The 288,358-nt window shown below is 37.5% G+C and overlaps 2 protein-coding genes across 2 annotated transcripts; one reads left to right on the top strand and one right to left on the bottom strand.

The window, feature by feature from the left end:
* Window positions 1-63,412: 63,412 nt before the first annotated feature.
* On the bottom strand, window positions 63,413-83,733 carry DDX1 (DEAD-box helicase 1). The gene is made up of 26 exons (XM_055713900.1): window positions 83,613-83,733; window positions 81,578-81,629; window positions 80,538-80,601; window positions 79,796-79,825; window positions 79,436-79,532; window positions 77,605-77,652; window positions 77,404-77,487; window positions 76,405-76,488; window positions 75,901-75,977; window positions 74,589-74,661; window positions 74,400-74,476; window positions 73,501-73,615; window positions 72,853-72,991; window positions 71,822-71,882; window positions 70,548-70,646; window positions 69,771-69,860; window positions 68,984-69,172; window positions 67,906-67,957; window positions 67,304-67,450; window positions 66,487-66,578; window positions 65,874-65,946; window positions 65,362-65,434; window positions 65,201-65,243; window positions 64,883-64,978; window positions 64,045-64,165; window positions 63,413-63,735 (listed from the first exon to the last, which is right to left on the bottom strand). Exons 1-26 carry the CDS (start codon window positions 83,626-83,628, stop codon window positions 63,605-63,607), a joined length of 2,223 nt encoding a protein of 740 aa, XP_055569875.1. The 5' UTR covers window positions 83,629-83,733; the 3' UTR covers window positions 63,413-63,604.
* Window positions 83,734-86,940: 3,207 nt separating this feature from the next.
* NBAS (NBAS subunit of NRZ tethering complex) lies at window positions 86,941-270,618 on the top strand. The gene is made up of 52 exons (XM_055713511.1): window positions 86,941-87,279; window positions 92,330-92,384; window positions 92,963-92,999; window positions 94,723-94,800; window positions 95,822-95,869; window positions 97,010-97,053; window positions 97,397-97,530; window positions 98,295-98,428; window positions 98,546-98,644; window positions 106,387-106,525; window positions 107,318-107,383; window positions 110,822-110,950; window positions 114,325-114,388; window positions 115,825-116,018; window positions 117,105-117,362; window positions 118,143-118,268; window positions 119,426-119,577; window positions 120,417-120,551; window positions 120,817-120,895; window positions 121,609-121,713; window positions 122,016-122,152; window positions 135,982-136,065; window positions 136,711-136,864; window positions 138,266-138,451; window positions 139,444-139,617; window positions 140,615-140,748; window positions 141,489-141,551; window positions 142,106-142,228; window positions 143,690-143,792; window positions 146,334-146,557; window positions 151,368-151,480; window positions 155,119-155,232; window positions 164,003-164,116; window positions 165,016-165,173; window positions 167,261-167,359; window positions 174,517-174,684; window positions 175,282-175,395; window positions 175,640-175,763; window positions 180,188-180,264; window positions 180,822-180,959; window positions 196,673-196,902; window positions 203,163-203,273; window positions 206,682-206,932; window positions 208,735-209,069; window positions 219,073-219,291; window positions 219,541-219,743; window positions 228,591-228,680; window positions 230,963-231,158; window positions 248,753-248,892; window positions 255,384-255,528; window positions 262,059-262,187; window positions 269,811-270,618. Exons 1-52 carry the CDS (start codon window positions 87,136-87,138, stop codon window positions 270,084-270,086), a joined length of 7,146 nt encoding a protein of 2,381 aa, XP_055569486.1. The 5' UTR covers window positions 86,941-87,135; the 3' UTR covers window positions 270,087-270,618.
* Window positions 270,619-288,358: the final 17,740 nt, after the last annotated feature.

Here is a 288,358-nt window from a genome sequence, read left to right as displayed (position 1 = left end):
ATTTTCCATTGAACTATGAAATAGAACTGTTTATGGAAGAGTTCAAAAAGTGTCTTGGCCAATACAAAGAAAAGCATATAGAGTTATGATTCCTGGAGTTGGGAAGAAGGGAGGGAAATATCTGAGAGGGAGAAGTGAATGAGAGCCTTGCAGGCCACACAAGTGTTCATGAAAACACAGGGTGAGGTTGCACAGGGAACAGTGGTTCTTCCCAGGAGTTCAATTAGGCCATTCTATAAAGTCCAGTGTCTCTCTTTATGCTTTATTTATGTTTTCTTCTAAATTTGCATCTCTTCTGAAAATGCTGAGCCTGGGAGAAAGGGTTTGGAGTGATAGTGGCAGGAACCAGAGCACACCCTCCTCATCTCCCCCATTCTCACAGTGGCACAGCTCATTTTAATCTGGAACATTTTTCTGCTTGAGTGTCTTCGCTCTTCTCTTCTGAATTGCTCTGATCTTTCTAGTTCTATCAACTGCCTTGGTTCCCAAGTACAACAGGAATGTCCACTGCTCAAAGTTTTGAAATAATCTTCACCATACGCAGTCTACAATGGAACGTATGCTTCCATAGGAATGTTCCTACCAGTGTGCCCACTTTCTTCCAGGTCTTTACACTTTCAGTCCCAAGTGTTTTTTCCTCATTTGCACTGATTTAGCTTTGCTGATTCTGAAAAATAAAAATATTTTTTACACTTCATTTTTATGTGCTCAGTATGGAGAACTGGAGCAACAGCTGAGAAACTGTGTTTTGTTTCCTGGCCAATATGGCACATGTAGAACTTGTGGAGCAGTAGCTGAAAGGCTGTGTTTTTAGTTTTGGGACCAATTTGACATCTTTTAGCAATTTTTTTGGGCAGCAATTCAGAAGACTCTGATTTTTCCCCCACCCCAGACATCAATCTGGTATCTTTCTATCTAAGTTTTTTGACACCTTTTGTCTGTGGAAATCAATAAACAAAGTCTGAAAATAATTTTCTCTGCAAAAATAAACTGTTATGGAGATTTCTGATATCATTTTTGGCCAATGTATGACTTTTAAATCCAGGCTTTTCATCTTCTCTTGCCTATGTTATGTTAAATTTATTATACTTTATTTTAAAATTTGATTCCTTTTTCTTTTGAAATATGAATCTTAGAATGGATCTGTTCCAGACACATTTTTAAGTGAATAATTACCAAAATTTTATTACAGAATTTCAGGAGTGATTGCTGAGGCTGTTGGGAATTTTTGCTGTAAGGCCTCAGATATTTTTATATGCCTGATGCCTTTAATGCAGTTTTTTATAAATCTGTTTTTCATGAAAGGTGCTAAACAACAACCTTGTAACTGGAGTTCACTCTGCATCTAAAGCTAGTGCCTCTCATGATAATCCTCTACACATTTTTTGTCTCCCAGCCACATTTAGGAGATTTGAGTATATTGTAGTTTCCATATCTAAAAGCCTTTGTCCAGCAAAGAATCTAATCCTAGGCTAAGATATACAACACAGACTTCCACTTATTAGGGACAGGGCTGACAATAACTTTAATTTTATGTGGACATCAGACAGTGCTTTATATCATAGTAATAACACCTCATTTTATTTGATGTAGTCTAGACTAAAGCATAAATGAGAAGATGGCAGTGTGCACATATGATTTGAAATATTTAAACACATTAAGAACTATGGGACTCCTATAAGGAGACAGATTATCTTACACTGAACTACTCAGTAGTTTCTTTGATATGCTGAGGTTTGGGGGAGTGTATTGCTGAACTAGGTACATAACTTGCCTTGCCTGGTTGTAGTATTTCCCATGTCCCAGTACCGTCATTTCTATGTGCTTGCAATATATGCAAAGAGAAAAAGTGACATTAACAATTCTGTTTGACTGCATTGGTTTCATCTGCGCTACCGTTCTGCAGATAAAATATTAAATTATTTCCAATATTTTTTTATTTCACTTAAATTTGATGTTTCTGCAGAATGTTGGCATACTCAACAAACATAAATCCAAGGAAGCTTAAAAACTAGGGATTGATATTATACATGTGATGGAGTCAAAGGGGGATTGTGATATCTTCTTCTGGGGGACAACAGTATTTATAAAATATTTATATTTAAGCACCCAATGTTGAAAAATTCAGAAAACAATTTAAATTCAATCATGGATGGTAAAAAGAAAGCCTGCTACTGAAGTTCCACGTTTGCCCCCTTGCCAAATCAGGAATATTTACTATGATATTTTCATTCAGTCTTATACTTCTTGTGTCCAAAATAATGAAGCGTACCACTTGTTGGATGCCATTATTCCATATTCCTCTCCTGTAAAGTTGCACATTAGACAAAGTCAGACCTCTTTTGTTGCACATGTCAGAACAGGACTATTCCCACCAGTGAATATTTAATTCTCTGTCAGTCAATGAAGGAAAATGCGTGGGCCTGAATCCTTTTATTTAGTTTGAATAAAAGTGGTGGCATGCATTTTAAGCAAAAGTGGAGGCAGGCACAGATCTAGATAGGAGTGACATAGAGGAGAGAGAAGAGGGAGCAACTGCCCATCTGCAGTGGCCACTACCATGTCACTTGGACCTGAGGACAAACAACAAACCAACTGCTCTAGGAGGAGGTGCTGCAAGCTCCCAAGTTCCTCATCATCTCACTCTTTATTCAGTTCAGTCTAACTAGACTCCTTTTTCCTCATCTGACAGTTTTTAAGAGTTAGATGTGTTCTAGTGGTTGATAGCTGTTGACTTTGCCCCTGCAGCTGACCGGTTTTAATCATAATCAGTCGACTCTAGCCTTTTGGACTTTTATTAGAAGAAATGAGGGATCATTGCTTTGCATACAGGAAATTCTGTTCTTTTTTTTTTTTTTTTTTTTTAATGTTTGTGCAAGCAACTCTTGCCCTTGTGCAAAAGGCTGCAATAAAGCCTATATACCGTTTACTCATAATTATATCCTGTTTGGAGGATATACATTGGATGGCCCACTTCATCATAACAAGAAAATATTTAAGTTCTGACTCCTCAAATAAATCTTTGTATCTGCTCCACTACATGGAATGTCATGCAGCAGTTCTTAGGGGCAGCTGTAACATGTGCTGACATATCAGCTACATTTTAAAAAATCTTTACACAATAGCAGATGTTATTTTGTTCCTGAATTGTTGAAATTACTTATGGAGAGTCACAGCTCTCACCACAGAGAAAGTTTCTTTCTCACCCCTGTTGAAAGTCTGAAAATCTCAAAATGAAATCTCTGTTAGATTTGAAAGTTGTCCTCGCAAGTATCTTTTAGCTACATTTCCCCACTAAGCAGTGTCAGAGCATAGGCACAGGCACTGGGACTCAGTCATCTGTACTATCTTTATTGCTAGAATAGTCCCTCACATAGTTTTGGTCAGCTGGAACTCTTCCAAATGATTCCCAGACACAGTTTGGGGTTACCACATGGTAAGGATCACTCCTGATAAGTGTTTTCGATGAAGCTTCCCTACTCTAAAAGCAGAGAGAGTTCAACACTATGCACACGACCAGAATATGCCAGCTGGCCTCAGCCCAGAGAATGGTCCTTAGAGCTCTTTAGTTGACCGCTTTTAGTAGATGTAGTTTCTGGGTCTCATATCTATGGATATATGTATATATCAAATAAAGGGCCATTGTTGTAAAATGGCTGCAAGACCTGGTGAAAAGACTATAACTTTTCAATGAAGAAAGTGCTAAAGCATTACAATGAAGTACTTAATGCAGACTACCAAAAGTGTATTTTGGACTAGCTTTCAGTTATCAACATGTCCTATTCGGCGTTGCTGTTCTCTGTTCTGTTTAATTGAATAGCCTAATTTAAAAAGTGACAAAAATAAAATTAAATCCAGAATGGCCACTTTGTTGGCAAACTGAATTTATTTTAATATATCACCTTTGTTAAAGTAGAGTTTAACTTTCATTTTGAAAAACAGGGTCAAATATGTCTTCCTGGAGAAAAAGACCATTCCACCAGGTCTAATAAATGACACTACATACTGCAGGAAGAGGTTAGATCCTATATTCATTGTTAGCCTACTGTGACTATACAAAACACTTTATAAGATGTAAAAGTGTAACTTCCTTAGTCCAAGGCTGCACAGAAGTGTCTTTAAAAAGTACAACCATAATATGAGTCTCTTAATGTGGCATCCTTTATACATTTTAGATACTTCATAATGTGGAATGAAATATAAGGCATATCTACATATGATGTTGAATTTTGGCCTTATGAAACAATACCGCTTGAGAATGTGACAAATGCATGATGCAGAAAAGAAAAAAAAAAAAAAAGATCAAACTCTCAATGTAGTATAGTTCTACTCTATAGAAGAAGAAACAGGGCATATGCAGCCCACAGTCTTTTTCCCCTCTGAGTTAAACTGAGCCTGAATTTTCTATCAGGGTTGAACAAATGTTGGTGTTTCTGGTATGTTTCCTGAGCAAACTCTTGTGAAGCAGTAAATGCTAAGGAAGCCCAGGGTTCATTGTATCTCTGACGATGTTTAAGTTTTCCATGCTCACTCTGAGGTAGCTATCAAGATCTATTTTCAAGTTAAATTATTTAATTTTCTTCTCTAAATTTGTTTTCCAGGCAAAATACACTAGCTGCTTTGAAAGGGGGGGCAGGGGTGGGGCGTGGGGGGTGGGCCTTATTTTTTCTTGCCAGAGACCTTTCACTTCAATAGATTAGCCACTGACATCTCCGGTTAACCTATCTCAGCATAGTTCCTGATACTACGGGATTTGCAGGAAGCGAAATGAGCATTGTGACGGTTTCAGGTCAAATACTAATCTACCTGACAGTAGCATGTCTGGAGAGTTTCATCTTCAACATTCCAGTGATGCCTAAATCCTTCTTCCCACCAGCTGGGATGGCACTGATTCCCAAATTAGAAGAGAGTATAGAATTTAAAATTTGCATTTAAAAGTCTGTTTGAAGAAGGGGTTTTATTTGCTTCTTGTAACTTTGTATACTTATTAGTGAGCAAGGGCTGGAAACTGTTATTTTCTTTTTAAATGTTTCTTAGGTTTTGGTTTTTTTTTTTTTCCTGCTTCAAAGCAAAAGCCGGGTCGCAGATGCAAAATTCTAAAGTCAGGAAAAGATCATCTCTCTGTTCAGTGGCCGGGAATGGGTAACACTCATTTAATCTATGTACATGGCATTTTTCTATACTGGTATAAAAGAAAGCAACAGTAGTTATACTGTTCCAAAAAGCAGTTCCTCTTTAACAAAAAATGAGGCAGAATATTATGCTGTTTCATAACAGGTGCACAGTGTCAAACAGGTAAAATATTTCTGCCATTAAAAGCTTCCCATGCAAAGACCACTTTAAGACCTTTACCCACTTTACTTCTGGAAAATTCAAGGGAAGAGAAATAAAAATTATAATAAAAAATTTATTCATCGCTTCAGCACAAAAAGATAGGTATGATTAGCTCACAAAGCTGAAAAATGTTATGAGAAGTGGAAAAGACCATTTTCCTAGAACACAGAAATCCAGAACAGATGGACCACTAGTGAATACAGTATCAGCCATTTCAATAATGGTTGAAAAATGGATCAGCTACCAACTAGTTCCTGCAAGTATCATGGAACATATTGTATACGACTCCCATGCTCCATACACACAGGTATATGTGCAGTCTTGTGTATATCTCTTTCAGTCTGTTTTCTGTATTGTCTTGTCATCCTGTAAGAACATTGCAAAAATTTATCTCCAGAACGTCAGCCAGATCAAGTTCTAAAAACTGTGAAATCAGTATCTAAGAAGGTCTTAGCTTAATTTGATATATTTTTAAAATCCAATTTGCAATTATTTATTATCAAATTCATTCTACAACCTTTGAAAAACCACAGCTTTATTGTATACAAATCCTTAATTGTTATTCATAATTCCCAAAGTTCCTCTCATTTACTTGTAACTACATGGTACAACCTGATAATAAATTACTTGATAATTATCACGTAACATGCTATTATCAACAGAATAGCTAATCTGATCTGCTGCACCCATTTTATGTTAATGTAAATCTGTCAGTTTCAGGAGATTTACAAAATTCATTTATGAGTGAGGGTCTGTCTTCATCTCTTTCATCTTCATTGATTTGTAAATATCAGCTAATACTCTTGTTTTATATACTTACAGATATAAAACTATATATTATTAATATGTTAGTTGAATATATTCAACTAACTCAGTTGAGTTGTGTGCAAGGTCAGGCTATTCTACCTTTAAACCAAGGATAGAATTAATTGTGGAAATAACTATGTAGTCCATGATGACCTTGAATTTCTCCAGGATTTTTTTTGTAATCTTTGTCTCCAATAGCACCATTAACCAGTATTATAAAACTATATTTAAAGAATTGTTCTGGATTAATTTAGGAGACCATTCAGATTAGCTGACTGAGATATCCTAGACATGTACAGTAAGAGTTATTTCCACTAGCTTTAAACATAAAACAGAGACATCTACACCTGATCTAGTTATTATCTTTGAGCTTGTAATTGGAGGGATGTAAGTGTATGACTCATCTGGTCTATTTTAAAGTCTCATTTACACTGAGATTAAACACAGTGAGTGTGCCAATTTCATCCCAGTGACTATGAAGGGAGTAAAGATGACTAGCTGAGACATAAATGTCTACATCCTAGATAACTAAAACTAGCTGCTACATCTCCCACACCAGATCTCAAACAATTACCCTTGTACTCAGGCAACAAAACCCCCCAAGTTTTCAGAATCTGTCTAAAATGAGGAAACAAACCTTTTGTACTGTGTAATACTTGAAATTATAATGGGTGAACGGAACACAGACATTGTTAGAAGAATTGAAGGTGAATAAAGCTGGACTGGCCAGAAAAGAAAGAAGTACTGGATAAAACTTTTGGGATGAAATGATTTGAAACATAGTTTCTCAGGGTTCCATTCTGTGGCTAATTTTATTTATTCTATATAGAAATAGTTTCTGTGAAACCCACAGATTTTTGTATGATGTGGTTCTTTAAGACACAACAAGGAGAAAATCTGTGTCACATGGGTCAGCTCAGTTACCAAAAGAACCTCCAACACTGAGGGCATGTTGATTGCTTGGATTACCTCAGGCATATGAGCAAGGGCCATCACTTCATGTCCATCCATCACCTCTGAAATTTCTGTCAGTCACCTCGGAAGGCCCAGAGAAGAACAAGAGGTGGGATATAATTTTATCATCAAAAGCTATGTTTTAAAAAGGCTTCTTCTATAAAATAAGTTTTCAATAACTTTAAATAGCAGAAGGCAAAAAAGACCTGAATATCCTTATTCAATCAAGTAGTGTCATGTGACTATAAGCAGGCAAAAATAATCCTAGTGCGCTTCAGGCGAAGTGATAGAAATAGAGATGTGTTGATGCCATTATATAAGGTGCTAGAAAATTCTCCTGTGAAATACTGGATCCAGTCCATGTTCAAGAACTGTGAATTTAAACTAGATCAAACTCAGAAAATAACCTTTATACAGATCTGTAAAATAAAATTGGAGACAATATATACAAAAAATAATAAATATCTGTAAGCACATATGGTGAAAACCATCAAGGAAAAAAAAAAAGAGTTATTAAGCTAAAGGATACTATTGGCACAGTAATAAAAAGGTGCAAAATGGTCATTAATATTTTTAAACTGGAAGCTAGAAGATTTCGAATATCAGGAACAGCTTTCAAGTAGAACCGTGAGTGAGGAATCTTAGCCCATTTGATAATGAGTCTTGCAGCATTTATAAACAGGTTTCAGTTGCCTATAACAACAGGGAACAGGGCTTTATGACCCACTAACTTTTCCCAGCCTTATGCCCAAAGACACAGAAGGCATGGGTAAAAGGCATGCTGCCCGTTCATGTTCATTTCAGAACAATGCTTGTTCATTTCAGAAAACTGTTATAAGTATGAACACTGGTAATATGTTTACTTTCATTATATTAAATGCATGTGCTCATTGGTCACTGTTATTCCGAAAGTCTGTTAATATACTTTAACATAATTTTTCATTTGTAACATTCCATTGTAACAGTAAAAGTACATTTATAGTTGGGCTATAGTGGGCTTGGATGTTGAGTGCAGCTTCTTCATATTTACATTTCAGCATAATAAAAAAGAGAAGGGAGAGATGCTTAGGTTGGTTTTGTTTGCTTTTTGTCTTGGCCCATATTTCTATTTATTGAAACAGTTTTATTCACTGGATGACAGTGTTCCATCTTTGTTTCTGAGAAAAGTAGTACTCAATCTCTTTAAAGTTGAATATGCTATGTTTCAAGTTTTAAACATCTGCAGTATGTCATGTAATTGATTTTATGTGTTTTGTTTAAGATAATTTTTGTCAACATTGTTTTGCTTATTTAAGTTTAATGAAGATCAAAGTTACTTTTTATAAAAATTAATGAACTCAGGAAACCCATGTCAGTCATTTATTACCGTAGAAACCATTTTAAGAGTGTCTTTTAACAAACAGTCACTTTAATAAAACATAAGTAAAGGTTCTTTCATTGCTACTGTCAGATAGTATGCTTTGCAGGTCTGGTCACAGGTGTTAAGAGTAATAGCCATGAAGTGCTATTAACAACTTCAATAGCAATGAAGATAATATAATAGTATCGATAAAAATAGTAATTAGTCATATGTATTAGAACAGCCTCATTGGTATCACTGCCTCCTACACCGATTTTCTCTTTTTTTTCTTTTCTTTTGTTGTAAGATTCTCCATTTCAGTCTATACATACAGTTGGCTTTAGGTCACAGAACCTAAATGGTGAACAAGCTGAAATCAGTGAAAGGGATACGAATTTCACTTATATTCATCTCACTGAGGACAAGGTGCTGAAAAAATGACATTGTTTCAGTAGTAATCTAGAAGACTGGGCTAGCAGTGGAGTTGGTGGATGGCACTAAAATTAGGATTTTAGTAAGCAGTGGTGCTTACTGCTGCATTTGAGCAGGAAAGCAGCACATATGACATCTGCTTTCTCAGATAACTCCTATCGTTCTTTCTCTGAAAGAATAAAGTGCACTGGAGACTTAAAAGCTGTGGAAAAGGCAAAAAGATATTATGTCACTTGGCACAAATCCCAGATTAAGTCAACCACTGCCCCTAGAAGAGAACTCTGAATTCCCAGCTTTCAAAGTGCCATGCCACTGGGAAGCATCATGTCTTCAAAGTTTGTTTAAAGCAAAGTAAGCAAGACAAAGAATCCAGGATTCCAGATTCCAGAAAGAAAAGCTTTACTTTGTCTTGTTAACCTGAGAAAGTGTGCTGCATTTTTTGTGTATTTCAGATATAATTCTAGTTCTTATGCATTGAATGTTACAATACTTTACTGATGATTGATTTTTACTGAAGCAAAAAGTGCTCACTTTTGGAAAAGGGTGAGTACTTTCTCATTACAGGATATCAAATTACTTTTACCAGTGTGTTGAAGTGTACATAAAAGCTGCAAGCAATCATGAAGAGCGTGTACAGGTGTGTACTACTCAAACAGGTATGCCCATAAGAAAGGTTGCCATATACTAGCCGACATCCAGCTGGTGATTACTGCATCTTTTGCAGAAGTTCTTACCCTCACATTAATTTGCTTGCAGGGTTGTTCACACAAGCACTTTGTATCTTCTAAAGTAAGGGGTGGTGAGCTGAAATATTTCGGATTATCCACCCATCCACATATGAGCAGCAACTGTATCCAGATCAGAAAGAAATAACTTGGTTGTCGTCTCCAAGGGATACATCTAAACAATGCAGTGTCACAGAGTATAATTCTTCACCAAATATGAATTAAAAATTTAGAAATTACAGATAGGAGAAGGCCTGCAGGAGACTTTAACAGGCCATCTCTTCCCTTCCTATGCACAAAGATAAGATAAAATATTTCTGTGTCATTCCTGAAAGGTTCTTGTCCAACTTGTTTTTTAATAACCTCCAGTGATGGAAACTTCACAACCTGTCCAGGCAATACATTCCAGTTTTATACTAACCTTTCCATTAGGAGGTTTTCCCTGTCACCTGATCTAATCTCCCTTGTGCAAATTAGAAATCCTTGTTGTAATCACAATACATTATTCAGTTGGTCCACACCCCTCTTGGACTGTACACAAAATCAGACATTAATACTCCAGCTGACACCTTACTAGTGCCAAATACAGCAAATATTTCAGCCAAATTAGAGATAACACTCTTATTTTATTTTTTCAGAAAATCTTAAAATCCTTGACCAGCTTGAGAGCCACAGTAACTCTCAGATCTTTTTGTTTAGCCAGACATTTTTCAGTTTGTATTTGCAGAGAAGAATTTTGTGTGTCCTTGTAGAACTGCATCTTTTTTCTCTATATAGATTTTAAAAGGCCCTGAGCTGCTTGATCGAGTGTTATAGTTAGCTCTGCAATAAGCCAGAGGCTGGACAGTCACCTTCTTAAACTCTTTTCAACTTGAATAATTTTATGATTCCCCTATTTTCTGAGATAATTTTAAACTTAAATTTTCTTCTACAGTGTACTTAAAGCTTTCTCAGTTTGTGTCATTTACAACTTTAATAAAATTACGTTATTCTTTCCTTCTAATTATCACCAAAAGTTCACATGGTTTCTAATCCAGGACAGACCCTTTAGTCCCAAACTGAATACATTCTTCTCTTCCAGACTGGATATGACCACTGCTAAAATACTCAAGTATGGTAACTGCCATGTAATAGTAGCTTCATCACTTTCCCCATTCATCACGAGTCAGACATAAGACTGAAACCCTCCCAATGACACTATACATTCAGCAGTGGCTTCATCTTCAGGATACATCTGTGCTTTCCCCAGACTTTTACCCTCTCCCAGAAGGTCTAACCAAAATATCATTTGAGTTCAGCGCTTTCACCCTCCTTCCCAGAAGCAGATGATGACAACTCATCTATTCAGTATTATTTCTGGCACTATCATAAGTTCCTAATGGATGAGTAGCAGCATGAAGGAGTAGCCACTGGGCAGATGAGTCTCAGCAAGCTTTCCATACCATCTTAGACTTAGAGTACTGGCAGGGTATATACCGCATGGGATGTCAAATCCAGTAAACACATAGATCACTTCAGCTCTTTCAGGACCCAATTATAAATCATTCCATCTTTCATTTCCTCTTTGGACTTCTGCACTGCATCTCATGGCCTCTTGCTCCTTTGCTACTGGAATTATTATTCACTCCCTCTCAAGACAGCATGCTGGTATCAGATTGCAAGAGGACACTGCATGGAGGTAGACCCTCTGCCTTAAATAGACACCATCAGGCTCTAAAGAGCAACCAGCTGTAGTCAGCTTCAAAAACTCCTTTCCTTTTTTCTTTTCCATCCCCTATAGCTTCCCAGGGAACCATGTTTCTTCTAATTAGATCTGGCAGCCAGTGAATGTATTATATCCATCCAGACTGGTATACTGCACATCCTGGTCCCTAAATCTCATTACAGAATCAATGAATGGAGTTTTACAAACAGTGGCCTGTTTTTTGTTTTTATTTTTCACGACTCAGCTGCTATGCATTCATGCAAGATCACCATTTTCTAGGTTTCATGCCAAAATGATGGCACTGGTCCTCAAGGTGGATCAGTTCTTTGCTCCATGTATCCCGGCAGCAGAATTATAGGAAGTGATTTCAGAGAAAAAAGAAATCTCTGGTTTGGCTGGGAGATGAAGAGTTGAGAATTTGTCACAAAACATTACTTCTTAACAGATTTTACTTGACACTTGAAAAAATTCCTCATTAATGAATTTTCCCTCACCCAAAAGTCCATTTCTCCAGTTTGAACATGGTGTCTAAAATCTTTAGTAATTATTACACTATTTATATTTGTTTAAGTGCCAAAGTAATGGAAAACAACTCAGCTATATGGATGCATAGATATACAGTTGGTATAAAACAAAAATAAATATCATGTGAGGAAAATAGATGGAGAGGAAAAAAACTTTAAAGCTTTGTTACTGTGAGTAAGTCCAGTCCAAAGCTCTCTCAGACAAAATGAGAGAAGGAACAATAGTTTTTAACTGTGCCAGTGTCGCTTTGTAGCTACTGCTCAGGTGATGTACTAGGTATGTGTAATACTGGACTGAGAGGAGATGTACTAAAGGCATCTCACAGAATCCAACAGCTGAATGGGCACCTACTTGTACATGTAATTTCTTTTCTAGAGGAACTGATGGCTGGTTCAGGAAGCATGCAGCATTCAGGGAATGCTGATAATTTCTGTTTCTGCCATCAAAAAAAGACAAAACATCTCTGTGACAGATGTCTAAGATACTAAAAAGGAAAACCTACTTCCACTCTTATAGCACTCTCGTTAGCTATCTTGATATGAAAAAAGCCACATGATGGTACGGCTAGTGTTATCTTCTTTCCATCATCTGAAATGACTTTACATATGACATGAGATTGTCTCCATTGAAATTTGCTTAAGAAGTCAAAAGCAGGAAGAATTATTCAAAGATTATATTCTTCAAAATGTGAAGATCAATATCTTTTTGGGCCCACATAATTACCTGTTATTTCCTCACAGTATGATTTGGGACATTTTGAGCCAAGTGTCCTCAAGAAAATTTGCAAAAGCTACTGTAAAACTTGATAATATTCAACTATGTGGGCATGGAGAACAATGTGTTTATTTGTTATGAGAAAATAAAATTTAAAAAATAATATTTTTTAAAAAAAGAATACTGTTGGCATTAGAAGGTCTTTAATTCCTGTTTTTCCTCTCTCCCTTCCTAAATCCTGGGATTAGCCAAACCTGTGTGTGTTTTTATCTAAACTGAGTGACCACATTGTAAACCTAACCTCGTCAACATGCTGTAAATGGTTTGAATTAATTAATTTCCTCTGGAAATCTGTTGTATCCTGTATCCTGCTTTAACCCCCTATGAAGAAGGCCCAACGTGGAAGTATCAGTTAGCACCATAAGCACAGCTCAGTGACAACTTTGTTGTTCATGAAAAATGGTTACTGTTCCATGCGGAAGCCTATTGATGTTAATATGTCCAATGTTCTTGTGGGCTAACATCTGGTCTGTGTTAGATGTTAATTGTAATTCTCAGTCAGTATTTTTGGACACAGCTACTGTTTGCAATTTCTTGATATTACCTGGGTGTTCTGCAAAGCTTTGTTTTGATGTATATAAAGTACATTTATTTTGCAATAATTCATTAGTATCACTTCCACTTATTTCATCATGTTGGTAGGGTTTGTAAAGGCACACATAATTAATACCTACTTTCTTGCTTAAGCCCTGTTTGATTCTCTTAAGCGTTCCCAGTTGAAGCCCACCATCACTATTTATATGTATGTTCAATGCCAATATCTGCCAAGATGTGGTAAAAGGAGTACATAAAAAGAAGACTTCCCCAGTCCCCCCAAAATTCTGAAAGTAAGCCTTAGTGGTCCACATCAGAGGAGCGCGGGGATTGGAAAGAGCAGAAATATCCACATTGTTGAAGTTTATAAATACTTGCCTGTAACGCCTGTATTTGGAAGGTAGTTCTGCTGACGGCTGATTGTTGCTAATTCTCCTGTCTTCTTCCTGCCCTGATAGATTTTGAATGTAAAATAAATAAGTTTTCTATTTATTAGATAGTAAGGAAGGAGCTGCCATCTACCAGACATTTGTAGATAAAACCATACTGGAATCCATGCTGGTGATATTATAAATGATAAAAATTTAATAAGAAAGTTCCAATATTTCAAGCAATAGTGAATTTAATTTATAAACCAGAACTGAACTGCTTAAGTGAAAAGAGGCCAGAGTGGAGAGTCTGTTAGAGCAAATGGGACAATTTGATAAACAGAGCAATGGGGGAAGACAGAACCCAGGTTAGGAGCAATTAGGCTAGAATAATTTTCCATCTGGACAATTGGAATTGAGTGGACAAAGAAGACATAGGAAGGCAAAAGACCTTATGAAGCCAGACAAAAGAAGGCAGAAAATGGGAGCAAGATTCAAGGAGTGGTGGGTGAGACAGAGAAAATTAAGACCAAACAAGGAGCTATAAAAGCAGTTAGATGAAGGGTAACATCTCAGTTAGACTTGGAGTGGAGAGGAGAAAGGAATAGGACCTGGCTTGAATCCCAGGCAGGGCTGGGAACTAGGTGAGAGATGGCTTGCAGCTGAGTTGAGCTTAGGTGGAGAGTTCATTAACAGAAAGCAAGAATGGGTGTATGCTGACCCTATGAGAAAGGCTGGACTGAAGGGATTCAAGAAAGGTACACTAAGGAGAGGGAATTCATGCTGATAGTTCAGATATAAAGATGGGACTGGTACTAAGAACATGGTGCCACTGAGGAGAGAGTAAAGGTGGGGAGAAAAAAAATTGAATGCCTCACTAAAAAGCCTTAATTACATACTTACTAATTTTAGAGGGCATTACTTTGCTTCTTTAGCATTTTAATGTGGGGGTGAAGTGTGCACTGTAAATGTAGTTCATTAGAATGAGGACTGTGGTTTGCAATACATTGTTAAGCAATGAGGAGATCTTAAACATCCTCTTTTATAAAGAATCCTTGGTTGCTATGGAGGCAGTTTCAAAAGACCTTTGTTAGAATATGTATTTTCTGCTAATAAAAAAAAGAGGTCACACATTTTTGGCTCAAAGATGATAACCCAGTAAGAAAAAAAAAAAATCACTGAAGGGGTGGAGAATTAGAAAGTCAGGCAAAAGCATGCTGCCCATAGGGAAAAGACAGTCTGTAACTAAGGAAAGAGGAGACAGGTAGGAAACAAAGAGTCTACATTTTATGAATAGTTTCCACTTTTTGCTGGTTATCTATTTGCAGAATTAGAACAAACTACATGGGGAAGGGAAGTGCACACCTGCTCTTGCAGCTAGAAAACCTGACTTATACAAGCAAACACAAACTGAAAGCTTCAGAATAATCCACCTATCTGTTCCAGTAGGCATCTTTCTTACACTGCTCAGAAAGATGTCTGAACAGTTTTCAAGCAAAGAGAAACAGGTGGTTCACTCAAGGTCTTTCTCTTTCCTCACTCCCCAGTAGCAAGGGACTCTGTTTAACATTAGTCTGATTCAAGGACTTGTGGCTTAAAGGAAAGGAGAGAGGAAAGTGTGGGATTGCTTTTTAATTTTTTCCTTAATGTGTTAGAAACCCCTAGTCATGGGATCACCAGTGAAAAATCTGCCTCAGCAGTTTTACACTGGATAAACTCCATTGCTTCTGAGGAGCGCTGCTATCACAGAAGGCCCTGCATAGTTGGCAGGAGCTGGAGAATCTATTGCTGAAGACCAGCTATGCTGGAACAGGGACAGTCTAGGCATATTCTCCAAGCCAGCTAAGGCCAACTTAAACCCACCGTACTTCTGTTAGTGCTACAGCCCCATTGTGTGTTTGCATCTGAGGCTCGGGAGGAGGGGCACGTACTGCTGCGAATGGGGCCCATGTGGGTGGACTGGGACTGGAGAGCATATGTGAAAAGCAGATGTGGTGTGTGTTCCTGAGCAGAGCTGAGTGTGACAGCAGGGGCTTGGGAAAGAAGTCTCTGTAATGACTGTGTTAAGATATTTTAATGAAGAAGTTACCTAGTGTAAATAAATCCATATGTTTTGTAATCCATAGTCCCATTCTGCTTCAGCATCTGGCAGTGTGGGGATTTAGCAGTGATAGAATTAATGGTATAGCTTCCTATTATATTTAATGGGGGGTGGAAAACAATTAATGACTTATTTTAAATGACAGTTTCAAGAATAGTCTTGATTAAGGAAGGCTCACAATTAAAGGAGATTATGCCTGCTGAAAGCCAGAAAGAATTACGCTAACCAACAAGAACAACACAGGCACAAGCAGTTTGTCATTATGTATGTGTTACAACTAGGAAGGCTCAAAACTTGTTATAGAAATGATTTGGGGGGAAAGGGAAATATTTTGACAAGATCTTGTTTTCTATGTAAAAGCTACCCATTTTATCTAACTTTTATTTAACTTTTGCCAGTCTTCTCCTGACCCCTTAATTCCCTTTTGCACAACCAAAAAGTGACATTGTAAAAAAAAGTAAGGGATGAATGTGGAACAGGTGGTGTTTCTTTACTAGAAAATACTGATGAAAAGGGTTTCTAATTTGCTTGCTTTAGGAGTGATTTTTTTCAGGAGAAATAAACAACCCTCTATATCTTCAGCCGTTATGAATGTACTGAGTCAAGTAGCTTGTATACAGACTTCTTGTCTACCTCTAGTTCTCACCCCATAAAATAGTGAACTTTTATTTCAAGAAAACAAGGCACAGTTTCTAGGTGAGCACTGTCAATCTATTGCTTCGTTTTTTAAAGTATATCATTCTTTAAAACACAGACTGAAGAGACCACAGGGGAGAAACTGGCTATTACTCTGTTTTCATCATTAGGAGCCTGACCATTAATATTCAGATACACTCTTTCCCCCCGACTTTTTTCTCACTTTGGAATTGCATTCACTAGTATTTATCATTTTCTTAATGTTGACTATGTCTTAGATTATGTGGAATGCCACTGAGAATGTTTGAAAGCATGCAAGTTCATAACAGTAATGGTAGTTGCAGTAGTATTTTAGTGTACTCAAGAAATCTTGCGACCTTTCTTCAGAAGGGATGGTACACTGCCGAAGGGATTTAAATAATGTTGTCCACAAAGCTGTTTATCATTTCTGTAGCTGTCTGAATGTTCTTGCTGATAAAAGCATTCTGTAATTTTCAGTCAGTTTGTTCCCAATCTCACAGATCTCTCACTTTCCTAAAGGGGAAAAACTACCTACAAATTTAATAAAAAATAAAAATGTGAAATGTGAATATTTGTAGGTTGGTAATCATCACTATAACAACAGTGTGTTCTGGGGAATTACAGTCACCAGAGGGACACAAAGCTGTTCAGCTATTTCCTACTGGTTTTGTCCCTTCAGGAAAAGGAGTGTCAGGACTTTCCTCTCCCCACTGGCTGGTTTGTAGGAGGGTGGGGTTAGGGAAATGATAAAAGGGAGTGAAAAGTTACCTTGTTTTTACAGTTTTGCTGCCAGTAGGTAGCCCTGGGGGAGACAGGCGTATTAGTAGTTAGAGCTTTCGCCTTGTAAGAGATCCCCGGATTTAAAGAAAAGCACTTATGCCTCACTCAGCCGGGTACCCCAGAGGCTTTGGTGGATACAAAACAAATGTGCTGCATGCTGCTATGAATCTTTGCATTCATGCCAGTTTGAATTTCCCCAGCAAAAAAAAAATGCAGTCCTGTGAGATTCCTAAAAAAAATAATGATTCCTGCTCCGCTGTACAAGATGAGGGATGGAGGACTGGGCTCTCCTCCTCTCCCTGCCCGAGGGCGGCCAGTGGAGGCAGTGGGATGGTGGTGCCAGCTTGGGGCAGCTCTCCCACGCTCGGTGTGAACTGGAGGGCCCAAGGGCGCTCAGGAGCAGCTGCCAGATGGATCAGAGCTGTGTAGGCTCCTTAATGGCCACCACCCCACTGGGAGATAAGTGTGGCAGAACACCACCATATGCCTCCCTGCCCCGACAAATCCCCTTCACTCCCCTGACACATGTACAACCCCTTTTCCCAAGCAACCCACAGGGCAAGAAAGCATCTGCCTTTGGGTTGGCTCCCCTAATGAGACCTGGGCTATCTGGTTTTTGCTGTATGCACAGGAGTCTGAAAACAGATTGGCTTGCTGTCACTTTATTTATACTCTCCTATTTCCATACTTCTGGCCTCTGCTGATCACCTGATTTGGCTTCAGAGATAGTGATGAGGGGTGTAAGGACATATTCACTGTCTCCCAAGATGCAGAAGATCAGACAGAGCTAGGCAGGTTGCTCTGGTGTCCCTGGAGCATTGCATTCTCTCCAGTGGTTAAGTTGTACAGGAAAATTTGTGTAACTTGCTTACATACTCAGATCACCAGATTTGGCCGGGTATTTGATTCCTTGGGTGATAATTAGAAAGGACAGCTGTGTGCTTGTTTATCCCTTCTCTGCAGGTCATGATTTCCTACCTAGGATCATCTAAAGGGTTTAATGAGTCCCAGCACCTTCTCAGTAAGTGGCAGTTTCCACTCAGTCTCCGCTTTCTGTGCCATTTTGTCATTGCAGCTTTTGCTCTCATACTGCAGATTTTTGGCATCTACAATAGGGTGCTGGCAAGGGGTTTGCAGAGGCATACAGAATAAGCCATCTCATGCATGGTTTCTTGTAGTTGTTAAGGTCTGGACTTGCTGACATAGATGATCTCTCCAGTCCTAGTGCAATAAAAGTAGAAAAACAGGGCCAAAACCTGAAATATTAGTGTTACTATTTAAGTTGTGGTACAGTAGCAGAATTATGCTATACAGAGAAACAACAAACTATACATTTGTTAATAGCTTTTAAGACACCTGCCCCTCAAACAGGATTCATCTCACCTGTGACCTCAGTTGCCCTGAAGTCATGATTGTCTTGTTCATCACTGATGACAGACAAAGCAAAAAGTGGCCATGATCTTAGTTTAGTTGTTTCAGTAAGGTGCTTGCATCCACATCTTTCTGCGTGCTAGTTCTGCCAGGCTTCTAATGAAGAGCCTTTCCCTCCAAGGAAGGTAACAAATGCACCGATGCCACGTCTATCCCTCCTAGGCAGAACTAAGCTATGTTCATCAAACACAGTTGCTGGAGTAATACTAAAATTTCAGTTTCTTTTTATGTGAACAGATTTGTCTAAAAAGAACAAAAAGACGCTTTCTACTGCTTCTTTATCTTGCTGCTGTAGGAAAAAGGAGACATGTCAAATTTGCTCTTTCTGTGCTGCTGATGCTTCTGCACAAATATATTTTCCTATAACGTTTTTACTGTTATGCCCCAGGGAGGAGCATTAGCGGAATCCAAATATTTACATGTTTATTAACCCCTGCACATGTATTTTCCATTAGCATTGATGGAATTCAAATGTGTGTGTAGGGAAAGGAAAGCAAACAGTTAATGAACTAAGTGAGAGAAAGGGAAACACAGGGCCTCCAGAAAACAAATTAGCTGCAGAAGGGAGGAAAATTATTTTCCTGAATTAATTATACATAATAGCAATGGAAAAGACCTGATGAACTTGGATCATCTCTCTGCCCTCTGCAGGAAAGGGTTTGTATCCATGTTTGCCTCTCATTCTTTGTACATCTACTCTTGGAGACCTTTAGTGACAGTGAATCAAATGCCTTCAGAGCCTTATCATTGCCAACTAATTACCATGACTGTCAAGAAATGTTTTCCTGGTGTGCAGCTTTACCAGAAAGAGATCTGCTTCCTCAGAATACGAAGAAAAACTTCTTTCCTTTGAGGGTGACAGAGCGCCAGCACAGGCTGCCCAGAGGGGCTGTGGAGTCTCCTGCTCTGCAGACATTCAAAACCCGCCTGGATGTGACTGTGCAATCTGCTGTAGCTGAGCCTGCTTTAGCAGGAGTGTGGATAAGATGATCTCCAGAGGTCATTTCCAACCTTGACCGTTCTGTGATTCTGTGAATTAATTAATCTGTCTGGTGACAGGGCTTTCCACAAAAGTGGAGGTGGAGAAGGTACGCATATCACTACATCCACCTTTGGGAAAGGTTGTTTCTTCTAGACAGACTTCTTTCTTTGCTTTGGAAGTGGTTGGTCAGGAACATAATCTGAGATGTGGTAAAAGCCAAGACAAGTTTCTCATACTGTAAATTTAGCTGAGCTCATACTACCTTGGAATTTTACTGCAGTGCCCAAGCAGACTGTTTCTCTCTTTTCGTTCAACTAACAGTAAAAATGTTAGGGGAACTTCCATGAAATAGCTAACTGACTGACTTCTGGAATAGTTGCTGACGTATATACTCAGAGGAGTAACAGCTTTGATGTCAGGTTAGGAATAGAACAGTGTGTTTATCTGTCTAAGCTCAGAAGGACAGGGAAAGCTGAGGGAGAGCCTTGGTGGATTAATACCATTAGGAATATTCATGGTGTGATAGCGACACTTTCATTAAAGGGTGAAAAGTGATGCTTTACTTTGGAAATCTAATTTTCCCAGATATTTTAACAGCTATATCTCTGGGATGATCATTATCCTTTATTCACTTTGTAAATTCATTATTATTTTTCCACAACGGAACCTACTGAGGTTTCCATATTAAATATCTAAATTGTTCTTGGAGGAATGAAGTCCAATACAGTCATTCAGAACAAATAAGAACTGATAATTAAAAATAAATACTTCAGTAATTACAGGGTAGTTCAATTAAAGTAACAAAGAGAACCAATTGTGATTGATCCATTCAAAGTCATAGTTTATTGTTACAAATTGGATTTGAATTCTGTCTAGTCGGGAACAGGCAAATGATCTCAAGGTTGCAAGCACCAGATAAAGAATCTGAATGATGAATTACTTGCATTCAACCTTTGCTTATTTTCAAGGGAGAATTGATGTTAGTGGACCAACTTTGCACCAGTGATTCCACTAAGATTTCAACAGCTTTTTTCTGGGATGGTTTTTTTTTTATTATTGTTGTTATTTGCAGTAGGTAATTTTATTGCCGAACAGTTAGACTCTATGCATAAATAAATGCAGTGAAGCAAGCAAAAATCTTACAAAGATGGAAACATGAGAAGGGAAAGAAATAAAAAGCCCCTGCTATTTCTATAGTTAGAAAATAGTTACAAGGAAGACTGATGGACATACACTGCTGTCAGAATTACAAAGCCTGGAGTACGGCAAAGCCCAGAGTACTGATTATCTCATTAATGATCCAACAGCTTCATAGAGCTTTTGTTCATAGATGATTTAATGTACTTCTTTCTACAGCTAAAATGTAATTCAAATAAAAGAAACTTAGAATGATATAAAGTAGATATTGCCTCATCTAATTTGTTATATTAAGGACACAGGACTAGATCCCTTCTTTGTATGATGACTGAGAGGAGTCACACACCTCATAAACCTCACACACTGAGAAAGAAGCTACTTAGAAATCTCAGTATCTGAAATTCCAACCTGCTTTGAGCTTTTTAGGCCAACTCCTAGAAACCTCTTGATGTATCTGAAACCAAAGACCAGGATTCTCTCTGGAGAAATACCAGATACCATCTAAGTAGCGGATCAGAGCTATAGCTTACCCTTTAAAACAGGACCAGAAGAGGTGTTGCTACTCAGTTTTTCTGTAACAAAAAGGTGATTATAGTATTCAGACAAGAGGAAGCACAAGGGCCAGATTCTGTTCTTCTTAGTCTGAGACGTTTTGAATTTACTGTTTCCACCTCAGTAGGCAGTTTGCTCCTGCAAAGGAACATTATTCTAACTCTTTACTTGGTAGAAACAATATTCTGCAATTTTCTCAGTGAAGATAGGGCATTGTCTAGGAAAGAAGGTAAGTTTAGCAGGTTTTTTTCCCCTTAGCAAAGTAAAAAAAGATCTGGAAATGAACATATGCAACAACATTGCTATGACATGATGTCAGAAAAAAAGAAAATATGTTAAAAAAATCCCAGTGTGAGGTATCACTTTCTCTCCCGCAAAGAACTTTCATTGTCTTCTGCTTATTAGGAGTAACTAACTGCCCTGTATAGTAATGCAGGAGGATAAAGTTCAATATGTTTGCCTGCTTCCTCATCTTTGTGAGATCATTACTACTAGCCTTTCAAAAATAATTACTGAAAATCAATTGTCCATAACTGAATTGGGAGAATGTACATGTAAAGGTATTTTGGGAAATGTAATAATTTGTGAGTTTAGCGTTATCGTAGCGTTCATGTTTGTCCAGTCAATAAAAGTTGAGGGTTTTTATACTACATCTTTACCTGCTAGTCTTTCTTTTTTAAGTCCATTTCTTCTTTCCTCAGAAAGGAAGCATGAGATAAAGTGATCAAACACAATTTTCAGATGCAGTTTTTGCAGGATGATTTGTCAGGTGCAATGAATGGAATATTTCATTTCATTAAGTGAATGGAATCTTAGTTGATACTTGAGAACAATTCCTTTGACAAGAAGAGGCTTTCACAAATTTCTCCTACCCTTGTCCTGAGCATTATTCAGTTTAGTGATACTAAATACCAGAATATAAACTAAGCTGTGTTTTCAGCTAGGTCTGAGGGAGTAATAATTTCTGTAAGAGTTACGTACTTTGTTAGATGTGTTTCAAAACAGAAACACAAAGGAAGCAACAGCTAATAGGGGAAAGTGTAGAAAATGTTAGACTGCTGTCTTCTCTGCCTCCACCCTCCCACCACGCTTCAGAGTCCATCTGAATGATTTCAAATATACTATCGTCTTGTCTTCGCTGTATACAACATGATAACTCACATATTTCATATCGTCTTTGTTTTTCAGATTTTTTCCCCCTTAATGGAGTTGTTTTATAGGTCTATATCTCTAGTAGTGTGAAGGAAAATTCTCATTATTTTAAAATTAATTTTCTTCTCACAATACAGCTGACATTGCCAAGTTATTTTAAACGAAAGAAATTAAAAATGCAAGACTTCAGAAGATGCCAAGAGATCATGTAGTCCATTCTGTTTTCTAGGAAGCATAAGAATATGTACACAATGATTAAAATGATTTAAAAACGTTGCTGATCATCCCAAAATCTTCCCCATAGCAGAAGTCAACTTTATGGGCATGTTGCTTCTACTAATTTCTTAGTGTCAGGAACTGAGTTAGCCATCTGTCCCTTTCTCTGGGGTCACTGCCATCCTTGGCAGGATTTCAAAACTCTTGCCAAGGTTTTTCTTATTCCTTCCCTCACTGCTTCCTCTTCAGACTCGAGGATGTAATTTGTGTAGGCCCGGAGGAGCTCTGTCCACTTAAAACAGCTATAATTGCCTTTCAATATTTTGCTCCTTTTGCCCTCAGGAAATGTCCTGTGGTTGTCTTTAGAACAGGAAAGGTCTCACAGCAAGGTGACCTGCTGATGACAGTTCTCATTTTCAGTCTTGCCCTCTCATCCTTTGTTCGCACACACTCCATCCTATTTTAAGCAGGATTTCCGCAAAGCTCTCTTCCTAGCTTTCTTCCTTACCTGTCTCCCTCTTTCATCTGTCTCTGTGTTCCATAAAGGATGTTTCAGGTGTTTAGTGGGAATACTTCTCTTTGTTGACAGCTTGTTTTGTCCTTTTTCACTGTGTCATCACAGTAACAGGACAGGTGGATGGGGGGTGGCAGTAGCATTGCTCAGCTTGCTAAGCACTGCTTTCCTTATGTCATTAAGACTATTATCTACATTAGTTCTTTACTGGTAGAGAAAACAGGAAAAATATTTTCAAAAATATGAATGTGTACTTGTATACCTAAATCCTGTTGACTATCCTTTTTTGCCCTCCATTGTCTTTTGTTTCTGTTTTTAACATTAGGTTGATCTAGACAGAACTGATTTTAATAATCTTAATTTTTATGTAAATGGAAATCTGTAACATTTTTTTTAATTAAAACAAGTAAACATGTGGCTAAAACAAGCTGCTATGATATATGAAATTAATGCTACTGCTCTACAGTATGAGACACCTTAAAGACCACTGACGTTAGGTCCTCAAGCCTATAGTATTATTTCCATTTCTCATTAACAGCTGCAGTGTAGAAATACCTGGTGAATCAATACAAAAAGCCAGCATAGTCTCCTCTTTACTATCTGTTTCTTCTTCAGGCACTTCTCACATACAATAATCCTGCCAAAATGCAGTGGGATGTAGAACTCCAAAAGCCTCAAGTTATCAAAAGGTCTTTTTCACCTGAGAATCTAGTTCAGTAGGAAGAAGTTCATCTGCCACCGCAACACCATCACCACCTGCAGTACTGTGCTGCAGCTACTCAGACTTACATATTGTTATAGGGCAGAGTGAGAAGAACTTTTTAACCAACTGCACTTAGAGACATTTTAGAAAGCTAGGACATATTTGCCTCATCTCAAACTTTACATGTTCATTACCAATAAAATGCTCAGGGTTAATTAATGATGAGACTCAGAGTTTTCATCATGTTGGTTGCACCATCAGCTGTCAATTAGCCCTATATGAATTATTTTTTGCTCAGTAAATTCTGTTATTCTTACATTGGGTGAAGATGCAAAGAACATACCCACTTCTGGTGCTCTCTGCATATCTATACAATCCTAGATACCTTCATGTTCAAATGTTTCATACACGGTATATAATTATCCCAATTTTACTGAGGAAGAAGAGATATTCAGAGATACACTCAAGCCGCACAGAATGTCAGTCAAAACCTAAAAGCTTAACTAAACTTTCCACAGTCCATAATCTGCCTTATCATAACATCTGTTGTAGCTACAGATACAAAAGTACAGAGAAGCTGCTATTATCACATACCTCTGTGTAGGTAGGAAGCGAGTTTTTTATTGGTAAGTTAAACCAATGAAGCACTTCATGGACTATTCATGCTATTCAAGTTCGCTCACCCTGCCCCAGAAATCTCAGGTTTTAATCAACTAGCTCACATAGCTCAATTTTTCTGACTGTGTAGTCTGTGTAGTCCTACGTGTATTAATACTGGATCCAAGTCCTTCCAAATCACCTGCAGTACAAATTCAGCTTGAATCGTGCGTCATCACAGAATCACCTCCCTGCTGAATTAGCCAGCATATATGATACGATGTTTATATTGATTTTATGTTAGGTATATGAAAACAGGTGATAGCTATCATGGCTGAAGTAAGGGGCAAGTGTAGATTGTACTTGACATGGGATTGATTCTACTGGAACAGTATACACACACACACAAAATTGTTCGGTTCAACACTTGTAGAGATTCTATTTCAAGTATTTCATATAGCTACAGCAGTCGCAAATCATGTCCCTTTTTCTCTTCCTCCTCTTCTCTTCTGAATTATGTCACAAATTTGGGCCCACTGAAGTTTGGCTGCCTACACAAACATTTAAGAGATGCTTGGCTCTATCCAATGTCCTTTTATGCTTCATATCACTACCTACTGCCATTGCAGTTGAACCTCTTTTACTTAAAAATCAGTAGAGTCCTTATCAGACCCATGTCATTCCCTGGCACTCTGCTTTTTGGAACTGATCTCATACTTGGGGTCATTTGGGGCACTTTCTCCCTTGGTTTCAAGGCTTCCTGACAGTGTACACAAAATGGACATTTTGACTGCAGAAATGAGGACAAGGTGCTTTGGAGGGGAAGGAGCTGGGCCAGGCCAGAAAGCTGGGAAGAACCCAGGCAATTTAAGCTTCCTACTCCCACAGCTTCTCTCTTGTTGCTGCAAAAACATGATCCCTTGCTTGGTGAGAGCACGGAAAGAGCAGAAGGCTGTGCAGGTAGGAGGCAGACTGGCTATTCAAGCAATACACTGCCTGTCCTCATCTGCCATCTCAGGCAGTCTGTCACTGTAGGCTACTGTTTACTTTGCCTGTGACTAAATAAGCTGTCGGTTGGGCTCAAACTATTATTCTTTCCAAATGGAAAGGCTCTGTGAAAATTACCACCTCCCTCACAAAGTTGCAGGTTTCACTGCTGAATGTTTCCTATAAGTACTTCTAAACCGCTCTTAGGCATTTTAAAGACCTGTGGCATCGTATGAATACCTGAACAGGGTGGGTACAGCCCCGTGGCTGAGGATTGTTGAATCTAAAATAGGGAGAGCTTTTTAACGCAAATAATGGTAAAGTCTTACAAAATGCTTATGCAACCTTATTTTATTTGACTTTTACTGTCTTTTCACACAAATACCCTGGTTTGAATGGTTGGTTAATCATTACTGCTATAGTTCAGGAAAACTGCCACTTCAGGATAAAAAATATATTTGCAGCTCTTCTCTCTGAACACAGTGATATTCCACAGCATGCTAATACATGTACAAGAATTACACTGAAGCTATAAGCCCTGTTGCCAGGATACTTTTGCAAGACAGTTTTCTTTGACTGTCAGTTGAAAATGGTGTGAAATAGCTGTTATTTGAAGTATTTCAAACTACTGCTCACCCATAATGCTTTAAGTAGCACAATAGCTAGAAAGCATAAAGTGGAACATCAAAATCTATATGAACAATGCTTACTATTAATATTATACCCACAGGATGATTTCAAAACTCTCAGTGAGCTGAGAGCGGTATGACCCCCTGAAGTACAGTCCCTTTCAAAATTCCCATGCACTACTTCTGTCTCCCACCATCTGCTTTATAGGACTGCACTTTCATATAAAACAGAGTTTGAGACTTGTAAGATTACAAAGAAGAAATAGGACTCAGCTACAAGATCCATTATGTACCCATTATGTAAGGCAGGACTAGATTTTGCAAACCAGCTTTCCTCAAAAATCCATTTTTGAACAGAATTTCAAAATTTCTCAAGCATGCTTTGCACTAAGCTCTTCGGTGTGCTGACTGGAGTCACAGTGTTCAAGATCTCAAAAACTGTTTTATCATCATGAACCTCTGCTGCTATCTGATATTGTAAGTGTACTGGGTCTGACTGAGCCTCGCAGCCACCCTCACAGTGCTGTGCTTGCTCTGGCAGCTAGAAAGGTGGGGATAACACACTGGTGTTCGGCTGTTGCTGAGCAGCGCTCGCACAGCATCAAGGCTGTCTCTCCAACCTTCCCCCCACCTCACCAGTGGGCTGGGGGTGGGCAAGGTCTTGGTAGCGAACAGAGCCAGGGCAGCTGACCCAAAGTGACCAGTGGGATACTCCGTACCATATGGTGTCTGCTCAGATATAAAAGCTGGGGGAGTGTGGAGGGTTGGGAGGGTTGGTAGCATTCATTCCTTACAATGTTTGTCTTCTGGAGCAACTGCTGTGCGTACTGAAGCCCTGCTTCCCGGGATGTGACCAAACATCACCTGCTGATGGAAGGAGAGAATAACATCTTTTGTTTTCCTTCATTTCCATGACTTTTGCTATTGCTTCATTAAACTGCCTTTATCTTGACCCAAAAGAGGTCTTTTCTATCTTATTTCCTCCCCCACCCTGTTCTGCTGAGGAGGGGAGTGATAGGGTGGCTTGGTAGGCACCTGGCATCCAGCCAAGGTCAACCCACCAGACTTTTTTGGCACCCAACGTGGGCCTAAAGTACCAAGACAGAAATTAGACTTATATCACATAGAGCACAAAGTGCTCTGTGGAAGGGAGATCTATGGGGAAAGGCAGGAGATGGGCTGAATGCCTGATACTGAACATTGCTCTCCGGTGAATTGAGATACACAAATCCCACGGTAACTTGGCTGACAACAGTTGCAAGGTCTGAGATTTAGACAACAACAAAACCCAAGAGGATATAATTTCTCTGGCTAATTTATCTTCAGCACATAAGAGAGCAGTCCCTGCTGCATCGATCCCTCCCTAGTCACAGTCCTTTCTACCCTTACTGCAAGAACCTGAAAGGCTTGGATTATGACAGGAGAAACTGTTGGTTAAGGAGAGCATTTGGTGTTGTGTAACAGCTCAAACTGCTTTACACAGCTCTTAAACATAGCTACAAATGTGCTGTGTGAGCTACTACTGTCATTATCTGCAAAATCACATTTTAGGAGTCTAGCTCACCAAAAAGGTGTGTGGAATCTTTTTCATCCTCCTTGGTGGCCCCAAAAGTAAAGAGGATCAAAATTATGCACCTTTACCTTTTGTCTGGTAATTAAATTCCCATTCTGCTGGCATAAGCCAAGAGATCACAATTCAGTCTGCTGACATGGTGTAAAAGTGAATTGGAAAACTCTGTGTAAACAAGTTATCCTTGTGTATAATAGAAAATCTGGGGAGCTTGTGCACACAAGACAACTGTGTGAGCATTAATCCTCAAAATGATGACAAAAGGAAAAAAATTAAAGCAAAAGGTAAACACTGGATTAAATGGATTTTTTTAGTATTTATAACAGGATACAGAGTATAAGGATATGAATTATTGAAGTAACCCCAACACTGCCGACATTGCAATGATAGTTTTTCATGTGGATTCTCATCCCCAAGGGCCCTAAGGACTGGTGGATATTCAGTAGCTCTCAGTAGTTTTTCCTTAGTTGAAAAACACACTATGAAAGATAGGTCCTGCCTGCCTCTGTGCTGTTTCAGTTTTGAGCGTATAGGCTGAACCTCTTTTTCCTCTGAGACCTTGGTGACTTTCTGCCAGCAGTGAATGACCCTTACTTGTGCCAAAACATAGAGAATGTCAGGACTGGAGGAGGCAAAATCCAGCGAGATTATGTAAAGTATATCTGATTAACTGGAAAGATGATGCCATCCCTCTGTTCTGGATAGGGGTGGCCCTTGACATTGCAAGCAATTGGCAAAATTACCAAAGACACTGAGTTAAATTCCAGTTCATGAGCCCTTTTCTGTACAATATTCACTCCGCCTCTACTGGGATTTTGTATAAGGTAATGTAAAGAGATGAGTGCACATTGGTTTTGGAAGACACCAGACATTCATTGTTGCACTGATTTTCCTTTATTTCTTTCCAGATGAACCAATCCTAGGGATATAACTGCAACAAATTGATAAGACCAAGGAACTTCTTGGTAAAATGAAGCTTTGGCAGTGGGTTGGACTAGATGATCTCCAGAGGTCCCTTCCAACCCCAACCCTTCTGTGATTCTGTGATAAGGGAATGTGCATGTTTACACTTCATTTAGTGAGGACTTCATTCTATCAGTCAGTCTGTACAACACAGTGACAGTGAAAAATCTCCACTGCAAGTCAGCATACAGTTGCCATTTTTATTTAAGATGAGATCATAATCTTGGTTGCAAACTTATTTGTAGAAAAATAGAGCATTCCTGAATCCTTGAATACAACAGGAACAATTAGCATTATAAAATTTAATCATTCAAAAAACCACAATTGCTTTCTTGATAGTCATGCTCCCTTCTGCCTGCTTTTCCCCAAGAAAAAACCTATTTAATGCTTGGATCCCTCATAGTCCTAGGTTCACTGTCATCTTCTCCTGCGGCACATGGCTCTGGTCACATCCTCTGTCACATGTGGTCATGCACAACTCCACCAATGCATGTCCAGGCCAGTGAAGCAATCAAGGTCAGCTCTTCTGTCCTCAGTTTTTTCCCAATCACAACTTCCCTTACAGTCTAATGCATATTTAATTGTTCTACGATTTATTCCCACCTAATGTGGTAAGCACACCCATTAACTCCAAAGATTTCTGTGATTGCCTATAGATCGTGAACACACTTTTAGGATGCTGTCAAAATATTTCAGCATCAGACTGTCATTGCAGACAGGATGGCTGGCATTTTGAAGTCATCTTTCATCTTTTTTTTTTTTCTCTATGCCCATTGTACTTCCTTTCAAACTTGGTCTTTACAGTGTGTGTTTCTAATATTGTTTAAGGTTGTGATCTGTAGTGCAATGCTGAACTGGGGGCCAGTCACCAGTGGTGAGCCCCAAGGGACAATGCTGGGGTCAATATTGTTTAATATCCTCGTTATTGACTTGGAGTTTTGGGACAGAGTTTTCAGATTATACAGAACTGGGACAAGTGGCTGATAACACCATGTGTATCCCAGCAGGCTGGAGAAATGGGCAAACAGGAATATAATGAAGGTCAACAAAGGGAAGTCCTGAGTCCTCTACCTGGGGAAGGATAATCGCATTCACCAAACTGGGGGCTGACTGGATGGAAAGCAAGTTTGCGGAGAAGGACCTGCGGCTCCTGGTGGACAGTAAGTTGGACATGAGCCAGCAATGTGCCCTTGCAGCAAAGAAGCCCAAGAGCATCCTGGGCTGCATGAGGAAAAGCATCAGCAGCAGGTTGAAGGAAGTAATCCTTCCCCTCTGCTCCACACTGGTGAGACACATCTGGAACGCTGAGTCCAGTTCAGAGCTTCCCAATGCAAAAGAGACATGAACATAATGGAGAGACTCCAGTGAAGGGCCACTAAGATGATTAAGGGACTGGAGCATCTCTCCTATGAGTAAAGTCTGAGAGAGCTAGGACTGTTGAGCCTGGAGAAGAGAAAGCTCAGGGGGGATCTCATTGAGGTGTATGAATACTTGATGGGGGTAGTAAGAAGAAGGAGCCAAACTCTTCTGAGAGGTGCTCAGTGAAAGGACAAGCAACAGTGGGCACAAACTGTGTTATTTATGTTTAAACATGAGAAAAAACATTTTTACTATGCCGGTGGTCAAACACTGGAACAGCTTGTTGAAAGAGGTTATGAAATCTCAGTTCTTGGAGCTATTCAGGAGCCAACTGGACAGGGCTCTCAGCAAACTGCTCTAATTGACCTTGTTTTGAGCAGAGAGCTTGACCTTGATCTCCAGAAGTCTCTCCTAATTTCAATTCTTTTCAATGTCCTCCTACACTACCTATTGTGATGTTTACTACCAGAGGCTTCAGCTGATTTCCAGTTTTTCACTTTACCATTTTCAGTCACAGTTACCATTCAGTGCACCACAGATGCACTCCATACATAGTATGGTGCAGTTCAGGATTACACTTATAAAGCAGTGTACCAATGCAGAACATAAAGTCGCATCATTTTTAATGTCTTGTTTTAATAGAACCATGGAAGGAGAATTTATAAGTAAAAAAATTTACAGAGAAAAGAAAATTGTTTTATTGAAACAAGTAACTAACTATGGAAGCTGAAATCCAGAAGATTATTTAATATCCAAGCTCCTTCTTACCTTTTCTCCATCTTTTCAGCCTGACAGTCCTTATAAAAGGACAGTGATCTCTAACAAAAAAAAAAAAAAAAAAGGCTGCTGGTAATTGTTCACTAGTGTCCAGAGTTTCCATCCATTTAGCAGCAACATGCTTTCCAGGCAATTTATTTATTATATCATGGTTCTTCAATGAAACAGCTTCAACATGTTCAGAGCAACATAGCTTCAAGGCCTTAATCATGAACTGAGAGCTGCAGCAAGCTGTGGAGTTAGAGCCACTCCTACAAACACCGGTAAGCCAAAATATCAGAGGATCTAGATTTTGTTAAAGTGTTCTTAACCCATAAATTCACAAGTCTGGTTGGCTGGAGGATAATATCCATGTAAGCTATTAGATAGTAACTAAATACTTTTTTTTTTCCCCCCCCTCACAGAAATAGTAATTGGCTGACCACTTTAAAGAATTCTTCCCATGCATATCCAGCCACTTATCCCCACATGCCTACAGCTCAAATAAACTGTCTGGTTGCACTTCAGTGGAGGTTTCTGTTTGCTTAGGTGGAAGGAAGAATAGCAGCTATTTCTCCATTTGTTTTTCTTGCAAAGCAAGACCAGCAGTTTCTGACTGCAACACTGTGCCTTGTAAAGCAAGATCAACAATCCTATTATTTAACTGAAGTTCATAAAAATCACAGGATTCTGGAAAATCCCAGAATTCCTCAGCCAGTAAGAAAATATCTTTATTTTAAGTATATAATAAATTGAATGACATGAAATTCTGATTCAAAAAGATCATGTGATTACATGGAAATCTCTAATCCTTTCTCCATAAAGATATTAGCAAAACAAATCATGTTTGACTAATCTTTAACACATGCCAGTGCTTGAAGAGTTAATTAGCAAACATAGCGCAAGGAAGAATGTTACATGGATTTAATACCACTTGGGGGGACTAACAGAGAAAATAAAACTATTCTGTCTGTTTAAGCAGACTGCATGCAACACAGGCAGAGCTCATATGGATTATTCAAACCCCATCAAAAATCACATTTAATACGCATACGCAAGTAATTTTTTAGGAAATAACAGTGCTGTGTTCTCTAACATATATATATTTCTGTCTTCTAAGGGTTTCTGCTTCTAATAACATCAAGTTGTTTGGTTTCAGCATAACTCTTTTCTGTAATTATCCAAAATGTCCAGGTGTTTATAATAACTATAAGAAGTTCGATGCAGGGTGAAGACAAATTGGTCAGGGAAACTGTTTATTTTATACTTTTAAAGTCCTTTCCCATCTGAGTCTCACACTTCTTGTTTTTTTATCTTTACCCCTCCACCTCTCCCTCCAACCTGTATGTGCTTCTTTCATGCCTCTACCATCATCTTAACTTTCACATCTACTGTCATTATCCATTGATCAGAGAATCTACACTTTAAGTCTCAAGGTATCACATAGCAGGGTTTTTTGATATTTTAAAGCTGTTGTTTTTTTCCTTTTCTTTCAAAATATGAAATAAACCACAGCTTTACTGAAAAACTGACCCTTTTTCTTAAATGTGTGCCTTTTTCATAATTTTTTCTTCTTAAAAGGAAGCAAAATGTTTGATTGACCAGGGTATAAAACCATAACCACAGGATTTTCATTGAAAAGGCATAGAATCATAGAATTGTTTAGGTTGGAAAAGACCCTTAAGATCATCGAGTCCAACCATTAACCCAGCACTGCCAAGTTCACCACTAAACCATGTCCCTGAGCAGCACATCTACACAACTTTTAAATACCTCCAGGGATGGTGGCTCAACCACTTCCCTGGGCAGCTGTTCCAATGCTTGACCACCCTTTCAGGGAAAAAACGTTTTCTAAGATCCAGTCTAAACCTCCCCTGGCACAACTTGAGGGCATTTCCTCTTGTCCTTAAATCTTTCAGAAGTCATTCTATAAATACCTTCAAAACTTGCTATTTCTTCTCAAATTAAGAAATTAAAACCACTAAATGTATGTTTTTGAAGAAAAAAAATCTTAACCTATCTCAACCAGTTCTAGTCTGTCATTCATATTGTGAAGTGGTCAAAATTGCTCATAATTAGTAGCAATATTTAAAAGAAGAAATTAAACCTAAATTTGGAAATTTTCTCCTTTAGAAGGCTATTCTAGAAGAAGAGGGAGAGAATTAGATAGACAAAAGCTAAAAAAAAAAATGACAGTGAGTGGTTAACATGCAGTAACAAAATGGAAAATAAAAAGATACAAATGCCATTTTGTAATTTTTTGTTTTTCACTTTACTTTGATTCAACTGTGTTACTGCAGTCACGACACCTGGTAATTTCCAAAATTGAGTACCACTTCTCCTTCCACTGTGTCAGAAGCCGGCATCTGGAAAATACTTTCCTTCCTGACTTTGAAGAGGTTGGAATGGAAGGAAGCCTCATTTTTAATAACCTTTACTTTTGAAAGATTTAGTTCAGTCTTTACTTGAAGGAGGCAATTCATGTTCAGTTTTAGTAATTCTATCAGTGATCCTGTCCTGTTAGATTGAAAATTCATAAACTACTCTCACAGAAGATCCTGATTGAATGTTCTAGGCAACCCCACAGCTTCCCAGATTTTTTTTCATTACTTTTTTACACTTAGGTTGGTATTTTCAGAAGCTATGACATGGTCTGGTTTTGCTCCTGTTAAGACTTCACCTATGCAAAATATCACTTCAGATTCTTTGTGTTCAAATCTAAAGGAAGTGGCAAATTGCTTGGCATGCACAATGGATGTAGAAAGCATGGCAGAAATTAAAAGGAATTTCAGTTTCCACTTCCACCAGATTGTGAGCTGTCTCATGAAAATTTTCCAAGCTTTTCATATTCATGTCAAAAGAATATCTTTTGTTCTGACTTTTGGGGTGCATATAGTAAACTTATTGTTGGCCCCTTACTATTCATTTTCTCATGCTGTCTTCATCCATTTCACCCTTGAATATACTCTTTGTGAATGACCTTTCATGTCTTGTTTCAGGAATATTAGACACTCTTCCTTCACAAAATTCTTAAATGATGGAATATTAAAACATTTAGATAAAAGTTCCTGTATGTTCTGAGTATGCAATCAAGGAAATAGCAGGCAAAAAATTAAGTCAATCAACTCTATAAAGCTCAAGAAAATTAACATTTCTATAAATAATCTTCATGGAAAGCTTAGGATTCATTTTCAACATCATAGTCAATTTATTCAAGGAAAGAGTAATGTCAGGTAAGTGCCTCCAAAATATCTTCAGAACATCACCTGTGTTATAAATGCTATTATAGAAATCAAATAGGTGTTTCAATGGAGCATGCATCTGGCCATAACATGAAATTTAAACAAATTCCAGTAGTACTGCTACCAAATAATTCACTCCAATGATGGGAGGAAATGACTCATAATCAAAGAGGGATCTGCCGGTAAAAATTCTTCAGATCCTGTTTCTGATACTGATATTCTGTGTCATCTTCTGGAAAGTCACTGAACTAGTTTTATTAATGATAAAGCAGAGATTATGATAGTTGCTTCACAGGGGAGTTGTGAGGGTGCTTATGAAGTGCCTTGTACCTGCAGGAAGAAAGTCTCTGCACAAGTAGAAAGTATCAAAAACTTCTTACTGTTTCTATTCTAAATAACCCATCTACTTGCTTATTTCTATAGGACAGATAATTACCCATTGCTCCTTTATGGGATATAGAGTAGTTGCTCTCTTAAACGACAGTAAAATGTAAATCTTAAAGTTATTTTGAAGTGTATCAATATGAAAACGGGGGGTGGGGGGGGGGGGGGGTGGGGGGGTGGGGAGTAGCCTGCCCCCACCATCAAAGTATATCCTTTGCACATTCCTGGCACTACATCAAGGTTAAGTTAAAAGCAGCACTTGAAGGCAGTTGCATGTGGTAGATTGTACAACAAGGCTCATTAGCCAATGGTGAGTCTTACGTAAAGGCCTTTAATGTGGTACAATGGCATTTTTCAGCCTCTTTTAAAAGGGAAAAAGTTAATAATGTGAAAGTTTTATTACTTTTCTTCTTTTAAAGAAGTGCCTTTTTGTAGTGAAACATTGTAGCTAGTTATAGCAAAAGCTCAGGGAATTTCCTTCACTCTGGGAATGACTGTAATTATACAAGGGGAAGGGACCACAGCAGTAAACTGGCAACATACCAAGGTCTTAACCCCTGAGACAGGAGGTGAAGAAATAGGTGTTAGCAGTCTTACACAAGTCCTTAAAGCATAAACATATGGTAAATCCATTACCTAAACTACAAAGAATGGAACCTTGCTAATAAACCTATTTACTAGGTTAAATAAATACTGAAAGTGTTTAAAAAAGGCGAGCTGTGCGACTTTTTAAAATCAAACATTTTTCACTTGTCAGAATTTGTTGTTGGGAATCTGTGAAACATGATGGCCCTTCCAACCCCGTGAACACACACAGTCATGTTCTCCCCCCTCACCCCCAGCTCAGTGCTCACCACCACCACACAAAACCAACGGCATTTATTTGTGAACTGCCTGTGCCACTGTCTGCACCGACACTGCCCTCCACCACCCGACTCGGCTGCTGGCACTCACCATGAAAAATAAACTGTAGGTGGGATTCCAGCACATTTATCACCTTGTTGTCCAGCCCTGCACTCTGTGGCATGCTTCATTTTATCCAGCATAAATAAGGTCTAATTTCAGAAGCAATAATATTCAGTAGGAAAAAAATACAAATCTTCTAGTGTCTTTAGAAGTGGCATACTGCCAGTAGCCTTAGCAGCAGTTCCAGTGAATATTTTTGCACCACCCTTATTACAAAAATGTTATAAAACAGATAATAAAGGGCACCAAAGCTTAGGAGAACTGTGTTTCACAGAAGTAATACTAAACTGACAATTGCTTTGTCAAATAATTGCCCTTCTGCAAGATGCAGAATGGGATATCTGGCAATACATTTTAAAGCTGCTCATAGCGGTTTCATGGATTTGTAGCAAAGAGGTGGCACAGATCTAAAGCCAGCTGAAGTCAGCGGGCTGATTCCCTGCTTAAATCCCTGCCCTTTGAAACAAAGTGGTGTGGATATATATTTGAGATGGCAGTGTGGCAGTTTTATAATCAGGTGTCTCCTCGCTGGGGTGGCTGCTCAGTGCCCTCCCTCTCGCCTGCAGAATTCCCATGAATTTGCCTCTAATTTACCAGCCTGTGGACACTCCTTTCCTGCTGCCAGCGAGTGGCATGCTTGTGATCCAATTTGTGTTGCATCAGGTTTAAATAAAGTATTATGCAGGAAAAAAAAAAAAAAAAAGAAAAACATTTTTAGCTGTCACGTGCTTATGGAAATTCAGTGATATGTGGTCATTAGCTTGACTGAAATCTCTCTAAATGTATACCCAAACACATGCCACTTGTTCTCAAGCAGTGTTTATGGTTAAGGAAGCAAGGTGGGAGATCTATTACTTTTGCCCATACTCCACATCAAACTGCCGTCTGTAAATACACAGTCAAACATTAATGATGACCCTCATCTGCTTCAGGTTCATTAGTGGAGATTCTTGTGCCTACACGGAATGCCACTGACATCTAGTATGGAGCCCTGTTGCTAGCAGAGTGGAGAACATCAGATTTAAAAGCACTAATGTATTATAATTTAAAAACATGTTATTGCAGAAGATAGGTAACAAGCTGCAATTTAAAGAAAGTGCTTCAAATTATGTAATTATGATGGTTTTGTCTGAAAAAAAGAAAAAGGTCAGTATAAAGTTGCAGTTGTAATCATTAGTTACGTGGTTTTAAAGACTGACAATATATAAATAGTTGCCCTGTGGTAATTTTACATTAGGATTAATCTATTGTTTAACAAATGCCAAGGGAAAATTATTTGGTTTTGCAATAAAAAATATATCAAGGCACACAATCTATGTAGATTATAAGGGTCATTTTTTAAACAGTGCCATTACTTGTGATGAATTCTTATCCAGCTGCTGATGTGCCTTTCTGTATTAACTGACGGCATCAGTATTGCACTGCACCCAAACAGAAACAGGTAAATAGAGAAATCAAGTGAATGTTTTAACTAATGACACTCCAGAACCATTTAAATATTTTACACATATGCGTACACCAGGAGCATGACAGACACCAGATGATAGTGGACAAGATATTCATTTGCATTTTACAGTTATTTCAATACTACAGAACAGAATAACACATTTAGAGAAAACTTCGGAGCCATTCAAAGAAGATGTCTCAGAAAGCTCTTCATTGATTTTGCCTCCAATTTTATTTTTTGGCAACATTTGCCACCTTTCTAGCCATCATGATTCTTGATGCACACAAAAAGACCCTGGAACTGGATACAGAACAAGCCAGAGCTGTGAAGGGTGATCAGTGAGTATCAGGAGTTTAAAAGATACAGATGGCATCAAAGCTTCTAAACTAAAAAGGTATTCTGCATATTTTTCATATAGTTTTCATAATAGTTGCAAATGTAATGATGTGGATCGTGCTAATACCTGGCTGGGAGCACAACACAGCCTTTACTGTTTTCAAATGATCCCGAGCATACATGTAGCATCTGAGGGTGTTGATGGAGAGAAAAGGGCATACAATGCCTTCTTTTTATCACCTCTCCCTCCAAATGCGCACGGGGTGATAGCAGTCATTTGCTCAGTCGTCCTTTGCTCAGTAGTCATTTGAAGTTGTCACTTCAACTAGGCACAAAAGGGTGGGAACCCACTGGCCAAACATAGACATTTTCACCTGAGCTAGTCAGGTAATAAAATAGGGTGTGATTCACCCAGAGATTAGAAAGTGATGCTGGCTGGAAATGCCTGTGTCTGTGGACCATAAAAAGAGTCATTGTGGGTAGCGCAGAGGTAACCATCTGTATCATGAACTTCTAAAGGTGTCATGAATCTTGCCTGGAGCGTGGAACAGCAGACTGTGTTTCCATGAAGTCTCATGAGAGCCTGGCGGGTAAGAGTAATGAATCTCCGCTCTTCTCCCTCCCTCCCTCTCCCACAGACAATGCTTACAGCAAGCTGATGCAGCAGAATCCCCTGATTATCTCAAGCCATGGAAACAACCAGCAGAAGTAGCCCTGCTGCCTTCACACAGGGCTAGGGCTAGCAGCCCAGGAAAGCCCTGCTGGGACAAACAGCTGAGCAAAACATGGACATGCTAGTGCATTTAGTTTGGGAGTTGTCTGTAGATTATTACAACCATGCCTGAAACCACTGGTAGTATCTCTACAAGCTAAATATCCCATACAGAACTGTTAGGAAGGTCTTGTGATTAGGCACAGAAGCTGGAGCCAGATGTACCCTACAGCCACTCTCTTTCAGGTGCAGACTGTGAAACCTGAAAACAGCAGTTTAGATGAGTGATCCACAAAATCCCCACATAACCACTTAATTCCACAGGAACTTGCAAGGTACCTTAGCTGTCTATATTTTCCACATTAAGCAAGCATTGGACAAAAGCAGGAATACTAAGGGAATGACTGGAACCCCAAAACTTTCTTAATCTTTCTTCCCTCAGCAAAGTAACCTAATCATTTGCTTGCAGCGCTAACCCACCTCTTGCATCTCCGCAGTTCCTTAAGATGTAAAGAGCCAGTCATCTCAGATACTCAGCAAGCTCTGTAGTCACTAAGCTCTTGTGTGGAAGCCATGCAGCTATGCTTCCCCTGGCTGTGCCCTAAAATATGTATAGAATATCTGCCTGCACTCTAAGAGATGTCTTATCTTAAGACTTACTTTGTTTTTTTCCAAATTTAACCTTCGGAGACATCCAAGTCACGGCTGCAGGTACTACCTAAGCCCAAGATGAAACACCAAACTTCACAGGCATCCCTCTTTTTTACATTTCTTGGATGCCTTCAGTTGTCAATAATTCCACTCCCAGCAGAACAGCTATTTCACAAGACTCTGTCCAGTTTGATGTGCTGGATGTTCAAACTGATCTTTTTCCTCCTGTTCACTGTACTTCGAACTATGATGTCTAAGTCAGGTTAGCAAATTGTACCCCTGCAGCGAGCACCAAGACATGAGGAGGCGCAGCAACAGGCAGTGGCATGCCTATGGGGTTTTGAAGGAATATTCTTAGGTTGATCACTCACTATCTCTTTTCTTTCTCAAAAGCAAAGGTTATTTTCCTTCACAAGACAACTGTGAGGCAAACTAACAGCAATAAACCTAATGCTCCCACAGACAGGGCTTTGGGGAACCCAAGTGGGTTGAGCAAATTCCTTTTCTTTTCACAGGGCCTGGCTGTGATGTGTCCCAGCCAACGCTCCAGTCTGCAGCAGGTTTGCACACTCATTCCACTGGGATGGGGGCTCCCAGCAGCACAGGGGGCTGCAGGAAAACCTCTTTCTTGATAGATATTATGCACAGCACTTCTGAGGTACTAAGCTACTCGAGTGTCCAGATGTAGATACTCAACTATTCTTGGTGTCTTGACAAAAGAGTGACTGGAGGCAAACATCACGTGCAACAGTCTAAATGAGTTTGAGGTTAACCTTAAACTATGCCTTGCAGTAGGTATTTGTTTATTTTCTTTTCAGATTGTTTTCACAAGCACTTTCTAGTTGGGTACCAGAGCCTCTTTTTTTTCCAGTTTCTCTACAAAAGCTCAAAGCTCTCATTTCTTGGAATGTCATGGTTCACAAATCGCTAGTGTCATCAGCCATTGCTGTGTGTAATTTTCTGGGAAAAAAAATATGGTTTTCTAGAATAAACACTTATGAAAGGATTATTTGTTTAAACAGTTCACATTTTTCAGAAGGAATTATGATACTCATAAATTCAAATATAGTTGTTTGTATGTTCTGAACAGTATATTGGCCTTTTCTCAAGGCACCTGTGCTGCTATATGTAATCATTTGCAGCGATACACAGCAGGTGCTAGTGAAGGAGAAATGTTACTTTACTGTGAACTGAAGCAAAATAGCATAAGCAGAAGATCAAATTGTATGTTAGATATTTCTGGTAGGTTTTAGGTTTTTAGGATTGCTTTTGTTTTCTGCAGTTACATCAGTTGATGTCTGATTACAAAGTAAATCCACACTCAATTTTCTTCCTTGTTTAACTCTCTTAACTCTGTTAGGGACAGTGAAGTTAATGCAGAGAATGTATTTATCTGAGCATTCTTATTATTCTGGTACAGATGCCTTAGGTGAAAAAAAATAATACATATAAACCACAAAGTCAGCTGAGGGAAAAGCAACCCTATTAGTACACATTTTAAACATTTAAAAAAAAAAAAAAAAGAAGAAGAAGAGCAGCAACTACGAGGTCTTTCTTGCTGCATTCCTTGCAAATACAAAACTCTTGCTGTTTTTGCTGGGTGTTTCAGATGTGTGAGGAATGTCCGACTGGATTCTTAAAATCAAAATTATAATCATGTCTTCAAATGCCATTTTAAAACAAGAAACCACACTGCATCAGTTGCAGGCGGTTAGAGGCACAGTCAATCTAAGGACATACAAGTTTTCCAGTGTAGGTGTTGGTTTTTAATGGGCAAACTTTACTGTTCAATTACATTATTACACAAGAGTGGCAAGCAGATTTAGCTGTTACTTTTCAAAACAAATGTACGTCTGCATTTTACACCTTAGTCTGTTCACGTGCTTGATTAGGCATGTTCAAAAATAGTTCCCTTCACCTTCCTTACCAGTGCTTTGAGTTCAGAGACAGCATCTGGCTCCTAGCACAGGTTGCTGAAATGAAACTGAGATGCAAAATTCAAGCAAAGATTCTGTAACACAGAAAATTCAGAGGAGCTGAGATCAGGAGTTTGGCTTTTAGGGTCATGGTTCCATTTTCTTACTCAAACACTGTACCAGACTGCTTAGTAATTCAGGCAGAAGAGTCTCTTGAGAATTATTTTGATTTTCTTTTATTTTACAGCCTTTCTGAGTATTTGCTGAAAACCACATTATGCTTCTAGGAGGAAATGAGTAGATGCTGTAGCAGGAACCAGTCTTAAGCTTTTAATTGGTATGAAAGAGCCACTAATAATGTGCACCACTCAACATAGTTTTCTAAGAAGAATGAAAGCCATCGCATCTTTGTTACCTTTTTACAAATTATCATCAATTAAAATAGCACTGATCAGACTTCCAGAGAAATTGCTGACTCCCAGATGAGAAGTTTATGTTGCAACTCTACCCGTTTCAGCTCTCCATTTATGGACACAGCATAAATTGCTCCTAAACATCCAGACTGATGGATTTGGCAACCAATTCTTTGGTGCCTCCATACTTCATTCAAACTAGAGATTTGGAAGAATCCACTTTCAGAGGTGCTGAACAGCTGCTGTCCCTACTCATACTAGTTTATTCAAGAAAGCCTTTTTGGATTCAATCAACAATGAGTGGTTTGTTCCCTTTCCTCAGGTGCAGCTCATGAGTGTGTCCATCTTCTACTTATGACCTGAAGAGCAGCGTATCATCCCTGCCTAACAGCCATGATTCTCCTTGACTTTTAGCATGAATGCTTCTCTTGCTGTTTCAGCGTGCTAAAACCAAGTTCAAGAACTGAATGTAATAAGATTAAGGCTGTAAAATAAATAGTACACTGCAGTTTTGTGACACAAAGCATTATTGCAAATATAATTTCCAGCAAGACATGGAATTTGATATTGCAAATGAATGTACAGTAAGATCTTTGTGCAAATTAGGACCTGTGTGCATTCTTTATAAAATGCCAGCAATTAAAATGAAAAGGCCACATGTATAGCAGCTTGATGGGTTTTTTTTCCTAGCAAGCCAGATTAAAAGGAGTAGAATATATTTGGCAAAGAAAATCTAACCAGCTTTAGGAGATTGTATAATCCAATTTCCAACAGATGATTTGTGATTGTTTTCTTGGCATTCCGTAAAATACATAAATGCCTTCCAGTGTAGGCTGAGTAAAGAGGGAAAGTAACATATATTACAGCAATACATGAAAAGCTACAAGATACTTTACAAAGCGACAAACCTCAGAACTACTCTATTATTACTGCGGCTAAACTTCCACACACTCCAGGATGAAGCTTTGACTCAGGATCACAGGATTTGACTCTAGAAAGAGATGGTAGGATTAGGATTTGCTATTGCACTGCTGTTAATTCAGTGGAAGGTTTCTCTTCCATCTGAAAGGTGTGCTGTAAAGTTCACATTTCTAAGTCCTTTTCCAATAAAAGCCCTGTAGAACTTCTGCCCTTGTAACAAGGAATGTTAAATCTGCTGGCGAGAAAAACCTACCACCTACTGTTACAGAAGAAAAGTGTGAGGGAGGGAATCTGGGGTGGCTGATGAAGAGAAGATAGGTGGACAGAGTTGATGTTCAGTGTCCTATTGCCACTGTCAGAAGCAGAGTATGAGGTCATGTTGGCCATTAGTCTGAACAGCATGAGATTTCTTAAATTCCTATGGAATATTTCAGATGTGATTGGTACATAGCAAGAGGGCTTAGCACAGGGACCATGTCAAGGATGAATGTGCAAAATTTAATATGCTATAGTACAAAGACAATTTGTTATTTCAAGCTTTGTATGGATCAATCTGTGCCTACAAAAACATACAGACTTTACAAAACAAGAATGCTGTATTTGAGATATGGAAGATTACTCTGCTGGACCACCTTCAATTTAAAACAGAGGTGAATTTTTGCTATTTCAGTCAGCTGAATGGATTATTTCATCACTCTTCTACCACAAGTCCCCGACTTCAGAAAATCCCAAGAATCCAGGAAAAACCAACGGCAAGAGCTCCTTTAGCCCTACATGCAGCAATTGCAAAGGAAACCAGAACTTTCCTCACCAGTCCCAGTTCCTTGACTATACCCTGACATTTCAACAAGCTCATAGTTGACTCACAGGCCCAACATGTCATCTCAGACTTAAGCCACAGCTCCTGGAAAGAACTGACGTTTCCCCTCAGCCAAGAAAAATTAACAAAATTGAAAAACTTTATCCTAAGGAGTAATTCAGAGCCACTAGATTATGATTTCAGTGGTTCCCTCACAGAGCTTGAAGCCATTATTTGAACAGAAGTCACAGAAGTCTTGAAAGCTCCTAAGCACTCTGATACAAGCCCTGACTGTGTCTGGTAGCAAACCAACCAGCCCCACAGTTTCTGAGGTCCCACTGTCTTCTCAAATTAATGCATTATCTGACTCAGAAGACACCTACACGTGTCTGAGCCAACAGACAAAAGCAGTTTATGTCCTTGTTTCCACTACCCCCTATTTTGACATGGTCATTAAGAAGACAGCAGCATTCATGTTCCTTCTCTGATGAACAGCCTTCTGCTGCCTGGGGTCGTGGGTGAGCCGTAGGGACCTTTCTCACAGGCTCAGTACTACATTTCAACATCGTCACATATTTTGTTCTGATAGTGCAGAAATAAATGAAGTCCCACTGCATCGGATGCGATGAAATCCTAAGAAATCACGGAGACACAGAGTTCTGGGGCAGCAGGGCTATTATTGTTCACTAGCAGTGCCTGAGATGATACAAAGTACCGGGACAGAAGCACCTTACACCTACATGCAATGTAGATTCCTTTATCATTTCTTGATAGCCTGTCTTAATTTTCTCATTGCAGATATCCCTATATCTGAAATTAATTGTTAGCAGCAACTGACATTTTCCTTAGTTTTTTTCTCCATTTGATCTCTGCTACTGGCATAGGGTAAAAAGTAGACAAAAGGAGGGCATTATAGGAACACCATTATGTGCAAAGGGTGAGATATTCTATATTTTATAGGTGATATGCATTCCAAGTATTAGATTTACATGGGACAGGACAGAATATAGATGTATATCTCTTACACTGACATGTGTTGGAGCCATCCACATACAGCCATATTCACAACAAAGTACATATCCTAATTGTACAATTACTTGTTCTTTCCATATCTATAAATTCCAAGAAATACATTGGAATTATATATTTAATATATTATATATATTCTGTATTTCAGAAATCTTTCCTACTAAAGTGAGTACACTACTAATCTGTAAAAGTAGTAGAAAAATTGAACATTTCTAAACAAGTATAAAAATTAATCAGTAACAGAGGTTAATGTCTGAGCATTTACATTCAGCTAAGCTAACATAATAAAATGTTCCTATTCTGGTATCTAGACCCAACCACGAATAATAGGTTTTAGCCAGTCCTTACCAGTTTTAGTCAGTGCTTAAAGTTTTAGTCTGTCTTTTTTGTAATAAATAGCTATCAAATATTTCTCTGTGATGCCTCGTTTTAGTTGTATTTATTAATTGTTTAGATAATTGCAATTGTAAATGGAATGCTTCACTGATTCTGTAATTAGGGAGTCTGAATTTGAAATAATTTATTAGGTCTTAATTTATGTGCTGTGAAATCTGTTAGATCATTTGCTAGGCAGTATGTTGTCTAGAATAAAGGCATTTCTACAAAGGGATTTTAGGGTGAGGGTCACCAGCATAATCAGAAACATACTCAGTCTGGCCTCCAGCTAAAGATTATATGCTTTTAAGTGTATTTCTGTTTTGCAAAATAGCCTTTTGAAGACAGCCATTTCAACAAAATTCCTTTTTTCTATATAAAAAGAGAAAAAGCAATTATTTTGCACTGTTGTTTGACTTACCACCATCACCCCCCTTTCCCCTGGATACAGATGACCCAGCTGATCAAGTGTGAGAAGTACATGGCCCTCCAGACTGATTTGTCTGAACCTCTGGAATGAAATCTTCAAAGTTAGATGCAGAAGTTGGCATTAAGACTAAGCAGGGATTTGATTAAAGATTTAGATTTACCCACAGAATAAATTGAGCCAAACCAATTCTTGTCTCATACAAAGGCACAATTATGTTTTCCATGGCATAGGGAAGGAAGTGACATTGGTTGGATTTCAGTTGTAATTTATTATATTCATCCATATGCTTATTATAACACAGAGGATTTGTCAGTGTGTCCATTATAAAAACAGAACTGGGGCTTTTTTGTTGCTAAGCTCAGCTGTTACAAGTAATATTTTGTTGAAGTCTCAAAACTTGTCTGCTTGTACATACCGCTCTGAAATCTTATACTTCAAATGTCTTTAGAAATTTGCAAGGGGTGGTGGGGTGGTGGGTGGTGGGTGTGTTAGGGAAAAAAGGTGGGTCTGCTGAATATATTGCTTTGGGTAGGATTTGTCTGACCAAATATATAAACCTCTATATTAATATGGACGTCTGTAGATGTCTATATTGTACTTATATAGATGTCAGTTTTTTAGTTAATCACATGCTCTACACAACCAAAGGAAAAAAAAGAGTTGTGATTCATTTTAATCCAAAGACATCAGCTAAAGAGTGTGATAAATCATGCCATAGGCACATGTAAGATTATCTGTAAAAATCAAATTAAAGGTGGCCAAGTTGTAGTCATCTATAGTGAAGTGAAATTAATTTCACCTCCACCAGTATAGTAGGCTGGCATGACCTAAGTTTAATGCTTTGAAAATACTTATTTTATCCTAATAATTACCTATTTGGGATTTTTTTCCCCATTGTTAATGCCTTTTATTTTACTAGTCAAGGAACTTTCTCTCTATTAACCTCATATACAAACATTCTCTCTCTGGACAAAGATGGAATTTAACATATTTGGATCTATGACCATGGTCTTGAAATGTGCATATTCAGCTTTATCATCTTCAGTATAAATAATAAACTTAAAATACAGAGCAGGGGCAATAGTCTGAGCCTTTCACATTTTTTTTTCCTTTCTAAAACTAGCCCTTCACGTACTTACACTCATGACCCACTCAACCTTCCTTTACTCTATTAACATGTATTCAGGGGAAACTCCTAATGGACAACTATCCATGAATATCAATGCTTCAATAAGAAGCAGCGATCAGCAGATTGTTCTCTGTAAGGAGCCTTTTCCCTGAGCATGGAGAAAGCTAAAAATAATTGGAGTGGAACATTACAAAAAGAAAGAAAACGTGTGTAATAGTAACACAGTAGGGTAAAAAAGCAGAGGGAAAGACACAAATAATAAACATGTGAAGAATAATTTTAAGTGGGAAACAAAGAATATATAAAAACATTTAATTGAATTTTATTTGTGCAGTCATTTAAAATTTCCCTTGAATGCAATTGGTTATATTAATAGGTCCTACTGAAGCCAGCAAGATAATAATGAAGAGCAGAATTTCTCTCTCAAATCATATGAGACTGTTTTGGTCTTAGTGCAATCTGCAAGCAGTGAACTTTTCTTCTGTAGGAGCTCTAAGATTAGTTCCTTAAAGGATATCTGAGAAGGTAAGAACATGAGAGACATTAGTAACTGTTCTTCATGTCACCCAAAAGTCTACCTTATTAGAAAAAAAAAAAAAAAAAAAAAAAAAAAGAAAAGAAAACCAGAAAAAACATGAATTGTGGGTAGCAGTTGCCAGAAGTGTCCCTGTGGAGCTTGTGGTTCACAGGTGAATTTTATTGCATAATTGCGTAAGCCATTCCTTAAAGAATCATGACTTATTCTTCTTTTGCCATTAGGTCACTTTTAACATTATCTTCCTTAAGAACATCTAAGCAAAGCTACCAGCACAACACTAAAAGTTGAAGCAACAGTATGGATTCCCTCAGGGCCAACAAGATGTTCACCAGAAGTCAGAAATCGTGATTATTTCTTTTACATGCTTTCTTTTATTCCCTACCAGACTTGCTGCTTTCTACCCTGTTACTATATTACCTGGATTCCCAGGAGTTTTCTAACTCTCAGCCAGTAATCCTTGCTGAGGAGGAGGAGGAGGGAGTGTTACAAGCCTGTGAGAATCTTTGCAGTTTGTTGCCACTGAGTGAATTGGAACAATTTAGCTTTGAGGAAGTGATTTATACACACACATCCATCACACAGAACCTGCTCTGCTCTGTTAACTCTCTGTTTGATCTCTGGAGGGTTGAGTAGATTAGGGAGGGTCTTCACACGGAGGTTTCATTAACAGCCGATCCGTTAACCTGGCATGACTCCTGCTTGTGCATTTGGATACTTTAAAGTGGAAAAAAAAGGAAAAAAACCCCTGTTAATTGGTATCATTATTTCCCAGTTCAGGAAACACCAATCATGCTGTTAGAGAGAATTTGCTTCTTATTTCCTTGATCTTTTTTTTTTTTTTTTTTTTTTTTTTTTAGCCAGTGTAGAAAACAGTATTGAGTGTTACAATTGAAGCCATTCAAAAATGCTGATCACAGTATGTGAATTCTGGCAGCATAAAGTACATCAGTAATCAAAACGAACATTAAATATCCAACCGTAAACCATGAAAACTTGGATATTAACATCCAGTTTAATGAGATAAGGAATGCAGGCCAAGCAGTTGTACTTTTCAAATATAACAGATCAATGGGCCTCTGCTTAGTATTACCTGCTCAGAGGCAGGGGGAGGAATCTGATCACGTCCAATGCTTGATACTATTATAAAACAAAGTCAGAATCATAGAACAATATGACTATTATTGTTACCAACTTGAAATTTTGAGACTAGCAGCATACAGTTTTGGAAATGAATAATCAGAATTGCAGTGGTGGGTCCATGCGAGCACAGCACACTGTGTCTCTGTGGTCTACAGAACAGGGATATACTACTAAGGAAAGGATTAAGTTCAGTATTTCATGATATCCTTAGAAACTAAATGGCTGGTTTCAAACCAGAGAAGTGCTCACCATAGTTCCATGGTTAATAAAATGATGAAAGCACATGAAAATTGCTAGTTTCTCACTGGACTCAAGAACTTGGGAAAAAAAATAGATAAGTATTGGGGGAAATACATGGAAATAGTTAACAGAGGAACTGTGTGGGTTTATTAGTAGTAACTATGACAACAAGATGGAAAAATTAGGTAATGGTTATTAATATTTATTTAGATAACAGAACACAAAGGTCCTGATGCTACCTTCTATACAAGCTGTCAATCTTTGAATGTTTAAATATTTATCTGTTATTACTGGATAGCAATAGCCTACTGTATCTCAAACTCTGTCCAATCCATACCCCATACCCCACCCCCAGGTATCTAGAAAAACAGACATGCTCTGTAACATGCCCTGATACTTAAATGATAGCACACTATTCAGTACAAAGGTTTGGAAGTTTACTCTCTTTCATATTAAGGTTACAATTCAAGTCTTACTGGCATTTGCAAATGTGGTGATACACAAGAGAGACAGACTGCTGGAGGGGAAGACTAGATGTAGAGCTTCATGCACAAAAAGTAGCAACCTTAACTGTATACAGAATTTTACTGGTAGTCAGATGCTTTTCCTGCTGAATCGTTCCCTGTATTTCCTTTACCTTTTGTTACCTTTCTCTTTTAAGCCTTTGCAAGAAACATACAACAGTCCTATCATTAGCTTCCCAAAATGAGTACTCTCCTTTCCATGATAGCAAGAATATGAGCACAGCTACTGCCTTGTATGATGAAACTAGAGAATCATGTACTTCAATAGAAAACAAAAGTTTGTATCCATCACAATGCTTTCGTTATTGTTAATCATCAAATCCCTGTGTGCATGTTTATTACCCATATACAGACATCCTATACATCCATATACTCTTTATGATACTTTGAATTTTCCTTTTATTTTCCATGGTGATAAATTCCACAATGTCAGCAGCAACAGCTAGAATGCCCGGCTGCCATTAACACTGCTAATGTGCCACCACTGATCCTCTGATTTTTATCTGTCTTACATATTACCTGTTTTCTTCTAGTTACATCAAAACTCTTTGTACTTGGGGCTGACTCTGTTCTAGACGAGCACATTATCCAGGACAAGAAGCTTTGTCTGTTGGTAGGACACAGAATGACAAGATGTAAGTTCTTTTAATTTTCAGTGAAAATAATTTTATTCCTGTGTTAGAAGACATGGAAAGAAAAAGGTTGCAATCTCCGATTTCTATATTTAACTTACACACCTTTTGCAGATTTGTGTAGATTAAAAGGCATGCAAGCACTGGGAGTTTAAAATCTTAAAAAGTGATCGTAACAGTTTCATAAAAGGAGTGTATTTTCTCTCATAGGGTCTTTCTCTGACTTCATGAAAAACACTGTCTAAGCAATATTTGTTTGTTTCCTGTATTAAAATTGTGCTTTCTATAATGACTATCATGAAAAGAAGCTATGTAAGTATCACGTCTTTGGAGATTTTATTGCTAGAGTAACAAATGCCTCGTCTGAACTCTCCTAGCTTTAGCAGACTTTGGTTCTAGCCCCTTAGAAAACAGAAAGTATGTTGTCATGACATAATGGGGATTGTTTTCATTATGAAGTTACCAAAGTCAGATACCCTATGGTATGTATTTCTGGTAAAACCTGAACCTTGCGTTACCTTGTTAAAACCTCACATTTTATAGTGGTTTATACAAGATTACTATTAGATGTTGAGCAATAGGATGTTGGCTTCTTAGGTTTACCTTTAACTGAATGTGACTCCACAGTCTCAACAAAGAGAGACAGGGAAAAGACTGAAAAAAGCTGTTAATCCAGCTGGGCAGATGTAGCCAAAGAGAAAATTACCGCAACAAACAGAAAAAGGATGCGCATAATCTTCTGTCTGAAGCTAGGTGCACTCAGCACAGGCTTTTCCTTTTGAACTCAAAATAGATAGCATCCATTTTGTATAAAAGATAATCTAGGACTTTGCTTTTCTTGTTTTGTTTGCTTTCACCTTCATCCACAGCCACCTCACACTGTGTTGAAGCAGGATTGATGCAGAGATGGAAATGATCAAGTGAAGCAGCAAACACTGCAGCCAATTTCAAAAGCATTCCTTTTCCAGGCCATCAGCCACAGCGGCAGCACGAGAAGCCTTCCCTGATTTTACCACTACTGAGCAGCAGCTTGATAGTGTTTATGCATTGCAGGACCCCACTGGCAAGGAGACCTGCAGCTCTGGTGCACCAGAAATGACATGAAGAGAAATGGCTACAGTTGACAATGGAGCTGTTCAGAGCACTGAGGCCGCGAGCCCATGCGGCATCCCCTCTGTCACGTTTATTGCTCATTACTCAGTTTTAAAGAGGTTCTTTTATCCTGGAGAATTTGACTGAAATATTTGCTTTTCTGATATTTTATTTCTCTTAGTCAACAAATGAACATCAAGTTTGACAGACGTCAACAGGCCTAAGAGTTCCAGGGTTACATTTATCTTAAAACAGTGCTACAAGGCTTCTACAATGCTTCAGTGCAGGCTGTCAAACGTGTTTGTGTGTCGTGTCCCACCCCCCACCCCACCCCAAGTACACTGACTAAACCTCTTGTGTCATTGGGCTCTTTGTGCCCCCTTTTCAGCTCTGTTAGGGATCCCTTATCTTACACTTTGCATGTTATCTGATGCTGAAACCATGCAGAGACTTAAGCCTTATTTGTGGCATCCAGGTGAGCCTATAACACTGTAAATACAATGTTTACATCAAAACTTCATCCTTTTTCACTCTTGCCCTCTGACACTGCGGCTCTAGAGCTCAGCCTGGGATGTTACAGTGATTTCCATGACAAATGGTTGTCAAACACAGGAGCAGGGTTTTGCTTGATCCTGTAAGGAAACAAGACTGGGAATCAGAAAACCCTTACCAAAAGATTAAGAAAGATCCCCAACAGAAAAAAAGTTAGTAACAGTGGTGAAAAGGCAGAAACATTTCCCAGCTATTTCCAAAATACATTAATGAAAAAAATTCTCCTAGCATGTTCAGTTGATGATGAAAAAATACTATTTTAACAGTAGCTCAGAAAAATATAACAATAGCGCCTAAAAGCAGACATTTAAGTATAAATAACTTATATTTAAAGGTTTCAGAGACCGCTTGTAAAGGAACTGTTTGGGCCATCACATTTTCAATACAGTTTTCAGTTGTGGAACCCTAGAGACATTACAGAGAGCTGAATGTTGTGCCAATATTTTAAAAGGGCAAATAAGAGGACCCAGGTAATTATAGGCCTGTCACACTGACATTGATCCTAAGCAAAATAGCTGTCTGATACAGAACTCGATTAATAAATTAAAGGAGGGCAATATAATTAATGCCAATCAACAAGGATTTGCTTCAAGCTAAACTAGTATCTTTTATGATGAAATTACCAGTTTGGATAAAAAGGCAATAATGGAGAATTCATATATTTATACCTCTTTAAGGCAGCGATTTGGCACTCCGACTGATTTATTTATGAACTAAGAAACTCTGGTGACACAAATACAGCATAGCATATATCAGTGAAACTATGCGACTGTTCGGTCTCTGAACATAACTGCAAATGGACATGCATCACTGAGAACATAGGGTATTTTTTGGGTCCCTACAAGTAATTTTTATCAAAAATCTGAAAAAACTACTTTCTCTTTAAATATATACCCGATTCACATATGTATATAAACCCATCAGTCACTAACTCATGAAGAGAATGACGAAGTGGTAGAAACCACCTCATAACCTAACCGTAAACAAGTACTTTGATCCTACACATAGTCACATACATGTTAGTACCTCTAAGAATAATCACTACTTCTAGGCTACAACCTAAAACAGTCTCTGGAAGAAAAAAGGAGGGGGGAGACAGGGGAGAGCAAGAGAGAAGTGTCAGTGACTTCTCAGCTGAGCTCCAGTTTCCATCATGATTCCCTACTTCAAAGGGCAAATACAATCACTGGGTAAAGAAAGAGTATGTTCAAATAGGAAGGGAGGTTGCATTAACTCTGTGCTTGGAAATAGTGCTGCTCAATTTGGGGTACTGCCCAGTGCTGGTACCCAGAGATAGAGAACCATCCTGGGAAATTAGCTTGAGTAGAAGTCACAAGAATGATGTGAGGAATAGAAAATTTAGATCTTTTTGAGGTAGTTGAGAGCTCAGTTAAATAATTTATGGCAAAGACAGACAATCATACCATATTCTTTCCTTCTTGAAGTCCCTTATTATTAAAGGAACTTATTTTATCAATTATTACTCCCTCATTTTTTAAGGAACAAAACTGAACAACAGAGGGCTTTCTAGTCCAGATGAAGATTTAACAGGCTCCCATTTCTATGACCTTAAGCTGGAAATGTTAGACTAGAATTACCTAAACTCCCCAAAAATAGAGTAATGTTGTTTGCAGTGTTCTTCCTTTCCTCTCTGGCCTCTCCCCCAGATCAACGAATCTTGAACTCTGTTCTGCACTGTTGTGCTGGAAGGTGAACATGTTCTCATGCAAAACTAGCCTAAAGCTGATTAGGTGGTGTCGTCTTTTGGGATAGAGTTAAGGATTTTAAGCCTTCTATATGGAAGGGAGGATGCGCTTTTCATTCGCCTGTACCTCGGCTAACACTCTAAACACTCATCTGCAGGGCAAAAGCCATCGCTGGTGATGCCACTTTTTGAAGAGAAAGCAAAGTATATTACTACATGTGATGTGGAACATAGTTCTCAGAGAAGAGCTGATAAGGATATTCTTGAAGAGCATCTACAAGCAATTTAGACAGAGAAAGGAGAAATATTTTGTTTCTGGCTCTTGAATATGCACTGGATAGTCTCCAGCTTATCCACTGGTCCTATAGATCCACTTTCAGTTGTTTTCTGGAAGACGACTTCAAGCTTCTTAGAGACCTTGCAATTTGGTAAGGAAAGTATTTGCAGAGATGAGACAACCTTGGACTTTACATCTGAAAAATATTTTTCAGGACATCAGGAACTTAAAAAGTAAATGGCACTTCACTGCTGTCCTGGATCTAGCCCAGAATCTCGTATGCTCTGTCATGGGTGTAATTCTTACCTTGTAGTTAATTCAGAACTGTACTTGGAAGCAAAGAAAATAAATAAAATTAACCCATGTCTTTTTAACAGAGGTTTGAACATTGCCTTCTCCAATAGGCATACAATTAAAAAAAAATATGCAGCACATAGTAAAATAAATGCACATTAACACCAAGTTCTATACTTTTGCCTTATTTTATAAATATACTTATATCCCATAGGCAGCTTCCTGTAACTATCAAAATGAAAATTTTAAATATCTATTTTCACTTTTCTGTTAAGAAGAAATCAAACTTCACAAATGGAACTTATATAGGGTTCTTCCTAGGTCAACACAAGCTTAGAAAAGGCAGCAGAGCCAGTAGCACTCAACAGTGGTCTTGAAAATCTTGAAGAATACCACAAAGACCTGAATTTCCTACCTGAGCTTTAAGTTTCTTTGCTTTCACATTTTAGTCCAACCTTTAACTTTATTTAGATGTGGTTTTTTATTTCATATATAAAATATTTAAGTTTTAATATATACAGCATCATTATCCTACATTGTGAGAAGCATAAGAGCATATGAAAGTAATAGCTTCTTTGACATACAAAAGGAATAACACCTATAAATTGAATTTTTCTGTATTCTATGAACTCACATTTCATATAGAGACCAAATATAGATAGGGAAAATCCCTCATTGAGTTTGAACTTTGTAGGAGCTTAACATAGAAACATGATGGATGTATGGTCCTAGTATCACCTTTGCAAATTAAATTTCAGGATGGAGATCATTGAAGAGTATTGCTTGCAGGAGTGATTTTCCTTTTTTTTAATGCTAGAATTTAGTTTTTTAATTCTGAGTTTGGCCTTTTCTGTTTCAAAAAGCTGCAGTGTATGTTACAAAATAAAGCTTTCTAGATAGCCGTTTAGCAACACAGAAAACATTTTAAGTTAAATAATGTCCACATTTTGTTATCAGTATATTAGTATCTTCTAGACTTCTGCAACTTAAGCCTTCCACTAAAACACACTCCTAAAGGCAAAAACATTTAAAATTAATTGTCATTACCATCTTTAAAAGCATCACCTGTATTGGTAGAAAAAAGACCACCACAAACCACCTGTACTACACAGTCCTTTTGGGGTACCTCCATGAAACTAGTACCACCTATCTACAAGGGGCAAAGGTACACAAAGACTTTTTAAAAGTGGTCACCCAGACCACGTCCCACTCTTTGAAATAGATTTTTGAATACTTATTTCAGAGTTTTTCTCCAGTGCTTATGTAGAAATGCAGCTGCATGCCGACAGTCATGTTGCTTTACTGCTCTCTTTCAGCAAGTCAGCAGGAGTAGGGTTTTGTTTGGCTACAGTTCCTTAAATAAGGAATCATTTAGCTCAAATAAAATGGCAGCAAGGTAATAAGGCCAACCAAACTGTTCAAAGACAATTTTTGAAATTTGCCATTTTGAAAACATTTGCAAATATATATTGGTATAATTAAAAGTCAAATCCAGTGCAACAGCAGAAAATGGTGCCTAGAGAAGAGCGGTGGCTATAATTCTTCATAGGGCTCCCTCTCATGAATAAGCTGCAGTGCCATTCCCAGCTGACAGATGGCCGCAGCCAAGCACATAATCTATCTGGGAGTCAGTGACAATAAAAACATGCTACATCCTCCTACTCCTTATGAGGACATAACAATGAGCACTTAGTTAATAAAAAAATCACCATTCCTTCAACTTCACCCCACCTGCCTAGGAAATTTTTTTTGTCCAGCATGAAGCACGATGAATCTGGTTTGGATCCATCCAGGCTGATCTCCTGTTCCTAATCTGTCAGTTTGGATACACCACAAAACACCACTTGCTCACTCTGCCCTCAGATATTTCTTTTGAGCCAGAGATCAAGGAAAAAGGGAAAGCTGGAGGACTTTTTACAAAGGGCAGGTACTGATAGGACAAGGGGGAATGGCTCTAAACTGAAAGAGGGTAGATACAAGGAAGAAATTCTTCACTGCAAGGGTGGTGCGGCACTGGCACAGTTTGCCCAGAGCAGCTGTGGATGCCCCATCCCTGGCAGTGTTCAAGGCCAGGCTGGATGGGGCTTTGAGCAACCTGGTCGAGTGGAAGGTGTCCCTGCCCATGGCAGAGGGGGTAGAACTAGGTGATCTTCAACGTCCTTTCCAACCCAAACCGTTCTATGAATCCATGATTCTGTGAAAGTATGGAAAACAGTAAGTGTCAGTAATAATATTTACTAGAACAGTAGTACCATCAAAAACATGAGTCTAAAGCAATCAGGTTCTGAATGCAGTTGCCTGCAGCTTCTTGTTTTGATCTCTGCTTCAGCACTTGACCTGTTAATGAACTTCAGTTCACGGCTAAAGCACCTTATGAATCAAAAGTTGTTCTCAAAAATTTTATTTGGAGTTTGACCTTGAAAATATTCTTTTCCGTGGTACTTACACATGCACCTCATGACACCTGCATGTTATAATTAAGCCCTGGTCAAAGAAGAAAGGAACAGGGGGTAAAAAAAAAATCTAAAAATTTACCAACAGCAGTCATCCATTAAAAAAAATAAATCATAAGATTTCAAAAAAAAATTAAGGTGTGAAAATCTTTCAAAATAACATCTCATACTACTTGTGTTTACTACCAAACTTAGGAACACAAGTGATTTGGAGAAGAAAATAATAAATGAATAAATAAGTAGATCAACCTCACAACCTTTCTCTAGACCTTTACAATGTACAGATTGTGCAAATCTGACCTTTGCCAGAAGAGAAAACATACATCACAATACAGTCCTTGGCTGCGTGGCAGACCACTCCTCAGCACAAGAGAGAATTTAGCAAGTCTTCCAAACACAGTGCAACTTCCACTGGCTGCAGCCACACACAGCCAGCTAACCCCGCAATTTAGCTATTCCCATAAGTTCTTGTCAGTGTGCACAAGTAGTGTTATCAACTGTAATTGACTACAGGACTAAAATTATGCTGGTAAATTTAGCAATGATTATACATCTTTGCCACCATTCAAGGAATTACCTCTCAGGGCACAAAAATCTCTTTACACTCACTTCCAACAAATTCAAAGTTCAGTGTGTTTGCTCAGCTACACAGTTCATTTGACCATAACGATCTCATTTGTTAGGTGAAGCACTCCATGAAAAGCTATCTTGATCTACTCCTTGGTTTCTCAAAGAAACCAGTGTAGCTAAAGGACAGTTTGTTTACCACTAAAACTTCTCTCTCCTTTGGACAGAACAGAAATTTCTCTCACACAATATAATTTCTACTAGCATAGGAAACTGATTTTGTGGTGGATAGAGTGGCTGCTCAGAGAAACCCAGGATCACCTTAAATTCCTTCCTTTCTTCATTATGCTCACTACTTGTCTACCTCAACCACCCTGCTTGTTCCTTTAAAATAATGTTTTTGAGCCTAAAAGCTCATATAATTCCCTCCTGGGAGAGACAGCAAGGAAAATGAGCCATTTCTGACCAGTGTCAGAAGGTATTACTTTGCTGTAGTAAAGCGCTACCACAGTGGCAATACAAAAGTTTTAGAATAAAGTAAATAGTCTGTCCATGTGATTCCCCAATTTCTCTGCTCCCATCAAATCCAGAATTATTTGCATCTGCTGCTCTTAAATCCCCCCCTCATTATTAGGTCTCACATTAGCAAGTTTCCTTGGAGGAATGCTGTCCTTAGTGCCCAGGCATCTTCCCTCCTCTGCATACACCCCTTGCGCCACAGGAAGGGGAGAGCAAAGCACAGCACCTGCCACGCACGGGTGAGCCAACAGCACGGCCCGTTATCCAAAGGGAATGTTGAAATAGCAGAACTCCATAGGCTAACATTAGAGGAAAAGGGAGTGCTTACATATACCACAGGGACTGCATAAACAGCACTCCAGGGAAAAAAACTATTTCACATCATGGCACTAGACTGAGCTGTAGCTGGGCTACCCTGGCCCACTGTTGTCCTGTCCTCCCCCCACCCCAGGATTTTTTCTCCCCTTAAAGGAGCAGACTAATTACTAAAACTGAAGCAAATTTGTGATACTGGTTCCACAAAATAATACACAAATAATACCTTTTGCTACAAAAACTTTGCAGAATAAATCCTTTTAAAGTCTACCTGGCAAACAAAACACGAGTGCTTGCTGCCGATAGAACAAGAAGCTTCTCACTACACAGGTAAGATAAGCAAGGAGCACGTGTAATACTGGAAATTGCTTTTCGTAGCAGCAGCACCTTTGGAAATAAACTCTTTCTTTTAGTTTCTTGTTCTGCATCAAACACTAGTTGGGAGTGCTGCAGCTGCTGTCTTAGGAAACAACCACCTCTGCAAGACCTAATTTCTCAGTGAAGGTTAATTAGTTTAATGCAGGAAATAGTCCAGAAGTTGGGGATTTCTTCTTCTTTAAATAAATGAGTTAGACACTTGAGTTTGGTAAATATGGCCTGAGAAAGCACGGCTTTTGGATGTAATGCTCTGAACAACCGAGCATCACTATATAAAAGGAGAGAGAATAACATCCCACAAGTTCTACCTGAGTTTGCAATTCATTAAGCTTCTTACTAAGTACTTACAAGAATTGGAATGGCCTCAGTTGGGGGGTGGAATTGCTTCCTGCTTGCTTTTGTTACACCGTATTTTGTTCAGTACAAACTTAATCTGAACCAGAACATAGCTGAGGTTGGGATTTGTGAATGAGCTGCACAGACTGACATCTTACTGAGATACAGATGCTTCAGTGAGAGGATTTTTCCTTATGGCATATCAAACCACATTAGTTTGCTCTAGACAATAGCAGAGTGCAGGACAGAGAGAATTTGCACTTGTTGCATACTGATTTGCATAGTCAAGATTACTAGATACATTTAAGATTGCAAGGCACTGATCTCTGAAGCTCATAACCTTAAAACCACATCTCGTTTGGGCATCACAAATTTAATTACCCCAAATCATGTCACTTATGGAAACATTCAGGAGATTATTTCCAAACTAGCAGTTTAGGTCTCAGACAGGATTTGATTTGCATTCCTTCTTTAATTTTAGGGAGCTCACATTTTTTTTCTCCATCTTACCCCAACACATTTTCTCCCCAGCCCCTGGTTCATTTCCAAGAGCTGCAAACTGACAATCACAATGCAAACAGTTCTGTTGGTAGAGAAGTTAACTCATTTTTCATCAGTAGGGTAACAGGAGAGGCAACTGGATACATGCATGGTCTGACAAGTAGAAAGGTCACTTTATTGGATGTCTTCTCAGACAAAAAAACCCCACAAAAACCACCAACCAACAACTTTTAAGGGAGTATTATGTAGGTTTGATGAAAACATCTCATATACAGACCTGTATTTCTGCTTGTTTCAGTAGCCTGTGTAGTGTTTACTTGGACAGTTTCCCAGGGATTTCCTGCTTTATTAAGGAGACTGCATCCTGGAGCATAGCATTTACATAAGTTACCTACACAATTAAATGAGGTAAATAAAATACATGGAGGAAGCCTCTGATACCACTGGCATTATACTGGAAAGAGACAAGTTCAATATGGAAAGGTTAACAACAAAACTTTTTCTTCATTTTGCTATAAAGACTGTTTTTAAGCCATCAGAAGAAGTTGTTTGTATGTACGGACATACCAGAAAAGTTAAAGCTTAGTAAGAAAATACAGAAAGATTAGGTGTATTTACCATGTACTAAGAATTAACTGTGTTTTAAAAACTTGGACTAAATGAAGTCACTTAGTATAAAAGCACCATCTGGCAACAATGGCTGCTGGCAAAACTGCTAACCAGAGTTTGGGCTGCTGACAAAACTTCAGATGACTTCAGACCATTAATTTTTTTTTACTGAATTTAAAGTTCTGTTCTCATTGGTTTAGGACATTAAAAATACCACCAAAGATTAGTGCTTCCAGGTAAATAGACTTTTTTGCAAAGCTTACTACTTTTTAACCATTTCGGCCAAACCCTGTTTAAAATTCTCATTATAAAGAGTGAAGAGCAATTGAAGAATTTCTTCAAAAAAGGTTAAACCTCAATAAAAAAAAGAACCAAACCATGCTCAAACCCATTATGGCATTTGGTACAGAGCTGCTTAAAGCGTAGTTGAATACTACTGTATGCTAATAAATTCTCTGCTTCCTATTTTGAAGCACTTAATTTAAAAATACCACTATTGTTCAGAGAAACTAAATTCTGTAACCAAAAAAGTATCAAAATTACAATAGAACATGTTGCTTAAAGCCTAAATAACAGATAGCCATACATAATACTGATAATACACCAGATATATTCAAATTGCTTTTGTTATTGTGACTAATTTCTATGTTTTATCATTTCTGTTATTTTTCATAACTCATACAAGTCAATTGAACTAATTCCAACACAGTCATAGCTCTGGTTAAAAGGATGCTAGTTCTCAAAAACAGATCTATAGAAGGATGGCATAATTGATACACAAAACTCAATGGTTGATTTGGGTGGTATCACGGCAATTGGCAAATTGAAGAAAATCACCGCTGGACAATTCTGCAACATTTCAGTGCTTTCAAAAGACAGCAAAGAAAGCAAGACTGCAGCAGCAACAGTTTATTAAATAGGAGTACTATGACATTTCCATATGTGTTACAATTTTTAAATTAACCTTATATACATAGGATGGTTCAAGTCATCTAAACACAAGCTCTTGATTCTGCAGGCTACCTGAATTTTCTGTACAGCACTGGCAAGCGCAATGTGGCACCTACAGGCAGGAGACCTGCGTCTTTTTCGAGTGGCAGCATGCCCTGTCACCCATGATGCTATTCAGCTCAGCGTTAACTAGAAACAACTGAATTCCAGCAACCTGTTCTCCATGTATCAGTTAGCTGTTTGTCCTTTTAATTTTTCTGCCAAATCAGAAAATCCCTTTGGGACAAGAGGAATATTCTTCTCCACGCCTTAGACACTCCAGTAAGCAGCAGTGCTCAACTGACAGACACAGGATACGCTTCATGAATGTACTTTTTATGTTCTCCAATAGTAACAAACATGAAAGGCTATGTGCGGAGTATCATGCAAAAGCCTTTAATATATCATTGCTGCAAAGAAATTATTGAAGTTCTTGACAGTTTCAGCTGACATTCAGCAGATTACTGCATCCCTTTACCTCAGTTTATCTGTGGATCCACCCACATTAGTAAGAAACTAAGAACCAGCACTGCAGGATGCAAAGTGTTTTTTGAAAATATCTTAAGTGATTAAGAGCTTGCTCATCATTCACAGAATGGGTTAGTATCTGCAACTATTAGCAGCTCTGCAAAGTAGCAGCTTTGCTTTCAAGCAATTTGTCAAAGAACTATTCTTAAGAGGATTCCTCACACAAGCCATAGGTTTCCCCTCCCTCACCCTTTGCATATCTTCATTTTCTCTCTTGGCAAGCATTGCTGTAATTGCAATTATAAAGGGTTTAAGTGTCCCTAGCTTTTATACTTTTCCTTATCTCCGAAAGGTGCAAGGCAGAAGGGTACACACTCCTTGGGAAAGATCACCCTTTGAACTCACCATCCCATTTTTCCCCTTTCTTACATTTATCTAATCTACTTGAGATGCAGTTATTTTGCTAACTAGCTTAAGCAGGAGCCCAGCTTATTGCATTACACGGATATTCACATATGGTAGTGACCACAGGCCAATTACCTCTTCAAATAGACCAGGCACATTTATTTGTATGTGTGATTCCATAAACATGAGAAGACTGGAGCGTAAGTTTGTCTTGCCAGCAGCAATTTTGCCTGCTTTCACAGTAGCAAAACAGAACCATACTTAAACCGTAAGAGACCAGTGAACTCCTGCCTTTGGAGTATACTAAAAGGGGGCCCCAGCTCAGCAGTTTGGACACTGAGTGGCAAACACCATCTGTATCCTTTTCCCTTCCATAAAAGGAACCTTTATAGAAGTGTAAAGGAAAACAAAGACAGATTACTACCAGTAGTTATAAATACTCAAATGAATAGTTAATCATCCAATAAGTGTGCGAATTCTCTCAAGACATTGTACTAAAGCAACTTAGTTGAAAATACAAAACTATTGAACAAGGGTGCTCCAATAAGCAAACTCAAGCAGCTGAACAAAAATCTTCCCCTGCCCTAACTATGCTGCTATTATTAAAATATAACTTAGGGAAAAGAGTTTAAAACAGGAGTTCTTATTTTCTTAATACTCCTTAAGATCTTCTTGAACTTCCCATATTTCCCCTTTTGGTCAAAGTGCAGCAAGCATGCCATGCCTATATGACATTTGCTTACAGAGATCTGTAGCCAGCAAATTGCAACAAACACTGCCGAGGGCACTTATTTATGAATGCTTTCCCTCACCCCCCCCCACTGTTTTCAGTTAGCCAGCCCTAGAAATCAACACCGAGAAGAAAAATAAACACAGTTTTGACATGTACAGTAGCAAGAATTAGCGCTGTATCCAGACAAGGAACAAGCCATTTAAAACAGAAGTTAGTGGATTAACCATCCTAACAGCTTAAACTGCGTGTTTATTCAAGCTTCGGCAAGAAGTCAGCCAGTGAAGCAAGGGCCCTTCATTGTGAGTTTGTACTCCACACAAACAGTTCTAACAGCGCTAAGTTCTTTTTTGTTTAGGAGTTTGTTTCTAAGGAGAGGAAAAAAATTAGGGAAAATATAATTGACCCAGTTGGAAGCCGTAAGGCTGCTACCCCAACGGCCTTTCCAGCCACATGTGAAACATCAGCACCACCACGAGGCAGGCAATGGTTAGTCAGCTAACAGAATAGCAAAACGCAACATCCACCCCCCCAGTCACATCCATGTCGTATACGTATATATAAATGCAGGCTGTTCTGTGTATGTATGTATAGAGACACAACTGCATACTTCATTTCAACGAGAAATTTTGTTTTGCATATCATTTGGAACATTCCCAATGACAAGATCACAACACCCGATCCTCAGAAATTCTACTCTTATGCATCTGTTGACTTTAAATTCCAGTGTGAAATCTTGACTGTGGATGTGAAAGCAAATCAGTGTTTGGTTCAAGAAAGGCAGATAAAACTTAATTGGAATCATGCCTATCTAGTTACATACAGCTTACCACTAGCTATTACTAGCTGTAAAGGCATGTGTGTTCTGAAATGAAAATAGTAGGAGACAGTGAACATCCAGGGACAATTTTCAGGGCTTAATTTGGTATAATTCCTTTTACTTTAAGGGGTTTCCTTTGTGGTTTTTTTTTTTCCCCAAATAACCTTACTGGCTTTCTGAAGAAATGTGATGCTTTCCAGAAAGCTGCTCTCTCTAGCAGTAACTGACAGTAATATATAAAGACCCCAGACCAAATCCCTAAAACCAGTCACAAGCAGTTTATGTGCCATCTCACCTAAATATTTTCCTTAGATTACTCATTAGGGCTGATGGGATTTTCTGTTGTTTAGCACAAGACAGTTAAGCTCTTGACATCTGAGTCAACTCGGAGTTTCTCAGCCATAAACTTTCCCCCTGTACCTCCCTCATGTTGCAGCATTTGAAGGCACATCAGCCAAACCCTCCTCAAAACAAGTATACATCAGGCTGTTTTAGTAATTTCAGCTCCTACAACACCAAGGAAATACAAATTTTAAGTAGCAGCATGCTTAAGCTTATATCCCTAAAGCAACTTTTGTCTGCAGGAGTAAAGCCCTGATAAATAGTCTTTATTTGCTATCACTCACTGAAGTTTGGATGCCCAATAGCTAATCTTGAAAGGTATCATGACTTTGAACATGTGGCAGATTTAGAATCAAACTGTTACCAGCATTTATCTTTTTGTTAGTGTAACATTTATTCTATCTACCCACCATTGTCCCCCAGACTTAAAAATGATTCCCACTTAAATGTATAATATTTCCACTTTAAACTGATGAAACTGTTTTTACTCTCAGCTTCAATTTACAAACATGCATGATCTGTTTTCCCTGTACCCAAACCAATTTTAAGGCACTGAAATAAGTTATTGCCAAAAAAGAAGGACTTACCATCAATAGATTTCATTACTCATCTTGACAAGAGGAGACCAATAAAACGAATAGTAGAACTTCTCTTTCCAAGTTCTAATGAAAGGCATCCCACATGGCCTACCCTCCACACCATTTTAAAAGTATACAAAAGGTGTTAAAAGGAAGGATTCTATCATTACCAGTTCAGGATCAGGTAACACTGCACAGTCACAGTAAGTTTAATATTCACATTTGTTTAACTCTGAGAAATCCGTGTATTTTATTATAATAGCTAGGAATCTCAGTCTACCCTCTCCAGGTAACTACAAAAAAGGTTTTTTTGCTCAGTTTGAGTTTAATCTGGTTTTCAGTGTCCTCTGCAAGAGGACTGAACGCCTGGTGACTGGAAGTCTTCATGAGCAACGCAAAAGGTTACTTTCTGGGTTGTCACGCATTCCCAGTGATCTTTGATATTTTTAGGTGACAATCTGCAGGCAAAGTCATTGAAATAGATCTAAGTATCATTAGAGGAGTCACTCAAGGAAAAAAAAAAGGAAGCTAAAAAAAATTCCGATCAGACTAAAGTAGATTCATCTGAACAAATTCAACCTGCCTGAAAGGTGCACAAGAGGCATACTTCAACCTATACTGCATGAAAAAGCTTTTCCCAAAGATTTATGAACTGCTTCAATACTAGCATGTTACTTTCCTATAAACTCAGAGTATTGTAGAATTCTTGCCACAAGAGCAATTTTAGAAATTTAAGACATCAACTTTGAAGAGTCTAGTATTATGGAATCAAAACAGTTATCAACTTGATTTAAGTTTTTAGGACAACCAAAAGCAGATACTTCAGGAAGTTTTTTTCTTCTTCAGTATCTTAAATATAAATAGCTGTCTGAATATGGATGCATCTTTAGAAAGCCCAGCATCAAAAGTTTCAGTACACAGCTAATTAAATCATTTTAACATATATTCTACAAAGAATCACACTCTCCTTCCAGATTTGCTTAACTTATATTTTCAATGACTCAAAAAGCTATGCAAAGAACAATTCCGCAAATTAATCCTCAAAGCAAGGCAAAAGAAAAGCAAAAGAAACCATTTCATCTTTGACTTGTTGTATTTTATCAATTCAACAGCTACCAGTTAATCTTCAACACACTCTTCATCATGCAAGAAGTACATTTAGTTTTAATCCTTTTTTAACTACTGCTACTCAGAGGCAGTATGGGATTTTTGTATTTGCAGGGCAGAGCATTTATTAACTCAAGCCTTGTCTCAATTGTGGCACAATCAGAATGTTCTGAACAGCTGGTTAGGAAGATAGCCAAGATGCAAGAAAGATGTCTGCGCTTCCTTTTCAAGGGCAGCCAACTCTTGTACTGTAGGAGCCAGAATATCCACATGGCCCTTATACAGTCCACCTGCCAAAAGAGACCCAATCTAAATGATGTATTCAAAGCCATTTTTCAGCAGAAATAATAATGCTCAACCAGTCATTCAGAAAGTTAAAGTAACTTCATTAACCTGTTAAACACAAAGCACAAACAAAAAAAACCCACAGGCATACATGCCCTTTGGTTGCTTGCAACCCATGGACTTCATGTAACATAGGCAGAAGACAGCAAAGAACTATCAGGTTTTTTTAATCTATCATTCTGTAGTTACACAGCAGACAACCAAGAAACTGAGTGTTGCATAACAAGGTAACTCAAGGGTAGTTCAATACTTACCACCCAGAGCTCTCTTCTGCCCATATGTAACCTTCCCATCAAAATCATCTACCGGTACTTTTATGTCTGGTTCAACTTGGGCAATAGTGCAGTTTAAGTGTTCTTCAATCTCTCCCAGCAACTTAAGAAAAACACCAAAAAACAAAGTCACAAAGTACTCCTATGGTCCAAGACTTCAGTCAGACTAGTGTTCCGAATAGTCACATTCAAGTAGTTTCAACAGGAGTTGTACACACAACAACTCTGTCACAGACACCATAGACTAACATTTTTTTCCTCAAATGGACTATACAAGTTCATTTCCAATTTCAGTATGTTTTTACCCCACCTAGAAACCTTTATTTTACATACTATCCTACTTATGTAAGTGGGGCTACTTTATTTTGAAGAGCTCACAGTCCAAGCTTATTTTGCCATGGATGACCTATCATTCGCCCCTCTTTAACGTAGAAAGAAGGGAAGCACTGTGAATTTAACAAGCGTTCATACCTGACATACAAATCCCAATAAAAATGTGCTTGTGACACACTATTTCCAGGTTAGAGGAACAACAGTTTTAAGTTATAGTTTTGCAACAAACCACCTAAACAAAAATGTGTAACTTACATCCTGTAACTCTTAAAAGCATTTGATTATAATATTATAGAGAAGCTGACAGTGATAGAATTGACTGGAAGTATTAAAATAAGCTTTCATAATCAAAGATATAAGTATCACTTTCTAATTTCTTCTTCAAATGGAATCAGGAGGTTTTGTATTTCAATTACGCTGCTAAAACAAGAACTATATCCCAGTCTTCTAGAGGAATTGGAATATTCTGGTTAAGCAAAACATTTACCTGCATCTCATTGTACCATATGGTACAACCTCCTTCTTCCTTCAGTCTAGTATTGTAACACCCTTTTCCACGACTACTGCATACATGATACCAAACCTAAAAATAAAGGAAAACAACTAAGCTTTGTGAAATAGTTGAGTACATTCATTTTGATTAACTATAGATGTCTGAATTCTTTTTCATGCTATTTAAGTTCCCTTCCAATTAAACAAGAACGAACAAGCAGTTTTCCAATGAAGGATATTAAAAGGCTGACATCAGCTGTGGATAGAAGAGTAAAAAAAAATTCTGTTCAATTTTGCTTTGGAGTGTAATTACCTTTTCTTTTTCTTTTGCTACAAGAGAGATTGCCAAACCCATCCTGAAGTATTAGGGGAGAAGGGAGAGAGAAAAATGTATTTCAGTAACTATTGCCAAGTTACAAAACAACAACAACAAAAATTCAGAAAACATGGTGATTAGTCTGAACACATACATACCTCTCAGCTCTGCCTACTCTCCCAATTCGATGAACATAGTTCTGTTTTTCATCAGGAAGTGTGACGTTGATAACTAAGATACACACAATCCACAGAGAATACAAGATACATGAGCTAAGGTCACAGACTAGACACCTAAAATAAGCGATTTTGATTGCTGCAATGCTTCTCCTTAGCCCATGTACATACTTATATATTCTACTACAGCAGGTTACAGGTGTCATTAACTGCAATACCTACACTGAAGGCCTGCACTATAAAATTGCTTTCTCTATGATTACTTTTTGACAAGAGTGGAAAAAACGAAGAATCCCCAACAATGCAGAACACCATCGAGAATCTGAGAAGGTATGTTGAACAATCAAATTAAAAGTTGCCTAGTTCAAGCCTTTAACATATGCAACTCTTTAAAATGAAGCTTTAAGTCATATACCCGTCTTAACTAGTTGACAGAACTGCAAATACATTGAAGCCGTATGCAATTCAATAGCTTAGCTTAAGGTAAGTCTTACCATATGGAACACCATGAATATCAATTCCTCTAGCAGCAACATCCGTGCAGATCAAGAAACGGACATCTCCTCTCTACAAAAAACATAGTTGTAAAGAACTGTTGTGCTAAATAAGCCAAGCTAAATCCCAGGCAATGAAACAGTAGTCATTTGCATTTACTTCACCTTGGAAATGTTTCTGTACATTTTAAAACTCTTCCACAGTGCAACAGTGCTTTTTGAACATTAACAGCTTGATCGATTTACATCCTTATTTCTTTCCCCAACAGCCTAAGGCAAGTATACATCAATGAATGGCTTAAAATCAAACTGTCTAATATTTAAATAACTTTTTCTAATATTCAAAAACCAAAGACTAAAAAACAATGTAATCTGATATGGAGCTTAAATACAGGTTTTACTTAAAAGTAAGCTCAACAATCCTGTCAGTGACAGCTCAAAGGTCATATTGACCGACAGTACAGATTTCCACTTGTGCCTCCCAATTTTAGGAAGGGGGTCATAGGTCAATTGAACACAGTTTTCTTTAAATGGAGAACTAGCAACACAAATTAACATATGATTTCAGGTACCAGGAAGTGAGGAAAAAAGCTTCAAGAATCTGCTGCATCACCTTAAATCTTTCCAGGTTTTGCTTCCTTTCTTGAGGCTTTCTGTCACCATGCAGACAGACACATGAGAACTGATGTCCCTTCCTATCAGGGCCTGAAAGGGTTGTTATGCATTAATAACTTCATGTATAAGTTATGACACAACACCATACAGAACTGGAAAAAAGTACATTTTGTGAGCAGAAGTCTTGAGTACGGGTAATTTCACCTAATTTATTACCAATTAATACAGATTTCTAATTACTGACAGAAGCATTGGAGAAAAACAAAACAATTTAAAAAATACCTTCCCCGCCCCTCCCCCCCCCCCCCCCAGGAGGTCTATGCAGGCATGTCTCCTTACTCCTTCCCTAATCTAAGCTTCCCTTGTTTCTCCAGACCTGTGTCTTCACCTTTCTCCCCACACATCCCCTTTCAGTGCCCCTGTGTTTTCTCTCACATTTCCCCTTATGTACTTACTTTTGTATGTACACACACTTCTTCCCATGTCTCCTGCCCATAGCAACTACTACTTTCATATAAACAGTTAAGCAGAAACATATACTGCTCTCATTGGTTCAAATTTTGGTGCATGATGGATTTTTTCCAGTCATTTCAAAGCTGGCTGGAACAGGTACAATGCAGTTCATTGCCTCCTCCCACACGGGGCATCCCTGCAGCTGCCTGTTACCCAACCCTGAATTTTACACCCAGTCAGTATGTCAAAAACCTTAAGCACAATTTTATTTGTGTGAAGTCCAAATACCAGTGCCCTCTACCATAACATCTTGGCTTTGAAATAACATTGTGCTCACTTTCCTATTTTGTGAAAAATATTACCTCCGCCCTGTTGGATGAAGTACTGCTCCATATTATCACAGTCTATTTTAGTCCTACAGAAAATAATGGCTTGGTCCATCTTGTGTTCTTTGATTGCCCGAACGGTGTATTCTCCTTTTAGAATTTTAATAGCTTCAGACCACATTTCTAAGTAAAAGTAAAAAAGTTACTTCAGTCAAATTGTTTATGAGTATGAAGAGCCTTTGAATGGCATACATTTGAAGTTTTCTCTAGCCTTTCAGTAGACTAATAAAATTTTATTAGCAAAGAAAGTGAGCTAGACTTGCAATTTCCCCACACACACACTCCCATGTTCCCCTGCTCCAAGGTAGTATAATACAGAAAGGACAAAACTCCTCAGGAGTTTCAGGTTTATTTATGCACACCAAACGCCTGTTGTTTACATACCCACAAAAATGAATGTTCAAGTACTTTTCTCTCCTCCCTTATTACAGAAACACATTTCACAACTACTAAAGTGTAGAAATAAAAGTTTGGAGGAACAAGACTCGAGGCTGATATCTAGTATAATTTAGCTTTACTTTGTAACATTTACAAAGGATTACTTCACAAGCTATTATTTAACTAGTGTTGCTGATTACCTGGAGTGTTAGCGCCAGGTCGTGTATTGTCTTTTGCATGTACTTCATCAGTCTAGGAAAAAACACAAACAAATAACCGCCCCCGAAGTCAGTCCATACTTCAAAGGAAACACTGAACTCCATTAAGTTATAATTAGCAAGAAATTAAATTTAAAAGTCATCTCAGCATTCTGTTCTCCCACCAGATAAGCTAATCTACCTTTAGCTGAAGAAAAGTCTTGAGTTTAAGCACACAAAATTTTCATAAACAAAGGACAATAAAATTATTTATGTAGACACTGAATAGAAACCACCTTTGAACAAAGTGATGAATTAAAAGCCATACCACCAAACATGAAAAAAATGTACTATAAGCATGGCTAAATCATATACAGTGTTGCTCCTTATCTTTTCTCCCTATGCGAGGCTGAATCAGATACAAAACCCAAGAAAAATAAATTAATGCTAAGATTTAGGGAAAAGGCCCTAACAGACCTGACAAAGGGAGGTTCCAGAGAAAACAAGGTTAAGAAAAACCTATCAATTGTAACTGTGTAAGAGTTGCTGAGAAAGAAATAGTCCCAGGTTATTCAGAACTCAAAAACTAAGGACTTCAGTAACAACCACCACTTTCTCACATGAATAGATGTCAGGTTAATGTAGAAATTAAACTAGTCTCAAATATAGTCTAAGATTAAGTCCATTCCTCTAAAAATAGCTCATCTCTGAGACAAAAACCACTCAACAGAATGATCTATATTGGAAGGTTTACTTCTTCCTGATCAATTGGAAAACACAGGTGCTAGCTGCAGTTAGGCCACAGATTCATTAGCTGTGAAATGAGTGAAAAAGCAGTGCAGTGTCATTGTTCTCCAGTACAGACTGGAATGTTATTTTATCAAGATTTTCCTTAATCATGTCTGTAAGAATGTGCTGTTCAGAAACTATGTTACAACATCACCAATATCATAATGCTGACTACAATGGAACAAGCCATTTCGGATACTAAGTTATGCCAACAGCTGACAAAGGTCCTACAACATTTACTCTTCAGAACTGGAGCCTAATAAGTACACATGGGCAAACAGTTTTCACTTACTCTGATATGATTCTTGCCAAGCCTTTCCCAGAGTTTGTCAGCTTTTGGATTTACAAGCACAACTACATGGTGTACAGTTTCAGGGACAGAATCTTCTCCTTTCAAATCAACCCAGGTGGGAAAATGCATGATCTTTTCAGATAGTTTTTTCACATCAAAAGAATGTAGTGTTGCAGAGCACACGATCACCTAAGAAGAAAAAAGCCATGTAGATACCACTGAAGATCAGATTCTCCCAGCATGAAAGGTCAGACAAGAGCTGGAAGCAAGTTATGTAGTTGAATACCATAATGTAGCACAACAGAAAGTGTCCCTGACCAGCTTTCCTCATCACAGGAATGACCCAGCTGACAAGAGTCAAGACACAGAGTAACTTTAATTCTTCTCTTACAACACCCCAATCATTTAGGAGGAAGAAAGCAAAATTACTAAGAGCACATGAATCAAAACTACTAGAGCATTAGAAATCATAATGTATGTAGTCACTCATTTTTCAGATACATTTACATCTAAGTAACTCAAATACTGCTAAACACTTGGCTTCAAGATCTACGATGCTAATACATACTCACAAGCCATTACTGAACCTAATGAACAAGCATTAGTTTTGAACATGAGGTATAACAAACTACTTCAAAGCAGCAAGCTCCATGCCATGTAACGGTCAACAATTGAAAGCAGTGCACACCACAAAAAAACCCCAACAACATACACCCACCCCAAACAAAAAAACCCAAAACCTAAACCCATCACAAAAAAAACCCAAAACCACGAACAAATTTTATACCTGAAGTCTCTTCCCATCTGAAGTTATTTGAGGAATTTGACTGTGGATCCTATTTATGAAATCTGAGTAACCCTGGAGGAGAAGGCCATCCTACATGGGAATAAAAGAAATAAAGCTGCAATTTTTAGTTGTCATTTCTCTGTCTATACACTTAAGTTAAATAGGCAATACACTTGTAGGCTCAGAAGTTCTCTTTTGATTAGCTGGACAGGTCAATGTCAGGCTGAGATATTACTACTAAGGAGAAAAAAGTAAACATCTGGAATATTCCAAAGTACATCTGCTGTGCTTCACAAGAAACTGAACATCTGTCTCAGCAGCTTCTCCTAGCTAATAACCCAAGGCATTCCATCTTTGTGATTATTCAGTTGTACTATAACTGATTAGAGGCACTCATTTCACAGCATATTGACTACAACAGTCATTGCCTTCAAGACAATGCAGCAGGATAATAAAACACACTTATCTTGGTTTTGTCCTTTCAAGTTCCCTGTACAGTGACAGAAGCAGACTTTACGACCTTGTGACTACAGCCTGAAATACATTTCTGAATCAGAAATAACTCAAACAGCTTTACAAGTGAGGCTATAAGGGGAAAAATATGTAGATTGCTATGATTACAAAACAAGATAAACCTGGAATAGCCCACAGGTAGCTAGCTGCTGTTCCACTGAAGTACCAAATGCTATAGAACAATGATGCTTCACTTGACTCTTTTAGTGAATGACATACTGCATTTAAGAACAGAACTTAAGTATCACTTAGTTCTCTACGTACAGCTTCATCCAGAACCAGGAATCTGACTTGAGACAAATTAAGCTTTCCTGTTGAGACCAGGTCATCCAGTCTTCCAGGAGTTCCAACGACAATATCCACCTGTGAAACACAAAGAGTATGAACTGGTCCCATAACTAACTAGAGGCATTACCAGCTTTATCTAAATTAAAGATTATGATACAATTATCAGTATGATGCCCTATCTTTTATTTATTACAACTTCATAGAATCCTAGAGCAATTTTGGTTGGAAGAATCTCTTAAGAGTCATGTGGCCTCCACTCCCACCATCACATGCAAATGAAGAACAGTTCCCAAGTTACTTTGGGTAGTTGCCCAATAAAATTTTCAGTATCTTCAAGGACAGACAAATCAACACCTCTCTGGGCAACCTGCATTTCTATTCTGGGGCTTTTTCATTAGAAGAATCTGCCCCATGTAAAAAACCTTCCCTTATTTTGAGAAGTGCTGTGCCTTCTCCCCTCCCCCACTTCCCAAGCTGTGTTAAACCTTGTTATCTGAAGCCAACAAACAGATCTGTTTTTAAATGGGTATAAAATAAATTCAACTTTTCTTACTGTGAAAGTATACATATCAAGTCTATCAGCTATAGAAATAACTTAAGATTTTGCCAGATGGAAGGGTTCACTGTCATGAATTTAGCATTCACATGAAAGTTTAGCAATCTTCCAGTTCAAGCCTGCTCAGGAGAAAAACATCTGCATTTTTTGCGGCTAGAGCCACTGGAAAATTTATCAGTTGTGATGGGGTCTCATTTCCAAAAGCAACTCTTAAATAAAATCATAATAATTAAAAAAGACTATGCTATCCCTACAGCATGAATGATTTGATTATACATCCCATGCTGCTGAAGCTAGACTGGCTCCTTCTATGTAAGACTGGTTCGTGGTGTAGGTCGACCCTGATAATAGCAGGCCAGTTTTGTTCACACAGACATGGAGCAGAAGTTAAGAGGAAAACTATCTCAGTCTTGTTGGTTAAGCACAAATGGCAAAAATCACAACTTTATTTTAAAATTTTCAGATCTACTCAGGCTTCAATAGAATTTGACCAAGTACTATAAGCATTTGTGTTGACAATTGCCATGGAAATAAAGCAACAAGTGCTAGCTCAGTGCAACATGAGCTTGCCATCAACTGCACAATTTCTTTTCATCAGGTTTACAGGAATTACAAGAAGCACCATTACTATTCTCTGGCAACATTATGAGTTACTCAGAATCCAAACTATTAAGTCACATTAACACAAACTTACTCCTTGTTCCAGTACAGAGAGTTGATCTCTTGCAGCAACCCCACCAATAATCAACAGTTCCCTGAAATTACATCAACGTATTTTGATACTTGCTTATTTATCATATTAAGATAGATTAAACATCTGGCTGAAAACTGATTCTTTTATTAGTAATTGACTATTACCAGATCTGAACAGTATTTTTAAGAACAAAAGAGCAGGATATTTTTTTTTAAGTTTGTCCATTCATATTAGTGTATTATATTTTAACTTAAGACATGAAAGTTGTGTTACCAAATTGTATTTGAATTTGACTAGTTTATCAGAGTTGTATTAAACACCTTAACTCCTTGACTTCATTTTAAAAAACAATCTGTTCCTTGAAAGCTAGAAATGTAAAGAGCAGATAACCAAACGAATCTTACATGATAGCTTGCCTCTCCCCATTGCTACTCCCTTGCAATTTTGGCAAAATACTCTTGTAAATTGACTACAGTTTAGAATATGGAGACGTTCATTTAAGTTTTATAATCACAGTCAGAAGAAAAACAACTTTAGACCAAAGCAGCTTGTAGAGGATGCATTTCAGAATTGCACCTCCATGCTAATCACCACAACAGCTGTCTTGCAAGCACACTAATATAAACTGAACACACCTTGTATGTAACTATTTGTTGGAGATGAAAAATAAATAAAACAAGGGCAGGGGGAGGTGGGGGGGCATAGGAAGATGGCTCAGAAGAGAAGGGCAATAAGCAGAACACGTGCTTTTCTTGATTAAAAACATTAAGTTACATACACCTTTGATAAAGTGCAGAAAAAACCAAATAATTTGTCATACCAGAAAGATGCACTACATAGACAAAACACATCTGGTCTGATTATAGCTGAAAAGCCAGAAGGTTGGTTGGTAGCAGGTATTACTGAGGCTATTATCAGTAGCACTGCAGAGTAATGTCCACTTTGCTACAGAGTGGAACACCCCACATCCCCCCACAAATTCATGTCCATGGACAATACCATAAATACAATTATAATCGATCCACTGTTACCTTAATTTGGGATTATCAACATATTTTTTGAACTGCTTCACATTGTTCAAAGTTTGTTCTGCCAGCTCTCTTGATGGTTCTACAATCAATGCTTTTGGAGCATTTGGAAGGTTCTGTGTTTGAACCACTTGTGCATTTCCTAAGTGAGAAACACATGACATTTAAGACAAATTTAGTCCTATCCCAGAATTTTTTTACTAGAAACAAACCTGGATTTTCTACTAATAGTCTAAACCCTAATGATTCTAAATGCTCCATTAAATGATCATGTTACTGCTCACTCAATTATGAATACCTTCAGATTTATATTCAGAGATTACAAGTGAATCTTGCAATGATAGTGGGTATACTGGCCATGCAGCATGATTAGTTCTATTGCAGAGCTTAAACATACAGTTACTTGCAAGATGACACTTCAGTAACTTTGCTAACTTCTCTTTATCTGATGCATTTCTAAATTCAAAGTGTTAGATTATTTGTGGTTTAAGATGAAGATCTGGAATACTTTTTAAAAGCACTAATATTTCTACCAGTAACATAATTGTAAGACCTTGAATGCAGCAGTAATCAAGCAATTAAAGTGATCAAAAGATACTCTGTAACACAATCTGAATATAGAACTGAGAAAAGTGTAAATATATAACCTACCTGAGTGTTGTGATTTTACAATACTGCCATCAGGAGCCTTGCAAAGACCAATATAGCCATCTTTTGGTGGAAACTTGAAGTCTTCTTCACCAAAATTGAATTTCAGTTCAGCATTCTAGATTTCAAAAAAAGTTGTGTCATACAGATTCAAGAGATCCCATGAAGTGAGAAACACTTCCATGATTAATTTCCCCATGAGAAAGCATCTAGACCAGGAAGGGAAGGCAGCATTTTCTCCCATCTTACACATTTCCCTTCCTAACTTACCTAAAACCTGCCAGACATTTTATAAATGGTTCTAGCTCTTGAAACTCTTTTCTTCTACATCAGAAATATCCCCAGGTTTACATAATCAAGGAAACATTTTTTGAACTTCTATGCTCCATTCATTTTCAATGACAAAACAATTTAGTAAAAAAACCACTTTTGACTTGTACATTTCTCTGACCAAGAGAACATTCTGCTAAAACCTTTACTTGGTAAGAGATCATCCCAGATATACTAACTCCAGAAAGACATACTGCTACCCAACTGTAATGTTAGAGTTGAAAATAAAGGAAAACAGGAATTTTGGCACTTTCAATTTATTTGCTTGTATCTGTTTAATCACAGTATATCAGAGTTTAATACAGGCGAGGTAGCACTGGTATTACCAATTAGTTATAAATGTAAGGTTAGAATAGCATATAAGTATTTCAATTTGAATTTAAACATTAACAGTACTCAAAGCTAACACACTGGTGACCTCTCCAGGAGTGAAATAATAGTGGATCAAAAGCAGATAGTGTACAAGCACAACTACAGCAATTGTAGGTGGCTCTGAAATTTTATACATAAGTAGCTACCAAAACTAGACCAATTTTTGTGACCTTACACCATCTGTGATATTCCTAACTTACCTTCAGTACACAAGCTGCAAAAAGTGCTTGGTTCCTTACGTGTGGTGGGATTTCAAATGCAAGGCCAAGGTCCTTCCCTGAAAGCAGGGTTAGTTCAGTCAGACTTTGCAGGTGTGTTGCATTCCCCTCCCTGCCCCTCCTCCAATACAAGCAGCCCAATAAAATTCAAAAGTAGTGGATAAAACTTACCATTTTTGGAAAATTTTATTTGTCCTTTGTCTAGGTCTAGATAACATCCAATCGTATCATGCATAGTGAATTCCTATAAGAAAAAGTAGTTTGTGAAGCTAAGAAATGTTAGCTTCAGTGTATTAAGAAACTTGGTGCTTATATTCTGTCAACTTTTACAGTTTTCCCACTTCTCCCTACTAAATGCTGATTTTTTAAGAAGCAAGTTCAATTTATTCCAGTAATACCACTGTAAATAACATGTATATTTTTATTTTACTACAAATCTTCTGTAAGCTGCCCAATTTATCTTAGATATTTAAGCATTTATTGCTGCTTTAAATTTACTTTAAAACCACACACTTTGACAATGATAAATTTAAGTAATTTACCTGGAAGTATTATGCATTATGGAAAAGGGCATTAATCATGCATGTATTAGCCAATGCATATCTAAGCTTGAAGCACCAAGCACAGCAACAGAAACCTGTATTCTGACTATATAAAAAGACTAAGTCTTGGAGAAAGTATACATAACATGCATGCAGTACCTATGTAAGTCATTAAGTATCTTGAAATCTGTTCATTATGAAGGTATTCAAAACATTCTGCTTCTAATTCAACAGCTTAGAAGTCACTACTATAGAAAAAGCTACAAAACAGTCATAGAAGTTGCAGGTTTTAAGGCATTGAAAGTTCATTAATACCACAAAGATACCAGAGTTTCTGCTATATTATTCATATTTTATATAAAATATGCTTAAACATCTAAACTTTTGACTGGCATGCTACACAAAACCCACCACAGATATTCCTGAAAGACAGTTTCAGAAGCACACATTAATGTAACAGTCTAATAGCAAACACAACTCAATAGCCAGCAAAAGAGCGTGAATAACTACATCTTATTACTATGTCAAAACACAGACTTAAATGCTAGAAAGTTTTGAGATTACTTCAGCTTTAACTACTAATAAACAGGATATGACATCCTCACTTAGACGCCAAATCCAAGCTAAGACTGACATAAGTCAAGAAATAAATCCAAGTGATCAGTCAGCCTCTAACCATAATACACAAAAAAGGTTTATCTTCTAAGTAAGAGTCAACATATTTGCACTCAAGCCACAATCATAAGCCTCAAGTTGATAACTGCTTTTGTTAAATCTGTTAAAAACGCTTTTATCAAAAAATGCTTCAATGTTTCATGGTGCTTTTGCCCAGTGATCTTCCCTTAAAAGTTAGTACTACTATGAAAGACAGTTGATTGTTACAGCACAGAATCAACATGCAAAACTTCTAATGTTTCTACCAATAAGCAATTCAAGCTTACCTCACCGTAGCTGTCAAATTGCTTGTTGTGAGATTTCTTACCAGTGCCACCAAAGCCAAAGCCAAATTTATCAGTGCCTAAAGACAAAAAGTATAGCTTTTCACCTTTTTGTTGACAGGTTATGTTTTTTCCTCTTTGTATCTGCAATTGAAGCCTCTAACTCTACCATGTAAAATAGTAATACACAGTGCTGAAGATTTCTAGCTTTGATGTATGTTAAAACAATAAATGTACTGCTATAAAAATATTGATTTTACTAGTCTCCAGTTATCTTCATTAAAAAAATTAAAATGTCAATTAAAAAACTGAAATAAAAGGGGAAAGTCAGAAAAGACAAACATTGCCCCCACCTAAACTTATTTCCTGTTACAGGAAACTTTTAAGCTCCCCAATATTGCTATCCTTCACCAAGAGCCCATTCTCTGCCAGAGTAGGGCACAACTCCAGCCATTCCATGCAAATATGAAAATTCTTTAGGGGATTCTTCTTTTGAAGTAAACTCACCCAAATCTAGTGAAGCCTGCATAGTTGACCAACCGACTCTGCACAAGCCTTGGTCATGACAGGAAACTTCATAGTAGTATTTACCTTTAAGAGAGAAAGAAAGGGTCTAAGCAACACCTAAGTTTCAGTTTCATCAAGGTGGTTCAGTTTGGCTACTTCCAGGGCCATGAAGTCTAACACCTACACCCCTGCTGAAAGTGTCAAAATCCCCTATTGTGTTAGTGTGAAAAGGTTCTATAGGTACCTATGTATGTAAAAAACATTAACAGAGAACAGCAGGCAAAAGACAAAAGTAGTACATGCTGAGAGAGAGTGTGTAAAAGGCTCCAAAAGAAGCTAGAGAAGCCCTGGTTCTATTGAATCCACAAGAACTGATAAACTCACAGCACCGGGGGTCTGCCAAATAAACTTACATACAAGACCACCAGTATGCACTAACATCAACAACTGGTTATGGAACTTGAACCACATCCAACTAGCTGCTAAGTACACACAGACTACAGGATTATTTGTGCACCTGACCAAATGAGACTGAGGGTCTCTCTGAACACCCACCTAGAACCACTGGAGTATCTCAATATGACTCTGCTTCCAAGTGAAAACTTGGAGTTTGGCCTCTCAGCTGTTGCTCCAACCACATAACCATGAAATCTGTGCATGCATGTATCTGTGTCAAGTGTGCAAGTAAACAACTTGAAGTACTATGTGAGTAGCTATTTCCTATTGATAACACCTTGATAAAATAAGTTCTAGTGAATACTAGTTACGATTCTGTCTCCTCTATCTCAATTCCCTATCAAGTAAAAGGTAATTTACAACACAAGAACAAACCAGAGGTATTTGCCATTCCAAAGCCTTCAGCCAGCAAAGTGAGTAACTGCACATTTGCTCAGATGGATAAGAAGTTTCAAATGCAACCATCTACAACAATGGGTGACAAGCAGACATTTCAGTTGAAACTTTTCTAGAAGTCTCCAAAATACAGAATTTTGTATCTACCTTTAGTCACGCCTCTAGTTGCTCTGCATCCATGCCATTCTTTTACCTCTCTGCTTTGACAACACAAACCATCTGATCCAATTGCTGAAAATGACAAGATAGTTTTAGTTAAAGAAATTGCTTAACTGCTTTTAAAATAAATTTTAAAGGATACTTTCTTCTATTTTTTTTTTTCACCAAGCAAGCATTAAGACAACTCACCAAAAGCTGATCCTCTATCATAGGGGTTCATTTGCCATTTATTGAGCACTAAGTTTGAAACACAGCAAAAGAAACAAGCATTAAACCAAGAAGGTAAGACTGGAAAACTCAAATTAGAAGTTCACACTGGCTCTACAGTGTTTGGCTTCGCTGCCTGGTGAGACAGCTTTGTTCCAATACAATTCATACAAGGTCAAAACGACAGCATCCAACTTGGAGGGACACAGATGCATAATACAAAGGTATTCTATGAAAGGTTTAGATTATTTCATTACAGAGCACACAGATGAAGTTACTTAAAAATACAACAATGAAGACATTAACAAAATAAGCTAGAGTTCCACATAATCACAATTAAAATCAGCTAGAAAATATCCAAAACTACATCAAGAGCAATACATTTGAAATGTATTTGCTATTTCTGTTCCAAGTTTACATTAAAATATTTTTCAGATTATCTAATTACTGAAGAGCTAAGATACATGCACATACAGCACATAAAATCTCTGACTTATTTTCATATGCCCTATAACATATTGCAGTAAGTCAAGATGTTTCACAATATAAGGATTTTTTTTGTTAAACTAGACACCATTTCTATTAGGATTAACTGAGCGTATTTACATTACATTCTTTCAAAGAGGTTGGGTTTTTTTTTCCTTTTAAAGTTTACTGTTCACCACTACTGTAGCAGTAGTTACAACAAAGCTGAAAGATGAGAACTTCTGCAACATCTTCAGAGTGTTGTTTCTGCAGCTACTGTCACTTACATAAATCTGTAAGTACCATGGACTGGACATTGTTAGTAGCTTTCAAGTTGCAAGCTTATTTAAACAAATGTACAACAGATCCTCAAATACTGTGAGGATATTGTCACCATTATAATCCATTTTTCATCAGTGGGTTCTGGCCCTGTGCATTTCCTGCTGAGTTCAATGTTTACTAGTTCAAATCTGCAGCAACTCAAGATGTCATTCAGCCTCTGCATCTAGCCAAGTGCCAAAAGGAACAGCAACAGCTTTATGCAGCACAGAATTGAAAGACATACTGCAGTGCTACTCCAGCCACACAAAAGTTTGAGTCTAGAAGAGCTTTTTGCTCAAGCTTACTTAAGAGGCCTAAATCAACTGTGGGGTGTCACTGCTGATGTCTCATTCATCCCTACAACTGAAGATTTTTTTTTTAATTCCTTTAAGCGGGACACTACTACCATTTCACATCTTGCAAAGCACTAAACCAGTATGGCTTTCAGAATAACACTGAAGCGTTGTGTGGATCAGTGTCACAGCACTCTCCAAACTATCAAGCTGCAACAAGGTCTTTTACCATCTCATACCAACACACTCTTCATGCCAGTCCCTCTGCTGCTTTCTCCTAAGCTCTCCTCATCCTGGGTGCACTCTCTCCCTCTTCTCTCTGCTTTTTCCTCCTCTCTCTTCCTTGGCTGCTCTCTTCATTGGCTGCCCAACCTCTTAACAGAACCAGCCACAGCTGCACCCTATCTACATCAACCAACACACCACTGTATATTATCAATGATAATTAACCCAGCTTCATTCTTCTACAGATCAGCTAGCTTTAACATGAAGATAACAAGCATTACTGAGAGACTGCAGTATCAAAACATGCCCCAGTTCTTTCGATGACTCCACCAGTAAGTTTACATTCACTGGTTTATAAGATCTGGTGTGATGACATTCCATATACATTATTCCAAATAAAGGAAAAAACACTTATCTAATTGCAAGTTAGGTTAACTTCACTTTGGGAGTTGACTGAATCTGTATGATTTAAGTTCGAAACTTGAGGAGTGTGACACTTATTAACTTACCTGCCCCACCAGTTTTAATAGTTGCTTTCCCTTTCTTGCCTTCCATCTGGTCCTTCAGCGTTTCATAAACGATCTGGATAACTGGAATGCTAAAAGCCTAAAAGGGAAAGTTATTTTCATTCCACAGCTTGTATTATACAGATACTTCCAGATATACAGTCAGCCTTGTTTTCAGGTACAATATCCAGGGCCAGAAACACTTTCCAATGTGCCTACACATATGCTTGTAAAGGCGATTAATAATATTGCTTAAACACATATACAAACATATACACATTCTCCCTGTATGTATGCATACACACAAGCCACCTCTCACCACTTAAAGACTTATTTCCTGTTAATTTGAATTTGATTACTTACACCAGTTTTTCCACTCCCTGTTTCAGCAGCCTATAGGAAGAAAAATTTAAGAGTTTAACCAGAGCTGCAACTTCCACTGTAAGGAATGTTCTACTGTTCTATTTTAATAAATTAATTTTAATTTTACTTCTGTATAATACAGAAAAACATTATAGAGTAATGCCATTACTTCACACAAATTAAATGCAAACACAAACAGGGAAAACCTTTACAACAGACTTAACAAGAAAAACAAAAAACAAAACCCCAGAAACTTCCAAGGCCCACTAGAAAAACTGTTTGTCTGATCTCTAGAGGCACTACACAAGATTATAGGAAGCATTACTTTGGTTACAGAATCAAGAACACACCGAGCTGCAAAAGGCACGATGAACAAGCCATACTAATTTGGTATCTTCAAGGTTATCAATACCAAAGCATTTGCTTAGGCAGCATCAGTCATGTTCTATGCAGATCTGTGTCAGGTATTTACAACAAAAAGAAAAGTAGATTAAATCAGATAGCTGTCATTCATAAGGCAGTGCCTGTCAAGTAGTCAGAAAATAAAGCCTGATGAGAATTAATCCCATCTGCAACAACAGCTGGACAAAACAGGTTTTTAGCTGAAGATTATACCTTCTACTGAAGAAGGGCTGGAGACCTAGTCTAACTATGGATCCTTCTGGAAAGAAGGAAATCTATTACACAAACAACAATTAAAAGACATAGGCTTTCTAGGAATCGGGCTATCCTGCATACCTACCATAAGTACATCACCACCTCCCAGGATCAGTGGAATGGATTCTGCCTGGATATCTGTAGGAAGACTACAGCAAAGAACACATTACACAAGCCAGCGTTATCAGTAGAAAAAACTGGTTTTGCTTACATGGGAACTCACAAAAACCATGGTCACCTGCAATATGGGAAATAACAGGTAAATGGCTTTATGCATTAATGCAGGCCACTTTCTGGCTTGCAGCTAAGGAAAAGGACTCCCTTAACAAGGAAAGCTTGGAACAGGAGACACCTTGACAGGACGCGACTAGGGGATGCAGTGGATTCAGTTGTACACTGACAAGAGGGCTACATCTCATCACTATGCTAAAGTATAAAAAAAACCAGATTAATTATATATTCTGTTTTCCTTTCATGTGAGTTTCACTTTTAAAGCCATTTACACAGCCATCATTTGGAAGATTGCTATTCAATACTGGAAAAGAAAGTAAAGATAGCTAAATGCAACCAGTGTTTTCAGACAATCACAGCTAATTAATACCATGCATATGAGAAAAGAACTACATGCAATAAGATTGTCTATACTGATAACATTCTGAGTAACAATTCAAAACAAGCTCTGAAGAGAAATATTTTAGCCAAACAAGTAATTACACCAAGAACAGCTTTTGTAGAACACTGATACACAAGCATCAACTCTGAAGAATATAAATTCAGATCACAGTCTGAAAAACATTTACTAAACTAGCATAAGCTACGTGACAGTATTTTACATCCAGTAATCCCACAATACATTAATAAACAAATCAGAAGCACGGAGGCTTTTGTCAGAAAAATAACATTGAAGTATTAGCAGTCATGCTTTGCTTGTCCGAGATTTTATGTTACACAATAAGTGTTCTTCAGTCATTCACGCTAAAAAGTGGTGCATGGAGTTGCAATGACAGTTAAAGGAAAACTCAACTGCTTTGTTTTAATGTGACAGCAAAGGTATTTTAAGAAGCGTGTCATGTATTGCTTAAAGGCAAATCAGATTTTGCAAGGCTCAAATGCCTTCCTACTCACAGCCAGTCCATCTCCTCCACTGCTTGAGCTATCTCAGGCATAACACCCATTTCTGTAAAACAAGAAAAAAGGAACAAGCAGCGTTATTTACTTCAATATAGCCTAAATGATTCCCAAGTGTCAAGACTTCCAACTACAGAGAAAAATAAAAAAAGCACTTTTTTTGGCAACAGGACATGCAACCTTCTCTATGGAACTCGTGATAAAAACACATTCTCCCTTCCCCACATACAGTTTCAACAGTTGTCCCCACTTACAGCCCACTAAGTCAGGCATATACTAGGCATAAGGGCAGGTGCTGACATAGCAGCAAAACAAAACTGGGAATGGAGTAACATTTCAAGGACAAGGCACTTATCTTTGCATATTTAAGGAAACTGGTTTTGCACATTTAAGTAAACACGTTTGCTCATGCAAACAACAAAGAAAGCTTTGTTAAATCACAAATATCCTGACTCTCTCTACAGTTGTGATGGGAACAGTTTTCAAAAAAAGAAAAAACCTGTACCCTATAAAGACTCAAATTTGTAACACTTAGATTTCTTTTCACTAAATCTTGCCTTGCACACTTCGAGCATGTACATTAACTAGACAATGCTTTGATTTTCAAACAGTTACTAACCACATCTAACTTTGAAAGGTTTTTTCCTTGGATACCCCTTCCGGCAAACTCCTATCAAGGTCTGATAGTCATGCCTCAGACAAGTTAAACATGAACCCATGTAATAACATTAGTATGTTGATCAACAAATTCTACTTAAAAAAAAAAAGCAGGGGAGGGGAAGAGGCCTGCAGTTACTCAATAAGGGCAAGAGGAAAGGGGGAAGAAAGCAGACTTAACCAACCCAAAAAATGGTATTATACCATCAAAATAGCAGTTTAGCTGCTGATTATCTTCTCAAGTGCATAGGGTTACTCTAGAACAATTTAAGTACAAATACATACCTTTCTAAAGGGATCTTTCACCTGCTAGCCTTTACACTGTCACATGCTGAGTTTCACATATCCTACACACACAGAGCCAGGCTGACATATATGGATCTATATCTATGTAGCCAGAAATTATTCTTCCATTTACTATAGTACAAATGTTGTAAGAAACATGATTAACATGATTTCAGAAAGCTTTAGTATTTTCAAGGGTCAGCCTATGAACCTATATACAAAATTAGATAATCCACATAAGCAAAAAGCTTTTTTCATAATAATAAAAATAGCTACTATTTGCAAATTATATACAAATCCCTAGATTTCTAATATCCTTCCAGTTCACATAGTTTTAGTCAATATACAGAAGAAGGGTTTAATCAAACAATGTAACTACAACATTTTCCTCAACTACAACCAAATTTATGCTACTGTCTAGCAAATAAACTCATCTCTAAATCTACAGAGGATGCTTCAGTTAAAAGAAACAAATTAAAACCCTCATATACTTTGAAACTTTACAGTACCCTAATCCCCAACACTGACTGGTCACCTGCGTGTACATGTATGTACGGGGGGGGGGTGGGACGACAGCAATGCTGTCTCCTTCACCGTAGATTACAGTTTACACACATAGTTCAGACCATATCACAGAACAGAGCTACTCGAAGTTATCATCCACTGCAATACACAGAATATTCATGAGCCTCCTGTTACAGCAACCAGTCAGCCCGAAGAACGAGTCTTGACTTTCAAGCAGCCCCGTTTGCCGGATACCTGCATACCACATATGCACCAAAACCAGCAAATCCATTTTGATAACCCCTTTCGAAGGCCTGCAAAAGCCCAAGGAACGCGTAGAGCACCTACACCCCCACAGGCCTCTCGACCTTAAGCCTGCTACGCGATACACACGTTAGAGGATGCCGCACGGGGGGCAAGCCCGAGGGGCTGCGTACGGCGCTAGTAGGGCTCGTCCACCGCAGGAAGACCGGGAGCCGCCATCCCCACAAGACGCCGGCAAAGGCCTGAGGCGAGAAACCTCCCTCCCAGTGCTCTGCTGCCGGCGACACAGCCGACGGCCCCCACCCGATCCAAGACCACGTACCCGAAAACGCCGCCATCTTGGCACCCGGAACCGCCAACCACCACGGCCCCGCGAGCGCAAGCGCAAGGCGCGTCCGCGGCTTTATGGCGCCGGGTGGGAGGCGGGCGGCGGGGGTGCCGGGCGGCGGGTTCCGGCTGCGGCCGGTCCGTGCTCCCGCCGGGCGCAGCGACAGGCACGGGCACGGCTCGGCAGCGGCTGCACCAAGGACAGCGTCGAAGGAGGAATTATTTTTCGTCTGTTTGCGGGTTTTTAGGGTGCGCGCAGGCTCACGATTTTATCACTTTTCTGAATGCATGGTGTGGCTTCCCCCCCGCAAATCAAAGCTCGAGTCTGTCGTGCGGAGCCCTGTGACCACGGCTTCACGCAGGCAGCAAAGGCAGGAGAACATATAGATAATATAGCTTACACCCACTGTAACTTATGTTTTAAACACGAAGTGTGTGTCTGCAATGAGAACCTGCATTATATTTGCATACAACACTGTCACCTTTGCATTTCATGGGTGTAATTCATGTTTGCATAGTTTTCTACAATAAGCATGTTTGGCAGAAAGTATTCAGAGTTTCATAGGAACTGAAGTACCTTTGCACATAGGTAACACACACCAATTTATGTTTTCTAGACATAAGTTAATGGTGATACATTCTTCTCCAGTTTCTACAGAAGTTTCCCCAAATTCTGCACAATCTTTCTAGGATAATTTCTAGTAAATTAAAAGGCAAGAATTTCTGGGGTGTTATTATAAAAATAAAATCAGATTGCAAAAGAAAAATTGCAGCTTTACATTTTTCTAAATCTACACCATGAATCAACGGTGCATTTGTTTGCTAAATGGAGGGCACAGCATAAAATACTATCTACTCTTTTCCATTGAGAAACACAACTAAGGCAGGCTTCACATACAGACACATCTGGTTCAAAGGACAAATAAACAACAACATATCTGACAATGTCATTCTCTTGACCAGTGTGTACAATTCGAGTACTGGTTTTGCCCTGGAAGTTTATTTGAAAACCTTTTTTAAAACACTCACTGAGCCCTACTGACTGTTGACTTACACTGTAGAAACCAGGTGTTATGCAGAGAGAAATACAGCAGGTATTTTATAACTTTAGTACCAGGCCGTTTGCATCACAGTGTCTTCTTGTACATTAATAATTTCTTTGGGAGTACCTGAATTTTATGTGCTTACTTTCACTATTATTCGCTATATCTGTCAATCATTATTTTGCTTGCTTTTGGGTAAGTGACAAATCTGATAATTTTTAAAAACAGAGATATGAATAATCTACAGATTAGACCGTGAATCTGAGAAAATCACAGTAGGCAGACCATGATATCAATACATCGTACTGCTTGTTGGCGTGGCACCCAGAGTGTAATTTACTACAAATCTCCCACAAGCATTTGGAATTTACAGACAGGAGGTGATACTTAGCCATTGCTTTACAAGTTACATCGTCAAATACAGTTAAAGAAAAATTAAGCAAAGAGACAGCCAGAAAACGTTTTTTCCCTTGGTAATTGTTTCTTCCTGAAGTGTTTCCCAAGTACCCAACACAGCTTTCACATTGTCCTGAATCCCTAGTTTCAGAATTTAATTTTTAGTTTAACCTAATTCTAGGCTGCACAGCTGCCTACAGGACTAAAAGGCTACTAAACACAAGCTAAATTTAGAGCACAGAAGCAGAAGTGATAGGGTGTGAGATAATTTTCTTTCAATATTACAAACGCTTTATAAAGTCGCAGGAAAGAGACTTAAACCTCAGTACTTTCATAGTAACTTATAAACAGGCTTATTTTTACCTGTGTGAGAGACCTCAGCTCTATGAGCGCAAACATTTGTAGGACTGAAATATTTAGCTCTACATAGTGTCATTAAGCTTGGAAGAAAAATTTGTGAGAAAAATGTCACTTTTGCTTTTTTTCCTGTGGGAGAGGGGGATAGAGAATGTCTGAAGAGAGATGTGTGAGAGGAGTGCAGAGAATGTCTGACCATTACTGATGGAAGATAAGAGAGAGGGGGATAGAGAATGTCTGAAGAGAGATGTATGAGAGGAGGATGGAGAATGTCTGATCTGGCAGGAGATGAGAGAACAGCTGGGTGTTGTGAAGGAGAGTTAAGAAAGATAAACATGGTTATCTAGTAGCAAATAGGTGTCCGTAGGACAAGGCCTCAAGGACAAGAGTCCAAGTACTGTTAGCCTGATGAATAGAGACGTGTTAGAACTTGTAGGGCACAAGCCCTGGGAACAAAGGAGCAAGCTAACCGCAGACTCTTGAGCCCTTGCAGTTGAGATGGCAACCAGATGGACAAAGAGGAACAAGTAGCCAGACAAGGGAACGGATAGTGCTGATAAGGAACTCTGTTAATCACGAAAGTCAGGTAGGAAGAAAACCCCTAATCTTAGAATAGAAATTGTTGCTATGACAAGGTAAACTAATCAGTTTTTATTGTTTTAACAGTGTGCCTTAAATGTCAACCAATCAGTGTTTTTTACGCTTAAGATTTAACCAATCAGTGTGTAAGATGTAGAAGGTAGAAATGTATATAATTGTAAGAAAATCACTAATAAACTGACATCTTGCTTGCATCAAGCTGCGTCCCGTCTCATCATTCACCGCAGGTGTCTGCATGCTTATAGTGATATATAGCTATATAACTGCATGAATGGTTTCTGCTGTGAGCTTGGTAGTACTTACAGCTGGAATTTGTATCTGGGCTCAGAGATATAAATATGAGCTTCTCTGTACAGTAAGGTGACCCTGGTTACACCCACAACTGGAGTCCGTGCCTTCATAGGCCATGTTCGCCCCCATTAGTTTTTCCCTATTCGGTCAGGGTTTAATTAGCACACTCCGGCCTTGCCCACATCAGGAGTTCCTTGCCCTAAGTTTTCTCAGTATCAGCCTTCTGGACAGCTGGCACAGGGCTGCAGTGGCAGGTGTGTCCCCGGCCAGGCCCGCTGAGGGGGCTGCGCCAGCCAGCGGGGCCGCCATGCCGGCAGGGTGGCCCCGGTGGCTCCTTACCACCGGGCACTGGTGGGTGCTGGATAGAAGGCCTCCGGGGCCCCCTGGGGCAGCAGGCAAGCTGTGGATCTCCAGGGTTGTTTGTATATGCTCTCTATAGGTGTACACCATATGTCATATGCGGTAGCTGCCTCTTTTTGTTTCTTGCCCCTAAAGTGCGTGCCACCCCTTGCGGCTTAGAGGGGAGGTTGAGGTCTGCCGAGCTGCCGGCCCTCAGGGCGGCGGCTGAGGCGGGGAGGGCTTCCTTGGCCTCGCTGCCCGGCCCTCCGCTTCGAGCTTCCCCCGCAGCAGCTGCCATCTCAGCGCTCCGCACCCGCTCGGGCGGGGAAGGCACCGGTCTCTGGCCCCGACGCGAGGCGAGAAGCGGGGCGCGGCGCCGCCGCCGAAAGAGTTAACGGCCGCCGGGCCCAGGCAGCTGCCGGGCGTTACTAGTTTGGCCTCCGCCGGGCGCCGTCGCTGCTGCGGCGCTGGGAGGGCGGGGAGCAGGCCAGCATGGCCGCTGCCGGCGGGGAGCGGGGCGAAGCGGTGCCGAGAGAGGAGGGGATGTTCGGTGCCGTTGAGGAGGAGGACGGGAAGGGCAATATCCTGTACGACCTGCTGGTTAACACCGAGTGGCCTCCGGAGACGGAGGTGCAGGTGTGTGTCGCCGCGGCGTGGCCGGGCTGCGGGTGAGGTGACCGGCCACGTAGGCGCGGGCGGGGGTGGCGACTGTGGCGGGGGGAGGCCGCCCGCCCTGGGGGCCGCGGGGCCGGGCCGTAGCCCCGGGGAGGCTCGCCGGGCTGCCCGCTCCGTTCCTGATGGGCACAGGAGCGGGGAGGGCAGCAGAGGCAAGCACTGAAGGGGCTCCGTGCGGTCATCCTGCCCCTGACGTGGTCTCGTCGCTTGGTTCCCGCGTTGTCACCCTCGCCTCTGCCGCCCGAGATGCCTCTGAGCTTTTCCTGCTCGTGGCCCGTGAGCAGTGTGTGTCAGGTTTTGCTGTTCAGCTGACGGGAGGGAAGCCGTGAGGGGTCTCATCTCCAGCAAAGAGCTGTGCTGAGAGCAGTGGAAGCTGTCCTGGTGCAAGCGAGGTTTGTACTGAGCTTAGTTTGCATGAGGAGAACCACATCCCTCTCTAGACCTGTGCATCGCAGTGGTTTCACCTGTGTTTTCACAAGTGGGTTAAAAAGGAGAACTGTATCACAGTGTATCCACAAGGCACACAAACTGATGCCAAAGCTGAAAAGATGAGAAAATGTCATTCTTGTATTAAAATTTTTGTTTGCTTCTGTCTGCTCTTCTTTATGGGTCAGTGGAAAAGCTAAAAAGCTCTTTCATCTTTGCTTTTTGGTCTTTTATCCTGTGATACGCTGAACTAGCTGCCTCTATGTCTGCTCTTGTCTGATTTGGACATGGAATATGCAAGCAATATGGTTTTCTTTCTTGTAGGAACTTTCAAGTCCGCTGCTGCTGTTAATGCATTTCCCACTAAAAGTACTTTATGAATGTATTTTAACAAAGTTTTATGCTTTATGAGAACATCTGAACAGAGAAGATGTAAAAAATTACAGGTGGAAGAATGTACCTATTATAATTACTAAAGCCATTCTCATAAAAATATGTTTTTGTTTATCAGAAAGTGATTTTGTTTGTTTCTCTTGATCTGTAAGTCCTCAGTTGCAGTAACAGGTATGGGTGTTTGGAAAATATTACTGTGGTGTAACCAATTGCTAACTTTATAGATTATTCAGATAAGTGAGTAGACAGATACACCTATTTTTATTTAACTGGCTTCTGAGAGATGGTAAATTGTGTTTGTTTCTAGCAACATATGAAAGCAATTTATATGTCTGTAAACTGTGAGGAGGACTTCGGTGTGCTGGCATGAGACTGGTTCTACCAACTATGTAAAGGGGGCACACTTCTGACAAGTATCCCTTCTCTTCAGCTGCCATTAGTATGGAAGTTGTATGGTTAGTTGATTAAAAACCAATTAGTCTGAGAAACAATCATGTTGTTTCGTTTCCTTTTCTTGAGTGGTCATCCTAGTGCTCATGTACCAAGTGGGGTGAATAATGTTTCAGTCAAAGCTGAGTGAAGTGTGAGACCTCCCTTCAGTGGCAGCGTGTGGGTATGCTGATATAAAGTAATTGTGGAACCACAGTCTTGGGATCCTCATCTGCTCTGATAGAATTTCTATGCATTGTAGAATTCTGCTTGTGAACTTCAGCAAATGGTACAGGGTATTTTAAACTTTGTATTTCTTGCCCGTTTACTTTATTTTCAAGATAATTCCCATCTTCAATGGCAGAAATAGGAAGGCTGAAAATGTTATGCTATGTAATTTGTTTGGATTTACATTCCTGAGAACTGTCAGTAGCCAAGGTCACTTCTGATACTCTTTTTACAATTTTAGTGGGAAATTGATTTTACACAGACATAATAGGCAAACAAATTATTTTCTCAGTATGATTCTGGTTTTACCTTAAGGTTGCTTTAGCAATGATATTATTTAGGTGATTGTGACTTTCCTTTTGGAACATGTCTCTTTAAATCCTGGTTTAGTCACACTTTTCAGAAGAAGTCACAGAACACTCCCTGCATTACTTCTGTAGAACTGAATGGTTTGGAATGGTTGAGGTGAGGAACAGCAGGAAGGGAAAAAGGAAGTTGACTGCTGCAATGGGAAATGAATTAAGTGTCTTCCTACGCAGTCACCTAGGATACAAAACAAGGCCTTAGAACAGACTTTTCACAGGGCTCTATTGACTTTGTTTTAATTTTCTATTATCTCATTTGGGATGATGCATTTTTAATTGCACAGTGCTGAGCACTTAACGACTGTAATTATGTCTGTTGGAGGATGAGCCCTGTGATGAACATGTAAAGTCAGGTTAAATTCAAGACACTGATAAAATTGGCATGGATTTCTTAAGTTGGAACCCTAAATTAGCTTTACTTTTAGTTCTTGTTAGTATTCGTATTCACCTGTATTGTATTTCCCAATAAGGTTTTATGGGTTTTGTTTGTTTGATTGGGTGTTGTTTTTTGTTTTTTGGGTTTTTTTTAGGTGGTGGGGTGGGTGGAAATAACAGTTATTTGTAAAGGACACATGCAAGGAACTAACAAGGCCAGACAAGAGTGGTGTGGAAATCAAGCAGTCTGTGTTCAACGTAGTGATGTGATTGTATCTAATGTACTGTTTGGGAACCCTGAAACATATAATGAGAATAAAAGGAATCAAGACAGTAGTTGATCAATGAAAATAGTGAACGAGGCAGTGGTTGCAGGGGAGGACTTAAGGAATCATTTGTGGAAATACAGGCAGGCTGAACTTTTCTCCAGTAGACAAGTACTGTCTGTCTTCTGAAATGTATCAAATGTATCACTTGACTCTGTGAGCATTTTTCATTGCCATCTCATATTCTGAGATTTCCGCAACACCCCCTGCCCCCTATAACCTTGCTGTGTGTGCAACAAAATACAAAACTAAGTGGGTGTCTTGTCAGTGAGGAAGTTAGTTAGGTTTTATTACTGGTATGCTCTAGTGAAGGAGACTTTGAAGTTGTTTTCCCTAATGGGAATGAATTAAAAAAGAAATACAGCAGATCTAGTAGCTACTGCTGTTGCTGAGGTGCTAGGAATAAATGATGAAAAATAAAATTCAGGTCTTCAGAGTGTAATAGTAAATCAGCTTTGTGAAGGGTTTAACTTGTAGAATAGGAGCCTGTAGTTTAGGCTCAGGGGTGGACCCTAACAATACTTAAAAAAAAAAAATTAAGTAGGTATAAGTCATTTTTGGAAATATTTTTGCTGAGAACTTTTGTTAAAGGTTTTGGATTAAGAGGCTCTGCTGTTAACCTCCCTAAGAAACTGCAGCTTTCCCTGGGGTATTATGATAGCTGTAAGAAATAATTTATACTCTCACTTATTTTGCTGTAATGCCTGGTTATTGCCTGGTTGATCAACCTGAATTGGAACACTACCTATTAGTACAGCTGTGTTGGCTTCTTACATGTTCTGAGATGACAGCCTGATTACTTGAAAGGCTGTTTCTGTACTGCAAACTTTGCATATAGAACTTCTAATCTTTACTTCAGTAACTTAAATTTGGGAGCTGTTGTGGTTTAACCCTAGCTGGCAACTAAGTATCAGATGGCTGCTTGTTCACTCTCCCCTTCCCCCTCCGGGATAGGGAGGAGGATCAGAAAAAGGTAAAAAGTGTGGGTTGAGATAAGAACAGTTTATTAATTGAAATAATAATAATAGCAACAATAGCAATAATAATTGTAATGAAGAGGAGAGGGAGAGAGAGCAACAAAACCCAGAAGAAAAAGAGATGCACAACACAACTGCTCACCACTCACTGACCAATGCCCAGCCAGTCCCTGAGCAGTGACTGGCAGCTCCCGGCCAACTCCCCTCAGTTTATATACTGAGCATAATGTTCTACGGTATGGAATATCCCTTTGGCTAGTTTGGGTCAGCTGTTCTGGCCCTGCTGCCTCTTGGCTTCTTGTTTGCCTGCTCACTGGCAGCACATGGGAAACTGAAAAGTCCTTGACTGAGAGTAAGTACTGCTTAACACATGGGTGTTTTTGTTATTGCTGTCAACACTATTCTCAGACTAAATCCAAAACACAGCACTGTACCAGCTACTAAGAAGAAAATTAATTCTGTTCCAGCCAAAACAAGGAGTCCACATTTTTTTTTTTTTTTAATATAGACATACTCTGGAATGTTGCTGTTCTATAAATTGGATTCAGAGGTCTGAATATTTCAGTTAACAAGTAATGATCTGCTGTATGTATTCTATACTGAAGGGAGGAGGAAATTCATTCATTATGTACTCTAATGCTCAGTTTATGGTGCTCTAATATTTTCACTAGAAAAGTATAAGCATGACTGCTTATTTTGAAGATTTGTGTGTGATGCCTTCCTTACTGCTCATCTTTATTGTCTTCTCAGTTTAATCCCTTTTTCTTACTTTTTTTATTGGCAAATAATTTTGCCCTTTCATATAGGTAAGAATATACATGCTATGTTTTCTATTTCTTTTTTTCTGTTGTTGGAGAGTGCTTTCATTTATATAGAGTGTAGTTGTTCACCTCTGTCTTAAGTAAGCAGGAGTGCTGGAAGGGCTATGTGAGATGATACAGAGCAGAGGTGCTGATTTGAGTGGCTGTGTTACCTAGTACAGATTGACATAAAATGAATTTTTCTTCAGAAGTTCTTTGCTTTTCTTAATATTTCTGAAACTTTAATGGACAGTCTTTATTATGTAGCTTAGCAGTTACATATTAGTGTAATACATTGAACACCAATTGCTTTGACTTCTGGACATTACAGATCAATCTGGTATTTGTTTGGCATGGAAAGAATGATTTTATAATACCTCACAGGAGAACATCATCAGAAATCATTATCTATTGGTACTTCCCAAAGGTCAAGGCAAAGCTGAATCAATAGACAGTATGTAGTATGTTTGGTTTATTGCATTTTGGCACTTAAAAGATCTGGTTCTATAGCGTGTTCTAGCTTCTTATGCAGTTAAATTACTCACTATATGAAGTTGTGAGTAATAGAAAATACGTAAGGAACTTGCAGGCTAGCAAACAACTTTAAATTTAGTCAGTGAATATGCGTAGGAATGTTGTATTTAAGTTAAAATGTGTAACATAGTGTTTGACCATTATTGTTGTAATTGCAGCCAAGAGGCAACAGAAAACATGGTGCATCATTTATCATCAGTAGAGCAATTACAGGTAAATATGACTTGTTCTTATGTTTGTGACTGGTAAGAATGGTGTGTGGATTGCTTGCAAAATTTACAATTTCTGTACTTTAGGGTGGCTGGTGTAATGGAAATAGAGTGCAGGGTGTGCTTTCAGGAAGACGTTTTCTGATTATTGATACTGTTACTTTGGTGAGCTTTCTTGTCTCTGTTAGCTTGGGAAAAACTTCTAAACCTTACATCTAAGAAGTTTAGAAGCTGTGTTGTTTTTTGCAAAATGTCGAGCTTTTTTTCTCTACCAGCTCTTGCATTGGGCTATTTGTTAAGGAAGCTTTAAATTCAGATTATATTCAACACTTGGTTTATGCAGTAACTGAATTGCATTTTCACACAGTAGGAATTTCTGGAAATTCTAAGAGAAAAGTGTAGCAATATTCTTTTAATCTGCCATTTATATTTACTCTAATGTAAGAATTCATTGGTCAAAGATAGAGGGTTTTTCTGTTAATACCTTTTTCTTTTGTGAGATTTCTGAGATTCTGTGTACAGTGAACTGGAAAGTGTTGTAAAACTGCTAGAAATGAAATTTTTGCCTTATTTCCATTGTAGGTCCTGCATTGTTTCTGCTTCGGTATGTCTGGTACAGGTAGGTTTGAAAATAGTGCTGAATCTTTTTATTTGGTAATATTTTTATAGCTTTTTGATTTGATGAAAAGTTATTTTAAATACAGTAAACTTGAACACTTGTTTAGAGTATTGTCCAAGCAATGCTTAGAATATTCTCTTTTCATAAGTTTAAGTTGGCTTTTTACTTTTATCAGAAGCCTAAGTAAACTTGCAGTTGGAACAGCATCTTTCTCAAAACATGTATTTGGCCTTCCCACTCCCAGGTGACATATTGCAAGTGAAGCTAGTTTGGTTTTTTTTCTCTTTTTTTCCTCCTTAGGCCTCAGTGATAGGTATGATGGCATGGCAGAATTTGCTTCCTTTGAGTAATAATTCAGATATTTTTTTTTTTTCCCCACGACAATGTCAACTGTCATACAAAAAGCTGGATAACTAGTTGAGCAACACTCATGCCATTTATAAATTTAACTTCTGATTCAAAAGGCACTTAAATGGTCTCAAACATATTGGGGTAAATACGGTGCTCCTGGAGAATTTTCAGCTCTATGGTTATACTACTCTGTTGGTACACTTGGCAGGTTTGAAGATACCAGTTCTCCCTTTCTAGGGGTATTCTGTTGGCTTTGGGATATATAGGGAAAGGGACACTTAATGTGATCCTTGTGAAGCAGTACTATACTTGATTTCAACAGACAGTGCTGTTTTCTATGTTGTTGGTGTCATACTTTATTTTGTGCCTCCTCCCTCTCCTTTTTTCTTGGGGATGGGGTGGGGTGTTTATGGGCTGTATAACATCATACCAACCTAGCTGTAAGGATTCAGTTGCAGAAAGAATTAACTTATTTTTCTTCCCACCCCCCCCTCCCCCCAGTAGTCATATTTAAAGTCTGATTTTTAACTTTTAAGATTTATTCTATTTGCTATTTTAATGTATTTAATAAAAGTGTTGTGAGGGAGCTCAGGAGGCCTCTAGTTTAAAGTCCTGCTAAAAGCAGGGAGAACATTGAATTCAGACTAGGTTTCTTAGGGCTCTGCCCAGCTAGGTCTTGAAAACCTTAGAGGACAGAGATCCCAAAGACTCTCTCTGCAGCCTGTTGCAGTGCCTGGCTAGTCTTCATGGTGAAGAATTCTCTTCCTTATGTCAGCTTGGAACATCCTCTGTTTTAGGGTCATAGAATTATTTAGGTTGGAAAGGACCTCTAAGATCATCAAGTTCAACCATTGATCTAACACTGCTAAGCCCACCAGAGGGTTAATCACGGCTTCTTGTGCTCCCATCACACACTTCAGTGGCTTCCATCTTCATGATAACCTCCTAGATATCAGAGAGCTGCTGTTTAGTCCCCCGAAGCTTTCTCTTCGCCATTGTAAACAAGTACAATTCCCTCAGTATATCCTTGTAGGGAGAGTGCTCGGGTCCCCCTGAGCATGTTGTTGGCCCTCCAGTTTATTGGTGTTCTTCTTGTAATGGACACATACACACACAGCTGGCTGCTGACCAGAGTATAGTGTGGTGAGTAAATAGTCAATTCCCTTAATATCTGCCTTTGTACTGTTAATATAAACAAGAGTGTTGTTAGCCTTTTTCGTTGGTAGGGTGCAGTGTTGATTCATGATCAGTTACTAAAACCTTCCAGGTGATTGATGGTTGCCTTAAAGCTAAGTCATCTGGCATGTGTATCTCAGGTACTGCTTTTGTTAGGGGTATGTTCTGATTTAGTCTAATGTTTTTGTTATTTCAGCCCTGCAAAGTTTTCTCTGCCCACTGGACTGGTTCGTCTAGTTAATAAGCAGATCAACTGGCACCTAGTACTTGCAAGGTAACCAGCCTACATGCTTTTTCATTTTTGGCAGGAGTGAAGACATTAATGTTTCCTCTCCTCCCCCCACCATCCCCATTGGTAGCAATGCTGAGTTAATACTGTGCTAAGATAGTGTTATTCTTTTTGGTCAGGAGAAATACTGGAGGCTTTCACAGGTAGCCTTGGGAAAGAAAAGTCAGTCTGCTCTGTGGGGACTTCCATGCTGCTTTCCTTCATTTAATGCATCTCTCACTCAGGTCTGAATGTCCCTCTAACTTCTGAGCCAAAGTGGCTTGCAGTGCAGTAGTTGACAAACTCAAGTGATCAGTTTAAGACCTCTAAATCAGCAGGATACATAATATAAATTGTTTATCTTAAATTGCCCTCAAGACTTACCTGCTATTTTATGTATAGAGAAGTGAGTTCCAAGGCTAGAACCAGCTGTTCTGCAGTAACTTGATCAGCATCAGTGAGATCACTGGCTTTTAAAAATAAGCATAAATATATACAGAAAAATAGTTAAATGACATGAAGACATGTTTTAGTTTATTATATATTATTACTGAATATGATCATTGGTTCAGCAAGAGCTCTGTGCTGTTGAGATGGTGATTCTTTGAGGGGAGTGATGAGCTCTTTTGATGCACAGCATGCCAGTTGCAATGTGGCATGTCAGGTACAAAGACTGGAGGTCTGCTCCTAAGGAGGCAATGTAACTTACTGAAGTGTGGTAGTTGTTTATTCCAGAAAACGCAATACATAGGTTTAAATATTTCTGTTATAAAATTATCCATAAGCAACATCTGATTCTGAAACTCCCTGTGGCAAGCTTTTAGACATTTTTTCTGTTTTCTTAGTGCCACTAAAAAAGAGTGGCAGATACATTTCGGTGATATGAGAGGAACCTTATTATAGTGCTGATTTTTTTTTTTTTTTATATCTAACCTTACAGAAAGGTTAAAAAGAGCTCTGATGCACATTTTGTAAGGACTGGACTGGACTTCAAATGAACTTTCACACCTGTGTTTTTCTCTTTCAGCAATGGTAAATTGTTGGCAGTTGTTCAAGACCAATGTGTAGAAATCAGGTAACTTAGTATTACCTACAACTTCATGACTACAGTTGTGGAGTTCTAAGACACTGTTTCTATTCATGTACTAATCATACTTTAAAAGATTTTCCTGGTGTGTGGTTTTTTTTTTAATGCTATATATTGTGAACGTAGTCTATGGAATAATCATAAAACATATTATCACTTAGAAAGCAGAAACCTTCTGTTTCTTCTTAGTCCTTGGCTGTTTTCTATTTAAAAAAACCACCACAACAAAACCTCTCTCAACCCCCCCCCCCCCCCCCCCTAATTATAAATGTTACATAGCTTTATATAAACGTCTACCTGTGTATCTCTTTTTGCAAAATTAATGAAGATGCTTCAAAATACTAACCCCAAGTCAACTAACCCCAAATCATGGTCGTTCTAACCTTTGCTTTTCTGTTCCCCCTAGAAATTATCTCCTAATAAATGGGGCAAGGAGCTAGTATTCTGCTTCTCTGTAGAGAAGCTGGCATGTATAATACTTCACCTTATTTTACAAGTTATGTGGATTGCTGTAAAGGCTGATGCTTTCCCTTTTTCTTCTGCTCTCTAACAACAAGCTCTCCTTTGCCCACTCAAGAACACATTTAGCTGTAGAATGGATCTTGATTGAGTGTGTTTACTTGTTTCACAAAAATCCATTTGCTAGAAGGTCAGACCTTCTATTTATATGTAAAAGAAGCAAGTGTATGAAAATTGTTCAATCAGAAGTGGTGTGAACACCATAAATGTCAGCTTATAGACTGTAAAATAAATCTTGTGTTTCAAGTGTATTAAGTATATTCTTGCATTGTTTCTAAAATTGTAGCATAGAGAATACAGACTAGTTTTTTTTTTCTGAAGTTACATACTGAAGTTCTGAAATGCTGCTGTCCTATTTTGAACAGCATTACTACTAAATGAAGGATATTACTATTTATGTGTTGGGAGGATGTTTTCTAAAATGCTATTGTTATTTACTGCAGCTGCCTAAGGGTGAAGGCTACTGTGCCTCTTTGAACAAGTACTTAAATGCATGCAGGCCTTTGAATTTTGCACTTGGAGTATTTTTATAGTGTTCTGTTTATTCTGGAATATTGAATAGTGGTTTTATTTTTTCTTATTTAAATCCATCGGAGTCTTTTTCTGCAGGTCTGCAAAAGATGACTTTGGATCCATAGTTGGAAAATGTCAAGGTGGTGTTGGTTTACGTTAAAGAAAATGTTGTAACTTCTTAAAAGCACTGGCAAGAATCTCTTGATTTTGCTTTGTGACTAGCTCCATTACCCTCCCTCCCCCTCTTCTTCTCATAATGATTAACATATAAAAGCTGAATCTGAAATGAAATGGTAGTTAAAATTAATGGGTTTGGGAGATGCAGCAGGTGTTGGCGGTGGTGTGGGGTTTTTCTTTTTTCTTCTCTGAAATAAGCTTGTAATGATGGTAAGCGCCCTGCATTTTTTGATGCAGTTGACTTTGTTCTGTTTAAAGGACTATATTTATATTCAGCTTTTTAATAACTTTCTTCCTTTTTCATAGTGCCAAAGGATCCTAACCCTCAGTGGAGGAGGGTGGCATGGAGTCATGATTGTACGTTGCTTGCTTATGCTGAAAGCACTGGAACAGTGAGAGTGTTTGACCTAATGGGTAGCGAGCTTTTGGTCATTTCACCGGTAGGTGCTCTCTTATATTAAATATGAATGTAGCAGAACTTTTTGTAAGGATAAAGGGTAGTTTCCACTCTTAAGCCTTTTTTAATCATGGCTTATTTTGGTACAAAGGCTTACAGTATGAGTACCTTGCACAAATGTACTACAGTGAAGTGTTTATCATATGATGGCTATATTATAGTTAAACTGAAGTCTTGTAGCACTCACAAAGTGTATTCTTTGCGCTGTTGTATCTAGGCAGAATCTTCATCTTTCTTTTTGTTAGAATTGTGGCAGATCTGCAGGTACATCAGATTGTGGAAGTATAGAATGACCTAATTACCATGTGTGCATATATCATTAAAATTTGTAGTACTATTACAAATCTGCAGTTTATATGCAGAGTCACTTATATGTCAAGAAATATTGCTGATGGAGCAATATGAGGATTTTGTTTTCTTGGTATGAGAATAGTTAGTTGCTATTGGCTTGTTCCACATAATATATTTTATTTTGCATATTCAAAGATTGTATTAATTTGTAATTAATTTGGGAAGGTAGCTCAAGTGTATTTCCTTAATATATTGTCTTTGCAGACTTTATAATAATAATATTTATTTAAATTGAAGGTAAAAGGAAGTGTATTTTGTTAGTAATACAAACTGAAATTTTATTTTTTAATATGTTTTTATACAATAAATTCCTAGTTCTTTTGGCATTTAATATTTTTTTTTCTTTTTCCCTAAATCCCTTTCTCTCTCAATGTGTCTCTGCATTTTTGGGTAAAGACAGCAAGTTTTCCAGGAGATTTGAGTTATGCCATTGCTGGACTGATTTTTCTAGAATATAAAGCAAGTGCCCAATGGTCAGCTGAACTGCTTGTTGTTAATTATCGTGGAGAACTGAGAAGTTACCTTGTAAGGTAAGCATGCATTTTGACTTCCTTTGAGGAGGCACAGTGAATTTCAAAGAAATTCTTTCCACACATTATAAAGAAAATAAATCTGAAATAGTATGTTATTTTTCTTCCCATACTTAGTGTTGGAACAAATCAAGGCTTTCAAGAAAGTCATAGTTTCAGCTTTAGCAGCCATTATGCCCATGGAATAACTGCTGTCATTTATCATCCTGGTCACAGGTAAGTGTTCTGTTCGCTACCTGCCAACAAAATGGAAATGATGAACAGAAGTGGCAAAATAAATATTGAAGTGTGTTGGATAAGGAGGGAGAGAAAAAAATAATCTATTTTACAATTGGTATTTAGTGAATTAGTAATAACAAGTCATGTATCTTACCTATGGAGGAAGCCCTGGTTGGTGATCTCACTCAACTTGATTTTCATTATTGCATTAGTAATGTCCTTTTCTGTTCAAGTACCTTGCATAAGCAGCATTTTTTAGGATGTCAGGAGTAGCTTCAGAAGATGGTTTTGAATTTGATGGGGGGTAAAGGCTGGTGTATAGGTTGGTTGGGTTTTTTTTCCCTGTCTGGATTTGACTGCTGGATTTGTTGGGCAGCCCATTTTCCCTAGTGTTCTGGCTGGAACTGCCAGGATTTGGTATTTGGAGTTGTCTTGTGATGCATTTTTTTTTTTCTATTAGTAATGTATTGGGTACAGATAACATACTTGAAAGGTGGACTAGTTGACTGCCTGCTCTTGAACCAGATGTAGGTGGAATAGGTTCTGGTTGGCCAATTATGTTAAATATGTGCCTGCCTTTTTAATATCTACTTGTTCTATTGCAAGATAAACTCGGCAAATTATTTTTCTACTTCTCTTCAGTTGTAGGGACTAAACTTCCTTCTAGATATGTCTTCTATTAGATCTTATAGAACTGAACTAGTCGTGCACTATGTTGTATCACTTCATTGTTTTAAACAGAAATTAGGCTTGGCTATAGAATACCAGAAAAAAATCGCTGTTTAAAAACTTTATCTCATTCTTCAATGCTAAGTGAGCTGTCCTGTTTATCTTAGAAAAAAAATAATTCGTGAGAAGCAGTGTTCTTCTAGCTTGTTACTTTGAGAGATTAATTTTGAGTGGTTTTTTTTCTTTCTACCTAGTTCATATCTCTTAATTCCACATAATTAATATTCAGTATACAAAATATAGAGTTTTGAGGTAATAGGTGTGGGTTATGGAGCTTTGGTAGTGCTATCTGACCAGACAACAGAACCTACTCATCCTTTTATTTGAGCAGACCAGGGTTAATGGTTCTTGAGACTTGTTTCCAAAGTTATCTTTTCTGCTTGTAATATTAGGAAGTAGATTGATTTTAACAGTGAGTGTTGCAAAGAATATCGATTAATATTCAAAGTATGGTCAAATAATTATTCTGACAATTATAATAGATGGATGGGCTTGCCTTTCATTTTTGGTGCATTTCTGAGTAAATGATGTCAGAACTGTTAATAGGTTCATCCATTATAAGAGTTTAACAAGAAAATATACAGAAAATCAGCTGCTGTAGTTGTCAGCCAGATAATATGGATATTGCTTTGTGTATGCTTCTTGCCTTAGAGTTTTAAAAGAGGAGAGAGGAAAGAGGAAAAAGTTTCTTGTTTTCCTGATTTCCTCTCACCTCCAAGAGAAGTAATAGCTTTGGTTTTCCTACTACTCTTAAAAGATATTAGGTTAATGTTTTTAGAACTTGATATTAGTGTGAAGTAAAAGCAGGAGAAAATGCTGGCTTTGTGCTTAGAATAGCTTATTCAGAATGTTAGTAATTAAAGTTATATTTTTATGGAAGCTTATGGTTGGCGTGGTGTTGTTGTTGTTTTCTATATTCCATATTTGTTAGGGACAGAAATGCCCTTTCCTTACATGAAAACGTGATTATATCTGCTGCTGAAATAGTAAGTTTGCATGATGTGTCGCATACACATTCAGGAATTACTTGTTTTTACCAGGAAATACCATGATGCATTCCATGAAAACAGAAAGTTGGGTAGAGTCCCCTGTGATTGTAGTATCTCCTCCTAAGTGCAGCCACTTTAGTGCAGCTTAGTAAAGTTGAAAAATTGGTACTTGAAAGAATGTACAAGTGGATGGAAAGTAGAAAGAACTGATGTTTTGCCCTTCATGTAGGCAGGTTTATTCTGTTTTGAACTTACTCTGTGGTAGAGGACTTCTATCTGACAGTAAAGAACTCTAAATTCATGAGCAGAGTCTTTTGCTGAAATTGTCATTATCCAGCAAAATCCCAGGAGTTGAAGGGAGGCAGTTTCCTTATATTGTATATTCAAGGAAATTGTAAATACATATGAACTCTTCCAAGTTTTCACTTTCAGTAATTTGAACTTTGATCACTTAGCACAAAGTGACAAAGGTGAACTTACATTGTCTTGCATTTCATTTAGTTTCAAATCGTGAAGTTATACTGGTCTATCTCCACTGTGAGCCTTGACTTACTGCTCTCTATATTGCCATATATTTGCTCGTTACCTATTACAGTGCAATAAAATAGCACTAAAGAACTTAATATGCTTAATTTTGTCAACTAGATGTATGATAATTGCAAAGAGAATATGTCAGTAGGGCATGTATCAGAGTCTGTAGGAAAACTTGAAACAATAGCGTTGGGAAAAAGTCTAATAATGAGTTTCACTGCTCTTGAAAAGTGTTATATACCTTAATTTAGATGCCTAAATTAATGTTGGTGTTTTCATCTAATCTGGATGATGGAATTTATGGTGCACTGTAGTTAACAAAACTTAAAATTTTGTCTGCCTCTGTGAGCTCTTTGTAGGCACTAACAGAAGGTTCAACACCAGCTTATTTTGAGTATCTTAATCTGGAGCTGAATGTCTTACTTCAGGGTTATCTGCCATTGTTACAAAAAATGTTTGTTACTAGAGCCTGAAATTTGTGATGACTATAGGAGATAAAAGGTTTTAGAATCAGTTGGAATTTGCTTGTTGTAACAAAGCTGATGAATGAAGAAATGTGTAGAAGTCTCAAGTTTTTCTTGGGTGTCTCCATTGAACTTGCTGTTATTGAGGCCAGCATTAATTATACTAGCTATTTTCAGCTCAACTTACAACCTTTGAAATGAAGTACACTTGAGGTATTGCAAGGGCAGCCATTTTTATGAGACTGAAGAACTTATGGAGATAATCTAATCCATTCCCCTTCATAGCAGGGACCACTAGAACAGGTTGCTTGCAGCCATATACCTGCAGTCCAAGCACTTGCACATCTGTATCCTCTCCTAGGAGGATGGTCTGATGTGTGGGGGTAGCTGCTCCAGTTGGGTGCTGGGACTGAGCCTGGCGGTGCTTCACCACAATTGCAGAGAACATGTTCAGAGTTTCTAGCCATGATTTTCTGCAAATCGCTGCACAAAATACTTGGCTGTGCTCTAGGTCTGGCACTTACATAAGTCTTTTTCTAGGACTTGTTGAAAGGGTTCCTAACCCTTACTGATCAGGAGTCAGCTGGAACAAAAGCTCAAAGCACCCTTTGATCAGAAACAGTTGGCAGACCTTGTTAAAACCTAGAGCTTGTTAGGTAGCTCTTCCTGGCAATGGCAGGCGTTGTGAAGTTCCTCAAAGGCTTCCCAGGAGTCCTGTGATGATTCCAGGAGTATGTAGAAGACTAAGCAGATCTAGAAATGGAGCCCAGAAATTGCTGCACAAACTGCTGCTTGCTAGCTGTGGCATGTGTAGAGAATACATGCAAGAATAAATATTATTTGGGTTTTTAACACTTTAAGTACTAAAGGATGTTGCGTTGACCTTGATTTCCATAGCAGCATGATAGAAAGGAAAGTTTTATTTACAGAGTTACTATTAAGTGTCATATATTAAAGTGGCTTTGTGACCTATCTGGAGTGGCATAAAACTACAGCTGATACAATGGGATTTAAGAACCCAAGTATTTGGCCAGGAAAAGTAGTTTTTTAAATTACTGAGACAAAATAAAAAAGTTGTTGGCATGGTATCTGTTTCTTCAGACTGAGACTAACTTAAAAAAAAAAAAAAAGTAAATGGGGGAAAATAAACCCCTCTCCTGTTGCTGTTTCCAGTCTACCTGTCACCTTGTTATTTTGGAGTCATCTCCTGTCTAGTCCTGAAAAAATAATTGGTAAACAAGGCCAGATCTTTGCTGAGGCTCTCAGGAGTACCTTTCATTTTCTTTTGATGTCAGTGTTGTTATTCATCTTAATAGTTTCTGTCCCTGCTGTTGTATTTTGCTCTCTGAAAAGCTTTTTAAATTTTTAAGTACGTGCTGCCCTGATGAATTTCTCTGCAGTCCTGAGAGAAGGCTTTTTGTCTTGAGGTTGTGTGTTTTGTGCGTATCTAAACTGATATGACATCTTCATTCCAGCTGTCATTGGGTTTCATTTATCCTAAAAAATATTTCTGAATTATAAATACATTGCACTGCATGTGACAATTTTTCTGAAATTTCTTTGAAAAGATTTATCTTGATGGAGTTTTTGAGAGCTAGTTTAGGCAGTTTTGGAGCTCTTGCTGTCACTATTATTGACAGTTCTTCTCTTTGTCTTTGTGCTACTATTTGTCTCACAGTCACCCCTGGCACAGTTCGGTCAATTGTAATTGAGTTTGTCACTGCTGCTGTTGCAACATGCCAGTGAATTAAAAATTTCAATGGAAGTTGAAGCTTATGGGAGAATTCATGTGCCTATGGATGGACAGGACTATAGAGAAATTAATATTCCAAAGGATTGTGCCAGCTGTGTTGTGGCAAATTCATGCAGTTCTTGTTTACTGATTTTTGGTTTTTATTTTTTTTTTAAAGCTTTCCCCAAGAAAGCCTGCAAAAGAGACACATCAAACTCATTTTCTATGCTAAAAAAAAGTTAGGACATTGATCACTTAGTGTCACACAGATCATTATGCATAGATCTTGCCAATATCTTCCCATGTTTTAAGATATGTTTTCATGATATTGGACTGTGCGCTCAGATGTTTGGGTACCCAAACGTTTTTATTCTGGGCTAGCTAAAATGGACGTAAACTGCATTGTTTGCAATTGGACATAAACTGGATCATACCCCTACAACAGGGTAGATAAAGTATTTTGCCCTGAACCCTATTGGTGCTATTACAAGGAATTTCATGTGGTGCGCTATGTCTGTGCTGAAAACTTGGGTTTTTTTGGGTTGGTTTGGTTTTTTTATATGTGGTATGTGCTGCAAGATACTTGAAAACTTACTACTTTTTTTTTGTTTTTAACTGAAGTTCCTCAGAAGAATGATAGCACATCTAAACAATGGCTTTTGTACAAGTTGGGGGCAGCTCTTTTCTTCTTTGGTTAGTGGCAGCATGTCAAGCTTCTCTGATAGAACAATTGTAGGCAGAGGAAAGTTGCAGGAAAAGGTCAGGGAGAAAGAAAATAAAAAGATATGCAGAAGGGATATTTAATTGGATTGTTAGCAGCGTGGATTATTAATTGGATGACACTTAATATGTGAAATTTTTCTCTTCCCAAATGTGTTTTTCCCCCAGTAAGCAGCAGAAAATTTGGTATTAAAATATTTTGTGTAGTTCTGAGAACTACGTTGTTTATTGGTGGCTGTACCTTGTGTTTTTCCATGTTCCTGAAGGACTGATGTTCTTTCCAAGCCTTCCTTGGTGAAAGTCACTTTCTTCATGAAAGAATAGCAAACTGTTCAAGTAGTTTATAGGATTTGCTGTCGTCCCAAAGTTGAATGAAATTAAACTTGCTTTGTTGTCCTGCTTATTGTTTCTGATTTAATTTCCTCAGTTGCTTGAATATGGAATTACTTAAATACTCTGGTTTTCAATGTCTGCCTTTTCATTATTGTTACTTTTAACCAACCCCAGTACTTTCTTTTTGAGTCCTGGTACCAGAGATATCCTCAGATCAAGCTTGTGCTTGGTATGACTTCCAGAACAAAGTGCTATTACTAGTATTTTGTGTTAAAGTGGTGTCTTTGTATGTTCCTCTGAGTTCCTGTCCAGATACTTAGTTGAATTGCCCAACTAGTTGACCAGAATAAGCCACCAGATGAAAACCAAACAGTTGTGTTGATTGGAAACTGTTAAAATGTAGAGCAACTTGGGTTCATTTAAGATCTGAAGTTTGTCACGTAAGAGGCTTAATGCAGTCATATTACTAGCTCGTTCAGGAAAGATGTGTTCACTGTAGGAATTCTTTGGTATTTTAACAATGGGACTGCTGTGCTTACTGAGCGACAGTAGTATTCTCTGTTTAACAAGTAGCTTTTATGATGAAGCTGCTTCTGCAATCTCCATAATGCTGAAGTACAGTTCTCCCTTGCTGCTGTGTCTAATGCCATGTTCTGCTAATTGTTCTTATCTGCATAACCCAGTTGCTTTGTTAAGTATCTACAGGAAAGCTATGATAGGTGAGTTTTGTCTGCTTTTCTCCTGTGTTACTACTACAAAAAATGTATGCTAATTACTCAAGAAGCACGTTTGCTGGTCAGGTTACCAGTTTTAAGGGGTCTGAAATATGATCTGCGCTACTCATGGTAGATTTCCTTGACTTTCATAGGAATCCATTTGTTCCTTAAATAATATGATAGTTTTTTCTTGGAAGAAGGAAGAAGAAACCACTGTGTCATGGATGCACAGCCAGAGCAATTTACATGCTCTAAAGTTAAAGAACACCACCTTAAGAAAGAAATAATGACTCTTAGCTGTGCTATGCTTTACTTTCTGATCATAAGAACAATGTAAAATTACCTATTCTTCTGTTAATTATGGTATACTGAGAGTCTCCTATTGCTGTTTTTGAGAAAAATAGTGAAAGTGATTCCTGTTTTGCTGGCTTAGGCAACTCTTTACATTACAAAACAACTAAAACTCTTTAAGAACCTGAACAGACTGTGAGCATCCGTGGTATAAATCATCTTGCTGTATATTTCTGAATAGCTTGAAACCTGGGAATGTTAAATATGTTCTGCTGACCTGTTAAAGGGGATTAAATGGGGAAGGATTTATTTTTTCCCTTTTTTCTTCTTTTTTTCTTTCAGTTGACTTTTGCAGATAATGCTTTGGAATACACTCAGATCGCAGCTGAGAGCTATATGACTGTCAGCCACTAGGTGGCAGAGCATCTCAAGAGTAATGCAGAGATTGAAAATTGATAAAGGAGTGTTCTCAGGGCTGAACTCCTGGCTCTTCCAATCTGTGCCTTTTTTGCAGATACTTTACTTTTTGATGGGTTGTTCACTGAAATGATGCTTCCAAACAGACCTGTTAGTTTTTGTCAGAGCAGTTATCAGTTAAATATAAAACTCCTTGCTAATAAAGTGAGTTTCAAGGGAAAATATTTTGATACATTTTAGTGGTAATTAGCAATGATTGTAAGGCTTCCCTCAAAGTTCTTAAAATGTCATCTACTGCATGTAACAAAACTATTGCATGCACATTTATAATCAGTAGGGTGGCTTTAGAAAAGAAAATTGGAAAACCTTGATGCGTTAAATTCTTCAATAAAAGAGAAATAGCTTTAGTACCACATCTGAATAAGTGGAAACCTAATAGTTAAACAGAATGACCACAGCTTTTCATAAGCTTAAGCTGTAATTGTTAGCATTCCTTGTGGGTAAGGAGAAGCTCAAATTTGTAGCCAGACGTATTTTGTTTTAAATGTTGGGAATTGGGCCCTATTTGGAAAGCAAATAACAAAATAACAAAAAAAAAACCCCACCAAGTGTTACTCAGGTAATATTTAAGTCTTTTTAAACTTCAGGGTGTTTATTCACAGACAAAGCTTATTGGGGCTGTTGGGTATCAGTCTTTTTGTTACTGCAAGCAAACTGCTCTAGTTTTGTCTTAAGACAATTACCCCCCCCCCCCCCCCCCCCCCCCCCCGTTTATGTGGCAGTATATAAAACCATAATATGTCTTTGTATTTTACAGACTTCTCCTTGTAGGAGGCTGTGAAATGGATGAAGATGGAGTATCTAAAGCAACTGGTTGTGGGATATCTGCTTGGAGAGTTCTGTCAGGCTCTCCCCATTATAAACAGGTCACTAGTTATGAAGATGATGTTAGAACAGTAAGTATGTTTCCTTGTTTTACTGGATGAATATTGCCACCAATAGAATTATCTAATTGGAAGTTCAATATTAATCTCTTTTTGAAAGAAGAATTTAAGGCAATATTTTATTGTTTTGTAAGCTACGATGTAAGTTATATCTTCCCTCTCAGCATCAGTCTATCTTTGCTTTTTCTGTAGTATGTTTTGAACTTTTAAGTTCTTGATTATCACTTGTGGTTTAAAAAACAAACAAACAAACTAAAGACACAACAAAAATGGTAGTGTGGAAATAAACAATCTCCTTTGTTGTTTACTGGGATATGTTACATGTCTTTGCTGGAAAAAACTCCAGTTATTTTTGTCTTTTTGTTACTTCATAACAAAAGGCAGCGCGCCTGAAATAAATGTTTCCGTTTAAGTCTGACTCTTGACATCTTTTGCTTCTAGTATAAGTAAATGTTTTATTTGGTAACAGCTGCTGTGTGGATAAAGTGCAATCAATCTACAGTATACTGAGATAAATTCCAATATTTGCTCTTATATAGGAATTGCTTAGTATTAAAAGTGAGCTGTTAATTTCACTGCACATGGGTAGTGCTTTTCTGTGGCATGATACATACCTGATGAAATGGGCAAAGTTATACAAACTGGGGTTTACTATCCTTGCATTATTTTGAAGTAGGCTGTATTAAGGAAGTTTAAAGAAACCTGCATAGTTGTTTTAGTACTTTAGATATGACTTTGGTTTTGGTACATAAAAAAATGTATGAGATTGTCTCTCATTGTGTGATGTGTTTCTGTTGTTTACAGGCACAGAGAAGAGGATTATTAAGGATTATGAATTTAAAATTTTACAGCAGGCGGGGAACAGAACAGGTATTAAAGTCTAGGTCTACCTCAGAAATGTTTTTTACTAACACAATTGACTATTAATGACTGCCTGAGAGACCGATTGAAACTAGTTTTTAATTTATGCAACTTAAGAATTAAGATTTCTATAATACGTATCAAAAATAATAAGCTTTTAGCAGTAAATGGAGTAGCTTGCCATTTATTTGGCTTTTAAAAAAAATCCAGTTCATCTGCTGAAGCTTGAATCTTTTATTTTCAGCATACTGACAGGAACAGGTCTAGAGATGTAGAGTTCAATATTAAATGTAAATTTTTTTCAGAAAGGAAGGTATAAAAAGCCTCCTAGTTATTTGTTCATGAATGTAATGATAATAGCATGTTAGATGTGTTGCATGTTCTACAAGAGGAGAGTGAATTGTGATGATGTTTCTCAAATACGTGCCCAAGAGAGAAATAAGAGGAACAAACCTCAGCCTTTTTCACTACCCCACTTCAACTAGAAGGCAAAATAAAAATCCCTTACCTTACAACCCAAAATTCTCATACAGTGTTGGGAAGAAAAAATGAGTGGATTCAAACTAATGATTGATGGCTTAAATAGGGCAGACACAAAGACTGGAATTTTACAGTCTGTTATGAGATACTATTGAAATATTTTGCTAAGTAGCTTCAGAGGTTTGTTGTGGGTCACATTTCTGCTACCAAGATGCACGCGAACCTAATGAAATTGCTGATCAGAATCTATTTGTTCTTAACAAAGCCTGGGTATGGGTCTTGTATTCTCCTTTCCTCTGAATGAGTGAGTGTGAAATATTGTCATCCTGAGGTGCAGGTGTGTGCTTTTTATATTTCTAAGGCTTTGCACACAGTGCTGTGGCTTTCTTCTGTATGACTGAGGAGCTACCTGTGCGGTACTGCACCCACCTTCTCCTATCTCTTGTCTACTAGGTGTGTGCAGCTTTGGTTTGATGCCTTGTTTTGTCCCCCTTTCCCTGCTTGTAAAAAAAAAAAAAATGTTTTGCCTTCTTTTGTTTTGCAAGGAAAGAACAGTAAAGATTCTGTGTACCACCCTCCTGTGTCCTCCAGAGAGGAAAAATGGCTGGTCTGAAGTTACATGGACTTTGAAATGACCTTAATTGATTTTTAGGATGTTTAGGTGACTAGTTAAAAGAAGAAATTACATGCTTGATTGGAAGGGGAAAACAAATCTTTCCGAATCTCTCTTGAGGGTGGAATGGGTAGAGATTTTATTTCCTTCACTGGAAATACAAGAGAAGGCTGAAGTAAACTTTCTTACTGGAAGACTAGTACTGAGTGTAGCTGTACTAAACTTCATTGCACTTGCTGGTACTAAATTTACAAAGAGAAGCAGAGATTGTTATTCATCCTTGAATGTTTTACTCTGATTTCAGAGAAAATGATACAAACATGTGAGGTAGTTTATATTCTTAGTGGGAAATAGGCAAGTGTTGACATATGACAGGAACAGCAGCTGGAGGACTTGTATATTAGAACTAGCTATATCGGGATTTGATTCTTAGTGTTGCTAACTTAAATGACACTTATAAAATGTGAAGTGCCAACCTGCTGAGGTTTACAGTATCTTGTTCTGCAGTTCCATAAAGTTGACAAGCTGTTTACTAAGGCAGCATTGCCTGCTTTGCCAAAGAACTGATTAATTTCTAGATAACAGTGCTCAAGTGGTGAATCTGGATGTGTTAATGGCCACCCAACATCTGAATTTAACAGCAAGAGAATTATTACCAACTACTGAGTAAACTCTTTAAGATCAGTGATATATACCACTGATCATTTATCTGAATGGGTTATATATTTTAATTATATGTTTCTAAGCTCTTTAACAGTCTTGTTCTTTGTATTCTGTGCATGCAAATTGATTTGTAAAGAGAGAATTGCCATTAGCTGGCAGGTACAATTCCTTGGCAAACTACAGTAGAGATTGCAGTACTCTAGCTGCTTAAGAATATAATCAAAGAATACTTACGAAATTTTTCTAATATAATAATTCTTAATTGTCTTTAAAAAACTTAATAATACTCTCCTTTTCAATTAAGAACATACTTTAAGCTTGGATTTAAGCAGTGTTCTCAATAGCTGCAAACCAGTGAACAACAGTGAGCAGATTACTTGATAGTCACTTGCTCTGTGGCATAGTTAGATCTTTAAATAGCCTAAGAAATAAAATAAAAATAACAAAAAAACCAACCCCATACCCAAACAAACAAACATCCCCTAAAAGAATATTGTTATCTTCAGCTGATAACCGTCACTGATGTCCTGTAGAAATGCCATTAAAACTTCTTAATTGTATGGACATCTAGTAACTTTCCTGTACTTTGTTTAGGGGGTGTTTTCCAAGAGGGGAAGTGCTGGCTTAATTGATTAGCTGCAGACTTGAACAGTTCTAACATTACTGTAGGATGAGTCCTTATTAGGAACTGACAAAATGGGATTTTATAAACACACTGAGTTTTGGAATCTACATCCTATTGTCTTTCAGCAAAGACTAGACTCTCTGAGAATGTAACGATCTTTCTAAATACTCAGAATTCAGTTTGGACTGGGGGGAACAAATAGGAATTGTTTTTTCAGAAATTGTTATGCATTGCCAGTGGCACTAGGTTTGACTTCATGATTTGAATGTATACTTAGAAGCTAGTCTTGTGGAAATAGTGTATAGATCCAGTTGTCATTATGTGGGAGCTAGTGAATCCTTGAGGAAATACTTTGTTAGAAGTATGTTTTGCATCTTAAAATATCCAAAAGTGAAGGAAAACGTAATCCAGGAGAATTTTGGTATCCTTGATGAAGTGTATTTAGAGATGTTGAATTACTTCATCTGTATGGCCTTAATCTGAAGTTTCCTATATTGCTGCTTAGTCTATTGTTACCCAAGAGTTACCCAAGAGATTCTTAAATTCCAAATCAGTGTCATGAAATGAAATGTGTTCCTCCAAGATCTCTTAGTGTGTGTATCTCTTTAATTTCTTTTTTGTGGTAATAATGCTCATGCAAAAGCTTGTTCCCAGGGAGGAAAAAGCTGTTGTACTAACTGGTTTTTGGTAACAAACTGAGGCTGCTGAATGTTTTCTTTGAACGGAGGACAACCTGTGGTTTTTCCTCCAAGTAGCTCTGCATTGCTGTCTGTGCAACTAGAAATGACATGCTTTCAGTTTTTATTTGCTGTATAACAATGAGATAGAAAAGTTCACATTGCTAAAGAGTTTTTTGTGTTACGGTAGTGTTCTTCCTTTATACAGGTTGTTAAATAGTTTGGGGAAATTTTTTTTGTTTTTTTTTTGGGGGGGGAGGGAGGTATTCCTTCATGCATGTGGAGAGGGTTTTTTTGTTTGGGTTTTTTTTTTGTTATTTGCTTGTTTGTTTGTTGATTTTTTTTTTTTTTTTTTTTTTTTTTTTTTACTTTGACATAATATTTGGCAGGATGGAGTTTTCAAGATGAATCTTTCTCCTGATGGAGCTCTTCTGGCAGCTATTCATTTCTCAGGAAAACTGACAATCTGGTCTGTTCCATCTCTCAGACAACAAGGAGAATGGGACCAAACTGATCAGGTAAGAAGGATGTAGATACTTAGAAACATGCATTATATGGCATAATCCTCTGGAGATGTGTTTTCCTAGAATGTGAAAGTAGTTCAGATAACTGTGCTTTAGCTGCTGGCTATCTTTCCCGTCAACTCCATATTTTTCAAGAGCCCTACATTTTCTTTTAAAATAATCTTTCTATATTTTAACCATAAGGCTTAAACTTGAAAAAGTAAGAAAAAGAACCAGTTTTTCACGAGGCATTTTGGTGCCAAGTGGGTAACAGTTATACTGAAATGCTGTTTTAAAATATAAGTGGAGGCCAACACAGGTAACTTTGCTTGAATGGTTCAAACCAAATTCTGCTGGATATCTAATGTGTTCATCTATTCCTCCATTAAAATTTACCTTGCCTTCTGCCAGATAATGCTCCAGAACAGTTTGTTCATCAGATTGGTATTAGTAACTCACATGCTTTCTACAGAAATTATTTGCAAAACTAAGTAGGGGAACTTAAGATAGGAATTGCCCAGACACTGGCAAACTTTTACATGACTAGTGTGAATTTAAACATTGGGAATTGAAAACTAACTAGTTTTCAAAGAAATTTCCAGATAACTAATACACTCTCTGGGTAAAAATAACTTTATATTCTAATAAGGAAAATATATCTGCATTTTTGAAAAGTGACAAAGCTGAAATGATGTACAAAGGTATGTGAAGTATTCTGGGTTTACTCCTATTAATTCATTGGCTAATAGATTTAGAAAGGCTTTTCACTTGAAGCACTGTGTGTTATGTTCTAAACCTACAAGACATGAACCGACATCAAGTCCAAACAGGGTAACCTGTCAAACAGGATCTTTGTTCACTAGACATATATGGCAGAAATTACTACTAATATTTACTATACAGTATTGATCTCAAGATGGTTTTGTTGTACAGAAGTGTGCTTCTTCTTAGAAAATGATAATAGAATGAAACATTTGCTACTTAATGTAAACAGGTGTGCTTTAGTGCATATACTGATCAATAAATCCACATTATATTAGCATTAAACATTTGCAGTTCCTGAACTACTTAATAATTTCCATCTGCAGGGTAAAGCTTTGGACAGTGTACTTACTCCTTTAGAAATTCCAATACAAAAATATTTCTTCTATTTTTGTAGATGTTTTAAATTCTTAAGATTTATGCAATCATATGAAACAATGGACAGCTTTTTCCCATGCTATTGGATTTCTCTGCTCTCTGCACATGGTGCAGTGGGTACTATAAGGTCTGCAACAAAACACTTTCTTGACATTGCGTGTAGGCACAGGCTCCTATAATGAGGAAGAGGACAAAATGAAGGAAGATGTCCTTTGGTATCATGATGACTATGAGGTTAAATGAACATTTTCAAGAAAAATGGCAAAAAAGATAGGCTAAAAACTTTGACTATAGGGAATTTCAAGTCAATGAATACTTCTAGAGATCATGTGGTGTGTTGCCATCCTAAACACTACTGGTGTGCTGTTATCTTTTGAATCTGACTGCAAGAGCGGGACTACTGACTTGGAAACATGGCTGTGGTGTTGTGTAGCTTAAGTTTTGGTTCTTAGAGGTAAGCAGTCAGATCTGGTTAGACTGTATTGACTGTGAAACTATTCTGGGTCTTGCTGGGTTGGAGTTAATTTTCTTCATTGCAGCCTGTATGGTGCTGGGTTTTGGATTTATGACCAAAACAGTTTTGATAACGTATCAGTGTTTTAGCTATTGCTCAACAGTGCTTGCACAGCTTCAAGGCCTTCTCTTTTGTCACTGTTGTCCCCCAGTGAGTACTCTGGGGGTGTGCAACAACCTGGGAAGGTACACAGCCTGAACAGCTGACCTTGACTGACGGAAGGGATATTCCATGCCATATAATGTCATGATCAGAAATAAAAACAGAGCAGAGGGAGGTTTTGGTGGGTACATATGGCTCTGAGACTGGGTGGGCATTGGACTGCTTTTGGTGTCACTTGTTTTTATTTTAATTTTTTTCTGGCTTGCTTTTGCTAATGAAACTGTCTTGACCCATGACTGTTTTTGCTTTTGCTCTCCCTATGTTGTCCCACTGGGCAGAAGAGTGAGTGAGCGGCTGTGCAGTGCTTAGCTGGCATCAGCCCACCACAGAAATGTAATTCTAAGCTTATTTAGGGAAAGTGCTTTTAAAAAAACAAAACCTAACCAACCAAAGATTCTGCTCCGGTGCTGGCAAAAGTGCTGTACTGTGTGTATGTATGCATATCTGTCTATCTGTATGTATTCTTAACGTACACTTCAGATTGTTGTGAGAATACAGGTTTTGCCTAAGGGTGCTTACAGTGCTTTTTTTTTGTTTGTTTGTTTATTTTAATGATAATATGTATTCTGAAGCAGTTTTCAGGACACTATCATTTAGTGAGGGTGACATAAAACAGTACTTATCTATTTGACTGTTTGTAGAATGATTTTTATAGGTGAGACTGGTGTCCAAGTATAACGGATATTTTCATGATGTGCGTGTTTCCTATTGTCACCCACACATATTTGATAGAATAACTTAAAAGTGGCTTCATGTTTAGTTTTAATTAGTAGACCTTTCTCTTTCTACTAAAAAATTAAATCGGCAAATGACCTTCCGCTTGACCCAAGCCTGCTTCAGTTGTCAGCTGTATAATGTACCTGTATTTCCATTGCATTGCACTTAGGGGCAGGATTACTGTCATCTGTATTTGTGTAGTTCCCGTGTTTCTGATATTACTAAAAGTTTTAAAAAGGCAACACAGCAACAGCTTGCTAATTCTAAATGTTGCAGCGCATCATTAAGTAATGTTGCTTCTTTTCCTGCACTAGTCAAAGGGGCTTTATAGTTACGAAGATAACCAGAGTGAACACTTACAGCACTGTACTAGGCTGGTACTCAGGAATGTTTACACAGCCCAAACAGAAGGACTTGGAGATACTTCTATATGCTTGTAGTCTTATGTATAGACATGAAAAATAAATGCTTGGTAGGCTTCTGATTGCTGGAGAGCCTTTATTTCAGAAATCTTTAGGGTGTGATTGCTGTTTAATGCTGACTAGGCCAGGTCTGATGGTACTCTTGTTTTATAATATGGAGTTTTAGGAATGTGGAAGTCTGTTTTGCTATGACTTTTTTTAATTTAACTGTCTGGAGAAAAGTACAATGTCACTATAGCAGCTGTACATTTTATGTTGAAGAAAAGTTTGAATTTATGGGGAGCATTTTCATTGAAAAGTTAGTTGGTCAGCAATACAGTAAGTAAACTTCGTAACACACATGGTCTCTTTTACTTGCATGTAATTCTTTTTTGTCTGTGTTGTGGTTTTTTTTGGTGGTGGTTTTTTGTTTGTTTGTTTGTTTTTTTGTATAGCCAGGTTATGACGAGCTCAACCCAGACTGGAAACTCTCTACTGAAAAAAGAAAGAAAATAAAAGGTATGTGGTACCGTTAGATCATTATTTTATACCATTGTGTAATTAAAAATATTTACACAAATATACAAAGGCCTGAAATGACTTAATTAAATCTCAATTAGAATAGCTGCCAAAATTGTATGTATAATTTGAATTTGTAGCATGGCATAGATAAATGAGTGTCACAATAGGTATTATTTAAAATCCTCTCCTAGGAATACTTTTGCAGCCATAACCATAAATAAAGATGATATTCCAGTTAGTACAGGACTTCATTTATTATTAATCATGCGATTATGACTCTCTAGAATGCTGAAATTTCAGCAGATGTCTCTGCTTGTATCAGAAGCCACTACATCATAATATTGGAGGTAATGCATTATTAGAGTCAACAGTCTAAAACCTAAACTGTCCTTTACCTTTCTTCCTATGAATGTCTAATAAATCTTGAACGCTAATGTAATGTAAAGGTATACATTTAAAATTCTAAAGGAAAAGGCCTTTGTGTCCTCCAGCTGCATTTGCCTCATGTCAGTCTCTGTTCTTTTCCCAAAATTCAGGCCACCACATGCAGGCATTAATCACCTGGTTATTGCATGGCTCTTGGAAGAGTGCAGAGATCAATAGCTATTCCATGATCCATTCATTACTGCTTGTATGCATCTATATTATTAAAAGATCTCTGTTTCTTTGTGCTGTTTTTCTTGGTGATTCTGTCTTTGGGTTAATTCAGTTGACCTTTGTGGGTAGGCTGCTGACTAAGCACTGAAGTGGCAGAAAGGTGCTAAGCTGATCTGTTTCTCAGTGCTGTTTGGGGAAAGATCTGTTTTCATCAGAGATGTGGGAAATGACACTGTAGTGAACAAATTGAGTTAACTTTCTGGTGAATGTTTTCTCCCAACATCCAGTTACCATAATCAAGACAGTCTTAGAAATGACACAGCTTCCATCATCAGTCGTGGCAATTTTTATTTGTTTTGTTGGTTTAGTCTTCTTAACCTCATCTTGTAGGTTGTTTCAGAGGTCTTGTTGATAGTTGTCACTTGTCCTCAAAAGCAGCGTAACTTTTTCTGATTTTCATCAATACTATATCTTTATTGCCAGGGGGACTTGGTCAAGGATGGCCTGGGAAGTATTGAAGTAGATCTTTATCAAATACCTAAAATTTATTGTATTTTGTGCAAGTAAATCTGTTTACTGTGAATTCTTTCTCCAAATAATATTAAAAAATAATTGCATCCACAATGAAGTGATTTTTTTCCCCTCCTCAACAGGTTTCTTTAATGCAAAACTGATTTAGTAAAACATAATTCATCTAAAATGCAAACTTGGTGAACCAAGGATGCATAAACAATAATCAATGTCTGTTAAATTAGGCCATCAGGTGAAATCTCTTAGTAATTGAAGTCACTTCTGTTCTTATCTGATGTTTAAAGTTATTTGTTTATTTGTTTTAGACAAAGAATCCTATTACCCACTGATAGATATAAATTGGTGGGCAGATAATTCTGTCATCCTGGCTCGCTGCTCTGGTGCGTTGACTGTGTCATCGGTCAAGACATTGAGAAACTTGCTGGGAAAGTCATGTGAATGGTTTGAGAGTTCTCCTCAGGTCACTTCAGCTCATGATGGAGGATTTCTAAGCCTGGAGGTGGGGAATGTGCACAAGCAGATTCCTTTTTTTGGAATGCAGTAGAACGATCTGCTTTTGTGTATGTAGTTCTAAGGGTGTTGTGTGTGTGGTGTGGTTAAAAAATGAAGTTGTTATTACTAACAGAATAAACGATTCTGTTTCCTTATCTCCAGATAGGTATTGCAGTGAAATTCTGAACTTGGTGCAACTTAACTGTCTTAATAAAGATTTGATTGTCAAATAACTTCTGGAGGGTAGAAGTAAAACTCGTAGAAAGCTGAGTCTGAGAGGAATCTTGTTGCAGGAAACAGTGTTGACAGTTTTCACTGCTTTGTATGCTAGTGTTTTTGAAGAATACTGCAAGCCTCCCTCTCCCATTTTGAAACAAATGCCTCTTACAAAGGGAGTATATTTAAAAGAAATGAGGAACACATTTAAATTAAGGCAAAGCTGCCACATAAGAGGTATTTTTTGTTCATCTTTAGTAGGATTCCAGGAAGGGGTAGAACATAATGAAGCTAACCAGGAATTTTCTTTGAAACTAAGAAAATCACTCTATCTGAAGGCTTACACTGAAATAGGCCTTAAACGTCTTAAAAGTTTAGTATTTATCAGAGTATCTCAATATGTATCAAAGCTTGCATGTATGTTTTTGGAAAGGTTTATACTGGAAATAGGAGACAGCCAGTACAGCCTAAGGATGTGGTCTGAGATTATATTTGCATTCAACAGAAAACCTTGCATTGAATAGCTACAAGTTGTATAGCTATGAGTACGCTGCAGTAAGCTATGTAACAGTGTATGAAGAAGTCCCCATGGTTCTGCCTGTCTGGGGTGGTGCAGGACACTTAGCATAATAGCAGGTTACTATTAAGAAGCCTTCAACTCTTGCTTCAGAAGGTAAGAGATGAAGCCTCAGATCCAGGAGACGCACAGAGTTTGTGGAGTGTGTTAAGCAAGCTGAGAAATAAAGGGTTAAAAGGAGAAGAGGAGGGAGGATGTTGATTCTGAAATTTGGAGGACTGGGTGTGAAGATATACTCAATTCTCACCAAATAGTTGAGGTTTACTAGGTGGACATTTCATATTCGTATTTTCTGTGCAGTGTGAGATAAAACTTGTTCCAAAAAGATTACGCTTGGAGAGCAGGCCTGGTGATGAAGATGAGGGAGAAGATGAATCTGACTCAGATGACGAAACTTCTGCTAAGGACAGATACTTCAGTTACCTAAAGCAAGGCCTGTACTTTGTGACAGAAATGGAACGATTTGCTCCTCCACGGAAACGTCCACGTACTATTACAAAGAATTTCCGCCTTGTCAGTTTGAGATCCACGACTCCAGAGGAACTGTACCAGAGAAAAGTAAGCGTAGAAGGAAGGGTCCTATCTCTTAATCAGCTTTATTTAGAAAGATTTCCACCCCACCCACCCCTTTCAATTCTTGCTATGTTAACAGGAGTATTTTGGACGCATATTGCTAAGTCTCTTGCATATTGACGGTATAATGTGTTACCTAATTGAAGGGATCATTGTTTAAAACCAGCAATACAGTAATTCAAATGAGATGATGTTTGCAGGTCACTGAGGAGACACTGTATCATCTTGGCCAGACTTGGAAGTGTACTCGTGTGAATGTTTACAAATAATGACAAACCTGGCAAATAGATTGAATGAAATTAGTTCAGCTTGTTACTGGCTGAGGAATGGGTTAACTGGTACTGTGATGTGAATGTAGTTTGCTTGCATGTTTTTTCAGGCATACATACAAATCAGGCCTGTGACTCTTGTACTGAATAGATACTTAATTTTTAGGACTACTCTAGAGAGCACTTTGTCTAGGCCATTTCGATTGTTCTGATGGTAGACCAGCTCACTTCATAGCTGTTAGTTTCCACAGAGTGTTGATGTCATACTAGCTACCTAAATAACTTCTTTCTTTTTCTTGAGGCAAAATCTCTGATTTTCTAGAGGTGTCCATCAGATCTGAGTTTTACTCGTCTGTATCTTGAGCCATTCTCTTTCCTACCTGCTTAAGCATACTCACAGTAATTATTCCTCTACCTGTTTCAGCACACAGAATTAATATTTGATTGCTTAATATGGAAATTGGATGACTTTCATTTGCATGTGTTTGCTTTTTAGATTGATAATGAGGAATACGGGGAAGCTTTGTCTTTGGCTCAAGCATATGGCCTTGATTCTGATCTTGTGTATCAAAGACAGTGGAGGAAGTCAGCTGTTAACGTTGCTTCAATTCAGGACTATCTGGTGGGTTTGTTTTTTGTGACTTCTAGGCTTTCTTACTGGAATGTCTGCATTATCTTTACAGAAATTGAATTCTCAAGTGTGTTCTAATTTATGCAACATAAATTGGTGGCAATGTGGAGAGCTGTCTTGCAAATTTAATTTCATGTTATGTGGAAGAGAGTGGTCTTGTTAATTTAACTGAAGGCCTGATCTAGAGACTTTGGACATAACTGGAAATCTTTCCTTTGGAGTATCTTCTAATTTTCATTAACAGCAGCATGCTTTTTCTAGTATAATCTCTCCCCTACATGCAGCAGTAGATTGTTGCCTGGCAAATGAATAGTAATAAATATAAACATAAAACACCTAAATGACTTCTAAATATTTTAGAAAATGAAATGGAAAGGTGAAGTTGGTATCAGTAGCTATATAGCAAAATCTGAATAAGAAAATTTACAGTGAACTGCTACCTGTAACTGAAGCTTTCAGTAGAATCGAATGTGGGTTTTTTTGGCTTGAAAGAAAGACTTTAAACTCAGTGAAGTGTTGTCAAAACTGTACAACCTAATGGTGCTTCTAATGGTGCTATAAGGTAAAGTCTTCAAGAGCAATATAATCTAATTTTTGTTTTTTCAAGTCAAGCGTTGATTTAATGTCAAAATAAGATTTTTACAAATAGCCGTTCTCCATGTGCAATGTAATCTCAACTGAAGATAAGCTGAGAAGACCAATAATACTCCGTGACTGTGGTGGGGTTTTTTTCTGTCACAGAATCCTATCGGCATGTGAAGAGGTTGGAATTAAAAATGACTGTAGTGCTATTGGGGAATACACTTGGTTTATAAAAACTGAATTTTAGCCCCAAAACATCAGTTTTTATTTGGTTTAAGGGGAAGGGATACTATTGAAGGAATAAAAATAATAACTTCTATTCCAGTTGTTGTGAAAGTTCTGCTAAATCATTTGGCATTTCTGTGCCCTTTTCTGCCACATATACTCTGAGGGAATTATGTTTCCTGCGTTCTCACCTCTTTTGCTCGTTTGCATTGTCAGTCATCAGATTAACTTGGCATTCTCTTAAGTGGAAGAAACGCTCTAGAAGATTTTAACATTTCCAATGTCATTGCTTTGGAGGATTGAAACATATAATATTGTGTCTATGCTCTTTTCTTGGACAGAGCAAAATCAAGAAGCGCACGTGGGTTCTTCATGAGTGTTTGGAAAGAGTTCCAGAGAATGTGGATGCTGCTAAGAAGCTGCTTCAGTATGGCTTGAAAGGCACAGACTTGGAGGCTCTTGTGGCCATAGGAAAAGGAGAAGATGGTGGCAGGTTTGGGAAGAGTATTTTTGTTTTGTTTTATTTTTTCTTTTTAAAGAATGGTGTGTGAAGTCTTTTCTGATAATTTGGTAATATTTTTTTTTATATCAACCACTAATGAAAATGTTAAGATGCTTTTGCAGGACCTTAAGAAAAGTAATGTTTTGAATGAAACTAGTTTAAAGATGTCCGTAAGGTACCTGTTCTCATTTTATGTTTGTAAAAGGTTTTGTACTGCATCTTCCCTCTTCTCTGGATGGCCTTTGACATATGAAGTTCTCTATGATGAAGAAAACACACAATCTGTTTGTGTTGCCTCTTCTGGGAGCTGCAGCTATCCCTATAAATGTATTTTGTTGTATGTCTTAATTGTAATGATCTTCTGTTGTTCAAGTGGGGAGGGGAACAAAGCAAAACACGGTGGGTCAGTGGGGAAACACATGCAGAGACAATTCTCTTCAGTATTCATTTGTTGGTGGTAGAAAGAGATGAGGCTGTTCTTTGTGCAGTCAGCTATTAATATTGCATGCTGTAGAGCTGCTGTCAATCCCAGTGCTAGTGGTGGAATTTAGAAATTTATCAACCATCATAGCTGTGTGGTTTGTGGTTTGGTATTTTGGTTTGTTTTAGGGAGGGGATGGAAATAAGAGATGATGGCCTCTTGACTTGTGATGAGTGCCTGCTGCTTTACAACAGCAAAAGTCAGAATTATCTTTTTCTGTAAAAGGTTTGGATTTTGGTTAAGAAATAAATGGAAAGCTGTGTTAATAAGTTTTATAAAAAAATAGTTTATTGTATGTTGTTGTTTTTTTATCAACACTGATGATGATGATGTTGTTTTTGTCTTGCAGATTTATCTTACCAGGGGAGGTGGACATTGACATTCCCTATGAAGACTTTTTGTCACCAGATGAAGAAATGGATGCAAGAAAAGAAAAAGAGGCCAAGAAGCGTCAAGAACTGCTATTATCAGTAAACTTCTCAAGGTAAATGAAACATTAGGCCATGCTTTATTCAGAATTAGAGGTTTATTATAACTACACAGTTGCAAGAATGTAATTACTCTTATGTATGTTATTCCTAATAGGAAAGTGGTTTCAAATTTAATTGGCACTATTATTGTGTCAAAGTTCTTGGTTTACTTAATTTCTTGATATATTCCAGTGCACAAAGTCATTAATTGTTTAATCCTTGCCTTCATATGATGTACAATATCAATTGCAAGCATGAAAATTCCTCTTCTGAACACAGGCTGACATTGGAACAAAAAGAACTCTGCCGTAGCAGGCTGAAGCTGTTAACTTACCTTGATCGCCTTGAAACCTATGAGGTGAGGAAACTTGGCAACTGGCTACAGTTCTTTTGAGTTCTCGTTCCATAGGTATTCCTGTTACTTTTCTATCATATATTGTAGTATTTATGTTTATATTTGTCTTGAAATGCAACAATCTCACTTGGCAGAAGTAAGCTGTTTTCTGTTCAAGCTTAGTGAGATTCTTTTGCTTTACTGTTGCAAATGGCCAGCTTCTAGGGTTGAGAGGTATAGCTGGGCCGAAGCGTGCTTTGAACATGCTGTGTCTGCAGGGAATTAAGTTATGCAAAATGCCATATGGAGTTGTTGCAGGATCACTGTCAGTCTAATCAGTAAGTTCTGTTTGGATTCTGTGATAAATCTTCTTCTTCCATGACCTTACCAAAGTGAAAGTTTTTGCAATGTCAGACTGTATTTTGCTTATTTTGTTAATTTTAATTTTGAAGTTGGCACTAGTCATATAATGACTTTTACCACATCTCTTTGTAACTAATGTTGTCTAAACTCCTGTTAAGATAAAGTGGAGAATTGTCTTAGCTTGTCAATCAAAAATGCATCTGTTTTTTTCATACTGAAACAAATAAAAACCAGCATGCCTTTCCACATATATCTCATACTTACTCATCCTAAGATTAAGTAATGTGTAAGTTTTTTTGATGCTTTTGTAAATCTTGCATAAAACCCATTTTTTTTTAAAGTTGCATGTTTTTTGTGTGTGTTTTTTTTTAAAGGAAATCCTTGGAGGGCCGCATGCAGCTGAACAGCACTATGATAGCGAATTCTTCAAGAAGTTCAGAAATCAGAATATTGTACTTTCAGCAAGAACTTATGCTCGGGTATTAATATTTATTTTGTTAGAACGTAATTATGTTTTGGTATTGCTGTTTGCATTTAAGTGTATTCCCCGCCCCCCACCCCGCTTTGAACTTGGTTAAATCTCAGTGGGAATTTAAGAGGTGGGGGGTATTTTTCTGATAGTAAGTAATAAATGTGATGAGCCTGAGCTAATAATTTTCTTTATTGCTACAGAAAATTTTAAAATTAAATGTTTTTTGCATGACGTAAGTTTACATTTTTTTTGCTCATTTTCAGTTTAAACCAGTCTTAAGCTAGTTCTTCAACATGTTTTATTCTTTAGGAAAGCAATGTCAGAGCCCTGGAAATTCTGTTCACTTTCCATGGATCAGCTTTACTTCCACACAGACAGGCAATTCTGTCCAATTTTCCAGAGACTACTTCACCACATGAATATGCTTTCTTGTTGCCTGAAGCTTGGTAAGGATGCCTCAATGGATATTAACTAAAAAAAAGGAGACTTTTAGGTTAATACATAAATTAGTTTTTATATATGGCAACCGGCTGTTGGTTATTACATGGAATCAAGAGAGCAGCTTTGTCTTTGTGTACTTGACTAGTCTTCATTTTCTGCTTTACTTTATGCCATTCTTGGAAGCTTTTTGGTCTCTTTTGGGTTAATATCAGGAAAGTAAGGACTTTAAATGTTCTTGTCTCCATTATGCTAAAGAGGAAGCATGGCCTCTTCTGACCTACAATGGCCCGGATTTTCAGAGGTCTAAGTACAAATCTGTGATTGATTTGTAATAACAGCCAATGTTAGGAAATTAATAATACAAGTGTTTAGCTCCCTGGAAGCAATTACATTTTCCTGGATTTGTTTTGGTGTGTAATTTAATACTTAAGCAGTCAGTAACTTCAGAATCATTAATCTTCTTGTTACTGATTCTTATGCAGCTTGCTAAGGTCGAATTATGAAAAGCTTTAAATCCAGACTTTCCTATTCATTCATTTCAGCATAAGATTTTAGCTTACTGTCAATTTCATATAAATTTTTGGAAGAGTCTTCCTTGAACATCATACTTATGTTCTGTGTATTAATTAAAATATTTTTTTTCCTTCTAGAATATTTCTTTTAAACACTTTCATTATGAAATTAGTTTTGAAGCATTTTGTTCAGTGCCCATGAAGAACTGGGCACTATTTTACAATAGGACTTTGAAGCCTTACTGCAGGGGGATAGTTTTTGGAATAGATAATAGATAATTTTTTTGTAGTCTTCCAGCATTATAGTTAAGTTTTTCACTTGAAAGTTTTAACAGTCCCATATAGATAATTCTCCATGTAGCAGAGGGGTTTTTCATTCATCAGGTTATTCCCCCGACATTTTTTCTAGCTTATAATGCTTACCACCTTTGTTCTTTCTGAGCAGAAATTAGTCTTTATTTTACAATATCCAGTACTTACCAGTGCCCTTTTTATTGTGTGGATAGTATTAGGAACACATGTAGTTATTTAGTTAGGATGTGAAAACACTTGTTTGAACATTTTATTTAAGGTAACAGTTAGGACCATGAAAAGAAATTATTGCAGTGTTTAGAAAATTAGTAAAACTTATTCACAACTTTCTCTTTTGTTTTGAGAAGATCTATAATGTGAGAGGGTGGGAAGAAGGGTCATCTTAAATGTGGTTATAATTTTGTTGATGTTCATAAACATGGTCGCTTTCTTTCTGAAGGGGATGAGAGCAAATCCTATATACACAAATCCTGCATACTGAATACTGATCTAACCTTTTTCTAAAACTGGTTTCCTGTTACAGGGATTATTCACACAGTATTGCTAAATACACTCCCTAAAACTATTTTACTAATGTAATGATTAAATATGTTTTGATGAAAGTATTAATGAGACTTAATACTTAATAGACTTAAGTTCTTACTTTGTACATTTTCTTAATGATTTTAATTTTTTTTTTTTTAATTGCATGAGCCTTTCCCCCAGTCCAAACAGCTTCAGTTTCTGGCAGTTGTTTTATGTGAATCAAAGAGAATTGAAGGTCTTGGTCTTTTTAAAGTGAGTTTATTGGGCCTTTTAGTGCTAGCGTGTTTTTTTTAAAGTGGGTTATTAGTATGAATAGAATTACTGGCATTCTGTAGATACATAGTTTTTGTGACATCCAGTTTAAATGTGTGCTATCTAGTTTACTTCTCTATAGAACACAGTATGTAGACATAATTTGCATTACATTAACTGATGGACCAAGGTTATGATACAACTTATGAAACTGGTTAATTCCCACATAATATTAAAAAAAGTGCGAGTGCTAACTGTAATTGATAAACTTCTGAACAAAAGGAAGACATTACAAAAATATAAATCCCAATTGGTTAAAAAAAATGTCGGCAACACTACACGTCACTGTTCAGTTTATGCAGCTTGTCATTACAGTGGTCTTGGGATAAGGGGTGAGAATGATCCAGTCTATCCTCATGAACTCTGACTCTAGAAAAATCTTGTAAAGGGTTCTGAGGAAATGACTTAGTCTCGTATTCCTCCTTAAATGTCACACTGTTGCAGTTATGAAATACGGTGTGGATATCAGGAGGATTTCCTATTTTCAGCTGCAAAAAAAGAGCAATCTCTCTTGTGATTTCTTTTAGATCATTGTTTTTCTGAAAATTCAAGGCCGTAATTCTCTGTATGAAGATATTCCAATAGGGTAATTGGTTGCTGTGGTGCATGTGATGAGACCACTAACGTGGACCAACTGCATGATAATGCCCACGTTGAGTGCAGCCTGCCCTGGTAGCCATGCTTAAAGAACACCTTGTTTGTGCCTTGCTGATGCTTTTGCTGCTCAGCCTTCTGCAGGGCAGACATCTTGCTGAGTAGTGTGCAGCTCTGGAGGCAGAAAAGATTTTGGTGGAGGGAAAAAAAACCCAGTAGTGCATCTTCTAGGTTTTCTTATATGGCCCTGTGTATGTGTAGGATGAATACTGTTGGGAACTAACCATCTTGTGTCTGTGTATATGGAGCACTTTAAACACTGACAGGGTTGGTTCCCAGCTGGAGCTCTCTGAGGTGACACCTGTCTTTATGGAAATTCACCACACTGCTCTGTGCTTTCATAGTTTCCCCCATCTGCAGGGGAATCTGGCTGAAGAAGAACTTGAGGCTGTATAGCAGGTGCTGCCTTGTTTGTGCATGGAACAGGCGAGGTGGGACAAATAGCCACCTCTAGCTATTGCCAAGGCAAAAGCATTGAGACACAGTTGCTTGTTGTGCAGCACTACCAATGTGAATGCGCACAGAAGTGCTATATCTGAAGAATTTCATTCCCCTATAATAAAGAGGTTTTGTAAAAGTTGCATTATAAATGCTATTTCCTTTCATCTGGAGCCTTGACTTCAGCTGCAGCTAGTAAATTGTAAGTACCTAGTGAAAGAAAGGCTTATTTTGCTACTGCATTCCATAGGCATAAAGCAGTTGTTTTCTTGTTACCGGCACATGTAATTTACATTAGGATGGCACTTAGAGGCCAGTGTCACAAAAGTTTTAAGGTCTTACCCATCAAGGAAGAGTTGGCATAATAAATGAGGGGAAAAAAAGGTAGAAGAATTTCTCCCTCCCCTCCGCCCGCCATGTTCTGGGCCAAGTTGTTTGGAAATACATATTTTTCCCCCAATAACAGCTTACAGAAAGTCTGAAGCTGTAGATAGCCTTTCATTGCTCATTTTTGGCACAGGTTTTGTAGCTTAGCATCTTTAGGGGTTGCTCTCAGAACTGTTCAGGAGGAGTTAAGTAATATCTGGGCAGACGATTTATGTATACATAAGACTCTTGGAAAGGACTGCAGGTTATATAAGCTCAACTGCTCCTGGAATTGAGAAGAAATACTAAGACGCATTGGTGGCTCTACATGCCTGTCAGCTTCAAATTGGTATTGTGATGGACTGTCAGTAATGTGTTTCTGCAGAATTGCAATTGTAATGTTTTCTTCTCATACTACTACTTGGCTACTTTTATAATGATGGCTTCTAAGTCTCTGCTGTCTTAGTCATTGGGATTCATGCTCCTTCTCAGATCTCCATCAGATGTCTTAACAGATGAAGTCTGTACAACTAGAGTGAAGGTGGTAAAAGTGTAGGTATTAGGAGATGACAGCTCTTTCTTATCTCTATTTCAATAGCTACAGCTAGCATTCATAGTCTATAGGTAAGACTGGTGCCCTGAGTTTTTTTTAAAGGTGATCTCAGAGGAAAATAACGCTGAACCACCATTATAAATATAACTAGTGCTTTTTTTTTTCCCTTTTAATTTTCTTATCCTTTTTACTACATTTAACTGCTATATTGCAACATTACCGCTCACATTTTAAACTCACAGAAGTTGGGAAATTCATATGTATGGTTCCCTCAACAGCCATAAGTCTGCTATATTGCACATTACTCTAGTAGTAAAAGTCTTTCCTCTTACAATAGCAACTTCTTATATGTTTCTACTTTTTCACTCCCTAACTTTCTCAAATACTGATTTTCAGTTGTAGCTTAAAGTGAATTTTCACTGGAGAGTTGTGGATGAACTCCATTTGCCTAATGAACTAGGGTGGGAGTAGAAGTATCTTCTAAAAACTTAGTGAAGTTTGTAAAACCTGAAAATTTCCACATAATTGGCTCTCACCTATGAATAGGTAAATACTACACAATTAAACTAAGAGATTCATAAGCAGTTAACTTTGCCTTTCCATAATGATATCTTCTCCTGAACTAGGTTTTTAGTTATTGCCTGTGGCACTGCAGTTTCACTAAAGCTCTTAGAGTTCATCTCTTCTTAGTATATATGTATGTGAATTGGTTTGATGACTGAATGTCTGCAGAACTAATATATGGTCCTCACTTTTTCATATTAGTTTTCTCTTCTGAAGCTGAACTGCTTTTGTAGTTCATGTTAAAAGAATTAATCCCGTGGTCAGGGGTTGGTTGTTTTATTTTTTTTTTTTTTGAGTTAGTGTGTGTAGTGCTACAGTGAAACAAGTAAGAAGGGCATAAGTTTTACCTTCACTTCTTTTCTGTTGAGAATTTGAAGCTGTAAGGGAGCCAGGGAGAGCATGAGCTGTAACCAAGGAAGGAGGGAACTTTCACTGGAGCTGCAATGCTGGAGTTGAGCTGTCATTCAGAGGGACCTAGACAGGCTGGATGCATGGGCCAGCAAAAGCCTTGGGGAGTTCAAGGATAAATGCAAAGTCCTGTTCCTGCAACTGAAGAAACTCTTGCAACAATAAAGGATGGAGACCGACTGACTGGGAAGCATTCTGCTGAAAAGGACCTGGATGTCCTGGAGGGCAGAAGCAGGACATCAGCCAACAGGGAAGGGCAGCAGCATGTTGTGCTGCATGAACAGAAGCATAGCCAGGAGACAGAGCAATTGGAGTACCGCACTCATTCAGCTGCAGCTAGAATACTGGACCTCAGTTCAGGAAGGACGTTGGTATACTGGAGCCACGTCACCAGAGGGCCACGAAAGTGATTGGGGACTGGAGCACTTGAAGGCTGAGAGCTCTGTGTGTGTTCAACATGGAGGTTTCAGGCAGGCCAGTAGCAGCCTTCACATAACTTTCTATAGCATATGAGCTAAACTGTGCCTGTACTGTTTATCCACAGAGCATGAACGGGATTTTCTTTTTTTGAGTTGTTCATGCTGACTTGTCCTGTCTTCATCTACCATGTGTGTCTCGCCTGCATAGTCCTGAACTGTACCTTGGCTTGCTGTCCCCAGTCTTCTCATGAAAGTGTATCGCTCCCATTGTCGTATTTGTTTGTCACCTTTTTACAGGGTTTAGAACAAATTTTCTTCTATGAACATCATTATCCTTTATAAATGAACAGTTGTGAAGGAGTATTTTCAGTATGTGTTGGCAGACAGCTTTGATCTTACTCAGAGTTTAACTGTGTCTTTGAAATAGCCCATTTTGATTTTGTGAAAGCTCTTGCTGCCTCACAACTTTAATTGTATCATCAAGAAAAAATCCACAGCAAGCTTCTAAATGGCAGTTATGTAGTGTTGGTTGATTTTTCTGATGTTTAGATTATTCAGTCTAGGGTTTTTTTAGGGGAAAAATGTTCCTCTTTCCCCAAATTCTGTTAAAGGTTTACTACATCATTAAAACATAGCTTGATTTGTTTATGTAAGATCAGATGTAACTTTTTTCCTCTGGTGGCAGAGTTGCTTCAAAAGACCTGTCATTAAGTGCACAGCAGTTGTGAAGGGTGATTAGCTGTGGTAGCCACAAGCAGGATGCCTTTTCTGTGTAACAGTTTTCTCAAAGTGTGTGGTGTTTTTGTCAGACTGGTTTAGGCACCAGCTGTACTTCTGTCTTGATGAATTTGTCACGTGACCTGTGGATATTACTAGAAAATTAAGAGCTTCTCTTTCTGCCTACCACTACTGTATTGTGTAGTATATTGGATAATTGGAAACATAAAAAATATATGTAATCAGTTATATAGTTGCATTTACTAATTCATTGCTAAACTACATGTTTTCATGCAATACAAAAAATGCAGTACATGTCATAGCTTTGCAAGAGTACATATCCGGGATGCATTTCTTACTCTGTAACTGAAGATGAAATACAGTAATTGTGATGTAATAAAACTGTTTCAGAGCCATAAGAATTCCAAAGCAACAGAAACTGGCTTTGGTTTCCTAGTTGCTGTCTGAGAAGATACAGACTGTGGACAAAAGAGTTTCTGGACTAAATTAAAAAACATTTTTAAAAACTTCCCTTACATATCCTGCATTTATACAACTATATATATTAAATATAGCCTACTTTTAATACCTCCATAACTATTTGTAGTGGGATTATGAAAGTGCTAATCTGAATGTGAAGTCTAAAATAACTTACAATGTACCTACAGTAAAATAGGGAAATCATAAATTCTGTTAAGTGGACAAGAGTCAGCAGTAGGAAAAGAATATTTGATGGTTCAGGATTTTATATCCCTCTTATCGCAAAACATAAATTTGAGATAATTTAAAAAAATGTAATAAAATTGGAGTCAAGCACATTCTTCAAAAACATTTTGAGTGAAAACCATTTGATGGAACTCTACCTTATTTTTATCCTACAATATCTTTCATATATAGCTTTCTAGCCTCTAACAGATCAATACTAATTGTCTTAACTTAAATGTTATGTTCAGAACTATTCCAATATGTAACACAAGCTTTCAAATGCAGAATTAGTGTTTATAATATTATTTTTCAGACAGTAAGACATGATTTAAAAAAAAAGTAAAGATTCATCAACTCCCAAAATATTTTTAGAGAAAAACCCAAACCTACTCTAAAAAATGTGCATGTCTTTTAGCAAAAATACATTGTTTCATAAATGTGTTGGAGAATTGCATTTTGCTTGGAGCCCGGATTTGATGTGCACAAGTTAACAAGGGAAAAGATTTTAAAAAAATAAAATTCTAATCCTCAACCGGATGAGTCTTGGAGAGACAGGCCTGCTGTATGAAATGCTTGAAGGAAAAAACCTGCACAGTTGCTGTTGGTAATAGAATTGGACTCTGACCTTAAAACTGAATTAGACCTTCCTGTTTTGAACGCCTCTCCTTGGAGAGAAAAATAATTTGCAGGTTTGAATTAATGCAGTTGGTAGGATACAGAAACTGCCAAAGAAATGGACCTCTTTTGTCAAAGAAAAGAATGGGAAGAATTGCCAAGCCAATGTAAACAATAGTGAAAAGAGCAATACTGGAAAAGTCAGCTCCTTTGAAGGAACAGAGCTGAATACCTCTGTAATCTGTCAATTTACTGGGCTCCAACCATATTTATTCTACTGTTGAAAAGAAAAGGTAAGGGCAAAGGGTGGGGGAAAAGCAGTGGCTCGGGAAAAAAAGTGTAGACTTACAGTGCGGCATAGCTGATGGCCGCCTTTTCCAATTAGAAGAAACGATCTGCCTTAGTGCCACAATGATCTATCCCCATATCTGGAATCTAGGGTGGGCGACCGCTGCGTAGTAATGCAGACTTAACCTGCACATGTCTCTGACCTCTGTGGAATTTCAGTTTCTAGAACAAAGCAGCAAAGTTGCATAGCACAAGCAGAGGGACTAATGAATTCTGGATGCAGTAGCATAAAGTGTACATTGCACATATGGCAAGCTACCTGTGCATGCTAAATTCACTACTTTCAGCCCAGTTAGGCTTACGTATTGTGTGTAGGGCATACATGGTAGTTCTGATGTGCCCCAGTTCAGCTGGATTTGCTGCATGTGTGTTGTGAACAAAAGCATGGTAGAGAGATGGAAGCCCTACCTCTTTCATATATGTCTTCATGTCTGTATATCTTTCTTCTCAGTCGCATCTGCATTTATGTTTTTGAGTTTGCAGACTGCAATGGTGCTTTGATGCCTGAATTTTTTTCTCAACTGACTTGCTTCCATTTTAATAGTCCTCCAAAGTTTTGTTGTTCTCCTGTTTCTGCACAAGTCACTGGAGTTACTGATAACAGAAATTTGATGAAAAAAACCCCCATACCTGTGCTAAAGCATGTATCAGTTAAGATAAAAGCTATTTTATGCACTTTAAGATCAATACAACATTTTAATAATTTTTTTGCTTTTATAAAGGACTTGGGTACAGGGATCTCCCATCCTTTCTTTGCTGATATCGAGACCGGTTTATTCCAGCTCTTGCATTTGAATTCAAATACAGAGCTTTTCTAAACCCTTCAGAATGAGTAGAGAAACTAAGGACAGTTGGATGCAGTCACTTAGGGGGCAGAAGGCAGTAAATATTTTAGCATTGTTGAGAATGTGAATGAAGTTAGCAGTCAGCTCTGAGTGGTATGGTTTCTCCTTTTTTTTGTGTGAATGTAGCAAGAAATGTATCTGTTAAGACTGGCTTTCCATAATTGCTGACTTCTACTAGGAAGAAAGATTTTTTGCAGTTATCTTTTAATTGTGTTGTTTTCTTTAAGCATTTAGAGAAGGTTGTTACTGAGTGCTGCTTGACTCTTGGTGAGAGCTTAAAATCTAAAATTCCTCTCAACTTTTTCCTGTGGTGAACCTCAATACTTTTAAAATGTCAAATCAAACCAAACCAGAGCAGAAGATACTTTTAAAAGATTTTTTTTTGCTTATCCATACACCTGAGTTAAAGTATTTAACTCTGACCTTTTCTGCTGTGAGAAGGGGAAAAAAGATGGAGTAGACATTCTCCAGTCAGGATTGCACTGCATGACAGTTCTTTCCCATGAACTGTAAAGTCTTCTCTTCAGTATTTTGTGGTGGTCTGTTAATAAGCTTTTATGAAAAACTTGTGAAGTATGCTTATAGTACTTCTTGAATTGATGTGTTGGGACAACTGTAGGTTTCATTCCAGCAAAATCCTGTGCTGAAACATGAGATTGGCCTTGGTAGATTTGGCCGTAAGGCAAATGGCCAGCAGCAGCTGCTAAGGGAAGAAACAGGTACAGACAGGCACATCGCAGTATTTACCTGAAGTTTCACAAATGTCTATAATACGTGGTACAAATATTCCTGAACTAGGTATTTTCTAGACATAGTAGACTTTCATGACACTTATTCCAAGAATTCTTTCTATTTTTGAACCCAAATACACAGTGTTTTATGTTTTATATCGTGCATCAACATGTTAATGACAAGTTAACAGCTTAGCTGCATATGGTGTAAAACGCTTATCTGCTGTTGTTTATTTTAAATGAGGTCCTGCTAGTCTCATCAGTGCTTACAGTGTTGTAGGAAGTAAAAACAGTGAAATGTCATTTCCTATTTGAGTGGAATGAAAAAATGAACAACTTTGGTATCAATCTTAGCATATTTGTTGTTTTCTTCCTTCTAGGATTCTTAAGTCTGCTCTGGCTTTCACAGAAGGGATGTTCACACACTTCTTGCCTTTGGTCATTCACATTTTTTCTCAACTTTCCAACTTTTTTTCTGCCGTGCCTCGTTGAGTAACATAGGCAGCGGGAGGCAGTTGGGCATTGCTTCCTTACTTGATAGATTTTGGAGGTGAGGGGCAAGTGGGAAGCAAAGTCAAACAGAGCAAGGCCTGGGAACTCAAATTGAGTGAAATCTTTATCAGCAAGCATTTTTTTAAGCAATACACTTCCAATTTTAGTCAAGGGTATAAGCCATAGTGTGGTTTTGGAGAAGTTATTTTGAATGGAGTTTGTTCTTAATCCATGACATGTTTAAATGGAAAGGATTCTATTTAAAAATGTATTTAAAAAAATATTAAAGCAGTTAAGTTTAAAGACAAACTCAGGTGTTTTTTCTGTTACAGGAATAGGGAAGAGAATACCTGCTTTTAGATGGGGAGAAGGAAATACATATTGTTTTCTGAAATGAGCTGGGGAGAAGGGCCAGATAGGTGACTGCATCAGTTTGCAAAAAGAAGAGTTAATAACACAATAACTACATAACTTTTGATTTTAGGGTGGGTGGATAATTCTTGCTTGCATAGAAGATAAATTGTTCAGTCTCTAATAATTGTTTATCAGAGTCAGGAAATTGAGTTAATGATGTTAAGAATAACTGGAGGGAAGAAACATTCATCCTGATTTTCAGGTCAGTTAAGAAAATTTGCAAGTTTTGCCAACCTTAATTATGAGCCTTTTGTGCTACTGAACGTGTTCAGAAACAATTTCTGAACTGGATCTGTAATTCCACAATGTAACTTTGCCACGTTTATGGCAAGTATGTAGGATGTGGCTGCTTAATTAAGAACATATTCAATGTAGTATTTGGCAGTACAGTACAGATTTTACTGATCTACAGATCAGTAGACGTTTTTATTTTTTTCTTTTGGTGGTGGTGGTGTTTTGTTTGTTTGTTTGTTTGTTTTCCCCTTCAGGTCTCATACTGAGCGATACTAGCATTAGGAGAGTGTGTGTGAATTCTGGAATGTCTTGTCATTCAGATCCTATATTCATGCATGGGTGGCTTTAAATTTGTGCTGTGAACTTCAGCTGTCTTGGCTTATTTCTAGTGATTTTCTGTTTTAATACTTTGTTAGCCAAAAGATGAAAATTTTGAAGGGTAAATATCCATTAAATATCTGTACCTCTTTCCTTACTCTTTTGCATGACTTCTTTCTCTCAATAACAACAAAAACAACCAGTGAAGGAGCATCTAAACCAAAGCAGCTTTCCCAAAAGTTTCTCCTCAGGCTCTGAGTTTATATGAAAAGACTTACTCAAATGGGATGCTCTTACTTTACAGAGCTGTGAACAGTCTGTAACTGACTACTTGGAACAGGAATTTGCTTTCAGAGTAAATACAATAAATGGTACTTGCGATTTTGTAATGGATCTTGATATAATTATTAACTTGTCACGTGTCTCTCCCCTATTGCTTCTCCATCAGTTAGGTGTTTCAGAGACTTATGCAAAAGCCAATGTTTGGAAGAGGGGTAGGGGCACAGTCTGTGTTCTCTTTAATAGAATCATAGAATCATTTAGGTTGGAAAAGACCCTTAAGATCATGGAGTCCAACTGTTAATGTAGCAATGCCAAGTCTACCACTGAACCATGTCGCTAAGGTCCACATCTACACATCTTTAACATACCTCCATGAATGTGACTCAACCAATGTGTTGTCTTATGAGATGCATGAGAGAGACTGACAGAGAGGGGTTAACTTTTGTTTTACAGGTTACCCAGGTTATTCATGCTGTTTTTAGTGGAGCTATGGGAAGGAGACTAAGGGCAGGGCAAGATGTGGTGTGAATGCTCCTCTCACCATGCCTTTGTGATTCTTCAGCTTCTGAAACTGCTCAAGCCCTTGGGCTCCTCTGAGAGCTTCCACTGTCAACTGGTCCTTGCCAGTGACTGAATCTCTTTTTACCCCAATGTTTATGAATAAAAGGTTGTTGAAATTATTTGATGTAGTTAAGTTCTTACAGGCCTATACTGTAGTAGAGATTTTTTCTTTTTATTTTAAACATTTACTCTTCTTGTTACTGTATATTAAATAATTTTTTTAAAAAAACCCTCTAAACCATAAAATAACAAAATCTTAAATGTTACAGTTCTTGGAAGCAGAACACTAGTTAAGGCATTAGTATGTGTAGCTAACATTTGGGGGAAAAAGCTATCTGTAACAGGAAATTGGAGTTGTTACCTGAAAATCTCCTGTCTTACTGTTACTCTCTCATAGTAGTTCTGCTACAATTTTGTAGATGTTATTTGAAACAGCTTCTAAATGAAACCCTTGACTGTCCTTGCTGTGTAAAAGGTCTTGTGTGTCTGCTCCACCCCAGTAAAGAAGGTGTGTTAAGATTAAGAAAATAAAACAAAAAGGCCTTCCCCAAATAAAGTAACCAACCAGCCAATCCCCTCTTGAAATACCTTGTTAAGCCTACTGGGAAGTGAATAGAGTAATTTTGCTATGAAAAGAAATTGTATTGGGCAATAAAATTTTGTCCAGTTTTCTTTTATGTTTAATAGAACATAGGAAAGGAGAGTGTTATTGATTATATAAAGACCTGGTTTTGCTGTCTTGATTTTATATTTTGGAAGGGAGTGTTAATCACACTTTGCCTTTTCTGTTATTTGACATTTCAACTGATAGAGAGGACTTTTTCACTGCAGACTAGGTCTTCAATAACAACATTCTTATGTTTGACATGTGAAATGTGACCTTTTTTACTTAGTTATTGAGCCCAGTTTTAAATAATAATATTTAAAATTAATTGATAAATGATGTTATTTAAGACTTACAGAATAGCCCCCCTCCCCCCATCCCCAGAATACATGGGCTGATGATGAATCTTTCCAGAATCTGGAAGTAACTTTATTCCTGGTGCTTATATCATAAATTTTAATTTGTAGTTTTATTTATTAATTATTTTCAGTGATGTTAATACGTGGTGCCTAATTATAAAGATAATTGTGGAACATTCTGTCCAACTGAATTGGAATTGAACACAGATGTTACTATAGCTGAAACTCGGGAATTAGCAGTCTTCCATCTTCTCCCCTCCTTTCTTTTGAGTCTTATAGCCTGCAGATCTGTCTCTGCCAATTTATTGCTGGATTTCTACTGTGTGTTTCATTTGGAGAGTAGGAATTAATGTGATAAAACACAGGGTATTTGTTAGTGCATTTAAGGGGGAAAGAAAGGGTGGCTGACCTCCAGGCAGAAGCGTGTATGTGTACAGTGCAGGGCAGTTATCATGGATATGTCTGTTTTTGTTAAATGTGTTTAATGGCTGTTGCTAAATGAAATGTAGTAACTAATTCTTAGTTTGTTGTTTTGACTCTTACTACATTGTGCAATTGATTTGTTTGTTGGAGTTTTGTTTCTTGTTAAGCTGTTGAGTTACAGTGCTGCCCTTCAAGAGATGTGGAGATCATGTCAGTTGCTAACTTATAAATAGGAATTGTCCATGTACTATTGGTGTTTATTAATCAGGGTTAGGAGAAAATGAATGAGACTTAAAATAGCTTATTGCTACAGTATGCTGGAACGTTAATGTCTTTACTTTGTACGTGGTTTGTTTCTTATTTCTACAAATGCCATAACCTATATGACTTTTCCTCCTTAGTTTGTATAGCTTGACATGGTTTTCTTGGGTTTTATGCTGCTTAAACAACTAGGCTACAGCAGCAAGTCATAACTAATCATTGTATTAGTAGCCCATAGCGTTCTAATCTGTATCTTAAATGGATTTCCCCCCCACCCCCTTCAACATCGATATTTAGAGAGTGTTTCACCGTCGAAGTTTGTAGTCAGAAAACCACATAAAACTTAATTGAGAAGATTAGTACAGCAGGGCATATCTTGTTTCGTTTCAGTACAAGGATTTGTGCTAAAATGTGAAGAATTGTATTTTTTTATGCTGTGAAGATCACAAGTTTTTACTTATTTCATTCTTCCATGACAGCATATGAATTCAGATTACTTACTGTGAAGTTGTAAATGTTCTTAAAGCATATAGTGGAGATTTTCCTTTTTTAATTTTTTTTTTTTTTAAGGTATGGCCAGTAAGAAAATTAATTTTTTTAGTGGATCTTTAATGATACAGGTAGAATATGTGTTTTTACAGGTAATATACAGGTAAAATCACACTTGTAAAGCTGCATTAAAAAGTGATAAATCTTTTAAAGAATTGATATTGTAGTTGAATGATACAAGTATTTCAGTGAATTCATAATGAGCATGTGTGCTTTGTATTCCATTAATTGAATGCCATCACAGTTAAAAAAAAAAACAACAAAAAACCTACAATCCCAAAAATTGTGTAAAGCTTTTTTTCTGTTATACCAGTTACAAACAGGGGACATTGAAAATTCTTCCTTGGAATGAGCAGAAACATCGTGAAGAAGATTGGTGTGAAAAAGCAGAATGCAGGTAAGTATGTAGAAATAGCAAAAAGTTTTTTCTATATTTATGTGTGTTTCAAATAAGGAATTTACTTATTAATTTTAAAATGTGGGAAATGCCCAGTAGGACTCACTTCTTAATTTTGTACATGCTGACTTGTGTTTTAAGCTTTCTTAGTGAGACTGACTGAGCAAATACTCTTTAATATTAAAGCATTATGTTTGGATTGATTGTGTGATGCATGCCTCTTGTAAATGCATGGTAGCCGGGGGAGGGAGGTTACTCTTGGAATTCCTGAATTATTTATTTATTTTCTCCTGCCCCCTTATTTGTCAGCTGTAATGTTGTCATAGCAGCATTAATGGATCACAAAACTGCCTCTTGCTGTGTGAGGAACAGATGGGAAGCAGAGGTTTGTCTTTAGTAGAGAGGATTCTTTCTTTCGTGATCTGCATCATGTTTTGAAACTCTTACTTGTCACTTTGCTGACAAAAATGAATATTTGCTGTGATTGGCATTTGAATCTCATGAAATAATTGGTGTAGTGGTAGGTTGATTGTATCATTTTCTTTCAGAACGACCAGAAAAATATAGGAAAAGACTGATGTGAAAAAAATACAAACAAATCTACACTTAAACATATGCTGACTCTTTTTTTTTTTTTTTTTTAAGGGTAATTGTTGAACCAACTTTACAAGATGAAGGCGAATTTCTGTATGAAATGCAACATGAGTTACTGAAGTACAGGACTACTGACCTTTCAGTTAATCTTGTTACTGATTGGTATTTGAGCAGAGCACAGGAAATTGAAAAATATGCAATGCAGGTGAGAATAGCAGTGAAAAAATAGTGATGGCTGACTCAGGCTGACCAGCCTTCTTCAGCAGAATCGTGTGTTAACGGGCTGCTTTTTGCTTGGTGACATACACTGTCTCAATCTTTGTTATGGCTTTTGAAGTACTTGGTTTGTTGTTGGTTTTTTTTTTTTTTAATGTTTGCCCCAAAGTTTACTTAGCCAAATAATTGATCTGTAGGAATGACCAAGAAGCTAGTAGATTGCCTTTCACTTGGCTTACCACAGCAGATCGTAGCACTTCTGTAGTCCATGGAAAATATTCACCATTACATTTTATGTTTGTAACCAAGGGAGGGAATTTGGTGCACAGGGTATTGAGAAACATGGTTTTATCTGTTGCATGATACAGTGTCATATGTATCGATAAGTGACAGTCACATGTGTCACTGTCGTATGCCAATATGTAGTACTGTCATCATTGCTTTCTGGTAGGTTATTTGTGTGTCTGTGGGACTACCATGCAGCTTATTTTTGCTTTTATTTTCTTCATATTTTTCAAAATGTTTGAAGATCTGTGTGGTAAAGACAAGCATTGCAAGTAAGAAGAGAGCTCACCACTGACGTGCTCTGGTATTTTATTGCTTCACAAGCTAATTTACCTGCATGGAAAGGAGGTTGGCTGGAACTATGAGTTAGTTCTGATGGAGGAGTTTTTTTATTCTTGAAGTTTATAGTCCTCCAAGTCTCTTTCATCATAGTTTGCTGTGATCTTAACAGCCTATCAGTAGGTATGGAAATAAAAGTAACTTCCAAGGATCAGTTATTTTACTAACATATAAATGAAATTGTGTTCTTCTCTTCCAGACCTATGTCTGCCTCACTGAATACTTACAGCCAATCTTGCATTCTCTGAAATTGAAATAGAATCTTCCATATAGAGGCATTTTTGGTCACCAGGGAAAAAACTGTCACTGTTCTCTGTGAAGTGAAATGCAATAATTAAAATTATTAATTCATGGTCAGCTAGAAAAGTCATGTTACATGCAGAGGTTTTCATAACTTCAGTCAGTTAACTGATTATCTTAGTTTAAAGCATTCCTTTATATTCTGTGCAGTGAGATGAGTTGATGTATCTGTGTGTGTGGTCTCCAGAAGGAATAGTATTCTCCTAATTTACATGCATTAGTGAGATGCATCTGGGTCAAAAGCCTATAATGGTGTCATCCACTAAGATTAAAAACTATATTTGGACTTTATAAAGCTGAGAAGAGCAATCCATGTAGGAATATAGTCTACAAAAACTTCTAGGAACTTAGAATTGCCTATTAAACAAAAACGGAAAGAAAATAGACACAGAAACAGGACACAGATCAGACTTGAAGTTGATTTTTAGCAAACAGTTGTACAGCAGAGTTTTTAATTATTTTTCAGGTGGACTGTGCTCTGTCCCTTGTTCGTCTTGGCATGGAGAGGAATATTCCTGGTCTGCAGGTGCTTTGTGACAATCTGATCACTCTTGAGACAATAGTTTATGAGACTGATGGTGATCGAACCTTAACTTTGAAGGAACTTCTGGAGATGAAAGACATTGAAAAGCTGAGACTGTTGATGAGGAATGTAAGTGTTGTGAATAAAGCAGTAAGTATACCTTGATTTCCAGTAATTCAGGTTATCCTAGATCCTATGTAAAGATACTGTTTGTGGCTGACATTTTTCTGGTGAAACTTCATTTTGAATTCAACACTTCTGTTGTTGCTTTTTTGTTGTAGTGGAGGGGTTTTTATCTGTTTTTAACAAAAGTTAAAATGTCTTGGTTTTCTTAAAGACCTGTTCTTTATCCTAGGCACAGGACTAAACAGTAATGAATCTAGTCTTTTGAAAGCTGTGAATTGCTTCTTCATTGACCCTTTCTAAAGGATCTTTAGTGTCACTGTCAATGGTGCTGCAGATGCAACAACACTGAATTTTTTCCTTGGATATTTTTTGGTGTCTTTAAATATTAGCAAAAAATCTTAATATTTGCCTCTGCAGCATATATGTGGTTTTTGTCTTCCCTGCGTTCAGCCTGCGCATGGCATTTCAACCTCTTGGAAAGTTTGAAAAACACCTAGAGATTGAACAGGGCTCTGAAATTCAGTCAAATAATAAATATTTAAGTATGAGAAGATAATGCTCAGAACTTTCAAATTTTTGCTAGGATTTATGTAACCACTCGTCATTTGTTTTTCTGTCTTGCATTCTTGCATGCTGAAAGTAATGCTACTCTGACATGAACGCAAGCCGAGCTTTCACTCGTTATGAAATTGTAGGAGGAAGACAACTAGGCTTTCCTCATGCAGTGGGCTTTACTTCTGTACTGCTTGCTTTCCCCAAGCCATTGGGCAGCAGAAAGATGATGGATTATTTCAGTGTTTTATGATGCGGTGATCTGTGCAGCAGTGGTAAATGTCATGCTTCAGCTGTTGTTTGTGATAGGTGAAGATGCTGTTGCAGTTGTAATGATCAAAATACTTTGGGTTTGGTTTTTTTTTTTTTTTGTTTTCTTGTTTGTTTTGGACAATGAAACTGAATTTGTTCTTTTTTGTTTTCTAATTCATTGTGCTTTCCAGTCCTCTGATGAAAAATATGTGAATAATGTTTACCAGTGGATGATCCCTTTTCTCCACCGCTGTGAAAATCAGTCCCCCGGTCTTGCAAATTCACTTTTAAAAGAATATTTAGTAACCTTGGCAAAGGAAGACCTGAGGCTACCTCTGAAGATATTTCAGAATTCAAAACCTGCTGTAAGTGTAGAGCCTTGATGATTCTACTGGTTTATTAAGAAATTTCTGTATTGAACAGGTGAATTCATAAATAGGGTTAGTTAATCTTCTAAATCTGATTGTTTCTCTGATATTTCCCTTCTTTTTGGACCAAGTATTTGTTACGTTTTCCAAAACATTTAATTAAAAAATATTGCAGCGTAAGTTATAATGCATCAACTGTCCTTGATAAGATTGTCAAACTAATGTAAATATCATCTTGACCTAGTAGAACAAAAATTATTGTAAAGATTCTTCTTGAAGTAATTTTCTGGTGATGTGTTTAAAGTAAATCCCTGGTATTTTGACTTTTTAAAAAATGGATAAGGAAGAGTTTCCAATTTTATCTGATTTCGCCTGAGGAAAAAAAAGTTACTAGCAGTGCACTTAAAGTTATTCCACTCCCCTGCTGCCCCTGCCCCTGTCTTTCCATAACAAATGTAAAGAATAAAATGGGGGCCATTAGGATGGACCCAAGAGTTCAATGAATAAGTGTTGAAGTTAATTTCCATGTGAGTATTTCATGCTGCTTCTACATTTTGAATAATTATTCCAGGTCACATAAGCACATTTTTGCATACTACTGAACATTCTAAGTGTATAGACAGAAAATAGTCAGTGAAGCAAAACTACAGCTATTTTATGTGTATTGTTATTGTTGTACATATTAAATAAATGTGACAAATGTTTGCAGCAGTTGCCTTCCTCCGCCCTGCACCCTCTCCATCTCTCAAATTCAAGAAGGGTATAATGGCGTACTACTGTTCTTTCAAGCATGTGCAGTGTAGGAAACCAGCCAAATTATGTTTCATGTTGTAACTTCAACAGGTACTTCACTCAGTTGTTAGCAGGAGATGTTATACTTACAACTAAAGACAATTCATTTACTTGGAATACGTATCTTTATCTATCCAGAAGAAACTTGACTGTTGAATTAGAAACAGAAAACTAAAAATAATGTGCTTTCTTTTCTTGTTAGTGTCAGCCAAAAATTATTTCTGATCAAGACCAGCTTATGATTACAGCATTGGAATGTATTTATAGTTGTGAACGAGATGACCAGCTCGCGCTCTGTTATGATATTTTGGAATGCCTTCCACAAAGAGGATATGGGTAAACATTTTCAGCTAGCTATTTGTAAATATTTTAGGTATGTTAAATACAGTTGTGAAGTAATGCTTCAGAAGTAGTTGTTAAGTCACAAAAGGAGAGATGATGTTACTGGAATTTTCTGTCCTGGTGTGAGTTGCCGTGTGTGTGTGCATCTGTGTGTGTGTGCGTCTGTGTGTGCTTGTGCTGTATATGTACTCTACCAGATAACGCAACAAAACAGGATTTAAAGTAGCAGCCTAGACCAAGGCTTCTGTATTAGAATCTTAGGCTTTTATAGCCTAGTGAGTTGGACTGGCTGTTAGTGCTGTCTTGTTGGACGACTTACTGTTAGTGGTGTCTCACACTTAGCTATAATCAGCAATATGGCCCTATGAGAGAGGTCTCAGTATGGAAGATCTATATGAAGGATAAGTAATTCTTGAGAAAGTGAAAGCATGAGGAAGGGATGTAAGCTATTCTCCCCAGTATCTTTTACATGTAGGAAGGAGAGAGCCTGAGAAAAGTCTAGGAAGAAGGAAAAGTTCTGTTCTTTGGAGACCGAGGGACCCCTCAATTTTAGCTATCCTTCCAGCAGGAAGCCAACAGTTTTATTCTTTCAAGTGAACATATATTTGATTTTCATCAAGGAATGTTTCAAACTGCTTATCTGTACGTCTATGTAATAGGGATTACATGAAGAAATTACAAGTAGTGTGTGTGTGTATATATATATATAATGTTAATTGTATATTTTTTTGCAGGCCTGAGACAGATAAAACGAACACTCTTCATGATAAAGTAGATGAACTGGAACAAATCCTTAGGTATTTAATTTTGTGAAAATAATGTATTCTTACAGAAGTCATTAGGCATAGCCAAGAATATTTTTATGACAAGAAAGTAGCAAGAATATTTTCCTTGGTTTTAATGCTGTCAACAAGATAATATGTAAGTTTTTTGTGGTCATAAATTATGAAATTTTGAATGGTTTTATTTTTTTGAATATTGTAAAACTGCATGGGTATTTTCCTTGGAATACAAGTAATTTTGGTTGTGTTTGTGGTTTTTTTGGTTGGTTGGTTTTTGTTTTATAAAGGGAGAGGAAGGTTACCCTGGAGATTTGTTTTGGTCATGATACTCCGTAATGCTTTGAATAAGGGAAAACTTGTTGGTGATATGCATTTACCCTACAGCTTTTTAAAATTTTTTAAAAAATGTATTTAATAAATACTGTTACTCTGGCTAATCCATACTTTTATAGACTTTATAGAGACTGTTTGCATTTGCAGTACATTGTCTGAGACAGCTTTAAAACCGCTAAGGTAGAGGTAGTTGTACAACTGTGCAGGATTCAAAAATGTTGACTATTTATTTACAGTGTGTCAGAGCTGTTGGAGAAACATGAACTTCAGAAACCTGTTTCCTTCGTGAAAGACACAAAAGACAATGCAGAGGAGGCACGGAAGCTGATGGTTAGGCTGACAAGGCACACAGGTCGCAAGTTAGTATTCAAAGGGGGATGGGAGATAAGGGGGAAAGGACGGTAAGGTAACAGTACTTATTGTCAGGGAGCGTCCCTGCCTGTTTTGCAGCAGGGAGCTGTAGTGTACAAACTAAACACGGTGCACATAAAACTCATTTCTTAAACTGATGATTAACATGGTTAGTGTTCTGGCTGCAATCTCCACATTCAAAGAACTGTCTTGCTTTAAACCTATCTCAATATGTTTGTGTATTGCCTAAAAGGTGTACTGGCTGCAAAATACTGTAAGATCATGAATAGTAGAAGTTAACGTATTGTAAATGAAGTTCTTTAAGACCTATGAAATTTTATTGTAAGTGTAGGATTTGTAAAATAATAGTTTCTGGTTTTTGATGTGTTTTCTTAGGAGCTCTTGTAATAGGGCAATTTATTGATTGTATGTATTGATTCTACTTCTTATATTTCCAGTATAATTTTTCAAATTTTCTATTTAAGAAAAACTACATTTAATTTGTCTTCCAACTGTAGACGAATTATTATACAGCTCACTGTGGTTTGTTGTTTTTTTCTTTTTCTTTCTCTTAGTTATGTATTTCTCGTATTTAAAGTAAATGTGCACAACAGTGTATTGGTGATGGTAGAGTAGCATTTCGCTTGGACGTACTGAAAGCTTTAAGACTTGTAAAAACATTGCTTTAGAAAGATCAAGTTAATGCCTCTGTAGGAAAAATGTTGATTTATTTTCTAAATTATTTTGTGGAGACCCTTTGCTTTGCCAAAACAAAAGCTAATGCCACATGAGAAAATCGCTATTAGCTGGACTAGTCTGTGTACCTTCAAGTCTTTTAATTGGAAAGGCTCAAGATAATGTCAAAAAACCTTAGTAGTAAAAACTCTATGAAAGGTTTTGATAGAGCACATGAGGTTGTAAAGGAAGCTTTGTGAGTAAACAGATGTGTGGAATCAGAGGGTCAAGAATCTGAATAACATTCCAGTTTAAGGAACAAAATAAACTTGCAGCTGTATTCTTCTGTGCTTGCATGCAATTGATTAGTTCTTTAAGATTGCTTATAATGAACAGCACTTTAATGATTCTCAGTTGCTGTTAAAAACTTTTTACCCAGCTGTTCTTGGATCAGTATGAAGTTAGCACTTCCAGCTTTTTGATGTACTGCTGGAAATTAGCAAAACCTACTTGAGGGATTTTGATAAAGATTGCTTAAATCTCTGTGTTATTCCACAGAAAAAACACTTTGGGTACTACACTGTTATCATCAATTTTATCCCACAGACACTGTTTAAATGTTAATTAATATTAAAAGCATTCTGTCTTTAAATCACTTCTCGTTAAAAGTCCAATTAAAGATTTAAATACTGTTTGTGAAAATTCATATTTTTGGTGATAGAACTGTAGTGCATCTACATCTTTTCTTTAAGTCTGTTGAGGAAGAGAATATTTAATTTTAAAAATGTTTGTAGGCAACCATCTGTCAGTGAGACACACTGGAAGGAATTGCTCCAGGATATGTTAGACATGCAGCAGAAAGTATATACATGCTTACATTCAGATACTTGCTATGAGGTGAGTTTTATTTTTTCTTCCTGATTTATGTCCCAAGTAAGCTACAAATCCTCATTTCATATTGTTGCTCACAAATCTAAATACATTTTCATGTGTTGTGTTACTTGGTTGTCTGCTGGCTTTTTTACAGTATTTTCATTCAAGTCAGAAACTTCCTGTGTTAATTCATTTCATCAAAAGCTCCTCTAATAAATATACAGGAAATTTTTTCTAGATTTAAACTTTCTTTAGATGAAGTCAACTTCCTGAGACTTTATAATTGTATGTACAAATGTGTTTAGTATTAAACTCTTAAAACTAATGAAAATAAACAATCTTTTAGCTAAGTGTTATCTTTAGCCAAGCATGTTTTTTAAACATGAAGTTCTGGTTTGATAACATTATCCAAGATTATTATAGGATTATGGACTTTCTACTGCTTGTAATTGAGGTAAAATAATGTGAGGTAAAAAAAATCTAATTTCATTGAAGGAAAAAACCTACCAAACTTGCATGTACGTAAATCCAAAACGTATGTGATTAATATTTCAAAGGGCTTTTATTAGACTAATGTAGAATTTGCTGTGACGTGTCATTTATCTGCATTTTCACTTCAACAGCCTGCAGTTTTTTATAGGATGTGCCGTATCCACTATAATTGGTATTTAAATAGTCACATCTTTTAAAAGTTTAAGGTGTTTTACTGCAGTTGGCAGATTTAATTGCTTATGGCTAACAGTCTGATTAGCTCTTGGGAGAAGTTTTGAAAGCAAATTAGAAAAAAAACCCTGAACTGAAAAAGCAATGCTATTCAACCTGTATGGAAAAAAAAGTCATGATTTTTCTGTAGTTCTACAGTTTAGTGTTGCTCAAAGAGAACTGCATTGTATTTAATGGTCATGCTTTTGTGATAGGCTGTGGCTTATGGTACTTGGATTTTTTTTTTTAAGTGCATTTAAAAAAATTACAGTACTAGAGAATTCTGAAAATAATAGCATTTGATTTTTTCTGTTTTTAATATTTTGATTAATATTAAATTATTTTTTAACCTCTATACTATATGATTAAAAAACCCCACCACAACAAAGAGTTTTGAAAAAATTCATGTAGGAATGCTGCAAATCCTTTAAAATGTAGTGCCGTTGTATCCAATTATGCTTTGATAATTAGAAAATTGATAAATTGAGGCATTAAGGATTTGCAATCATATGTGAGGTTTTATGGGGATATTTTTTTTTTTAGCGTGATGCTTACTCTATTCTGCTTGCATGCAAAGTGAATCCTGTCCTCCTCAAGGACTTAATGTCCATACATTTTGAGAGGGGTAAGATGTATGTATGTGATCTTTAAGGAAAAAAGTGTCAGCTATCATACTTTGCATCTTTCACTGTTCCTTGAGGATTAATGTATTGTGAAATGGAATATGATCCAATTGTATGATGCTTTTTAAGAAGCACTAACTATGTTCCTTTCCCAGAGTATAAGATGATTTGCAGAGGTTCTTTCTAGTGAATAAATGCTTTAATTTCAGACGCAGTTGGACAGGGTGCTAGATAATTTCATTTATGCCCCCTTTCCCATGAAAGTTCTGACCAGATTACCTTTTGAGGTCCCTTCAACTGGGGCTTGACTATGACTCATTGACTCTATTTAATTTGTTAAGAAATTTAAAACTTTTTATAAAGGCCATATTGTTGCAGCTGTGATATTTTCTGAAATGATTAAATGCATATATTGCTCTTCATTAGGACAATACCGGCTGTGTTTTAAAAAAAAGTAAATTTGTTTTTGTAAGAAATTGAGATTATTTTGAGCATCTTGAAGTGGGCAAAACTTTGACCTGAAAGTAATAGTTAGGTGTTTTGTGGCAGGTGCTGGTATGCATATTGGTATGCATGCTTTGAAGATAGTCTTGATTCAAACTTAAAAACCATCTTATTTGCTGAGTTCTAAATATTTTACTTTCTTCAGGGACACAGCATTTTTTCACGTATATTCTTGGTTTTAAGGTCTTAATACCGAACTGCCTTTTCAGATTTGTACATCCTATTAACACCTCAGAATGCAGGTATAAATAATTTCCTCGAAGTCACACTGTAAAAAAGGCAGTCAATAAGTTGGTGTTGGTTGTTCCTTGCCACATCCTCCCCCCCCTCCCATCCTGTTCCCCCCAGAAGTAGAAATAATTAGCTATTAGTTAATTTTAGCTTTACTTTCATTTTTTTACCTTCATAGTGTACTGCATATTCATTTTCATTCACGTACAGGATTGGTTACAAGTTTCTCAGTTCTAATGGAAACTAGTGCACATCCTCAGATAGCACCACTGATGTTTTTTGCTACCTACGCGTGCTCCTCAAGTGGGGTTTTGCCCTCATTCAGTGGGGCTATTTGAATCAGAGGCCACAATCTCCCCCTGCCACAACTACCTTTGGAAATCCTCTTCTTGATAAAAGTTCTATTTTCTGCTTGTTTTAATCAAAAGGGGTTGTTCCATAGAACACAGATAAGCTTATCTGAAGCTGCTCCTGCAGACTGTTGAATTATTGTTCTTTCTTTTAGATATTCACAGAAAGTCTTTTATGCTCAAGCAGTATAGACAATATCCACTTGGCTGGGCAAATGATGCATTGCAGTGTTTGGTCAGTGGATCTACCAAGTGCATCAAAAGGGAAGCCACAGTACCGAGTCAACTATGCAAAAAGTATTGAACTAGTTTTGGCTGCTGGCAGAGAATATTTCAATTCTTCAACGAGCTTGACAGATAGCTGTATGGATTTGGCCAGGTATATTTACAATTACGATATACATAAATACATATTGCTCTTTTAATTGAAACGTGAATTTTGTTTCCCTGTAAGAGGGGGTGAATTTTAGGTGAGTTTATTTCTTTTCTTGTAAAATTATATGGTAAGTCAAAACAATACTTTCGCCTTCTGCAAAACTCTTCTGGTGTGTTGTTTTTTTGGGTTTTTTTGGGTTTTTTTTTTGTGGTTCCCCCACCCCTTGCTTTGTGTGTGTGTTCACCATTGCAGTTCCTGGTTGATGGAGTGATCTATTACAGAATTCAGGTTGAAGAACAAGAAGAAATGTGCAAGCCTTTCTCTGTGGATAAGAAGGTTTTCACTCATGTTACTTGGACCCTTTCCGCGTTATGACATTGAACACGATTGTGGCCCCCGGTTACTACCACAACAGAAAATAGCAATTTGCTGATTCTTTCATTACTTTTATTGTTTTGGTCTTTTCCAATTCTGAGAGTTCATTTGAGGCTATCTGTCTCTCTTTGTTGCATGAAGAAGTAAGACAATTCTTCACAATGCAGTTCAGCCATAGAGCAGCCTTGAAGGTTGCAGTGTGAATGTTCATTCTTGTATAAATTTAGACATGGAAGTATTTTCTTTTACAGATTAGATGCAGATAGGTAAAACAGTTTGGTATTACCTATGTAGAAGATTGATTCCTTGGCTTACCGTAAATATTTAAAATAGAAGCATGTCTTAGTATTTCCAGCCTTTCCCTTTTATTCTAAGAATTTGCTTTTCCATGGGTATTGTTATGTGTTAATCCAAATAAATTTTCCTTAAGGCACTTATTAAAAACAGAAACAAACAAACCAAAAAAACCCCCCCAAATCCCCACAAACACAAAAAAAAAGAACAAAAATAAAAAAAACCCACCCAACCAAACAAACCAAAGAAACGCAAAACCACAACTCAAACACCAAAAAACCAAAAGAAAATCCCATAACCAAACAAAAATATTTGTTTCAATTACAATGGAAGACATGTCAACTTTATAAAGTACTACTTTCACTTAATGTGAGTATACTGACCTACTAATTACAAGAAAAAAGTTTACTTATTTTTCTTCCCTTCAAGATACAAATTCATCTTGACACATAATGGTATGTACTACACGTTACCAGTTTGTGGGGGTATTTTTGAGTACTGACTACAGCAATACAGTCAACCTATTTGTAAGTAATTATTGTTTTTCAAATTAAGTTTTCCTCAATAAAATATTGTAAGTTTTATGGATTGACAAATCATATATTTTTTGTTAGAGATTAAGGGAAGAATACTTTTGCATTTTGCCTTGAGTAACAGTTATATTCTCCATAACTTAATTGGACAATGACTGAAAAAGCATTGGGTTTTTTCCTCCCTAATCACTCACAGCTTGTTTTTCTCATAAATACATGTGATGAGGATGAAGGTTTCTTTCTTTATTTGTGTGGGATTTTGTTGTTTGCTTTTTTAGTAAAGGCATTATTACCTCAGGTCAGTGTTGAAGGGTGGTCACTTTTACAGGAGTAAAAATGCTAGCTCTCTTTCTACCTTTTTATTGAAAGCGCAATTTATTGACTATCATTATTGCTTATAAGTGTTTGTTCTAGGTATATGCTTGCTTTGGAGGCTGAAAAGGCCCAAGAGTCACTGGCTTTTACTTTATTTTAAAATATATGAATATTTATATAAATATATAGATGTTTAAATTAGTTGAGGCTTTCTAACATTTTGGATACCAGGACAACTAGATAGTCTGTAAAAAAGTTGTGATCACAATGAAACATGCATAGACTGTTACAGTATCCAAATTACAACTGAATTTTATCTGTGTGCATATAATGGCCATCGTTAAAGTTTATGTGTTAGCTGCTTGTATGGGGAGAGGATACTGTAGTTGTGGGATTTCCTTGATGTGTAGGAGAGAAGCCACCTCTAGGCTAAGTTAGGACACAGAGAGGTTGGTTGGTTTTTTGTTTCATTTTGGAGCAGCAGGAACAAAATGCATGGTTATTTGGAACAGACCTTTTGGGTCAGCAGTCTAGTCCTTTGCTGTTGCATGTGGCACTGTAATGCAATGTAACCTCACCTTTGTGCCTGGGAAGGTTGTGGGGCAGATCCTCCTAGAAGCTATGCTAAGGCACATTGAGGACAGGGAGGTGATTTGAGATAGGAAGCATGACTTCACCAAGGGCAAGTCCTGCCTGACCAACCTAGTAGCCTTCTGCGATGGAGTGACTACATCAGTGGTCAAGGGAAGAGCCACAGATGTAGTCTGTGTGGACTTCTGTAAAGCCTTTGACATGGTTCCCCCCCTCTCCTAACATCCTTCTCTCTAAATTGGAGAGATATGGATTAAATGGGTGGACTGTTTGGTGGATGGCCTCATCCAGATGGTAGCATTCAACGGCTCAATGTCCAGATGGAGATCTGTGACAAGTGGTGTTCCTCAGGGATCCGTAGTGGGACCAGTACTGTTTAATATCTTCATCAATGACATAGACGCTGGGATTGAGTGCCCCCTCAGCAGGTTTGCCAATGACACTGGACTGAGTGGTACAGTTGACAGGCCTGAGGGGTGGGATGCCATCCAGAGGGACCTGGACAAGCTCAAGAAGTAGGCCCCTGTGAACCTCATGAGTTTCAACAAGGACAAGCGTAAAGTCCAGCACCTGGGTCTGGGCAACCCCTAGTAACCCCTAGTATCAATACAGACTGGTGGTTAATGGATTGAGAGCAGTCCTGCAGAGGACGTGGGGGTACTGGTGGATGAAAAGCTGGATGTGAGCCAGCGATGTGTGCTTGCAGCCCAGAAAGCCGGTTGTATCCTGGGCTACACCAAAAGAACTGTGACAGCAGATCAAGGGACGTGGTTCTCCCTCTCTGCTCTTGTGAGACCCCACTGGGAGCACTGCATTCAGCTCTGAGGCCCCCAACACAAGGACACAGACCTGTAGGGGCAAGTCCAGAGGAGGGCCACAAAAATAATCAGAGGGCTGGAGCACCTCTCCTGTGAAGACAGACTGAGAGAGCTGAGGTTGCTCAGCCTGGAGAAGGCATCAGGAGACCTTATAGCAGCCTTCCAGTAGCTAAATGGATCTTATAAGAAGATGGACACAAGCTTTTTACAAGAGTGTATAGTGGCAGGACAAGGGGTAATGGTTTTAAACTAAAAGAACGTAGATTTAAACTAGATACGAGGAAGAAATTTTTTACAGTGAGGGTAGTGAGGGCACTGCAACAGGTTTCCCAGAGAGGTGGTAGATGCCTCATCCATGGAAGCATTCAAGTTGTCAGATTGGGTGGGCCTCTGAGCAACCTGGTCTAGTGGAAGTTGTCTCTGCTCATTGCAGGGAGTATTGGACTGGGTGATCTTTAAAGGGTCCTTTCAACCCATTCTATAATTGCTATGAAAAAGTGATTTAATGTCATTATAAAATTAAGGTTTATTTTCTAATTCTGCCCCGCCCCCCCCCTTCCCCCACCAGTCTTTGACTGAGAGTCTTTTCCATTAGAAGACTCTGGAAATACAAAGTATCACTGTTTTTAGTATCTTAGAAGTTTGCTGTCATTAACTTTTATCTCTGTTTTTATGGTCAGATTTCAAAATAATAGCTCAAATACTTGCTATGAATGTATGACCATGTGTTTACTTCTGTTTAGTAAGCTGTTTTGGTCCTTCTCTGACTTTTTTCCAACCAGTTGTTTCATGGTAACTTAACTTACCTCCCTGAGTGTTCATCACAGAGTTTAGGTCTCCTAGTAGTCTTGCTGTAGGGGTTGTTTCAGGCAGAACATATTTTTCTTCTCTTTAGCAAGTTCTTTTTCCTTCTGCTCCTGTTTTAATTTCCGCTTTACCTGAAAATGTTTGTCAGTGCTCCTGAAAAATGTGATGGGTTCAGATGGGAATGTAGTTACCATACAACTTTATTTTTTATGCAAACATAGCTATTTCTTATTTAACATGTAGAGATAAAAAACATACAACAAATTGCACAAACAAAATATGTTTAATGTGTATGATGAATTAAGCCATTTTAAAACACTGAGGCTATTTTGCATGTGGAAATATTTTGCATATTTTGAAAATATCTATTAATAAAACTACTTATGAATATGCTGTACCAGAATACAAGTTTTATTTAAAAATATGTAAAATCTGATTATGTTAATGTAATATTTATAAAACATAAATTTTTAAAAAGTTTACTTAAAGTAAAATTTTATTAATAGTTGCATATATACATCTTCAGAGCAATTTTGATAGTTTTCTTTTTTAATCAGCTTTGTTTTCATTTGCTGAACCTAGTTAAGGAAACTGAATTTTTGACAGTAGCTCTAACATCTCACTTCCAATCAAGTTTTTGCAGAATTTCGTTTTTATCTTAGTGGATTCAAATCAGTCTTTATCTACTATGTAGCAACACCAAAACACAGTAGTGATACAAGAAATACTTCCCTAAATAATTACATATTCATTTATATTACAATGTCTTTTGTTAAATTCATTGCAGGTCTAATTTCAGTAGGGTTTAGGTGATGTTCTTACCATAACTAGGTGAAGAAGATTGTGGCAATCCAAGAATAGAATTTCATAAAAATGTTTAGCCAGCCATGACAGAGGTACAATGCCAGACACTTACAGTGTGTGTTACAGGACTAGTGAGTATTTTGATGTTCCATGAGCACAGTAAATTACTGTTGGGTTTTGGTGGGTTTTTTCATACTCACAGTTGAACTTTTCCCACAAATTTAACTTCAAATTTATTTAACAATTTTTAGAAAAAATTGTTTCCTTCCTTTTTAGGTGCTGTCTACAGCTTATTGTAGACTGTCCAAGTGCTATTCAGGAGGAGCTAGATCTCATTCGTGCTCTTGGCTACCTTGAAGAATTTGGTGTGAAAGTACTACCATTACAAGGTACTGCATATTTTCATTCTTTATGTGATTACTTGAATCACGGGCATAAATATGCATGAAATATAGTTTACTATTGCATGAGTGTTACATGGTTAAACTCATGTTACATGGTTAAAAAAAAGGTCTCTTTTCTGCTTCCAAACAGCTTACAGACACATACCAAAAAATTGGGTTTTTCTTAAAAAAACATTCTTCTGTTGACGTGAGATGAGAAAGATGTCTGCATTTGGAGTCTGTGTTTTGGGACTTTTTTAGCAGAACTTCTTAATAGACTACCGAGTATCTGAAGTTCCTGGTAACTTCATCAGAAATAGTTTGAACTCACCTTTTATTTGCAAAATAATCTGTCCTTGCTCATTTGCTGATGAGCTTTAAAGTAATGGGTGGGAGAGAGGTACTTCACATGTAGGCAGTTCTCATGTCTGCACTGGGCTGTTTCATTCTGAGGTATGTAAAACCCAATGACAAGAGAAATGAGCTTTCACAAGGTGTTTCTTCTGATGACTTGTTTAAAACTTTAAATAATGTTTTGGAGCTCTGACTCCAGTGGTATGGGAAGTTGTTGGACAAAAGTTGGAAAGAAAGGATAATACGGACAATGAGATAAAGGGGAAAATAGACTGTATTGTAGTGTATTTTATTGCTTATAGATTGTGCCAAACAAAGTTAGTTCACTGCTTTATGTGGAGGTTGACCCTGGCTGGATGCCGGGTGCCCACCAAAGCTGCTCTGTCACTGCCCTCCTCAGCTGGGCAGGGGAGAGAAAATGCGGTGAGAGGCTCGTGGGTCGGGATAAGGGCAGGGGGATCACCACCAGTTACCATCATGGACAAAACAGACTTGACTTGGGGAAACTGGTTTATTACCAATCAAAAATCAGAGTAGGGTAATAAGAAATAAACCAAATCTTAAAACACTTTCCCCCTACCCATCCCTTCTTCCCAAGCTCAGCTTCACCCCTGATTTCATTTCCCTTCTACGGTCCACAGTGCAGGGGGCTGCGGTCAGCCCCTCGGGCCCGGCCGGCCCCGGCGCGGGTCCCCGCGGGGGCACCGGCCCTGCCCGCAGCCCGGCCCCGGCCCGGGCTCCTCTCCCCGCGGGGCCACGGGCCCTGCCCGGAGCTGCTCCAGCGCGGGCTGCCCGCGGGTCACAGCCTCCCTCGGGCACCCCCTGCCCCGGCGTGGGGCCCTGCCGGGCTGCGGGGGGGGAACTGCCCCCCGGGGGCTCCGTGGGCTGGGGGCACAGCCTGCCCCGCCGGGGGCTGCGCCGCGGGCTGGGGGGAGCCTCTGCCGCGGCGCCTGGAGCCCCCCCGGCCTCCTCCTGCCCTGGCCTGGGGGCTGCAGGGCTGCGGCTCTCACATGTTCTCACTCCTCTGCCCTGGCTGCAGTTGCTGTTGTGCACCGACTTTCTCCTCTTCTGAAATATGTTATCCCACACGGGCTACCAGCATCTCTGATGGGCTCAGTGGTAACTGGCATTGGCTCTGTTGGACAAAGGGGAAGCTTCTGGCAGCTTCTCGCGGAAGCCACACCTGTAGTCTCCCCACTGCCAAAACCTTGCCACACAAACCCAATACAGTTAACAAAACCCTCCACTTTTCTAAGTGAAAGAAGTACAAGAGAGCTCAACTACTTGGCCTTCCGTAAAGCTTTAATGTATCGTGTGTGGGCAACTATGTGAAACTGCATTAACATGGGTATTGGGAGCACTCTAAAAAACTGGCTGAGAAGAGCACAGAGTACCAATGAAACATGCTGATGTTTTACTTGTGGCATTGTGCAGAGGAATACTGGGATTTATGGGGAGCACTTGTGGGTCTGTGGAAATGAAGTGAATGTTCTAAATGGTTGTTGTTACTTAACAAAAAGAAAACAACAAACTACTCTTTTGTTTCCCTAGTATTCCTTCAAAGTAAGCTGATGCTCCATATGTTATATTCGGAAATATTACCGTTTCTGGGCTGAGAATTAAGTCTGGTTTCTGTATCTTGCAATATTGATATCTAGAGGAGAATTATTTTTTAGTCAGTTTGTTCAGCCTGTAGAAAAGTAAACATATTTTTTTCATCTTTTGCAGTGTGCACATTATTTTTATTGTAAATAATGTAATGTTAATGCGATATTATGTTGCCATGTGTAGTACAACTGATCTAGATTAATTAGAATATGTGAAATCATGCCTGTAATTTCATTAATGATCCTGACTTATCCGTTCCTCAGTATCTTTCATGTAAATCTAATTAATAAGATTAAAATTATGTTTTAAAGTTTTAATGAAAGCCTTTAAATGGTCAGTTACTTTGATAGAATGTAATTAAAATAACATTAAGGATCAGTTATTCCCACAATAAGAATTAGCAATAGTCTTTTATGTTTAGTATTCTGTAGAGCTTCACCCCCTTGCATTTTTAGCAATTCAGAAGTTAAGGTTGTGAACTATAATTATGATGTATTTTAATAAAATCTGGTTTGGACACTCCTTATTAACATGAAAGGTGAAGAGAACTCCTTCTTTAATGAGCGTATTTAACCCATGGTATTATATCAGATTACTTTCAATTATGTTAAATAATACAAAAAAATCTTACTTAATCAGTGAATGAAAACATTTTACTGCTGTATACTAATATATGTGTGATAAAATATTAAAAGTGAAACCAAAAGTGTAACCCTTTCCTGCGCCCCATTCTTAATTTGTTTTAGTCTTAATTTCTAGAACTTACTAATAGAGTTTTCATTATGCAAGTGCTGCTTAGCACTTATTGAGGCCTAATAAGATATGTTTTAAACTGTGCAATAGCACATGGAGCTTATCCCTCATGCAATCATTAATGTCTTACTAAGTGTTAAGTGGAAGATCTGCGTGCTGTTCTTCTGTGTTTTGAAACTTGAATGGTATGAAAATGCTACCTTTTTAAAGCAGCAGCCTGAAGTTAGTCACCCACTATCTAAAAAGAGCACTGCAATTGGTTCATGGTATTACATTATATAATTAAGGTAATTGTTTAATTCTTGATAAAATCTTTTTTGAAACACAGTACTAATTATAAGCTTCTCAGGATATGGTTGACAGGATATGGTGATTTGCAGGCTTTCCCTCTACTCGCTCAGGAATATTGATGTAAATTAAAACAGCTGAAGATTTTGCCTGTGACAGTTCCTTCAGTCTGTATGATATATCCTGTCCACCCTACAATAAAATGTAGCATGAAATATTAGTTATTTACAACGTTCTGAATGAAAGTTAATGTCTGTTTTAGCAGCCTTTCTGATAATGTTGCAAAAATTATATTTTAAAAAGATAATTGTATAAAGGCATGTGGTTAGTCATATGAACTTTAAAGCATTGAGTCTGAAAACCTGAAACAAAAATAAATTTTCATTTGGGTCCCTTTTATTCCTCCCTTTCTAGCCTGATGACTTGCTAGTGATTGGGGCTGGGTATATTATAGTGTTGTTTTAACTTTCTGTTTATCGGTATAATTGAGGATCTGTATGTAAGTAACTTTCAGCTAGTTTTCAGATTGTGTTTGCATTTTTATATTCCCTAGTACTCTTTCTGTGCCTGCATTGTTTAACCAGTAATACAGCAGTAAGGTTCATTTATAAAGTCTCTAACACCAGCTCTTCTTTCAACAGTGCGTTTATGTTCAGATCGACTCAGTCTCATCAAGGACTGTCTTGCTCAGATGTCAACAAACTATAAACAATCTGCTAAGCTCTTGGGACTTGCAAATTTGCTAAGGGTTGCAGGTAAGCTGTGCTAATAAGACACTGAATTGCAATGCAACATGCATTTGTGTTATACTTCGGGACATTTGAGTTTATCGTTAGAATGTGTGCTTGAGGATGTCACCAAAAAATTATGTGGTAGACCAGTCATTGGGGAGGAATGAAATAATTTTAGATGAATGAAATATTTTATCTGTAAAACAGCTGATACTGTCAGCTGTTCTGATGTTCCACAGATACGTAAAATAAAAAAACCCAGCCTTGTCTAATCTGGATTTTTAGTAAAAGCGTATTTCAGGTTGGAGGACTTGTGACTGAGAATAGTTTGTCTTACAGTTAACTGATAATACTAAAATTCCAGTAAATCTTATTGTCTCTGTCAAGTAATGTAGTTTGGTTTAATAATAGTCCCATTTAAGTTAGAGGCAAGAAAGTCATCTAGAATGCATAAACTTCAGCTTTGTGTGTCTCCTTTGTACACTACAAATAATGTGTTAGCTTGACTATTCATTTGAGAAGCTGAACGTCTTCAAGGATCAAATCCTAAGTATGTTAGATGATTTTTTTCTTTTATCTTCATTTTCTAGATGGCCTACCTAAAGTGTCTGACAGCCCTTTCGATTTTTGAAAAATACTTCATCGGTGTAACTGCAAATACAATACTGCTGTTTTTATTGATGTAGCAATAGAATACAGAAATATAAAATACAGATTTGTATTTCGTGCACCGTGGTATATAAAAATCAATGCATTCCAGCTTTGTCACTGATGCATGGCTGACTAATTCCTTTCTCTCTGTATTTGTTAAGAAGAAAATTGTTAAATGATTTATGTTTTCAGGAAGCTTAGTATTGGCAATTTTTTTTCATAGTATTAAATATATATAGGAGGGGGCTATCCAAAGGGATTGGATGAGGTTATGAATAGAGGTATAAAAATTAGGTTGTTGACCTTCCAAAATACCCATGTCCTAAGGAAAGACAGCACTGGAAATGGCATTGTGACTGTGATAAGCTCAGTGTTCCTGTTACATAGCACTGCTACATGAAAGATGACAGAGGGGAGGGGATGGTACGGTACCATGTTAGTTAGCTGGATCCAATCTATATATTTGTTCATTTCACATGTAATCTTCTGTTCTATAGAAAAACTAGAGTGACAGGCATTAACTTTATTTTTCCTTGTTTGCAAGACTTTTTGGGAAAAAAAAAGTTTCTTCGGATCAGTTCATAAGACAAGATTGCTGTACAGCTGCTTCCCTCTCCTCTCTGCTTCTACCCGCATTAAGTTAAAATCTGTCAGTTTTTCATCTAAATAATCTGGGTTCTTTAGGCTAATGCTGCTGATTTTTGTTTTACTTTCTTTTGAAACGGTGTGATTCTTTTTGTATGAGAGAAGGAAGAGCAAATCCACAGTGATTCTGTGAAGCTTAACAATACAAACTATTTTGTCCAGTAGTGTTATCCTAGTGCGTTAGTTATAGATCAGCATCTACAGTGCCTTGGTGTGTACCTTTGAACAGGGAACAAACTCGTGGCTCCCATCTCCGGAGACTGAAAGATGAGTGGCCTGCACTCTGCAGCCAAAGGGATTGAGAAAAATGCGTTTATAATTATCAGTGGTGGCATGCCACCTAGCTACCTTTTGATTCCAGTTCATATTGAAGTTCTAGCATGTCTGGTACGGCACCACTCAGCGACAGCATGACTTCATTCAGGCCATGATAGTCCACTGTTAATCTCCATTCTCCGTTAAGCTTTCATGCGGGCCATATGGGGCTATTAAAGGGTGAATGGGTCTTGCTGATGACTCCTTGGTTCTCTGGTTGGTGAATCAGCTTGTGGGTGGGAATCAGGGAGTCTCGGTTGGTGTGGTGTTGCTGCTGGTGCATTGTTGTAGTAGCAGTTGACACCTGTTGTTCTTTGACTTTCAGTAACCCCACCACAGATGGGTCTTCTGAAAGACCAGGCAAAGCAGAAAGCTGCTTAATTTCCTCTGTTTCCAAGGCAGCTATACCAAAAGCCCACCGATATCCTTTCAGATCCTTGAAATACCCTCTCCTAAGACAGTCTATGCAGAGGATACATGGAGCTTCTGGACCAATCACAATGGGATGTTTTTGCCACTCATTCCCAGTTAAGCTTATTTCAGCCTCCAATACAGTTAGCTGTGGCGATCCCCCTGTCACTCCAGAAATACTAATGGGTTCTGCCCCTTCATAGCTTGATGGCATTAGAGTATGCTGTGCACCTGGATCTACTAGAGCTTTATATTCCTCTGGGTTCAATGTGTCAGACTATTGGATCTACACAGTCCCGTAAACCCAGTTATCCCTGTCATCTTCCTGGCTGGAGGCAGGGCCCCCCCCTAATCCTGGTCATAGGATCCCTCACCAGGACGACAAGTGGTGCAAAGTGGATGTAGCATGCAGTGGTTCCGCTCACTTGTGTCTTGCCAGAAGGGATTAGAATTCCTTTTCACAGGATAGAGAATAAAGGCAGCCCTATCACTTTGTCTGGGAAACTGTCCTCTGGAGACTGGAGCAGCAACCTTCCTGGAAGTCTCCCCATTTGTGACTGTTTTTCATTGTAATTATGCATCTGTGTCTACTGGGTTGAGTTAGGCTTTCCATCCCACCTCTTCATGTCCTTGCTGTGGTCCTGCAGGTGTAACTGCAGGGTACCCTGTGGTGTGTATCTCCTATATTCTCCCCTTCAAACAGAAAGGCACCTACTGGCTGAGATGCGGGTCTGTACAGGTGGAGAGTGGATGATGGACATTATAGAGGTAGATGATGGAGGAGTGGGTGGTGGAGATGATGGAAGCAGAGGTACTGTTTTCGTAGTTCTGCAGATGGCGAAATCACTTCATCCATCATTGGTGTTGTCTTTACAACCCATTGTTGCCAATGAATTGGCATATGATGATGGTGTGCTCTGTATCAATTTCTGCCACATACGTCAGAGACATAGAACTTCATTGGGATGCGTGGGTGACCGTGGATTGTCCTGGTAATAATAAATCATCTCTTTCACAGCTAATGCCCTGAAGTACCGGCTACCTTTCTCTATTGCAGCTCACTTGTCTGGGTGACAGCTCTATCACAGCCAAAACCAGGACAGCTACAAATGACATATTTATTCTAAGAGTATTGAGTGCTCTGACTTTAATGGTTAACCTCAGGAATAATGCTAATGGTTATTGCTGTGGTAAATATGGTATTTTAGTAGTAAAGGTCTATTCCAAGAGGAAATCTTGATAAAGAATATACTGCTTTGACACTTGCTTTCTTGTCTTGTATACTAAATAAATACCTAACTCTGTCACTTTCACAGTTATCTTTTGGTTACTGAAAAACATTTATTTGAAAGGAAAAGATGGCAATAAAACATTTCTTGTAGTGACTTTGTCTGGTGGTAGATGTGGTGGGTTTTTTTTGTGGGTGAGTTGTTTGTTTTTTGGTTTTTTTTTTTAAGTAAGTATTTTTAAGCTTTTGTGATTATAAACCGTTTCACTGTCACTGACGGCTGACTAGTCATATTGCTTATAGAGAAATATTTTCTTTACAGGATATTCATATGTGAGCAACATACGGATTAATTGAGAGAATGCCATAGTTGTGAATTTTATCTAAACTTATTTGTTGTAGGGGATGAGCTATGGAAAACAGGTTTCTTTATTTTTAAGAAACTATTGCTTTAGTATTTTTTAGCTTTTCTGGACTTGAAAGCTATAAACAGCCTACCACTATTACTGCAGATATTTTTGTGCCTGACATTCCATTCCATTGATGAGTATCCAGAAGAGTTTCCAAAAGCATACAAAGGAAGCCTAATTACCTTTGCTCTTTTAAGTCATGTATGCAGATGCTTTTCCCAACAAATTAAAGTCTGTAGAGCTTTACACTTTAGTCCTCAATTACTGCTGTATATACTTCCAGTGAGTGGTGGAATAGGCAACCGTACACTGCATTTAAAGTTGTGTATGATATTATATCCAGGTTAATAATACCTGTAAAAAAGTGGAATGCTGGCATAGCCTTAATCATAGTCTGTAAATGAAGAGTCTTGTAAAATTTGATAGTAGGTATAAAAAGATACTGAAACAAGACATTTAGAAATGGCATTTCTTTACGTGTTGGCTCAGTAAGTTGAGTTGGTTAATTACAATTATTAATATGATGAAGAGTTATTTTAGAACTTGGTAGCCATAAGAATGTTAAGAAACACTAATATTATTCCACAAATCAGTTTGTAGCTGAAAAGGCATCTCACACATGCAGATTAAAAGATTTGTGAATATGTATATGTTATTTTAAACTGAATATTAGAAAAGGAAAATCTTCTTTGCAGTTATAGCACAGATGGTCTTTGTTAGGAGGTTTAAAACTACTGAGAAAGGGTAAGTTGATTTCTAACAGCTTATGATGAAAGGGAATGGTTTTACGGAGATATATTGGGATGAGTCTGGATATTGAAAAAGAATCTAGGGATTGAACTTCATGGACTTGCTTAATGAAGAATTAGATAAAACACAACTGGAAGAAAGAATTGGTTTTTGTCCCTAATTGGTTTTCACTACTTGTACAATTATCCTGATTTATGAGCCACCTTTGCTGTGAAAGAAGTTCTAATTTTGTTTTGTGGAACATACTTGCCAGTATTGGTTATGCAAGCTCAAACTTGCAGTCCCTTCCATTCCTGAACCACTGTGTGTATCTACCAGTAGAGTGCTTTCTTCTGCTTTATCTGCTGACTGATGGAATTTGTTGTAGCTCTTCCCCCTCTTTGCTTTCCCTGCCACCCCAGCCCATACAGTTACTGATTGTGAAAGACCTGCTTGCTACATCTATCCATACCTATATAAACTCTATACATATGTGTATGTGTATAGTATATGCGATGTTATACTGTATATAATATATAGCCTATAAAATACTATGAGCGTATATATTTTAATTCCAATTCTGAAAGAATGCATTTGCTGTGCATACAAGGGTAGACTGCACATGGTCATCCCTAAGGAGCTTTAGGAGCTGTGTTCTCTGAATATAGTTTGTTTACAGAGCAAGGTTGAAAGTGAGTAATAGAATTTATATTCATACTTATCAAAGCTAAAATGTTGCTTAGGTAATGATATATCACCTAGCTTATTAATTGCTTTAAAGTATTTGATTAATGAGAGTGAACTCTACTTAAGCCTCAAGTCTCTGTAAACCTCTGTGAAGTAAGCACACAAGTGTTTTCCTAATTTCATAGATTGGCAAAGTGAGTGAGGGGGAATGTGCTCAGCATGACAGCTGGAAAATCTGCATCTGCTCAGGGAGCTGGAGCTGTTCTATGTCTCGTGATCATCACTTAATTCACACTCTGTTACGAAAGGGTGTGAAACAATTCACTTAATGCAATTGCTTGCTTACAAAATAGGAGGAGCAAAAAAAGTAAAAAAATGATTATGTATCAGAAACTAAGAGCATTTTCTCTACTGTTGCTGTGCATATCTAGTGAGTTTCACTGTATTTCTTGAGTCAGGCTCTCTAGAAATGTTTTCTGTTCATTGTTTTCTTTTTTTACAACTTTTTGTGGTAATTCACTTAATTTTAATATCCGTAAGTTAATTCTAGTAACTTTAAGCTTTACTCATATTCCTCACAGTAAGTCAAAGCTTATTGTTGAAATCTACCTTCCTCAACGCTGACTTTATTGCTTAATGCATGTGGAAGTAACCATGCAGATGGTTTCTAACATCCTAACTGCAGGTGACATGGAATTTCTGAATTATACATCCAAGTTTGATACTATGTGACTTTTTAAGTTTTTATGACCTGGTTTCACTCAAGAGAATGTTGTTTCATCCACTCAGAAGTAGTATGCATCTTATTGAAAGTGTTTCAGTGTTTCAGCTTTTGAATATCCTTTATTTCTGAAGAAAAACTATTTCCTGTTATTTCTGAGCGTCTGTATTATTCTTCAGGGAAAAAAAGTAATTCCTAATGTCCAATCTAAACCTTCCCTTGCGCAGCTTGAGGCCATTTCCTTTCTTCTTATCATTTATTACTTGGGAAAAGGGATAGACCCCCACCTTGCTACAACTTCCTTTTAGGTGTGATGTCATTCATATCTGCTTGTATCAATTCCTATCTGAATGTTAAACATCATAAGTCTCTGAAGTTGTTTCCATATCTTATTGTTAATCTTACTGGGTGGAGTAACCCTTACAATGTAAATCTTATGATGTAAAGAGGCAATCATCCAAAGGCGCTGAACACATGCAAACTTTCACAGATAATAAAAGGGGAATAAAATAACTAAGATATCCTTTCCGGTTTCTGAACTTGATTTGTTTAAGTCTGGTTGTCAGACATTGACATTAAGGCTTAATGCAGAATTACTATGTAATATAATAAGGTCACCATTTTAGTAGTTTTTGTTATTGAACCTTTCTTGGTTTTATATCTTGGATGTCTGTCAGAATGGCAAGGGGAACAATTCAGAATTCAAAACTTTGACTTTTAGAAGACTTTATTATTAAAAATACTTTCAAATGAGTCATTGCAAAGCTGTAGCAGTGAATTTTTTCATGTTTCAATAGAATATGACCAAGACTAAACTACAGCAGGTAGTATTTTAAGTGACTGTACTGCTGAGGCAACAAAAGCTGCGTAAAAAAGACGGGCTGTGCATTGAAGGGGATTCACTCGTCATGTCAGAGCTGATGGTTTTTCTGTGGCATAACAGCATGTGTCAAGATAATGGAAATTTAAATGAGTGAACAGTGGAGATAAAATGAGCAAGTACAGCCATGGATGGAAAGGGAAATGATCCTTATATTTTATGTTTGTGCTTTTGTAAAACATGTGGAGATGTATCCTACTGCATCAAAAATAATTTGCTAAAACATTGGGGTTGGGGGACCTGTTAGCATGCAACTGCTCAAGCATAGTTAAGAAGAAAACCATTCCTTGCTCCAAGTGTTCCTCTTCCCTCCAATTCCACTGATTTTTAAGTAGTGATAAATAGCAGTAATTATTTTGTTTAGCTAAAATCTGAGCAACAAAAGTACTTCTCTTGCTTTTTATTTGTGTCTGCTACTTAGTCAAATCTCTGTCTAAAGTAGTAAAGCTGTCAGGACAAAGTGGGCATCAGAAGGTGAGTGGCAAGTACAGATCTCTTGCTTATCGAAATGACAGTTCACATTTAAGTTGTGTAGTTGGAAGTGACTCTTTGTCATCTGTAATTGCTTTTGCCCGAATGAGAAGTTCCCAGGTTCCAGAGGGCAAATTTTTGCAACAGAAGAGCCTTGGATGTGATTAATTTGCAACATCATGTGTTGGCAGTACATTGTACAAGAAGCCGAAAGATAAAATGATGGGAAGCCAACCTGTTCTCCCAGCTGAGTTAGTCATGACATGCAAGGATTAGGGGAATTTAGACTGAGTTGAGTAATTAGGGTAACTTCACTTCCCCGAATGTCATTCTAGTGCAACTGCTACATCTTTTCTTTTGAAAAAGCTTTAAAAAGAAATTTACTTTGCCTGCGCTGATGGACCTGCAAAGTAGAGTTAAAAATAACAGCTATGTGATTTAAGAACATGTACTCTTTAAATGGTTTTCTGAACTGGATCTGTTTAACCTTCTGAAATATTTGATTTCCCAAGTTACAGTAATACAGTTTCATAAACCAGTGTCCTTTTCAAATGACTGTAACACCGGTGACTGTGTAAAATCACTTTTAATAATAGGGGAGAAACATGAGCAAGAAGCTTGCATTGAAAAAATCCACTCTTTTTTATTAGCTTTTTGTCATCCTTCTTTCCTCAATTAAAATTAATAGCATGAGATGATTTTTCCTGTGTTTAGTCACCTTGTCATACAGTGCATAGACATATATGCTATTTTGAGCACAAGACTGGACCAGCTGGTGTCGGTAAATAACTTTGTCTCATGTGTTCACTGTAAATTGGAAAAAGTTTTAATAAAATAGATGTCTGGTAAAGGGTTGCAGGTGTAAATGTTATTTGTATTAACTACAGCTAGCTTTGAAAAAGGGGTGAGTTGTCTGATTAATTTTTCATCTGTGAATGCTTATGTATTAAAATTAAGGTCAGGACATTTTCCTACAAAGATTCTTGATGAAACTCTAGTCAGAAGAGATAAATGATATCTGAAGTGTAACTTTTAACTCATAACTGAGGGAAGAGGTGTTGTCCAGAAGATCTGGTGACCAAGATGCATGTATGGCGTGAAAAAATAGTTTGATGTACTTGCTCAATTTATGAGAGTAGGGTTTTTAAAATACCTGTGTCTTCCATATCTCATGATTTGGATCACATTTGGCTGTGAAGTGGGAATTTAACCCAGGGCTTTGTATGCTGTACGAAAACAATTAAAAATTTCCAATTTTTTCGTTTCTTATGGTTCACAGAAGTTTTTTTCCTATGTCAGTGTTTTGATTTATGTCACTTACCTTAAATGCCGATTTTTGATATGGGGTTTTTTTTGTTTTGTTTTTGTGAGGTGGTTTGTTTTGTTGTTTGTTTGTTTTTTGTTTTTTTTTACCTAGACATAACATGCTGTGTAATTTTCTTTTTTTTTTAAGCCAGTTATGATGCCAGTGTTTTTTACTGTTTTTATTGTTTCTTTCAGGAAAAAGCAGATAATTTTATTTCTGCTTCAATTTCAAGATGTACTTTTCATGTTGTGGCATATAGTTTTCCTAAGACATAAAACATCAAGTTTAAGTTGACCATTAATTCCAATTAGCTAATAAAAATGTTGAATTTTTCTTACAGGAGATGATCAGATTGAGAGAAAAGGCCAAGTTCTAATCCTTTTAGTGGAACAAGCTCTCAGTTTCCAGGATTACAAAGCAGCTAGTATGCATTGCCAGGAGCTCATGGCCACAGGTGAAGTGAATAAATGGGGGTTGCATGGGATGATGGCGGTGGTAATCAGAGTTCTGACTCTTTGCTTACTGTGAAGTATTGCACTTCAGATTGGTCCATTTCATTCAAAAATTAGATATGCTTTGTTTGTGGAAGTCAACTGGCATCTCTGTGGAATGGATGCTGTATACAGCAAATACTGTATGTGAGAAGATGGTTACGTGTCTAATAGTTCAGTAACTTTAGGAAGCTTTTCTATATTCCTCTGGGAACCACAATTTTTATTCTTTTTACACTGTACCCATCTCAAGCAGATAAAAATATGTGACTGCAGCTAGCAGGAATGTACAACTTTTTAGATGTCTACTATTCTTTCAGAACTCTTAAAATACTTGTGCTATTTATGTAATTTGTATTTGTCTGGGGATGAGTGGAGATAAATGAAATATATGTGTCAGGGTACTAAAGAAGATGGGATTTGTTTCTTTGGCTCTTTTTTCTGCCTTGAGATTGAGGGGGGAAATTTGCGATGAATTGAGATTCTTTTAATATAGCAAGTGATACATTGTACTTTTTTTTTGTTGGTTTTTTTGTTGTTTTTTTTTTTTTAATTTACAGCCACTCCAGTAAGGTGTTCAATATCATGCTGTTTTTCTTACTGCGGTGTGTAGGCTTACAGATGCCTGTTGTACTGATATCTACAATATGATAATAATTAATCTTCTATGTATTTGGTCAGTCTAACATTGAGTTACATCTCTGATTTATGGAGCCTTTATGGTTCTTTCCTTAGGGGATGTTAAGTGTCAGGACGAATGCCACACGCCCTCCTTTATCTCATCCAGTAAGAGTTATGCAGCATCTTCCTATCACTTGTGAAGCTTACCAACCTCAGAAGTATGTTTTGTATTCCCTTGTAGGTTATTCTAAGAGCTGGGAAGTATGCAGTCAGCTTGGGCAATCAGAAGGCTACCATGATTTAGGTATGCGTCAGGAGCTCATGGCTTTTGCTCTGACACACTGTCCCCCAAGTTCCATAGAGGCGTTGTTGGGAGTGAGCAGTTCATTGCAGACCCAGGTGGGTGTTCCTGAAACTATTTTCATGCAAGGTCAGTGCTTACCAAAGTAAAGGAGACTTGTGCTCGTTTTGAAGTTTGTTCCCTTAAATTCCACCCCCCTACAAGTTTATAATTGTTCTACTTGGTTTTTCTTCTTTCAGTGTTACATTTCAACAAATGAAGTCTCTTTATGAGCATTTTTATATGTTCAGTTGGCTTCTCCAGTAGAAGTGCAATTGTATTCTCTGCCTTTAGTACTTTTATTTTCTTTATTTATTGCCTCATTTAAATGTTTTATTTCCAAATGCGGTTAAATAATTTTTTCCATGTTTACACTTTCTGATGCAACTTCATTAAATGCCCATGTAAATGTCTATTAAATGTTTATTCAAACGTTTTCATGATCTCTACCCAATATACAATGAAATTCTTTTCCCACTCATTTCAGCCATGTAATGGTTTCAACAACTACAACAGGCTTTATGTTTGAGCCATATTAACTCTGCAATGACTGATGACTTAATAGAATCACATCTTAGGTGTTCAGCTGATCATAGTATGTATGTGAGAATGCATAATTGTGGCATTTAAATACAACTTTGCCAAGTGACATAGCAAACCTTCTGAAAAGTTTTATTTGAAACTGCAGTGCGGTAATTTAGGTTGTCAAAACGTTCAATTTCTGTTCAGCGTAATTACAGCTTGGCCTACATACTATTGCTTGTTTAAGATTTCGTAATTGTCTTAGTAGTCTAAGAATTCACAATGTTCATGTTTGTATTACACTAAGATAGGTCTGTTTTAGAGGGCTTGAATTCTGTGTTTGAACAACGGGGGAGAAGGGAGCAATGAGTACAGTACTTACGTAGTCTAAGGCACCTGCAAATGCATACCCTTTTTCTTTACAAAATTGCCTTTGTAATAATGTGTATGAGAAATACAGGCAACATATGAAGGCAGCCTGTACTGCTTCAGGGACAGAGTAACATCAGAATAAAATGCTACAAAGAATTTGAAATAAAAGTCTATCTCCTGCAACCTATTTAATGTTTTATTTTTATCATGAAAGCACTCAAATTTGAGAGGTAAGTGTAATTATGAGCTTAAACACAAGTGGAATTATTGCAGAACTGATATCTGTACAATATAGAAATAAAAACTTGTTTCCCCCCTTATGTGCCTATACCTAGCATTAGAATTTGAAGTCAGACAAACTTTTGACAATGTATAAATGAAAATTAGTTATACTTTCTGTCAATTCACTGCTTCTATGTTGCTGTCTCATTCCTTCTAAAGGCTTCATGTCCTGGTAGTTGTAATGAAGTGCAGCTGCTCAGCCACTAGTTATTACTCTCTTGCATCCCACTTCTCCAACGGAAAAGATCCTCTGTCTTCTCCATTCACAAAACTTGAGGCTGAATCTTGCTCAGGTTTCTTTGTTAGTGCAGTATCATTTGTAGCAAAAGTGCAGTGATGATTAATGTAATATTTGCCCCAAGAAGCCAAACCTAAGTAATGATTTCTGTCAAAGCATGTTTACTCAGTTTCTTCTGCAATTACTTTGTCCATAAAATAAGCATAAGCTTTTCAGGTCTGTCCATTAATTGTCCTACATGTTCTGTCCAAGCACTCTGTCTTTGTATGTACGTAGATAGATATATGCTGAAAAACCTTATCAGAAAGTCATGCTAACTATATGATATTAAACGACTGTGTCTTTCGCCCACAAAACTACAATCTTGTGTAACACTTGCTTGGCAGCTCCACAGAGGCACCTCAGAGGCACAGTTCAGATAATGGCTGTTTTTCATGTAAGTTCTTTAGTTAACATAGTATAGCAGGGTGCATATAATTTTTTTAAAAATATCTTACATTATGTGAAAAATATTGCACAAAAATCACAGAGAAGGGAAGGTGGTTTTGTCTGGGGCTACAACAGTGAGGGGATGCCAAAGATACCTATGTGTTCTTCTCCCTGTCTTCTCCCACACCCTTGTTTTTCTGTCATGGAAGCTTTTACATCAGAATTTCTTGCATTTCCTACGACATCAGTCATAATTCTTACATTTTGTTATTTGACTGGTAAGAGATTATTTTGTGTTTATAGATTCTTTATCAGGCTGTGAATTACCAGTTCCTTCCTTCAGAAGGAGGTGAGAATGTATATGTCTCAGGACCGTCTTCACTGATCAGTAAGGATACAGAGGTAAGCTTTAAAGAGAGTTTTTGGAGTAATAATTATTTTTTTCTGCATTATGAAGAGCTGGATTTGATTTTTTTAGCAATATCTACTGTTTACTAGATAAAATGCACAACATAAAAGAAATTACTATTTTCTGTTCTTAGATTGTTGTAAGTTCAAGGTTTTGTTTATGTCTTTATAGTTAGTCTGGTGCAATTTTTTTATTGCCTCTTCCTACGCAGTCTTAACACCACAGGAAAAAAACCCACCACAAACCCAGAGGCAGAAGAGGAAAGTGCCAAAAAAATTAACATGATAATATACATTAATGTTGATTTGATTTTTGACCTGTCCCAATTGCGAAGCAAAACACTTGAAAATAAACCTAAGCTACAAATTTAATAAAAAAATGCCTTGAATTAAACTTACTTTTCCCTTTTGTTCTGTGTATCATGAAGTTTGTGTCTTCTTTGCCATTTTATAACTTCCATATATTGCATCTGAAACTATTTCTATGTGTAAGATCAGGAGAAACATCGAGTGTTTTGTGGGAAATAGAGGCAAGGCAGCAGGAAAATAGGCTGCTATTATTCTTTCTACTTTTCATGTTTATTGTTTTAAGTTTGTACATGTACAATTGCAAGTATATTTCTCTCTTTAAAGAAGATGTAATTACCTATTTATGAAATTCTAAGTTTAATTTTATTCTTTTCTGTTTAATTAAGGTTTTCTGTAGATAATGAACAGATCTTGGGTGGGGAGAAGGGTAGTAAAAGCCTTAAAGACATACAGGAAAGAACAGAGAGAGAGAAAGAAAGAAAGAAAGAAGGTGGTTCATGTTGCATAGTCTGACGTTTTTAGAAGAGTGTCTTGAACTGCAGTCACCTTAATGTCACTATACCCTTGGGTAATTTTTACCAATGACAGTGTAGATGAAACACACTAGTCTTTGCCTTTTAGTGTACTTAACATCATGTGGCTTAAAAACCCACACCTCTCCTTCACGTTGTTGGAGTGGGAAGAGAACTTCTATGCCTCTATTTTGTGTATGTTTTATATATGTATAGGCATACATACATTGTATACATATATGTGTATGTAAACATACATATACATGTTTGCATATATAAAAAATAAATAGGCAAGAAAGCAAAATACCGCTGAAAACAGTATTCAGGGGAAAAGAGCTAAACACCTTAACTGCTAGAGTCTGCTATGAAGAACAGGTCTGTTTCGCTGGCAGGAGTGCTTAAAATTTTCTGGAAATTGGTAAATGAATCTTTCTGAGGGGAAGATTATTAAGTAGATGTTAAAATTGTTCAACTTTCTGATGTGGATGCATGTGTTTACAGAATTTTAATGTATATAACAAACTGTCATGCATCACCTTTCATATGCTGTAGTGCTATTTACTATGTTGTGACAGAACAATTAGACTTGCATAAAAATGATTCAGAAACTTATTCAGAGATTTATCAGAGTTGAGTAAACTCAATAATTAAATTTATTATCCATTCAGTTTGGATATCTGAAGCAATTTTCATTATGCTAAAGAATTCACATTCGGAAATTTGTTCGATATTTTTTTTCCCCGCCCTTAGTTGTGGTTGGTTGACTGTTTAGAATTGGAATTAGGTAAGCAGTTGACCTGACAAGTTTGTATGTTGCTGCATTGAGTTTTTTATTTCTTTCTGTGTTAATACAGCTTCTTGGCATGTCATATTTCAGACTGTTACACTATGAAATGAGTTCTGTATGTTTGCTAATTCTGTCTTTTTGTTCTCTCCCAGTTAACTTAATAGGGATTTATAGCTTCTTTCATTTCTTGCAATGACACAGGGGGAAAGGGCCCAGAATTTAGTCAGTGTATAACCCTTCCTTTGTTACAGACATCTGAAATGTTAGAAAAGCAATATATTTAATAACTCAGTTTCTCTGACTTAACCGAATCCCATGTCTGCAATCCCCATAGTTCCACTTCAGCTAATTCCTCGTGCTTCACTTTCATTGTCTTGTACAGAATTTCAGTTCCTTCAAAGAAAAAACTGTAAGACTTTTTCCCTTTCTTTTTCTCCTTTCTTTTTCACTTACGTCCTGATTAACTTAGAGCATCATTTTTTCGAGGATTTGACAAATGTTTTTCTTTCGTAGTTGTTGATACCTTTTCAAATTGGTGCTCTAATTTTTCTTATCTTGACTAAGCGTCTTCTATCATACATGTGTTTGGGCATCCCTTTCTCTGTTGCATTAAAAATACCTATCTGTAAGTATATCAGTTTTCCCTTCCGAAGCTTTAGTGACTTTTTTTCTACTCTTCTTACCTTCATCTAGTATTGAATCATTAGTTGCTGCTACCTTTTTTTTTCATTATAGTAACTTACATCACCAGCTCACCATACTTGTCAATCATTCTTCTCTTGAACTCCTCTCTAGAAATGTCTAAACTAATTTCATTTTTTTTGTTTTAAGTTTTTCCTCTAAAAACTTTTTTCCCATTAAACTTCCAGAAATCTTGATAGCAGCTGGCTTTATAACTCCACAGATTGCATAGAAATGTGTCATTTAATACTGCTGTCATATTGCCGTCAGTATAATTTTTCTCCAAGTTTTTGGTGGTTTTACTTCGAAGGAAATTCCTGATTGCTATGATAAAGATGCACTTAATTATTCTGTAGGAGCTAACCTATTTGCACAAGAATGTACTTCATTAGCTTAGTGCCAGCTTGTCACCGTTGATTGAACTTGTGGGATCCATTGGAGGAATTATCTTTTGGAAGCTACAATGATTCTCACATAGCAGACTATTTTTAAGCAAAATGCTAAGTTTCCCCAGTCTGCACCCTTTTTTCTTTTTGTTGTATGTGACAAATGCATTGACAACTAATCTATGCTTCTCAAACAAAATATCTCAGTAAGAAAATTAAGGTCTTGATAATGAAAAGCATTTCAGCATATTATAGCTAACATCTGATTAAAATCTAATGCTTAACCATGAAATGCTGTGTTGTGTCTAAACAATGGAAACAATAACCTTCGATTGCCTTGTGATCTCTGACTTTGTTAAATGTGCAGAATAGTTAAAACATGCATTACATCTAAGAAAAATATCTATCTTTTACATATCTGAACGTGAAAACTTAATTACTGTAACATGGCACATCAGCAGAAGAGAAATCTAGGGTCTCACATTCCCTTGAAAACAAACTCTTTTGATATGAGAGCAGACATAATTTCTAGAGGAGAGTATCTTAAAGTTATAGGAATGATTTTCTTAAATGTTGCTTAAAGAAAAGAAAATTCCCAATTAACAGAGTATTAGCATCTTCTTTGCTTTTGCATTTTTTCCCAAGCACTAGGTCTGGGGAAAGACAGGATCTTTTAAACATCTGTATACATTAAATTGGTATGTCATGCATTTTTATCATTGCTGGTTAGAAATGCTTAGGGAATGTTGTGTTTGCGGCACGCACTGGGAACTCTTCAACCTGGAGTCTTTGGAGCCTCAGGGCAAAAATAACGCTCCAGCTGCTGTTTGAAATAGTTATGCTTTGGGTTTGTTTGGTGGGTTTTGGTTTGGTTTGTTTTTTGTTTTTTTAATTTTATTTATTTTGAGATTAACTGGAACTGTGTTTTGTGGTTTAGTAAATGTACTGGTTTTAATTCTGTAATAAGTAACTTTAAATTCTTCTCATGGGAAGAGGTAGCTGCAATTCCTGAAGAAATAGTGTTCATTAACAGTGTCACAGAACTCTTGTGCAGAGGAGAAAAATCTAAACGTGGAACTCTATACATGCACTATTTAAGCTCCTGTTGTAGTCAGTGGAGGTCCAGTATATGATGCATAGAGAATAATGCAGCTAATCAGCCATTAGGTGCTTGTTGCAGTTACTTAATCATAGATATCAGCAATTTGAGATAGCCCAAGTTATCCTCCTCCTTTAGCTACTGATCCAAAAAGTCTACGTCCTCTGTCAGATCTACAAGTGTGTTAAGCAGGTATCTTTATTACTGCCATATATCTCAGTCATCAAAGCCTGCATTTAAGCAGCTGAATCAAATGCATTGTGTATGCTTAAGGCTGGGTTACTTTTTTGGTTCTAGTGACATTAAAGTCATAATAAGAGCTTAGACATCCAGTGTCACCTGAATTTTAGTGTTGTCATCTTGAGCTGAATCTTTTCGATAGCCTCTCATCTAGGGTCTGGTTTATCTTTGCAGGAGTGGAGTTTTCAATTAGACCGGTTCATTAGCTGTAACATACCTTACAAAAAGAAAAAAACACACACACCCCCAAAAACCCCCAAACCAAACCCCTCCCAGGCATAAAACATAAATGTAGGTTAAACATTAATATGTATGTAAAAGAAACTATTTCAAAATCCTATTTTCCAATGGAAGTATCAAAAAGGGAAAAAGAAAAAGGAAAACTAATACTTGATGTTCTGTCTTATGAACAGAATCTGTTCCAATTCGCTTTGTTTCCTTTATAGTCTTAGGCGTTAAGAGACATTATGCAATAAGGTGTATACAGTATATGGTTTTTGCATGCTTTAATCCTTGCACCTTCAGTAATTGTTGTTTTGTAATTGTAAAAGAAAAAAAAATAATCCATATTACAGGCGTTCTGATTTGTTACTCTGTCTTCCATGTTTATTTAAAATGTAGGTGGCTTTGTTATTTGTCGTTGCATTGGACTGGTTGGAATTATATATATGTGTATGCATGAGAATACGTATAGATATAAAAATATTTTACCTGTTATTTTAGAGTATCTTGATAATTCAGAATTTGTTGACTGACTTTTTTTTACACTGATTTAGATTCATTCAAAAATTTAAGCTGCTATTATTATTTTGTTTTTAACCTGATGTGCTTAGTTTTATAAAAGATATCAGGAAGAAATGATAATTTCCCCGAAACAGCTCTCAAGACGTCCAAACTAACTTCCTCCTGACAATACAATTAAAGGATGCAAGTTGTCTTAAGATAGGATCTCAAACAATCTTTAGGAAATAATTTATTTTATGAGAGATTGATTCAGGATAGCAAAAAGTTATAGCCTTTAAATGTTGCTGTTCCAGGTACACAGAGGAATGGCTTTTTAGAAAACAGAATTCTTATTTGTGCAGAGAAGACTGTAATTACTTGTTAAAGTTGAAATTGTTTTTAGAGAAGATCAGTAGAGTTTATCTGATAGCAGCAGAGCTATAGAAACATACACACTAGCATACAAATTAGCCCATTAGTTTTCACACTACTGAAGGAGGTTTATTTTAAGAAAATTTATTTTTATAGAATCGTTTGGGTTGGAAGGGACCTTAAAGTTCATATGTTTCCACCGCCCCTGCCATGGGCAGGGATACCTTCCACTAGACCAGGTTGTTCAAAGACCCATCCAGCCTGGCCTTGAATGCTTCAAGTTTTGCTCGAATGCAGTTGAGAACTTGAGCGGGACTTTTTTTTTCTCCTGGTTCTGTTTGGTTTAGTTTTGGTTTATTTTTTTCCCCATGAAAAATTTTCAGTGTCCTGCAGCATCTACTTGAAAAGGGAGGCAGAGAGAAAACTTAGTATTCTGTATACAACATTTAAAATAAATGACAAAAATCTTTTGTACGAAGTAAGAAGAGTGGTTTACTTAACATACAAACAGGAAATTCTCTCCCACACCCCAAGCCACCAGACCTATGATTTTCAGTTGCTTTTAACTTTTCAGAGGAGTAAAAATACTGGCATGTTGTAATTGGCATTAATTTTCTTTATTTGGTCAAGTAAAAGCTGAAATTTCCAGTTTAGCCAGTCAGTTCATTAGTGGTACATCGTGAAATGCAGAATGTAGTTTCAGAAAGGACTGAAAAAATGCTGAAGCCTTAATGGAAAGAAGGATTTAAGATGAACCTGCTACTTCAGTGGTCAGCTTGAGGCTGTGATTTACTGCATACTACAGTAAAAGGTACTAAATATAAGTTTGTCTGCAGTGAAATTCTGCCTTACTGAAGCTAACGTGTTTTGTCGCTGAGCTTATGGTAGGGGACGTAATTCACTGAAGTGTAACGACATCTTTTTGGGCTGGAGTCTGGAATTTTGTCATGAATTAGTATGTTGTAAACTAATACCTCATATTTAGTTATACATGTAGAAATTTTCTATTTGGATACACTTCAGTGTGTGGGGAGATGAATAATAGGGTTGTTAGTGAGAACCATTGGATATAAAGCTCTTGAACTTTGCTGTATGGAGGAAAATACTTATTTTTTTCTACTGCTGAAGACAGTGTGTTTACATTAGCATACTAATTATATATTCATGTGTAATGTGCAAGCCTTGTAAAGCATGCAATTAATGCTAAACCTTTCAGGACAGAAATAACACAGATCAACCAACATGAGTGTTCTGGGTATTATTTAAATGCTTTACATGAGGTAAAGCTGATAGCCAAAGCTCCATTTTTGGAACGTGTTCTGCTTTTAAGAATTTACTTACATGTGAGTTTACTGAGTGAAAACGTTTTGCAGGATCATGTGTAGACATGTATGTGCATGTATTACAGAAGCAGTTTGCAACTGGGGGTAGGCTGGGGTCTCTGGTTTTTTTTGCAGTCTTTTAGGTTTGCTATATCTGGTATCTTCTAAATGCTGACTACAGAATTTCAAATCTTGATGATTCTTTTTCACTTGGTCTGGAGATGAATGTTTACATCACTTCTCATTTTCCCTACTGAGAATTCAACTTAATTAATGCTGCCTCTGTACAAATACAAGATTGTGTCTACTATCAGCTTTCTTGAATTACTGAAAATTAATTTTAGCATGCTCAATCTGCTCATTTGTAGAGACATCATTATTTTAACAGAAGCATTCAACAATTATGTAAAACATTACCATTATAAACTTCGGAATTAAAACCAGCTGTTGTCTGTGGAAACAGGAGATTATAACTGAATAAGGGGCAAAATGTTCTGTTGGTCATGCTGGTAACTTCAGATTGAAACTCCTAAACCGCTTTTAACTTGTTTTTTGTTTGTCTTTGACAGCTGCTGCTTAAATTAATGATCATTAAAAGTATGTTACTAACATAGTATCTTAGTATTATGCATAGAACTCTAATGCATTTGGCTTTAGGTCATTAGCCTAATTAAAGCATGAGTCTTAACACTTGCCATTGTGTGTTGGATATGCTCACAGGATGAAACCAACACTGCCTCTAGCCAGTCTGCTGATTTGTTGTACTGGACGACATCAAAAACCATGAAGGTGTTGTCTAACACAACTATGACTACAAAAGCCATGCTGCATGCTGTCAGTGATGGACAGTGGTGGAAGAGATCGTTAACTTATCTTCGACCGTTACATGTAAGGGATTGCTGATGTGTCTCTGAACGTTTACACATTCAATGATACATTAGTATAAAAGCTAGGCTGTTTTGTAGTATCTGCTAACTGAAGACCTCAAATCAATAAATGAACTAGAGACATCATGGGATTGTTTGCAAGCAAATCCCAATTAAAGAAGGGGACTAAAGCTGTTTCTTTTTCTTGTTTTCTAATCTGTTTCATCCTGCTTTCTTAGCATAGTGTGGGAAGGCATAGTTGAAATTTGGCAGAACTTCGAAACTTTGAGGAAGGAAGCACAGCAAAGCCCGATCTTTAAATGCTCTTTTTTTTATATTGAAAGCCATTCCTTTTCAGTTTCTCTTTTCTACCTTCTCTATCTCAGTGGATTTTCTGTAGCGTTCATGATACTAGTTTTTCTGATGGTACTTCTAAACATGATTCTCTTTAAGGATACTGGACCTCGTTCAGCATTGGTTTATGTAAGATGATACCTATCTTACTCCCCAGTGAATTAAATTATATTTTCATTTACAGCTGTTTCCCTTCTGAGCAGCAGTTACAGACTCTTTAATGAGCTTTTTTACAACTAGGTTCAACTATACTTATTTTTCCCAGGGCCAAGAATTTGGAGATGTGTTAAAAAGTGGGCCTGAAGAAAATGCCATTGTGGAAAAACAAGGCTGTCATCCATTTTACGAGTCTCTGATTGCTGATCCATATGTTGCAGAAGTAAGTTTCTGTTAGAGTTCTGAAGTGTTAGTTTTTGTTGAGATGTTATAATTAAGTAAAAATACGGATTTTGGATTATTTGTGTGACTTGAAATTTTGTGCAATAGTAGGAAAAAATCGAAAAATAAACAGAAAGGAAAGCAAATGCAGGAACTAAGGCAGATAATTGCATCCAATTCAGGTGAGCCAAATAGAACTTCAGGGTATAGTGCACGTGTGTCAGTTACCTTTATTTTACTTCTAGTCTGAAATCAGCTATGGCACATACCAGAACAATTCTTCGGAAAGCTTTGCGGAAGTATTGCTGAGAACAGAGAAACTGACAGAAACAAAGAGTGAAGGGAAAGACCTGCTTCCAACTACAGAAGGTATGGGTACATGTATATTCATTCCTGTATTTACTATATATAGTAAACACATGAGAATCTGTGGATGGCTTTAAATATGGAGAGTTGCACACAATGATCTGAAGTATTGTCTAGGCGTTTTGTATGAATTGGGATCCAGTTCAACATCTCAAGTTCCTAAGTAGTCTTGATAGAAGTATCTGCAGAGTTTTCAAGAGAAGTGGTATGTTTAAAGAGTTGCTCAGTAAAGACTACAATCTGAAATTTGAAAGTTGGCTTTAAATGAGCAGAAACTGGTGTTTGGGGGCTGACAAAAATACAGATGTTGTGGGGGGGGGAAGTTTTTGTAAGTTTCCTGAATACTACCATGTGTAGATATTTAAATGAAAATTGGCAACCCAGTGTTAATGTTATTTGTATGTATGCCTGTGTATTCACTTGTTGAAATTGTGTGCCATTGTGTATACAGCTTTCAGTATTGCAGGGTTGTTACAGTATTTTATTTCCTAATTAATGCATAACTGCAGCTTCTGGAATCATCAGAACTTCTTCTGAAATTTCTACATTTTTATAGGTTATACTTAACGGTTTGTTAACTGAAACAGTTTCACTTTTTAAAAAACAACAAACCACACAAAAACTACCTATGATTGTTTGTCTTTCATTTTGGCTATCTCCTGCTGGTTTAAGGAATGAACTGTTTAAATATTTACATGCTGTTAGTGTCTCTTGAAGGAAGAAAACTGTATTATTTTACTCTGTGGTAAGTTCTGCCATGAAAAATGAATATATTAAATCACTTGCAATATGAGAAAAGTTTCAAGTGAGACTTTCTTCATTAGCCACAGTTTTATTTGAGTTGTTTAGTGAAAACCAACATATTTGTCTTACAAGTATACGATTCAGTAGTTTGAGATATATGGTATTTCTACAGATAACCTGTACAGTTGTAATAGAATAACATGAATTAGAAAAGGTCAGCAACAGCTTGCATAAATGGGGATGTGTTCACATTTTGTTCCTTTCATACTCTCTTAATGCAAAAGTAGTTTCAAATCAGTACTTACGATCTCTTTTCTTGCATGTAGAAAGCCCATAGGCTTCTAGCTGTGATTGCTGTGTCTTAAAGGAGGGGGAGGCAAGGATTGAAAAGCATTCGTTGCTTGCTTAGGACAACTGATGTTAGTTGGCAGATCTTTGGTAATACTTCCTGCTCCAACTTGAGTAATTGGAACTGGTTTACAATTCAGTGGCTGCCTTTGAGGTGTAAATCTCAGTTCTGGGGACTTGTGCTTGAAGAAGAAATTGTAGATTCCAGCTTTAGTCTTCAAGCCTCTATCTTCCTCCTCCTAAGTGTGCAGACAACTGCTTTTGCAATGTTAATACTTCTGTTCTCTTCTAACGCTCTTATTCTATAGTCAGTCTGAATTTCGCTTACAAGTCCCTCCAACTGTGTTAGGGAATTGAGATTTCTGTGTTTTCCTCTGGAAAACTGAGGTGTATTTATTCTGTACTCTGCAGTCCCGTATGACACTTCTGGGTAGTCAGTAGGCAGCATTCTTACACATACAGTCTTAGTGTGACCGAGGCAGTGTTGTGCATCCCTGTTTTGTTGTGGTTCTCTTTCTCTGTAGGGCTTAGGGATTTGACGGGGAGGTTGAAGATGAAATTTGAATAGGAAGTTACTACAAACACTGCATTTCATTGTAACAGGAGTAGGTACTAAACTCAAAGTAAACCCAGGACACTTGGTCATAACCTATCAGTCCTCAGGAGTTTAAGAACAAAGAATAGCTTAATGTTTTCCATGATTTTGTAATTGCTTACAGATATGACTGTTTCACTGAAATACATACTTTTTAAGTTTAGTGAGATTTTATCACATGCTAAATGAAGAATTGAAAGCTTGAAGCAGTTTTTGTGGGTTTTTTTAGAGAGAGAAAAAAAAGGAAAGAGCTGAAACTTTCTAAGGATTGATAAATTCCAGTTATCAGAAATTATAATTTTCTTTCCTACTTTGCCTTCCAAACAGTCTTGTGGCATAAAGTAGAGACCTGCACAGGAAATAAAAATTACTTTTAAAATTAAACTTTTTTTTAGTGTTTTCCTAAGGAAATATTGCTTGTGAGACAGCAGCACTGGCTCTTTGTTTGTCAGTGCTTGTCCTTCCTGGTTTACCAACCCTGTAATGTTTAATCCCTTGGGCAAATTTCAAATTTTGCAGTGGTCTAAAATGATACTAAGTTCCTGTAAATTTTGTGAAGATGTATGAAAGGACAGAATGGCATCCTGCTAGTGACCATAGCCTGTGATTCGAACTCAGCCCTGTTAGACATCAGAGAATTCCCATAGGGCTTCACTGAGAAACAGAAAACTGAAGTTGATCTTTGTGTATACACGTGTGTTTGTGTGTACGTAAAGTAGGCATCTGTGTATGGATATATTAACACATCTGCACACAAACACACAGAAAAATTATATTTTTTGAATTAGTACAGGGGATTTTTTTTTTTTTTAATCTCAGAAGGGATGACAGTGGAGGCAGGTCTTAACAGCATTCTGGCAACAGGGGTGTCTTTGTGTTGAGCTTAATGCAAGAGTATGAATAACATTGTTTTCTGGCTTGTACTGGTGCTATGTTCTCTGTCAGGATTGCTATCTGAAAAGTGAAGTTATAGTTTTGCTACTGTGGCTGTTACCATGTTGAGGATGTTAAGCTGGAAGAGAGCCCACAGTTGATCATTCCCAAGGCTTTGCAATTGCTAATTTTGCAGAGAAATGGAGAAGGAGTTGGAGCCCAGATTCTTCTTTCCCTTTTCCCATTTTTTTTCTGTTCAACTAGAGGTGGTTATATGAATATATAAAGTAACTTCACTTGTGCTCAGAGTAGGAAATACCAATTTTGCAAACTAATTCATCAAGATTTTAATATTAGGTATTTCTAGAGTCCTGTTACCTTTTTTAGGACGGTATACAGGTTATTTTGAATGTAGCAGAAACAAGCTATCAGGAGCAAGAAACTCTTAGTAAAAGTTTGAAGCGTGAGCATAGGTGCTGTTGGACAGGCTTGTATTTGCAGTAACTGTGACATATTGCCATGTAGACAGCCTCTGTGATGACCTGTCATATAGAAATTTGGGGTTTGTTTCTGGCTGAGGGCCAGCATGTAAATCCACTTCAGGCTGATGGCAAATTAATGATAATCTGAAAATTATAATTGGCCATTCAGGCCTTTTATAAATCATTCTTTGGAACAAAGAATTCACTGGGGGGCTCTGTATATAAAGTAATCGGATCTCTTGCCAGCATTCCCTCAAGAGTAGTTTGTGTAGTGTAGGAATATAGGTATTTGAGATGTCCTTAAACAAAAAGCTAAATTGCTGGAAGGTAGCTTGTACAGATTAGAATAATCATAAAAAATACAATCTATAAAAAAATGAAACCATAATATTATTCTTGCAATGTACTTAAATTCCTTATTCAATTTCTGGTCCAGGGTTCATAAGATTTTTTTGAAGTTGTCTCTGGAACTAATAATTTAGGCTTTTTTTACCCCAAAACCTGAATATTAAGTGTGTCATGAGAATCATTATTCTGTAATTGTTTGTTGGAACCCTGGTAGCAACAGGGTGATGCTTGACTTCAGTACAGAAGGAGGTAACTGCATGAGAGAGAGAGATCCTGTTACTAATTAACAAATTCTGGGGGTTTACATTGTGTCTGTGTATCACTTCTATTTGTGGAATGTAAATTATAGTGGGGTTTTTTGTTTAAAAAGCCCCACAAGTTTGGCATCTATAATGTAGGAAAAGCAGGTACTTTTTCTGCCAGTTTTACCAGAAATATATATTTTTATAATCAGAATAATTATTCTTCCATGCATTAATTTCTGCTATGTCATTGTGCTCATGCTTATGTTTGCAGTAAATGGCAGGACCTGGTTTTGGTGTTCCACTGATCTTATTTAAAATTCATATGACACTTGCAGGTTTGGTTCTGTGGTTTGGGGTTTTTTTCATTTTATTTTTTTTAAGACGAGTTTTTAATGTGGTTTGTTTTGTGAATTAGAGCTCAGGTTTGAAGAGAGGACTTTTTGTACTGTTCCTCTGGTTATTCTCTTTGAACATTTAAAACATAACTGCATTGAATTTACAAACAAAATATTTACCTATCATAAATTGGTACAGGTGATAACTTTACTGGCTTTGCTTAGCATCTGTTACTGCACAATCTCATTGTTTGGTTAATGCATCAAATGCTTTGCCTGGAAGTCAAGGTAAAGCTGTGCTTCAGTTTAATTACATATTACCTGTTCCTGGATTGCACTATAAGTGTTTAATTAAGTATGTAGAGCTTTTCAAGCTAGTATCTAATAAAATATGGTTACACTGAAAAAATTTCATTTGATGAATCAAAGCTTTTTTTCTGCTCCTTATATGTTGCAGTTTTGCTACAACTGGCAAGCGATGCTTTACCAAATGATATGGCCTTGTCTCTTGCCTATTTGCTTGCACTGCCACAGGTATGTTGATAGTGATTTTGTTTCTGTTTTTTTGCCAGGAAAGACTATTCATAGCATTTCAAAATTCCATTAAAAAAAAAAAAAAGAAGTAATTTCCGTAGGGTTTTAAAATCTTGATTCTTTGAATTCATTTAAATACACTTTTTAATAGATTGGGCTGGTGCATTTAGAGGGAACTCTGAACAAATGCTGTTGGACTGGCTTGTGAACATGGCACTGGCAAAAAGACACATTTTCTTACTTAAAGTAGTTGTCTGGCCACCTGACTGACAGTTCTAACGTAGCTCAGAAAGGTGGATAATTAGTTTGTGGTATAGAAGCAGCAAAACTGTAATTGGAAAAGCATTTTGGTTAGGTGTTTGTGCAAGAGTGTGAGAAACATTGTAATATAAAATTATCTTTGTGTGTTTGTGTATGTTACTGATTTACTTCTGTGCCAGAAAAACGTAGTTACAGCTATTTCTAAGTCACAGCAAGTAGCTTTTTAGAAAGTTTGTGCACTTAATGTTGTATGCTTATTAAATCTTTCATCTAAATTAATGCTCTTTTTCTCCTAGGTGGTAGATGCCAACAAATGCTTTGAAAAGCAATTACATTCTGCGTTATCTCTCCAGCTGGCAAGTTATTACTATAGCCTGCAGATCTATGCTCGTTTGGTACCATGTTTCAAGGACAAATGCCACCCTCTCTACAGGGTTAGTACTCTTTCTTTTTAAAACCATATTCATTAATGTACAGCATTAAAGCTATTCTGAAAAACCAGTACATGAGTTAAGCCTGTTAAGGAGCTGATCTGACTTACACTGTGAGAAGTCTTTTAAGTTACACGTAATTATTCTTCTACAGTGCTGTAAACAGACAAGTACTTCACAATTTGTGGAGGAGTTTTTGAAGCACAGTGTCAAGTGTCATTTGTAGGTAATAGCACTGTCAGTCTTCAAAGTAGCGTATAAAAACTGAGCAATAATGAGCATAACCTGTGCTGCTATCTTGCAATACTGATACAATATAGTACTTCCTAGAAGAGTCAAGCGTCCATTTCAGCAAGAATGGTGGTATGCAAAAAGTTTCTGTAGCCTTCCCTGAGGTGTGCTATTTTGTATTTCAGTTTACATATGGTGTTTTGAGAATTCATCCTCATTCATTGATGAATTGGTTGATTTCCTTTGACAAGTGTCTCTTTTTGAAAAGGCACAGCTTTCCCTCTTATTCATTGCCTGTCATTAAAGCAGTTACATGGTAAACTTGGAACTAAATTGAAGAGGTGACATACAAAGATTTAACATGGCAGCATTTGCCATTTCTGCCAAGATACTAGAGTAAAAACTCTTCTTTGCCACTCCAAGAGCCTTTCTGAATTTACACCGATTCTTTTTTTCTGCACACAAGCTCGCCGGACTGCTTGGTTTTCAGCAAAGATGAATCACTAATCACCACTGTGGCATGAGAGCAGATTTTGTTTTTTTTCCCCGTGTTCAGAATGACTGCTGATTTACAGAGGAAAGCCTGTTTTGGTATTTGCCCAGTTCTGCAATTAGGCTGCCTTTCATGTTCCTGCTGAGATTTGCATTCTTTCCATCTTCTGTTTAGACGCTAAGGGAAAACTTAGCTCACAACTGAAATTTGGGGGGCTTGCAAAATATGTTGGTTGTGAGGAATTAATTCATGTTTGTTAAGTAGCTTTCCCTGAGCTGAGGTCCACCTGCTGCAAGACACCTTTGATGGGGAAAAAAAAATATTTTTTTTTTTAGTTTAGCATTTTGAAACAGTCTTATTTTATAGAAGGAGCTGTGAATCCTTTTGAAAGAGGAAGTCATAAGAGCAAGGATGGTAAAGATGAATTGTTTCTGCTCCAACTGCTGTTTAATAACCAAGGTCTTATCAGTAGCACCATGTAGTTTATCTCTTACTGGTACAGTCTTTGGCTAAATCTTTTGCTCCATCTTGGTAAAATACTGTATGCAACTGTGATAAGCAGTGGATTCTAAGTTTGCTAAAAAGAATGTGCTATGTTTAAGTACTATTCTTAAAACAGTAGCTTTTGAAAACAACTGTATGAGAAGATCCTGAATGAAGAGCACACCAAGAAAGGGGTGGGGGGGAGGGGGGAAAACCTGAATGCCCAGTAAGACTCTCCCCCCACCCCCCCAAAAAACCCCAACAAAACCCAAAACCAAAAACCAAAACCCAATCAACCAAACAAAAAAAACCACAAAACATCCCCCCCACAACCCCCCCCCCCCCAACCAACCCAGACTTAAATGCTTAGTTTATACTGCAAAACAGCCATTTGAGTAAATGTACACTTAAATGCTGGTAATAAAGAATGGCTCCACTTACAAGTTGCTGTCCTCAATGCCATACCAGATGCTGTTCATGGAAATAGATCTAGCCATGGTTTTTGGTTTTGTGTTTCCAAAGAGCTCTGTGGGGGTTAAAAAACCATTGCTTTTAATCTTTTATGGTACATACTTTTATGAATATGATAAACTCAATTGTATACGTCATTACATAGTAGATTGTCTTCCAGCTCTTGCCACTAGTGTCTTGCATCACCTTTATCTTAAAACTGTTCCGTAAAGCAGAAATGTGTACCTAGGCCATTTTAAATGTATCATTCAAAGCTGTGCATTGTTCTTAGAAGAAATTGAGTGTAGTTTTTGGGTGAGAGTGTGTAACCAATCCTTCTCCACACCCCCACCCCAAACCTTTACATATTCAGTAAAGATTTAAATCTGGCCCTTCAGCCACATGCTTAGATGGTGGATCCTTGAGATAATAGAACATTTATTTCTGTTTAGCAGCATCTGAGTCACAGTGTGATTTCTCCAATCGGCTGAATCAAGTACCCTGCCTGAAAACTCTAGCTGAATTTATAAGAAGCTGTAAAGAGGCATGGAAAAGTCTACATTTCCTTCGTTTTCTTTAAAATAATACTGTGTAAATCTTTCAAAACAGTAAATGAGTACATCTGGCATAATAAGAGATATGTTCTCAGAATGAAAATGACAGTTGTGTTATAAGGATAATGGGGAGTAGTGGGGGAGAGTTCCCTTTCAGCTGGCTAAGATAGACCTTTAGGACTTGGTCATTAGTCAAGAAAGACATTTTGAAGGAATGATTGGGTCTGCTGCGTGAAGGCTTGATTATGTTTTTTTTTTTTTAAACTGCAATGTGAAATACCTACAGCTAATATCTGCACATCAAAAAAGAATCATAAATTGCCAAAAATTCTGGTTAACTTTTTTGTACTGTTGATGTCCAAAAGGAAATCAGCTCGATAATCAAGTTATTACTTTGCTTTAAGGAGAAAAAAAAGGATTTAGGTGTAAAGCGCTGCTTCAGTTTTGTACTCGAGACAATTTTGAATTTTAGTTGTTATAATAATATGAACATAATAGTTATAGTTTAGGGCATCTGACCTATATCAGTTTCTTCTCCTGAGTAAGATGTTAGATCTCTACAACCAAATGAAACCATAGGTGAAGGTCTAAGAATAATGCCAGACAGAACAGAACAAAATTTCCAGAAACGGACTGGCTGTGGAAAGCATTGGTGTAAGGAGGCACATGACCTTTAGAGAAGCTATATTTATTTTTGGTTTAGGTCTGTACTGCCTCTGGCAGAGGTGGGGTTAACTTTCTTCATAGCAGCCCCTATGGCACTGTGCAGCGTTGATAACACACTGGTGTTTTGGCTGGTGCTGAACTTTGCTTGCACAGCATCAAGGCTGTCTTCCCACTACCACTGATTCACTGCTCACTACTTCCAAGTCTTGATGAAGAAGAAGAAAAGTCATACAGATGAGCAAGAAATTTGCTGGATAATTTTTGCTGTTAAAGCTTTTCTCATTTGTCCTATTCCAGTGATCTGATAAGTGAGCAGGATAAATATATCTGGAGGATTTCACTCTAGAAAGGAGTGAAAAACTTTAATTACCCTAAGGCTAATTAGTACTTTATGTTCCTGTCCCCATGCTAATAATCTAATGCTGAGGTGTTTCTGTGGTTTTGGAGAGGATTATTTTACTGACTTTAGCTGGGGGATGAGCTTTTTCTTGGAGCATCAAGCAACAGTTCTAACAGATACTGTTAAGTTGCAGAGGGGAATGGGAATTTTGCAGTTAATAGCAGAGGAGGAATGTTGCCATTAGCGGAAAATTCTTAGGTTTATATTTTATTCCCTTACCTGTTATTTTCATCCAAGAAAATGATTACTGCCCTTTTGTGCATTGCAACTGGCAATATATGCAGCTAGAAGTTAATTCTATACACGAAGTAATCGCACATTGGAAATCAAATGCTTATTAAATGGTTGCATATTGGTTTGTGTTTAATAATAATATCCTGTCATATTCCTAACTTATAAACTTAACTCACTAGAAACAGTATATACATTTTTATTCTGAAATTGGGTGTGTGTTCATGAAGTTTACTGGAGTATTAACACTGATGCAGAAAACTAACAAACTATGTCAGTCAGTCTTGTTTCATTCTGTCTGAACATTCAGCTCTTCATCCGCAAGTGCAATGGCTAGCACAGTCTGTTGTAGATGGTAAAATGGTAGAGTGCTCTTTTAGGTTGACTTATGATGGACTTAAAACATGACCTTCTTTAATTGTATTACTATTTTAATTCATGATTCAAGCCCTTGCCTCCTCTTTGACCCCTCTTTCTCTTTGGTTAGTGATGCTGAGAACTCGCAAATTTCCTTTGGCAGTGTAATTTCTCCCCTTTGCTTCCCTGTTTGAATTTTATGTTGTATGTTCTGCTTCAAGTTGAAGTTTCTTTGCTGGTCTTTAGGTTGCTCCACTTCCTTGTCACATTGTTCTTTATGCCTGGCACTTCCTATTTTTTTATATACGAGGCTGCTTGCTTGTACGTGTTCAGATACAATTACTCATTAATATTTGAGGGGGCGGAAATAATGTCTTATCTCATTTGGTATATGCATCTAAATCCAGTGCATGTCTGCCCCAAAACTTGAAAAGATGAGAGTGTAACTCCTTGAATCTACACTGCACTACTCTCTCTCCCATTGACCTTCCCGCGTATGCATGGAGTCTGTGGTGGAGAGGAGAACCAGGGAGATAGAGGGCAGTAGGGGAAGGCACTGTGAATGAGACATGAACTGGCAGACTAAGAACTTGGGAGAAGTTTTCTTTGGTGGTGTTTTGTGGGGTTGTTTTGTTTGGGGGTTTTTTTTTGGGGGGAGAGGGTGGGTGGGGTGGGGTTCTTTATTAAAAACGCTAAGGTAGACCAAACACTGTAGTATTGATATGACATTTTAATAATTCGAAGAGCTTAGTATCATCAGAAAACTTAAATATTTATTGCTTATCCCTTCTCCAAGTCATTGATGAGTAAAAGTGGTCTCAAAACTTGCCCCTAGAGGACTTGCTGCTGACTCTCCCCTACCTGGAAAGTGATCACTAAGCTTTTACCTCTCCTTTTACCAGGTTTCAGTTCATAAAAATACCTTTGTTCTATCCCCAGGCAACCTAAGTTTCCTGAGTGGACTTTGGTGAGGAAACTTGTCAAATAGTTTTGGAAGATCTGTATATATTTTGCCACAGGATTCCCTTCATCCATGTGCCCCTTGACACTCTCATAGTCCTCCAGCAACCTAACAAAGTTAAGTTCTCTTTACACAGGCCATGCTGACTCTTTCCCACCAAGCTCTGTTAATGCATGTGCTCAGTGGTCTTATTCTTTGTTACAGTCTGCCATCTTGCCAGGGATGGAAATCTGACTTGCTGATCTGTGATCCTCTTGAGTTCCATTTTTCAGATGGGACTTTTGTACTCTGGCACAGTGGTTTTTTAGAACATTCGTTGATGCACCTTAGCCTGCCATTTAACATAATTTCTCATTGGTGTTCCTTGGGAACAGAGGGATGAATGCCATCTGGTCCTGGTGGTGTGCAAGTACATCACTTAATTGGCCTGACACTTCAGATACATTTTCTTCTAACTTGTCTCTAACTCTTATATCTTTTGAGCTCTGTCCCTCACATCTTCAGCAGTGAGGGCTGACACAAAGTGCTTATTGATTTCATCTGCTATGGACTTATCCATGAGGGCCCCTTTGACACCTTTTCACCAGGTGATCCTGCCACTTCTTTAGCTGCTTCCTGATTTTGAGTAACTTTTCAGAACTTTTTGCTGTCAGCTTTCCTGTTCTTTGTAAGACATTTTCCAGGTACTTTTTAGGCCCTTTGAATTTCCTCTTTGGCCTGTCACATTTTGTATCTTTTCCTCATTTATTTGTTTACTCCTTAGTGATGTCTCAACAAATAAACACACTTTTTTTTTTTTTAATGAATGACTATCTGATCTAACAAAAATTGTGAGCTCACTAAACACTATTGTGTTTGAAATCTTGAAGTTCAGGTAAGCTCATTGTGGACCTTTGAACGTCTTTCAGTATGATCTCTGAAATAGTAATCCAGCAGTTAGTGACATTGCAGTCAGGTTGTGACAGCTGTGTTTGAGGCTTGTCTGATACAGATAAGCCAGTGCTTCACAGATCCTCATATTTCTTTTAAGTACACAACACTAAGAGGCATTGCCACTCTTACTTGGGACCAAATGATATTTAGGTGACTCAGAAAAGAGCTATTTTTAAATAGTTGGGATATTCCCCCTTCTCTCCCCCCCCCCTTTTTTTTTAATTTCTTCAAAATGAATTGTGCTTAAGAAAAAGAGATGTTTACAGTGTTGCTTACTTTTTTCTCAAGGGTTATATAAGCTATTCTGTTAAATCCTACTTCTGAAAGCAGAGTGAGTGTTGTTCTTGAGCCAGCTATTCAGAAATACTCTTTTAGAAAAGAGAATCTTCAAACCAGGCTTCCATTTCAGCAGAGGTTTGAGGTCTAGCTTGGCTGTGTTCCTCTGGAGACATATTTGTGGCTGATCATGCAAGGGTGGTAGCTGGGGTAAGTACTAATGCTTTCATTTTTGCAAAGGGTTTAGTTCCTCTCTGGGAAACAATATAAAGGTGATCAACAGCTTTTTTAAGCAGTCTTGCCCTAGTCAATTGGCTTTATCTTTTATTTATTTGCCTTTTCTGTGCTTTTGCAACTGTTTTCTCCAGTCAGTGAGCATCATTAATTATAAGGAGCCCAACCGAAATTTTCTATTAATAATAAAACAGAAAAAAAATTAAATGAAATTTGGCAATGTAGGTAACTTTTCAGACAAAGCCAAATTCCCATCAAGTGAGAGAGCTGGCTCCTCTGTCTCTTCGAGTTTCAGTAGTTTGGCTGTTTGGTGGTGGCAATTTTTTTGGTGGTTTGTGTGTGTGGGTTTTGTTTTGTTTGTTTTTATCTTGCAAAATTGAGGATAAATGCTAGATTGGCCTTTATAAATTTAGCCTAAAAAGCTATCCATGTAAATGTACACCACCATTAGAGAAGCTGGTCACTGAGAAAATCATGCTTCTGATCACAAGTGCTAGCAGTGCTTGTGGATTACGATGAAAAAGTATTTGACTTCTGGTATTTTAATAACTGTTAGGGAAGGGAAAATTATGTCTTACAGCTCATGGAATATTTAGTTTTCAGGCTTTAAAACAGTAAAGTATAGAAATATTTGCGTATATCCAGCCAACTAACGGTACAAACTAAAAGGATACAGTATCGTACTTCAGCTAAAACTGTATCATATCGTACTGAAGTTTTATAGTAGGAGCGTGTACTTGTCCCAGAGTCTGTATATGACTACAGCTGCTGTTATATAGATCAAATTAAAAGGCATATTCTGAAAGAGTATACAATAACATAATTTATTCAAAAAGAAAGCACAATTATTAGTTTTTTAGAGAAGAAGGAGGTAGAAGGTTAAGATAATTACCTAAATGGGGACATTATTTATTGAGACTAATGCTGAATGCAAATGGGAAATTAATTATGTACTATGGATTTAGTAGCCAATTCACTCAAAACCATGTAGTAATTTTGTATTTTTAGAGGTGGTCTTTCAGTTGACATTTAAACTTTTATGTATCATCTGTTAGTTCCACTAAAACAGCTGTCAGGTGAAATAATGAGAAGAGATTTTTCTACCTAAACCTGAGTTGACGATATCTTACTCAATAACAGAGAGTCTGTAAGAGAACACAAGGTAGAAAAGAAACAGTGAAAACATTTTATCTTTGGACAAACTATTTCTCACTCTTGCTGGACTAGCTGATTAAAAACAAAGCAAAAAAGCATTTAAAACAGAGCACTAGGGCAATTTCTTCAACTCTTTAGGGACAAGTCATTTAACATAACTGTAGAAACAACTGCTTGGACAACACTTCAAATTATTTTTGTTTTATTACTTAACAGCAGCCTCTTGCTTCCCACCCTCCCCTGCAGGAATACTGGTTTCTGTATTGGAAATTATATTGATTTAACTTATACCTGGTGGTTTTATTTGGGCTTAAAGTAATTCTGTTATTTTTTCTTATGATGCTGGCTATTAAAAGATCATGTGTTATTTCTGTAACCAAGTTTCATCTGTTGGTTCTACCTTAAAATATCTTTAGTAAGAATACAAGGCAATTTTTAGATTAACATGCAGATATTAACATTCAGTAGTCTATAAATACTGCAGATATCCTGGCTGACTATATGATTTAATTTTATGATGGGTGGCTGTTTGTCATTAAAGCAAGATATATAGATGAAACTAAATTTGACTACATTTTATCCTTGGTTTTGAGTATTCTGATAATTCTAGGCAATGATTGTGCTACAGTTTGTGGGGCAAATAGTTAAAAAACCATGGGTTTGTGTAATAGATGCTGTACACTGCTTAGCCCAATTCTAATACCATCTTCAGTGTAATTTTTGAAGCAGAAATAAAACCAGCAGGAAATATTATTTTAAGGTTGTGTGCTGGCAACATCTGATTCATAATTCAAAACTAACAGCTTAATTCTCAGTTGTTTCTTATTCAATCTCATCTGGAGCCTTTGTTGGCAGAAAATGCTCCTGGGTTTCTACTTGGGTCGTATCTTTAATCATGCCAGCATCTTGGACAACCTTTTGCCCTTATAAGATTCAATTAATTTCCAATGTAATGATCTTGAAATGGCAGTGGTGTATGCTATCTTCCTATTCCAAGTGTTTCACTTTTCAACCATTACATTGCAGCATTGCTTATTCAAAACATACAGCATTCCTTTTATTAAAAAAAAGAAACAAACAAAATAGCCAAAGAGATGGTTTGTTCTTTGTAGACTCCAGTTTTGCAATATTATAATTTTTCAGCCTTTTATAGATTTTGCATTCTCAGTGTACTTCTGTTCATAAAGCAACAAAGCACATTTGCATGTAATGTCATTTATGATCATATGTTTGCAGTTTGAATTGTTATGGCAGGTCCCTATTGCCTGATAGTGGAAGAAAGCAGGACCTTGGAAATTAATTAGTTTCAATTTCACTGAAATTGCGAATGCTTATTTACAAACTGTTTATCTGTATTTTTGTGTTCCCCTCATAATTAACCAATTCTTTTGGTTTTGGCTGGGTTTTTTTGAGGTGAATTAGTTTATTTTAATTTCACTACAAATGTACATACTGGCTTTCCACTAATTTCCCCAGAAATTCAACTAATCCCTTAAAGTTAGTACTAGCTTTAAACTGCTAAGAGGGCTAGGACTGTGAAGCCCTCAGCCACCTGTGTAATCTGCATTTTGTATAACATTTTAAATTGTGTTTGTGTAATATATATGTTTGAGAGTGTTTTAAACTTGGTCACTTCAAGTGAGAGGTAATTGTACTGGAATTTAAACTGTGGTCCAGGAGCATTTTTTTTGTGCAGCCACTCATCTAGAATGAAGTTTTAAAACAACCAATTTCAGCTCTTGGAATAAAGAGAAATCTGGATGAAATCTGTGGTGAAGATGAGAAGGGAGAATAGGGAGCTAGAGTCCACGGCTGCATTCCTGGATCTACAAAATCCAGATCTACCTTTTTGAGTACAGTATGAATTTGCTTGTTTGCATCAGCCATGTACAGTACTGCGGTGACAAACAATTTTAGAGAGTACGAACAGACTTTAAAATAATCATACTTAAATATATCTTTGACATTAGAGTATGTTACAAAAACTTCTGATGGATCATTTAAGTTTATGAATCTGAAATAGAGAATTGTTTTAATATTGTCTGAATATGTAAGACCTTCCTTTAGGTTTGATAATTGAGGATTTATTGCACAGCTCATCTCTACTTCATTTTTTTGGGTTAGTTTGTACAACTTCATTGTGATGCATCTTGCAGCTTATAAAAGGTATTCTAGTAGGTATCTTCCTGTGCTGACTTGATGTGGTTTCACTGGTAGGTGATGGGATTTTCTGCTTCCTGTACCCATTTAAAAAATGGTTGTGAAGGCTGATCCTGAAGAAATCGGTGTTGTCACCCAACAATATGTGTAGCTGCAGCAGTGGAAGAACAAAAACATTGAAGTATCCTTGCACTTGAGTGATGTGACAGTACAGGTTTTATTTCTGAGATGTTCTGGTAATCCATCTCAACCATACAGTTTATCTTTTGCTTTGAGCAGATCAGACATGAGGCAGCTGTGATCTGAAAGGTAGGCCACGCCAGATTCATATGGTGCTGTGTCTATGTTAATGTACTCTTGACACAGTGTGACAAGAAGACTCGGTTGAGGACAAGTGTCACTGATTTAATTAATCCTATGGAGGAATGGGGTTTACTTCTTGAGTGAACAGGCATGTTCGGATTTCATTTCTTGAGTGAACTGTTAAGATTTAGCAAATCTCTCTCCTGTAAATCTTTTTTCCTGCTTTGGTGTGTTTGGAAAAGTGTCCCCTCTGTGTTTTTCTTCATTCCTTGTTTTCTTGCCTCTCTCTCCATCAAATTTATAGCACATTGAATCTCTTGCTACAGGCACCACTGTGGCAGTTGCTACAAGGATTAGGGAGAGCTGTCCTTTTCTCCCTGAAATGTTAGTGCTTTCCAGAGGTGTAATTTGGTTCCCTTGGAAGCGCTGGATGTGGCAGGGTAGTGATCAAAGTGCAGCTGTCTGCAGCAGGATTTTACGTGCTGCTCCCTGGTATCTCTTGCTTTGTCCATGTGCTGTCATCTCCTAGTTTTGCTAATCATTAGGGTTTTGCTTGGTGTACATGTCTTCCTCTGTAGCACGATCTCTTTCTTAGGATCACTTAAAATGGTTTAGAACAAATCTGGTGTTACAGGGTCTGGACACAACATGTCTTCTGCCTTCCCATTCATATTCCAATGGCTCACTGTGGCTGCAGCTTTTAACCATTACCAAAAGATTACTGTTGCAGCTTCAATCCAGAAAGGTCCACCACATCAGTTAGGTATTTGTGTGATTGTAAGTGGATTAGCCTCGATCTAAGCAGTTTTTCACATCAGTGTTCCTAGTCAATTCTGTATTACAGTCTGAAAATGTCCATTAAAAACAAACCAAAATATTATTATTCTTATATTCCTTTTTAGAGCAGTTGGGAAGATTCTTGGTCTTAAAAGAAGTAAACAAGCTAAATAAATAGCCTTTCAATGTTCTAATGTTATCTCAATGACATGTTTAGAGTAGAGCTTTTTATTATTTATCTGTCTTACCATAGCTGTAAAATGGTTGCCACTTTCTGAGCAGGAGAGGAACAGGAGAAAAAACTGACTCAGATTCCTTCGCCCCCCCGCCCTCCATGTGTATGGCTGAATTAAGTCTTTTAAAGAGATTTGAAAGAAAAAAGAAATAGCATATTAGGCGGGGCGTGGGGTGGGGGATAATAAAATTGAAATTATTTTAGAGATCAGGGTGAAGAAATTCCAAGATGAAAACATTTTCTCTCTCTTTAAAACCAGTGTTGCTTTTGTAATATCACAGTGACATACAGATTCTGAAGTGCTTTACAGGTGTGACTCCCAGAGGATGGTCAAAGAGAAATACAGCTTTAACACATCTAGTCAGGTAGACCCTGATCCCCAGCAGAGGCTTACTGCTTACTGGTAATACCTGGTGGTACAATATTGACACTAACTTGTGCTAGGTAAATGACATCTAATAGCATGAAATTAAACTAACTTTATGTTGAAGCAATGGATGTTTATTTCTTTTCTCTCTCTCCCCCCCCCCCCCCCCCCCCCCCCAATTCCCGAAGACAACACAACACTGTTGTTATGTTACAGCACAAAACACAGTGCTAGTTGAGTAGATGAGTAAAATGCTTTGGCAGGTAGTTCATGAGGGATTTCCCTGGCAATGCCAGGGAGGCTCACAAGGGTGTAATACATTCGGGTCAGCTCTTGTGGCTCCTCTGGACACTTCTGCAATGTTTGTTGCTGTGTTCATATGTACAGTACCCTTCCTGAATGATCAAGGAGGGGAAGCCATGTTTAGATGTCTGCCCAAAAGCACTAGAGGAGATGTGTCTGGCAAAGCCGGGGGGTTGGACACCTAGGCATGATTTCTAGCTATCTGAAGGATTCTGAAAAGCCAACAGAGATAATGGTGTAGTAGCAGTTTGGGGTATTTTTGGTGGGTTTATTTGGTAGATAACATTAGAAAGAATACAAGTTGAACATCAGGTTTTATTGGTCTTGTCAAAGTTCATTTGTGTTTACAGAGACTGCTGTAGAAATTTATTTTTTTCTAAGTACCTGTTACAATTTTAAGAAAGTCAAAGAATTTGTAAACCCTGTGAATGCTGCACTAAGAATCAACCTTTACTGATTTTGCTGATTTTCTTTATGGCCAGCTACTATTACTAACTATTTATTATGGTCTTTTAAGTTAAAAACTATTATGACTTTTTTGAATACTGGCAATAGAGCTATAACCAACTTTATTAGTGTTTGTTAGAACAAGCATCATGTCTAATTGAACTAGGTGTCTAATGGGTGTAGAAATATTTGTGTTTATCTTTTAAAAAACATTATTATTAAAAATGTGAAGATGTTAAAGAATGAATACTGAAAGTTATAAAATACAAGTTCTACACAGCTTGATACCAAACTCTTTAGCTTTTAATATTTTTTCCCTTGAGCTTGGGTTGAATGCTTGATTCTGCGCAAGTTATATCTGCACAAACAGCACTGTTATTTTAAGAAAACATTTTAAATCTATAGAAGGATTACAAATCTGAGGGAAGGAAAACTGTGTGTCATTCCAGTAAATGAGTTTTGCAAACAACTGCAACTTGAGAAAAATTGTTTTCTATAAATTAAAAAAAAACCTAGAATGTCTCATGTCAGACATAAGTATAGGCTCTTGCATGAAGCAGGCTGTGGAATTTTTCTAAACTAATTATTGATTTCACATGCTCTGATAGTTTGGAGCATAAGTAAGGGATAAAAGAGGATAGCTTTTGACTGAAAGATTTTTGGTAGTGAAGAGTTCAATGCAATCCCTGGCAACTGCTTGCAATAAAAATAAAAAAACCCAACACCAAGAAATTGTGTTTTCTTAATTCTGAATGTATATCTGATAACATATATAGCTATTATATCTCATATTTTTAATCTCCAACATTGAAGAGTTTTTGCTTTTTTACCTTACATATGTATGTATATACATACATGGGTGTTCATACAGGTTATGATTCTATTGTTCTCTGTTAATAAGCTCAATAGACCCTAAAACATTATTTCTGAAGATATTGTATATTGCTGTGTTTCTTAAATCTTTCAGATATTTTTTGTGATGCTTTTCAGAGCTGTTCCTTTTATAACATATTTCAGAACTTCAGCACTCATAGAAGAACCTAGTAGTGGGAATTGGTTCTCTTCATGACAGTCATCAGTGTAATGTTTTTGTTTGTTGTTCCTCATAGGTACAGCCAAGGATCACATTCATCCTTCAAACAGCATATACATCAGATTATCTTCCACTTCCTTCTCTTTTCCTCCCTGTAACAGTTTGTCGTCATTATTATTTGTCATGGTACTACTGTATCACACAGTGGTCCTTGATCCAGGTTTTTTATTTTTATTATAACCTGGTAGTGAAACAAGAGGTAGAAGAGATTAGAATAACAGAAACCATGAAACAATACTGACCAATTTGATAGAGAGAAGTTCTGGAGGAACTGCACACTTACTACTGCATCTTTGTAGGTATTATTTGGCAAAAGTATTAACAGGAAAATGGTTAAGCTGATTAGAGGACCTTAAATTATTCCGTTGAAGCATAAGCAGGCAGCATGCAACATTGCACACAGGGAATGTAACAAATGGGGAATAAAGATTGACAACAGTGAGAGATGTCATTTGAGAGGGCTGACAACATGATTGGAAGTACAGTGGGATTTTTTTTAAAAAGGTATTTCACATTTAAAGGTGAAGATTGCCCAGTATATTGAAGACAACAGTGGACCAAAACCAAAATGGTTTTAATCTGTCTTAGTAATTAGTATTACTTTAAGTTGTTGTTATAAATACTCAAGTTTAATGCTGCCTCATGGTGAAAAATTACGTGCTGTTTAGGAATCTTATTGAAAATGTTATCATTTCATCTTCAGAAACCATTTGTCAATGAAGAGTTTTGGTCTATTTGTTTGAAAATACTTTCAAAATTATGTACTTTATGAACAATCGGGTGGGCTGTGCACTGGAAGAAGAGTGCTAATGCTGAATTCTACTCTTCTTAATGGAGAGAGGGGAAAACTTAGCAAAAGGGCAAATTTACCCTTACAGGTTGTCAGAGGAACCTGCCTTTCTCAGTGGACTGTACAGAGGATTTAGGCAATTATGTTAAACAGTTTTCCTCATCTTGCTCTGAGTTTCCCTGCCTCCATGCGGTTTTCTAATGTATCACCTAAAATGAGATACCAAGATACATAATAAGCAGTGGATTGGTTTCCGGCTGATATAATTGTATTGTAGAGGCACTGCTATGCTTGCCTATCTCTTTTTTGAGGTTTTATTATACTGTTACCAATCTTCTAAGCAACCTTGAAAGAACTGCTGATGATGTTTATAAAATCGATGAGTTTGTGATGTTTAGAGGGCTTCAGAAAAATATCATGTGGAGAGGAAAAAGGATGCCCTGTAGCATTTAGTATGACTTGGTGAGCAGCCTGTCAGCTAAGGCCTGAAAAGAAAAAAAGAAAAAAAATCAATTTAGAATGACCAGCAAGTTGCAGAAAAATTCAAGCATGCCTTAGGGTTCAAACATCTGGTGCGTGTTTTATCCTGCTGTGTACTCTAGTTAACATTCATAAGATTAGCTTCTAATTTAGCAGAATTATTCTGTAATAAAAACAAAAGTATGTTTGTCCAGTACACTCAGCATTTTTGAGATCGGTTGAATCGGCTCTTTTAGAAAGTAGTTCAACTACAGTTGGCATCCCCAGGTATTTTTCTGTGACTTTTTTGGTGGCACTCCTCCTTCAGTGGATGTTATGTAGAAATCACGGTGCTTCCTTATGTCATTGTGCTGCTGGTGGCCTCGTTTTTCATGGAAGAGAGAAATCAATGTGCTGAGTGATGGCGTATCACACACAACTGCGTTCAAGTGGAAGCACCTAGACATAGTCACAGTCCAGATCTTAAGATAATTGAGAACTCTCTACAATACATGTGTTCTTTTTTCATTTCTAACATGCAGACTGTATTTGTTCCGTGTTCTGAACTGTTGCTTTGCTACATGTGTTTCTGGTTGCAGAACATAGTGGTTGATTAAATATGCACTTGATGTATAACTTCTAATCCAGCAAAGTAAGTTTTATTTGTGATGAAGGTATTTTGAAAACAAAGGTTGTCCTAATTCATGGATGGTCAATATTTAATTATTTGAAGGTTTCAGAGTGTAGACAATGCCTCGTGTAATGCAGATCCTGCAGTGCTTCTCATTCTTTGCAAGTATCGGTGCTTGACACTTCAAATACTAAACTATTCCTTTTTTCAAATATGTATGATAGAAGTATATCAGAAATTCAGTAACAAGAAAACCAAGTTTGCAATATTGCTTCTATTCTTATTTTTGAAATAGAGGCTCTGTTTTAGAGTAAACTTAATTTTAATGTTTGGATTGAAGATAGATTTGATGAGTTTTCTTTGATTTCTTGAAGCATTTTACCAATCAGTTTTTTACCAGTGAACTTTGCCTAGTTCAAAGTTAATAAAAATGAGGGGTTTAAAAACAAATTAATTCAGTCATAGTGAAGAACTTGTTACTATTAATTTGGTTAGGTGGGTTTAAATTTTTGTAGCATATGGAACAAGCTAAAACATTCCAAAAGGATAAATTCTGATGCTACAGTGAATAGCCCTTACAGAAAAATTGGGAGTTCTCTTGTACTTAAAAATTCTCGGAAATGGAAACAATATTTCAATTCTGAACACAGGGATCAGTTATAAAATGATACATTTTTTGCAGAAATTTACAGGGCTTTTTTTAGTTTTTTGTCAATTATTTTCACAGGCTGATCCAAAAGAGTTGATTCAGATGGTCACAAAGCATGTTACTCAGTGTGGCTATACAGACTGGCATGAAGAAATCATAACTTTAATAAATCAGCTGCATTACTACAATGAACGACTGCTGGATTTCACTCAGGCTCAGATTCTGCAAGAACTTGGCAAAGGAGTAGATGTGCAGAGATTTACAGCAGATGGACAGTACAAGAGAGAAACAATACTGGGATTGGCAGAGTAAGTAATATCTATTATGTTTATTTTCTTTTTTTAAAAATGGAAATACTTTAAGCTTTAAATCAGGAAAATAAATTGAAAGTATTGCTGACCTTTAGAAGGGATAAGTTACCAGTTGCTTTAGATATTTACACTGTAACGCTGCTAGAAGTGGAGTGTTTTCTATTCAACTACTCCACTTAAATGAAATGTTGCTCAAAGAAGTGAATCGATAATTTTAAATGGAAGCTATAACTCTTTGTTTATTAACTACTAATATTAAAGTTAATCAGGAATAAATGAAATCAGAGCATAGGTGGAGGTCTGATCTCATATTCTATCTCCTGTAAACCTGCCCTAAAAATCCATTAGGGTATGTCCTAAGCATCACATTTTGTACTGAACTATAGTTTTAAAAAAAAAAAAAGTGAAGAAACTGTATTTTATTTTTAAGAATTTATTTAAATATTTATTACAATATTTTCCCCCTGTATTCATTTGGAAGTACTGAAGCCTTCACTGCATGTGTTGTGATATTTAGAATGCTTTTATCTCACCTTTTAGTTATCCAGAATAGAAAAAAAAGCAAGATATAGGGTAATACTGTCTTTTCATTTTAAAAATATCTTTAACGTCTGTATGCAGGTGCTTTAAGCTGTGAACAAGTCATGAATAACCTTGAACTCTGTATGTTTTTAAGACAGTTCAGTTTAATAGCTGCTGTACTGTCAAAGAAAGAGTTTTGTGCAACAAGAAGCTTTTAATATGAAATTTAATCTAATTATAAATTACTCTGTACATAAAGCTTTTGAAGGGAATATTTAGATGTTTACAATCTTCTACCTATCTAGCTTCTCATGGCTATAATTCCAGTGGAAATCTGTTAGTAAAAAAACATTGATATGAAATGCTGAATAAAAACAATAGTATAACCTCAGGTTTTGAACATTAAGCTTCTGATTTGCATCTATAGAAGCTATACCTGCGTAATTTTGGCACTTATTCATAAAAATAGCTTGAAGCATCTTTTAAAGTTTCCATTGGAGTTACCTGTTTTATATATATTGTTCACTGAGCACATAACATATCAGTACTATGTCACTAGGTAAATGTTACATCTTGATGATTACCTACATCAGTATATGTAGGTAACACCTACATGTATTACTTCAATACAAAAATCTTTCTATTATTACAGATATTTTTTTTTTGATGCAGCATGCTTACTAACATTCTCATCCAAGAGTCCTTTACATACTGTCTTTCATAAAAATAAATTAAACGTGAAAAGGAAATTCCTTATAGTAAGTAGAGATCGAAACACAATATGAAAGAGTGAGTAGAAATAAGGCTTGACGAGATGTGGATGAGAGTGGTAGTTCCGTATAAGGCAGCTGCAAAGATCCAGTTAATTACTTGTTCAGCTTGCAGCTTCCTTGTTTTCATCTTCTCAGTTGATTCTTAATCTGCATTTTTTAATGAAAACAATGTGCAAATTGAATATAATTGTGTAGCATACTTTTTTCTTATTTTTGAACTATCATTGAGTGGCTCATGTTTTAATCTTTTATGAAGTGCTGTTTGTAGAAACAGCACCTGGAAGAGATGGTATCTTATTTACAAAACAGCTTTGTACTAGAGCGAACAATTTGCTAAAACTACTTAACAAACAGTCATCAATCTTATCTTCCATATTTGATGTATTATCATTAAGAGTTTATTATGCATTATTTATCAAATATTTAAATATCTGGGTGCCTCACAGGCTTAATCAACATTAGATCTCAAGCAGTTAACAATTTATTTGGGCAAAATAGAGCCAGAACATATCTGGAAAGGAATTAAACTAGAGCAAGATTGAATGGGAATTCTTGAGTAGTCAGCTGAAGTCCCATGTATCTTCAGGCCAGCTATGGTGTAACAAGGTTTCTAAATTATTCTTTTACTTGCAGCCAGCTTTTGGGCAGTTTTGTTTGTTTGTTTTTATTCACCTGCTCTGAGGTCTTCAGCCCTTCATCACTTCTCTTAAAATGCTGAAATCAGAAGTTGATTTTAATGATTTAATACAAATGTCTTCCTTGTCTTATGTCACTGATCTGAAATACTTCTATATTTTTAGAAAAACTGTGCAGTTACCAAGCTATCTCAATTTCGTAACAGCTTGTGTTTCTTGGGTTCTCAGAATGGTTCTGGTACATATGAACGAAGTCCGCTTCCAGAAGACTAAACTAGAAGGTCCTGTATAAAGCAAATTTAAATGTACTTCAGCTCTTATCAGCAACATTAGCTTCTGAACCATTGTTTATGCTTTTGTTCTGCTCTGCTGTCAGTGCAGACAGTGCCTTTTCTCTTGCTGCTGCAGGACTTAACAAACAGCTGTAGTGTTTTCCACCATCTCATTTTCCTGCTGCAAATAGTAGAGGAAACTAAAAGCCCTTGGCTCAAATCTTCATTTCACTTCTCTAAGTTGCATTTTTTTCTTAAACGTTTTTGAGGACAGGCAACTGGAAAAGTGGATCTTATTTTCCCCTTGTTATGATGGAATCCAGTGGTGGTTATAATGCTTTGTAGCTGATTGATGTCAACAGAAAATGTTGAAGACAGCAATTGTGAGAAAGCCCATGCACATGTATAATACAAAAGAAATGTTAGAGAACAAGATAGGAAAAAAAAAAATTGCTCTGAGCTGCCAAATGCTTATTTCTATGAGCTTGAAGGTAGCCAGCAAAATCCCAGCTGAATGCTACTGCACAGGCGTATTTTTTGATGCTTCAGAAATTCATGCTACCACACACACAGGGTGGCTAAGAGCCATCCACAAGAACTGCTTCTGACTTAGTTTTCATACCAGTCTTGGTACAACACCACACAGTAAGTACATCCAAACGGTGCCTGCACCGGAGCCCTCAGTGGGGATTTCTCTGGCAGGCCTCAGGCTCACAGAGACAGGCAGTTAGGGCTGGGCATGGAAAGGGGTGTGTGTGGGGAGAGTGTAGTTAAAAGGTCTTTTACAGGTAATGGCCATTTTTTCAGCTTTTCCTTGTGTAACAAGTGCTTGTTTTTGTCTTGTCAGTGTTATCTTAACAATGAATACCTTTTACTGTTCTTCATTTGTACAGTGTTGTTTCCTTAATCTTTTACTGCTTTGTGCTGCCACTGCATGCCACTCCTAAGACAGAAAGACAGGATTTTAATTGTGTTTATAAGGTGTTAGGGGGGAATGGATCCCACTAGCTCCAAGAGCTACTCCTGGTTTGTATGATTGACTGAGTTGTTGTGCAACTAAGCATTCATATAATCTTCCTCTTTCGCTGAATCGGTCACAGGATGGTTACGATTGGAAGGGACCTCTAGAGATCATCTTGCTCAGCCCCCCCGCTCAAGCAGGGACACCTAAGACCTAGAGCTGCCAAGGACCACGTCTGGGTCGTTTATTAGTATCTCCAAGCATGGAGACTCCATAGTCTCCCTGGGCAATTTGTTCCAGTGTTCAGTCACCCTCATGGTGAAAAGTATTCCCTGATCACATGGAAGCTCCCGTGCTTCAGTTTGTGCCCATTGCCTCTGGGTACCACTAAGAAGAGCCTGGCCCCTCCCCCCTGCACTGTCCCAGAAGGTATTTGCATACATTGACGAGACCCCCTTGAGATTTCTCTTCTCTAGGCTGAACAGTCCCAGCTGTCTCACCCTTTCCTCACAGAAGAGATGTTCCAGTACCTTCGTTGTCTTCATGGCCCTTCACTAGATTCTCTCCAGTAGCTCCACTGTTCATTTTAGAACTGCTTGTTTTAATTTCAGAAGTTGTAGCATTTACTGTTTAAGCAGAGGATTATTAGATCATTCCTAGAGATCATCTTTTATTTCTGTCAAGATATTCTGTATATATTGTACTTTTTCATTATTTTTTTTTTTAATTAGTGGAAGTACTGAGGTCACTGTTGTGGACTAGCCTGCAGAATACTGCTGTTAACCTCATCACCTCCAGCGTACCATTCTTCCAAATATCCTGTTATCTTCTCCTTAGTGGCATACTTGCTGTGCTGTTCTTGCATCAATCTTCACCTTCATTATAACTAGTAATCCCCTTGTTGACCCGTGTTTGATGTACATCAAATGATTTCTGGAAAATGCAAAGGAATTTAAGTTTACATGTTATGATTTGACAACAGATGTTGTGTATCCCTGGTTAAAAAAAGATCTGCTTTTATGTACTGAATGGCACAAACTGTGGCTACTACTCTCGAGTTTACAGTGTAGTGTTGGCATGGTACTTACTAATATAAAAAAACAGAATAGAGCATCTGCCTCTAAAATATTAGGTGACTTATTGAGTATTTTTTTTTAAAAAAATAGATCATCATCATCCTCTTATACATACATCATTGCTTGATGGGTTAAAAAGTGTTCTGTTTGCATTGAAGTATTGATTCTAATTTTAAGAGGTTGGGTACAGGAAGGCTTGCTGTGTTGGAAAGTGAGAGGGATGGTGCTATGGCCATCGGAACAGAAGAGACAGGACAGTGTGTGGGATTTCTTTCTTTTTCTTCTCTTTTTTTTTTTTTTTGTTTTTCTTCTGAAATGTATTTCAATGAAGACTTTTATTTGTCCTCAAATATATTTCTTTCTTTCAATTTTGATGCTTGTGTTCTGTCTCCTTTACTTTGCATACGTGTTATGCAGTGTATGGTGCTGAATATTTTTTTAGGGGTTGTTGTAACTAAGTTATTACAAGAGGGTTGTGGATTTTTTGCTTTTTTGGGTGGTTTGGGTTTTTTTTTTGTTTGGGGGGGAGGTTTAACTATCAAAGCAATAGTTGTAATACAAAGACTTCTGATAGCTGGTTGTAAAGATTTTTCAGCATTATATTATCTCCTGACATTTTGCTTTTCTACTCGGCATCATTTATCCTATTTTAATTTTATAATATCTGTAGTAACCATCATAGTGGAATATAATGATATGTTGGATTGAGCATCTAAAAATCAGAATTAAGGTGTATGGATGTGTCTGCTGTTTACCTAGGGTTGTGAGAAAGTCATTGACTCCACCTGTAAGCCTTGTTTAGCATAGATCAAGATATAGCGTACATCTGTGCTGGTAAATGACAAAAAAAACCCTGGGAGGATATGGTCTCTAATCTGTAATTTTTTTCTACTTTTACCTTTATTATTATACATGGATCATGATGATTGTGTAGAAAAATTTACTAAAACATTAGTACAAAGTCTCTCGCCCCTGGATTGTTGAAAACAATGTAAAGAATCTAAGAAAGTTGTTAAACAAAATATGGTAAGGTTGTTCAAGTTTATGGAGTTAACATGGGTCTTGTATTAATATAATCTTGTAAACTAATTTACAGACTGTTGCAACAGTATTTTGTAGTAGTTTGTGTTGTGTAAAGGCTTTTTACCTTAGTTACGCATGGCTTTTTAATTAAAGAATCTAAACCAGCAGTATTCACATTAAATATTTTTTTTTTAAAATTGCCTATGTCAGGTATTTTAGGATCTAATTCCAGATAGTATTGTTCTTGGAATTATCCGGAAGAAGAAAAATAAAAACAAAACCTCCAAACCCCAGCATCAGCCTTAGCAGCATTGCTCCTATATCAGCCTAAAACCAAAACCCACATGTCTGTTTGAGCTATACTAACTTATAATAAAAATTAATATGAAGTTCATTTCAGGATTTGATCACTTAACAGATTCTCCATCTATTGCTTTGTTAAATGGTTATACAATGACAGAAAATCAGACATGTACAGAGTAGAGCTGGACATCTTCACACCTTCTTTTAGTCTGCAAATACTGAGTGTTTCTGTGATCTTAGGGAGAGCTTTGAGAATCTACATACCAGTTGTGCTAAAACACTGTAGGTGTTGCAACTAAATCAAATGGTAACTGTGATACATAACAACTAGTGTTGCTTTGTAATTGAAAACTGAGGCTTTAGGTTTAGCACAAAGGTCAGGCAAGACACTGTTATAGAGATCCAAAGTGTTATGTAGAGTATGTACCTGTCTTTGGAGGATCTCTGTAGTTTCCAGTTTTGTTTTTTCTTCTTTTCTTTTAATCCCCCCAATGTACTAACGAGTGTAAAAAAAATGCAAGAAGGCACAGTTTGTGTATTTTTATTTAACAGTGATTCCAGTTTCTTGGTTTATGAAAAAAAAATATTAAAAAGAAGCCATTACTTTTCTAATGTAAATATTCATTTTCATGTCGTGTGTAGGGTCTTAGTGTAACTTTTTCTTCTTTTCTTTCACATCTCTCCTCTGTAAGAACACTTGAAGAAAATGTCTACAAGATTGCTATTTCTTTGGCTCAGCGATACAATGTTCCACTTTGGGAAGTTTATATGACCCATCTGGAATTTTTATTCACTGACAGTGGGTAAGTTGTCTCCCCTGCAAATACACATGCAATTCTCTTACACAGAAATATGTGCTAACCTGTGAAAGAATTGAAGTATATTGAGGGTAGAATTTGGTTTATGTTTTCATATTTCTTGTGTTGTGACAGTTGGGAATTTTTGTCTTTTACATGTGATGCTTTTGTGACCAGCCATGAAAATAGGTGTTAAAAGCAAGGATGAAAGTCCAGATGTCTTACTGTACTTGTGACTTCTGTTTCAGTGTTTAGGTTTCCATGGCTTTGAATGCTTAGTGCTCTCTTCTGATAGTAACTTATGTTGTAGTTATTTTTACAGTCCCTTGGAATATGTCCTGAAGCTTGATAGTTTCTATATAATTATTCATTTTTGGGCAATAATACAAAAAAAGTGTTCCTATTTATTGACATCCCTTCTGCATAATAGCAAAGGGAAATAAATGTGTTGGAGCTTACCATTCCCATCATTCATCTATTCTCAGTTTCAGTTTTTTTGTAGAAGCAATTTTTTTACAGTATTTCTTTGGAACTGTTCTAGCCTACAAGATTATGGCAGACCAGACCTGGCATGTTGGGGGCATGATGGGGAGGGATGTTTTTTGTTTCTATTCCAGAGTTGGTTCCAGGATCTTGTCTTACTGTTCGTTCTTTTTTTTTTTTTTTTTTTTTTTTTTTTTTTTTTTTTTTACCTTTGACATCTTGTCAGTCAGACAAGTACTTTTTGCCCACTGAAAGATGAATAAACCCATTCAGTGGAAGACTAAGCTACTTGCTTGAATAGTGCATTCAGATGACAGTGATGTAGAGCCCCCTGTGTAATACAGCAGCTTTTATCTACTGTTCCAACAGCCATGATCAAATTAGCCTAGTTTGTTTCAGATTTTGAATTGTGAAAGTAGCTTTAGCTGGCAGCAGTAGTTGTACCTCTCTTAACATTAACTATTAATTAAAAAGCATTAGAACATTTTATAAAACATAAGGCATAAAACCTAAAGCCTGATAGATGTTGGTGCAAGGTCTGGGAAGATGAAGTAGCATTCTGAGATTTTCTTTGCTTCCTCCAGAAAACAGAGAAGTCATACCCTCTAAATTTTGATGCTGCTAAATTATTTAAACAAAATACATAGTCAGGATATAAACATGACAACACTGGCATAAATGTGAAAGAGCCAGCTGACTTGTCTGGGTCTGAAATGTTACCTAAGGTATTTTGTAACAGTTTTCTGTCATCTTCTTTGTTCTTATCCTCCATGAGTTAGTATTCATAGAATTCTGAAATCGCTGAAGTACAAAGTGGCAACCTTTTCCCTTATGAAATTAAAAAAAAAATCTTAAAAATTGATGTATAATAGCATAATATGCTGCTGAACATGTTTTTGTTTTATCATAATTTCATTTTAAAGTTGATTGACAGCATATGGCCATTACAGTATGTTTTAATCTTGGGATTGTGGCATTAATAATGCATTCCTTGTTATTCATTCATTCTAAACTAGAAAGAAGTTTATTATAAGACTTAATCTGTTTAACAAAATATGCAGTCTTTCTGTATGCCACTTTGAATAGGGAGAAGCTCAAAAGAAGCACTTACATAGTTTGTATTAACTATTTATTAGATTGCTTGATGACAAACACACATCCCATGTTTTTGTTATGTTTAGAATTTTTTTAATTCTATGGGAATTTAATTGGTTCTTTTGAAGAATCTTAGCACATTTAATTCCCCAAAATCTATAAAACGCATTTTATGATTTAAGCAACAGAAAATTTTATATGCCTGTCACACAATCTGTTATTCTAGAATCTTTCTGAACAGCATAATGGAGGCTTCTATCTATCATCACCTCTGCCCCAAAAACAAATGGGAAACCTCTGTAGATCCTGTTGGTGTAATTTAATGTCCATCTAGCCTTTAGCTTGAACTTTGGGTGTGGACAGAAGAATATATTCAGATCACACTCTTGAAATACATCAGGCCCAAGTGTCTGTTCTGTCTGATACTAGGAGTGAATGATACTTTATCTCCATTAATATCGTATTTATTGCCATTAATATGGTAGAACACTTAAAAAAATAACAAGAATTTAGAGAATGAAAATAATGCTTCTAAGGTTGACAACCTAACTGAGTAGGTTCTAGATGTAAAAATAACTCAGAAATAACTTAGTCTCTCTCAGAAATCAATGAGTAATTTTTAAACTGATAGAAAGTTGTGTTTGTAGTATTTGCTGTAGGAAAATAATCTTTAGGAATGAAAAAGGTATCAGAGAAACACTAACTTATATGTGGCATTTATACTCAGGAAAAATTGATGTAAAAATTCTAATTTAATCAGTTTTAAAGTAGAAGAAAATCAAATGGGATTAGAAGACATCAGATTTCCAAATGAAATGTACTACCTAATGTGGCATATTATTGGACTCTGGGGAGTGTCGAGGTGATGGTCATTTGTAGGTTCCTTCTTTCCTCACATTTTAGGTAAAACTTTCGGTTGAGAAAGGTGTAAACTTTAAGATGAGACTTTTTTGATATGCACATATTTTTCTTGCAGCTGGGGAAAAAAAGGAGTGATTGCATTCAGCTATCTTTTATGTAGTCAGCTGGAGGTGTCTGAATTCATGCTGTGAAAGAGCTAATGTATTCTTTTCAAAAGGGTCAGGAAAAAAATTTCCTGAAGCAGTGAGCTTGGCTGAGGTCAACCCAAGACTTGCTGATATTTTCATAAGCTTTCATGGATAACAGTTTGAGAAGCAACTTGATAAAACTGTCAAATGATATATGCTAAGCATGCGTAATAGTGTCACATAGATTAACTAGTGGGCAAGAGCCAATTTTCAGTGATAATGTATCTATCAAGGCATACAGCGTTGCTTATCAACTACAGAAAACAGAATGTAATAGTTTGGGAGAACTAACTGAGCAGTTGGATTTTCTGTCATCATTCAGCTGCAGATTGTTGGGTTTTGGGTTTTTTTGGGTTTTTTTGGTGGGTGTTGTTTTTAGGGGGTTTTGGGGGGTGGGTGAGTGTGTGGGTTGGATGTTGTGTAACTTTTTTTTTTTTTTTAAAAAAAAAAAGGCTTCCTGTACAAATACTGTGGGCATATGTCTACTTTTACATATAGCTACACTTCTCTAAGCTAAATGCTGCTTTGAATTCTACTTCAGTGTTCACGACCCTTAATTTGTATGTCCAAGTTAACAGATATCAATATCAGGAAATACAAGAACTCCTTAGATTTTGTTTGTGGACAGCTGTCTAAGTAGTTATGAATGAATACTTACTCTTTCAAAATGTCTTACAAAGTTGAACCTTAAACAAAGGAAAGTATTGTCCTATCTCCCAAGTGCGCAGCTGAAGAGTCTTTCATGGCACATCCAAGCCTTTAAGGCCAAAATTATTTCTAAACACAGGTTATCAACACTGGAAATAGAAGAAAGAGCACAAAGTCTTGGTCTATTTGAAACTTTGAAAAACAGTCCTGAAGCCTTATGTGAACACATGGTTAAATATGTTTACCCAAGTATTGAAGGCAGAGATCACCAGCGGTTGCTTTATTATTTTACACTCCTTGAAAATTGTGGTTGCGCAGAAGTGGTGAAGCATGCTGTTAAACCTGAAACTCATATCCGACTCCTGAAAAAATTCAAAGCAGTTGCACCAGGTAGGAGAATTCCTGTTTCTTTTCCTTGTAGCTATATTTATTGTTCCATTATGTGAGTGTTGACATGATTATGTTTATTTAATTTATACCTTCCAGATTTAAAAAAAAAAAATAAATTAAGTGAACATATCAGATGAATACAAGTAATTTAGTAGGTTAGTCATACCTTTATAGGAGTAAATTCCTTCTCTTTGTATTACTGGAAATTTAATTTACTCAGTCACAACAAGCAAAAAATATGTGAAACCAGATTTCTGTTGGTGCAGATCAATATTATTGGTAGTGGTTCACAATGAATTTTTAAAGAAAAAAAAATACAGACCGCATAGAGCGTAATTTTTAACACTGCAATTTTAACATGGATTTCACAAGAACTTAACAGTTTACCTTTCAAAAGTCTGATTTGCATAATGTATTAGGAACTGTAAGCATTTGTTTGCTTTAAAGAGGGTAATTTTACTTTGCATGTTATCCTTGATATTAACATCTGCTTTTGGAGATCTACATTATTTGTCTTCCTACATTATCAGACTGTGCCTATAAAAGTGAGCAGCTAGAAAGCACTCTGAAATTGTGAATACTAATTTCAGTTTGTTTGTTAGTCACGTATTAGCAGTATCTTGAATATCAGTTGAATAACTCCAAATCCAGTTTCAGAACGTAAAATACGCACTATATGGGATTATTTGCTCTGTGGATGAATTAATTGTTCAATACTGGAATCTCATCTGTATCAGACACTAGCGTTACTGCAGAATTTGGAGAGATTATGCCTAAATTCATGTATTGCAGAAAAAAAAGGCAATAACGTTTTTGTGAGAAGAAGGGTTACCTTCAGTTCTTATTGATACGTTTAAACACTCAAGTAATATGATACTTGTCAAAGACAAAATTGTCAAGAAGTTACTGTTTGCCTTGAAACCTATTTTTAAATGTTGCTTAAAAAAAAAAAAAAGTCCTTGAACTATATACCAGACACAAATTAGTCACTTTTAAATCTATTAAATAGTTAAATCGATTCTATTATACCCTTAATTAAACTTCTCAGTGTTCAAGATAGTTTACAGGTAGTCATCAAGGAACAACATTAAAGTGTTTGTAGAGGTTGCAAGCCCTAAATATATGAAAGAAAAGATGGCAGCAGAAGTCAGTTCTCTTAGGAATTATAGATACAGAGAATAAAATAGTATTGTTGCTAGGATAACTTGCAAGAGGTTTGTTCCTGTAGAAACCAAAGTAGTAACAGATTCTTCTGTTATAGAGATACTAATGTAAATGGCAACTAGAGAGAGGACACTTAGATCCCTTACTTAATTTACTTGTGGTCAGTGCCTTGCATTTTTGTTAAGATAGATAATAAGTACCAATTGTTACGTGATCAGAATACATCTTTTTTTAATTAATGAAGACTTATGTCATTAGGTGCATAAGGCTTTCCAGGCTTTATATTAAAAAAAAAATAAATAGTACTGTGATTCTATATACTATATATGTATTCTTATTTCTTTGAGAATCTGCTCTTTTAGTTTGTGTTGATATGCAGTTAAAATGTGTTCCAGGGATTGAGAGTTTTCACACACCATCAGGACATCATAAAATCCCAGTGCTATATGTATGCAGTGTATACAGATCTGTCTTCCTTCCCAGTCTGTCAGTATGTGTGATTGTAAAAGGAAATGGAGTAGTCTTTCTAGTTCTGCAGCTATTGGTTTAGTACTGATTGTTTTACAGATAAATGTAGAGTTTGAGTAGATTTAATGATGAATAACTTGTACTTTGCCTCTTTCTTGTCCTGTCAATAGGTCTTAATTACAAAAAACTAACAGATGAAAATGAAAACCCACTGGAAACACTGGAGTCTGTCCTTACAAGTCAAAATGTCTTGTCTATTTCCAAACTGGCTCCCAAAATTCCTAAAAAAGATGGCAGCATGCTGTCACCAAGCTCTATTTATGCTGTCTGGTTACAAAAACTTTTTTGGAATGGCGATCACAATCTCATTAAAAAAACACCAGAAACCATGGATGAGTGGCTACATGCATATGATATGTGTTCAAAGTACTTCGATAGACTTGATCCAGATGATATTGTCACTCTTATTGATGAAGTCACATTTTCTTCAAAAGCTGTCACAAAGGTAAGCAGGCGTATTTGAAGAATTGCAGGCCTCAGCTGAGGTACAGTTCAATGTAGTATAAAGAAGAAAGTCTCAGGAGATTTTTCATTTTACAGTTTTAAAAAATAAATTCATAAATCTACCGTTATCTGCCTACCTCTTCTTTTTATGATTGCCAGTATAAAACCACATTTTTGTTCAGTTAGAGGAGTTAGCTCTGTGGATAAGAGAGTTCTTGATGTAACCACAAAGTCCCTGTATTCTGGTTCAGCAGAGAGTAAGGAATTCTTCCTGTGTATTTGAAAGAATCACAGAATGGTTTGGTTTGGAAGGGACCTTACACCTTGTTCCAACCGCCTTCCGTGGGCAAGGACGCCTTCCACTGGACCAGGTCGCTCAGAGCCCCATCCAGCCTGGCCTTGAACACTGCCGGGGATGGGGCATCCACAGCTTCTCTGGGCAACTTGTTCCAGTGCCTCACCACCCTCATGGTAAAGAATTTCTTCCCAATATCTAAACTAAATCTACCTTCTTTCAGTTTAAAAGTTTAAATTCCCCCTTGTCCTATCAATACCTGCCCTTGTAAGAAGTCCCTTTCCAGTTTTCTTGCAGGCCCCCTTTAAGTATTGAAAGGCCACTATAAGGTCTCCCTGGAGCCTTTTCTTCTCCAGGCTGAAAAACCCCAACTCTCTCAGCCTGTCTTCATAGAAGAGGTGCTCCAGCCCTCTGATCATCTTCTCTGGCCCTCCTCTGGACTCGCTCCAACAGGCCCATGTCCTTCTCATGTTGGGGACCCCAGAGCTGAATGTGGTACTCCAGGTGGGGTCTCATGGGAGTGGAGATGAGGGGAAGAATCACTTCCCTTGACCTGCTGGTCACGCTTCTTTTGATATGGCCCGGGATGTGGCTGGCTTTCTGGGCTGCAGGTGCACTTTGCTGGGTCATATTGAGCTTCTTGTCCACCAGCACCCCCAAGTCCTTCTCCTTAGGGCTGCTCGCAAGCCATTCTCCACCCAGACTCTATTTGTGCTTGGAATTGCCCCAGCCCATGTGCCACACCTTGCACTTGGCCTTGTTGGACTTCATGGGGTTTCCATGGGCCCACCTCAATCCTGTCAGTGTCCCTCTGGATGGTATCCCTTCGCTCCAGCGTATGGACTGCACCACAGACTTGCTGAGGGTGCCCTTGATCCCACTGTCCATGTTGCTGACAAAGATGTCAAACAGCACCAGTCCCAGTACTGACCCGTGAGGAATGCTACCCATCATCACTCTCCACTTGGTTATCAAGCCTTCTGCAACTTGGGCAGTGTGGCTGGAGCACTCACCAGTGAGGACCAAGGCAAAAATGTCATTGTGTACCTCAGCCTTATCCAGGTCTCCTGTTTCCTTCCAGAGAGGGCCCACAGTTTCCCTAGTCTTCCTTTTATCACTGAGGTACCTATAGAAGCTTTTCTTGTTGCCCTTGACATCCCTGGCCAGATTTAATTCTATCAGGGCTTTAGCTTTCCTAACGTGGCCCCTGGCTGCTCAGATAATGTCTCTGTATTCCTCCCAGGCTACCTGTCTTTGTTTCCACTCTCTATAGGCTTCCTTTTTGTGTTTCAGTTTGTGCAGGAGTTCCTTCTTCATCCATGCAGGCCTCTTGGTATTTTCACCCAACCTTCTCTTTGTTAGAATGCACACACCTGAGCTTGGAGCAGGTGAGCCTTGAATACCAACCAGCTTTCCTGGGCCCCTCTTCCCTCCATGGCTCTATCCCGTGGTACTCTACCAAGCAGATCCCTGAAGAGGCCAAAGCCTGCTCTCCTGAAGGACAGGGTAGTGAGCCTGCTGCGTGCCCTCCTTGCTGCCCTAAGGATCTTGAACTCTACCATGGTCACTGCAACCAAGGCTGCCCTTGAGCTTTACATTTCCCCCCAGCCTTTCCATGTCGACGAGAACAAGGTCCAGCATAGCACCTCTCCTTGTTGGCTCCTCTATCACTTGGAAAAGGAAGCTATCATCAACACATTCCAAGAATCTTCTGGATTACCTATGCCCTACTGTGTTGCCTGTCCAACAGATATCAGGGTGGTTATATTTACTTACTTCATTTGTGCTCACCCTAAAATTCACGGTGCCACATGCCTGTGTTTAGTACCAGGTTTCTGCATTCTGAATAGGATGCTCCACAGAGAAGCATTCTGGGCCAGTGCATATGATTTCTAGGCATTATAATAATAGAAATTATAAACTCTGTCATAATCTCCATCTGGCTGAAGGCCCATTATTGTAAGAATGTGCTTATGTGTCTGTAACTTATATTACCAGATCTGCCTGCAGGTTTTTTGCCCAGTGAAACCTACTTATAAGGATATTTCTAACATAAAGTTTTACCCATGAGTTCTTATGTATCTGTACTGCCAAGCACAAAAAAAAGAGATAAGATTTCTTAGATATTTCCGTATTGAAAGATCCTGAGATGTATTTACTAACTTCATCTGAAATGAAAAGATGGTAAAGAGGATGTTTTGTGGGGGTTTTTGTGTCTTTATCTTCTCTATTCGAGATTGTGCTCATTTTCTAGAGATCTTTATTCACCACGTTTAATAAAGTGAATTTCAATTTATTCCCTCTTTGGATATTGTTTTAGTGTTCTCGTTACATTTGTATAAATTTATTAGAACCCGTCTAACCTGTATATATCAAAATTTGGTTGAAAAAAATGTACAATTTATTGAAATCCTGGGAAAACGAAAAGCTTTGTCAGCACAAAATTTATGCTTTGATCTGTCTGTCATGCTAGACACCTTTTATCACTAGTTCCATCAGCTGTCTCTCTCTAAAGCCTGTTCAGCGGAACTACTGTCTTGTTTAGGTGTTTTTATATTTTTTATCATATGTTAGGACTAAGTGTTTCATGCTTATCAGGAAAGACTTGACACTTACCCTGATATACCACTTGCCAGACCTGACCATGGACTGAGATAGCCAAGGGATCACTTTTGTCTAATGAGAAGAAAATACTGTGTTTGCTTGTGATTGCTGCTAGTGAGTACTTGAAACTCTTGCTGTTAATGTATCTTTAGTACTTCAAGGTTCCAGATGAATGGTGCAGGGAGAGGGTGGATAGCCTCCACTGGGTTCTGTTTTGAAAAACATTGTTTATTTTTCCTTTGTTTATTTCTGTTCAGGATTCTAATACAGTTTCTCTTGTCTCTTAAGATGAGTAGGAGTAGCAGGAAGGAAACATTGATGGCAGGATTATAGTGGCTGGTGCCCAAGCAGAACTTTGTAGCAGGAATCTGTTAGCTTTTTGGGCATGAAAGATGCTCAAGAAGTATTTGAAACAGTTGGTCAGTTGATTTAGTGTGTCCCTTGCACTGAGTTTGGGAAAGAAACAGCTGTTTAACTAGCTTGCAACAAGTTTTGTCTCAGGATCCCATCCAATTTTCAAGTGGAAGCGTACAATGAAAAATTGTTATAGAACCTGAAAACTTGTTTTTCAGACATCTCTTTCCTCTAACTTTGATCTGAAAAATTCTTCATATGTAAAAGCTGCCTTTTGGCTTGTACCTTTTACTTAGTTTTATCCTGTTTTGAGGCTGCACTGGTGATGTGATTGTTCTTAATCTCTAATTCAGCAGTTTTTTCCCAGCCTAGTTCTGTGGCCAAGCACTTTATTATATCAGTTTCCCTTTCCCATTCCCATAACAGGTGCACATTCCTGTATTTCATGGAAGTTCTGATAGTTAATATATGTAAAAGACTGCAGAAAGCCCATGGTCAACATCATGAAATAATCTGTGCTGTCTTTGAGACAGCAGAGTTTTCTTGTACACAGAAAATTTCCAGAGTTCTTCAGTGGACCTTGACAGGGAGCTTAAGGTGAAGTAGTGTTAAGTAGGATTTTTAGTAGTGGTGAAAGATGAATTAGCTCCTTCCCCCTTTGCAGCAACAAACCTCAAAACAAAACCACACACACACAAAAAGAAACTGCTGCACACACACCACCCAGCCTCTCCTACCTCCTCAAAATTTCAAAAGGGGAAGGGGGAAAGGAGAGAAAGAGAGAGTGTAGTCTAGGGAGGTGATGAGATAGCACTCCATCGTTACCCTTGTGGAACAGCACCTGCATCTAAAAGCTCCTCCTTGTCAGAAACAATCAGTACAAGTCTTGAGTGATAAGGGGTAATGGGAGGTAGGCTGTGTAGCAGTGTAGGCTAGATGAGTTGACCTTCAAGGGTACCATTGCTGCTGGTACCATGTGGCAGTTTAGGAAGCAGACATCAGAATATCGCCCACTCTTTGAATATATCAACAGTAGTAAGTAGAGGTAGGTGATAGGCCAGCAAAGTAATAAGACGCTGCTTCTACTTGTGTGAGTCCCTTGATATGGCAGAGAACCTGGGAGCAGAATGTGTAATTGTGCAAAAGGGAATGAAAACACAGGTGCTAAGTGCTGACTCCTGCAACTTCTTGTTCTTACTGAGAAAGACAGGAACATACTGGGCTTACACTTGGACCCTCTTGCAAGAATGTCTGAATTGGAGAAATGGATGAGGAGTTTGCACTTGTGAAAGGGCAACTAATATTGTTATGCTGACTTGTAGCTTAGGGTGTGACGAGGTTTTAGGTGCTCTTAGCTCTAAGAGCTCAAAGATTCTTTTCTCCCATGTTTCTTGCAATCAGTAGAAATGAGTTACTACCTGGAAGATGAGATTCAGTTTCCCAGCCTTAAGTGCTGAGAGAAGTGGTGAAAGTGGGTGGTGGGAACTGTGTGAGCAGAGATGCTAACCTGTATTTATCCAGTTTTGAAATTCCACCTATAGATCTTTTGTCTGCTATACTAAAGAGGTAGTCATCAAAGTTTGCTTTCACGGTCAGATATTCAGCAGAGGCCACTTGACTTTGATAAACTGAATGCACTGACCGTGGAAATTTTTCTGCTTTTTTTTTTTTTTTTTTAATTTCCCCCTCTTGTTGTGTGTGTGTTTGGTTTTTGTGAGGTGCGGGTTGTTCCCTTTTCTTTTTTCCCTAGTTCTTCCATTATTATGACAACTCTTCCTTGGATCCAGTATATCAGCATCCGTCTCTAGTTAAAGAAGGTAGAGATTGATGCAGTATTCTTGTTGTATTTGCAGTGAATGAAACAGGTGAAGTCCTTTGCTCTTCATCAGTACCCTCTTCACACATTGAAGGACTGAAATATTGATCTTTTGACCACAGCAGCTCACTGCTGCAACCAGTGAAGAGAGTTCCTGACTGTGGCATCTCTACTCAGAAATGCTTTTAATTCTCAATAACTGTTTCAGTTTTTCTGACTAAATAATAATTCAGTCTACCTCCATAGTGGTAAGCTTAAACTATTTGCATGTATGGAGCAGATTTCTCCCTAAAACGGATATATTCCAAATATTCAGTGTAACTACTGCTTGTATTCTGAGTCTGTCTTCTTTCCTTTCAGCAGCTCTGTTTGCTTTTAACTAGTGCTGACTTCATAGATTCTTAATTATAGTAATGATCATACCAGCTTCTTTATCTTGGTTATTTCCTGTTTATTCCCCTTTGTGTGATCTGAGTAAAGCATTATAGGTAATTTGGGTTTTTTTTCTTTTCTATTCCTTTGTTGCCAGCATTCTGTTTATTGTTCTAGATAGCTATGTCTTCAAAGAACCATCTGCTTCAGAGCTCGTAGGTCATTGTCCTGATGTTTGTTGACTAACAGTTCTCTGAAAAAAAGCAGCCCAACACAACAAAACCAAAAAACAAAACCACAACTGAATACAATTATTTTTTTCAATCACTGTGTTTTTATTATTGAACACCCACTACAAATGGGGATGGGCACAATATGTTGGTTGAGAAGAAAAGGCTACAGCTTTAGGCAGCAAAAGTAGAATAAAAATCAGTGGTGTCATCTATAGAGAGAAGTGGAATTTTTCCTTACACAGGTTCTTCCTTGCAGTCTTCTGTAGACTCCGCCCTATTCATTCAAACTATAGCTAATGACATTGTAAGTTTACTATTCCATCCTTTATAACTTCAAGTTCTGATGCAAAGGAGGAACTCTGCTTGCAACTCAGTGTTTATAATTTAAAGGTTGACTCTTATTTTCTCTGAGTCAGCAATGCTTTTTTGACCACTTTCTTCATGCTTAAGCAGGAATACAATGTCTGTGTTTTGACCACACACTAAGTGGCTGTGGAATGGGAACCTCTTACAACTGGATATTAACCTACATTTTTTTTTCTATGTTAATGACTTTGAATGCTATTTTAAATAATTGTATAGAAAGCTCAATTTGGAAAAAAAAAAAAGCTCAAAGTAATATTCAGTATGTTTTGTCTGGCTGACTGCTTAACTCTGTGTAAAATGCTAAGGAAAAAGACAGGACATGACATTGCCTGAAGATGTACAAGAAATGCGTTAATAGTGTTCTTGCATAGTATGACTGCATTCAGACATTACCTTTAGATTTACTTGGCTTCTTTCTGTCACTTTTTATCTCTGTGCTCCAGTTCAGTCAGTTTGTCTTGTCTGTCCTTGTTTTCTTCAGGGGTATTGACAGTACCTCTTTTTCTAATATCAATACATTTTAAGATACTTTATTGTGCCTTGCCATTAATATAGTTATTTTAATTAAATCTACTTCAAGACTGCGAAACAGGAGACTTCATGAATAATGTCTTTAACTGATTCCTTACAGGTGTTAGAGCTTTCACAGTGATTCTCCAGATGAACTGTGCTGGGTCTGGCAGGGATGGAGTTAGCTTTCTTCATAGCAGCCTGTAATGGGGCTGTGCTTTGGATTTGTGGCTGAAAGCATTGATAACACACCAGTGTTTTGGCTACTGATGAGCACTGCTTGCACAGTGTCAAGGCTTTATCTTTTTCTCAACACCCCAGCCCTGAGTAGGCTGCAGGTAGGCAAAAAGTGGGGAGGGGACATAAGCAGAACAGCTGACCTGGGCTGGCCAAAGCTGTGTTCTGTGTTACATAATGTCACGCTCAGCAGTAATGAACGGAGTTGGACAATGTTTTCTAAGATGGTTACTGCTTGTATATTGGCTAGGCATTGGTCTCATTGTGAGAGGTGGTGAGTGATTGATTGCCTTTGCATCGCTTAGGTTTAGTTTGTTCATTCTCTCTGCCACCCTCTCCGTGTATTAAACTATTTTTATCTTGATCCACAAGTTTTCTTGGTTTTGCTCTTCTTTTTCTCACCCCCTGTAGGAATTGAGAACCAGATTTTGTTACTTCGTAACTGTGTAACCTGCTTCTGAATTAACATAATTTGCTTTCCGTTCTATTGTATCTGATTGGCTTGTGGATAGGTGACATTTGGTTGGTGCAATATGTAGAACTGGGTTTTAGTGGCAGAGATAGGAACTGAACCAAAGTGTTTGATCTGAACATCAGGAATAATTTTTCATTATGAGAGGAACCGATCACAGGCACAGGTTGTGCAGAGAGGTCGTAGAGTCTCCCATGTTGGAGACACTCAGAAGCCACCTGGATATGGTACTAGGCAGCTGGCTGTAGGTGGCCCTGTTTGAGCAGGGGGGTTGGGCCAAATGCTCTCCAGAAGTCCCTTCCAACCTCAACGATTCAGTGTTTCAGTGTTGCTGGGATCCAGGTTCCTGCGGCATTAAAAAGGAGAGTATTCAAAGTTGCATGCTGATCACTAGCAATAAGAGTGGCAGGGTCAATATCTTCATGTGCAAGTGAATGTTACTTGTACAGTACTTTATTAAGAAATACATATTCAGAAGGAAATGGGTTTGAGATGAGTTTTTACCCTGAGGAGTGAAATCTGTTGAGCTGAAATAGTATGTGATGTTCATTGATTTGAAAATGAAAGAAAACTGGTTTTTAGGATTTTTCATTACACATTACAGCCTATAGATTTAAAAAGCTTTTTAAACTCTAAAAGCTTTTTAAAAATAAATCTTCTCTTCACATGCAAGCAAAGATTGAACTAGCCCCTAAGCTACATTTTTTTTTTTTTTAAATCACTGGGTATGCTACCAGATCTCATTACTAAAACTGACTAGAAGTATGCAGGATAACCATTCATGTTTTAGAATACAATAACCAGAGAAATAGCATGTTTGTAGTGCTGCATTTTGGCACTGTGCAAATATGAATGCAAAGTTAAAAGTGTCTTGGAAAAAGCCTATTTTTTGTTTATTAATGCTTTATTCTGTATGATGCCATAAGCACATGACTTCTAAACTGGCAGTATATTCACACTGTTCTCTAGGATACAACAGTTAGATGGAATACTTAAATTGTTTGCCTTTTGCATCTCTCTTAATTGCATTTTGAACATTACAATGTGCAGTAGAAGGAGAAAAACGAAATATGTAGCAGTTTTCATCTTTTATCATGTTTACAAAATGGATATATATATCCATCTGTGGTCATTAAATTTTAATGTGATGTGAGGAATATCCCCTTTGCTTAGTGTAAAACCTGATATTGAGACCTTGTTCAAAGTAACAAAATCGTACTTAATTACTTTTGGTGGGAATGGAACTGAGTTGCGTTTGCAACCCAATGGTAAAGTACCCTTTGTATTTACCTTGCTACACTGGCAAGTTTTCTGAGCTCTTACAATAATGTCCACCCATTTTGCTTTCATCATTAAAAATGTCCAGTAGACCATTATTGTGGTTTACAGCAGCAGTACATAAAAACAGGAGTAAACCATACTTCTTTCACTGTGTGTTCTTAGGGAGGAGGGAGTGGGAAAGTCTATAAGCTATAAAACTTTCCGCTAACTAATCCTTTTTCTGCCGTTTTCTGCGGCTTTACAAGTAGATTGTTTAATTCACGATATAAACATCAATTTGATTTTTTTATGAACAATGCTATAACGGTTTAATTTTCCTCTTTCTTTAGTAATTCAGCCTCTTTCCTATTCAGTGGTCATACAGGTTTAAGCTTTGTTTACTATTTGTTGTGTGTTTCAAGTTGAGGATTGAAATTGCATGTCTTTGTCCAGTATTCCAGTAACTAAACACCTGATGGTAAAAGTACCTAATGCTGTGGGTTTAGGCAGAGGAGACCCTCACCCATTAGAAAGTATATTGCAAGCATCCTTCAAAATGTACTTGGAAGTTATAAACTAGTAAATTATACATTGTTTTTTAAAATAGCGTTTTAGACTTGGACTTAAGCTGAAGCTGTGTCTTTCCTGACTTAAAAGCATAACAGTTTGCTGCAAGTACTGTCTATATAAAGAGTATTTCCATCTATATCTTTTTCCAACATACTCTTGGTTTCTGGAAGCTTGGGAGTCTGTGATCATTGCCCAGGCTCTGTTCTGAAGTCCTAAATTCCATTCTGACGCACTGGAATAACACTTTCATGCTAGATGGAAGGGTAGGGGAAAATGGCATTCAGTGAATGTATGATGACTCCATGTAAAAATTCAAACTCTTTGAGAAATACAATGTTAAACCCTAATCTTCCTTGTTTAAGTTTAGTGGCTAGATACATCAAGTTGTATGGGTCTTTCAAAATAGTAACTTGCTGTTTTGTATAGCATGTAATATAAATAGGTTGATTTAAAACTTGTGTACCATCTATTGGGTTTTTGCTTACAATTGTGATCTTAGGGATATGTTTTAAACAGTGACCTAAACCTGATAAAATGAAGTTAATTTTCGCCATTTGATATTTTCAGTTAATCTTGTAAAATGATCCTCAGATATCTCTCAATGCAGAATTAAAAACCAAAGATTGTAAGGCTGTCTACAAAAATCCTAAACATTATTAGGGAAAAGAAGTTTCAAATGGCTTAAAATGAGCCAGATTCAACATCAATAAAAAGGACAACAGAAGAATGTAATGGAATACTGATATTTTTTAAATAAATGACTAATAAGAAATAAAGTTGTTTCTCATAAAATACTTTATTTAGTTGTATGCCGTGCTGTAGAGTAGTGGAACCACCTAACCTCTAGGTCGTGCTGTAATACAAATAGTAGTTTACAGATGATGAATGATTAAATATTTGAGTAATCTCTTTCAGCTGCCAGTTGAAGCCAGGATAGAAGTGACTAAGAAGGCTATTAAGGCAGTCAAACATCTTTATGAGAAATCAAGAAAAAAAACTGCTGAGAACAACATGGAAGATGCTGAAAATCCATCAGTTGCTTATGAAGAAACTCTTGATCACTTGCAACAATCTCTTGCTCATCTGGAAACCCTCACTCATAGTTTTATTGCTTACTTGAAAAACAGCGAACAGGTAATGTTTACTGATCAAATGCTTGTTTGGAGTGTTCCCATGACTAGCAGTGACGGACATAAATAGTCTATCGTATTTTATTAATGATTTGTATCTTTGTTTTTGTTGACTTGGTTTTTGAAAATTAACTTCCATCAGTCTTGACTTTTTCATAGCGTATGTTCAGCCTTGGTAGAAAGAAAGACTGAATGATACAGCCCTGTAAATAAAGAGTACGCTGATTTGTGTTTAAAAATTATCTGTTCACAGGATACACTACAGAAGTATGGTTATTTATATGATTTGTCAAGGTCAAAGAAAGAAAAAATCCATGACCAAGCAGTAGCTATGTGTATAGATGGTCAGCCCCTGGACATGATACAACAGTTGTTACAAGTGGCTGTTGGAGATGTAGGTCTTTCTCCCAAAGATATTGTCCAATGTGCTATTAAAAAAATTGTATGTATATTGAGGTAAGTACATTGCCTTAATCGAGGTAAAAAAGCTTTCTTTTAGGCTTTGTTTTGTGTTTTTGTTTTGTTTTGTTGGGGTTTTGTTAATTGGTTTGGATATTGTTGGTTGGTTGATTTATTTATTTTTTTTTTTTGTACTTTGTTTGCTTTGAATGTCTGGATTTTGCAGAAAATTGGGTGGTAACAGGAAATGAGTTCTTGGATCATTTATGCTCCTGTTTACCTATAACTTCATATTCAGATAAGACAGTTCTATTTTTCTGAGTTTGGGAAGCCTGGGCAATCTGAACAAAGCAAGCTACAGAACTCATCCTACTCACTGGAGGGTGTTTTTTAGTTAAAAATTTTGGCTTAATAATAATGTTCCATTACATGTGTGTGCACTTGTTAATTTTTGACAGATTTAGAATTGCACATAATTCTTTGCTCTTAAACAGAGTCAAAAGGAATGTTTGTTGGAAATGGTGCGTACCTAATGCAGGTATTTGGGCAGTAGAGGGCTAGCAATGGCAGTTAGAACACAGCTAGTCCTACAGGAAGAAGTACAGTTTCCATCTTTGGAATAACTTTTTGGGGTATTTTTGGGGCTGCATTGGTTGGTTGGTTTTTATTTGCAATTTTTTCAAAAACATGTTTATCTGTCATTAAAATATAGGCTATACATCGTCCTTCGTTGTTCTCATAAAGAATGCTTCATAGAGTTTTTACTCTTCCTCTTCCATCTCCCTTTGTGTCATACCATATCTCCAAATTAAAAAGCAAGCATGAGTGCTTTGTTCCCTACAGCACTTAAAAGCAACAATGATACCCTTAAAAACCCCTGACCTGCAAAGTTCTTGGAGAGAAATAGGTTTCTAATGTGAGGAAGGGGATTGTTTTGTTCAACTGTTTCACTGTTGCCATTGTTGCTGTTTCTTGCTATTATTAATGCCACGCTATTATGAGCAATCCCACATGCTATTATGAGCAATCCCACATGCTGTACAAGAAACAAGGCTTTATCTCCATCTTTTTCTGGGATTCACAGTCCCAAACCTCAGCAATTGTCTTTTTCATGGCATGACACAAACCAAATAACCAGCCTGTTCATGCAGCCCCAGCAAACTGCGTCACCTTATATTTTAAAATTATGGAGAGACACCCTAGGAGAACAGAAGATGCAGAATAACTAGCTTCCGCACAGTTTATATGTACACATCCCTGAATAACTCTGTTGAGATCCGGGTGAGACCTGGGTGATACAAAGGGACATGAAATGCAGTTGATGCTGACCAACTCAATCTTGTTAACAGCGAGCTTAAAGTCTTAATTAACTTGAATATGATGATCTTCTAGTTGTATATATTCTTTATTGTCTTGCTTCCAAATCGTAGTTGTAATGCTTGTAAGAAACAGTCTAAAACTACTGTAGTCAGTGAGTTTCTCCAGTACTAGTCATGTCTTGGGCAAGGGAGGAGTCCTGCGTTGAAGTCCTGCCTGTTTGGTTAGCTGAAGCCTCTGCACTTCCATGTCTTACAGCCCAGATGAGACATGGCTTATTCTTCATAAGTTTAAGGCTGAAACTGTTTAGTTTGTCTGGCATTTGGGAGAATGTAGTCATCTCTGGGAATACTGAATGCATCCATACAGAAGTATTTTTAACAGTTCTCAGACACGGTGAGGATATGGACACAGGTGAGGGAAAGCTAAGCACACTGAAAAGCCTCTCAGTGAAATAAGGTGCTTTTCCTTGATTTTGTTTGTTGTCAGTTCTAGCTCAGCTTGTCATTTGTAGCACCCTCTGTTAAGATTTGGTAAGAGATTTACTGCTTTTGTAGTCATAGGGATTGTAAAATTCCTTTGGCATGTGAGACTGTCCTTTAAGTTTCAACCTTTTTCCTGCCACAGCAAAACTGAAGATATTTATTAGGGCGGTGAAGTGACAGGGGATGTGGTCTGGGGGCTCAAATGACAATCCAGCTGTACACTGAAAGGCAACTGTACATTGAAGATGATTTGTTCAGGTTGAATGAGTCTGTGAAGGTGCCATTGTTCTTTAACAAGATTTAGGGTATGTGGAAGTCCACAAAATTTGGTAGTCGGGTAAGTGCAATGTGTCCTCTTTCCTACCAAGGAAGTAGCATTCTGACCCATACTTAGCGCAGTGGAATCTGTGCATCTGGCTTGTTGTTCTCTGTTGGAACAGCTTAACTGAAGAGCACACTTGGTTGCCATTGCTGTTGGACTAGAGCTGAGATGTGAAATGCTCAAGACGGCAAGCAGAGAATGAAGTTCTGGGCTTTTACATCTATATCCCTGTCAGTATTTGTGTTCCCAGGATGAAGGGAACCCAAGATTTTTCTTTCTTTTCTCCCTCCCCCACCCTTGTTGACAGAGTATCAATGAGCTCTTAAGAGTCTTTCTGTCCTTGATGCTCTTTCTCCTTCAGAACAGCACAGAAGTATTTATTTTGGCTTTTTTCTTCTGCAGTCAGATGAAATGAATTCATCGGGGATTTTTTTTTCTTCTCATTTGAGGAAGCTCTAATGGATTTAGTGTTGCTGACTGCCACCTGTTGCCTCTTCTGGGCTGGGTCTTTGATGTACTGAATATTCCAAATGAAATGGCACTGTATTTGTAGCCTAGTAGTTTCAGTAGAGATATTTTCTTCCCCCTCTTCTTCCCCACCCCCCACCCCCTCCTTTGGGTGGGAGGGGAAGAGATTATTTTGTGTCATTCATGATAAATGAACAGATAGTTCTCATTTAACTATTCATACAAAACTCTCTTCTGAAGTATTTCTGATCCAAAGAGGCATGCAACAAGTGTGAAAGAGTATTCTGTTGTTAGATGGCTGCTAGACACTTTATCACTTCTAAGACCAGTTCAGATAGATAAAACTTTGGGAATTTATCTTGCTCTTATGCATGCAGAAAAATTATGTGGGCCAGGTGACCGGAATGCACATACCAGAAATAGAGAAACAAGTCTAGCATGGAAAATAATCTATGGCTCTACCTTTTCTTCAGCATCTATGTATATATTACAGCAGACTGAAGTGCCACAAATGAAAAGAAGGCAGCCTGTCAAAGCGTCTGCAGTCTTATTTGGCAGAAAATGGATTTATCCTGTCACTCGGTTGCTTATTCGTAGTATCCTCAATGATTGTAGAGCTTTTGTAAAGAACCATAAGTAATACTGTCTTTCTTGTCTGGGTTTGTGCATCTGATGAAAAATAATTTGCCTTTAGATAATCACTGTTGTGCTGTTTCTGCCTGAAATATAACAGTGTGATGCATCTGGATATAAAGCTCACAGAGTCGAGTTATTTCAACTATAATGAGTCTCATTAACATGCAGAGTATGATAAACCTATGAAAATTCTCCTTTCTACTCTGCTGCTTAACAACATTTTCCTGTGAACTGAAATATTTGTTCTTTATATGCATTGCAAGCCTGGAATGTTGGCAAGTTGATTTAAAGTTCTGGGGCTAAAATGATGACCAATTACTCCTATGCAGCACTCTCCACTAAAGAAGGGAATGTCTGTCTCCCTGGTAGAGAAAACTGTAATGGCAAAGATGGGAGAAGTAGTTGAAGGCTTCAGATAAAATCATTTGGTGTGTGATGTGACCTAATGTGGTTGTGTGTTTTTGTTGTTTGGTTGGGGTTTTTTGTTTGTTGTTTGATTTTGTTTTTCCTTTGTGGGGAAGGGGAAGATCCTTTCATGTCATCTATGCTAAATGAACAGATACTAACCTGTGGAAAGTTTTCTACTACAATGATAGAGCATGAAGTAAAAAAAAAATACTTGAAATAATATCCTCTCTATTATGTATTTCAGTAAGAGGATAATATTATAAAGTTGCAACACTCTAAACACAGGGGGCTATTAAAAGAAAGGTTGTTGCTTGGCATCTCTTAAGCCTGCTGGTATTAATGTGGTTGCTGTGAATAAAGCTGGATGCATGTCTATTGTATGCTCAGATGTTAGTTTTCAGGCTAGAACATAATACAAATGAAAACTTATTAACTACATTTTGCCCAGTACTTGCATGTCAAGGTTAATAGGCAAAAACGGTAATTAAAGAAGTAGTCTTGTACGCGTACCTGGAATTACAAAATACTGTTCAATAAATGAAACATTTCAAGGGAAAACTCTTCAGGTTTGTTTATTGGAGCTTTGATATGTTATACAATGTGGCTGTTTTATACAATAGTTTTGAAAGAAATAGAGTTGGAAAATTCCTTCTTTGACAATTAACCTTCACAGTAGCAGTTGTAAGGTTATAACACTGAACTTGGAGTTTCCGTAGCTATGGTGACAGGGAATGTGACTTAAGGTATTGTATCTATAAGTGAAACAGTCCTGTATGGATGTGAAAAATCATGGTAGCGTCAGTGCTTCACCTGAAAGTCAAGCGTCAATCCACCGCTTCTGTGATTGAAAATATGCATCTTTTCTTTCAGTTTCATAACTATAACCCCCCTTCAAAACACAGGAAAAGATCTTCTGTTACTAGTATATTTACTGACTATTGCAGAAGAACCTTCTAGGAAGTATTGCTTTTATGAAAGATTAGAAAAGTTAGTTTTTGGCTTCATTTTTCAACAGCATACAGTATCACAGGCTTAGATTCTGACACCTTCTCAGAACCAGACTTCTTGTTAAATAAAAAATACAATTATTTGCCTAATGTTATGTACTTATATTGTGATTTCAGGAGCAGTATTGTCTAGTTCTGTTAACTAATTTCATCTCCTTGACTCTCTAATTCTGGCATATGAAATTCAAAGTAGAAGCTCTTGCAGTGGTATGTATAAAATCTCTCCAGCAGAGCACATCTGCATACTTATACATATATTGTATGGGGCACTTCCTTGTTTGTCTATGGAAACAGCTACTATAAATAAAAATCAGTTGCCTCTTCAGTAGAAATCATGCACTTGTGAAAAAAACGCAAAAAATTTTGGTAACGATGGTAGTCTGATTAGACTTATTTAAGATTCAATTTAATCCATTACCCGAGATTACTCACATGACACACTAGAGACTTTCCATGATCCATGACCTAGTTCATGGTTTGTTAGTCAGGGAAGACAGATCATCTGTTGAAATTATGACCTCCTTCATTTGCAGCTCCTAAATGCCTTATCTTAGGTGTTCACCTGGATGTAGCATTTCTTGGAATTTTGGAAGTATTCACCAGGCAGTGAGCAAGAATGGTTTGGTGAAATATTGAGTTCTTGTTTAATGGCCAGTGTTTCATGAAGGTGGTAAAACCAGCTTTTATTAGACTGCGTAGCTAACTTCGAAGGAAAAAGGCCATTTTTTTTTACTATCTCATCTCACTTGAGCAGGGGTCATACAGATTAATTTTGTATCTTGGATATCATAATTGCATAATATTTCTGATTGAAATGATCGTTTGGCATTATGAGTTTTTTCCCCAGCTTTGAACATTCATACCAATGATACTTTATTTTCTTATTTTCCTGAGATTTACAGGAAACACGGAAAGAGGAAAATAAGGCTGGAGAAATAAGATTATATCAAGTATTTTCAATGATACTGTAATTAGGTTAAAAGATTTAGTTGAAGTTAATTTATTCTCCTTTCAAGCATTCTTTGTACTTTATTGTGTTTGAGGAACTTGATTAAATATGCATCACTTTTTCTGAAGCTGAACTGAAATCAAAATAAGCCTTTATCAGTGTAATTACACCAGACTCATACCTAGGAGTTTTGAAGTGAACACTGAACCCTGTTCTGTTGCTTAGAACATGCATAAAATAGCATATAATCTGTGTGGAAGACTAATCCTTCCTTAATTATATTTGTTTCTGTTAGTAGCTGCTTATTTCTAATCATTAATTATTAAGAAAAGAACAAGGCAACAATCTGTAGAAACTTGACATGATTATTTGTCTCGTGAGCTGTAATTTCGTTTTGGTTTCTCTAACCATTAGGCAGTAAAGGCAATATTAAGCTTAAAAAAGAGTGTTCGCTTTCAATCTTTGCAAATTTCTTTCAAAAATAATTTCTTGTTCTAGAGAACTGTAACTTCCTGCTTAGTGTTCACCTTTTTTATGCTTTCCCCCTGCTTAGTAGAATAGTACCTGCCTGTGTATAACAAAATCAAAGCTTTCTGTAAATGTTCATATATGTATTGTACTTGAAAACTGGTTTCACAGATGTATTGTCTGAAACAGTGGTTTTCTGTTTTCAGAAATGCCCATTAATTTTACGTATGTTTCTTTTGACTTGAGTGTTTTTGAGATGTTCAGAGCCTGATTGTGATAGGAGCTAATGGCTTTCATTTCTAATGAGAGATATGAAGGCGTTTTGAAGAGCAGGTCCAAAACTGTCAATATCCAAAATAAAAGTATTGCTGGGCAGTCTCTTTGATATGGAAGTTGCTTAATGTATACTAAAGATAATTTAGGGTAAGAAGAGCTGTAAGATCTCCACTTCTGTAGTCCATAGAATCATAGAATAGTTTGGGTTGAAAGAGACCTTTGAAGGTCACCTAGTCCAGCCCCCCTGCAGCGAGCAGGGACATCTTCAGCTAGCTCAGGTTACTCAGAGCCCTGTCCAACTCGACTTCGATCTACCCCTTGTCCTGCTAAAATGTTTGTCCCCATCTTTCTACAAGCCCCCTTTAAGTACTAGAAGGCAGCAAGTGTCCTATTCTTTTCTGTTTCAATCATGATTCTCTTCTTAGTATGCAAGCTTTGTACGTATTCCAGTTTTCTTTGAAGATGTCGTTATTGCCCTTTATAGATGTCTTTTTATTACAAACTTAATTGAAAAAAACCCACAAAAAGCATAATAATACAGGAAAATTTAAATCTGTCCTGTAAATAGAATGTTGATGAAGAAGCTTATATCTGTCTTCAGTCTGGGAACATATTTTAAACTTTCTTAGTTCGTTTTATTTTAAAACATGTTTGAAACCATCTCCTAATGCATGTAGCTGCTTGTGTACTGCTTGTGTAAAATGATTACTTTAATACTGCTGTTCTTTCTACCATTTTCACACTACTGCAGCATTGGTAATCTTAATGAAAAATGTAATTCATTCCCCACCCCCCCACCCCCCCAGTGCATTCAGTTCTGTCGAGTTTCCTTTTCTGTGAAAAATACACTTTTTTTTTCTTTCTTTTTTTTATGTGCTTGGTGAAAATAGATTTTTATCTTTTGGACACACATGGCTTTTCAGGAGTCTAAAATACTGGATATTTCTGTACTATAAATTATAATTCGCTTGTTTCCAAATATTCTGAAGATGTTTAGGAAAACACTTAGATTTAAACTTCAGTCCTTTAAAATTTATTTAGCTGCCATATGATAGTATTGGTATTAAGAATGGCAATTCTATCATATTCATATATAACAGTATTTTTTGAGAAAAAGGAGGTGTTATGAACTTTCTACTCCTTCTTCAAACTTATGAGTGCAGTATAAATGTAAAATGAATATACTAAGGTTTCGTCATGCAACAGATCTTTCATCTGTTCTGAGTGGAGTCACACGGTCTTAAATCTAGTGTTGTTCACAGAAGTGCTGGTTTCCTATTTAAGATAAAAATAAACCCAGAAAAGTTAGAAGTTCTGAATGCAGGAAGATGTTAAAGTTTAGAAAAATTCAGGTCTCTATGCCATAGAGTATAATAATCTTTTAGGCAATCTATTTATCTTACTGAAGTAATAAATGACAGAATTATAAATACTCTCATAACTTGACAAAAAAGTTGTGTAATTGCAGTTGGTTTTACACATTCCTGTCAGCTGTGCAGTGTATTTTTGGCTTTAGACAGAGCGGTCAGGGTAGTCTGGGCATGTATTCATTCTTATTAAGAGATCATATAGGAAGAGGCTGACATTTTTAGTAGCAGGAGAGTTTTGATATACTGATGAACTGTAGAGAAAATACGCTTCATCCCTGGGTTTTTGAGTCACCTTTAGTAAACTAACTTTGGAACTTTTTCTTTCTTTCTTTCTTTTCTTTCTTTTTTTTTTTTTTTTTTTTTTTGCCTTTCTTTCTCTTTCTTTAATGCAGCATTGACAAACTCTAGAGGGGCAAACCTGTTGTTTTTGTAGTTTTGTAGGGTTTTTTTGCTGAAAATCTTAGCAGAAAATGTTACTTCATTGCATTATGAGTGAAACTATTTTTCCTACCAGAATGTTTCTTTTCCAGTATTTACTACCTTTTGACCTGCAAAACACTTTATTGTAACTGGAATGTGTGACAGGCAGCATAATTCACATTTTTTCCATTCCTACACATGCATAGTGGATGCCATTTCATGGGTGATTTGACCCTTTCCTTTCCCACATGCTGTTCCAGACCACGTACTCCATGCTTCTTAATTTTGTTGTTCTGGTAATCATGAACCTGGTTGATCCAACTAAAAATAAAACCTGAGGATGGGGGGGAAGACATCTGATGAATCAGCAGATAGGATTCTGTTGACTCAGGTTACAGTCAAGTTGGTTTAAACCAATAGTGATACTTGAAAAGAAAAGCCAGTGACATTTATGTGTAACCTTTAATCTGTTTAGTCAATATTGATGAGATCTTTAAGTTAACAAGCCTACATGTGTATATTTTGCTGACCTCATCTGTGTTAGAAGTGCTCCATTTTAGTTATTCTTTTTTCTTTCAAGTTTCACTTAAGTATTTTTAGTAATTCTCTTTCCCGCTCTTGGTGCTCCTCACATTACTTTGACATAAAAATAAAGGTACCACTTAAGTAGGGAAAGTGCTGTAATTATTGAACAAATCATGTAAATCCTAGAAGTGGGTAGAATTGGATACGATATCAAGGACCATTTTAATGGTAATTTTATGTCTTCCCATAACAGTGGAAACAGTGACTCATCTACATCAGTGACAGATCCACTTGGAACCCTGGAAGGCATCATTTCTGCAGTGCATGCAAGTGTGGAGAAAGGGTAAGAACTTCCTGTATGGATTCTTTGGTTAAGACTTTGAAAGATGCTTCTCATGAAAGCAGTGAAGGTACAATACTGAATATGGATGATTTTTCTTCATGGTTATATATAATGGGATTGCACTTAATTTTCTGAGGCTTTATTCTGGAACAGTCTGTCGTCAGGTTCAAAATATGAGCCCTGACAGAAGCCTTTATTTGATCATTAAGTCAACGAACATAAAATTTAGATAAGCATGTATTACGGTGATTTGAGAAAATGTTTCTTCTGCTGTGACTATTGCAGACTGTGTATCTACCAGGAGTACTTTACTGCTTCTGTTTTAGTTTAGAAGGTAAAATTACAAATAATAATTACTCACTTTCAGATATCTGAATTTAGATAGGTAAATTTGTCAGTATTTGTAAGGTATAGTGCAGAAACAATTCCACAAATGCTGTATGATGCTTCACTGCATATTCCCCCCCCCCCCTCATGTTTTGGCCGTGTTCTGATTTCGAGTCACATAATGGTCTGTATGTCTCACTGACGTTTTCCATTGCATTTCTACTAAAGACAAGAAAGAATAAAAAACACAACAAAACAACACAGTTTTCTTTCCAGACATATAAACTCATGTATGATGATAATAATAATAAAACCCTATACTCTCTGCTAGCCACAAAAAACAATTACGCTATTGTGTGGAGGCTTCTCCACTGACATTAAATTAGTTAAATATTAGGTACTGAAGTAGACTGAATTGATGTCAAAATCTACAGTAAATCTCATTTGCAATATTTAAGGTAGAACCAGAGAGTCAGTACTATTTTATTCTGAGGTGAATTTTCTGGAGTTTATTTGTGTACTTCATCAACATTTAACTGCTGAAACAATAAGCTGGAGTGAAAGTCATTGTGATTACAAGGGATAGCTTACATTCATTTAAATACTTGTTCTTATTTATTGACTTAAATCTCAGCTATTACATTTAAAAAATATAAATCTTTCCCTCAGGAAAACATATATAAACATCAAATGTGAGCTCTACAAAACTGAAATATTCCAGCAGGTCCTCTTAATTCCCAAGCTTTTAATTTACAGTTTGAATGCCACCTGTTCAGCAGAGGCATGTCTAATTTAGCTGAAGTTCTGAGCTAACAGCATCAAGCAGACAATATAAAGCCTAAGTAAAATTGAAATCCATGTAATATGAAAACCTAAGCTGTCAATGTTTATTATTTCAGGGCTGTAAGACAGGTTAAATTGGTGTTTTCTGTCTGATACTACTTTCCCATCTGTCTTGTTAAGACAAATAAGGGAACATTAGTTATAAATCACACTCCACCTGGAACCACTTTCTTGAAATGTTTTTTTAAGAAAAAAAAATTAGCTTTAGTTTAAAATAATACTGAAAGATAGCAGAATGGCATTTACTGATTTGTTACATGCTAGTTTATAGACTCTAAGGTCAGAACAGATGATTCTGTCTGCAGCTGCTAGCTGGTTGGTGAGTTCATGGTAATCTGAACTGTAAATGCTTTCACACAGTTAGAATGTATTCAATATAATATACTTTTTGAATCAGATTATTTAATTAAGAGTTTTTCTAATTTTTCTAATTAGCCAAGTCAGAAAACCTCAAAACCTTATTTTAACAGCGCTTTTTTTTTTTTCTCCCCTTTCTAGGGATTATGGGCATTTTTAATCATCATACTATAACATATAAAAAGCAAGCTGGCTAGAGATGGCCCAGAAAAAGAATAAGAAATTACTAGAGTTACAATCAGGAGAAACTAATTTGTGTATGTGGTGTTTAAAGAAGGGACTTGTAAGGCAAGAAAGAAAATATATGGCAATATGAATAAGCATCACATATTAAAATGTCATACTTAAAATGCAGGCAGTCAAGGTGGTTTTCCATAAAGTCATATGGCATGGAAATAAAGGCATTGATCAGGATCAGACACTATAGAAAGGCTTGCATTTTCAGGTGCAGAAATCCAGCACAATGATACAGTTGGCAGGCAAGGTAGATATGGGAGAATATGTAACTGTATAGATGGATTTCTATGGTATTACATGGTTATTTGAAGTTCAAAAAAAGTTCTTACACAACTGAGCTTTAGGCACCTGATTTACAAAGGCTAGTTTCTCTGCAGTCTCACAGAAGTGAGCTCTTTCATTTCTAGTGTTAAGTATTTGTTATGCATTGAATGTACTTGTTAACAGCTTTGAAAATACATGCAGTGCTCTCATTAGGATTACCAAGGACTGTTTAACACAGTATTGTTTAATTACAGGGAGAAAGTAGTTTCTTCAGATGACCTCCTGGAGTGGTTGAGACCGTTCTGTGGTGATGACTCTTTAGCAGTGAAGCCTCGCATCAGAGTATTGCAAATTTTGGAGCAAGCCTTCCATCTCAGTGATGAGGATAGCAAGCTACTTGTGTACTTCAGGACACAAGCTGTTCTCAGAGCTTGCTGGCCTGAAACAAAGGTATTAATATTGATTGCTATAAATGTTAGCTTAAGACTGTTTTTATGCAAGGATTATATGATGAAATGGTGGTTTGCAATTTATGATTGTGATACATGATGTTGGTATGGGAACTAATCCTGCCTTCCTTTTGAGTCAGGTTTCTAATACATTATGATTCTTTGAAGTTCTGTAAAGTTAACGGACATCTCAGCTTTTCTTTGGGATCAGAAGTACATAATACCAAACTTGATTAAACACTAATGATTTTCTTGCATTGGAAGGTCCAAGCATTGACTTTGCAGTTTTTGTATGATCTTTCTTTTCTGACCATTTATTCTGTCTGTTTTACCTTCCTTCTTTATGTGACATTATAGTCAGAATGACAGTTACTGACCACTGTCTCTTTTTTCTGTGGTCTTTAAGTATTATTCCATTAACGTGTAGTAGGAACCTTAAGGACTTTCTCAATGGAAAGGCTTGATTGATAGGGAATGCATTCATAGTCTGCTGTTGTCACCCAAGAGACAGCACGTAACTGAAAGATAGTTGCTTAAAACCAGCTCATACCTTTAACTGCCCAAGTGATAGTTTTAAGTCTTTTTTTGGTGTAAAGTCAAGAAAAAAACAAGGTCAAATTGTTCATGAAAGAAGTTACTCTTAGCTGTTTGTTTCCAGCTAAGAAAGACAGAGTGCTTCTAGTTCATGTTTTAAAGACTATAACAGGTTAACTTTCTTTCTGAATCAAAGGGTGACAAAATGTCTTTCATTTTTTTAAGTACGTGTAGAAGTTGATCTAAGACTAATAAGGATCATCTAGTGAATGTTCTCAGGAGCGAAAACGCTTGAATTTGTCAAGTAGTATATTAAAAATTCCATATGTGCAAAAAAGGCTCTGGTTATTCATTAATATTTTAACTGCTTGATTTTATGACTCATTTTGGTGAAGTGCTTAATATCAACATACATATTTTTAGATGTTCTACATTTCTAAGTACTATGAAAATATACTAAAGGCTTAACAGGAAGACAGGAAGGTATAGTCTTGTCTTTGAAGCTTGTGCCATTTTGAAATCATTTAAGTATCACTTGCTGCTTGTAGAAGTGTTCAGAAGCAGAGTTACTTTTCATCCATTTCCTATAGGCCTCCTCTCCCCCAATGCCAACCTTATAGAACTAAAATATAATATTTCTAATACTTCCTCAAAAAGCTATGCATAAAACCGTTTTATATTCATATAAAACAAAAGCAGTATTTCAGTCGTGACTCACTGTGCTAAGATCATCCAAGGGAATAATCCTAATAAAAATCTTCAAAGTAAAATAAAATGCTTATCTCTGGCTTGCTTTAGAAATTACTTTTTCTCTTGCATTCACGGTAATACCAGCAGTTAACTCTTCAACTGCTCTTCAGGTGTCTGTCTATGATTGGATTCTTCGTCTTCAGTTCAATCCTTTGTCAGTATTTGTGTTGCTTGTGACCTGCTTTCCAATCCAAAAGCATTTCAGGTCTAAAAGAAAAAACTTACAAGTAGATAATAGCTTTCAGCCATGTCTGTAGAAGACAGAAAAAGAACCTGTATTTGACAGAAAGCTTGTGAGACTCCTTATAGTTGTTTGAAAAATACGTAAGATAAGATTACTTTTATTTTCTCCTGTAATTTGGTAAGTCAAAACGCGTGTAACTTTTCAACATGAAACTCACATCCATTTGCTTTTGTCTCATGATGTTTTAGGAATTACTTGAATGCATGACATATGCTTCTGGCTGATGCGTTGCTTACTGCCCTCCAGGACCCTCAGGGTCCTCTCAGCAGAGCTGCTCCCCAGCCTGGCTGTCCCCACCTGTGCTGTCCCAGGTGCAGCATGGTTGCTAAATCTGGTGTGATTCTTGTTGGTGCAATCTTCCAGCTTGTTTTGGTCCCTTCATATAGTCAGCTAATAATTTCTCTCTCTTGAAGTGGTGGATTTTTAGAATACTCCTAGTTTCAGGCAGGAAAACATACCTGTTTCTTGTGAGGGAAGAAGTTTGTACTGACTATAAGCAGAAGTCCATTTGCTCATAACACAGAGTTGCCGATTGCTTCAATGCTTTACTTTTTTTCTGATGAGTAAGCAAGTAGTGCAAGAAGCCACGTAGTAAAAAGCTTAAGTACTATGCTAGATAAGCTCAAACCTTTCAGACCTGATTGTATTTAAATGTCTATACTATATTGTAATATAAAATTATCTGTGTATAGTATTTATTATTTAGCTAAGTTCAGAAGTAGTTTTCATGCTTAGCAATAGTGAAAGCTGTACTTATAGTACATTCATAAAAATCATTGATTTTTCACCCCAATTCCTGCTACAGAATGCAGTGTCCTGTTGGAACACATTTAAAAATTATTCTGTTTTAAATGTCAGTTCAAGCTAAATGTGTTAGATCAGAACCCTTTATTTTCATTGAATATTTTGTGCTAGGTAACTTATGTGTGATTTAGTCAGGAGAGTCATATTGGTTTGTCCATTAGGTACCAGTCATTGAAATTCAGAGTTCTTCATGAATGTCCAAGAAAACAAATGAGTGACCCACTACTAAGACTATTCTTTTTTTCTTTTTCTCTTTGAAAGTCAGCTGATGTCAAATGCTGGTGTACAAGTTGGTATTAGAAAAAGCAAGTGATGACCTTATTTGATGATTAGTTTTGCTTATTTTGTGAATTAACAAACAGGGAAAATAGCATATTGAAAACTACATTTCACAATCCTTCATGGTATGTTAGTAAAACAAGAACCCTGCAGAATTCAGTGGCTGCATGACTGTTGAAAACTGAAAAGAGAGATTTGTATATGAGCTTTTGGCAAAGCATTAATTAAGCAAGTTTTTCATGCAAGTTAATGCTTCAGGTGCTTCAAAAGCAGCCCTGTTCTACAGAAGGGGATGTTGAAGCACAATTTAAAAGTCCGATCAGCTTGCTCTGTAATCCTGTGTGAAGCAGGGTCAGAAGGTAAACATAAGGCATTACATCTTTCAAACACGTGCTCAGACTGCTGTGTCAGTCTGCCTTGTCTGTAGGTATCAATTTCTCTAGTGTCACTACACCTTTATTAATTTGGTCATTTTTTCTCCTCCAGCAAAGTAGTAAAAAAAAACCAACAAAAAACCAACCACATTTAAAAAGAAAAAAAAAAAGAGGGGGGGTGGATTGAATGCTGGTTTTAGATTGTAGAGGAATGTATTTAAAGGTTGTTGGGTTTGGGTGTTGGTTGGGTTTTTTTTCATGAACTTTAAATTGCAAGTATTTCAAAAATTTATCCCTTATCTTACTTCCAGATTGTTTTATCCTTACTTGCTTGGGATTTTTTACATGGTTTGAGGGTTTCCCTCTTTTCCTTTACCATTCCTTGGCATAGAAAGCGAGAACAGATATTATAAAGGATGAATGTGGATTTTTTTTGAGTAAAGATAAGTTTAATGATATTGCAGTGTTCAATTACCAGAAAATGTGTGAAAGCCACCCTCAGTGTGTCTAGTAATCCTCTTAGTCAGACTTTGCATACATCAAGGAGGGACTTAATATTTAATTATGCTGTAGGTGCTGTAAGTAGTGGTCCCACAAATCAATGTACTACTGGGAAACAGGCCAGCTCTTACAAAATTAAAAATGTACTTTATAGAAGCAGCTACCTATCAAACAGTCAGAAACACAGCAATTTCCAGTTCTCTAATGATTAGTTAACAAAATTAAAAATTCAGGGATCCTCATTTTTCAAAGGCTTGAGAGTCTTTAATTCACATTCCAGTAGCATCCCACGCTACTGGAGGAAGGAGGCATGTGTTGTTTTAATCCCTTTGATGAGTTTTATCTGAGCTCTTCAGGTTCTGTAATTTTCTAGTTAATTGGTGCATGAAAAATATGGGTCAAAATACTGACTTATTTATATATTACAAAAATGTTGGGGAGGGAGAAAAACATGCTATAGAATGTTCATCTCAAATTTTAGCTTTATTCATCTAAGATAGGAAATCCATTTGTTTTCACATAATATATAAAAATATCTTCTGTAATGTCTCACAGCACTGGTGTAAGTAAGGTATCAACTAACAGGTTATGTGTGTGTATGTAGTAGTTCAGTTCAGTGACCACTTGCAGATATAAGTTACAGTAATAAGAGTTAGAGTTTTGCCCAAGGAAGTTACAGCGGCACTGGTAAAGATTTTGTAGGTAAACCAGGGGTTAGTTAAAGGTAAAAAGTTAGTATTTCTGAAGCTTCTCATCTTAAAAGGATTGTTTATTATATGCAAATGCAAAATGTAATTGCTAGTTGCATGCTACTTACATGCAAATAGCTTTGTCATTTAGAGAAGCTAATCTCATTTAGCCTTTCCCCTCATGTTGTTATGTTACGTTTTTTTCATTATCTTGGGGTATACAGAGCTGCTGAGGGCTAAGTGTTTTTGAAAACTGGAAGGGATATCTAATACAAATTTAAGACTGTAACTTTAAGCACCTTTCTTATTGTATCTGTGGGTTTTTTTCTTTGTAAAGTTTAGCTTTGAAAATTTGCCAGATTAATTTGTATGTGTTGTGTATGTCATATGTACATTTACCCTTCCTTCATATAGGCAATTTATGTATGCCATATGCGAGTTTTATGTGTCTTAGCAACCTTAGTAATGTCTACATTTAACATAATGAGTTTCTGACAACTTGGGTATGGCTGTCAAGCCTCCATTGCTCTTTTGGTCCTCTTCCCCCAGTATATGAAAAATGTGTATCTTCATATGACTTCATAAAGAAAGGTTTCAACAGGAATAAGTCAATGTCCAGTGATTTTCAACTTTTTCCCATTGCCTCTGCTTGTGTCAGAGAGATTTAAACCTAAGGGCTTGGAAAGCGCAGTGAAATTTAACAATTCCCAAGTCAATTTTGCTGAAGTCATTTACTGAGTAACAATGACCTGTATTTAGCTTGATCTGGTAAAATACGTGTGAAGGAGCTGTATCTGTTTAATCCTCAGCCATCTTTAATTTGTGAAAAATGCTTAATTAGAAGAAAGATTTATGGTTCTATCAACTTTGAGTAAATTTGTTACGATGTTGTTTATAATTCTAGAGACATTGTGTCTCTGCTAGTAATGCATAAAAATTAAGTTTAAGAAATTTAATTTCAGTTTTAATTAATATTTTAAAACACTAATTTCCGTTCCTTGAAGATGCAATTTATCTGTATGAGAACACGTGAATTGTATTTTTTCTGGGAACATAAATTGTAGCATGTATGATTAATTAAATACTTTAAGATGCAAATGAAATATTTTTCATTAACTACACAAGTAAAATAGATAAGACAAAGTGGAGAGGAAAGCAGCAGAGCCTGAATGAACATGATGGTTTTGAATGTGAGCCCTGGGTACTGTGGTATTCTGTGACTAGCAGTAGTGGCTTCAGAGGAAGATAGTGCTCTGGAGTGGATTCATGGAGGATAAGTCACTTTCTGTATTAGGCCTTTTGTACTAAAGGTATAAGTGGACCATGGTTTAGACTTTGCATATTCTGCTTTTATTTCAGTTTCAGAGAAATTAAGAGCTCATTAGAGATGTATTCCAAGTTCTATTATTATGTTGCAAAGAAACTATATGAACTGTGATTCAGCCTTGAGTGTGTCTTGCTACATTTGTGCCATTGGTGCGCCATACAGCATTGAATGCCAAACGTGCCAAAACTTTATAGAAGGATTTATATTTTTAACCTCTTTATGTGATTTGGTATGTGGTGGCGTTCTATGTTTTATAGGATAGTAAAAGCCAGAAAATCAAAGTCCCTGCTCTGTTCTGTGTACTTCATCAGTTTTTTCCTTATTCTGTGGTTTAGTCAGTTTAAGCAAACAATTCTAGTCACGTTACCTCATCCACAGTGTTTTCTGCCTCTGTAACTATTCTCCCCTCTATCTTGGAGCCCACTGTGATATGCAGTATACCTCCTGAAAGGAGGTAATGAGAGAAAGGAATGTGATGTTTGTGTGGAAATGAACAGTCTATGCTTGTGCATTCCCAACACCTTGATTGCTCTCTTGACTTCAGCTGTATTTTAACCAGAGGTCTCTGACTTTCATTCAGTGAGGCTCAGGATCTTGTTTTGACTTGGTGAGACTAATTTAGCATAGCTTAAAATGTGAAGACTTTACCATTGTTACATTTTATTTGCCATCATATTTACTAATCCTAGAATTTTCTTTTTTTTTAGGTCGATCAGAGGTTTCTTTTTACAGTGTCCTTGACAAACATAATGTAGCTTATTTGTGTGCAGTATTATCTGTTCTATGCTTGCAGTGCTCCAAAACCATCATTTAATTTATATAAGCAAAGAAGCAGTCATAAAATGCTGATAAATTCTACTTTTTACCTTTATCATTTGATTATAACCAGGGTTTTTTGTTTGTGCTTTTTGGTTTTGTTCCTGTTAGCGGATAAAGGTCTTAAGAGTTTTCTAGTCAGGAATGTTGTTAAAAGCCTTTAAAAAAATAAATAAATTGTAAAACTGGGGAGGGGGTTTAGGCATTATTTTGTTAATAACTCAATATTTTGTATTAATAACTGTGACATTCAGTTGATATCCTTTTTTTAAAAAAAAAGTCTTACCTTGTTCCATCAACCATCTTGCTAGCTGATGCTTCCTATTCAGAGGTCTGTAAACTGTGCATATCTGAGGAGCCCCTCTCAGTATTCTTAAAGTAGTTCTTCATAGTAATTTCTGATAGGTCATGTTGATTGAGAGTGTGAGGGGTTTTTCCATATTATTGCTATTATTACATAAGGACTCATCTATGATGGCTGTGGCTGGGATTCTCACTACATCAAATTAAGAAGAAAACCACCAATTGCAGTGCTTACGTAATGCCATTGCATGATGCTGCCTACCTTTGATTATTTTTATGGCTGCAATAGAGCTTCTCGTTTATTTCATTTTTTACAGCTTAAATTATTCTGTGGGATCCATCTACCTGGTACTTTAAGTGCTCCTGGCATAGGTCATAAATATGGATAGACACTGGAGGAACTTTTCATAAAAATTTCTCTTTTCTTTTTTTTTTTTTTCCCTGAAAATAGTAGTACTGAAATAATATTTAAAACTGGAGGCCACATCAACAACTCATTGTTCCTAAAAGAGTATATTAGTATATTCTGAGTTGTTCTTTCTAAAAATTTAACTTTTACCTTGTCAGTTTTGTCGTATCTGCAGGATGTCATTTTGGAAAGATTGTTTTTTGACAAATTTTCATTTACATGAAAAACAGCTTTTAAAATCATTTTCCCTCAGTTAGCAAAATTGCAGACTTTTATTACCAAGACAATTATACATTCACCTCAATACTGGGAGCTTGTGTATGCACTGCTGCTTGATGGTAGTGATGATCAGAAAAGGTAAAATGAAGAGCCACTTGCATAAGGTATGGAGGGAAATGGCTGACACTAATTTCACAGCTTAAAGTTAGAAGTAATATTTAAGGATTAAAATATTGTCATTTCCAATCTGCATCTTCCAACAGTCTTTTCTGTCCTAAGTGTGAAGTATCTATATTATACATAGATAAGAAATATGAAACAGTGAATAGTAGCTGGCGCATACAAGTAAAATGACTTACATGTTTTTAAGTCCCCATTGTTGCACAGATGTTAGTTTTAGGCATGATTTACATAGATCCAAATTGTTACCTATTAACTGACACCTCATCAATATCCTTTGTAAATTACATGTATGTTAATCCTGTCTCTTTCAGTTCTAGCTGGCTAGATACATAAATCTTTCAAAAGCATAATTTTTTCATTTGCCCTTATCTCTCTATCAATATCTATATACAGTCTTCAGAGGTTTTTTCTGTACTAAAATGTGTTTGCAGATTAGGACATAGTCTCCTGCAGAATACAAATGAATGGATTTTACTTTCCACGCGAGTTACGCATTTTTGTGCGTTAGGCAACGTGTTTGTGTTTATTGAATCTACATGCATTTCTTAGTGTTACTGAGCTACCTATCAAGCAGATAAGGAGTTAAACAATACATAAATCGGTTCCGAAGAAAAAAGTTATTGGGTATTTCTGCAAGACAGGCAACTCAAGATGTGGCTGAACCTTTGTTTAATTCATCACCAGTAGGCTTCTGGTTGATTTGTTTCTAAACTTGAATCCCTTAACTTGCTTATCCTGTTCACTGGCTTCAGTTTGAGTAGGATTTGACCTGTGAGATTATGCACATCCCTTTAGTATCTGTGTGCAGCAGGCATTCATATATGGTCGGCACTCATATTCACAGTAATTTTTAATTTGTGAAGTCCAGCTTTGGGGAAAGTGCAAGAAAGCCTGGCATCAGAGTGATCTCTCCTTTTGGGTAGAAGCTGTGGGTTGTGAACACTGAATTTGTAAGGCAAAACCCTTGACTTCAGTTTTAATTTTGTATTGGTTGCTCTAAGATTGTTGTTTTGATAGCAGACTCTTCCTTCTGGTCTGCCAGGCAGTGGCTGTTTTTTCCGAAGTCTAGATCATATCAACCCGTGTTCTCTTTGTGAGTTGAGAACTTGGACTATGTTCCACCATGAACTGCTGTCTTCTTGTTGGTCTTAAACTCAGATGAAGGGGTGATGTGAGACAGCCTTTACATCACTGTCTCAGCTTATATCCCCCCTAGTAATGTAAATCAACAGTACTTTGAATGTGGTGGGGTTTTGTTGGTTTTGGTGTGTTGTTGGTGTTTTTTTAAAAGTGAATATTCCTTAACAAAGGTGTTGCTTTTTATTAACTGGGATAAATCCATAAGCATAGCTTCATAAAGGCATCTTTCAAGCAAAGGAGTTTAATCTGCAGCATTGGTAGGCTGCAAACCAGATTGTGTTTTTTCCTACGGTGTCTTTTCATATAATAGAACTAACGGCCATCATTGTATGGGAGCATTTGTGAGACCAGTAGAACAGTTTTTTAAAAGTTGCCATGTCTCAGCTGTGACTTACTACCATTTAAGTTTCCGTTTACCAAGTTCTAAAATGGTTTGAGAGTAGGATTATCCACATGTAAATTCGGGCAGATGGAGAAAGTAAGATGAAAAAGTCTCATTTAGAACTGACAGGTTCCTCTGCCATGGGGGGGAGGGGGGTGGGTGGGTGAATATATTTGGAATACATTTCTGAGAAAGTAAAAGTCATCTGTGCTAAAGGAAAGATGGACATCTCGAATGACACATTGGCATACATTTTTTCTCTTTTGTTATGGAATTTAGTGCACAAGAAATCTTTGAACTTGAAGGTTTACAATTTACTTGTATGTATGCAGTCTTCAAATTGCACTTTTCTTATCCAGCAGTGGTGTGAATAAACTTAACACTTTTAATCTAAACCACAGCTTTCTGTGATTTTTCTTAAAAGTAAAATTTCTTATCAGCTTTACAAAAAAGGCTTTCCAAAAATAGGAAGCGCGGTACTGAGATTTAATGATCAGTAAAGCAGCAGTTTGTCAGTGTCTCATCATAGTCATTTGGCAGTATTCCTTTTTCTAGGAAATCTTTTGAATTTAATTCTAAAACATTGTGAATATTTAAAGTATATAAAACCTAGTGCTGCATGAATGTGTTCTTTAAACTATTCTTAATTGCTTTTAACTCTGTTCATGGCAATATAGTGCTAGGACACAGAGTGAAAGGTACTACATCAAGTTATTGTTTAAACTTCCAATTTTCTATAAAAACTGGGGAAAGAACTTCAAGGAGATACTAAGTTTGAGATGAAGTCTTTAAAATATGTCTTTGAGAGGCAAGTTTAGCTTGACCCCTTGACTCCTATTCAGCTACCTTGTGAGAGTACATGTTTCACATATGGAAAATTTTAAGCTTACTTGAGTCCCTCTAGTCCCCCAATTCCACTTGGAAACTGCATATAATGAAATATTGTGGTCCCAGTATGTTTTCATAATGTAAATTTTAAGTAGTGTTTGAGTATATAAAAATGTCAATGCTAATTCAGATCAAGGTCCAATCCAGCTTGGTATTCTGTGTTCAACAGTAGCCAAAAAATCAGATGTGGAAGAAGAGTAGGAAAAGGAAAAGTACATATGAAACTTCGATATTGCCCTCATCTGTGGGTGGTCAGAGGAGGTTAAATTAGGAATAAGAATTGGAAACAATTCTGTGTAGACAAGCTGTAAATTCAGGTGTTACTGTGACAAGATCAAGTAAGTGAAATCTTAATAAAATCAAATAAGGAAGATTTACTTTTTGATTGATAGGTAGGAATAATTTGCCAGAAAGGTACTGAACTTGGTGACACCTTAAACTTGTTTACTTAAGTCAAAAGACTACGTCTATTAGGAAGCATTCTAGCTCTAAACAGAAGTTACAATTTTAATGAAAAAGTATTGGGTAAAATTATGCACAGAGATATGTAGATTATCAGAACAGATTGTAATAATGTCTTCTTCCAGCACTAAAATCTCTTATTAAACTTTGGAGAATGAGACTATAAATATAGCGAGGGAGAAAAAGTGAGGAGAAAGAGTAGTAATTCCCCACTTTTCTTCTTTCTCGGGATCTCCAGTTTCCAGTGTAAGCCTGACAAAACAGATTAGTTCACTGGTTTTTAACCTCTTCTGTCTGCCTGTATGCATGGTCTCCTCCTGACCTGCCTTTAACCAGGTATCTCAAACTGTCCATACCTAACCTTGCAGCTGTGCTCTCGTGGTTACTCTTGACTTTTCTTTCTATGTGCACTTGCCCATATACTGGTAGATAGGTGGCTGAATGACACGGTGGTTTGTTTTTCCAGGCCTTTCACTACTCTCCCCTGCCTGACCCTGTTGTGTGTCTTTGCAGATTTTCCTCTCAATTACAACTTAAAAGTTTTCTTTTTAAAGAAACCCTGCTTTAGAAGTAATGGGGTGCTGACAGTGTATTGGGGAGTACAGCACTTATGGTTTTGCCTTAAAAAAGGGTTTACTGTTGCTCTGGGATGTAAAGGTCTTGAATAAGATGTCTCAATATGTACTTACAGTTTTGCTTTGTTTCACAAGTATATAATGGGTCTAACATCAAAGTTGATAGGAAGTCGAGCATCTTGAAGCAGTTTGAAGAGAATGAAATAAATAATAGCCTTTAAAAACTCCTAATCTTATCTTTGCAGGGTCAGTAGCTACTTGGGTTTACTGGTGATTTTTCACATTTATGTTCATGGGAGTAAATAACTTCTAAATATCTATTTGTTAGTCTGTAATTTTGTATGTCTTTTGTAACAAGCTTTTAACTTTGCAGCCTTGTACTTGAAGTAGGCTTCAGTAACTTATGCTCATGCAGACGTTTCAGTAGCTGCACAGATACCAGCAGAATAGGGAACAACAGACTACAGGTTGACCACAAAATTGTGAGGAACAGTTTCTTCAGTGACTGACCCTGACTGGCCTGTTCGTGTAGGAAGGGCAGTATTGTCTTTGCTGATTTACCTAATTAGATTGTAGATTCCTTAAGGCAAGACTCTTGTATTTTTTTTTACCATGAACGGCACACCAAGATGTCAATTAGAGAGATTCAATCAAATTGTTATAAGTCTTTCAGTCATCATTTATAACCCATGTTAAGCCCTGTATAATGTGTGGAAGCAAGTTTTAGCATCAGCATTCCCTATCTTGAAGCTGAATAAAATCTTTCATGTCAGATCTGCCTATTATTTTAAAATGCAGCATAGATGAATTCTCTACCACGAGAACTTGGGTGGGAGGGAGATAAATAACAATGTAGTGCATTTTACAAGGGAGTCCTGACAAACTGAAAATGTATCGTAGCAATAAGGGACTACTCAAATGCCTGCTTAGTGTTTCTATTTTCAATGCGGTATTAATTCAAATTTATGCTGCAGTGATGAACATGAACATATTTTGAAATATTTACATTTACAATCTGGTGGATGTAATAAAATGAATTTTATAATCATGTAAATCAGTAGGTTTTTGGTTGCAGCTCTTGAAAACAACTGTCTCTGCCTTTAATATAGAGAGCTGCTTTTAAGCACGGATATAGCTTTTCTCAATAACGAAACAATTACAATGAAGGAAAAGATTTCTCTGATTTCTACATCTCAATTCTTTGGTTACAAACACCCTTATCAATTACTTCCATAAAACATTAGTAGTGAACAAAATCTGTTGATGAAAACAACGGCTTTGCCATGTCACAGGCAGTAAAGACATAATTTGCGAAACAGATTTCATTGTGCAGGCGGAGGTAGAGGTCTGTCTTTGTTAGTTTTCCTGCTCACCATTCTCATATGTAAATAGGTAATCTTTTGTATTTTAAATCAGAGGAAGGACAGGATTGGATTGGCTGAATCTTTTTACTGGCATTTCCATTTTTTAAACAAAACTCTTGAAGTTATCAGCCAAGTTGGTCAGCACCAGATTCTCAAATTATGTAGCTTTAGCAATAAAGCATTTACAGCTCTTATCAGATGTCTCCATCCTTTAGGATCAGGAGAAAATTATATAGTGGCTATCTATGCCTCAGGGACACAATTTAGATACAGCAGTATTCCATGGTTGCTGTAAATACTGATTTTAAACTAACTTCAATTTCAAGGGTGAGATAACGTACGGAACTAAACAACTGATCTTGCATACTGCCATACCAAAGGTTTTCGTTATCAGTCCTGTATGATGTCCAGGGCTTTATTTAACCTTATCATTCTTCAAGTGTATCATGTTATATTTTTTATAAAATTCTAGATTTTTAAAAGGTGCAGAAAAAACTTTTGAGGGACTTTGTTTGGACTCTTTTGTGTGTCATATGCAATGAGTATCTATAAAGCAATAACAGAACTACAGAACAAGATGATGAGTCAGATCTTTGTGCGTTGGAAGTGGATAAAGCATGTTGGTTTCAACATCTTGGGCATATAATAGGATTTAATCTGTGATAGAAGAGAACTGTGTAAGTGTTCTAAAGTTTCTATCATCAGGCAGAACAGCTTGGGGTTTTATATGGATACAGAGAAAATGCCTTTCAAGTTCGCTCAGGATGGCCAGTCAGATGAAGGGTATGTTAGTGCTCAGACAATGTACTCTTGAAGAGGCTACAAGTATCTCAACCAACTGCCAGATCCCTCTTTTTATTTATACTTTAGCAGTAATAGCACCCTTGCAATATAATTCACGTTTTGTATATACAACCAAATGTTTTAAAAAAACTTGTGGGAATCTTGTGTGAAGTAACTTCTTACTAGCAAAATGATGTCAGAACTGAGATATTTTGGCCAATTTTTTGATAAATAACTGAACTCCAGCAATAATTTTTTCAACACAGTAGTTCAAGACTGTCCCTGTAAAAATGATTGATTGAACATACACCATGTCAAGTCTCTGCAACTGGTAAGCAGGCCATAACTACTTGAGGAAAAATAGCTGGTTTGATGTCTAAAATCATGTAATTCAATGAAGTATATTGTGTGGCCATGCTCAAAGACACTCAAAATAATATATCTTAGATAAAAATAAAATCTGACTTCTGACATACCATAGCTGCCACAGCCTGTAGCTGCAGTCTGCATTCCCATTCAGAACTGTGGTTAATTTTCTGTCTTGATCAATATTTGAGAAAGGTGGACTAATTTTTGTCATTATTAAGCAGAGATAATATGGGATGAGTCAGAACTCTTTTAAGAGCCATGCTAACCACTGGTACCTAGTAACAGAAGAAACTAGTAAAAGATGTAAAAGCCAAGTGCTGATGAGGAGAACATATTAAGTGGAGTTTGTATGGGTTCAGACAGCTAGTAGTATGAAATGTAGTTTTAAGGAACACTCAGTGCTGTTTGTGTAGCCTGTATGTTGCTTTGTGAATTTTCTGAATATTTTTTTAAGGAACATGAGCATATGCAGATGTTGCATATTCTTGATTTTAAACATATGTAGTCCCTCGATAATGAAATCATGTATTTTAACAGTCTAACATAAGGTTTGATTTTAGTTAATTTGTATTTTGTTTTATAATCTATCATAAGTATAATTTATGAAATTAATTTGCCTAATTGGCTTTCCCATTGTGGTAAATATTTATGCAGCCTTTTATTTTAATGAAAAGCATGAAGGCAGCTGTGTTCCGCTGCCAAAGAGAAGTCATGAAACTAGGGAAAATCAAGACAGAATGGAGAAAATCTGTTGTTAAGACTGAAAGTCCTTGCTTTCTTTTTCCTTGTTTCTTTTCTTTTTTCTTTTTTCTTTTTTTTTTTCATATTCCTTTGGGATCATCTGAAGTTCAAGCGTACTCCTCGCTGCCTGGATATGGGCCTTATTATTCTGTTTAGTGACAGATTCTTCTTTACAGGCACTTGTGCTATCAGGGCTCCGAGCAGTTCATGGCAAGTTTTCTTTGCATGATTAATCTTTGAGTGGTTTAGAGGGATGTTTTCGGGTTTTGTTTTTTTTTAAAAAAAGGGGGGGGAGGGGGAAGCTGAAGTAGTATTATCCCATTACCATGGGTTTAGATATGATCATACTTGTAATGCATGCAACAAGGCACAGCATTTCTACAACATTGTCATCTGAATCGATCATTCAGAGTCACTACAAAGAACGTTCAATTAAAAGTAGAATTTTTAATCTTTTTGCTGTGTTGTTACAGCTAACAGTAGGCTTGACTAGCCTTGGCAACTTCATCTCAGCTAGCTTTTACCTCTGTTAAGATGAAATTTCTACCTTTTAACACAGTGTGATCTGTTTCTGCTGTGAGAGGTGGCTGCTTCCTCACCATGCTCTCCCTCAGCCTCAGAAAGAGACAATACAGAGGAAAACATGTTCTCTGTGTATGCATGTGTGTATATATACACACACACATACATACCCACACACACATATATAAGTGTAGTAAATATAAATTTTAAGAAACTTATTCCTATGTGTATTGTTTTGTTGTAGCTTATTACTCTGAGGTAATAAGTGATAAGACAAGAGGAAACAGCTTGAAGTTTTTCCATGGGAGGTTTAGATTGGATATTGGGACACATTTCTTCCTGGAAAGGGTTGTCAAGCACATGAACAGGCTGCCCAGGGAAGTGGTTGAGTTACCCACCCCTGGAGGTATTTAAAAGACGTAGATGTGGCACTTAAGGACATGGTTTAGTGGTGGAATTGGCAGTACTAGGCCTACAGCTGGACCCACTGATCTTAAAGGTCTTTTCCACCCTAAAGGATTTTGTGATTCTATGAAGTCATTAAACTTCCGTTTCCTCTATCTTTAGAGCTGCAATTTTAGATCACCGCATGCGCTCTTAAAAGCATGCATACTTACACACTATGTTGCAGCTTTATAATCTCAACTATTTCACAGTAGGTGGAAGTGAAGTCTATTTAAAAAAACATAAAACCCCCTGAGTTTTCAATAGTTTACTTTAAAAACTCTAAGTAATTAATATTGTAGAAAGTTCACTTTATTACTTTTAGTGGGAAATGTAGGTGACTTGAAAAAAGGCCATTATAGAAAGAAATATTGCAGAAATGCACCCCATGTTTGAGAATAAAAGGTTAATTCTTCCAATTTACTTCAAACATATTAATGTGTTTTGTTATGAGCAATCATGTTGCAAGGATCCAGCTGTCCAAAATGCAAGATTATAATGTTAGATTAATTAACCTCATTAAAAAAAAAAAGTGAACCCAAGTCTGTATAGATGCATTATTAGGCAGAATTACTGGAATTCAGTTATGTTGAATAGGATGTCTGATCTACCTCTACTCTCATCTACCTTCTGCTACTAATAGCTTAATTTCTGTGACAGCTTTTCTCATCTATTAATATTGTCTGCGCCATTTCTTGCCATTTTTATGATTATCATTAGATCTGCTTTAGTCTGTGTTTTGAAGTAACGTGCTGTTTATGCAGATATACTAAAATATACTCAATGGACTATCCAGAATGCTAGTTACTTGGTTTAAATATTTAAAGAGCTAGTTGCCTGAAAAAGGAGTTTGGGGACAGATGAAGTAATCAGAGGGCTTCTCTCATCTATATAGTACATCATTTACTAAATTGCAAAATGTTTTTGATCCTTAGAGGTTAACATATCTTATGTCCCTTTTACCCTTTCTTGTTCTCCCTTCTCTGTTCAGCCTTGTGATTTAAATATTGAGGATTGCAATGTTTTGTATTAACAAGTATAGATGGAATGTAGGGTTATTGCAAGTGGGTAACAGGTATGTGCTGTGTGACATTTGCAGAACAGGAAAGTATTTTAAATGGACAGATCTCAGAAACATTTCTTCACTCTCTAAAATGTTTTAGTATACAGTCCTTTCAGATGTACTCTGGAGACAGAAGCAAACAGTTTTTCAACGCTAAATATTTTGAAGTCACAAATTATGTAGGCAACTCAATAAATGCATCAGTAATCTTTGTTTTCCAACCTCTTTTCAAAAATTTGGCCTTGATGTATCAGAGTTACTTTCAAAAGATGGGAATGTGATCTGTAATCTTTCAGAGTAGCCGCAGAAGTAAGGAAAACTTTGTCCATGTTTGATGTCTTAGAACTTCTTGGACTGAAACAGAAAAGTTAACAGTTAATGCTGTGTATCTTCAGCAGAATTATAAGATGAAACTGAAGTGTATGATATTCTGGAACTTTTTAAACTTTGAAAGAACATTTCAGCGTTAGAATGTGTTAATAACACAGAGTAAGCTACCTTGTTATTGTAACAGATTATTTTTAAACTCCCAAGCACTTTTGTATGTCAAATAAACAGTGATTACCTATTCCATTTGTGAAAGCCCTCCTAGTGTGATAGCCAAACTGTTAAGCAGAAGCTGCTTCTCATTTAGTAGCAAGTTGGTTCTCATTTATAGCAACCTTCCTTCAACAGTCAGACCTTTTACCTTGCACTTTTTTACCATGCAGACTGCAAGCAATAATTACCTGTAAAAGAACCTGTCATCAACTGAATTGATTTCAAGTTCTGGCAGAAGCTGCAGCTTTTAAACTTAGATGGACACTTTTTCTGAGATAAGTTGTCTGGTGGCTGGCTGATGGGGTATGGGTTTTTGTTTTTCTTAGGTTCAAACACCTATACAGAGAAATATTACAGTGCTTGTCAGCAAGTGTTCTTTGCTGAGTAAATTAATTTAGAATCCTCTTTCAGGGCTCTTCCCTATGGGAGAAAAGATTAGGTGCTGTAAATTCAGATAAAACTTGAATTTTCTCAGGTGAGAAAGGGAAGCACTAGACATACTCATTCTTTAAAAATATGTGTGTGTATATGTCTGTATGTTTAGAAGAGGAAACTTAAGGAATTTTTGGTTGTTTGAAGAATCACAGACATAAGATCCTCAGAACTAATCAATGAATGTACTTGTGTGGGGTATATTGTTTTAGGAACGTACACCTAAGTCATTCCCCATCATTTGTGTACTCTTCTGCTTTATTTGTATGTAATTGAAAAAGCAAGGCAAGAAACTGTTTCTGGGGAAATTACGTTCACTGTGTTCCTACATTGTTTTAAAACAGTGATGTCCTTACAGATAGTTTGCTAATTGCTTTTAAATAATTGATATCTTAAAAAAACCAACAACAACAAAAAAATCATTTGAGTGTTTTGTTGTTTTGCGTTTTTTTTTCCAGGTAGAGATAAAAGATATTGAAAATGAAGAAAAGAGGTATGATCTCTTCCTGGAACTTCTGGAGTCTAGTCACAGTCCATCCGAGTTTCAGCACTTGGTTTTACTGCTTCAAGCTTGGCCGCCGATGGATATGAGCAATGGGTGAGCATTTCTTCAAAACATATAATAAGAGTTTGAAGGTTTTGAGTTGAGGTTAGTAAATGTGATGCCTATTTACAAGAAGGGCTTAGAAGGAGGATCTGGGGAACTACAGACCTGTCAGCCTGCCCTCAGTGCTAGCTAATGTTATGAAGCAGACAATCTTGAGTGCCACCACGTGGCACATACAGAACAAGTGAGGGATCAGGCCCAGTCAGCATGGGGTTAGGAATGGCAGGTCCTGCTTGACAAACCTGATCTCCTTCTATGACAAGCTGACGCACTCAGTGGATGAGGGAAAGGCTGTGGATGTTGTCTACCTGGACCTTAGTAAAGTCTTTGACACCATTTCCCACTGCATTTTCCTGGAGAAACTTGGCTGGTCATGGCCTGGATGGGTGTACTCTGCACTAGGTGAAAAATTGTCTGGGTGGTTGAGCCCAAAGAGTGGTGGAGAATGGAGTTAAATACAGTTGGCAGCCAGTCACAAGTGGTGTTCCCCAGGGCTCAGTATTGGGGCCAGTTCTGTTTAATATCTTTATCAGTGATGTGGAGAAGGGGATTGAGTGCACCCTCAGTATGTTTGCAGATGACACCAAGCTGGGTGGAAGTGTTGATCTGCTTGAGAGTAGGAAGGCTCTGCAGAGGGATCTGGACAGGCTGGACTGATGGGCTGAGGCCAATGGTATGAGATTCAACCGGGCTCAGTGCCAGGTCTGGCACTTAGGTCACAACAACCCCATGCAGTGCTACAGGCTGGGGAAGAGTGGCTGGAAAGCTGCCTGGAGGAAAAGTACCTGGGGGTGCTGGTTGACGGCCAGCTCAACATGAGCTGTCAGTGTGCTCAGGTGGCCCAGAAGGCCAACAGCATCCTGGCTCATGTCAGAAACAGTGTGGCCAGCAGGACTAGGCAAGTGACTGTCCCCCTGTACTTGGCACTGGTGAGGCTGCACCTCGCACACTGTGTTCAGCTTTGGGCTTCTCACTGCAAGAGGGACGTAGAGGTGCTCTGGAGCAAGTCCAGAGACGGGCAATGAAGCTGGTGAAGGGTCTGGAGCACAAGTCTCATGAGGAGCAACTCAGGGAACTGGGGTTTTTAGCCTGGAGAAAAGGAGGCTTGGGGAGGACCTTACTGCTTTCTACAACTACCTGAAAGGAGGTTGCAGTGAGGTGGGTGTCAGACTCATGTCCCAAGGAGCAAGTGGCAGGACAAGAGGAGATGGCCTCAAGTTGCGCCAGGGGAGGTTCAGATTGGACATTAGGAAACATTTCTTCCCAGAAAGAGTGGTCAAGCATTGCAACAGGCTGCCCAGGGAAGTGGTTGAGTCACTGTCCTGGAGGTATTCAAAAGATGTGTAGATGTGGCACTTAAGATGGACATGGCATTTGGGTTAAGATGGACATGGCATTTGGGTTAACACTTGGGGTCATTATCCTAAAGGTCTTTTCCAATCTAAATGATTTCTGTGGAGTCTTCTTTCTTGATAATATCATCTAGTTTTCAGTCAATTAATTCAAGTATGATGAAGAGGAATATGAGCTTTGGAAAGGGTCACACTAGGAAGAATAAATGGTTTCGTTAAAGCAGAATTGAATCGGAACAGTTTCTTGTAAAAACTATGTATACGTATGTAGTATGTTTCATGGAAGAGACAGAAAACGATTTTTTTGCCTGAACTGTTGCACAGGATAGTTTTACTACTAAATCTGTTTTAGTTTAAAGTATTTATTTTGCTCTTATTTTTGTCAGTATGTACAAAATCCATAAAAAGGAATAGAAATTTCTGACTGTTTTTTCCATTCCAAGTTACATTTGGAGAATGCAGAAAAACATTTGGAAATTAGTGTTCGGATAGCTGTGCCAGTCAGTCTGCAAGAGGTCTGTGAGGGTAACGGTACCAAGCAGTGGTGCTTCTCTTTTCTGGATCCACTATCTGTTCTTTCTGTCTGTAAGTGGAGTATTCAGAAGTAAAGAATAAAGACCATCTCAAGAATTTTAAATTAAAATAATTACTTAGAACTTCAGCATTGTACCCATTAGAATGGGTATTTGTTGGAGATGTTAATTTGGAACATCTTAACTACATTATTATTTACCAGTTCTTTGGGTTTTTTTCTGTGACTTTGAACAAGTTTAGAAGTAAAAAAATGTTAGTTGTTATATTCTATAACATAATCACTTCTAAGATAAAAGCATTCATTTAATCTTATGAGGTAAAAGTCACATATCTTTCAAGGAGAGCAATAATAATTTTTTTGCTATCTAGTACAATGTGCCATGTTATATCTGATGATCATTATGTTAGAGACATTAAATTATGCTTATATCAATACTCCAAAGTAATTGAATTATAGACTCTTTTTACCTGAGGACTACGCTCCCCAAAGTTATGTGCATTGATATGTCAGGAAAATTAAGTCTTAAGTAACTCTTTTGTGTAGTGTAGAGAACTGCTCCATATAGAAGGTGATCTGTAAGGGTTTTTCACCTTCAAGCCTGTAGTTTGTTTGTAGTTTCTGGATGAGCATAAATCTTAAATTCTTTGTGATGCTTTTAAGAGCTAAAGATTTTTTTTCTGTACATTAAGTAGTATGAGGACTGCTGTTTGATCTGTCAGAAATTCATATTCCAACTTTTCTTTCTAGTTTTGTTTTAATTGTAATGAAAAATTGGATGCCTCACAGTGTGTGGGAACTGTCAAACTTTAAGGTAGTGTTTGAGGTTAAAAAAATAATGAAGCGTTAAACTTATGGAACAGATTGTCAAGTGAAATATTACTGCAATTAGCAAAATTCTTTTTCCTTATGTCAAACAGAAAGACTAAAGATTTTGTGAAAGGAGAACACTTCTTATATATAGGTAGTTCTTGTCTACTGCTACAGAGGAAATTAAAAAATATTTAATTTTATCTCCCACTTGGTGTTCTGTTCCTTCATGCTGACTTCCTCAATTGAAGAAGAGAAAACAAATTAATGATTAAATGTGATTTGTTTTCACAACTAACAACGGATTAAATTTCAGGGGTGGGATACCTCTTAGTTCCAAGATCTGTGCAGTCTGAAAATTTGTGCAAAATATTTACATTACCTGTATCATAACTCCTTTAGGGTATAAGGTCTGCTCTGGGCTCTTCTCTTCTTGCATTGGTCATTCTTCCTTCTTCTGCTTCTGTTGTGTATTTCCATGTTAACAGCATTCAATTATGCTTACCAGCCTAGGGTTTTTTACAGCTATGTTCCTGAAGTTGTGTTCCTGAAAAACCTACCTTGCTGGCTGGCTTGGAGTGAGGAGCAGGAAGTACTTTTCCACAGTCTCATTTTAAAAGATGTCATATTAAGAAATCCTTGAGCAAAGGGGAAAACTATGAGCAGATAAGCCAGTTGTTTAGTCATACGTATTAAGATTTTTGTTTAATCTTTACTTACTTTTTCCTTCTCTGCTTCAGTCAGTTAGCAACAATGGCATGATATGTGCAAGAACTGGGGACTTTAAGTCTGAGTCATCTGAATACTTAGAATTTTGGGTTTCAACCTAACTGTAAATATCTAATACATATACTGGAATGTAAAGCTAGAAAATTTACAATTTACATTCTGTGAAGGCTCAAAAGGAAGAAGGAGTAAAAGAACTTGAGTTTGGGATTTTTTCTTTTTTAGTAGATTTTTATTTCTTAAAGAACTCTTATGACCTCTGTGCTTTTTAATGTTTCGGAGGTTTTTTGAGTTCATGTGTTTTAAAACACTCCAGCTATAATAAAACTCATTATTCACCTGCAAATTTGTTTCTCTTCATAGCATAATATGCCGTGATGACTGTGAGGAAACAAAGAGGTAGCTTGGATGTTTCAGTCAGCACTCAAACCAATTTACTTTTAAAATTTTATTTTCACACTCTTGTTATGCATCGATGCTTTTCTGCCTAGGTGTCTCATAGTCAGATGTCATTTTAAGCATTTCATGAAGATATTTTTTTAAAAAATTATTGACACTGCCTGAAGCTCTGCAGTTCTTTGGAACTTGCTGCCTACCTACATTCAAAAGGCATTTTTTAATATTAATTTTAATTAAGTATTGATAAGGTGTTTTGGAATTAAAAAAGGCTAGCTTTTTTTGGAATTAAAAAAGACCTGCTTTTAGGGACTCAATAGCTTAGTTCACTTTTCTTTTTTAAACTTAATTAAAAATTCCCCTGTTTTGGTTCTGGGCAAAAAAAAATAATGTGTTCATGCTGAGTTTTTTAAATAATTACTTTTTTTCATGTTGAAAAAAAGCCTTTTTTTTTTAACCATAGTTGAACTAAGGTAAAATTCAGGAGAGAAGAAAACTAAATTTTACCTGTAGGTGTCAAATCTTTGGTAACTGAATATTGTTTTTATTTAGATACAGAAGATAATGGGTATTTGTTAATAGATCACACAAGTATTTGAAATAGTTGTAAGGAATTGTGTGGAGAAAAGCTTTATTGATGTAATGTATATATCTGATCCTTTACTGAAATAAACCTGCATGTGGCAAGCCTTGATTGCCTTCCATCTTTCTGGTTATTTCTGACTTCTGTGTTTAGTAGTGTGATTTTGTTGTTGTTTTCTTTTCTTTTTCTAATGGGAAATTCTTACAGGTTTTCTTAATGTACTCTGGAGGCAGCAGCTATAAAAATGGAAATTCATTATGACTGTTTATGCCTTTAAGCAAGAGATGGATCACATAGCAGGAACTATCAATTTAGCCAGTGCCAACGAAGGAGTTGCAGGCATTTTTTTCTTCTGAAGTTTCTAGGGGTTCACAGATTAAGTGTATCATGTTCTGCTTGTTGAATAAGCTGGCATCTTTGGGTTTGACCCATCAGGTTGGAGGGAAAGGAGAGGAAGAGCTCTGCTGTTCCCAGCCTGATTTGTGGCAGCTCTGTGCTCAGTGACTGTGACTGATGGAAAGGCTCAATTAAGTTGTCAGAATGAATACAGACAATGACTTATATTTAATTTGCATTCAAAGTTACCCACTCCTAGCATCTCTGTATGGTTTTCACAATAGGATATAACATCAGCTTCATGTGGAGCTGGTTTTATTCCTTTACGTACATTTTGAAGTGGAAGATGAGGAGGAGATAGCTTTTATACATGAAATAGTAGATACTGGTGGTTGTCCTCTCCAGAGCTGTCAGACCTATTCCTTAGTATATGTCAATCCAACAGACTCTATTTATGGACTCAATTTACAGTGATATTGATGTGTTACTTTCAATGATTGCTGCTAAATAATATCTTTGAAAAGCAGTGCTTTGACAGCATTTTACTGCTCCTTCCTGTATGTGCTAGCTGAGTATCGTAATTTACTCTAAATTGTAAGACCAACCTGCCAGATTTGGTCTTGCTGTGATTATTTTTTTTTCTTTTTCCTTCAAGCTAAAATGAAAAGTTTTCCATATCTTTGGGATGCTGATTAATGGCCAAAGAGATTGGTGGAGTGATTTTTAAACTACCTTTTGTGCCGCCTTAAGTTTATGCACAGATGAACATAGTGTTTGTGTTACTGTGGCTTAATATAATCACAGTCTAAGATGGGATTGTGCATGATTTTAGCTCATTGTAGAAAGCAATTCAAATGCATTACCTTAATTCACATTAGGAAAATGGCAGTGTGGATGTATTCCAGTGTTAAATTTCACGTTGTCATTTAAAAGCCCTGGTCTGCTACCCAGTTCTGTCAGTGCATCCAGTCCTACCAAGTACACCTATCCCTATCAAAAGTAGGCAAGCAGCTCCATGATCTAGCAAACAGGGGCTGTAGGCCAAGAAACATTGCCTTTGCCATCATGCGTGATAAAATGTACTTGTATCTACTGTCTGCTGTCTGTTTAAGTCTGACTGTGTAACAGTGACATGGCATAAAGTTCTGTGTGGAATGAAAAGAACGTTTTAAATATGTGAAATAAATGTATCTGTGTCCATACCTAGTAGCGGACAAGAACAACAGACGCATGTACTTCCACTCTCCTACCCTGTTTGGATGGGCTATATAAAAAGTTTATTTTTGTTTGTACTTGTCGAACCTGAAAATTAGAATTTGAATCTCGGAAATATTTTCTCCACTGAGAAGCAAGAGACAGATACTTGAGAAACAGATGCTGTTGGAATGTGATCAAAGCAAACAAAATTAGGAATTCTGGATTCCTGTCACCCCTCCCTTGATACCATTCTGCTTGGGAAATCAGCTGGTGTGAAGCCAGGAGGAGCTGTTCCTATGTTATTCCAGTCTGATCAATATTTATCTGGTGTGTGATTCCTCAGGGATTGTAACAGCATGTCATAACTCAAAAACACTTAAAGCTTCTTTGCTGCATTGAAAGAACGATGGCATCATGATGGTAACTTGTCTCAAAACTTTTTCCTCTCTCTAACTCACACATGCTAAAAAAAGAAAAAAAACCTACAGAAAACGGTGGAGGAGTGTATGTATATTTATATTCTATTTACACCTCTGTTTTTTCTGGGCAGATTGTGCACAAATGATAATCCCTGGGTGAAGCTGGGGACTGTTATGCTACAGAGATGCCCACCTGAGGAAAAGGAGAACACAGGAAACGAAATTTTGAAAATCTGCCGTTCTTTGTATGAAACAAAGCACATGCTCCCTGTCAAGGTAAGTTTTAACTCTGGGTGTCATGGATACGAGTCCTGTTTTGGGGTCCCAGCTACAAGAAGGATGTTGCCATACTGGATCAAGTTTGGTAGAGAGCTAGCAAGATGATTACGGGGCTGGAGCGCAAAAGATGCAAAGAGGCTGAGAATGCTGGGTTCATTCTGTTTTAAGAAGAGATGGCTGAGGGAGATCATATTGCTGTCTTTAAATATGCAGATGAGGAAACATGCAGAGGAGATGGAGCTAGCCTCTTCTCAGAGATGTTCAGTGCTAGGACAAGAGGCAATAGAGATAAGTTACATCACCAGAAACTCACATTACATATAAGGAAAATGTTTGTCATCATTAAAATTTTGAAACGTTAGAGCAGGTGGATGCCTAGAAGAGACCTGGAGTTTCCATCCTTGCATGTATTCAGAACTTGACTGGATTATGTCACAGGCAGTTGGATCTTGTTGGACTTGCTTTGATTGAAGGCTGGTTGGATTGGCTGTCCTTTAGAGGTCTGTTCCAGTATAAATTATTCTTTGACATACTTGTAGAAAGTCTTTAGTAGTGTATTGTTATTGAAGTCAGTGTGGCAAAAGCTGTTAATTAAATTATCGGTAATTTTCTCTACTAATAAATGCGTAAAGGTTTAGTGAGGAATCCTTGCAAAATGTGTTGGAAATTGAAAAAACATAATAATAACAACAAGTAATTGCTTTGTAATAATCATGGTGTTCTATCTTCCTTAACTATGTATGCATACTTCAAGACAAGCATCTTTTAAGTATAAAATTATTGAAGCATTTTGTACATAAACATTGTATATTAATGAAGACAGATTGGAGAAATGCTTAATAAACTTTGCACAACTTCAGAGTAGTCGTGCATATTTTTAGAAGGCTGATTAATCCTTTATCTTAACGCAATCACACTCTGCTGGGAAAACAGCTGATGTTAAGACTAGAAGCAGAATAGAAACAACACATTCTGTTTAAAATACAGACAGGTGGGGATGTGGGTTTTTTAAGTAGTCCAACAGACTGATTTGAGTCAAGTTCAAAATCTATGTAAAATGTGATTCTGGAAAGTGTCAGTAAGCTGAAATGGTAAATACATAAATTAATCAGTTCATTCCACCAAAAGTTTTTGGTGGAAGGCAGGTCTCTATCCCTGGAAATGGTGTAATTATATGTAGCTTTTCTTTATAAGGTATTGAATGGTGCATCATAGCTTGTAAACTCATGGTCTTACTTGTGCCCAGGAGCAGTCAAACTTTGTGAAAGTAGGATTTTCTACCTCAGCTCAATGATCCAGGAAGACAGATCCCACTGAGAGTCACTGTCATACAGCAAGTCAGTTCACCAAGAGTTCTGCTCAAGAATAGGTCATGATTTGCTCACTTCATTGAGTAAACTTTTTCTTGAACTCCATAAGTCCCTGTTTGCAGACAGTTTTGGTATTGGTTGGCAGCTTTGTTTGGAGGTGCCTTCCTTTTTTAATGGTACAGGGTGTTGGAAGAGCCTTCCATGTAGGTGTGAATATACAGGTACAGTATGAGGGTGTTCTGGTCCTCAAGCATAAACTACCTTCACCAATGTAAAATATACCTTTTCTATGAACAGATTGCTATACAGCAACAGGAGGAGTTGCTCTAAAGTGTGTAATTGTACAGTTATCTACAAACAAGGTTGATTGCTTTCAATCTCTACTTGGGAAGAGGGGGAATGACATGGATAAATTTAAGTAACTTATTTGTATGCACGGCTGCATTACTTAAGTGCACAAATTGGAGAGCTGAAACCACGTGGCTGAATAAGATGAAAATCTGATTACTGACAATTAACCTGTTTAGATTACTTCACATTTCAATAAATACACTGATTAAGAAAGACGTAGAATGATGGTATTCTAAAAACAGAGATATCAATTTATCACCATGAATAACATATGCCATTCTGAAGTCCAAAGGTTGTGATGGAAAAAACATTTAACTTCAAGTCATGATGGTCTAGAAGTAAGGAAAACTGTTTCTTTGGATGTAACCAAAAAGGTTTCCCTCTTCCTTTATTCTACTTCCTGCTGGTCTTCCTAATTTTTTTATAGCCAAGTTCTTTTTTTTAATGTCTTTTGGAGAGCTGCGTAGCTTTAATCTTTGTATCTGTGTGTGTGGTTTGTTTTTTGTCTGCGTGTGGGGTTTTTGGTTTGTTTTTATTTTATTTACACTATTCAGTGGATAGTTTTTTCCATTCCTCTTAATTGAAATAAGCATTGTTTTATTTGCTTGGAAGGCACATGTGTTTGGACTGTCTGATTAATCTCTTTAGAAAGGGGCAAATCCTTCTCCCCCCAGCAACTGTTAAAGTGTGACTCCTGAATATCTCATGTTTTTCTATCAAACTATGCATCATATGCCAGTTAACATAAACACCTCAATGGGAGAATGCATCTAGTCTCTTATCTGTAGTCACCCTGTGGTCCTAGTAGCCATAAGATGCTTATCTCTGAGAATAACGTAGCAGCCAATTGGTCTCCTTGTTTCTATTTATGTATCTAGTTCCTGTTTTTATCTGTGAGTTTACATTATATGTTTTTCTTTGTTCACAGTTGTCCCTGTTCATTTTGTTCAGATAATTTTGAATTTAAATGCTGCCCTTCAGTCTGCTTTGAGCCTCTCCAGACACAATGCTGTTTGTACTACTCATTATCCAGCCCTTCAAGCCATCCATGAAAATACTGAATACTGGACCCAAAACAGATTTCTATGAAATCCACTTAATATGCCTCACTGGTGTCACAGTGAACCATTGGTAGCCACCTACCTAGACAGAAAAGTTATCTTAGAAAGGTTTCAGCTAAATCGTGCTATGCCAGATTTTGAATTAGGACTTTCCTGTCCCTCTCGCAGGTAAGATCATGGCCTCTCTTAGCACAGCCTCTCACTGCAGGCAGGCAGACACTCAAAGGCTTTTGAGTGCTTATTGCAGAAAAGAAAGCCACTTGTGTTGCTCTGAGAAGTGCTGTGGGTGGTGGCTTGCTGCCTAGGGCTGGATTTCCAATTTCTGTCCAGAGCAGCAGTGCAGTCATTTCTGGCAGAGATACGAGGAGTTAGTTGTACTGTTCAGTATTCAGTGCTTGGCAAGCTGTCCACTCCCTTCCTGTGGAAAAAGAGATTGAGGCCACTCCAAGATTTTGCATGCTGGACCACATTATCCTACACCTTATTTCCCTGGTGCCTTATTTCCCTGGTGCAGAGCACAGTGAGTGTTTCATGTGACGTTTTCAAAGTCTTGCTAAAGTCAAAATGTGCCATAGTGATGGCCTTATTCCTAACTGTAGAACCTGTTGCAGGGCCCTGTGGGAACATACTTCCATACACTTTTTTTGGTTAGTTTTTCATTTTATGTTTTGATGGCTTTCATGAACGGGGAGTATCTGATAGGTCTACAATATCTTTTCCCCTTGTGTGCCTGCTTGAAAGACAGACTGTATTTCTCTTTTCAAGTCTTTTATAACCTGTCTGGAGGGTGATATCGCTTTACTTGATTTATTATTTCTTTAGGTGTTTGGGGGTGATTTTTTTTTTGTAGGCTGAATTTTCAGTGCTGTACTCTCACCCGTTACTATTATCGTCAACTGTTAGCTGTTCGTCTGCCTGACATTTTAATAAGAATTAAAGCAAAAAAGGTATTTAGCATTTTGCTTTTCTTGGCTTTTCGTTAATATTTTAAAAAATATATCAGTATGTCATTAATCACAAAGTAGTGTCATAAGCAAAACAGAGGAAGTGCAGCCTTACCTTACGAGATATCAAGTGAAGAAGAGTGGATAAGAAGTACCCTTCTCCATGCGAGACTGGCATTAAAGTAAAATACCCTGTTAGTATAGCTGCATTTCAAGAGGGCATAGAAAAATGAGGGGCAAAAGAGAGAACCTGCAAAAATTAGTGCACAGATGAAAATATCTTGAAGACTGAAGGAGTGCAGTGCATTATCTTACCAGAGATTGAGAGGTTATTGATTGTACTCTGCAGATATTTTTAGATAGAACACAAGCTACTAAAAATCTTGTTTTACAAAGAAAGGTGTAACAAGAACCAATTGAATTTAATTTATACCATTTGAAATTTTAGCATAAGACATGATATTTTGACAGTAAGTAAAAATAACTTTTGGAATGTGTTATTTCTCCTTCAAGAGAGATTATGGATTCTCTATACTGAAATATTTTTGTAGTTAAGACTGGATATGTTTGCTAGACATGTTATCATCAGGCACAAAGTCACTCAAGTCATCCGAGTGGTACCTACATGAAAGCTAATGACCTTTGGCTTCAAAATATAATTGTTCTAAGATAAACAGAAGTTAACTGGATAGCTAAGCATGTGTTTCCTTATGTGGAGGCCTTTTATGCCTCTGTGGTGAGCAAGGCAGATTGTTAGAACAACCCCATTAGAACATGTAACCAGTACTAGAGTATATTATGAAGCATCTAAGAAGAAAACAAAATGCAGGCATATCATGGGAGTTAAATGCTGTTGCTTTGAAAATAGCAATGTTAATGTCTGTATTATTGCATTTGCTTGCTGAGAGATCTAATTTTTCTTTTTTTTTTTAAAGCAGCTCATTGAGACAGCAAACTGATGCAACATCTGTATCTTTTCTTTCCCTGCCTTCTTGCTTTAAAAATGTGCAGTACCTAGTTACATTTTACAATTTGTGTGGTTTCCTTTTCTTCCTCCTACAATCCCAAAATATGATTTGGGGTTCTTTTAGAGAGCCTTTTTATAGTTATGACTTATTTCATATGTTACTGCTTCTCCAGTTAGTTTTGAAAGGCTTTCAGACAGAATAAGTTAGCAAGCATGGTAAAATTTCTGTTTTCTGAGGTTATATATCTTATGACTCTCAGAATTTATTTTTCTGAACATAAGTTGCATTTTTTGCTGTGGATACACATTTTCAAGAAAGAGAGACACAGAATGAATCTCTACCATTCAGTAAGTTTGCTGGAATGGTAGTGCACTGCTCAAATACAATGGAATATTAAATTATCAGAAGTTTTAATAAGCATGTGACTGATCAGTCAGAGCTTAATGCTAATTTAACCTTTTTGTTCCGTGATCCTGTATCGTATCTTTCACTAAAAACATCAGCAATTAGTAGTGGTACACAATACAAGTTTAAAGGAACAAGTTTGGGTAAGAGAACAAGCCTTGCCTCAGTGACTCAGAGCTCAGTGTGATAGGATATAGCCTTTTAGGCAGTGTTTCTTGAAGGTATAAATTTAGAAAAGACTGATCAACGTGAAGAGGGAGCTCCCTGTGCCAAGCAAGGCCAGGTATCTCTGCAGTACATTACAGTCAAAGCATTTAATGTCTCCTCATCTTCAAATAATTTTTAGGCTTTTAGGTGCACAGCTACTAAAACCATGCTGCTGAAGGTGTGGTTGCGTCTTGGTCATCAAATTGTTACTCTTGTCATTAAACTGCAAAAGGTATAAAAAAAATACATGACTTGCATACTCTCAGCTTAATATTTAGCGGATGACCTCCTTTGACAATTGCTCTCCAAATGTTGGAGTGAACCAGAGCGCACCTCTAAGAGTTGGAAACCATTTTCAAGGTGATCACCATACAATATCCAAAGCATTTAATGTAATTTGTCCTGGAACATGGGACATCTCTGATGAGCCTCATTGGAAAGCAGTTGTGACAAATGACCTAAAGTCTTGGAAATGGCAAAAAGGGAAATGGAAGTTATAATTTGATTTATAACGGGTTTTGTTAGTTGAAGTACTTTTTTACGTATAAATGAATAAATCACTGCAATGCTGAGGGAAAAAAAAAAACCAAAACCAACAAACCCCAGCCCACAAGTTACATGTAGGATGTTTCGTTTATTTGTTTTAACTGAAGGCCAGGTTAAAGATTTGGAAATGCACAGTAGGTTTGTTGTGGGACTTTGTTTGTTTGTTTTTTAAAAGACATTTCTCTGGTCAGTTTCTTTTTGTAGAAGATTTATGATGCTAAATTAGCGCTATATTACAAACCATGACAAATCAGATGAATAAAGAAAATTGAATTTGCTAACCTTTAATCATGTATAAAAACAGCATAAAATTTCGAAAGATTGAACTCTGGTATGTACTGTTATTTCCTTGCATAATTGAGTTACAGAAATATCGCAGGTGTCTGTTAAGTTTCTTCCTGAGCTTTGCAGTATTCCAGTAAGCATAAATATATTAGTCCCACAGAAAGCTGTGATTGCCGTGTTGTTCTTACAGTTAAACTCTGGGTTGTAATGGTGATTCAGTACCTGCCTTGTCTTAATATAACAAATGTTGCACTTACAACCCTGCATTCCACTTTGGTTTAGATTTGTCCTTTCAAGTTTCTGAAGAGTTATTTCCAACAGGGAGTTAATTTGTTGTAGAAGTTTGGTTCTCATTTTGCATTTGACATAGAATTTTCATAAATTTTAGTGTGAATGATGGTGTTAGTATCTCCAGAGGTACTCACCAAATGAGTTTATTTTTATTTTCAGTGTATAAAAGAATTATGTTCACTGCTGCTTAACCAGTCCCTTCTGCTGCCATCCCTGAAACTGCTGGTAGAAAGCAAAGATCAAGATCTTCACGCTGTGGCACTGGAGCAGATAACAGCTGTTGCTAAGGTATGAGCAGTTGAATTAACCACCTTTCAGAGTTCGAGGTAATAAATTGGCTCTTTTATCTTCATACAGTAAGCAGAGACTATTGAGACCCTTATCATTATAAAAAGTTTCCACAGCTATTGTCTCCACGGTGAGTAGTAACACAGGGCTACTAAGATCTTTTATATATATTTGAGGTGATTAAAACTCATAGTACTTCCTTTATCTAATACGGTATTTTGAGTCAGTGTGGTAGAGCAGAAATTATTCTGTTATATAAAGTAGATTGTTATCTCTGTTAATATTTTAGCACTTTGGGTTTTTTTAAAGTGATAATAGTACAGCAGATGAGTTTGTTTCTGGCAAACCTGGCAGTTTATATACACGTGGAGAGCTGTTACATCATGGGTTCTTGTTGTGGAAAAGTTGAAATGCAAGATGGTATGTTTGGGGACTTTCATGCAATTCTAAACAGGTTTTGTTTGATACTGTAGCAAAGTTTCTAGGGGAAAAAAACCACCTAAAGGCTATCTTGTTTTCTTTGGACAAGAACTAACAGACATGACTGTAGTTTTCATGTTATATAAAGTTACATTACTCCCCTCCCATATTAACTTCAATTAAGAAGGAATAACTAAAAAGATGAAAGCTAGTCTCCTAGACAAAAGCATTATATTTTTATCTTATCTTTTGAAAACTGAGCTGTGTTTAAAACTTCTTGAAGCTCTTAATTGAACTTGTGCGTGTACAACTTGACTTCCTTAGAGTGTATGTTAGCTATGGCTTATGATCTGGCATTCTACCACAACAAAAGAGAAGGGAGGTATTGTCTGAGACCTTTATATGAAAGGGAATGGCTTTCTTGTCTGGCTAAATTAACTGCATTGAACATTTCCAGAATTATAATATCTAAGTAAAAAAAACCTCATCTCTAATATTTCCCAGCTGCACCATATCTTAAGGAGCTCTTGGTTGCGTATTTCAATATAAAATAACAATTTGTCATAAATTTCCCATCTGCTACTTCAAAATGAAACTGCCCATATGGGAACAAAAATGGAACTGTGTATATCTTTTAAAAATAAGCATCCCCAAACACAAAAGCTTTTAAATTGTGAATTGTAGGAATTCAGATTGAAATTGTAATTCTTTTCCAAGATGCACAAAAGTGGCAAACATGCCCCTATTTCTGCATAAGCCTTCTAGGGCAGGCCCTCTGCTCTAGTTATATGAATGATAAAAATTTTTCAGATTCCTTGGTTGCAACAAATGGTGCAATCCTATTCCCTACTTTCACACCATCTTCTGTTGCCTAGAAAAGATAATTCTACATCCTGCTCTTACCCTGGATTCTCCCTTAAGTCTGTCCTCCTCATTTATTCCTGCTTATGTGCTGTGTCTCCTTATTATGCCACACATTGTATTCCAGAATCTTTATCTTTTTGTAACCATTGAATACTTTGAGAAAGGATTTATCTCCTTTCTAGAACACAGCAGTGAGGACCAGCCAGAGAAGCAACAGATCTGGAAGCACAGGCTCCATCTCAGACACTGCTATTTTTCCTTCCAAAGGACTTGGTTACCAAAATAGATGAAGTACCAGCTTTTTTAACCTGTTCTCTATGAACATTTAAAATGGTAGCATGGAAGATGGCAGGGTGTATCATACATAATACGTATCTGCTTGTATGAAATTTCCAATGCCATAGTTGGCATCCAATATGAACTTGGAGTATTTCCTAGTTCAGTTTGGCATTTTCAGTAAAGAACCACAGGTTTTTATGAAGATGTGCCTGTTCCCTTTTCTTTATATAAATAAACCACAAATTTTATGCAGAACATAATTTTATAAATATTAATCACCAATATAATAATCTCTGAATTTTTTTGATAGTTTTCTTTTACCACCTGCAATTTCAGATTGTGTCTGCAAAACAAGGCTTTTTTTGTAACTGTTTTTAAACAAGAAGTTCTCACTGAAAAGCAAGCAGAGATCTGATGGATGTATGCACTTTCTCACTTACATGTTCTTGTTAACCTTTCAAAACTGACTTTTTTGTTATGGTGGAAGCTGCTGTGTGACTCGCTCTGAAGCTTGCCAGTGGGAATTTGTGTCCAAGTACATTATATTTAACTAATTTTAAAGCATAATTCTGCGTAGTAGCACTTTCTGAATGGTTACTGATTGTATTGCTCTCGTAACTGCCCTTTTTGTTCTAAAATGCTACAACTTTTGGTTTTGTACACCCTAGGTTGGTTACTTTATGTTGGAGTTTTGAGACCAGGAACCATATTATCTTTTTACTAATATAAAGCACTTTGTACACCTGTGCAGGCGTAAATAATTTTCTTTTTGGCTGCCTTATGCAGGAGACAGCTTGATAAGCTGTTCTAATTTTTCCTTTTAAGTTCATGACTAATTTGAGTGCATAGTTCTGTAAGACTGCTAAATAACTTAGAAGTTTCAGAACATTTAGCTTTGGTCTAATGCTTCATCCTAAGTCAATGAAAATTTACTTATTGACTTCATTACATTGGGCAAAGAGCTTAGCCAGTACCTTGAATGTAACATTCCACTGCCAGTGTTAGAAAAGCAACTAGTACAGAAGAGTGCCATGCTAAATTTAAAAGCTGTTCTTCCGTTGTTTGGAAAAGTATCTCTTACTCCTTGTTGTATATGCATCTCTTATGATTACATTAGTTGGTGTTGTACTAAAAGTGCATATATTGCTTAGCTGTGTCAATGTTGTTTCTCCAGTATAATTTTGTATGCATACTATTTGCGTTTTAAAAACAGTATTCGGCCTGTTAATGTTCTTTGTAGAATTCTTAATGAATTTTTCATAGGAAGCCCATTTCTGCTTACATTAAACAGGAAAAGGACAAATAACACCTGGCAAAGGGAAAACATAGCCATTGATTCCCTGACATAATGCAAACACGGCTCACAAACATGGCTGTGAGAAAAATACAGCACTGGCTTGCTGATACGATGTATTAGTTAGCCATTTGTTGTATGTTGCTGACAGCTTTATGGATGTTTACAGTTAAGGATGATGCTGAAGTGCTGATACTAAGAATTGTATAGCTTTTGCCTGTAATAAAACAACCAAGATTTTTGTGTAAGCTTTTTTGGAATTGCAGACCTCTCTTTTTATTGCGTATCTTTTTATAAACTGTCACTTGTCTTTTTTGGGTAACAGAAATAACTATACTTACTCTGTGGTGTGTGAATAATTTTAAAAATTGGTTTCCTTAAATAAGTTTATTACTGCCAATAGGGCTCAGTTTGCTCTTAAGAGTCAGATTGTTTTTGGGAAGGGTTTCAGTGTTGTCTGTTCACTGGGTTATCTTCAAAAGTGATTTTTATACTTCTGACAGAGCAAGTAAATATTCTGTTACCTGTTGGTAGTTGTACTGTTAAAACAGCTTACTAATGGGGCTTAATATAATCAGCGAAAATACTTCTTCAGTCAAGGCTTTAATAGAAATTAGAGCTAGATTTTTTTTTTTAGTTAATCTAAAACAATACCTTAGCTCCATTTGCATACTATACTTTAGATGATGAAGTACTGATACCACCTTTGCAACATGATTTATTGAAAAATTTAATATGAAAAATCATAAAGAATGTGAAATAATGGAATTTCCAGTGTTCTCCAGTGTCTTATGCCATTTGTGGCTACTCACTTGATGTGGCTTACCTTTTAAAAGAAATCTTGTTGCATTATGTGTATATAAGCTAATGTAAGCTAACAGTAATTATGGTGAAATATCTTTCTTTAGTTTGTTTTTTCTAGACTTTATTTATAATCTCTCTGTTTTCTTCTCTCCCCATATTTATTTGTCCTATAGCTGTAGACTCCAATAAGAAAATAAACAAAAAGCATTTTTATCTCCAGTAGTAGCAGAGAGCTAATATTTAGGGAAGTAGCAGGTTCAGTTCTTTTCTGCTGTTACATCAGCAGCAGCTCTTATCTTCCCATTAGTATCCATATTTCTTAATGAATGGATTTTATAATGCATAAGTTATGGATGAAATACTGTCTGTTTGCTAATAGCAGAATCTCTAGATCCCTGCACAAACAATGCTGATGGGGAATTGCCCAGACCCCAACTTGCCTCTTAGTTAAGCAAAAGATAACACCTGACCTGCTCTTGCTTATCTGAATTTCTCACTGTAGGAGGAGGGGTTCCCCCCCCGCCCCCGCAAGATATGCTGCATCATAGCAAGTATAAGTACATTGGCCGTGTAGGCTGTATTAGCAAGCAGAAAGAACACTGGATGCTGATATGCATTCATGATCATGTGGATTTGTGGAGGCCTCAGTGATTTATAAGTGAAGCCTTTTACATGTCTTAAGTTCCTCTTCCGAGTGCGTCAGAAGAGGTGCCACCTGTAGCAAAACGGATCTTCACCGACCTATTTCACACACAGGCTTTCTTAAAACCTGCAGGCTCCCTGTCTCTGCACGCCCAGGGGACCTGCTGCCTTGGTAGAGCTGACGCCTCAAGCCTGAGCCTATTTGCAGTTCATAATATTAGTGTGCTGATGGCAAAGCCCCAGGCAGGCATGCTTAGCCCTTACTAATTATGCACTGACAGCACCAAGTTCAGTGTAAGACACAAACTGCCATTCTGATTCAGAAATACAGCAATCAGCGCAGGGGTCAGTACAGGCTGTGCAGGGGAACAGCTTGAATCCCCCACCCTCTCTAAAAGCAGCACTTAGCAGTCTGGGATGAGGCTTCTTCCCATCCTGCTGAAGATGTGCAGAAAGAGTTTAGGGCTCGTGGAGAAAGAGCGTAAGTGGGTCCTCACTTCTGTTGACAGAAACCTTGCTCTGAGACGTGGTTTTCCATCTGTAGATGCAGATCCATTTATAAATTCTGCATGAAAGAGACATTTGATAAAATGCACAGGCCTTATTTGAAGCAGAGTGCCGTAGCGCTGCTTCAGTAGAAATGAGTACATCTGTTGCAATAATCTGTTTCTATACCATCTCACTTTCTAGATGAATATGTATGTCTCTAGCAGGGAAGGGTATTGATCATCACAGTCTAAAGGAGTGAGCTAGTCAACAGAGATACTGCATGAATGCTTACATCTTGAAAGCAGATTTCAGCCAAAACCCAAAGAGATATGTAAGTCAAAGGAAAAAAAGTTTGGAGTTCCTCTCCTCAGTGTAATTAACTCCATTAGTTCTTTTACTTGTACATGTGTGCATTGTGTGCGGGCATCATGCTAAATCTGCGCTGTCAAATCCTACTGAAGGAGAAATGGATATGAAAAACTAAAGCTGCTCCCATTTAAGCCTTCCAGAAGTAACACATTTTACACCAATGAAAAATTTAGCACCCTTAGCATGGAAGTCTAGATGGGCATAATGATTTTTCTCCATTATATAGACTCTGAGTTTGTCATTATTGTGGTTTATAGTTTATTCACATGTTCACACAATATGGAAAGTGCTTGTGTGTTCATTTGTGCGGAAGACACTTGCACTTCTGAGACTTGCTTAAACTGCAGTCAGCTGCATCCCATATTGCTGGAACAGTGTTTCTGGGATCAGCGATAAACTTTGGTGGAACCAGTGTTTTAAGGCTTAGTTAGGGTCTTGGGATAGCAAGGGCTTTTCATATGCAGGCAGATCAGTGACTCATTGATAAGATCCTACCTCTGCTGTCTGCCCAGAAGCAGCAGCTTTTTAACACAGGAATGGTAACGTTGCTTTTTAGTAGTTGTCTTAATTGGATGTTTCAACTAATGTTTATGTGCAAAAAAGATCCTTCTTCTAAAAGAATTTGTTGTTACTTCAGAGGAAGTTCTTTCCCCTGAAGCTAGCTGCAGATTTCTTACCCACTTCAGTGCAAGGAGCTACCTGGTATTTCCTCATGAACTCTGTGTTCTTCTACATGGAAATGTAATGGTGATTCCTCCAAATAAGATGCCAAACCTTGGGAGTCTTGGAATTCCATGCATTCAAGAGAAAATCACGTACTTTTGCTGATACATGCTTTGAACATCCTGTTTCTGGTTTGACTACCTGTATAGGAAAATGGGAGGGAGTAGTCTCCCGCAGTAGATGATCCATGTTAAATGGCGTGCTTGATATCTCACAGTGTTATGTGTCTTGAGTAGGTAAGAGTTGTTTTGGTTCGTTGGTTGGTTGGGTTTATTTGTTTTGTTTTGGTTTTTTTGTTGTTTGTTTGTTTTTACCAGGACATTTGGTTTTCTAGACTAATAGATTATTGTTCTGTTCGATCTTTCTGGAAAATAATTACAAAACCCACCCCACAAGTGCAAACTGACACTGTTACATGTTACTAAGAAATGGGTGTGGAAACTTTGTGGGACAGAGAATCGGGTTATAAGGAGTGCTTGTTGCAGCGTGCAGCAGCGCAAGGGGTCGATGGAGCACATTGCACATGATTATGGGAAAGCAAAGCTCTGCGCTGTTTCACTTTGAACTAAAACAGAGAGACAAGGAAACTTTAAATGCTGTCCTGAAATGCATCAGGGTTGAAAATTTTGTGATGCTAATTAGGTTAAAAATTGCTTAATTTCAACTGTCAAGTCTCAGTTCCAAATCTAGCCACATTCTGTAGTCCTGTGTAGCAGTTTAATTGGTCTTCAAGGGTACCAAATCACTGGATCAGAGAGTCTTCATTGCTTGCTGGTACCAACCATGTAAGATAATACATCAATTTTACAGAAAATAAAACCAGAAGCTAATCAGACAGATTTTTTTTTTTTTTTTAACTGAGAGGTTGTTTTGTGAATGTAGCATAATTTGATTAATTTATTTCTAACTTGATAGGATATAGTCATTGAAAACTGACTATTATCTATCCCTCCTTTGGCCAGTATATTTTTTTATTGCACTTCTTGAAGTGGTAAGTCACCTAAGCTGATTAAAACAACACTGCATTTCAGGGAACCCAGGAAAGACATGTCAAGATCAACAGAAATAGAATTTGAAGTATTCTGTAGTGTTATTCGTAAGGCTATAGACAAGACTTTCAAGAGGATACTTGCTCTCAAGGAACCACATTTTTCTGAGGCATCCAGGGTGTCTCACAGAGGAAGCAGCTCTGTACTCTACATCTTTTAAGAATGTTTCCTTCTAAAAGTTGTATTCTTCTGAAAATCTCATTCTTTCTGTGAATGCTGAAACTCTGGGAAATCTCGCTGGGTCTGCAAATGTTGCCTATCATATTAATATGTGGTATGTAACATACTGTATTAATATAAGGTGACCAAAAATTAATACACTCTCTGCTCTGACCTTCCTCAGAGTGTCATTCTTGATATGGAGGTAAGTGGCGTAGTCTGTTCTGCACTGGGGCTAAGAACTTGTGAAAAGTCTATAAAGCTGTTCTTTAAATCCTAGCCAGGTTGCTAAGCATCCTTATTGCCTGATTTTATGCAGGTCAAATATTTACATTATTGTGACAGAAACTATTAAAGACATACCTTTACATTTTCCGACATATGCAAAGCATGTATCCCTGTTGTTAATCCGTGTGGAATACTCATCTCTCTTTCAAGGTCGTGCTGTGCAGTTAGAACAGTCATGACATGTTCTGGTTGATGGATGTATCTGGTAGTTTTTAATTACTTTAGATTTTTCTTTCTTCATAGGTTGATGATTTCAATTGCGATGCTGAAATACTTACCTTGCTCCTCAATGCCAAATTAGTGGTGAAGTGCATATCTACTGCTTTCTATCCTCACCTTATTGACCACTTACTGGCTAACCACGGAGAGGGAGGCTGGGATGTAGAGGAAATAGCAAAACAACTTAAAGAAGCAGGGTTCAATGCAGAGGCCGGGTCCCTCTTGATGTCTCATCGAGGGACTCATCCAGCACTCAGGACTTTCACTACTGCCCTCCAGGCTATTCAGCATTGGATCTAAAAATGCTGGATTTATGCATTTGTCTGCCTTTTTGCTGGAGATCTTGCACAAAAGGGAGAAATTGTTGTTCTAGTGAAGTAACATAGTTATTACCTATGTTTTGTACAAAATAAGAACAGCACACTTGCAGTGTGTTCTGGTTTCTCTGTCGCAGCTGAAATAAGGACACAGTGAATTCCCATATACTTTTAATAGTTTAAAAAAATTATTGGTGTGGATCGTATCATTCTGTTATGACTAGCAAAGCGTTGAATCTGGTAATCCTTTCAGATCGAAGTGTTAAATGGTTACACGCTGACATATAAATGAAACATTAGTAAGCTGGCAGTTTATATAGACTTTGTCTTAATTTCTGTAATTTACTCTTGTCATAATGTAAAGCTAATGTAAAAATATAACTATAAAGATATATGGTGCAAAAAAGAAATCACAATGAAGAATAATTTCTGAGAATTTCAAAAGCTTAAAATTTGGTATTGTGCAATGTTGCTATCCAGCTTTTGTTTGCAATAAATAAAATATTTTACATTCATTGTGGACTCTTTTCTTTCCTCCTTTTAGACAGCTAAATGTTTTCTTTATATGGCCCCTTCTTCTGTAATTCCTGCCTCTCCTTAGCGATGCTTAGTCATAAGGACAAGCTGAATTTTTCTGTGCTTGAAGACAGTTCTAGTCTTTGAGGCTTTTCTCTCCACAATTTGGGAAGCGCCATCTCAAATCCTAAGCACTTGTTGATACCTTTTGTGAATACACTTTCAAAGTATTTTACTTACATTTTTCCTGAGTTCTGAAAAATTCCCTAAGTGTGTGTTTATTTCCAAATGTCTGTCTGTCTTAATAAGGCAACGTGTTTCTGATTGTTTTCAGAGTTGTTGGGGTTTTTTTAACAAGGGGACTGTCTGTTTATTACACTGCATTACCAGAAGGGTTTGATGTTACCATGTGTTTACAGGAATTTGTTATTAAAAATAGTCTGTAAATGTTTTGCCTAATCTAGTGTTCAGATCTGATGTTGATGTAATAATGTACAGAAACATTATATGTATTATCCATGAGATACTTGTTAGAAGCAATCTCTAGAGGTAGTGTAATCTAACCTCCTCCTCAAGGTGGCATTCATTTATTGTTGGAGCAGATTGCTCAGAACTGTATTCAACTGGGACTTGAAAACCACCAAGGGTGAATGACCCACTGCTTGGCTGTCCCCATGTTGAAAAACTTTTTGACATTTATCCTCTTGTTTGAACCTGTCTTAATCTTCTGCCAGTTGTGTCTCATCCTCCCACCATGCACGCTGTGAAGAGCCTGGTTCCATCATTTTGATGATAATCTTGTAGGTATTGCGTCCCCCACAGCCTTCCCTCCTCAAAACAAACAGAACACACAAAACAATTGTAGTGCAGTTCATAGATGATTCAGCTGGCTGCGCCATGCCTACAATACGGAGGTCGGTGATGGATTCCATTAACACTGGTAACAGTCAAAATTTGGCAACAGAGGGATCCAGTTCAGGTGCAGTTGGTCTGTGCTTCAGTAACAACACTTCTCTGAGCTTTGTGCTGTTTGGAATAGCCAGCCCCTTCATTATGCAATATAGTAAAAAGCTGACTGTTATTGAGATAGTAGTGTCTAAAATCTTCCTTTTTTCCTAAATGTCAGCCTAAACCATAGAGATGGAAGAAGAAGAGGTTAAATGCTTGAAGTAGCTATTTCATTGCCCATTTGTATTACTGAATTCTTTCCTAGATGTCAGCATTTAGAAATGGGTGATGACATTTCTGGCACTAAAACTGACTCTTACTAGCATTGTCTTTGACTTGGGATCTGCTTTGTTTTACCAGCTTTTACTGACACTGAAAATTATTCAGATGTTAGTGTTACTTCCCACCTTACATAGGACTCTTAGCAAGATTTTTAAGAATGCTTTAATTCTTCAGATTGTTAACTTATTTTTTTGTACTTGGTGGTCCCAGCTGTCCTTCAGTATTTTACAGAAGGTTATCTCATCCATGTATCTGACGAATTAAATCAAATTTATATCATTCAGCTATATTGCCTTAATTCTGTTCTCTTATGTTAGCAGTCCCAAGAGGCCCTGACTAGTAAAGCAAAATATATTGGAACTGCAGAGAAAAGAAAGGAAAAATTTAAAAAAGGCAATGTAACTGGAAATCGGTAGATGCAGGCAAACCACAAGGCATACCTCCAGTGAGAAAATGGATTACTCTGTAGAAGACATTTCTGTACTTCATAAATGGAGCATTTTGGTCTGTCTGCATGTTATGTTCTGAGGTTAGTAAGTTCAGTGCTAGATTTTCTTACCATTCTCATTCAGGATCATGAAAAGTTTGTGTTTAGTGTCACTTTAGAGCTGAGCTATAGATAAAGCTCTAATGAGTGTTATTGATCTTCTGTCCACTTTCTGTTTTGCTGGCATTACAAATCCATGATAAATGTTTTCCTTGCAGCCAGGACTACTACCGATTTATTCTGTATTCAAAACTTCCATCTGTAAGGAACACACTTAGTTTATACATCCAAAACAATCAGCCTATATCAGTGTATGTTCCAAATAAGGGGGGGGGGGGGGGGGGGGGCAGTGAAGGAAGAGGCACGTAACAAGGATATCTGTATTTCGGTGCCAGCCTTTTCATATCTTTTGTGTTGCATAATAATATTTTCGGCTCTAGGAGTGATCAAGATATGCTAGCGAATGCTTTTTTGTTGGGTTTGGATTTTATTTTGGGAGGTGGTCTTCAGCAGGGGGCGGTTGAGGGGTTTTTGGTTTTGGGTTTTTTTTATAGTTAAGAAACTCACCTTGGTATTATTAATAGTACTTAATAAGATGCTGAGTTCACTTTTGTCTGCTCAATTTGCATTTGGGATCTGTTCAGAATACAGCTGACTTTTTTTTTTTATTACTTTTTTTATAAAAAATCTAAAACACATACATGCTCTGGAGATGCTTGTGCTTCCAAAAGCAGGTGAATAAAGAGTTTGGTTGTGTCTCAAAGAGCAAGGCTTCCTAGAGCAATTAATCCTCTTTTGCGTGAAGAACACTGATAGTGTTTGTATCTTTGAGGAGATTTTTGCTGTGTGGTATATACAGCAAAGCACCAAAATGTCACCTTTTTTTGGCTAAGTAGAACCAGAGCTCAGGGAAGAAAGATCATAACTCACAAGTTCTTCGCTGGAAGTTGTAAGTGGAGACAGTATGTCATTGCAACAGATGCAGAGTAGATGCATTTATAAACAAAACAGTGCAATTCAGTGGGTGGGGTGGCTACATATAATTTGGATATTTTCCTTGTGTAATGATTCTTCCTGTGATTTATTGTTTGTGACATTCTGCACTGTGAAAAGACTTTTTGAGAGGATGGCCATAGAATGTGGATGCCTTCATCATAGGGGTAAGAATTTCTATGCTTGCAAAAACAAGCCATTTTTCAAGTTTGTTTTATTTACCTCTACTTTCCTTTCTGGGCAAGTATTCTGTGCAAGGTCAGATTTAATCAAACAGTATGCAGACAGTGCCTGTGCCTCTGTTACTCACAAATCAGGGGATGCTGGGTGAAACCTTGGGCTGTTTGCTCCTGACAACAATGGTGGGTTACCACCCAGGCAGTTCTCCAAAAGAGTGTGTTGCTTATGCAGAAGCACAGGATTACAGCAGACCACGTAGAAACTGAGGATTTAACCAGTGTTCGTCTGTCAGCAGGTGAGTACCAAACAAGAAGGCTCTCTAGCTGGAGAGCACTTCAAGGGCAGGGCAACACTGAAACGGCCACAGTAATTGAAGGAAGTGAAAAAGGGGGCCAAAGCAAGGATTTTGCTAGGGTTGTATTTCACTGCAAAACACACAGCAAGTAACATCTAACACCTTGGTGGTTTATTGTACTGATTGATGATAGACTGAGAGATTCTGAAGGAAGAGAATGAACACAGAACTAGAAGTGTTCCACCTCTGGAATGGATTTATTATTGTAGCATTGCCCACCATGCCTGCCACGTTTCCAACTTAAAGATTTTCAGGTTCCTAAATTCCAGTATGTTTTAAAAGAGTGCACGTTTTCAGTAAAGCCCTGAGACTCATCTCTCTTCCAAGATTGTTTAGTTTGATCTGAATGTCCACCTTGACATAAACTTGTCTATCAGTAGAGCCACCTTCATTATTTATGTTTTGGTTTTCGTTTGTTTCAAATTATGTCCCTACTTCTTATATCAGAAAAAAAATATGAAAAAAATAAATCACTGTCCACCCTCCCAGTTTTTGTGGACTTCTAATATACTCAGTGTTAGCTGTGTCTTTTCCAACCTGTTGAGTCCTAGTGTACTTAGTTATTTCTCCATAATCTTTGTTTTTTTGATTTATTTCCGTATCTTTTTCAGTATATTGTTTGAGTTATTAAAAGGTGAAGCAGAGCCATGCCTTGTATCAGGTGTTGTGGATACACCGAAAGGTTCACCTAGTGGCATAAAAATGTTTTTCAGTTTGATTGTTTAACTGTTACCAAGCGCTTGAGATAGTGTTTGCATAGGATTATTTGGTTTGACCCTGAGCTTTCTTTCCACGTTGGTAGCAGTCATTGGATGTTACATTACTTTATATGTTTTTTAACTTTTATTTTAAGATTATTTTTCTCATACATTACTGCTGTAGTTACAGACTGAAGTCCATTTACCTGTTGATCACCCAGACAGTACATTTCAGTACTTTAAACAGTTTTTCATCCAGTCCTCATTCTTACTCAAAAACTTGTCTTCATCAGCACTCTTGGACACCTTTACTATTGGTCCCCTTTTGTAGACACAGAAAATAGTAAACTTGAGTCTCTTTAGCAACTGCCTGCACTTGAAAACAGCTAGCTCGTTTTGCTGAAGATAAGGCACGTATCTATTCTTCTGCTTTTACATAAAGGTCCTACAGGTGGTCAGAAACAGGCCCTTTTTAGCTTGGTTGAATCATCTGCTGACATGGTTGCATTCTCCACAAGAGCTCAGTGCCTTAAGCTTTCGTATATTCATCCTCAGTGATGCTCTGTTGCACTAGGTGGAGATGGAGTACTGAGTTTCCAAACTGAATGAGCATCCCGTCGTAGGGCAGAAGACTTGAGCCACACAAGGACAGTCTCACCCTTCCACAGTGCTTAGGAAAGGCGGTTTTTAACTACAAGCAGTATTTTCAGTAGGTAATTAAAGCAGACAAGACTTCACAGAGAGAAAAAACCCCACCCCCCTCTCCCAACCTCTCTGACTACCGTGACAATCAGAAATATGAAAATCTTATTTACTTTGATTTTTTTCTTATAGTAATACATTTCATCTGTCCTCTTTTTTTCACTTGCTTTGGGATTGGCTAACAAAGGGGATGGCATGGTGCTCATGCTAATAACTATGCTATTTGAACAAAGCAGGGTATTTTATCATGTTGACTGAACCTTCATAGGGTAAACTAAGGTGTGCAAACAAGATAAAGTCTGAGGTTATGTCCAGCTCAGTCATTGCTAGATCTGACAAACTTGTCAGAGACTGTGCTTTCTGAAGCTGCCTGGGGGTGGATGGCAGACACCCCAACAGCTTCCCTGTTGCACAGCTGTGTCATTTCCAAACCCCAGCTTCCTGTATTGTTTATAAATACCAGATACACGACAGTGGAAATTTTTTATATATGTGGTGGGTTGACCCTGGATCGACAGCAGGTGCCCACCAAAGCTGTTCCATCACCCCCTCCTCAGCTGGATAGCAGAGAGAAAATAAGAGAGGCTCGTGGGCTGAGATAAGGACAGGGAAAGATTGCTCAGCAATCACTGTCACGGAAAAAGCAGGCTCGGCCTGGAGAAATTATTTTAATTATTACCATTCACATCTGAGGAGAGTAATGAAAAATAAAAACTAAATCTTAAAAACACCTTCCCCCTACCCCTCCCTTCTTCCTGGGCTCAACTTCAGTCCTGATTTTCTCTCCCTCCTCTCCACCTGCAGCTCAAGGGGACGAGGAATGGGGCTGTGGTCAGTGCGCACTCTGCCCCTGCCCCAGCCTGGGGTCCCTCCCACGGGAGACAGTCCTTCATGGGCTTCTGCAGCGTGAGTCCTGCCCACGGGCTGCAGTTCTCCACACGCTGCCCCAGCGTGGCTCCTTCCCACGGGGTCACAGCCTCCCTCGGGCACCCCCTGCCCCGGCGTGGGGCCCTGCCGGGCTGCGGGGGGGGAGCTGCCCCCCGGGGGCTCCGTGGGCTGGGGGCACAGCCTGCCCCGCCGGGGGCTGCGCCGCGGGCTGGGGGGAGCCTCTGCCGCGGCGCCGGGAGCCCCCCGGCCTCCTCCTGCCCTGGCCTTACTTCTTACTCCTCTTTCTCGCTGCCGCTGCACAGGTTTCTTCCCCTTCTGAAATCTGCTGTCCCAGGGGCGCTGCCACCGTCGCTGACGGGCTGGGCCTTGGCCAGCGGCGGGTCCCTCTCGGAGCCGGCTGGCGCTGGCTCCGTCGGACATGGGGGCAGCTCCTGCCAGCTTCTCACAGAAGCCACCCCTGCAGCCCCCACCACCCAACCTTGCTACGCAAACCCAATACAACGTATAATCAATTTATATGCGGTTGTTATTGAAAACAGCTGTAGAAGCTGAAATACGTGATTTAGTCACTGGCTAGCATCCCTAGCTCTGGCAAAGCTGAGTATTAAATGTGATTCATTCTTCTGAAGATATGAAATGCTGAAATGTTTCCTGATAGCAGTTGGTGCAAGTCAGTCTCTTTTCTCAAGGCACAGAGGTAATAAAATACTGGACCAGGTGCACTATTTATAAGGCAAAAGAAGGAAACAATTAATTAGTTGTACTCTCTGAAGGAAATAAGTGTTAATGGCAAAAACCAGTGTATATAGACTTTAAAATAAAAAAAAAAATGTGATTACCATTAAAACTGAATTGTCTGCCTTAACGTGTGGTGTTCTCCCTCTGAAAGCAGCATCTTCTACCAAGCTGTGCTGACACCCTGTCACTGGATGTCCTCTTAGCCTACCTTCCTAGGCTTCCCTTTGCTTGCAGGTGACAGGGAAACCAGCGTCACACAGGGCTCTGATTTATAGTCCAATGTCCTTTGCAACCCAGATACATAAAACTGCATGACAGCCTTTTTCTGCTGAGAATCTTTATCTACATAATGTGCATGTAAAATATTTATTCTAACGAGCAAAGCAGATGTATTCTGTTTAAAAAGAAAAAGTAATGCTTGAAAACAAATAAGCAGAAGGAGTTTTCTCTAAATGGGAGAACAATACAGAACACAAACTGCGAATGGAACCGGGGGGTGATTTTAATTAATCTGGTAGTACCATCTGCACTGGTTCTGGCTATAGAAGAAAAAAGACACAACAGTATCTGAAAGCAAATTTCAGTAGTATGTATGTAAACTATATATATAGGCAGTATCCTGTATAATCTTGGAAAAGGAATGATAGTGCAATTTAAGACCCAGTCCTGGGGGTGTTTCTTTTGTCACCTCTTCAATTCATTTAAGCACTTAATGAGTGTTTGTCACAGTGCTGCTTTAAAAGTTATTTCTGTTAAAGACATTGCAGAGAAAAGTGGAGCAAAAACTAGCCTAGGCCATTTTGGACTTTGGCACTATAACTGCTACAGCTTTTCTGTAACAAATATGTTCCCAAGATGTGATATTTTTTTCCCAGTCTTTGGCACTTAAACTCTTTGCTGGACACAAGTGGATGAAAAACTAAAAGTGATTGTGAGATATAGCTTCCCATATAAAGTAAGGTCCAGGTTGAGATGGTTCAAGATTTAAAGTTTTAAATTTTGGGTTGATGTTGGCTTCATATCCAGGTATAATCTGTATCTCTGTAATGACTTGATAGTTCTCCAGATGAAGGAAAATCCTAGGTAAATATTTAAGTGGTGTGGTTAATTGTTTTTTGATGATTTTTTTTTCTTGTTCATGATGATGGGAAAACAACTAGCATGATCACACCAAACAGCTCAGACTAATTGTGGGATTTTCTAAAATATTTAACACATACACTTCAGGAGAGGAATGAAAGTAGTGTATCTTGCTAGAAATGAGCAATGAGTAATGGTAAATGAATGAAGAGAACTACAAGCCACCATTTTTAATTAGACCTCTAGGGGGTTTAATTAGCTATTAATTCCTTATATACATAACAAAGTATGTGTAGCTGTGGCTCAGTCTGTTGAACTTCAGCCCTGAAAGGCAGGGAGCACTTTCTGAAGTGTTTCCTTGTTCGCTCAGCTGCTCACTGATCTCAGTGTATCCAACACCTATTGCAAAAGCCTCAAGGTCCTTAGAATTATTGACAGTGGAACAAAATGCGGAGCAGAATCACCTCTCTTTAAGTCCTCTGCTATTTCTGTGACTGAAGACACTGGCAATGTTCTGCATCTTTCTTCTTTGTTTTTCACAGCATATTGTAGCATTTGAGATTTTTAGCAAGGATTTAATGTTGGTCAGTGTTGTTGGGAGAGGCCTCGGACAGCATGGATTAAATATTCTTCCTTGCTTGCAGTACCAGGCTGATCTATTGTCTTATGGATGTAATCTGTCCCAAAAAGAAAACCAGCTGGTACCAACAACTAACTTCCTTGGGAAGATCTTTCATTACCATGTTACTTATTGCAGCTGCTAGTTTCAGCCTCTGGTTTTAATCACAGTTCAATAATTAAGGATTAAATTTGCAGAACAGAAATCAGCAAGCTGAATTTTGTAATACTAAACCACATCTACAATCCATCAAATTTCAAATCTACAAAGGTTAACCAGAGGAATATCCATAGACAAAGCAGCGTCGTAACTGTGGGGAAAGGCGTGGTGCAATTTTTGGCATCCCTAAGTCAAGTTTGAATAACACAGCCTCCAGTGTTTACCGAGCTGCTACTGAAGATTACTGAGAAGTGTCACACAACCATGTGTGGGACGTGGTGGTTGACAGCCAACATCTCAAAGCCCCAAAGCCCTACTTTCCTGATAAGACTGGCTTAACCCTAGGCCTGAAAGCTCTCCCCTCTATTAAAGACTAGTATTTAGCATTGCTGTGGAAAATAACATTTCAGGGTTGTTTGATGTCAAGAGTGTTAGCTTTCAGTTCTTGGAGCTGGCAGCTTTTCCAGCTTCTAAGAGCTGTAGATCAGTTTGCATTGCTTAATACATTTGTGAGTTTGAGCTTACAGGATTAAATTTCCCTTTCTTGTTCTTTGCAGTTACTGGTTTGCATGGTGAACTATAAGAAGTGAACTTTGGGGCAGATGAAGGAGGACTTTGTGGTTGCTTGTTCTTTTGCAGCATGCCAAGATTCTTCTTTATTGGCCTGGAGAATTTTAGCAGTTGTTACTACTCCTGTAGCCCCACTGTTGTACAGTTGCAGCTTCTGACATTACCAAAAATTAAGCAATCTGAAGTGAGCCACAGTCTTTGTGTCAAAACTGTAACTGTAAGTTTATTAACATATTTTTGTACTCAAAGAAACATCCTCTTAGGAGTGACTTAATCCTACAGTCAGAAGATACGTAGCTCTAAGATGGACTGAACCAACCAAGACCTGGATTGCGTTCTGTCTTTCCAGTGACTCTATAGGATACCTTATTGATGTTATTTTTACTTCATTTATGGGTGCCTATCCCAGTTCTTCTCCTTTGCTGTTTAACCATAGCATCTCATGGTTTCAAACATTATGGGCCTGAAAGAACAGAAGAAGGTTGCTCTTTTCAGAGCTATTCCAGCCATTTGTGATGGAAAAATGAGTGAATATTGCCTGATTTTCCTTTTGAGTTACTTGTAGACAGCCTGAGATTTTTGCTGATTTTTCTTATTTCACATATTCCAGCGGCAATTTTTATATATGAGTTTTAATTTCCAGATTACTTACGAAGACCTGTTACTTTTCTGTGCTTCTAGTATTTTTAATTAATCCATTAATTTGGCTAAGAGGATTTTAAAGCCCAATACATGCTATTGTTTTGCTCCTGGATTACTTTAGCTAAACCTCTTTTGATTTTTCTGCAAGAGGAAGACAAGCTGGTGATAGAAGTGCATCAGAATCTGTGATATGTTATTTCCATAGATGTCCCTGTGTATAGCAGCAAAAATCTCCTTTACAGATGTTTAGAATACAATGAAAAGAGCTTCAGACCCCAGTGTTATGAATTGATGGCTTGTATCCTAAAGCATGTTTGTGAATCGTTTATGACTTGGCCTGGGAGAATACTGTGAAATAATCTATCTGCCAATAATCAGATGATGTTACACAGATGTATTAGCTCTGTGCTTCGATTTGGCAATGATTTCCATCTGGCCTGGAACTAACTCCATACGGTGCTTTTTCTTAACCTGTTAGGAGTGATAGGGCTTGTCCAACCTTCTGTATATAGGCTACCAGTGAAAAGATGAGTTAAAGCTTGTTGTCATAAAAGGGTGGACATAGTATCTGCTGTTCCTGTGGATAGGTAGAGGTCGACAAAACACTGTCCTGACTTCTCCTTTTCCACCTAGATCTGGTGATTTGTGTAAAACTAAAGTCACAGGTCTAAATGGTCCTAGGCAGAGAGCTGAGCCTGAGCTAGAAGGAGAGAGGCTTGGTCCCAAAATACGTAGCCCAGCAGCGCAGCACTGAAAAGACCCATTTCCCTCACTTCTCTTGAGCCTGGAGTTGCACCTGGAGGGTAGCCAAGGAGAAGCTGCCTGGAGAAGAGGTAGGCAGCAGGCAGAGTTATTCCTGGAGAACCTCTTCGTTTGAATGACCTGAGGATGCATGGTCCTCAGCCAGGCCCTTGGGTATGATGGTGGTCAAGAGTGGGGTCTGGAGAGAGACACAGCCTAGAGCTCCCGTTATAGTGGAGCTCCAGGGATCTTTCAAAGGAATGTGTTGACTTCCTTGAGATTTCTCTCCTGAGATTTTTCAACTGGGCCAATGCTGGGGGTGAGTGGACTGAGGATCAGCCCATGCCTTAGGTTTAGATTTTTCCTTTGGGCTACTGATGTGGTTTATTGGTTAATGTCTTTTCAAGCTTAGCCCCACGATACTATGATTAGATGGCTTCCAAACTGGTTGGTTTCCCAAAATGCAGACAGAAAGGGCATCCAGTGTCAGCTTGTGCACCATTATAAAATATTATAAAGTCCTGTATACTATGGAAGTCAAAATAGACGTGCCTGATTTTTGTTTGCCAATTATCTTTTTGTAGACACAATATAAAATTTCATCCCTAACAGGGAATAAATTTGCATAGGGGACGTTTCTTAAAAACCCTTGATATTGAGCATACAAGTCCACATTATAGTCCTGTCACATTTCTGCAGTGCAGAATGTGAAGCCCCTTGTCCTGTGGGCAGGGATTCCCCTGGGGTTTTGCCTTGCTTGATGTACATTTCCATTTCTGTAATCCTGTTAGTTATCCTACCTTCCCACCCCATATTCATCATCAACAACATTCTAGAAACTCTGTAGCCCAATTTCCAGTGAAAAGCCTTGGTGGGGTTTTTTTTGACAAATGTGGGAAAAAGCTTTTCCTATTGAATACCTTTAAAAAATTCTAGCTCGGTCTAAGTTTTGTCAAGTATCGCTTTATCCTCATGCATCATGAGCTCCAAGATGCATCTGTCTCTGCTAAATGAGCCTTTTCCTCATAGCTACACCTAGACTTTAAGATACTATTTTCTCTGACTTCAAATTTTCATGGATATTCTGGTATCTTATTTGATGTAATTGTGCAAAATGCTTAGTTGAGGTAATGAAATCTGTTCTCTAGCACCCAAACCCTTGGAAAAACAATGCCCTTTTTAACTCTGGAGGAAGTGGCGCACTGTATCCACTACCACTCTGCTTCTGTGCTATTTTCAGAGTTAACATGGGAAGAACTCAAAGTCTGATGCATTTAGTAAGTACCCAATCCTTGCCCTTAACATTCATTATTTTTAAAATATCTCTTACAGTCTCTTGTAAATAAACAATTGCAAACATATAGTACAAATAAATTCCCTGCAGAAATCAATCCTTTTTCATCCCAGTTGTTACCCAGAGAAAACAGTTAAAAAATCTTCAACACTGAGAAAGTCAATCCAGTGACAACAGACGGAAACCAGGCTCTGCATTACTGTGTATTTACCCTGCCACTCTGCTTCAGGGAGTGATTTGACAATAATAGAGGCCAAATTAGAAGCCATGCTAGGTACTCTCCACAGATAATTAGTCCTAGTACCTAACTGTCATCAGGCTGAAAAGCTTTTTTTGTTTAATTTTCCTATAAGTGTAACAGAAAAATATCCCTTTCTCAAACTTGCTGTTAGCATCTTGGAGAATACCTCAGTGTGGCCTCCATTATTCTGACCTTTTATACCTTGGAAGGCTTTTAAAAAACCTTCTGTAATTCATACAAATATAATTCTTTGTTTTTTCTACACCCACACCCACTCCTTACTTTTTAGAACACCTCCTTTTGGTTTCTTCTTAATTTGTCATATTTTATTTGAAATATTGTACCATAATTACTGTCTTGTCAATACTTCGCAGAAAGGAATAGCTACTTTTCAAGGCCTTCCTGCAATGCTCCTCTACCTTTAATTCCAGAATTACTTTTCTCTGTACTCATGTTCTCAACTCATTTTGTTTGTGGTTTACTGTAACCCCAGCTACGTTTCTGTAGTGGTGCTGTCTAAACAGTTATTCTCATTTTTTGTGTTTACACCTTTAATTTGTCTTTCTCAGGCATACCATCTTATTGGTTAAATTTCATGTTATTTCTTTGATAAGAAGCTTTAACCATGTCCTTGAGAGTCTTTAAGGCATTTGCAGCATCTACAAATTGTTTCTGCTCTATCAACCATATTATTACTGGAAATTCAGAATATAATTCAAAACCCATGACAGATCCTCCATTTCATCTCCCACCTTTCCAGGCTAAAAGTGACTATTAATAACTGTTCTATGAACATGTTGTTTTCTTATTATTTTCAATTGGTTGTGTAGGCATTAAATATTAACTTCACCTCAATGACATATCCTTAATTTTTCTATGTAAATGCCAGATACCAAAAGCTTTACTAAAGACAGAACGTGTATGTTAAATTACTTCCCACTGCTCTGATAACCCCGTGTATTGTGTGGCAACCTTTTGATACCGGGGGCCACGGCGCTGCTTCTGTGAGAAGCTGCCAGAAGCTTCCCCCATGATGATGGAGCCAGCGCCAGCCGGCTGCAGGATGGCCCCGCCGCTGGCCAAGGCCCAGCCCGTCAGTGACGGTGGCAGCGCCCCTGGGACAGCAGATTTCAGAAGGTAAAAAACCTGTGCAGCGGCAGCGAGAAAGAGGAGTAAGAACATGAGAGAGCCGCAGCCCTGCAGCCCCCAGGCCAGGGCAGGAGGAGGCCGGGGGGCTCCAGGCGCCGCGGCAGAGGCTCCCCCCAGCCCGCGGCGCAGCCCCCGGCGGGGCAGGCTGTGCCCCCAGCCCACGGAGCCCCCGGGGGGCAGCTCCCCCCCCGCAGCCCGGCAGGGCCCCACGCCGGGGCAGGGGGTGCCCGAGGGAGGCTGTGACCCGCGGGCAGCCCGCGCTGGAGCAGCTCCGGGCAGGGCCCGTGGCCCCGCGGGGAGAGGAGCCCGGGCCGGGGCCGGGCTGCGGGCAGGGCCGGTGCCCCCGCGGGGACCCGCGCCGGGGCCGGCCGGGCCTGAGGGGCTGCGCCCCGCGGGGGGACCCACGGCGGGGCCGGGCGTGGGGAACTGCAGCCCGGCAGGGCCCCAGGCTGGGGCAGCCCGTGGAGGGCCCCCTGCCCTGGCAGGGCCCCGCGCTGGGGCAGGGCAGGGTGTGAGGAGTCTCCCCTTGAAAGGGGAAGCAGGGACCGAAGCCCCCTTTTGCCACTCCCCTGCACTGCTGGTGGGGAGGAGGGAGAGAAAATGAGGTGTGAAGTTGAGACCAGGAAGAAGGGAGGGGTAGGGGGAAGGTGTTTTTAAGATTGGGGCTTATTTCTCATTATCTGACTCTGATTTGATTGGTGATAGATTAACCAAATTTCCCCAAGTCGAGTCTGTTTTTCCCATGACGGTAATTGGCGAGTGATCACTCCCTGTCCTTATCTCAGCCTATGAGCCTCTTATTCTATTTTCTCTCCTCTGTCCAGCTGAGGAGGGGACTGATAATAGTGGCTTTGGTGGGCACATGGTGTCCATCCATGGTCAACCCACCACACCCTGTCAGGGAAGTAAATTTGATTGGTATGACACCATGTTTCTTAGACAATCAACTTTTACATTTCTTGTCATGTTAATATAATTACTATCTTACAAAACAATTGTCTCATATTTTCCATGCTTACTTTCAGGTGTCAGAGTGTGATTTTCAGTTCCCTAGTCAGTGATGTATTGACGTGCGGAATTAGACTCTATAACTCGAAAGTTATAAAGTAGGTATGTTTATTGCGCGCAGATGCACGGGGGATCGCTCCTCCACAAGCGTGCATACCCGAAGTGACGAACCATCTCACATTTATACAATGAACAAATGAATATTCAATTAACGCCTATACATATTCGTTACCTAAACCCCGCTCGTATGTTAATTAGCTTATCAGTCCGTTTCCTGGAATGTGGTGGTCTTGCAGGTTTGTAGGTGATTCATGTTCTTGTGACCATCCGATCTTCTTCAGGTGATTCATGTCCTTGTGACCACCCGATCTTCTTCAGGTGATTGTGACCACCCAATCTTTTCCAGCAAGGAGACTTAGCACTCCCTCCCTCTAGATAGCATTTGAATGTCTCTCATCTTTTCTCATTCTCTTTTAAATAGCCCCTTTGTTAGAGGAAGAAGGGCAGGCGTCTCCCCGTCTCCCCTTTGTTAGAGGAAGAGGGGGAGGCGTCCCCTCAAAACTGTAGTTGTCACCGCACCCATGACCAGTCACCATACCCACATTCCTTAAGCAGACACATACAATCACAATCCATGTCCATTATCCCCATTTCACATTATTTCTCCATATCAGTATTTGTACTTCTTTCTGTTTAAAGGTAGGTACTTTTTTTACTCTGGTACATCTCTTACCTCCCTTAAGCTCTTGAAGACATTCATTAATAATTTGGAGGTTGCTTTGGCTTGTTTCTTAAATCCATAGTGTTAATTTTTATGAGGTTTCTCTGTCTTGACTGTATCTCACTTACCTTTAACAAAGTCTTTTATTGTTTTGCTTGTTTTGTTGTTGCCAGTTACAAATGCTAATTGTGCTGAGTAATTTTCCTTAGGATAATTGGAGCAAAAAGCCAGTTGCGTGGTTTAACCCCAGACAGCAACTAAGTACCATGCAGCTGCTCACTCACTCCCCTCACTGCTGCGATGGGGAGGAAAATTGGAAATAAGGTAAAACCCATGGGTTGAGATAAGAATAGTTGAAATATAATATAACAATAATAATAAAAAAATTGTAAGGAAAAGGGAGACAACAAAAAGAGAGACAGAAACAACCCCCAAAAGACAAGTGATGCACAGCACAGTTGCTCAGCACCTGCTGACCTGTGCCCAGCCAGTCCCTGTACAGTAGTCAGCAGCTCCCAGCCAACTCCCCCGAGTTTATATACTGAGCATGATGTTCTATGGATGGAATATCCCTTTGGCTAGTTTGGGTCAGCTGTTCTGGCCCTGCTTCCTCCTGGTGTCTTGTGCACTGCTCACTGTCAGAGCATGGGAAACTGGAAAGTCCTTGACTGAAAGTAAGTACTGCTTAGCAACAACTAAAACCATCAGTGTGTTGTCAACACCATTTTCATACTAAATTTAAAAACATGGCACTGTACTAGCTACTAGAAGAAAATGAATTCTATTCCAGCCAAAACCCAGGACAGCACTGAATATTTCAGTTCTTCTCATCATCTGTTATTTACCTTCCTTTGCCAATGAGTGCTATATATATTGGGGGTTTTGTTTTATAAAAGTAATTGTATATTATGTCTCTTGCTTGGTTTTGCTCCCTTTTTCCTCTTCACTACCACACCAGTCTTCTTTTTGCTTCTGTTACACATAGAAATTTGCAGCTCTGCACTTGGATTATCTCTGATTTTCTTTTTTTTTTTGGTCAGTTTTGTTGAAGCAAATTGCCATTTCTTTGGCTCCCTAATGGGATCTTCTTCCTGATTAGTAATATCTAATTCACAGTCCACCATTGTGAGTGGAACCTTGGTTCATATTTCTCACAACTCAGTTTTACTTGCCATTATATCACCAGTTGCTCAGTAATACAAGATTCCCCTGCAGCTTTTCACATTCAGGATTTTGGTACTCTGAAAATTCTGCTGTGTTGTTATGATGTTGCCTAGATCACTCAGGGTGTACTAAAGATTCTAGCCTAAGTTCCTAGACTGAAAAGATCAACCCCTATATTGAGATAACTGACCACCTACTCATGACCTTTGTTTTCTAATTTTTATTATTTTTATTACCCTCCCTTTTTGCTAGATAATTGATGAGACAATTTCCTTTCTTATAACTTCCTTCCCCCCGCCCCCCGCCCCGCCCCCCCCCAGGAATCTGAAATTTATTACATCAGCCAAATTTCTGTGTCCATATAAGTTTTGACTCTTGCGAAGAACTTTTAACAGATTTGTGAGGCATGACGTCTCTTCATGGAATATTTCTGGCACCCAACATTAGACACCTACTGTGTAGATATCTACGAGTGAAGAAATCATCCTGTCTTTCTACAGAGAAGAAGAAACAATCCAAGATTGTGATTCAGTTTAACAACGTAAGTGAAATTCTGGCATTTTTTCAAATACTGTAATCTTTCCCAATACTTGATATTTATCTGTATGTCTGTTAACTGCATTATTTTTAGCAGTTTCAGTTGTGCGATTTGTGTGCTACAAACACTAGCCTTACTGGTCTGTTGTTCCTTCAAACCTCTGTCTCCTCCCTGATTTCTTTCGTGATAAGCACAGTTACAAGGAGGTTCAAGGAACAGGTTTAGCTTTTCTGCTATGGCTGTGTCTTTTCTGAGTACTTCTTTTACACCTTGATCGTCTACTAGTCCTAGAGACACTCTGATCAGGCTTTCTACTGGCTTTCTACTTATTTGAAAAAGTAATTACTGTTTGTTTTTATGCCTTAAGCAACATATTTTTCTCAATGATTTTTGCTTACCTTAATTTTTTTTCCCGGTTTGTTCTTTTCTACTTCGTCTTTTGAACACGACTCAAAACACCATCTTATTTCTAGCAGCTTCCCTAACCTTGTGCTTCATCACTGTCAGCCATCTGGTCTTAGTTTCTATTTGAGGAACAGCTGGTTATCTTTTCAGCCTTTGGGATGGTGCATTTAAACAATCTCTATTGTAGCTGCAAAATTCTAATTTTTTTGATTTCATTTGTAATCTGAAAATAACAATTTTTCTTATTTTTATGTGGTGTCCCTTTTGAGATGAATCACTTCATAATAGCTTTGAGGGAGGGCAGGTTGTATTTGTTGAATATGCTGATTAAGTGAATATATGTGTGGAAACCAAGCATGCTGGCTAATACTAGCTGTGGTTTTGGTGTAGATTTGTTGTTGTTGGTTTTTATTTGGGTTTTTTTGTTGCTGTTGTTGTGTTTTGGTTTGCTGTTTGAAGTTTTCTAATCTCTGTGTTGTCGTATGTATATACCTCATCCAGTTTCCCAATTTTCAGGTGCTGTTTAAAGGGTACTCTCTTTGTTCAAGCCTGACAAAAATATTTTCATGCGTGAGTTTTGCCATTCTCTGTTGTGTTTTTTACTTGAAGGTTCACAGGTTTTATAATCTCATCTAATTATTCAGCTGTGCATTATGATTTTGCCTTCTGTCTGAATTTCCACTAAGGGGTAAGATCAGGGGATGCTGTCACAGAGTTCATGGTCTTTAGCGCCCCATGTAGTAAATTGCATTTTGTCTTCAGAACCTCTCTTTTGCCATTCTCTGGGTCATGGGCTTGACTGTATACCATAAGTGTTGTCTTGTCCCTGGGTTTCCTCTTAAGGTGCTTTATGAAACTGCTTTCCCCAACCCACACCCACCCACCCACCCCAATCAGAAAAATCACCACAAGGCTTTCTAGTATCACAAATCTTGTCATCAGTGTTCTTGATCTTCCACTTCTATAATCTATCTCTCCTTGCTCTGTGAAGGTAAATGTATTGCAGATCAGTAAGTGGCCATTCTGTGGAGAAGCCATCACCGTGTGTGGGATTGCAAATGTCAGGATCTTCTGGAAATTCTCTTCTTTTGCATGAGTATCATGAGCCTGGAGTGAGATCACACTACAGCATCTCTG

The sequence above is a fragment of the Falco cherrug genome, chromosome 6 (assembly GCF_023634085.1).
Source record: "Falco cherrug isolate bFalChe1 chromosome 6, bFalChe1.pri, whole genome shotgun sequence".
Classification (NCBI taxonomy): domain Eukaryota; kingdom Metazoa; phylum Chordata; class Aves; order Falconiformes; family Falconidae; genus Falco; species Falco cherrug.
This window is presented reverse-complemented; position numbering and strand designations above follow the sequence as displayed.

Bases quoted from the DNA above. Each gene is read 5' to 3' on its own strand.
- NBAS (XM_055713511.1), top strand. From the start codon at position 87,136: ATGGCCGCTGCCGGCGGGGAGCGGGGCGAAGCGGTGCCGAGAGAGGAG. The intron at 155,233-164,002 runs GTAAGCTGTGCT...TTTTTCTTACAG, and splicing joins AAATTTGCTAAGGGTTGCAG to GAGATGATCAGATTGAGAGA. The intron at 175,396-175,639 runs GTAAGTTTCTGT...TTTTACTTCTAG, and splicing joins CTGATCCATATGTTGCAGAA to TCTGAAATCAGCTATGGCAC.
- DDX1 (XM_055713900.1), bottom strand. The intron at 65,244-65,361 runs GTATGTATGTGT...CTAATACTTCAG, and splicing joins AGAGTAGGCAGAGCTGAGAG to GATGGGTTTGGCAATCTCTC. The intron at 63,736-64,044 runs GTAAGTATTGAA...CTCTTTTGGCAG, and splicing joins GCAGAAGAGAGCTCTGGGTG to GTGGACTGTATAAGGGCCAT.